The 288358-nt window shown below is 43.9% G+C and overlaps 3 protein-coding genes across 5 annotated transcripts; 2 read left to right on the top strand and 1 right to left on the bottom strand.

The window, feature by feature from the left end:
- The first annotated feature begins 10159 nt into the window (after positions 1–10159).
- On the top strand, positions 10160–45612 carry lrig1 (leucine-rich repeats and immunoglobulin-like domains 1). The gene is made up of 18 exons (XM_069678261.1): positions 10160–11207; positions 22401–22472; positions 23292–23366; positions 29264–29401; positions 29631–29774; positions 30699–30842; positions 31895–32038; positions 33650–33793; positions 35909–35989; positions 37731–37802; positions 38268–38339; positions 38493–38656; positions 38886–39239; positions 40189–40470; positions 41982–42416; positions 42572–42703; positions 42915–43187; positions 43695–45612. The coding sequence occupies exons 1-18, from the start codon at positions 11005–11007 to the stop codon at positions 43877–43879; spliced, it is 3114 nt and encodes a 1037-aa protein (XP_069534362.1). The 5' UTR covers positions 10160–11004; the 3' UTR covers positions 43880–45612.
- Positions 45613–48108: 2496 nt separating this feature from the next.
- Positions 48109–105031, bottom strand: slc25a26 (solute carrier family 25 member 26). Of its 2 annotated transcripts, XM_069677793.1 has the most exons (10): positions 104897–105031; positions 102968–103124; positions 101310–101428; positions 95567–95671; positions 94378–94425; positions 69591–69635; positions 65447–65516; positions 60315–60379; positions 56297–56370; positions 48109–48538 (listed from the first exon to the last, which is right to left on the bottom strand). In XM_069677793.1, exons 1-10 carry the CDS (start codon positions 104927–104929, stop codon positions 48442–48444), a joined length of 813 nt encoding a protein of 270 aa, XP_069533894.1. In that variant the 5' UTR covers positions 104930–105031; the 3' UTR covers positions 48109–48441. The 2 variants fall into 2 exon arrangements, with proteins under 2 accessions (XP_069533894.1, XP_069533895.1); XM_069677794.1 differs by lacking the exon at positions 56297–56370.
- A 40092-nt stretch (positions 105032–145123) lies between these two features.
- magi1b (membrane associated guanylate kinase, WW and PDZ domain containing 1b) lies at positions 145124–286945 on the top strand. 2 transcript variants are annotated; one of them, XM_069679085.1, is made up of 24 exons: positions 145124–145912; positions 211801–211917; positions 234318–234437; positions 238407–238649; positions 241190–241415; positions 242978–243060; positions 243864–243899; positions 247513–247570; positions 248362–248492; positions 250387–250506; positions 252663–252848; positions 253124–253783; positions 262941–262972; positions 263415–263459; positions 265255–265498; positions 269856–269947; positions 270486–270678; positions 272345–272716; positions 274577–274744; positions 278874–278967; positions 279124–279214; positions 280019–280162; positions 282051–282189; positions 284884–286945. In XM_069679085.1, exons 1-24 carry the CDS (start codon positions 145615–145617, stop codon positions 286146–286148), a joined length of 5157 nt encoding a protein of 1718 aa, XP_069535186.1. In that variant the 5' UTR covers positions 145124–145614; the 3' UTR covers positions 286149–286945. The 2 variants fall into 2 exon arrangements, with proteins under 2 accessions (XP_069535186.1, XP_069535185.1); XM_069679084.1 differs by having other exon boundaries at positions 274541–274744.
- The last annotated feature ends 1413 nt before the right edge of the window (positions 286946–288358 follow it).

Raw genomic sequence — 288358 nt, 5'->3', positions numbered from 1 at the left:
TCCCTGCAAAGGCCTTTTACATTCTTTTAAACACATCCTGCGCTCCCCATGGCCCACGAAGCGAGCAGGCACACACACACATTCACACAGGCACACAGCCCTCAGCGCTGCTCTGTGGGTCTTAAGTGTGCATAACATGGCAGCCATTATCCTATTAGCAGCAGCAGAGGCCTGGGGGCAGGCAGGGGGGCGGGAAGGAGCGAAGAAAAGAGCGGAGAAACTGGCATTAAAAAAAGGAGGTACAGTCAACTGAAGGAGGTGAAGCTGGCAGACATGGGTAAAAGGAGGGAGGCAGATTATAGGGAAGATGAAGAGGACAAAATGAGACAGAGTGAGGAAAACAAGATGACATAAGTTTAGCAGCTGTGGCTTCAGCAGTGCAACAAAACCATCAGAAATGTGGAGACTACTAAGGATCAAGAGAAATTTTAATAATGGATAGAGGTGTATAAAGTGGCAGAGACAGCGTGGAGACGTTAAAACGCACCACAACCAGGATATGCCCACAACACCCAAAACTATAATAGCCCCTTAGATATAAGCAGTGTGAGACTTGCTGTGTGAAAATCTTAAAGTTGTAATCTTGAAGATTTCAGTTTCGTTCTCTTTGGTGGCACCTATGGCGATAAACGGTAATTGCGGGAGCACACTTCCCAGATATCCGGACAGTGTTGCATGTGTGACGTCCACGGTTGGCTCCAGTTGTAACTCGCTTTTCCTCGCTGATGGTCGCTTTCCATTTTAGACTGTTTGCCTTCCTCTGAGCGTCGATTTTCTTTTTCTTTGGATTTTCACTTATTTTTGAAGTTGTATCTGTTTCTTTGTTTGTTCAGCCATAGTAGATTACTGTTTACTCGCAACACTCCACCTACCCTCTCTTGCAGACCAACCACTGCTGGGTGATTGAAACTAACCGGGCACCGCTTGTGATTTTATCCGCAAAAGTCCGTAATACTGCAAATGCAAAGGCGGAATTGTGCACAAAGTGTTTCCTTATTCAGCGATAGATGACTTAACAGACATTTTTTTAACTGAAAATCTTCAAGATCTTCAAAAAGCTCTTATTTTCTGTCTGAGCTTCAGCAGAGGCCCTGCCAAGCTGGACTTGGACGGCGTCCACACATCCCCGCTCCAAAGTCAATCTCCCCTTTGAACTCCCTGAATAATTGACTCCTCCAGCCGCTTCATTATAACATACTAATTTCCATTATGATTGATTAATCTGAGCTGCTCTTCTTCTTCTCTCTGTCGGCGCACAGCGGGTGCATAACGATGGGCTTATGCAAACTCTGTATCCTCTCCACCCTCCCCTTCCCTTTTTCTTCCTCCCTTCCCTCTCTAACTTCCATCCCTCACTTACTCTCCCCGCATTCAGCCACCCTGTCCGAGCCTTCCTTTCACAGGGACTCTATTGAAGCGAGGGAAAAAGGCTCAGCAGCAGCAGCTGGCCGCTCTTTTCTCCCGGGCAGGTATAGAGGGGCTGGGAGCTCTCTGCATGAGCGAGCCCCACTCCTCCAGCTCCATTCAGCTCCTGCTTTTGCCTCCGCTATTCACCGAGGCCCTACTTTGTCAGGAGCAAGGGAGCACAGAGAAAAAGGAGGGATCACCCTTTTCTCTCTCTTTGTACTTCGCATAGCTATACAAGCGCTCCCAAAGCCTCCGCTAATGAGTTGGCCTCCGCAGCGCTGTGAGCGGAGAGAGAAGCAGGTTTGTGAAAGAGAAAAGGTTTGATTAATACGGCTTCTTTCTCTTCTCTGGAGGAATGTCAGTCTTCTGTTCGTTAGTCTACTGGGTGGCTTTGCTTCTTAAGTAGGTTTGTGTTGTGTACGCCTGCTTTAGAATATTTATAGGCAGAGCTCGCCAATTAAAGCTTTTATTAAATGTTTGAGTGCAAATGCAGTCTGCTGTTTTATTGAATCATTTGTGCGCTTCAGAGAGAAAACGTTTGTGTCCAAGCAGTGAAAAAACTGCGCTTCTCCGTCTTCTTTTCCCAGTGGCTGGTACACACACTCACACACTCACACACACACACACACACACACACACACACTGTGCGGCATGAGTTAACACACCATCTAATTGCCATTTCTCCACAGTTAATAACACACTTAAGATAACGTAATGATGCTGAATGAATTGCTCGTAAACATACACAACGCACACCAAGGGAGAGGCCATATGGTGCAGCGTGCAGTAAATGGGTATCCAGTTACTTCAAATAAATTGAATTTTCCACCTCTGGCCTGTGGTGCCATTGAGCGTGTTTGAAGGCCTAATTGAATTTAGACCGGCGGACCAGTCTGATTTAGCGGGCTAATTAAAGGCCTCAGTGGATGTCTAAACATCGGGCCTACGTGTAGCCAACCATGAAATGCTACAAGTCAAAGGTAGGTCTTGTAATTTTATAGTTAATGGGTTAAAATAAAGTAATTTAAGGGCTCAGTGTGCAAAACTGTGGTGGAAAAAGGCTGTTTTGATGTCTAGTTGAGTCCAGAAAGGGCACTTGGTTTGCTAATTCTAACAGAGATAATTATATTCTATGCAACAAAAGCTGCTTTAAAACCCCCTCAGACACTGAGGAGAGAAGTGAAACAGGAGACAAAGACAAAAGAGAGAATGAAATGCTTCTTGGTACGAATGCATTCACACTAAAAACACAGAAACAAAGAGCGCTGGCAGACAAAAAGCTGTTTGGCTGCTGCGGCCGCGCAGCACAGAAGTCACCTTTCAAAGAGTGAAACAAGCACATTCCTCTCCTTGCACGGAACAAAAACTGTTCCAGTCCATCGCTTCTTTTATAAAATATTCTATTGACAAGGCCTATTAAAACAAGCATGGCCGAACACACAAGAGAGTCAACCCTTCCCCACCCTGCCTGTCAAAGAAGCTGTAAACCAACAAGCCACGGCTTCGACTTTGTCTTCGCGGGGTGAGGATGTGAGCGATGTCGACACAAGTAAACACCTGTTGAAAGGACGTGGAAGCTAACTGCCATGTTGGCCCTACTTTCAACAATGCATACCTTCATTGCGGCTGACACCGTGGCTTGATGTGTTAGCATAACAGACAGGGTGAGCGCTTCTGACCACGCCCACCTCGTGATGGAACAGGTTAGGGAGCTGGCATGGTTTGTCTCTAATCGCTTGCCGTTGAGCCGCCAAGCTGCGAGCCTTAGCGACTGACAGGAACTTGGCACAGCACGGCCTGATTCACTCTCCTCATTAGACAAACAGAGATGAGAAATGTAAATGTTAGCACACACTTTCAATACAGATTAAAAAAATAAAACAGGGAGAAGAAAAGCCAGAGCTGTGCTGTTTGTACACCTGCAGATCATGTGATTGTGTTGAACTCTAAATAGCCACACCACAGTTGAGCCTTCTTTATTCAGACATACTTTTGTCTTCAGCTCCTCCATTAACAGTCGTTCAGGTCGTGACCTGGAATCCTGAGCAAAAACAGGTAACCATATTTTCCCTCCCGATACAGATTACAATACATATACCCCTTTCGCACCGAAATTAGCGTGTTTACATGGGTTTTTCACACCTGGGAAACCCACCAATAAATGCCGATTGCCTCTTTTCCCATTTCCCATGGATTATACTCCTTTCAATCTCTTTTCTGCTGCGTCACTGTCTGACATCACAAACGCACCGGAAAACGCGGTTAGTAAGTAGTGAAGATTTTACAGTGCTAGGTCTTTATTGTGTCTATTACTCATTCAATCTGTTTATCAAACTCGGCACCAAGAAATTTGAACAATGTTCAAGCGCTGCTTGGACGGAAACGGGCGGAATTTGTAGCTGAGATGACAAAGAGTCGCAGAAGTTACCGACTTCTGTGTTCCCTTCGTTGCCGATCAGAGCCGAGGCAACAATTACCCAGGTCTACAGCATTTGTCATTTGACCCGGGTCTGAATGTCGATTGTAACCTTCCAACTGAGCTAAAAAGACGGGTGTTAGTGGGTTTTTTGACACTCAGTATTAGCGAGTTCCCTTCTGATATTTGTGCACTAAAATGATAACAGCTGTATGGCCCGGCTCATTAAACTGAAGAAAATCTAACCTTAAAAAAGCCTAGAACCTAAAAACAGGCTATGCTAATGTTAGCAGCTAACGCAGCTCAGCTCGAGGCCTCTCCAGACAGTCTTTTTCCACCAAAGAGTGTCAGAGAAACCCTTATTGTTAATTCTAAACTGCTTTCCTTTCTGATTCTATTGGCTTTTTTATCTTAAGTTTAAGTTTTAAACTGTAAAACACTGATTACTGTCAGTTTTCTAGCTTTGACTTACTTTAAACTCTAAGCGCACTCATCTGGCATTGTTCTTCAATGTAGCTCTCAAACAGTGGTAGCTGTTGGTGGCCATTATATGTTTAATATATTTATAATTACAAAAGGTATGGATGGTCTTATCTGATAAACCATGCAGTGAGTGTGAGCATAGCCAATCAGAAGAGTGGCGCGAATCCTTGGTTAGGCCTGCATCCTTTTACTGTTGGTAGCAACCAAAGAAATTCAGGTTGTGGCCTGTTAGTTACTGGTGCAGGCATAAGACTTCAGAGGAAAATAAATCCACTTTAGCCAACAATAAAGCCTTTTACCACATTGCTTGCTTACGAAACAGCAACAAGAATGGCTCCTGCCTACCTGAACTCCTTCATCCAGGTCTACACTCCCTCGCGCCCACTCTGCACCTGTATCCAATCACATTTGAAGCTGTTTGTTGGCACTCACATTGTTCCCTCCTGTCTTGATCCTTGCTTGTGTTGGATTTTAACTCTCAGATGTACATCGCTTTGGACAAAAGCATCTGCTCAATGTAACTGTAACACTATAACATTGTCATACTACCTTTGCAGCTTCCCCCCACCTCCAGTCTCAGAGACAAGCTAACTGGTGTCAATCTTCCATCAAACTCCTGGTAAAACTACATCCAGCCAACCCCCAGATGATCTGTATAACTGAATTCCATGTTAAATACCCTCAACCACTTGTTGCTGTAACCATATTTCTAAAGCATATCATTAAGTAACATCCCCATCCCATCAGAAATATTACATGATGCCAAAAAGGAGAAGAAAGCCGGAGCCTTTGAAATGTTTTTGACATGATGATTTGTATACAAAAAAAAAAAAAGGCCCCCAGCCCTTCCGGACTATCATGCTGTGTTGTCCTCCTATATTTCTCCTTTTCTACATCTGTCTAGTGGTGATTTCACCCTCTTCATGCTCTCCTCTTGAAGGCCACGCATGCACGTCACTTAGCAGGCAGCCTGGTATTGACAGAAATGCCCAAACTGCTCCTGGTTCCCATTAGCAAAAGCATCTCCACGCTCCTGCAACACCCGTTAGCCATCCAGGCCCAGTATGATGACTTGGCCGGGTTTCACGCCTCTCCATTTTATAGTTGATGAATAGCCGCAGCAGATGGTTTCTTATCTTTGAAGACTCCAGTAAGACGAGCGTGATGAATCGCTCCAGGCCTTACACATCCACCCGCACTGCCGTCACGTTGCCCCCTCCAGCACCGAGAAAAAGAAGGTGAAATGTGAACAATATGTTGACTCATCGAGTGCACCTATGAAGCTTCTGCTTTCACTTTTCACTGACCAAAAATCTTTAGACATGTCTGCGTTGACACTTTCATTCCATTCCAGCTGTGTAAACACCAATATGGTTGGTGTTAAAAACATCTATACAAAACACAAAAAAAGACTGAGGGCTCATCTGGTGCAGTCATTATCCCCTTTACAATGCACTCTCATGACAGACTCACGTCCACTCTTCTCATCAGTCACAGCTTCACACAGCAGCTCACAGGAGGATGGGTGCGGGGTGAGCATGAGGAGCGGACCGGTTATGGTAGCAAGAGCTGTTAATGCTTTCCTTACAATGTGGATTCTTTGCAGCACTCTCTGCTTTTCAGATTATAAATCAATCTATACTCAGGGAGAAATAACCCTCATTGTGATGGCATGTGAAACGTCAGAAGGCCGGAGGAAAGACGCCAGTGCACACTTGTGCTGTTCAATTTCATCCATTTATGATGGATATAACTTCAGTAAAGTGATTGAATATAAATGTGCATGCTAAGTAACAGCAAAAGTAATAATTGTGTTTGATGTATTTTTTTTTTTTGCAAAATACATTTAATTACCTTGTAAAAATCCTCCCAAGCATCTCCTCCTTCTCCCTCATTAAAAATTCCTGAATCTACATTGTCCCCGCCCACTATGCAAAATTCCAACTGCCTCCTCCGTCGCAAAAACAAAACACATCTCTGCCATCGTTTAGAGGCAACTTGTTGAAACTTAGCTAGCTTGAAATATAGTAATTAGCAGTAGCAACGTTAACGTTTGTAGTCAGTAGTGAGTTTGCAAAAATTACGATGGCGGTTACAGCTGGCTCGCGCATTGCCGAAGTGGTTGCCACAGGTTGCACATAATGATATGCATAGCATCACCCCATCCATCCATCCAGTGGTAGAGTCGGTCGTCTTTCAATCGGAAGGTCGGAGGTTCGATCCCCAGCTCCGTCAGGCTACATGTCGAAGTGTCCTTGGGCAAGACACTGAACCCCAAATTGCTCCCGGTGGCATAGCCAACGGGTATGAATGTGATATCTGATTGACAGTTGGGCACTTTACGTAGCAGCCTCTGCCATCAGTGTGTGAATGGGTGAATGTGATATGTAGTGTAAAAGCAGCTTTGAGTGGTCGCAAAGACTAGAAAAGCGCTATATAAGTACAGTCCATTTACCATTTACCATTTACCATTAACGGGATTGGCTCCTTAGGTTTGTGACGTCTCAAACCTGCCGATCTGAAAACATGTTGTTCAGCCTGTCCTTGGTACACTGCAGTTTAAAAGCAGACAGGCCCAGCTGTGGAGATGACTGCTGATGTTGTCCCTGATATGTCTTGTAGCACATGAAAAAAGATGTTTACAAGGTTAAACACTGGATTTTCACTGGAGGGGGGGCTTTAAGAAAATGTTAGCCTCTACTTTTACTTTGGCGGGGCATCACAAGAAATTTGATATGAGCCGTTGTTATTTGCAATGCAAAACATTAATGTAAAAAAGCCTTTCTTTGCTGTAGTCTGTCAGCAAGACAAACTACAATGCAACATTTGCTACAAGTGGAAAGATACAACCATTATATTTTAAATCTATAAGATTTTGCAAGAGGAAACTGGTTTATGCTAACAAGACAAAATTTACAACCAAACTTCCACCAAAATACGCAAACATTCCTCCCCGAAGCCCCTTTAACCCGAGCTTTGGTAAAAAATGTAACCCGGTATTTGCCTGCTGCATTAGTAAAGCTATTTTTGTGCCAAGTCATTAAGAGCAGGTCACCCACCGAATAAATCACATTAAAAGACGTGTCAACAGCCCTCTCAAAATAGACCCCCAAAGTACCTGGTCCAAATACCCTATCTGTTGAAGGACCATCAAAACGCAGGGCTGAGCATACTCGGGATAGCCGCAGCTGTAGAAGTCCTTTCACAAAGTTGTGCTGCAGATATGCAGAGGACACATGAGGCCTGAAATAATGAAGTGAATATTAAAGGGCTTACAAGGTGAGAAATCCACTACACTTTGAATTCAAAATATATGAGTTGTAAATTAATACTTGCATCATACCACAAAACTCTTATCAACAAAATCTGAATCAAAGCAGGCGAGAGTCGTTTATGTCAGTGCTTAATTAAAAGTACTGCTTCAACATCAATCAAACCGTGGTTTTTGGCAAGTTGCCATGTGACACTTTTTATGTTTTTTAAATGTATTGTTCTCAAATCAATACATAACTTATAAACCAAGTTAGAATTTACTTTTAAGTGTTTTTTTTTTAGTTCTAGATGCCTCCAGAAGGTTTTTTTAAGACTTTCTTCCAACTTCAAACAAAAGGAGAAGTCCTGAAGTAATAGGATTTCAGGAGAAACTATAGAAATTGGAAGTCTTCCATTACTCACTTTCCATCGCCAATGAAGTCATGTTTTAACAGGGTCTCATTTCTCAGATATTTTCCTTGCTTCTGAGGGCTGGAGGCCTCACCTGTAGGCTACTGTACTCACTCACACACACATGATGCAATGTGAAACCTCCGTCTATTCACTGGAACAGGAACGAGGAACTGTGCCACTAAACAGCCTGCAGTGATGCAGGTGTGAATATCTGAGTCCTCGCTACTGTGATTAATAGCAATGAAATCTGGGACATCTCCCAACACGAAGGAATCACAATAGCTCTGACAGAGTCAATCAATCCGATCTGTCAGTGCCAGGAAAAAAAATGTGATGAGAAAAAAGGGGTTGTGGGGCCAGGAGGCTGACGGGACCTCTGATTTATCACAGATGTGCCTTTTTGAGACAATGGGCGAACACAACCTCAACATTTGGGAGGAATTTTGTGCTATCATGTGGCCATTATAGAGAGCACACTCAAGTGGTGAGCAGATCAGTCGTGATGTACAGAATACACAGTCATGCATGCATGGGTGTGCCGGCACATGTAGTGTTAGAATAACACACCTAGTTAGCACACAGATGCTCAGACACACCTGCACAGAACTAGTTTTGCTCAATACTCAGACGGTGGTGAAAGACGTATCCTGATTCTTTCCTTCGGCTGACGTCTATCAACACAATGTAAAAATACCCCATCACAAGTAAAAGTTTGAAACGAAAGTTAAGAAAAAAGTACAAATAGAAAAAAAAACCAATGACAATGATTCATTATTTAGTTTGAACAGAATTCTTCTATCTTATTCTGATATATTACATACATTACTGGAATTAAATAACAGATGTGATAACTTCTGAATTTCGAAAATATGGAGCCAATTTTATTTTATGTACTGCTGGGCGACGGTGGAATGGAACACATTTACTCAGGTGTTTAAAATTATAGTTATCAAATTATAGTGCTTTATCTTTATCATTTATTCTCTCTCTTGCTCACTCTAATTCCGCTATGTTTTAAAGGCAAATATCAGATTATCAATGCAAAATACTGCTATAAAATTAACCTGTAATACATTAAGTAATCCAAATTACTCCTGCCACGCCTGATGCTGAAACGTTTAATCTGTGTTCTGTTTTTTTAGTTTAAATTTAATTTGCAAAGTAACTAGTAAACTAATCTTAAATTGGTATTACACAATTAAAGTACAAGTTCCTACTGAAGAAAATGTGCCTGAAATGTGTGTTTCCTGATGATGCATTCACGCTCAGTTCACATGCAAGATCACATACTATTACATTTTATTTAATAAGTTATGCCACTATAGATATATTCTGTTAGAAGTGTTGAATTTCAAATTTGACTTCACAAAAAATTTGCATAAAATTATATATTATGGATTATTTTTGCATCCCTTTGCTGAATCAGTAGGCCTAAAGTAATTCAAATTAGATGTATCTAACACGTGTAGTGGAATACAAAGCACAATATTTCCTGAAATGAAGTGGAGCAGTTCAAAGTATAAAGTTACATATAATGGAGTCACTCATATAAAGTATAGGTACCTCAGAAAACTACTTCAGTACACACTTTGATTACATGTATTGAGTTACATGGAACTGTTGATTATTTACAGAGCTAATGAGGAAGGTTAAAACCAATTTGTTAAGGCGCAGTTTCTAATACAATAGTTGTTGGAAAATGATGCCAGTGTTACTAAAAGTGACAGTAGTCGAGTCACACTAGTTGCTTTCTCTTTCAAATTACCTGTGCGACGATCGGAGGAAACAGACCATATCGTTTACTACTTCCTCTCTGACTTTTTCTTTTTACATGTAAATCTTGATTTCAGTCCCACCAACAAACACTTAAAATGGCATTGTTATTGCATTCAAACCAATTATGTTATTATGGCTTGTTATAATGCGATTACAGAGCTTGATCCCGGTGATTGTCCCTTTAAGAAGCAGTGAGAGTGAGAGGAGGTGGTGCGGTTTCACACCCCGGGGTGGGAAACATGGGCGGGCCAGCAACCGCTGATTGACATACGCTCAAAGGCTCCCAAACTATCCGCTGCGCGGAGAATCCGCAGCGACCAATGGGGTTAGGACTTGACCCGCCCATCACGCTGCAACAGCCAATCACGGCAAGCCAAAGGAGGACCCTGGAATCGCCGTTGTGCATCCAACGTGGGACTACGGAACGATCACCCAGGAAAAAAAGGAAAAGTAACTCAAGAAAGGAAAAAACTCATGGTGGTGGTGCACGGTCGGAAGGAGGGGGGACTCTATTTTGCTATTAATCGGATCGTCGAGATTTTGTGACCGCAGACTGCACCTGATAAGCTGCTGGTTGAGTTCTTCTGGAAAGGACGGTGTGTTTTACAAAGTTGGATTTATTCGAGTTACAGCGGAGATTTGGACGATATGCAGCGCTCGGCTTGAGAGACCAACGCTGGAGTTTTTAGGCACTATCCCCGCGGGTCTTAACTTATTCGCTACATCTTTACCTTTGTAGTGGACATTATATCACTGCGTAATACGTCACTGTAAGAGTTGAGCTAAGTTTTAAACAGTGTTGCTGCTGCTTCATTGCTCAATAGTTATTTTGAGAGCTATCCGGGCGCAGTGTCCTTTAACACTTTGCTGTTGCATGTTTTCAAACATGCCTCCAAAAGCAGCTTTCCTATCAAGAAAGTAGTGTTTAGCCCTGTATGAACACTCTTTTCCGACTTTTACTGAAATTTAAGGCGCTGTAGCAAACTTTTGCAGGTTAAACTGTGAATCACCTTTGATTTTTTTAGCCCGCGTCGGACACCAAAGGAGAAAGTTGGACTGGGAACTTGTTTCCTAAAAGACTGTCAAGAGGATGGAAAACTTTTTACTACAACACAGTTTGTAATAGCCTCTGTATAACAAGAAGACTATTAATGTGCTGTAAAGGGCGTTCAGTCTCTCCGAAGCTGCATTAATATTCACAGTTTGTGGGTACGAGGAGAGAGCTCAGCGGCCGCGCTATTAAAACTGGATACAAAATGGCGGCGTCCCTGGGACGATTTGGATATGTTTCTCGTTGTGTTTTTTATTTAATTTTCTCGCTCGAGCTGTTTATCAGTTCTGGATTGAGCTCAGACTTCCCGTGTGCCCAGAACTGCACGTGCAGCGGGGATTCAGTGGACTGTAGTAACCTGGAGCTGACAGCTGCGCCTCTGGACCTTCCAGTCCGGACCGTCTCCTTGTAAGTAAAGCGCTCAGTTGCCCTTGCCTATTTATTGACCAGCCCTTAACGGGGTAATAGTGTTTGTACAGAAAAGAAAAGTTAATAAAATCTGCGTAGAAACTTTTTCTCGAAGACACAAAAAGATAGCAGTGAGGCAATGTTGCCCTGTTAGGGCTTCTCTCCCCGTATGAAAAGATTTTTGTGGTTCCGTTTTTGTGTTGCTTATTAATGTGTATCAGCTTTAACAGAGGGAGTAAGGACAGCTGTGGGAGTAGTTACTTTTTAACTTTTAGTATGTTTTAAATGAGGTTAACTCATTTTGCAGGGGGCCCTGATACACCTGGATTAAAGTCCCCTTTAGGTCCCTTCATCCAACTCTGGAAGTGAGCAACTAACCAGCAGCACTTTCTGCTCAGACTGTACAGACACATCATGATAAGGATTGTTTATCCAATTCAAAATAAAAAGTACAATGGAAGTAACGGAAGTACAATAGGCTAAATGTATCATTCTGGTATAAGATTATTTTTATTGGTGCATTGCTTTTGTAAACCTATTTGATGTGGCTCAGTGACTTGCAGCGATTTAACAGGTGTCATTCTGTTAGTGGACATCTTTTTATGTAGGGGTAAATGCCTTGCTCAAGGGTACATTTAGATATTTAGGATTACAGAAAAAACAACAAAACTATAAAACTGTTCTTCTCAAAAAGATCCTGGTAGTTTGCAAAGTCCTCTTATTCCTTGCAGCATATTTCTGTGTCTGTTTCAGAAATGTAATTTATTATCACAGGCCATGATAATAATCATTTACAGTAAGTAAGTTTCAATATCTGTCATATTCTTTGACACATGGATAGTAGACATGTGCATCAATCTAAAAATGTATTCATAATTCCTGCATTAGAATGAAGAAAGTGTCCCTTCAGGGGGATTAGACAAATAGACTCGAACATGTCATAACAAATAAGCATCTCCTTTATTCAGTCAGATTAATGACAGGTATTATCTCAATTCCTGTTTCTGTTTCGCCTGCCACAGTTCACAAATTGCATTTCTTGGGAATTAAACATTGATTCCTCAGGATAAGTCCGACAACAAATGAAGCCCTGTCTGCCTGCTCATTTAGGAAATGAGCCAATTTGGGGCATTTTTATGGAACATCCTCCGGTGTTTAGGGAACTTCAGCACTTATCAAGCTAAATGACACAATTTATTTACAGACAACACGACTCTGTCCTCCCAATCAACATTTTTGGCTCTCACCACAGTTTATTGCAACCACTATGTCCAGTGGCAATTGTGATAATTAGGCATCTTGTTACAGACTTTTCTGCATGTGTTTGTGTGCGTTGCTGGGAATGTGGGGTTAAAGACCAAAAGGCTCGTTGGCTCCCAGGTTCCTGTGTTAGGCGGTTTGTCTTCCCCTGGGAAGTGAGGAATGCAACTTTTAAAAAGTCCTCTAAAAACATGAATAACAGCACTTGTGCCCGGGTAGCCTCATTGCCCCGAAGCACCACTTAGCCAAGTTCAAGTGCAGACGCTGTTTATCATGCGTGTACGCAGACACACTGTGTCTCCTGTCCTCATGGACAAATGGACAACCACTGTGGGACAAATGTCCCGTCTGAAACAGCTGCTGCAAACCTTTTGGTTTGTGCATAAGACAGGGTCCTGCATGAGCTCGGACTTGCTCCAGTTTACTTCTGTTATCACAGCGAAACCTTATCAGCCGAGATTTAAGGACCCGCAATCTGACTGTTTTCAAAGGGAATGACTTTATGGCTTTGAATGATCTTTTAAAACACCCTGGTCGCATATTTCCACATCTCTTGAGATACTCTAATGTTGGCAGGTACCTCAAAGTGAACCAGCTCTATTCCTCGGGGATCTGTAAACGAGCCAGTTTAGCTGATGATTACTGTAACCAACGAGACAAGTATGGACCATTTTACATGTGGCCCCGTGTGATCCCATTACAGGTACCTTACACTGAGTCCTGGCCACTTTAGAGGATGAGATGACTTTCTGTGCTCTGGGTTAAAACTTGTTATTTTAGTTTTGAGTGCTGCCTTAGCACCAGAATGTGTGTGTGTGCTTCCTGTCCGTGTGTGTTACTTATATATACGAAAGAGAAACTGTAGCACGGACACAAACGACAAGTTAGTATAGCAAAGGTTACAGAACAGTGCAGCAATAATAGTCTTATCCTGTCTATAGAGCTGACTCTCAGTTGTCTTTGTTTCAAATGTAGTCAAATAGTTTGTCCACCTTTCCCTTCAGGCATCTGAGCCAAATCAGTGTTGAGTTGACTGTCTCTGTTGTGTTTATCTCAGACAGGAAGCAGCAGCAGTGGTGGTGGAGGTGGTGGTAGTGCGGAAAATATTGTCGGGTGTCAGTAAACATAAGTCACCTAGAACAGCTGCCTCTCTCCTCTACATAATGCAGATGCAGTATAAAGGAACATCTTGATAACCTGAACCACCTGTAGGATTTGACTGTGTTGTTAATCCATAAGAAGCCTCCAATTAGCCGTGCAAACACGTGTGCTTTGTGCAACAATTTCAAGAGATTATGTCCTGCTTTTCTGTCTGTAAAATTGAAGTTGCTCAAGCTGCTCCAGTAACCCTCTCATGTTTGGTGCTGGTTTAAACTCTGGTGTTCGCTTGTGGGCAATCATTTTTTATTTCAGAGTTTTGTTCTTGTGGAGGTTGCTGCTGACGCCCCCAAAAGTGACATTATCCTCTACATATATCTTTTCTGCCTCAGAAAGATTGAGACCACCCTGGAAAATCCCCTTGAATCAAGTGACGGAAGTGGCATTAAGTTGACATGAAGGCAGAACTGCTCTTAGTCATGTTCAGAGCTAATGTGTGTCATGGGGAGATAGATGAGTCGTGGGTAGGTGTGGGCAGTTTATCCATCAGTAGCAATAATGATGCTTAAGCTGGAAAAAATGCCTCAACAATTCTTTCCACCACGATTTTAAAATGAAAGAAAGTTGCGATGATGAGGATTCAAGGAAACAAACTTGTTGGCACATCCTGGTCGAGGTAACAAGGAGAGATGATGAGGGAATGAGAAGAACTAGGGAGGGGAAAAAGATCCATATACGGTCTGATCGCTGTTGTCCTCCCAGGTTTTTTAACGGTATGCTCTTGAGGTTAAAGGGCTGATGTAGCGTCTTGAAAGCCTCAGTGTCTTTGTCCGACACGTCCTTTGCTGTTTTACTTCAGTGCTTGTGACACTGAACAATCTGACCTCCAGCATCAGATGTTTGTCATTTTTTCCTGATTGATGAATTGCCAAATATCATTCAAAGCAAGTTTGCTCTCACACAGTCGCATATCCCCTCTCAGGAGCAGTGCCTTATCTTATTTGCAGCCCGGGTAATGTGTATAAAATGCATTTTGCCCACAGCGCCACCGGCGTAAAAGGATTTTGCGAGTAAATAAAAGCATGAACATTGCTAATTTTGACTGAGATTGCTGTGGTTGGATAGACAATAAGCAGATACAGGGTGTCTGTTTGCCAGCGTCTCTGTCTTTTTCATGTGAGATTGTAAAATCCTTTTGTTTCTTATGATAAGAAAAAGCTGCACCTTTAATGCGGTGAGCTTTTATTGTTATTTGTATATGTCGAGTCCTTGCTTCATCAGCTTGAAGTAACTTGTGAAAAAGCATACAAGAAGTCTGTTCTTGAATGGTCGCCTTTGTAAGCTAACATTACCCTCGTGGTTTCCCGAGTTTCCCAACGTGTTGGCCATAATGTTTGGCGTACACCAAACATTCTGCTGCCGCTCAACCCCAAACCATAGCCTTAAAACCTCGCAGCGCAGCCTTATTGGTAAACACCACCCCCAACAGTTGGTTTTGGCTCCTGCCCTCAGGATATGGGTTTGTGTCGGTGGTTTCCTGGCAGGGGCTCTGAGCCCAGCTGGCTGCTTGCGCACCGGTCTGCGGAGGGTGGGGCTGCAGATCACCTGGCCTGGGGGAATATGAGGGGAGGTGGGGGAGACATTTTCTGCCCACTGCATGGAAGTGTTTTGTCAATGTCACGGTCTGCTGCTGCCGCTGCTGCCTTCAGGCTGGTTCCACTATTTGGTGAAAGTCCTGTCAGTGGTCAGAAACCTCAACCACTGTCACACATGTTTTAACACACTGAGAGAAGCCGGAGGAAATGAAAGAGTACAAGACTGCGTGTGTATGTCACTTATCGTCAGACACAACTCCTTTATTTTTAAGTTATGGTTTATTTAATCTGACCTCTAAATAAGCATGCAATGGTAATGTGCAACACTCGATACGCTCGCCTTAAGCACAGTGTTTCTGTCACGACGATTTCTACTGTTAGTTTGAGCTTGTTCTAAAGACTGGCTGCTGTGTGAGCCCCAAACTGCAGCAACGCTTCTCCTCTTGCTTAAACAGGTGAGTATTTCTGCAGCAGCAGCAGCACTCAGCAGGGCTGAGCTTCTTGTGGTTTGGAGGGCATTTCTAGCTACGCAGCCTTGTAATCTTGTGGTAATGGGAGTGATTAAACTCAGTTTGTTTATTGTCGTAGTTTTCCCTGGATGTGTAACTTGAATGCCCTCTCGCAGATATTTCAAAGTGTTGGGAAGGCTTTAGGATGATATTATCACTGGCACTGATTTTAATCGTCCGCTCGTCACTTTATCCTCTCTTATCAGGCTGTTTTGTGTAAAGGATAGTACAAGTAAAGGGACTTCCTGTTTGAAAATTTAAAGCAGCTGAGTGAGATAATTCATGCAAAAAAATCACAAATTAGGAAGGAACCGCTAAGGTTGAGCCCCCGCTCTAATAAGGAGAGATAAAGTCTGACATTAACATGAAGATATGGAGTGAGCTCATGGCCTCGCTCTGGCTTTAATGACAATCAAACAGCTGCTGCTGCAAGTCATCCTACAGGAATCCAGTCAGCAGAATAGATGGCTCTTTTGTGAAGACACTTTAGGGCGCCAACCTTTTTTTTTTTTTTTTTTTTCCACCTTTCCCTCTCCCCCCAAAGTCGGTGTCTACAAAGTGGGCTTGATCGATGAATCATCTGCGAATTCTCTACATCTGGTAAGAGTTTGGAAATCTGGAGAAGATGTTAGAAAAAAAAAAAAAAGCGTGACTTGGACGGAGAGGAAGAGGTGCTGTGCAAGAGAAGCAGCTTCTCCCCAGAAATCAGGCGGCCCTTCGAGAAGTCAGTGGAGCTTTGAGTCCTAAGTTGGGCCAAGTATTTTATTCAGCCTCTCGCCCCGTATTAGCCTCTTTACTTTCTGAGACTGGAGAAAGGAGAGGCGCATCAGAGCTCCTCAGTCTAGACGGCCAAACATCCACATGTGCGTAGATTGTTAAGATAGCTCAGTCCAATATTTAGACGCTTGTTTCACCGCTGTCTGGAGGGTAATTATTGCCGAATTTTGCTCTGCTAGTAAAATAAACAATGTGTAGGATAAGAATTGAGGAACGATTCTGTCTTTTTGTCCACTTTGAAGTTGAGAGCAGAAGGTCACATGTCTACAAAGTACTTAAACCAGAGACATGCAGTACTTTTGTTATTCTTTCAGATTAATTGGGGAGGCTCATTTCCTTTTACTCATAATGAAGTAATCTGGTACCATTTGAAACAAATTATATTGTTATCACGCAGGAATCCAGTGTAACATGCAGGAGCACGTTCCTGTGTGTATGAGCGCTGTGTGCACACACTGTAGGAGCACGCAGCGTGGACAGAAGGAGTGGTTTTGGGCCTCTCCTCTGGAGTGTCCGAGCTGGCGTCTTCGGGCCCGGCCGTGGGTTCATGCGCTGCCTCGGGCTAGCGCGGAGCCTTTTCCCAACCTTCTCCCTGTTTGTTTGGAGTGCCCCGCTCCATCCCCGGCTTGAACCCCCCAAAAACCAGCAGCGTGAAGAATGGTGGTGCACATGGCCCCAAGATGTGGCCCTCCTTCCTGCCTCGGAAAAAACTACAGAAACTGAGTCACGCTCCCTCCTAGCCTGGCTGATTTCAAAGGCTGCAGCAGCTCCTTTGTTGAGTTGTGTGTGTCTGTGAGTGTGTGTGCGTGGGGGAGGAATCTGTAGTGCAAATGGTGAAATATGCTGATCCCATGTGTGCTATTTTTCTCTGATCTCGCACCTTAGATCTCCTCAACCTCCCGCGATCTCACTCTCATGGTGTTTCGCTCCGGTTGTAGCTTATCACATTTGTCATTATTATTGCAAATCTTGTTGGACGGCTCGTGCTTTTAACCTTGTCAAAGCTGATAAGATAGAAGCTTTGTTCTGCCCGTTTCCTTCCTCTGTTTGACTTGTGTGTAAAATGGTGGCCTGGAGCTGGTGTTAGCTTTGTGTACACTCTCACTGCAGTTGCCTGGCTATAAACTGGGCCTTAATGACAGGAAGACTGTTGGTGTGTGTGTGTGTGTGTGTTTGTGTGTGCGCGCCTGGCCTCCCTGACACTCAGGTTATTATTTGACTGGTTTTATGATGCTCTGAAATCGAGCACATTAAAGGGCCTTTGTCTCGCAGCTCGACAACAGAAGGCTCATCCCTGACATCACTTCACACTTTGAGCGGGCAAAGTTCACCCTGCATTTATGTGCGATATAAACGGGAAAGATAATGATGATGGATCTCCGTATGTGTGAGCCCCCCGCTCTTTACCTCCTCTCTCCCACACACCGACTGTGTGCAGACTTACAAGCATAGTGTCATACGCTATGACATCACTGCTATACTCCCAGCTTTCCTCTACTCCCACAGCACCCATAACACAGCTATTTTTTAAAGCCTTTTAATGAGTTTTATATGTCGGATCAGCTTCACGGTCCAGCAATGACGCTGTGGTGCAGGCGCTGAGCCCCATTTTTCTCCCTCAGACAGTTTGCTTAGTCAGACGGGCTTAACGGGAGTTTATCACGTTGTCTTTTTTAAGGCCTTTCCCAGCAGACTCAGAATGAAGCTTATGTCTATGAATGCTCATGTATCCTTCCAGTAGTTCACTGATTATCTGTTGATCTGGGAATTATTTTTGTAAGGTTACAAAAGGATGAAAAAGGACAAGATTGATGCTTTTATAAGATACAAAGGTTACATTTGTTGGACATTATTCATATTTCCCATGGAAGCAGGAAAGTGTGAAAAGCAAGGGCCGAAATGTCTGAAAAGTAGCAACTACAAATTGATACTCTCAAGCTTAAACTGTCAACAGGTGGTTAATTTTGTTTTTGTTTCTGAGATTACCGTTTGTATGTTTCTGTGTTATTGTGTTGCAGCCTTCTGTTTTAAAATCCTGCCGGTAATCAGAGCAGCCTTTCCCTCCTGACATTTAACAGTCTGTCTGTGTTTGTGGTTATTGTTTGTGTGGCGGGGTGTTTGGGTTGTGGCAGCTTGATGGGTTTGGGGCTGGAAGGTGGGAAGTGAAACTACAAGTCTGGCCGCCCTCATGTTTCGTGTTTCTCCATTTCTGCTAATAGAAAGGAGGTTATGCTGACACTTACACACTTGGAATGTTTGATTAGTGCAGTTTAAGATCTACTTAAAGATAGAAATTAAATAAATGTCTGTTAAGTCACTATCGATCGCCTAATGAGGTAACACAATAGTGACTGAGCCTATGGCCCACTGATGAAAGCCTTTGCATTTGCAGTATTACAGACTGTGTGGCGACTTTCCTGGAATAAAATCCCAAGCGGCGCCCAGTTAGTGACGCGTTTTCCATCACCCAGCAGTGGCTGGTCTGCCAGAGAGGGTAGGCGGAGCTAAGCGGCTGCTTTTCCGGTCTCTGCAAGTGTTGCGAGTAAACAGTAATCTACTATGGCTGAACAAACAAAGAAAGGATCGATGACTACAGATACAACTTCAAAAATAAGTGAAAATCAAAAGAAAAAGAAACAAATTGGACGCTCAGATGAAGGCAAACAGACTAAAAAGGAAAGCAACCGAGTTACAACCGTAACAAAGGGAGCCAACCGTGGACGTCGTCATGGTGAAGTGCGCTCCCAAAATTACCGTTTATCGCCAACGGTGCTGCCAAAGAGAACAAAACTGAGATATTCGAGATTATAACTTTAAATGTTAAATGATGATTTGTTACTGTTTTAAATAAAAATTTGGGTTAAACTTGCATATGATGACTTCTGGGAAATGGAGTGCTTCTTTTTACTTTTTTTTAAGTGAAAGTAAAATGATACTTGTAAAACCACACTCAGTGCAAGAGTAATAACATGATCCCCAACCTTTAATAATCTCTTTGACTGTCTTTTGAAACCATTGATAATTGAATGACATTTCACACGACTGTTACCAAATGCTCACCTGGCAGCAGAGCGCCAGTAAGAGCAGCTCGCTTTCAGTGGGGAAATTTGTATCTGGCTCAACATGCAGCCCTAAATTAACACACACTTTGTTTGGTGAGGTACCTGGCACACAGCGCTTTGACTTTAATCTGGCTGACTAATGTCAAACAGTCCTGCCCATTTGTATAAACTAGTTATACCAAACAAAGGAATGCTGTGTTCGAAGCATTAAGGCAGACTGCTTTGTAGTGTTTGTCATGGTTAATCACAGCGACAGCTCCGATCTAAAGTATACATCCTCCTCCGGCTGCTTGAATTGTATGCAGTGAACCTTTTCAAGCTGTTGTGCCAGCGCAGGTTTGATCTCTTCAGCGAGTTCACAGTTCGACAGGTTATTTGGAAGCCTCCCAATTTTCCCAGTTTCTGCGTCTGTATCTCTCAGAGTCCAAAACTCTAATGACTTTTCGGCTTCTGATCCCGACTCGACAAACTGTTCCAGAAACAGCATGATTGTAAGGTCACTTTCTGGAAAGCATTAACCTGGCTTAGCAGTGAAGACACCCCCCCTCCACCCTCCTTCCTACAACCCCCTCCTTCTACAGAGGAAAGAGGCGTAGGGAGTGTAGGAGAGGGAGGGAAACCAGCGTTATCACCATCGCCGCCTCAGACAGTAGGTGTTAAAATGCTGTGAAACTTATCTTATCTGATAGGCAGGAGGATAAATCTGGCTGAATGAAAGGGAGAGAAAAAAGGCCTCAGTTATGTAAACATCATAGGTGACTGAGAAAGAGGCACATGCGTGCTTGCAAACACGCACAAAAAGACCAGTTTTGTTTGTTGCTGTGGCCTTTAGCACCAGCACGGCAGGTTTGGCTCTCGAATGTTACTTACTTTTGTTCTGTTTTGCCTTGGACTTTATTTTAAGCTTGGACTTTGATGCCTTTGAACATGGACAGAGCCAATTTCCACCTTTAATTCTCCACCTTGTAATAAAACTTTGTGCCAAAAGTAAGTCGTAAAAAAACTACTGAAGACAGCGGCATTGCTCTCCCAAGTGTGTTTGTGTGTGTCTCAGGTGTGTGTGTGTGTGTGCCTGCTGAATATACGTACCTTCAGGCAGAGGCAGCCCATAGGAAAAGCCGTGTGATTTTTCACTTAGCTTCGCCATAACGAGGTAATTGCCTCCTGTTGCAGGGGACGACAATTTTAAGCGATCTAGGCCACAATGGGAGGTGCCCCAGTAAAATGATCATAACACAGACACACATGCACACCTCCCTGTCAGGCCTGTGCCTGGAGGGCAGACACATGCTCTGCTATTATCTCGTCACACACACACAAGCAGGGAGAAAGCTTTGGGGAGGGAGGCTGTCATTATCTGCTATCAAGTACAGAAGACAAGAAAGGGAGATCTGTCAAGTGAGGCGGAGATTAAGATGGATAGGAATAAATGGGATTAAAAAGGCGAGTGGCAGCCATAACAGCCTTTTAGCTACTATATTGACTTTTCTTATACCAGTCTCCCACCGGAATTAGCGCGTTGAAGCAGGTTTTTCAGACCCGTGAAGACCTGCTTATAGATGCCGATTGTCTCTTTTCCCATTGCCATGGAAGTATACTCCTTTCGGTCTCTTTTCTGCTGCGTCACCGTCTGACGTCACAAACGCACCGTAGACAGGGTTAGTAAACAGTGAAGATGTTGCAGTAGTTAGGTCTTTATTGTAACTATTACTCATTCAGTCTGTGTATCAAACTCGGCGCCGACAAACTTGTGCGTCCGAACAGCATGAAGAGGGCGGAGATTAGCCGGTCGACACAGGTTTTGTGTTCCCATCAGTGCCAATCGGAGCCGAGGCGATAATGACCCGGGTCCACTGCAGAGTCAGGTCCCAATGCCGATGGTAACCTTTCCCCAAGCAAAATAGCCGGGTGTTAGCAGGGTTTTTTGACCAGTGGGAAAGGGGCTTCAGTGTACTATATTCCTGTTTTGGAACTCAGTTGGAAGAATTCAGAATTAGGCTCCCTTTCCCCCCTGTCTGTGGTCCTTTAAGGCCACGGTGGGACAAGAGGATGAGGAATGTGTTGCATCAGGTAAAAGTGTCCCCATTCTCTGGGAACAAGCGGCCATCTCTCGGCAGGCCTGTGAAACATTCCTGCGCCGTCTCTCACGTCTGGTCAGAGGGATGGAGGGGCGGGAGGCAGGCGGCTCAGAGCTGTAGGCTCCCTTTGTCTCGCCTAGCCATAACCCCGCCACACAAACACAAACACCCCTCTTACTGCAGCCTCCCCTCTGCCAACAGGCCGGCTGCATGCCAGCCAGGCAGGAGGTGTGTGTGTGTGTGTGTGCGACAGAGATAGCACTTGTTTATGCGCGAAATAAATTCGTGTGGCGTGGGAAGCTCGAATCTGAAATGCAGATGTGTGTAAGGTGCGCACACACACATACACACATATGCCCCCCCCTCCTTCTGTGATGGTGGTAACGCTATATCAGCGGACAAATCACTCTAATAAGCCTCCACACAAGTCAAGTGCCAGCTATTAAATACACTGTTTGCCTAAAGTGCAAATTGACTGCAGCAGATGAATAGCCTGTGGGTTATGTTTGGAAAGTGAGCCAGGAGAGAGAGGCACTCTGTATCGATAGTATTGATCCGGCCCTCCTTGAAGGCCGGCTGAATGGATGTACTGCAGTGTTTTCAGACCCACTTAATGGGGACGGATGAGGCTGTTTGTCAAATGGGAGGGATAATTGTGGATATCGATCAGGATCCTTATTCAAACGACTGAAAATGGCAACGACAAATACAATAACGGTTATGAAAAGATGGTGGCGCTGCTCGGTTTTTATCGCCGTTTGTTCATGAATGATTTGAGCTGCTTTTTTATTTACACCTTGTTTTGTTCTTTCAGAAATCTTGGCCACAACAAGCTGACCTCCATCGATGTTGAAGCCTTTAATAACCTTCCCAACTTGAGAGAGCTGTAAGTATTCACCACTGGCCTCTTTTTCCCCCTCACTTTGGTGTGTTTAAAATGCTAAACTCTGTAGCGATGTAGCTTAGCTTTCTTGCGCTAACCCCTGAGACCCCCTGGTACACGAAAAGTCTTCCATCAATGACTTAATTCTGACTTACACCTTCTTACCACTCCTACTTCCTAGTAGCATCCTCGCATGTGTCGCCTTGAAGTAAGCCCAATTGAGAATAAAGTGGTGGTTTTCTATATTAAGCATCCCCTCCACCACCCGATACTGTGACCAACGCTGGCCTTGTAAATATTTTATATGGTGAGGAGAGGGCTTGGCTCTGTGTCACTCAGCGCCAGTACACGAGACACACACACACATACGCGAGCTAACTGGTGATACACACACTGGTGACATCTTTGGCAGGCCGGTCGACCAGTCATACGCTCCCTGACATCTGTTTTACTCTCGTGTTATTTTTGGTTGTTTAAAAGGATGACTTGCGAGTTGCTCTGCGGCAGACGTGAGAAGTCCTGTTTGAAAACTTTTGATTTATACAAAGTTCGATTTGTTTTAGCACGTAGAGCGTGTGGCCTCACAACGCTACGGGGCCTCAGCCAGCACAACACAACGTCACTAACAATGAGTGTAGCTTTAGTTTGACGCATGCTCATTTTTGTGTAGATACAGCTGCTTGAATTCTTGCTTGTGCTCCTAATTCTCTTAGTTAAGAAGTGTAAACTGCCTCTGTTGAATCTCAAACGCATCATTCTCGTGCATTTCCTTCAGGCCGCAGTTTTCTTCTCTAACTAACTTTGTCTGTTTGCCATTTTCAGGCGGCTGGACCACAATGAGCTGACCTCCATACCCGATTTAGGACAAGCTGCTTCCAAGATCGTCTCTCTCTACCTGTGAGTATACCGCTCCATGTACCGCTCGACACCAGAATGATCAGGCTCTCTCTCTCTCCTGCTGTATTCTTAGGCCAGTGGCCTCTTTGAAATGCTCTTGAAATAGTCTGTCGACATCTGTGGAGGATGAATACGCCTTTGCATCTGAAAAGTAATACTGCATTAATGTGAAGTCAGTGATGACTGAGGCTCTTTTTTTTTTTTTCATTAAGCTTAAGCTCGTATGTAGCCACGACTCGGTTGCTCCCAGTTGTGCAACTGTGCCTGTGGGGACGGCCTGCGCTGGCATATCGCTGGAGATTTACTGCCCTATTTGGGAAGGGCATGTTTGTGCTTGTGTATGTCACAAATGTTAGCTCCGTCAACAGTCTCAGTTTTGCACTGTTGAGGGAAACTCATAGCGAGAGTTTGAAAACTTGAAGTTGCAGAGGGATGCCGGAAAATGTTACACGAGCCTCATTATTTCTCAACGCCTTTATTTATCTTTAAACTCAGCACAGACAGTTTCCTGGCTTGCTATGATGCTCAAGAATGTCTTAAAGAAAAGACACACACAAAATAAATACAGCACAATAAACAGGTGACACAAAAATAGATAAGATAAGAATCAAAAGGCTGAACTGGTATGCAAGCTTGCAATTCTTACGACAAGAGAAATAGCAATGCTCCTTGGTATGTTTCCAGTACGGTTCTAAACACACCGTCACACACTCTCACACACACACACGGGGATAAATACAATCATGACAGCGTTCCACCCGTATCATCTGTTGGGCAGACTGTTGTTTTTCCAGCGTGCCATAGCTTTTTCCCCTCGTGTGACCAGGGAACATTCTCACATCTCACTCAACCTGAAACAAGAAAGTTAAACCCCTCTAAGCTAGTCGACTGCTAACCATTAACTTCACTCTGTGGATCTTCTTTCGCACCTTGCTAGCATGCCAGCTGACTGACTGGAAGTAAAGTCAGCAGCTGCTTGCTCCTGTAATTTCTGTCGTCATCACATTATTTACAGTGGTCAGCTTTGTGCGAGTCACACCTACGCCCTCTCGTTGTGTGTGTCATCTGCCTGCTTCTCAGAACTGATCGTGATGCACCGATGTGGTCAGAAAACTGATAACGCAACTTGTTAAAGTCTGTCTCATTTCCTAAAGCTCTGAGCTGTTAGTGTTTTGTGTCTTAAGGTTTTGCGTCTGTAACGTCTGGCACAAACTGCTGTTCACTTTGCTTTGGACACAAACCAGATCGGAGCAAGTTCACCTTTACTTGCACAAACTATGCAGAGTCGCAGCCCCTCCAAATGATCGCCGTGTCTTTTTTTGGCCTGACTTGAAGCCTGTTGCTAGGGGGAGGCCTGTAGGCCTGACGGGAGTGGAGGCTGGAGGGAGGGTTGGATCTTTACAAAGCCACACAGCTGAAGCGCAGGCCCGCGGAAGCACTTGCAGCTGCAGCTGTCAGTCACATGGCTTACAGTAAAATGGGTGACAGTGAGAAGGGGAGGAAGGATGAGAAAATAGGGAGGGCAGTATCAGATCAGGGTGACATCACCACATGTCGAAAGAGGAATGGTTGTGGAGAAATGGTGGAGGAGGCAGTAGGAGGGTTGGCAGAGGCAAAGTAAGGGAGAGAAAAAAAAGAAGTGAGAGCTGAGCTCATGCTCAGGGTTATTCCCTAAAGTCAACCCAGTGCATTCAGCCTCTGTGCCAACCAGCAGACAGGCCCAGAGGAGTGTGAGAGTCTCTGTGCATGAGCCCAGCACAGACTGCAGGGCTGTGCTCCTGTGCCTTTGGTTGAGATAGTCTGGAATGTCGTCTGACGACAAGTTTGTGTGAGACAGCGGTTAACACACACACACACACACACACACACACACACATAAGCAAATGGACACTGAGAATCTGTCTTTAGCCGTGGATCCCACAGTAAACTCTCCATCTCCATGTGTGGGTGCTTCTGTCTGACTGCCCGTCTGGCTTCTTGTTGTTGATGATGTTTGTCTGATTATCTGACAAAGTGCTTCGTGTTTGTCGAAGTTATCATGTCAAAACTAAAGTTGCCAAAAGTCAAACTAGATACAAGTGAAGGGACAGATATTGTATGGTGTATATACAGTTATATTTCTGCCATTATCCCAATATGCAAAAAAATTGCCTGAATAAAACAGCCTGTGAATCCTTACACACGGTGTTTCATTTTTGGAGCCAGAAAGAGCAACTGTTTGTCAGCAGCAACAAAAATGTTCCTGTTTTAAAGACATTTTGGATTTTTCCCACCGTTTAATGGAAGTGACTGATTGAAAAAGTTCTGTTTGTAAGTCATTAACATATATTTAACACTGCACTGAGATTTTAAATTCAGCAGCTGCCATTTGCTGATGATTAACTTTTGCCTGATCAGACTGATTAACCTTCTCAACACATGGTGAGTCAGAGTTATCTGATTCAGAACCTTTATAAGTTTGCCCTTACAAACAACCTGCTGACGTATTCCTGTGGGAGTATGATGTACAAAATAAAAAGTACAGTCCTTTCCCTGCTTCCTTTTTTCTGTTCTTCTTTCTTCTTCAGAGAAATCTTTTTCTTGAAATTAAGACAATAGTCACCTGATTACCTGGAAGCTCCTGACAAACTGACTATGCCAGGCTCTCACACTCCCACGATGCACTTTGCAGGCCTGGGGTCCCGCTGACTCCCAGAATGCCACAGTAGGGTGGCAAAAAAAAAAGATGCAACAAAAGTTTAAAAACACACTTTCAGAGTGACAGCAGAGCTGCACAAACTTTCCCATTGTGCTCATCGCAACATCAAAGTGGACTTTTGAAACGGCTTGGGAATAGAAATCACAAAGCCCGCTGGATGATCTGATTTTATAATAATTCTCCTTTTGTCCCGACCGACGGCTTCAAACGGGAAGCGACGGGGCCAAACCATCGCCCCTCAAAGATGACACTGGTGACGGGAGACTGGGCATGCTAGTGCAGAACCGCTGATGCACTTTCCATACATCAAAAGAAGTGTCAAAACGAGCCGGGCTCACCGTAATCAGATGGTCAATGGGGCAGAGTAATGAGATTTGGAATTAAGCGGAATCAAGGCGAATAAGGCGGCCGGACATCAAAGGGAACAAGAGCGAGCCCAGCTCCTCTTTATCACAAACCTCTCTGTCCGTATGATAATCAGTTTTTATAAACGCTACTATTGTATGTGTGGACTTCAAACACCCTGAGCGCCTCCGCTTTATCTGTGTCTCACACACAGCTGGGCTCTGACTGTGGGACAGAGAGGGAGAGAGAGGAGAGGAGAGAGGAGAGGAGAGAGGACAGGGAATTTGGTCTGAGTGGTGGAAGGAGAACGGGGTGAGAGAAAAGAGTGAGAGAGGTCAACCTATCCCACCACTTTGAGTCAGATCTGTTTTTCCCAGCTAAGGTCACCAGCTGTTGACCCCACCTCACCCCTTCTCTTCCCCCTTCCTTTTCCTCCCCCATTCCTTTCCTCCCTCCTTTTGCTTGGGCTCACTGCAGCCACTGTCTGTTGCTCTGTCCCATGTGTGCGTTTGTTATTTGTGTGTGTGTGTGTGTGTTTGCCCAGGCGTGCTTGCATGGCTCATCCTTAACCATTTCTGCCACTGTTTATTCAGGTGGGCCACTGTGGTGTAACCCCTCCTCCGCTCAGACACCAATAAATACATCTGTGTGTGCGTGCGTGTGTGTGTGTGTGTGTGTGTCCGTCCATCTGCTGGCTGAAGGCTAGAGAGGAAGGAGGGACTGACCTTGTTTTGACGAGTTTGACTGGTGGAACACCTGCTCTCTCTCTCTCCCTCTCTGTCTCTCTCTCTCTCGCGTGTCAAACACACACAGGCCTAGGAACTTAGAATAACATTACGGAGCTTACATTAAGTAGAAAGTTGAGTGTTTTATTGAGATTTTCTTTCAACAGGTGTGACACACTCATGGGTCAAGTGAATTAATGTCAAGATAAATGATTTTGTTGAAATTTCTGCTTGTAATGCAGATCAGGGGTCAGTGCCTGACATGTGATTAACCTTCAGTCTATGAGAGGTCAATGACAGGATGTACTGCCATACGTGTGTCTTCCTGCTCTCTTGTTGCTTTTATAATTAAAAAAATTCAAGATACTTTATTTTTGTAGTTTATCTCTATGTTGCCTTTTCTTCTCCACCTCTTTTCTTTTTTTTCTTTTTTTTTTAGCTCGGTCGGGTAACTGAAAGTGACACTAAATGAAATTCCCATCCCTAGTTAGCACCCAGGCATGTGTCAAATGTGTCACCCAGCAAAGGCTTTCATGTCCGCTCAGATAACACTGGTCACCGGACTTCTAACACATTCTCACACAGGCGCACACACAGATATCTACACGGACACGTAGACCACTATAGCAAGTAGGGCTGACCCGAATGCTTCGAAGTTTCAGTCGTTGCCATGGTAATCGACGGCAATTTATTTTTATCCCTTTTAACCGCAGACATATGACACAGATGTGTGTGTGTGTTTCTCATGCTCTGTACCTTGCTCAACAAGGTCCGGATCTGTCCTTATTTCCGCGCACAGTTACGCTTAAGTATAAAGTACAGAGCTGTAACCTGCGATCAGTTCATCATAGCTTACAATAAAGCAGCGCGGGGAGGACACAGATAACAGACTGTCACTGTTGAGCTGTAACACAGAGCTGTAGAGGAGCGTCAGGCTTCATGATCAAACTAAGTTTTATATCCTGTCATCACTTCAGTCTGTGATCAGCTCCCTTCCTCCCATGCTCTCCCCCTCTCTGCGCTGAGAGTCTGCAGACAGTTTTTATTTTATGATGTTTCTTAAAGTCTAAGGTGAATGAGGCTCCTTGTATCCCCCCTGACGCCCCCCCATCATCGTCGTAGCGAAGCTTTGAATACAATCGAGTAATTGCTGAACCTTCGAAGCCCAAAAGAAGGTATTGGAAACAGCCCTAATAGCAAGATGGATGTCTATCAGTACTGTACTGTCTGTCTGCTTTGCATGATCTATACCTACTGTATACATTAGTCTGTGTGTTTACAGTAGAGTAGAGGTGTGTTTGGTTTCTTCCTTTGCCCTGTGACTTTCCATGTTCTGTACTCACACGTGATTTTGTGTGAGTTTGTTTCCAACACGTTTGCTGTCAGGCGGCCTTCTCACAAGCCTCTTCTTCTAAAATCGAGGTGTCTCTTTTTGTCCGTCCTCTTCTCTGTGTGGAATTGGGTCCTGTTCCCCCAAAATAACCCACTGCAGATGTTGTGAGAGGCTAACCTCGGCCAAGCACGCCTGACAAAACAGAGCTGAGGCATCTCTCCTTTTGTGAGGGGGTATTAAATGTGGGATGGTTTTGTTTTTCTTGTCAGCACAGGAATCTTTGTGCTCTTGCTATTTCTCCTCTTATTTTCAAGATGGGCGAAGTTTTGCTTCTGTTATCTAGTCAGCAGTCCTTGCTTCCTTGTCCCGGGTAGATTGGGACCATCTTGAGAACCACACACGCACCTCTCCATTCCATCACACACTGAAGGACTCTGAAATCCCCCTTCAAGTGGCTCTGCTTTTTCCTCATTTATCTGATAGATTATGCGTCTAAGTTCTGTCGAGAGGCACATGTGTCCTTGCAATTGTTTAAAGAACCCACCTCTGTTTAGAAGCTCTTTAAGTACACATTATGTGGCGGATGAAGAGCACTTTGTACCGTGTGCTCTGCTGTCTTTGTGAGAGTGGGTGAAGAGAAGCTGGGGGATTTGGAGTGTCTTCCTCAGCCGACGTTGCGCAGGGTAATAATTTCCGAGATAGTGATTAGGACACTTTGTAGAGTAGAGTTGAAGGTCTGTGAGTGGGATTGTCAACCACACCTAATGCCTTTTTTATGTGTGTTTTTGTCTTCCAGACATCATAATAAGATCCGCAGTATAGACGGCAGACGAACCAGAGAGCTGGTTTCTGTGGAAACCCTGGACCTGAGCAATAATGACATCACGGAGCTCAGAGGGCACTGCTTTCCCGCAGCCCTCCAAATCAGAGACCTGTGAGTACAATCTGAGTGTAACTGTGGCACATGACACACCTTTAAATGTAGGAATTTAATAAAAAGATTAAGATGAAACTGTCAGAAAGTGATATAAAACATGGGAGGAAGTGACAGCTTGTAAAAGGAATGTAAAATAACTAAGGAGAGAAAAAAAGCAGGCCATTCATGAACACATGTCCGAGGTTTGTTGCTAATTTCTGTAACAATGTGCTGTTTCTGTGTTCAGGTACCTGAGCAACAACAAGATCAGCGCGTTGGAGCTCGGCGCTCTGGACTATCTGGGCTCAACTCTACAGGTCCTGAGACTGAGCCGAAACCGCATCAGCCAGATCCCAGTGAAAGCCTTCCAGCTCCCGAAACTGACCCAGCTGTGAGTACCACTGGATTTCATCAGTGAGACAACTGAGGAAAGAGTGCCGACAAGAGCGTGTTTTGATCTGTCAGCGCAATCCGACCTGCAAAAACAATTTATTTTAGACATTTGTGTTCAGGGCTGAAAATTAAGTTGTAGCTTTGGAGACATCACAGAGGCTTCTGTTGATCAAGCTCTGCATGTTTAACATTTAGAGCGCTGTTAGCGTGAGCTATACCTCTAGGGGTGGATAAGGTCTGACTGGGTAAACACTGAACACGCATTATTGATGATTTATTGCCTTCTTCCACACTCCCAAAGTGGTTTGTTCATTGCACACACCGTGCTCCATTATCTTCTTTAAACCTCCCTCCAGCGTAACAGTGAGGTGTACCTATATGTAGCTCAACACCTCCACTCCAGAGAGAAGACGGGCTTTGTAGTTTCCCCAGGTGCTTTTTGTTAGACAGGTAACCCTAGTGACACTGTAGCTGCTCATGATATCAGACACAAAAGAACCTGTGTGGATGTTGATCTTTGCCAACCTGAGAGCTTCTCTAGCCTTCACGAGCAAACACATGCATACAGATTTATGCAGAAACATCTTGGGTCTCGTTCGCAAACCAAGGAATCACCCTGGTGGTGCACTAGCCTCATGCAACAGGTAGAGAAGACACCTTGAGGAATGCCTGTTAAGCTGGGGTTTTGTTCACTGCAGAGTGCTCCAACTGAAGCGTGCAGGCTACAGGATTCTTTCCCTCACTTCAGTGTGATGGATGCTTATGCAGAATGAGGGCGCATTATTCCTTAGTCAGAAGGAAAATACATTTTTTCCTTCCAAAGTTGATAATATTTTGACAGAGTTTAAAGTATGATTAAGAGCCCCAGTGATTTTCTCCCATGATCACTTGCTAAACTTTTTATTGTCTTTCCACCCTGCAGTGAACTGAACAGGAACCGTATTCGCCAGGTGGAGGGCCTCACCTTCCAGGGTCTGTCCAGCCTGGAGGTCCTCAAGCTGCAGAGAAACAGCATCAGCAAACTGACGGACGGGGCCTTCTGGGACCTGGCCAAGATGAAAGTCCTGTACGTTTAAAAAAAAAAAAGAAACCACACCATCACATAAACATAATTAAACATTGACTTAAAACTTGTATAGTTGTGTTTTGCAAATTTACAGTGTGTTAAGAAGACTGTCTTAACCCAACAATCCACATTAGAATAATATAACATCTAACCTAAGGTGTCTTAAAGGGCCAGTTCGCTGATTTTCAACCTCAGTCCTAATATGCTCTTATGGGGAGCTAATGCCATAATGGTAGAAAAATTTCTCTCTGTGCCTTTGGAGGACGCTATCCGCTTCTCCAATGGGCCCTGGAAAACCTCCGCCAGATGTAAAATACGTTATCTGGCGGAGGCCAGGGAGCTTGCTGAACTACACTTCCTCAATCTAGCCCGCCTCTGATGTCATGTCTCGTTAAGGTTTGAAATGTATATTCCGATATATTTTCGTATTTCGGATTCTGTCCCGCTCTGACCCATTGCCTGCAGCGAAAACGGTCGTATTTCACTCCAGTGTCTCTCGCTGGGCCGTTCCTCTCAAGAGGGAGGGGCGAAATGCATGCTGGGTGTTGTAGGAATGTAGAATGGGCGAAACCACAAGCAACTTTTTCCACAGCTATGGTGCCAATTTAAAATATTATTGCTTCTATCGATTACAGAGAACACCAGCTTTGACTGACAGCAGCTTTTTCCTGGGGCGAATGCTCCTTTAACGTGTATTATAGAGTTTAGGTGCAGCACATAGCTTGAAGCAAGCACTACCTGAGAGGCTAACACTTTTTGAAGCAGTTATTGACTTCTGCCAAAATGCTTAACTACCTAACCTTATAAGAATATGAACTCTTTCTACTTACTGGAACTTGCTCACTATGGCAGCTATCACACCTTTTCCTGCTGACCTTCAGAATTTAAACATTACTTCAATTACACGCCAAATAACACAGTAATGGTCTCAAATTACCTGCAATTTTTAGAACTCCAAACTCCAGACAGCCTGTTGCCCGTACACCACATTGTCAAGACCTCCAATTTCTGCTTTCTCACAATGCTTATTTCTCTGAATTTATCTCTTGCAGTCACCTGGACTACAACAGCCTGACAGAAGTGAACAGTGGCTCCTTGTACGGCCTGACTTCCCTTCAGCAGTTATTCCTCAGCAACAACTCCATAGCCCGCATCAACGCTGATGGATGGAAGTTCTGCCAGAAGCTGAGGGAGCTGTGAGTACCAGCATTCAAACTGACTCTTGTGCCAGATGTGCCCTGGCTGGAACCTTTAGGCAGACAGTGGTTAAATATCCCAAACCTGGAGGTATAACTGCAGGTAGAAAGTTTGATGCTACAATTAACATTAGTTTAACGCAGTTTGTTTAAACACAGAGATATTTTGCTTCAGCATCTTCTTTCCGTCTCTGGGGATCTAAAGCCTGAGAAGTTTCTCCACCCCCACCCATATCATCCATCTACCTTCCCCAGGGTGAAATGACATTGTGCTTTAACACCCAATATGCTACGCTATTCTCAGTATAAGCCTGTTATCCCATAATTAGAGCTCGGCTCAACAGCACTCAAGCTCTTCGACAAGAGTTTTTGTACTCAGTTGTGAGGCGTGGGGGTTTGGTAAACCGGCGTGTAATCCTCTACATGTTGTGTTGTGGTAATTACACTGAAGGATCGCCTTCGCTGCCTTTGTCTACCGAACGAGGAGTTATTATCTGAGAGTCTTTCCTTTCCTGTAGACACGACTGTCGTATTACTGCTGCAAAGTGCCTTGCTCAGCTGAGGCGTCACTAACTGCGAGGTAGCCCGGGGTATCCGTGGCGCCTATGTTTGTCTATGTGTAACAGTCAGAATGGATAAAAAGGGCAGTTAGCGTTCACGTTAGTTTGCTCAATGCTGTTTCCTGTGCGCACGTCTGTGAATGACAGATTGCTCCCAGCGCCGTCCCCGAAACATCCTCCTGGCGCTGCGACATCCAGCGGTTATTTGATTTATTTTATCTACGGTTATGATGACCCCTGCGACTGATAGAAGAGAGTGGCTCGTCTTTATGAGGAGGCTGTTATTGCATTCCCGCTGGACCAGGCCCGAGCTGGTCATCAGGGAGAATCTCGGCACACATGACTGCTCAAGCAAACCTGAGGCCTGGCCGCAGAGAGAGACAGCGAGGGCCACAGAGAGGGCAATAGAATGCACAATACAGCCTTTGACCACTGTTTGAAAGTCCCCAGTTTGGGACTTTTTTGTCATTTATAATCAGAACTTATCAAGAGGTATTAAAAGAGTACTAGAAAACACATTCTTACAAGTTGTTTAAACAAGTTGTAAGTCTTTCTTTTCCTCTGTTTCCCAAGAAAATCTAGTGAAAGTGTTTGAAAACTTACTAGATGTGAAAATCAGTCACACTTAGAAGGCTGCAGTACACATGAGTGACACTGTATTCCCCGGGGGTTTACCACATGCTCAAGTAGGCTTATAAAAAGAGTTTGTAGACATGTAAAGCTCCGACCAAAAAATCGCTTTTCTTTCCAGTATGACGGTTAGGACCTCGTTGAGCTCCAAGGTCTGCTAAGCCCATTCTCCGCTAACATCATGTGGTAAAGAGAGGCACAATGGAAAAACACATCAGAGAGGGGCAAACAGACACTGCTTCAGCCATGAAATTTAAGGATAATGATGTCGCGAGCTGCCTCAGCATTCTGCCAACCTGTCATCTCCTTCCAGACCTCACACAGAACGTTTCTCTTTCTTTCCCCCCGCCTCTCTCTCTCTTCATCCCTGTCTGCCTCTGCCCTCTCCTCTGTCTGTCTCGTGCTCTGTTTCTCTCTCCAGGAATCTGTCGTACAACAACTTGACTCGTCTGGATGAAGGCACTCTGGCTGTGCTGGGGGATCTCCACACTCTCCGTCTGGGCCACAACTCCATCAGTCACATCACCGAGGGAGCCTTCAGAGGCCTCAAGGCCGTGCGCAACCTGTAAGTACAACGACCCCCAAACCGCCATTACCAAGCCCCAGAAGACCCCCAACAGCACGCTCATTATGTTTTTGCCCCTGCTGACGATAAGGCTAAGATGTGCCTCTCGGGAGCAGTGAAAGCTGAGATGTTAAATATTGGTTTTCCCGCAGTGATATTTGATATTCAAGCTTATGTAGTCGCTTCATTTGACTTCAGAAAGCAGCAGTTGTTTACTTTTCAAGACAGGTTCGATCACATTTGCATTCAGGTCTATTCATGAGTGTTTTTCCTTTGAAGACACATTCATGCAACACTATTTTTGTGGTTTCCGTGGCAACTTTTATCGCGTCGCTTCTTTGTCTGGATGTGTTTTGGGTTTTTCTGTTTTGGCTCCCGACAATCTTGGGTCTGAAAGTGTTCTGTGTCACTTAACTCCCCCGAGATCCTTCCCCACATTTTGAATAAAGACAGAGGTTTCTTTTCCCACTGATCCACCTTTTTTTTCACAAACAGGCCTAAAGAAAGAAAGAAAAAAAGGAGGGAATGAAAGGGAGAAAGTCAGAGGATAAATCCAGGAGAAAGACTTGGGGGTCTTGGTTCCTAACCAAGGCCCTCTTGGCTCTGCCTCCTCCCGGCGTGAGAGCCAGAGAGGAGAGTTGTGCCAGAGCTTGCTAGACAAGTGCTCTCTCACAGCTGGCTGACAAGCCAAGGCACATAAGGCCTCTTTCTGCGTGCAAACAGGGAGCTAGATAACTAGCTACAGAGGGAAATACAGGGGAGGATAGGGAACACATCTCATTCTCATGTTTTCCATTCTTGTCTTTACTCTTCTCTGTAGTTCACACTTAATGCCCGTTGCTTCCCTCCGTTAAGTGTAATTTGTCCTCTCCTCGTGTTGCCTGTATCTCTGTCTCGACTTTGCATGATCTTTTCTCTCCTTCTCTCGTATCTCTCCTGCGCGCCGTGTCTTTGAGGCAGGCCTAATCTAATCAGTGGAGGGGACGACAGGCAAAGGCCGGGCTCTGAAAAGGAGCCGGGGGAGCTTTAATTGGGCCTGCGCTGCTGGCCGTGCTGGCATGGGGCTGGAGCCTGCATCGGGGTGTGAAAGCTCCAAACAAGCCAGCCTGCCCTCTAATTCGGCCACGGGGGTCGTTGGCTCACCCTCCCCCCCTACACTCCCCGTTCTGCCGGTCTCCCCGCTCCACGGCCCCCGACACTGGCCTTGCTTTAACAAGGCAACGGCCATTCACATCCAGCCAGCCAGAAAGAGTAGGAAATTGGCAGCCCCTGTCCAGTCTAACTAAGACAGCGTTCAATGCAGGCTGAAAAGAAGCAGAGGGGGATAAGAGATGCTTGGAAAGCAAAGGGAGAGGGGGGAGGGGAGGGGGGCTATTGTGGCGATGGTGGAGGGTGTGTCTGGCCATCAACCTCAAAGGTCTTTCTCAAGTTTGAAAGAAAGTCTTTTAATGGTTCGGAGGAGTCCTCCGGCTCGGTTGTTTTTCTTTTCGATCAGCACCCAGAGGTGTGGAGCCATGACTTCACCTACAGAGGTACTTCTGTACACTCTGCAAAGGGAAGCGGAAAGCATTCAAGTTTTTGGAAAGCTCCAAATGCTCTAAAAGAAGCCCCGTTTTCTTTTCACTTTTCTTTTCATTGAATCTATTTTGTCTTTGCCCGGCCTCGACTAACCCCCCCCTCCTCTCCTCATTAAGACCACTGGCTTTGGTCGTACCTGCCACCATCGCACCGACAGACCCAACTGTTCGGCCCCTCACAAGGCTTTCTTTTCCCGCCAGCCCCTCTGTGCCGTCATGAATAATACATGTGTTTCCCTGTTCTGGGTTTGCCTCAACACACCGGCGCACATGCACTCACATGCACACTGCTCTTCCACCCCTCTAAGGAAAGAATGCGCTTGGTTGGCAGAGCAGAGCGACAGAGGGGCTCTTAAGGCCAGGTGCAGAGGGGGGAGGACGAGGGAGGGAGTTTGGGCGAAGGGGTAACCCGTGACTTCCAGACCGTCCTCTGCCAGGGCTGTGAAACGCTTCAGCGCTGGCAGACCCTCTCCCTGTTCTCCTCCATCCCTCCTCCTTCCATCTCTCTTATCCCCCTCTTTTCTCTCTGTCTCCACAGGGAGTTGGACCATAACGACATCTCAGGCACAATAGAGGACACCAACGGGGCCTTCTCTGGACTGGATAGCCTCAACAAGCTGTGAGTGTCTCTCCTCGTTCTCTCTCTCTATCCACCCCTCCTTTTCATCCTTCTGTGCTGCTCTTCAAAAACAGTCAGAGAAACATAAAAGGGCTTTCTCGTTCATCTTGAATCCAAAAGTTTTCCCCCCCAAATCCCAACCAGCCCCTCATTGCTAACTTGGTCCAAGTTAAGGCCACAGAGCTGGAGATGTCTGTCCCCTCAGGACATCACACCTCCCTCGGTAAGGAAGTGTTTGCAATGACTTATAGGGCCCCTCTTCCTTTTTTACAAGGCCTGATCATGAAACATGGAAGGTATTTGTTTTACTTTTGGAATCTCAGGCAACTTTCCCTCCCGTCCAATCTGGCTTTCATCTCATGATTTCATTGTTTCCCTGTAGCGTTACGACCAAACTGGGCTCTCGTTGCTGCTAATGGCTCGAGAAGGAGATGCAGTGAATCATTTTTTATCTGTTCTTTTTTTTTTCCTGATGACTCATCAATGTTTCATCAAGACAGCTAAGTTAATAGTTCAATGTCAGAAGTTGGCGAGTTGAGAAATTGCGGCGGACATGGAGTTTCTGGCACCGAGCGGCGATCGTCAACCTGCAGGATGAAAAGATGATGTCCAGCCAAGATGGTTCCCAGTGTGGGCACCGCTCAGAGAGAAAGAACGGGAGAAACAGAGAGAGAAAGGGCTTTTCTTCGAGCTGGCAGGGGTGCGCTCCCCAATAGGCTTATTTCTATTTCTCCTCCGTGCCTCCGCTCCTCTCTTCCCCTCTCTCCCTCAGTCCTCGTTGTTTGGAGCTGAGAGAGGGTGAAATTGAGGGCTGCATTCAGTCATCAACATCAAACGCCTCGCACGCCCCGCCCTCTGACCCTGTCCCTTTTGTCACGGCGTTGGCGGAAGCGGCCTGCTGCATCCCAGCGCTGGCAAGGCGATCCATGGGAAACAGAGATGCAGAAAAAAAGAGAGAAGGGGAGGGACATGAAAGTGTCCACCACACACACTGGGTTTCCTTAAAGCAGCTTGTGAGAAGAGGGAGAAAGAAAAGGAAAATTATGAGTTACTCTTTGATTTTATTCTGTTTCTTATTACAAAATAAAAGTCGCAAAGATGACAAAGTAGTCCTCTTATCGTCCCTGTGTCGAGACAGCCGTTTGTTTGTGTGTACATGTGGATGAGTTTGAACACTGGGGTCCTCTTTGTGAACCAGCCAGCCGTGTCTCCTCTTCCTGTGAAGCAAAGGCTACAACAGGAGAGGATCGAGGGGAGGGGAGGTGGCAGCGGGGCGAGGGTGGAAGAAGGGATTAGTACCCCAAATCGGAGAGAACAGCAACTCACTTCTTGGCTCAAACCAGGCTTGACAGGCTCAGACACACACTCACGTGGTTTGCACGTATGTCCTTACAAGCTCTGCAGGGGAAGAGAACAACCGCACACACACACACAGTCGCACAAAGCCCCGCCTGCTCATTGCTATTAAATTCTAATAAAGATAAAAGTGGTCTTTGAAGAGCAGCGCAGAGCCCAGCCCACCCCCCCCACCATACTCCTACCCCATCCAATCTCCCTCACCTTTCCTCCGGGGGTAATCTCAGCACAGTTCAGATTTCCAATACCTCAATCCCCCTCACTCTTATCAGATTCAGCCTTGCTAATTGTGCCTCTCTCTCTCTCTCTCTCTCTCTCTGTTGCTCTCCCCCCATCTCTCCCCCCCCCTTCATCAATCGACACCCTTCATGTTTGGAAATGGCAGGACCGTGTTTGGAAACAAGATCAAGTCGGTGGCCAAGAAAGCCTTCTCCGGCCTGGAGACCCTGGAACACCTGTAAGTATCACACAATGCTTAGCTGCCCCTCCTCCCACAGAGAGGGAGAGGGAGAGAAAGAGTGGGATGGAGGGAGGGAGGGAGGGGGGGCATTGCCAAAAGTAGCTGGCAGAGAGCAGACTGCTAGCAATTTAATAGCGTCTTTGTAAAAGGAGAAGACAGCGGCTTTTGCGAGCGCCCAGCTGCTTCTCTCTCGTTAGCCTAGCACAAGCTCAACTTTGGCCTTTTTTCCTGCCTCTGCGCTGGAACAAAGTTGTCGAGCATATGGCGAGCTCCGCTGAAGAAATGGAATTCCTATAAGCTCTTTCACAGGCCTTTGACAAATGAGGGCGGGGACGGAAAAGCTGGCATGTAGCCTCAGACATATGTATATTTCCACCTTTTAGCTCGAAGTCAGATCTTTGCTACTGAAAGCCCGTGCATGGATGCAGTGTGTTGATGAGACGATGCGTTTTGTCCCAACAGGAACTTGGGAGAGAATGCTATCCGCTCCATCCAGCCCGACGCCTTCAGTCGAATGAGGAACCTCAAAACCCTGTGAGTTATACTTCTGCGTTTACACAAATCACAGCCACAAGTGCTTTGGCATCTGCACGCTCTCTGAAACACATATACAGTTACAGGTGCAACAGATGTGATACATATACCACATGTACTTACCGTTCTCTTTTCCTCTCTTCTCCTCTGCAGGCTCATTCAGAGCGACAGCTTCCTGTGCGACTGCCAGCTCCACTGGCTGCCCGACTGGTTGGTGACTCGGGGTCTGCAGGGAGGTGTCAACGCCACCTGTGCCCACCCAGAGAGCCTGAAGGGCACCAGCATCTTCCAGGTTCCCTCCAGCAGCTTTGTGTGTGGTGAGTTACGTGTGTGTGCTTCATCAGAGACACATTGACACTCTTCCTTTATGTTTGTATTTGCTTATATTTGTTTAAGGGATGTTTTTGTTTAGCTCTGACATGCTTATAGATCCTATTGTTTTTCTCTTACTCTTCCTTTATGCTTAGCAAGGAGAGCCATTTGGGATGTTGTTGCTTCCTTCTTAAACTCACTTTTTTCCTCCTCCCTCCACCTCTCCACCTTCAGATGACCTTCCAAAGCCCCAAATCACCGTGCAGCCAGAAACCACAGTAACGGTGCTCGGTAGTGACGTGAAGCTTACCTGTACGGCCGCCAGCAGCAGCTCCTCCCCCATGACCTTTGCTTGGCGTAAGGACCAGGAGCTACTTCGCCACGCAGAGACGAAGAACTACGCGCATGTGCGCGCTCACCATCAAGGCGCAACAAGCGATGCGCCAGGTGCAAGCGGAGGCGTGATGGAGTACACCACTATCCTGCACCTGCGGCATGTCACCTTCGCCCACGAGGGACGTTACCAGTGCATCATCACAAACCACTTTGGCTCAACCTACTCCAGCAAGGCTCGTCTCATCGTCAATGGTAGGTTGATGGAATTTTGGGCTAGATTTTGTGACAAAGTGAAGATGGTTAGTATTAACCACATTATACTATAATAATATAACACATCATTTCCACAACATAATTTTCCTGTTTACATTAGACTTATCAGATTATCCCATTTGACAGGAGAGTTGTTGAGATTAGTGGCCATGAGTTCTTCTCTTTCACTTGAATGCAGTCCTCTGTCCTCTTATCGTCTCTCACGGGATGGTATTCGGAACAAATTGATTCAGCTGGATGTCAGCACTAACAGGGGCTATCTCTTCTGCGCTCTGTCACTCTGCTTTAAAGGGCCAGTTCACAGATTTTCAGTCCTATCATGCCATTATGGGGAGCTAATGCCATTATGATGTCAGGTTTGAAATGTAGACTGCAGACCCGATTTTTTAAAGACAATCCACCGGTATATTCTCGCCGTATTTCTGATTCTGTGAAGCGAAATGGTCGCATTTCACTCCAGCTTCTCTCGCTAGGCTGTTCCCTTCAGAGAGAGAGGCGCAATGCATGCTGGGTGTTGTAGGAATGTAGAATGGGTGAAACCACGAGCTGTTTGTACAACTTTCTCCACAGCTATGGCGCCAATTTCAAATATTATTGCAATCAATTACATCAGCTTTGACTGACAGCGGCTTTTTCCAGGGGCGAATTGCCTTTAACTGCAAATGGAGTGTATTTATTCTCAAGTTATTTTTAGGTAGAACAGTTACAGATGGTGGTTAGAGGGCTTTTACCCTGAAGCTTGCAGGTTCCAATGTAAGTCCTAGCTGTTAAAACCGTTAATAGGAGAACTAACAGCCCAAAACTGCTCCTACAGGAGCAGCTGACAGCAGTGAAAGTGTAGAACTTTATTCCTCTTCATGAAGGATTAACTTAATGCTTAAAGATGTTTTGCACTTTACTGATGGAAATGTGTCTCTTGTGTCCACAGTGCTCCCGTCCTTCATTAAGACTCCCAGGGACAGCACCATCAGGACGGGCCACAAAGCACGACTAGAGTGCGCCGCGGAGGGTCACCCCGCGCCGCAGATCGCCTGGCAGAAAGACGGCGGCACAGATTTCCCCGCCGCCCGCGAGCGCCGCATGCACGTCATGCCCGACGACGACGTCTTCTTCATCATGGACGTGAAGCCGGAGGACATGGGCGTGTACAGCTGCACCGCCAAAAACACAGCGGGCACCGTCTCTGCCAACGCCACCCTCACCGTGCTGGGTGCGTATCTCTCCGCAGTGTTTCTCCTTTCTAGCTGAGCTAATATTGGCACATTTGCGTTCAGAGTAACCCAGTGTTCATTTTCCCACATTCCACTTGTAAATAGCTCGGTGCTCAGTTGGGAATTGGTCAGTCCGAGGCCGCAGAATGAGAGGCTTTATATTTTCTTTTCTCTGCAGCTGTGGCCGTGCTGCAGGTCAAGGGCCAGAGGTCACAGTTGGGGGTCAAAGGGGGGATGGTGGGGAGCCGAGGGGGGCTCACAGAGGGGTGTTTGTTAGGCATTCCCACCCCTCCCTTCTCCTTTCCTGGTGGGAGGGACAGTCATGGCCGCTTCACTGCAGGCCTCAGTGCTCCCAGTTTATTGGCTGTTTTACACTGTGAAGTCAAACAAAACCATCTCAGGACATAGATCATCTTTGTCCTTTGTCTTTGAACTGAGCAGAGCAGTCCCACTGTTGAAGGAGCTAAAAATATACTGGGGGGTTCTTTGCTTATAGTTAGAAGCCTTAAATTTCCCCTAACGAGCGCAGAATCAACACTTTTATTTTGGCGGGGTCAGACCGGTTTCAGGGCCGTATTTGCATGTTGTGCGACTTGTAAGAGACTTGTTAGACTTCACAGCAGTTCAAGCTGAGTGCTAATCCACTCAACAATGTAAAATATTGAAGTGAGCCACCATGCCTCCGCACTGAATCTGTGATGTTTGGGTTTAAGAGACAGAGGGGAAGAAGGGGAGAGGAGGGGCAGGGGGGGTGTGTGTGGCTGCAGTCGAGGGGCCCCTGTCTGGAAAAGAGTGGCGGGGGAGAAAAATGGGAGCCAAAGAAGAACTGGAACGGTGGAGTGAGAGAGTGAGTGTGTGTGTGTGTGGGGGAAGGTAGGCAAGTGGAAGAGAAAAGAAAGAAAAGAGTGGGGGAGGGGGGGTGGAGAGCGGGGGATTGATGGAGAGGGAGAAAGTATTGATAGAAGAGTAAAGGGGCGACTGAAGTGGGTTAAGTGAGATCTCTTAATCTGTGTATGTCCCACTGTGAGGGGAAGTGCTCAGTCTGAGAGGAGAGGCCTACCTTAACACACACACACACACACACACACACACACACACTCAGTTCACTGTGCTCCATTCACCAGAAAGTGAAGTTGCCTGAAAACACTGAAAACATTGTTCTGATTCTTCCCTACAGGAACTTGTTTGCGAGCTGTGATTTAAATGTATGAGTTTGTCATCATGACAGACGCGGCCTCTGATGTATAAATGTGATTGTTAGATGATGATGTCATCACGAGATAAGATTTCTTTGGTTGGATATCAAACTCAGATCACCCCACTTTGTGCTCGGTGTTTCCCGCTGACTCACCAGCCTGTAATCGATACTGTGAACAAAGTGATCTGCAGCAGAAACCTGAGAAGAGAAACCTCAAACTTTGATGCTATAGAATAACAAAAAATGACAGAGAGCGCTGACCTCAGGGATGCTTATGTTTTAATAGAAACTTATCTCCCCTCTCCGCTACAGAAACCCCCCACCTGGCCCAGGACCTGGAGGACCGCAGTGTTGTGGTCGGGGACACGGTGGCCCTGCAGTGTAAGGCCCTGGGCAGCCCGCCGCCCCGCATCACGTGGCTGCGCAACGACCAGCCGCTCCGCCCCTCCGACAGACACCACTTCACCCCGGGGAACCAGCTGCTGGTCATCGGCTCCGCCTCTCTGGAGGACGCCGGCCGCTACACCTGCCTCATGTCCAACACGCTGGGCACGGAGCGCGCACACAGCCAGCTGGTGGTGACTCGCCGCCGCAGCCCCTGCGCAGCACCGGCGGGGCCGAGCACGGTCACTATCGGGATCATAGTCATCGCCGTGGTGACGAGTATCGTGGTGACATCGCTTGTGTGGGTTTGCATCATCTACCAGACCAGGAAGAAGAGCGAGGAGTGCAGCGTCACCAACACAGGTGAGATGTTACTGTCCTGTTGTCATGGATACATAAAGATTAAGGCATCTATATGTCACCTAAACTTTAAACTGAAAAGTATTTCCAGCTAAATGTTAATCATGATGAATCAATACATACATGGTTGTAATATTATGATTTCATGTCTTTCTCAGATGAGACGATAGTTCCTCCAGACGTCCCCAGCTACCTCTCCTCCCAGGGCACTCTCTCCGAGCGGCAGGATGTGTGTATCCGCGTGGAGAACGGTGGACCTCAGCCCAACGGACATGTCGTAGACCCCACAGGTACCTGACCGATCCGTCTCTGATGTTTGTGCTCCCCCGCAGTTTCTCCCACTTCCCCATGAGCAGAGCTGACGATGAAAGGGGCGCCGCCGTCCGTGAAGGCCTGCTTAGCATCAGAAATAATTACTGCAGACGCCCCGACCGCAGTGTTGACGTACATTTGTTGACTTTCTGCCTCCAAATCATTTATTTTCTCTCTCCCCGGCTGCAGGTTTCGACGAGGCAGTGGTGTGTACGGACTGTATGGAGAACGACAGCAGCTACTCCAAAGATCCTGACTACCTGTCGCACGCGTTCGGCCCTCCTGGCATGGAGTACCAACAGCACTCTGCCCCTCCACCGCACTCTTACTGTCACTCAGGGGAGCAGCATGACACAGGGTCACTCTCAACCCCGCTCTGCAACGGGACACCGAACGGGATCCGAAAGGACATCCATGGGTTTCCAAAGAACCACAATACGTTACAAGTGAACGATAGAAAAGGTGAGGTTAAATCGACCTAATAACAAAGTTTGTCGGGTCTGCTCTTTATCTGCTAACAAATGCTCACAGCCTGATCCCAGAGACCAAGCTGGTCCTGTTTTTCTTGGTATATCATGTATATGAGGTGCAGCCATGAGAAACTATCAGCAATTTAGGAAGCCTTGTCAAGGCGAATTCCTTTGAACGTGATCGTTGATGGATTGGCTCCTAGCAGCATTTGACAGTGTATCATATTTGCATGCCCAGAGCCCCTCAGGAGATCTCTCTCTAAAGACGCACCGCGTTCTCTCTGCTGCACGTCCGGGCCTGTTCTGGGATTCATCTCCTTTAGCAAGGAGTAATGCCAGTGGCCTCCAAATACCAATTCTCACCTCCACATGTCAATGCAGCCCTGTGCATACATTCCACTGCCTCTCTATTCTAAAGCTCAATGCATATTTGTGTAGACGCATGTCACGTCACTGACTTTGTTTCTCCTTTCTGCTCCCTCTCCTCTTTGTCCTTCAGTGCCGACGTGCCCTCCATCACAGGAGGACTCCTTCCACAAGCCGGTGAAGCTGGCCGGCGTGACGTGCCACAGCCACCTCGACAGCGACTGCGAGCCTGAGCTCAGGCAGACTCTGCTGTCGAACGGACACACCCTCAGAGCCTCTCAGAATGAGAGCGCCCCCCTTAGGAGAGCCAGCGACTAGCAGGTGCTCCATCCAGCCCAAACACGGACTCGCAGCAGCGATGTGGACTTTACTTTTTTTTTTGCACTGGGAAATAAACTGCTACCTCATATCGAGGCGATTGATCCTAAAAACCTCCTGGATCTGGACTGAAAGCGAGCACCAGGAGGGGGACAGGAGGGGGAGGGGCATCCGGAGTGTGAAGGCGGAGCTTGTGTGGGTGGCGTCCCATCTGAGCGTATCAGCTGTACATAGTTAAAAACCTTCGTTTGGGAGGTGACCAATAAGAATTCTAGCTCCAGAAAATGTGACTTGCATTTGAAGCATGTAAATGTAGGGAATCTTGTACAGTATATGTATGTGCAGGGGAAAAAGAGAAATATACCTTTGGACATTTGACTGTACATAAGAGTTTTCTTATATTATATATTATATAACTTTTACAAAAGAGTATTTGAATTTATGTGCATGACAAAGAAAGGAGTGATGGTATTTTTATTTTTCTTCAAAAAAACAGCCTTTTTCAGCTTTTACCAACGTTCAGCTGCGGTGCCTTATTGCATGATCAAAGAAAACTCGACTTGTAGTAGCATATATCAAGAGACTTTTGTGAGAGATACTGGTACACTCTTTATAGCAAACAAAACAAACACTTGATTGCACTTGAATGTTTTTTTTAAAAAACGCTGCCAAACATGGCCTTACAGAAACACAGTTCACACTCGTTGTTGTTCATGTATGAAGGAAGAGCTTTGATGTGAATTATTTTGGTACGTCAGATGGTTCAAGTCGGGATGTTTGAGGACGCTCAGTTAAAGCACTTTTTATATTCAATCAGTTCATACACAAGCGGATCTTGTACGTGATATCTGCCAGTAGGAATGCAGGAGCCTCCACTTACTATTAAACAGTCGACAGTACAAACTGTACCATTAAGGCTCTTCCACCTGTTTAACAATATTACAAGATACTGCAAAGCTGCTCTGAAAATATTCTCCTGTTTTCTTTATTTGTTCAAGAAAGTGACTTTGGCACAATTCTTCCAATAACAGCTGTGAAAGTGTGCAAACAATTCAGTATGGACACCTGCCATGTGTTCTTGGTCGTATTCATAATGACACTTAAAGCTATGTGCAAGCAAGCACTGACATGTAATTGGCTGAATGCTAAATTAAAGCATTATTTTGCGTATTAAGACGGATGGAGAATCAGGAAAAATGATGTATCGTGTTACTGCTGTAATGTGCCTCAACAGCCACTGTTGTGCATTAGAGGATAAATGGCCAGTAATTCTGCCTCTGTCACATCACCAAGACGTTTCCATCATCACTACAGTTGAACAATGTTTCAGGTAACCAAAGGTGCGGCCTCATGCTGTGAACAGTTAAGAAGCTTGTGATATGTGCTCTAACCAAACTTGGAGGATTAATGCAGTCACGACACGCCGGCTCACAAATCAAAGTAGTTACATTGTCTAATGTGTGTGTGCTCTGTTACCAGTGGCCTTATCAAGGTAAACTGGGGGACACACTCCTCTGGTTACACCTGATAGCACCCATCAGAGGTGATTTTACCAGCAAGACCAATCAGAGATCCCTGTTGGAAAACCGATCCCAGTGTAGCAGGTAAAAGGGACAAGAGGAAGTGAGGTGCAGCTGAGTAATTTATTGAACCGTTGTACCAATGTCAAAGCTGAAACAGTGAAGTGTCTAACATGGCATTGAAGTGTCTAATAAAATCCCATTTTGCTATTATTCAAGTGTTTTTGTTCCTGTTTTCTTGCCTGTGTAAACAGAATAAAAGGATGTTTTAGTGACAGAATCCGAGTAGCTGAGTTAGCATTTAGCGCTGCTCACATGTCACAGCAGTTATGGAGAAGCAATCAATTCAAATGGAGCATGCACAAAGACATGAAACCCAGAGACCTTGATCTTCAAAGCAGTGAAGTAGCTTGTGCCTGGACCACAAATACACACACATACACACAAAGCTAATCTTCCAACTAGGAATGCGTACTGGCTCCCTGAAGCTCCAAAGACAGCAGGCATATTTTTTCCTTCTGCAGGCTGTTTAAAATATTTGCTATCGAGTCGGGGCGGACGGAGGGTCAGGAGCTGGCCAGAATGTGCATTCCAGATGGATGTTTGTCACCGGATGATTGACATGCCCCTGGCCGTGGCCTCCACCAATCACACACCGGCCATTGTTGTCCAACAGCCCAGTGACAAGCAGCATGACAAACTCTCCCACCTGTGAGGCCATCCGTCTCCCTCTGCACCGACAGGGTTTACCAAGTCCTCAGTTTTACCTCAGTACTGACTGCAAGGACAACACACAGATTATTCACTCACTACAAGGAGAAGGGAGAACACTGATTCTAAAGCCAACTGTTCTTGCACAAGTCATTTGAATAATCCCCCGTTAATCGAACACAGAGAAAAGATTTGTCAGTCCTTTGACTAACAAAGTTTCCTTGGATACTTCTGCGCTCTTATTTTGAAATAAGGAACATGTGGAAACCATCAGTACTGGTACAATAGGCCAATAGGGAGGAAGACATCTTTTTCAGGCATGTCCTATCTTTAACATATTAACCCTTAAATATATCCCAGAGGAATCCAGTAATCTAGTTCTTAATACCACATTTAATTCCAACCTTTGCTGCACCACAGGCGTGTAAAGATATAAATGTTTTTCACAGAGTCATATCATTTCCTGTTTAATGCCAGATGCAGTAACATCTGTAGCTCACGTTGTATCATCATAACTACTGATTAAATGGTCAGTTTAGGCAAACCACAACACAAACATTTTCTCCCACTTAATTCCCCACATGCAGTCAGCAGCTGATATCCCGGAAACTTGGCAAATAGAAATCAGAACCATGTGCAGGATGAGATACCTCTCAGAGTAAGTGGGAAAATATTTTTTTGTGATGTGGAGAACGGATGCTCGTGTTTGTGGATGTCTTTTATAAGGGCATTTCCCTGTTAGCAGAATAAGCAATTTGATTAAGAAACATACTTAAATCCATTAAAGGGGGGGTATTGTGCTGTTTCACATTTTAAGACATATATAATGTTACAATGTTGGATGTTCAGACTAAACGTGGGTGAAGTTTCAAATCTGTAGGTTAAAGTATGTTGGAGTAATCCCCAGGCTGCTGTGAACGCCAGGTTTCACAGTTTTTTCTACACGCTGCACTTTGTGACGTCACAAAGTGTGGCCTCAGCATGCTTCGGAGAGCTGGCCAATCAGAAGAAAGCGGCTTGTAGGGGCGGGGTTTCTTAAAGGGACAGAGCTGACTAAGTCCAGCATGACAAAGCACCAGTGTGACAAAAATTAGGATTTTTTTTTACTCTAAATTATGCTAAGCTACTCCACAGGTATCACAGAGTGAAATATGAAGCTTGAAATTAGCATAATACCCCCCCTTTAAATGCAATGTGTACTAATGATTCAACAATATCATTCTTATTGATTTTCTGACAAATTTCATTAAAAATATATTTTTTTCAAAGTAGCCCATATTTTAGTACTAACACTAAGAATCACTGGCACATTTTTGCCCTTTACCCTTCACTTTCTTTCCTTTTCACCACTTCCTATCTTTGTTGGAAGGAGCAGTGTTTGTATTTTGTCTTAAAACTATGGCTAATTAAGTTTTTTAATGAACATTTCTCTATTAGTGCAATTAAAACAGTTTGTTTTTCATCAGATAAGTTTCACATGAAGTAATTTCTCCTTCAAGACTCTTCTTGCCAAGAGCTTGAAACACAAATGAAGTCCACTTAGAAACTTAAATCATTTCTATGTCAAATCAAACATCCACTCAAGCTAATTGCATGTACGATTAATGAGTAGGTTTAGTAAAAGAATTGAACACATATAAAGGAACAACTATGTAAAACTTTAGACCATAAAAAGTTTCAAGCTAACACAAAAGCTTGAGCAGGACACTCGAGGCTCCTTATACACTAAAGCCTTATTAATTGAACAAAGTGTCCCATTGTTGTTGCCATCCTGAGTATAAAATTAAAGCTCCTGCAGGTGGATGAGCTCAGTTGTGCTCCGGCAGGAGATATTACCCTGCCTCTCCCTGGTGGGTCTGAGACGCAGGTGGCCTGGCTTAGTGGGGAGAGAAATATGGATGAAGCATTAAAATGATCATGAAACAAAACTGCGAGGCCTTCAGGGAACCAAAGGAATCATCAAAGCTCACTCAAAGCATAAAAAGAGACAGTGTTTAATAGCATAACTCATTGATTCACTCACACATTAAACAGTAAAGATGCTTCATTGCTGGTCTCGTGTGACAGGGCGTGGCTTCATTTCACCAAACTGATGGTGCTGTTACACAAGTTCCAGCTCTCCACAGGGTATTTATGAGCAGGAATGATGCACCCTGGGTAACACGAGCAGGCCCGAGGACGACTCCTGTGTTCCTTGCTTCTTGGGGGCCCAGCAGCAGTAGGGTGCACGGTGGCCCCCCCGGGGGACGAGGGTGCTACTTCCAGCTATATTTCCCCTGTTCCTCCTCCTCTGCCAGGTCAGGGCTCAGGACAGTCACAGAGGACGTGCTGCTATAGAAAAGTGCTGCGGATCTTCTCGTAGGCTCCCAGGAAGATAAAACCACCCACGCTGATGAAGGTCACCCTCGGTATGCTGCCCGCAAACAGACTGCAGAAGAAGAAGAGAAAGAGAATAGGAACACTTTAATTTCTCCTGCATTATTCTAGTTTCTATTCACGTTGAGCTGTTGGTTTGCAGAGCTTGAACATTAAAGCACATTTGTTAAGTTGAACATTGCAAGTTACAACTAAACACGCACATGGTATCTAACTTTGGGCTTCAGCTGTGGTATGATGGACACACAAATGTAAAATCAAGTCTCGGATGATTTGATTGGATAATTTACTTTAATACAGTCAGTCATGTTTTCATCATTTCACTTTTAATACATTTTATTGAGAGGTGAAACAATAACTTTGGATCATGGTGACTGAAACTAATGTTTTTTAAAGGGATAGTCTGGGTTTGTTGAGGGGCTCATCAATAGTTAGTGTACTACGTACGGTAGATAAGTGAGTACAACCTGTGTTAGAAAAGCTACACAGAAGCTAAGCTATTTACCACTGCAGAAGGGGCTACGATTACCAAGTACTTTAGCCACTTAAAAGATTCCTACATAAAAACAAACATTTCAGTTTAAGTGTACGTGTAAGTGTATTTTAGTTTTTTGTCACCACTTCACATTAGTGTCAGACAGCCCTTTGTCTTGCTTTGCACAACAGCCCTGTAAACCTACATATGCAGTGCACCGTATCGGATCAGCTGTTTGGGTCAGCGATTTGAATTAGAGACAACAAAAACAAGAAAATACATTATTATGGAAACTACAAAATGCCATTCACAGTGGAGACTAGAGGATACTTTTATGAACCAGAGAACACACAGGAAGTGTTTTAGCAGATTAAACTGGTCAACAGAGAGACAGGGGAACTTCAAAAAATCCCAACTACCCCTTTAAGTCACTTCAGAATATCAAACTGTGCTTACTCAAAAAAAAAGTTATAAATAATATATAATAATAAATAATAATAAATAATTTAAACTATTTTTACTGCATCCTAGATAAGCCAACAGGACCAAACAAATGTGTCCACAGAAGAGTTACAAAAAACAAAATGATTACTGACACTGGAATAAACCTGCAGATGGGAAGAAAAAGTATTCTCTCAACAAGAGAAGATCATGTTTATTGGGAGCCTTCTCTTACACCAGCAGTCAGTGTGCAGAGGGCAGCTAGTGCCTGTGCTCATCCTTCAGTGCTGCAGGAATGACGTATGTTTGGCCAACCTGTAAGTAAACTGTTTGGAATTTCTTAGGTCTGCTTCATGCATAGACCTGAACTTCATCTAAAAGCAACTGGCACAGAAGCAAGTCAATCATTTTTGTTCACAGCTCGCCTGCTGCAGCCTCAATTATCTCCATGAAGGAATCATCTGAGCAGAGCTGAGGGCAGCAGAGAGACTGTATCAGGTATCGCTCCACTGATCGACAGTTTCTGTGAGTGATTTACGGCCCCCTCGTGTTTGGGTGCAGAGGGTTGATGGGAGCGGGTCAGGCATGAGGCCTTGTTGGTGGAGCCACTTTACAAAGAGAGAGAGAGAGGCCTAACATCCAGCGTCTGAGGCCCAACAAGAGGCTGTTGACGTTGCGGGGGTCAGAGGATGCGATGAGCCATGAGAGAGCACCCGTCTCCCAAGAACCCCCCCCCCTCCCGCTCTCCCCGCTACACACAGCTGTTTTTGGGATTAGGCTTCAATTCCCCACCCTAGGGCCTCCCTGGAGCTCTAACCCCCCCTTCTTTTTTCTTCTCTGTGCGTGACTGATGGCCGGATGACATCCACACATGTCCCTCTGCTGTCCATCCATCCATTTCTCCCCGTCTCTCCGTCCAGCGATGGCCCCCTCAGCTGGCTCAGTTGTTCGGGGATTTCTCCTCCGTCTCGGTTTCTTGCTGCGTCATCCACCTCTCAGACACGTGCTCGCTTCATCCCGGCTGTTCATCTGCCTTTTTAATGTCTCTCTCTCCTTCATTTTTTCCCCGCCTGTCTCTCTCTGGCCGCGTATTTGCCTACCAACACCTTCCGTCCGCCAAGCCGCCCCCGCGCTCACATGGTCTGGCCCCAGCCGAGCCAGATGTAATGGATGAAGAGCATTGTGTGTTTGTGGATGTGTGTGTGTGAGGAAAAACCTCTGCGTGCACAAATGTCTGTCTGCATTCATCATCTGCGTGGGCGTGTGTGTGTGTGCGTGTGTGTTCGTACTTCTGTTTCTGTCCATTTTCATTTCGAGAAAAACGTTTGAAATATCACAAATACGGTTACGTTTGTCTCAGCTGAGCTCGAGCAGATACTGTGGAGACGCCTTGCAGACAGGCCTTTACACAGCTGACATCACTTGTTATAGTCGAACATCACAGAAGTTACTCATAATGTTAATGATGGCTCTGTTCTATTCAAGCTTCGCAGTGAGCCATGACACTGTGACAGGGAGCTTAACACATTTCTGGCATTTTGCTCGCTTGGAGCTTCTACAACAACAGAGCTGCACTGTGGGAAATGTAGGATCCCAGGTATTTGGACTAAGAATATCTCCTTTGATCCATCAATTTGGACCATTCTTTCTTTAATATGTCATTCCCGACTCTCCCAACATTGTGGCGGTGCGATACTAAATTCTTTACGAATAATGAGAATGAGTCATGATAGACTGAACATACTTGGAAAAACATTCCCAACTCTTGGAAAAAATGCAATCCATGATCTCTTGTGATGATGCTTTTGCTTTTCTTTGGTAAATAAAGAGAGAAGTTGACTTTGCTCCGGAGAACTTAAAATAACTAAACTGTTATTGCTAAGGTCAATAACTTTCACCCTTAATTACTCGGCCTAAGGCCCGAAACAAACTGCTCCCCTGTGGGCCCTAAGCCTCTATTTTATAATGTTACAATTTCATTTAGCAGACGCTTTTGTCCAAAGCGACCTACATCTGAGAGTTAATACAACACAAGCAACGATCAAGACAGGAGGCTTCAAGTGTGATCGGACACTGGTGCACAGAAGCAAAGCACTCTCTGCATTTTTAGCATCAATATCATTAAGTGCAGAGGTGTTCATAAAGAGTTGGGTCTTTAGCTTCTTCTTTAAAGTGATAGGGACTCTGCGGACTGAGTGGAGTTTGGTAACTCATTCCACCACCGGGGGACTACAGAGGAGAAGATTCTAGTTAGCGACTTAGGGCCCTGTTGTGATGGGGGTACCAGGAGCCTTTCATTGGCAGAGCATAGTGGGAGGGACTAAGTGTAGACCTGGATGAGGGCGTTCAGGTAGGCAGGAGCTGTTGTTGTTGCTGTTTTGTAAGCGAGCAACAGGGTTTTGAATTTGATGCGAGCGGCGACTGGGAGCCAGTGGAGGGATTTGAGCAGTGGAGTGACCTGTGCCGCCGTTTTTGCATGCTGCAAGTAAGGTAGGGTGACAAGTTTCCTTTAGGGACTGAGGGGAAGTGTTCATCTCGTTCTTCAAATGGCAGAAGTAGCAGAAGAAAATTCCCAGAATGCTTTGCGAACCGAGGCCTTGTAACAAGAAACATGGTGACCAGTAGAGGAAAAGAAGCTTATATTTTTACAAATATTCATGTCTAGTAATCCATTGAAACAAAAGGAGTGATGTCATTTCCTGTTTCAAGATTTAAGCCCCTCCCTTTATAGCTTCAATCTGAAAGGCCATCACCAAGTCAAGGGCACCTCAAAATTAGGGGTAAGGTCAAAGGGGGGAATTGCGATTGGGCCAGGGTGTTTAGATAAAGAACAATCGCACTGGATTAAAATCCCAAGAATAAAGCCAGTACGCTTCTCTTCTGTTAAAATGTTTGTCATCGTCATTGCTTTTGCTCTTCTTATACGAGTCTCCCCGAGCTGTTGTTTATATCCTTTTAGTGACCTACATTAAGCTACTATTTCTGGACACGTAAGTGCAGCTCTTAAACTAGAAATTTAAGATTTGGGTCACAAAAAGAGACGCTGCTTGTACGTCACTGCAAAGTTAAAGGTGCTGACTATGTCAGGGATCTCGCAGCCATCCCAACCATTCACACAACTCCACATTTTAGAATTATCGGGCCTGGATCGGATGTTTTATAAGACGATCAGTGAAGGGTTAGCTGTGCATGGTGTAGCTGTGTGTGTGTGTGTGTGAGAGAGAATCTAAGTGTTTGTGGAAGCACGGACTGGTGTAAATGCTCCTAATAAACATGGAGGCCAATGCCAATGGCCAAAAGTGTGTAAACTGAGCAGCTAAACACTTTCTCCTCATGTGATCGGCACGATAATCAGCAGTGTGAGGAACTAATTTTAAACTCAGCGCTCTTGTTTTGTCTCCGCTCCTGACTGCCGTTACATTTCCTGTCTGGGATCAAGCCCACCTGTGGACTCAAATATTCCCCTCGGCTCCCCCGGGTGCCCTGACTCACTCTGACATCACAGCCTGGCCGACCACTGAGAGCCGTCATCCCTCTATTGTCGGCCAATCGCCTCTCTAGGGGAATGGGACTAAATATAGTTTGAAGGCATGGCAGGAGACGACAGAAGAAGAGCAGGGAACTCAGAGAAAATGAAAATGTCTTGGCTGAAGATGAGACAGAAGCTTTAGTCTTCAAGAAGAGGAGGGTGGGAACCTTCACATGTATGAGGGATCACATTTCTGGCTCTTACAGTATGTAGGAGCAGGAACAATGTGAGGTTGGAAGAAGTTAGCTATGCAACTTTTTCACAGGATAAGTGTACAAGATGACCTTCTAACCTGTGTGTGTCTTCATTAATACAAAAGAAGACATGTTTAACCTCTTACATATTCCTTCCTTAGGGGTTGTTTACTTTAATTTCTAGGACAAATGAGGGATGGTGCGAACAAAAGTGAAGTCAGAAACACAGATGTTAAAGTGCTTTTCCTGAAAACAAAAAAAAATCAAAATTTGTCTGCACGCGCACACACACACACACACACACACACACACACACACACACACACACACACACACACACTCAATGAACGATACAGACTGTTTCCGTTTAATTCTGTTTGCAAAACTTCTACCATGTCCAGCTGTTTCAGGAGATTATTTTGCCTTTTCCCAAGAATTAAAAGTCAGAAAGCCAAAAACAGGTTACATAAGCTGGGCTGTATTGAGAAACAGACTAACCCAGAGCTAGTAGTAGTAAGATTTATAACTGTAACAAAAGTATAAATGGTGAATGGACTGCACTTATAGGCAGTTTTCTAGTCTCCTTTAGACCACTTAAAGCGCTTTCACACTACATGTGCCATTCACCCACATTCACACACACTGATGGCAAAGGCTACTATGCTACTATACTATCTCTAATCAGGAACTAAATACTTTACAGCAAAGGTTATACCTTCAGGAGCAGTTAGGGTTTGGGGTTGAGCAATTTGCAGTGTCTTGCCCAAGGACACTTCCACATGTGGACTGTAGCAGTCAGGGATCGTATCGCCACCCTTCCGATTGGGAGGCGACCGACTATACCACTGAGCCACAGCCGCCCCAATCTTGTCTTTTACTTGTGCTGCATCAAATACATTGAACAAATGTATAGAATTTATTTCCTCCTTAGTTAATCTGGGGCTGCACGGTGCTGCAGTGGTTTCTGTTGCCTCAGCCAAAAAGGTTCCTGGCTCAAACCCTGGTTTGGACGAAGTGGGCCTTTCTGTGTGGAGTTCGCATGTTCTCCTCATGCATGCGTGGGTTCCCTCCGGGTACTCCGGCTTCCTCCCACAGTCCAAAGACATGATGGTCAGGTTCATTGGTGAATTTAAATTGACCGTAGGTGTGAGCGTGAAAGGTTGTCTGTCTCTATGTGTCAGCCCTGTGATTGACAGGGCGGCAAGTTCAGTGTGTACAATGACAGATGGGATCGGCTCCAGCCCCCCCGCGGCCCTGAACAGGATAAGCGGTATAGATAATGAATGGAGTTAAATCTGTGCTTCAAGGCCAGAAACTGGGAGTTCATTAATATGCTTGCAGCATGGTGCTGCAGAGTGAAACGTCATTATGTTCCTATGTGCGTCTTAACTACATCAACATTTTTTACGTGTCTGTTTATATTAACATTTACTTTTAACTATTGTTTAATGGAATCGTTTTTAGGATGTGTTTCCTTGCAACCGTGAGTACGAATAAGCTTCATTATTTTGCACAGGGGAAGGACAGGGAAGCATGGGCGTGCTTTATAAAGCAGAAATATTATAAGTCTAGTTTGCACATAAGCAGTAAGTTGGGAGGAGAAGTTGTTCATCACTGTTTCAATTAGATAAACTAAAGTGTGGTTGACCAATTAATTCAAATCTTATAACTTCAAACTGCTCATTTTAATTTCTCATGGTGAGGATCAAAGCCTCCTGATGCAGTAAAAGTACAATTAAGACTCACCGCAGACTTCCAGCGTCTCTGTATTGTTGTGTGTCTGTGGTGCAAACATGTCATTTGTTTACTTTCCTTCCACTTTGCTGTACATGAGGCACGGAGCAGACGCAGCCTGGAGGCCTTGTTGCTTGTTAGTCTTTGTTTTGACATGATTCCTGGTGCAGTTTGGTTGTTTTGCAGGTTACTGGGGGAGGCCGCTGTGAGCTCCATTGCTCTCTGCTAACCCGGGGTCTCTGGGGCACGGCACACACATGGAAGCACTTTAGAGCTTCACTACACTGCAATTGGGCCTATTACCATAATTACAGCTTTAAAGCCCCAGCAATTTGTATCAGGCATGCACCAGCGCAACCAGCGGGCCTTTGGCCCTGCAGAGCAGCAAGCCCCCCTTTTACTTTCTACACACTCTCCTTTGTCTCGGCGGCTCATTCTCTCGTCTCATTCTCTTATTCGATCTCTTCTCTCTCATTGTCCGCCTTCTCTGGTTACATAAATATCAGGGGAGACAGAGGATTGTTCAGGAGTGCATCGTGTTGTAGAGCTTATTGCTGGGTTGCACAAGTTTTACGTGTGGCCCCAGGAGATAGTTAGAGGAGATCGAGAGGGAGAGAGAGAGAAAGGAAACATCAAAGGTCGCCATGTGGTTCAGAGGTGGAGGGCATCAAAGAGCTCCCCTGTACATTACCACTTGGTTACTGTTGCTGCTGGGAGAGTGGGAGTCAGACTTTTCCATAGGGGCCAACCAACTCTCAGCAGTAGCCTCAAACATGACCTTCATTCAAACTGAAGGCGGGTTTATTTCTGCCATTCGTAGGGAATCACCCTCGGCTCGGATTAAAAGCTGAAATGTAATTTCTCTCTGATTAGATTCCAGCACTGCAGCCTGGACAAACAAACAATAACACATTGGAGAGTGTTTGTGAGACAGAGAGGGGGGAGAGGGATGTCCCACTGGTGTTTGGCCCAGTCCCAAACCTAATCTGCTTGGAGCATTACGCCGAGGTGCATCCTAACTAAATGATGGCAGCTTGTACACAAGCGGGCCTATTATTCAGAGCAAGTGAGGGTTTGTTTTAGTGCCGGCAGCCCTCTGCGGCCCCATTAGACCTGGCCTTTTGCGCGGCGCGCATTATAAAAACATCAAAACACTCAAATAAACCCATCCACTTGGCCCCGGTAACACCTTAATCAATGGGGGAGCGCAGCGAGAAGGCAGGAAAAGCTTTTATGCATCTCATTTTTCAGCTGCGGCTGTAAATTCACGTCACCTAGGGAGGCAACTCTATCATCAAACTTGATTACGTGAGGGATCAGGGTGAGTAAATCAAATCATGTAAAATAAGAGGGTTTTAAATGTGCTGGGATAACACGGTTTGTGTAAAGAGGGTGTTTTGTTTTAAACGTTCTCTCAAAATGAAGACGCACGCTCACCCAGTGATTCCTCGGCTCTTCCACACGTCGTAGAGCACCAGCGGGATGTTGCCGCTCGCTGTGGTCGACCCGGCCTACAGAAAGAGAGAGAGAGAGGGAAAATAGAGGTGTGATGATGGATGGATCGTCTCCTTCACTTCCTGCTCCTCCAAAAGACACCCTGTTTAGTCTTCCTCAGCTGAGCTTCCTCCTCCCCCTCCATCTCGCCTCATGGACAGCTGTGTCAGCGAAGGTGACACCTCCAACACCCAGCCAGCCGTTTGCCCACCCAAAAACACACTCAACAAGTTCTCCTCCTCGTCTCCCGCCACACCAGTCAGTCTGGATCTTATATTTACACAATACGGCTTAGCTGGCCAGAGTTTTTAATCCATCACTGCAGAGTGGCAGGGCTGCATGAGAGCTGCAGGACGGGGCCAGCCCGGGTTAAGTGAGGGTGTGTGAGGAGAGAGGAACAGAGAGAGAGGCAGTGGAGGGTGCAGTAAAAATGAGGAGGAGAGGAGGGAGTGCATGCGTGTAGGTGCACCAATATGCGCTGCAGCTCACTGAGCATGTAGGAAACAGTCTGCAGCGATGGCTATAAATTGTAACTCAGGAATGAGATGAAGATTCCCGCATTTTATTCATGTGAGGAAGGAAAAACACCCCTATTCCTCGTGTTTCCATTGGAGACAGGTGGCTGACGAATGACTCTCCCCTCTGCTCGACGGACAAGTTTTCTTTTCCTCTACCGCTGTGGAATGATGGAGGGAGGGAACGGAGGGAGAGGGTGTCCAAAACACACACACAACCCCAAACACACACACACACAGTCCTTGTGTTACTTATGCTGACATAAAAATATCTTCATGAAGCTTGATCTTTAGGTTTTTCTGGCTTATGTTGGCTTGTAGTGTGAGCTGTAAAAAGGTACTTTCATGCTGTCTATCTCCATGTTCCAAAGCATCAACAACTCTTTATGCAATGAAATGAACGACAGTGGCGGCTGTGTGAAAAGGTGTTAGGCGGAGGGCGTTGAACACGACACTGATGGCGGGAAAAATGGCAGCCTGTGGAGAAGAGTAGTGTTGTACAGTAGCAGTGCAGCAGTATCGTGGTCTGCCAGGCATGCTGCCAGTGCTTCAGGCAGGTTGGTGTGGCAGGAGTCCTTTCCTGGAGGGGTTTTACACGTCCAGCTGGGCCCTGGACATCCGCCCTCCTGCCCCAGCTTCGCCCACTGTACAACACCACTCTTTCATTCCTCCTGCCGTAGAAAAGAAACAACCTTCTCCTCCGATGCTGTCGGACGGAAACTGAAGTGACAAGTTCCAACACCTACATTTCCTCCCCTCCGTCCGATCCAAATCATCCGTACCCATCAACAGCAGCCCTGCTCGCTCTCGCTCTCCGTCTGTCGGCCTCTCTTTCACTCTCCTGCCTGGACTTGTCATCTCCGAGCTGCTTTGGGAGTTTGAACAATTAAACAAAACTTCAGTCTGACACGGTTTTAAAAAACAGCCTTTTACTTTACTTAAGGAGAGAAACTTTAACTTGCATAATTCCATTTGACTGGTTACCTTCTGCTTTCTATATACAGTACTGTGGCCTCAGACATGTAAATATTTTAGTACTGTTTTATAAGAGCTGAAACTATTCTATTACTCAACACCAGTTGGATCAAATAAGGTTTAATGGGACAGTTTTACAACAGATTTCTGCTTCCCAACCTCATGTTTTTGTCTGGTTGGAACTTACAGCTAGACATTATATATTTCTTAGGCTGCTTTCTTAATAGGAAAAGATAAAAAGCTGGTGTACAATGTTTAATATCCCCTCCGTCGTGGATATTTGACGATTTTTTTTACAAAATCAAACCTATAGTAGAGTAGAAAAACCTTTTATAATATTGCAATCACAATCCATGGCTGTGTTAAATACTTGATTCTGATTGGTTAATTACAGCATTCCAAGGTCTGTTATTTCCCGATAGCAGACTGTTGTTATAAAGAACAGACCAGGGAGTTGCTAATAATGCCCCCTAATCACACAATCTGGACGACTAACTGTAATTATATCAGTCCAGGAGAAGTCCGGTACATTTGACATCAGTTTGTTTACATTGGGAAAAAAAAGAAAAGAGACGAAAACAGCGGAGAGAAAACAGATTAAACACTGCAAAAATGTAAGGCTATACGACAGAGAGATCTGCAGAACTGAAGGCGGTACATGAATTAAACATTAAATAGAACAGAGAACGGGACACGGCGGTGTTTAAAGGCGGTGAATGGAAACGAAAATGTCAACAGACTCTGACGAGACAGAAAACCCCAATCAGGTGCTGCGCTGATTCCTGCGGTCCGGTTCAACTTGTCTTACTTCACCACCAGTGGAAATGTTTCAATTTAATGTGAGTAAAAACAGCAAGTTAACCGTTGCTATGGACGCAGCTCTCACTGTCAGTGTAACAGACTATTTTTAAATGGAAGACAAAAAGATAATAATTTTTAAATTGATAAAATCATTTCCAAATCGATATTTTGTGTCAAATTGATTTCGTAAGTAAAAATAAGCGGGAAAATGTACATTATCCTATACATGAACTATTAGAAAAAATACGTGCATTGGCACTTGTTTAGCCCTCGACGCGCTGGTCTCAGGCTCAACTCCCAGTCTCTGACCATTTGCTGTCGTTCCCAACTCCCCACCATACATTTCCTGTCACCCTTCACTGTCCTATTAAATAAAAGGCAAAAGCCCCCCAAAAAATCTATTACAAAAAAAAATTGCAATTTAGTTGGTGTCAGATGAAGCAATTTACAGCACGCAGACCTGAAGTGCCTTTATTTAGATCTTCTGCAGAAAAGAGGACAGCAGGAGGATGTTATTACTACTGAGGCCTGTACAGGACATTACAGCAAGGAGATAGCACAGCTTTGTCCAAAGGGGTTGACTATATTGACACAAAATAAAAGTTCCTCACAGCTTTTATATTGAAAACTTTGCACCAGGATAAATTCAGAAACCTGATGATCGATACTGAAAAAGTTTGAATTGTAGGTAAGCGTATCTACCCTGCTTTTATTTTCTTAAGTTTATAAGTGAAACTGGGGTGTTCTCGGCTGATAATATCCTTTGTTTTTGATGGCAGTTACGTCTCATTCCAGTTTTATCCCAGCCACCTGAGGTGCTTTAAGTGAATCAGAAACTTGGCCTTATAAAGTTACAGCCGAAGCTCGCTGAGGCAGCGCAGGCCGAGTCCTCTGCTGGTGGTAAATCACAGCAGCTGCTTTTCAGATAATGTTTACAGGAAGCTTTTGTACCGAGCTGTTCCACCTACGGCCAACAGCTTCTCGCAACGGACCAGGACTGTGTGAGTGTTTTGTTAATACCGCTATTTCATTAGTTAGGATGGAGGGGGGGCGAGGGAGGGAACACTGTGTCTTCTCCAAGGACAGTGTGTGTGTGTGTATGTGTGTGTGTGTGTGTGGATGGGGGTAACTCTGAACTCGCTACCCTTTACACACACATACACAGGACATAGTGAGGGAAGCCAGACGTACAGTTAGAGCGAGCCAGAAGTGAAAGAGGAGGTGGAGAGAGGGAGGAAGAGGAGGGACACAGCTACACAGAGAGAGAGAGAGACTGTTTGAGAGGACGGACAGAGTTACCGGAGGGACACTGGCCCTCTGCTTCACCTCTCAGTGACAAGCAGCCTCGAGATGGAAATTCCTCTGGAGCAGCGACAACTCCTCACCTTTACACTAACCATTCACACAAACATGTCTCCCCGACACCGTCCGTACTTTTCACCAGATGATGGATGTGTGTGTATGCCTAAGTTCTGTCCCTGTGCTACCTTGGCCCGCTCCGTCCCGCGTCCCGACACTGTTGAAATTCGCTCAGGCTGCAGGCCTGCTCAGCTCCCTGCCTGTGAGGCTTCACCTGACAGCAGTGTTTAAACCTCGCTGCCAGAGGAGGTGGTGCGCTCTACGTGTGTGTGTGTGTGTGTGTGTGTGTGTGTGTGTTTGAGTGTGTATACCTTCGCAAGCATGATCCTGGTCTTCGCCACGTCAAGGGGAGTGGTAACTAAAGCCGCCACCGCACCTACAAAAGGACACATACACATTAAGCAAAGTGCAAACATAAAAGGCCCTCTCCCTGCTCTCTGAAGAGTCTTTAAATATTGAAAATAAAGCCGTAAAAAAGGCCAATTACTTAACCGCACGCACAGTCATGTATTAATTCAGCTATAAACAGAGGAACCTTTGGCCCTACGCTCCATTAAGTTCATAAAAAAGATAATATTCCCCATCTGAGACCTTCCATGTTACTAGACCACAAAAACCAGACGAACACACTCCTATTCCCACCGCTCACCCTTACACTAAGCTGCACACACACCATGTTTTCCAACACACACCCAGCTGTACGCACAAAAATCACATTTGGATACATTCAGACGCACATGCACGCTCTCTCCCGTGAGTTTCACGCTGCAGTTACACCCCAGCATCCCTCCAAGTTGGAAGCAGGATGGGCGACGGGATCCAGAGGTATCCCCACCGAGACGCAGTGTGTGTCGCTCTCCCACAAACATAGCAACTGTTCACAGTAAACACATCCATATGGGCCACAGAGGAGCAGCGTGGCTGCGAGTGAGCCGAGGATACAGGAAGACATCAGGATCAGTGTGGTGTAACGCATCGTTGCTTTTAACAAGTTATTTCTAGCTGATTATAAGAGTGGATTTAAATCATTTCTCCTCCACTTGGTTGGATAAAACTTCGACAAGGATTAACTTACTGTAGCTTGTTTTGTAATATTCTTGGAAAGCGGCAAAAAGGAGGATTAAGTCTATAAATCTTACACACGGAGCGCTGAATTGGAGGATCTAAAATTGGCTGGAAGAATCATGTGATGTGATGAAGGTTAGACCCACATCAGACGCTGATGTAATCCCCGTCTCAGGGAATGGGCAGTGTGTTGTTTTTTTTTTCCTTCCAGCCGGTTCAAACGGGGTCGAGTCTGTCGTAAGTCAGAGCAGGGTGCTGGTGGAGATATTTGGGATGATTAAACACGCCTGTGTGAGCATTTCCAGTGTCAAGCAGATTATGTACGAGTGAAAGAGAGGGTGTGAAGAGAGGTGTACGGGGAAGTGAGTGAAATCTGAGGATCCCTGTTGGATAGCAGCACGATCGCAGAGGGACGTGAACTTGACTCCTGCCATGGACCAAGTCCCTTATACTGTCAGCACACCCTAACCCCCCCCTCCCCCTTTTCCTCCTTTCCCCCTCCTTTCGTCTCAAATTGCCCTTTAATTTTACATTTTTCAGACCTTTTCCAAGATATCCCAATGAACAATTTTGACATGATCCTTAATATGTAGGCTTTAAATACTCTAAAACTTTCCACCTGTATCCGTCCATGTCTATTTACATGTATTAAATAATCAGGATTTTACTCTGGAATAGCTTTCAAAAAAGTTCATCCCTTCTTGTGTAAAAAAAACAAAACACTTTGTCGAACAACCAAAACATGTTTTTCAGATGTTTCTTATTTTGAAATTCTCCCTACTCTGCTCATCTCGAGTCTTTTATTTAGTCATCTCCTTCCTCCTCCGTCTCTCATTCTACTCTGATTTCCCAGCATGGACCGAGTCCACGTCTCAGCTCCTCGGGATGTTGTTCTCTCATTCCCTCTCCCCTCCCTCACCTCCATCTCTATTTCTCCATCTCTCTATTGTCCCTGGAGCAGCTAACCTCAATCTTCCTGTCCTGTCTGGCGCGTCGTAGCATCTTAAGAGTTATAGACTGAGAGTCGTTAGCGTCCAACGCGGACCGGTCTGCAGAACTGTTCTTCTGAAATATGTATTTTCATTGTGGTTCTGCTTTTTCATCGTGAGAAAGGTGAAGACTGAGTGGAAAGATTGATGATGTGACACTTTTTTTATTTGGAGCTACGATACTGGCTGTGTTTCATTCTGCCTCTGGATTAATATAATGGATTTATATTGTTTTAATGTCTTTTTACCTGCCAATTCTTCTCTATGAACTTCAGTCTTTAAGTAGGGAAGCCATATTTTTATACAGGCAATAAACAAGATCACAGAGCACAAAAACAGGATCCAGTTTCATAATAAACAGGTTATAAGACTGTACAATAAACCCAGCTAAACATGCAATGCTCCCACATAAGTGTTTCCCATTTTTCTGGCTGAAAATGGCCGAAGCTATGATCAGGATGAGTGATGTCACTCAATGTGAAGAAATGCTGATGCTGTCACTTGTAACAAATTACTCACGGTAATTTACTGCAATTGAGTAGCTTTTTCACGGACTATTTTTTGAGTATTTTTCAAAGTCAATAATTTTACTTTTATAAATGTATGTTTTTAATGAAGTAAAGTAATTTGCTACATTTTTACATCCATCCGTTACCGAGTAAAATATTTATCTACAGATATTGAGAGCTAGATAGAAAACTTGGACTAGACACTGCTCAAATCCATCGCTTCAAAAACAGGCCAATCAGATTTTCACTGATTCCGAAGTGAAGAAGGAGAGCTGAGCAGCAACTACCCGGGCCCGACGCATAACGTGAGTTAACCATGAATGGGACAGAAAAGAGATCGGATGAAACGCAACCTTTGACACGGACTGAAGGAAGTTTTTTGTTTAACCAGAAACAGCCGTTAGATTGCTCTTTTCAGTGCTCTCATTTCAGCTCGCAGAACACAGGACTTGCTGGTCTACCGCTGCCTTGATACACATCGTGACACATGTTAGTTGGGAACCGAACTAACCCTAAAATAACAAACGAACTAACCAATGGAGGCAGCGGTAGACCATCAGCACCTCCCGTATTCTCCAAGGTTTTTGTCAATGGAGTCTGGTGGCTAGGAAGAGAGCTAATCAACTGCTGTTTCTGGTTAAAACACGTAAACATAGGGCTCATTTTATTTACTTTGCACAGGATGCATGTGTGAGGTAACCTTGGATACATTTGTTTATTATAAAAATAAGCAGGGTGGGAAAGTAAGTTTTACTGTGAGTACATTTTAAGCGAGCTACTTTTTACTTCTACTTGAGTCATTATTTACACTTTTTGTATTTTGACTTTTACTTGAGAACAATTTCAGTCAAGTGACAGTACTTCTACTTGAGTAGAATATTGCGGTACTATTTACACCTCTACCTAACAGATGCAACTTAACTAAGGCTGTCCGCTCATCCCCTTCTGACAAAAGTAAGCCAAGTCCCAAGTTTTTGATGGTCCTAAAGATTATCTTGCCATATTTTCCTGTGGTGTGCGGTATGTTAAGAGTGACTTTACTTCCCCAGATCTGCTTGTTAGAACATCAGGGCCAGTCTGAATTCAAATCGTAAATATTAACCAAGTTCAATATTTCCGATCCGATATCCTGTTTTGTTGGGGGAATCCAAAGGACAGCCGAGCAAGCACTTTGTGGATTGTCACATGGAACAAAACGATTCCCAATTGAGAAGCAAGCTGACTGAAGAAGGAAGCACAACAACCGCAGTCATGGCGACAAAAGCAAACGCGACGCATACAGCCCATGTTCACCCTGTTTTCAAGAATTCATTCATAGTTTTTTCTTTTTTCTTTGTGAATCATTGCTTATTCTTCCTGCCCGGCATCCGCCAAGTTGCGCTTGATCACAAGAGATTTTGCAAGATGTCCAGTTGTGAGAGTCGGGACTCGGGTTGTTGTTCCTGAATGGAATCTGTTAATGTGTGGTGTGCTGTTTTGGTTATGTCGTTGCTCTCCACACACTATAGGAACAAAATGTTAAATCTGTCATTGTTTGTTGTCGTGTGGGTCCTCTCACATTTTCAACATCTGATAAGATTTTTAAAATATTTTAGGGTGCCGGGCCAGCCTTAATGGGAGAGTCAGGAAGATGCCAATTAAATTAACTCTTTACACACCTCCAAGGCCTTTAAAGCTATATCACTACCGTTTTTTTTCTATTGATGTACATTTATACAGGTTTGCGCAGAACCTTTAAATAACTGCTGGTGTAACGTAAATTTGTCTTCATAAATCCTTATTTGGAGCCGAGTGGAAGCAGTGTAGACTCTTATGGAGTGGATGATAATGGCAGTAAACGATTGAATTGTGAAGTGTTTTGGTCACATATCAGTACATAATCCAAACATTTTACTCCCCAAATTACTTTACAGGCTCAGACTAAGGGAACAAAACTATTTAAAACGATTAAATCATAAGAACTTTGCGGGTGCTGCAGCAGTTTTTCCTTCCTGTTAATATTTTCTCCCAGAAGAAGTTTATTATCAGTGATGCTGCTCTGGGATTTTTGGTCATAAAACTATTTCCCTGATAACACTGACAACAGATTTGTCTTCAATTTGAACTTCTTAATTTAAAACACAAAATCATCAAACACGCAACTGTAATCAAATCCAACATTTAAGCATCGACAAAGCCTGCATCTCTTTGACCCTCTAACCTCTGTCTGGTAATAATGTCTTGTGTTTTATAGTCTGATTAAACTCTCTCTAGTTACTGTCTTTCCTTTCCCCTATTTGTCTTCTTATTATTCCACTCCCCTTCCCCTCTATCACTCCTTTCCTGCTCCTTTCTCTCCCCCTCTCTCTTAAACCACTTCAGGCCCCAGTGCTCAGGAGGTCGCACAGCTGCAGGGGCCCATGCTCAGGACCCGTCCCTGCTCTCTCCTGCTTTGGTTGTCTGTCTCTCCCCGGATACTCATCCAGGCTGAGACAGAAGTATAAAAGTATTATTTTCATTGGGTAAAGGGCTTGAGAACGGTGATAATAAGACCATTTGGAGATGATCGAGGATTGCTAATTTAACGCTGTAAGAAACCAAGGTTCAAGAAGAGGCTGGAATTTCCTGTATTCACTTCCTTTCAGCCATTCTTCTCTTCTCCGTTTCTCTCTGATCTGCTGTGGAGGCGAGGATGTGATTTGTCAGCTGATCTCACCTTTGTGGAATCCAACAAGAATGTGGCTTTGGATAAACTTGTCCTGCCCTCCTGGCCATCCATTCACCCATTCATCCATCCATCGATTCTAGCCATCCATCCTTCCCGTCCTTCTTCCACCCCCTCTTCCCCCCCCCCTTCTCCATCTCCGCCTCTTTCCCAAAGCAGCAAATAATCCCCTGCACCTGCAAAAGCTCCGCACACTGCAGCCTGCCAAGAGTAGAGCGTGTGACCTTGCCTCCATGACCACAGAGTCTGGGAGAAAGAGAGAGAAAGGACGATAGAGGAGGATGATGAAAGAGGGAGAACAAGGGAGAAAGAGGGAGAGGAGAGAGAGAAGAGTGTAGTTAGCGCAGATATCAGACACATTGAAAACACATTGTGAACCTTGGTCCGGTCTGGGGTCCAGGCCCCGCGGCTGGGAACCGGCCTGTCCGGCTATTTTTGTGTTGCCTTTTCTCCCCAGTGATGTCATGCTACTTGTTTCCCAGGAACTGGGAAGGGACGAGAGGGAGGCAAGAGGATATGCTGCAACGCTCCCACTCGACCGCGCTGCAGCTTTACACTCTTTGTCTAGACTTCATCGTGTTCAAGTACAGTAGGTCAGCACATAGTCTCATATCACATGCACGTATCATTATCAGTACATTATTTTCTTAACATGTATGTATTAAGCACTAAAACATGTAAGTTAAATAGAGGGGTCATTAATGTACGCTCGGGGTCCCAACACTCAGATTACATTGGGGCCAGGTTGGTCTGTTAAAAAGGGGCCACATGAACTCCACACAGGGAAAATAGTAAAACCTTAAAATGCAACTAAATACACTCTGAAGGTGAACAACTTGTGTGTCCCTCTCTTTTTCCACCTTGTAGCACACTGTTTTATACGTTATACGTTTTGAGTCAGCAGAAGACAGCTAGAAGTGGCAATAAACTACAGAATAATTCATTAATATAATTTTGAACTTTAAGGTTTAGACGGATACATTTCATGTCAGGTGGCCTGTAGTAAAACAGAGCGCTGTTGGTTATATCTATAGTTGTTATGTTGACATAAGGAGCAATATGGCGCAGCTCGCTAGATGCTAAATGGACAACTGAAAGCACATTTTTAAGTCTTAAAAAGCAGCTCCAGTCATGTTTTAAGACATATAAAATGCTCTGCTTGAAATAATAAATTGCGTCTGATATTTTTCTGCAAAATGTGTTAAATTACCTTTAATTATGAGGCATCTCCTCCTTCTCCCTCATTAAACATTCATGAATCTGCAAAGTCCCCGCCCACTATGCAAATTTCCAACGACTCCTCTGTCGCGAAAACAAAACACGTCCCTGCCATCGTTTAGTGGTTGAAACTTAGCAGTAGTAACGTTAACGTTAGTAGTGAGTTTGCTAAAATTACGATGACGGTTACAGCTGGCTCGCGCATCTACGAAGTGGTTGCCATAGGTTGCACATAATGATATGCATAGCATCACCCCGTCCATTAACTGGATTGGCTCCTTAGGTTTGTGACGTCTCAAACCTGCCAATCTGAAAACTTGTTGTTCAGCCTGTCCTTGGTTCATGTCTTGTAGCACATGAAAAACACCACATGGAGATGTTTACACGGTTAAACACTTGATTTTCACTGGAGAGGGCTCTTTAACTTTTAAGGTTCAGAGGGATACATTTCAGTGTCAGATGGGCTGTAGTAAATCAGAGTGCTGTTGGTCATAGTTGTAGTGATTAGCACATTTTTATACACGTAATGATACCATTATGATAAAAGATTTGCAGTGTTATGAAACTGTCTCTAGTCTGATTTGGTCTGGTAGTTTGGCAGCTCTGCTTTATAGAAAACTCATTAACGATTATAAGACAGACGAGTACAGTGTAGCACTAACAGCCCTGCAATAAATCCTACCTTAGTGACGTTTAAATTATAGTGTAGCAGAATGACAGTCTAACGCACAATCATGGATTGATTGAGAGATGTGTTATGAATCACACCTTAAAAAGCTAAAGCTAATGCTAGCTAAGCTATGGACAACATATTGAATGAAATACTTGATGGTGCATTTATTTTTGTTGGCATGCTTTTATATTTGAAAAACTCAATTAGTGTTTGACATCTTGACAGCAAAGCTAACTGTGTGTATATAAGACAGTTGTGTATAGGTGTGTATAACTTAGATCACTGTCTGGCTACTGAGTGAAACCACCTGATGTTTTTGTTTTAAGACTGAACCCTCTCTCCCCCTCCTCGATGTGTTTCAGTGTTATGATGATGAGACCGACAATGCAAGGTTAGACTTTGTATAAAATGCATGTAGACAGCTGTGCTGCCTCAGGCCCTGTAAGGTATGATTACTTCTCAGAGAGAGAGCAATTGAGCAACAGCATGGAGCGATTACTAATATTTTCTTTGTCCATTACCCCCCTGTGAGGCTAATCTGTAGCATGTTATCTCATGCTCCTCCTATCTCACACATGTGGACATCAAGAAAACCATGTGTGCGAGCGAAACACAAACAAGTAAACAGAGAGAGAGAGAGAAAGAGAGGAGCTGGCAGACAGTGCGAGCTCTGGATTCGTCATGTGTATTCCATTAGAGAGAAGATTAAAAAGGAGATTTTGTTTTCCACATCAAAGGCCGCGGCTGGGGGATTCCTCTCTGTCTCTCTCCCTCTCTCCGAGTCTCTCCATCCCTCCCTCTTTGTTTCATGAATAAATAATAAGTGGCAAACCTGGGAAAACAAACTTTTTGACCTGTGAACCCTCGTGTCAAGGTCAGAGTTTGCACCTGGACCACTTCCCACAGGAAGGAGGTGGTAGGTCTGCGTGCATGTGTCAGTGCATATGTGTGTAGGGAGCCAGCATCTGTACGGGCCGTACTGTTTTATTGGTTTGATTTGAGTTCCCATCATGCCTTTTGACACAAGATTCCTTGCAATTTTTGTGGCTATTTCTTGGTGTTCAATCATAACCTACAAGTGTTACACCCTCCTGTTTTGCTAATGTTGTTTTTGAGGTCAGAACAGATGGGAGAAACTGTAAGCCTTCTTTTACAGTTGTTGTTGGGAAAAACATCTGAGTGAAAACCACATATTGTGTAATTAATGTGTGAATGAAGTGTGAGAAATATTCACTCAAGTCTGGTGTAAAAAAAAAATCACTGCAGTGACCAACGTGTCAAATTCTTTCGTATACTATATATCAAATTCCCGGCCTGGAATATGCCTCGCAATGATATCCAACAAATATAAGGATTAGGTTGAACTTCATGCCTTATACGAAAGGATCTGTCCGCTTTCTCCTCTTCCAACAGGCTCGGTTGGTTTTCTCCCTTTTCCTCTCTCTCTGACAGCTGTGCTGGCTCGGTGTGAAGCAAAGAGAAAAAAGTAATAACGCAGCACATTACTATCCCACAAAGCAGATGGGAGATCATGCCACACACATGCACTCTCTCAAATTCCTTCACAAAGGCATATTTCAAACTAAACTTGTGTTTATGAAAGCCTCTGAACGTCTTGGTGGTCACTCTGAAGGAATCGCAGTAAAAGTCTGTTTGTTTGCTTCTTGAGCCTTGAATAGTCAGCGAGTCTCGTATTTTGTTAGTGAGGAAGTGCCTCATTAGTGTTAAAAATGAGGATACATCCGCATGTTGGGAGCAAATGTATGGAGAAGAAGGCAAGGAGGAAGCAAGGATAGAGGAGAGGAGACGAGAGGTTCAGATTCCAGCAGTTCAGCTCCCCGCCAACGGACGTGTCCAGATGGCCTGGAGAGAGAGGGGGCCTTTGACTGAGGGACAAAGAGACACTTGTGAACGACAAAATCTAACTCTCACAAATGCACAGATACACGCACACACTGACACAGCTGTGCGGCGTATTGTTCGTCTTAGCTCGGCCCGTTAGCTCCTAACATTGACGGAATGTTTGACTGTCCGCCTCTCGCGCCCTTGAGACATGATGTCACTCCGACAAAATGCCGTCTTTTCAAAGAGAAGCAGCTTTTTATGTGTTCAGGGACACAGGATGAGGAGAAGGGAGAAGGAGAGGAGAGACGTGAGGGAAGAAGGAGAGATTAAAAAATAGAGGAAGGGAGATTGGAAAAGCGAAAAAGAGACAGATACACAGGAACGGCTGGTTTGATGGTAGTCGTGACAACCTATTAAACCAGGGCGCAAAGTTCCACTTTCGTCTGCCCGAATCATACAGGGAAATACAGACGTTAGTGAGCTGTAATGTGTCAGAGCGTAAGCACACTCTTTACAACGGATTTAACACTGAGAATAACTGCTGAAAAGTTTGACAGACATTTATAGAAAGATCTGATACATACCTTCAAATACTCCCAAAGTGGAAACTGCACCAGCGAGAACGGGATCTGAAAAACAAGCAGACAAACTTTTAATCATCGGGATCATCTCGGCACAAGTTTTTGATTTTCCCGAGGTTCAAGTTTCATCTTTAACCTCCAATCTCCTGCACTTGTCATCCCTGCCACCTTTCTCTGTTTCCTCTCCCCTGCCTGACTGCTCCCTTGTTCCTTCTCACTGCTGATGATTAATGAATGAGTCCGGGCTGTGGTCTGGCAGTCCTGAACGGATAGATGGATGGATGATGGATAGATGGATGGATGGAGCAAACTTGGATAGAGGAATAAAGGGATGGAGGGAGGGCTCTGAAGTGGCGGTTGGAGTGCGAGTGTTGCCACTGGAAACACTAAATCGCCTCAGGCAGGAAGTTACAGCGGGAGGAAATCAATGGCAGTGCCAAGGCAAGGGGCAGATAGACCACACACACACACACACACACACACATAACATGCACAGGAATGGACTTACTTTATATGAACAGACACATACAAAATGACACACATAATCGCCGATGTACACACACACCTAAATTCTCTTCAATTTCAATTCAATTTTACAGCTAATTACGGAAACACAAACACAAACACATGTGCATCCTGTCATCTTGCGCTGCAGGGCGACGGAGCAGGGCAGGAAGGAAGAGATCGAACACAAACAAAAAGCAAAGAGAGAAATAAATAAAGTGACACTGGGCGGTGTCATCAGTCTTTGATCACAGCAACAAGAGGATCATTCATCCGTCTGTGCCGCCGCCTCCAGCTGGTTGGTAAAAGCTGGACAGATCCAGCCCTGAGTTAGTCAGATCACAGAGACAATATGTGAGCTGTGTTTATGCCACTTAATGAGCTTATTAAGCACTTAGTCCAAAGAACTGACCTTGTGTAAACACTCGATCTGAAGAAGATTTACTCAAAGGGTTTCTTTCGCAACAGCTCGGAGAGTGCTCAGTATAAAACTTTGTAAGATTGTTATGCTGACTCTGAGTTTTATTAACGGCCGTCTTTAAAGAATAAAGGACACAAATCTGTCAAAATGTGTGTAAATTCAAATGAGCACAGCGCATTTAGCTTTTGAAATGAACTGGTAAAAAGTCCATCCATAACAGTAAGTGTGTCAAATAAGAAACATGTCGTATAACTACGGACAAACAGAGGAATGTCGGGAAAAAGTCACCTGTTAGCCTCTGGGGACACCTGTGAACATGTCAGGGCATGTAGCCGGCGGTCAGCAATAAACAACTTCCTTTTCTGTGTGCTGCACTGTTCACAGGAAAAGAACCCGTTTTTCTTGTGATTTACTTTAAATAACGGGTCTTACCTTCATGATGCAGATTAGTAAAAAGTCAAATTAAGTTTTGTCAGGTCTGTCCTCAAGAGGAGAAGAAAACTACTTTTAAAATGCTCGTTTGTTGAACGGAGGTCGGATCGATCATTTCTGATTTTGAGGAAGTCGGGAAATGTGACATCTCAATGTATCTCAAGTTGAATTTTAGATCTAGAGCAGAGTGTTAGCTAAATCATCGTCAGATGACGCTGATGGGGTGTCATTAGGGCGGATTACGTTCTGCCTGCTTTTGCTCTCCACATGACTGTTTTTCCTGCATACGCCGCAGCTTGCTGATACGTGATTGGTCAATATAACTCGGACTACAAGTGTAGTTCAAACGGAAACCAGAACACTTGCCATCCCGGAAATCCATGTCCCTGCCTACAATGTAGAATCTGTAAACAGAGATTACTGACACGGAGACAGACAACCATTCATACTCACACTTACATGTTACAGGTAATTTAGAGTCACCAATGAGCACGCCTTTGGACTGTTGGTGGAAGCTGGAGTAACAATAATAATATTGTATAGCACTTTTCAAGACAGAAGCACAAACACACACACACCTGGTGACCTTCTAGCTGTGAGGCAACAGCGTTAACCACTGCACCACCGTGCAGCCCTACTGTTTATTATATGGAAATGTGTTAACTTTTTGTATATTTTTGTAATAAATAATTAATACTTCAAATAATAAAACTGGCATTTAAAGGGTTAAAATCCTGAAAATGATTGAATGTTTGGTAGTTTTGAGCAGGTTTGAAGTTGAAAAAATATTGATGTATGATGACTTAATAGCAGTTTTTTTGTGCGTGTACATTTTTGCCACGAAGGGGTTCAGAAGGTAGTAAATTTGAGGAGGGCACAAGGGTTAAGACAGGATTTAAAAGCAGAAACAGTGTCTGCAGACAGAGTACAGAGCAGACGACTGTTCCAGAGCTGAGGTGCCATTACAGAAAAAGCTTGATCACATTTTGACCGCAACCTCGATACCTCCTTACAGGGCCTGGTGACAGTATGGTGTAAAGCCTAATGCAAAGCCTAATGCATAACAAAGAATGTTGTTTGTAAATAACATGCCCCATAGCGTTAAAGGTAATGCTGTGATAAAGTGGTTACTGTGGCATACTTTCAATTGCAACATCAGTTACGACAGACAAAGCCACAGTCTACAACTACTGCATATAAAAAAAAGTTTATAATGTAAGCTTTTTAAGCCCCATGAAACATTTTTTTGTTTCTTAATAAGGCGACCTTGGTGTAGGTGAGTTACAGAAATATTCCATTCCTGCCAATCTGGTCTATTCAGTCCGACAGAAGCAAATTCTCTCTGTGCTGTGAGCTGATCTGAAAACCTTATTTGACGTAGGTCTGGTATCCAGCTCCCTGAGATCAGAGTGTTAGGCGATGAACAGAGAGTACACCACTGTTTTCCAACTTTAGAGAGATGAGAGAGCTTTCAAAAAGAATTATAGTGCACCTGTCTTTTATCACCACCCCGATGAGTTTTTTTTCCAGGCCAGGAAGAGAGAGAGCCAGACAGAGAGAGTGGAGGGAGTGTGCTGTGTCAATAGACACTATTGCTTAAGCTTTATTGGAGAAAAACTGTACGTTGAATAATGTTTCACAATATTTATCATTGCTTTATTATTTTAAATGAGCAAGTACATTGAGGACTTTTTAAACCACTGCAATGACTGAGAGATCTGGAATGACTGATCCACCAGTGATTTATGGCTCGGTTTGACACCACTCGTACACTGTGCGTGCGGTATGTGTGTGCGCGTGTGCGAGTGTGCTGCCTGGCAGAGATGGAGCGTCTGAAACCGCATGCGGTCTGATTAAAATTGATACGCCATTTATAGTTAAAGCAGGGCTGAGGGCGCGCGCGCACACACACTCGAAGCATGTGTGAACCTGCGAGGTGGCATGTGGCCTTACCAACCTGTGCGTGTTTGTTTATCGGAGTTATGAAATCAAACATAACAGGGTGGTGTTATTTTTTCCACTTCTGAAATGGCTTCTTCTCATCTCGCGTCAACAAGCTGAAACTAATGCCAACACTGTAACCTGACGTTGGTGCAGTGAGGGAGGAGGCGACAGACGCTGTAAATCTCACAGCAGGATGGAGATGAAGACGGGGAGAGAGCGAGAAGAAGAAGTGGTAAAAAAAGGGGAATGGTGAAGAAATTAATCTCTCCCTCCTTCCCCTTTTTTCTTTCTTGGGCGAGCGTACCATCAAACTGTGAACAACTCAATCAAAAAGTTACCCACAGCCCTTTCTCTCTCTCGATCAAGCTGAGCAATGTGTTACCTGCTGTGGAATGAATTCTCACCACAACTGAAATCCTTGAGTCACTGCTCTGACTTGCGCTAAAAACACAAGCAAGATTTCTCATAACAGCCCAGGGCTCTTCTTTTTTTGGCTTGTGCTGTTGTTTTGAAGGTGGGGTAACCTTAGAGACAGACGTGTGCATCAGCATCACACCTGATAGACGAAACTTGGCTCATATCTTTTATTTCCTTGTTGTTTTAAATGAAGAAAGAAAACATGTTTTCAGCAATATGTCAACCAAAAGTTTTCTCTAAATGACGTGATAAAGAGTTTAAAGCCGCCTAAATGTGTTTAAACTTTTATTAGCTTAAAAAAGGGGAAGTCAAACCACACACACAACACCAAGAACTATGCAGAGTTAAAGGTATAATAAGTAGGATTTTCCAAGAAAAATAAAATATAGACTTTTGCAAATATAATATAATATAAATCATCACTTGTATGGGCCTCTATACGTGTGTTGGTGAGTGTGTGCAGACCCTTGTGAGACCCTTCCCTCTGCATCTATTCTGTTGTTTTGCTTTGCACGGGACGTTTTCAGGAGGGGCGCTGTTGTGGTTCCCTGAGCCAATCACAGCGTATAGGTGAGTGTGCGGGAGTCGTTCAAATAAACCGGTGAACATGGCGAAAGAGTGATGCAGAGTTGGCCTTCTTTCTGTTGAGCAGGTAGGTGCCTCAAACCGGGTAGGACAAGCTAACCGGCGGTTAGCATGCTAGCACAAAGAAGGAGGACGAAGAGCCCAGGAGGAGGGGCCCAGTTTGAATGTGTTGTTGACAAAATGCAAGACAAAATCCTACTTAATATACCTTGAATCCATATATCCCTCTTATCTGATCCGACACTGTGGGAAGTGAGATGTTACATTTTGTCTGACTCCTCAGGGTAAACAGCTCATCTCACCACAGAATCTGCAACTGAAAGGAGCGATCGTTGAGAATTATGTGAGACTGTTATTATTCAATTCAATGTGATCATTGTGCATGTTCCCCAGGGTAGAGTAACCTCCTCTGTGCAGATGATACAAATTACAGTCTTGCTCAACAAAGGGACTAATTATAACAAATGCAACTATGATGTTCGATCTTATTTTAGTGTATTTTTAAAATGTTGCTTTTTATGCTGATTAGTGCTTAATCTATTGAATTATTTTGATTGGATGTGGCTCTAGATGCTTGACAAAAATCCATGACTGACACATTACGTTGGCAACAAACTTCAAGTATCCCAAGTATCAAGTTCGAATAGGCCTGCATCATCATCAAGTTCTGCAGGTGGGATATCATAGTTTAATTAACAATATGACGTGCAATAAATGAACAAGTATTGAAATATTGGTCATATTAGCTTTAATGTAGAAGTCCCTGTGTCTTTCTGCTGTTGGACACAGTACCTGTTTGTATTAACCACGAAAAGTTGGATATCCGTTCACGGTGTGAAAAACCTTTAAAAGGAGATGAGTGAAGTGGAGGCACTGTCCTTATGAGGCCGATGACACTACTGCTACTCTCCATCTTCAGCCATCCTGCTAGCTAACCTCACAGTTGCCATCAAATTGACACATATTAAACTGAAGGCAGCTGACGGCTAGCTGGGGCTTCATGGAATCGGCCCACTGTGAGAATGCATGGTTCATGTATCCAGGGCTGCATCTGACAGACCAGATGGTCGTATGAATGCATGTGGCATGTTCATAAAGTGTTTTTATTACTGCGTCTCAGATAGTCTTTTATGATGTGTTTATCATGCATGGGCCGCAGTGCATTGCTTTTCTTCTTTTTAGAAAGTATTACGTACTATAATATTTGTCACACATTCTATTTTTTGTGAAATTATTTGTAAAAGAAGTATGTGTCACTTATATTTTAGGGAACAAACCATAATATCATATCATGATCGTTCTTTATTGATAAAAATATACATTATTTAATCAATATGAAAGTCGGAATAAATATGGAGCCAACCATCACTGAGCTTTTGTTAAGAAAACGTGCATCATGCAGTTGCAAATGTATCATATGCAGCTTGTGCCTGTGCATGTTAGAGGTTAGAGTGTATAGCTTAAGGACACAGTGAGGGACCACCTGGCTGTAACTGGTTGCAGGTGCTGAACTTGAAGCCAAAAGGGGACATTTTCTCTCAGCGTTGGGCCAGTGGGCAAACAGCATGGTTTTGATGTACTAGTGTTTTAAAGAGGTCTGCCACAACTGTTGAGGGCACATTTAGACTTGAGCTATATGTCACAGTACTCGCACACAGCCATGCAGACAGCCATAGTCGAGCTATGCTATGAGCTAGCATGAAGGTAGCCAGGCAGAGTAAAGTCCACACTGCTCCAGAGTGCTAACTGTTAACTGCTCCCCCTGCCTTGTATAATGCCTCAGCTAGCATGACCTATTCAGCACCATGAAGACAAGCCAAACTTGTGTGTGTGTGCATGTGTTTGATGATAATGGTCGTTATGCTAACCCTAAAAACAGACAGGACTTCATAAATCCTAGTAAAAAATGGAACAAAGATGTCTGTCAGCGTCATCAGGACAAACAATCTGGATCTCAAAGTTATATAATCCAAATTTTCACTTGCGGGTGAATAAAAGAGAGCCTGTTTTTACCTTGTTTCAGTGCATCATTTCACAGTCTAAATACATGTAGCCGTTGATCAGTTAGAAGAAAACATTACCCTGAAAGCAGAGCAGCAGTAATGTTTATGTCCATCGAGAACGGCTGAGGTTTTCCTCCGCCTGCCAAAACTTTACTAGCTCACTCAACTGCAGCTTGAGCAAATCAGAGCTCTTACATGGCCGCACGAGCAGTAACCCAATCATTACAATAACCAGGGAGACAAACACAACCGGGGCATTTAACACATTGTTGTGGTCTGCAAACATGACCCGTCACTCGACATAAAAGTCTCGGCACAAAACACAAACACACACTCAAGTAACAAGGGAGGTTAAAGTCCAACAGTGCAGTGTATTTGTGCTGAGAGCAAGGTCAATCAGCCGGTCCAGAATAAAATCTCTATTCTATATCTAACTATTGGATGGATAGAAATTTTGTCCATACAGTATATTCATAGACACCGGAGGATGAATACTATATACTTTGGTGATCCCTTGACTTTTCCTCGGGAATGGCAGGTTGACATTACTACTTCAGACATTGTTTATGCAAAAGTGCCAAACATTCTCGGGTTCAATCTGTTTAATTTGAGGGTTTGAGGGTTATGCCAGTTTGCCAAATGTGATTGTGACATGCTGTCTAGCTGGTTTTTGACTGCTGGTTGCACAAAACAAAAGTTTTAATTATGTCATCTTGGGCTCAGCGCTGCACGTTGATGCAGTGGTTAGCATTAGAGTAGTTAGATTGCACACGCTCCCTCTGTCACAGTTGTAAATCTTGATTTTTCCTCGCTGACGGTTTGCCTTCATCTGAGCGTCCAATTTGTTTCCTTGTCTTTGGATTTTCACTTATTTTTGAAGTTGTATCTGTAGTCATCGGTCTTTTCTTTGTTTGTTCAGCCGTAGTAGATTACTGTTTACTCGCTACACTTGCAGGGACCAGAAAAGCAGCAGCTTAGCTCTGCCTACCCTCTCTGGCAGACCAACCACTGCTGGGTGATGGAAAACGTGTCACTAACTGGGCGCCACTTGGCATTTTACAGTCCAAATGATTCGTCGACAATGAATATAATTGCAAGATGAAGCCCTATTTCCCCCCCAATCTCTCTTATCCGACCCTAACTGAAGTATTTAAAGGTTAAGACATTTTTTGAGGTAGCAAAACATCGTCTGTCCATTAGACCAGGCCCTGCACTCAGTTAATCTCATAGTTAACCTGTATCTCTCTGCCCTGCAACTTTGCTGAAATGATGCAGCAACCTTTGAGATCTGTTCATAGAATTGTCTGGCTATCTGTCTCTGGTTTTATTGTCTACCCTTGAACTTCTATGACTCTAATACTTCTGCCTGTCCAAACTATATCCTCATCTTCACTGTCTGCATCAAACCTCCATCAAATCCTTCTTCCTCTGTCCACCAATCTTCCCTTTCCGCCCCCCGGACTACTGTCTTTAAAATGGTCAACTCTGCAGTTAGACCTGTATTTACCATTGTTTCACTTTTTGTCATAAATTTCATGCAAAAATATGTCTCTGCAACTTGGCCACAAAGTCAAATCTGCGCTCCAGAAGCTCAGCAGCATCTGCTCCCAAATCCCACAAACATGTGTGTCATCCAGCTGCTCTCCAGGGACAGATTCCACTGCTGGGAAACACATGAGCGGCTCTCACACAGACCTGCTCTCCCGCCTGTGCATTTTTCTACGAATATGTTGGTGTGCTTAATCATATTCATGCTGATGTGTGTCTGAAAGCGGCGTTTTGTGTTTGCAGGCTGACACATTCAGTCAGTGATCAAAGGTGACAGTGCCACTTGCTGTGACTGTCAGGTACTATATTATAGGAATATGGAGATTGCGTCTGCTGTGTCACTCTGCTGACAGTGCTCCAGTGTGCGTATGTATGTGTGTGCGTACGCGTCCTTGCCAACTGTATTAGTGCTAACTTTATTAGTATTCAGAGAGGCTCCGGGCTGTCACAGGTCCTTAGGCGCTCAGCGGAGGGCAGGAAAAACACATGTCAAAATATATTCACATTGAGCCTGATTGCGGGCAAGCCAGTTGGCTGCAATTTGACAAATGACTTTTAATAGGTCATACTGCAGCCTCTGCATACAGATGAGCATTTAAAAGGAGGGGCTAGAGAGTAAGGAAGATGGATATTAAGATGGAGGGACAAGCACACAAATGTACAGATGGCCAAAACTAACAGATGAGGCATTATTCATCTTCTCCTACAGATTTCTTCCCAAAAATACCTCGTCTCTTAATGTTTGCAGTGTCTCTGCTTTAAGATTTCTACCTGCTGCTACCGTGGAGCAGCTCTCCAAAACCAACTTTACTGGAAACCACAATCCAAATGCATTCCAACAAAATGCTCAAATTAATCTGAGCATGTCTGATATTTTGCATAATATGGCATTGGGATGACATAAGGCCAGTTTGTATGATCCGCTAAACATTAACAGGGCACGAGGGACTTTTACACAATGTCCAAAAGAATTCTAATTGTCTGGCAATAGTTGAACCATGGCTCTTAACTCTAAACTGCTCATAGACAGTACTCTGTTTAAAATCATGTTACCGGAAAGCTCTCGATTATATAAGGACCAAACTGACATGGAAGGCTAAGCGGGGATTCAGACTGACAGTCCTGCATTAAAACAGTGCTGCACTGGTGAGGACGTGTCGTTTAAGGTGCCTGTGAGACAAATCCAGAATTACCATCCAGGAAGTCCAGTTGGACAAACAGATTAATGTGTTGCCTGGCACTGCAGCAAAAGTTGAGCCAACTTAAACTACTTTGCCGGAGCCCTTTGCATTGGCACCCCCGCTACGCCAAAACACTGACTTCATCTAAATGAACAAGAGGGGCAGAGAGAGTCAAGAGCCACTTTAGTGACCGTATGTTGTTGTACTTGGGCACAGTGGTGCTTTGTGCTTAATGTGAAGGTAGTAATCTCGAATATTGTTGTCTTGGGCGGCACCTATGGCAATAAACGGTAATTGTGGGAGCACACTTCCCAGATATCCAGACAGTGTCGCATGTTCTTTTTTAGACTGTTTGCCTTCATCTGAGCGTCCAATTTGTTTCTTTTTCTTTGGATTTTCACTTATTTTTGATGTTGTATCTAGTCGTCAATATTTTCTTTATTGTTTGAAAGTCACTCAGTCACCCAGTCTGTAATTCTGCAAATGCAAAGGCCTTCATCAGTGGGCCATAGGCGCAATCACCATTGTGTTACCTCATTCAGCGATAGATAGTGACTTAACAGACAATCTTTAAGACTATTACTTTAATGTCAGGATGCTAATATTCGCACAACAAGTAGTAACAATGCTAACAAGTTTATATTGTACAGATGTAGTCTATACCATGTACAACATCTTTATCATACGATGAAAATGTCACTAGTTTTGCAACTACCACAGTACTGGACAAATTAGCTGTTCCTGGTACCAGATGAAAGTTAGGTTTTCACACTGCATTCTCGGGGGAGCATGAATGTCTGTACAAAATGTCATCGCAATCCATCTAAAATTTTGTTTAGACGTTTCACTCACAAACCACAAACCAAAGAAACCTGCCAGTGGTGCAAGAAGAAAAGCCAGCGGATTATCACAGTCATGAGAAGTCATCATCTGGGCAACACGCACGTCTGTGTCTAATTTCGATGCACCCAGTATTTGTTAAGTACCAAATTGGCGGACAGACCACTAGACAGACATGTGTCATCACACAGACGGAATTCTTCATTCTTTATATGATCCTTGAAAAAGCGTGTAACCTTTCACCAGAGTAGTTTACAAGAAGTGTGATGGTTCTGCAGATAATACTCATCTTGTTTTAGATTTAACTTGAGGGCTTAGGCTTAGTTTGATCTTGACTTTTACCAACATGTTAAAGCTGCCACTTTACGTCAGCATTTCTTGCTGTGAAAACTTTCATTATGTGGTTTAAAAAAAAAAAATGACACGCATAACATATTTGCCTGTCATTACAATGACATAAAGGCGGCCCTCCCTTACTGCGACAGTTTATTATGAAATCCCAGACACAAATAACAGTATTCAGAAAACCACCACTCACACTCTAACTCAGTCAAGACACTGTGGTGCAATCTGGAAACCAACAGCTTACGCACTCGCGAGTCATTCTGCTCTGTTCTCGCCACCAGATGTGGAGAAATGAGCAAGAGAGCGAGTGATTCATGAGCCAGAGAAGTCTGCTGGATGCTCACTTAGTATTTGATACCGAGTGACCAGTGCCAAATCCATTTGGCCAAACCTCCTAAAGCCGAGGATTTAGAATCTACTAAATGTACCATTTCAAATGAGACCATGTGTTCGCTCTTTGAAATTCAATTTATATGCTAAATAAAATAAACAACGGTTCCTTGTGCATGTTTTAGTAGTCATGTTTAGAAACTGTGAGTCACTAAAGAGATCAGGATGAGCCTAGAGCAACAGTTTAACTGTCCAGTTAACCTGTTGTTCTTTTATTTGAGAGCAGTAGTTTTCAGCTGTAGCGGCGTCTCCCTCGCACTCTAATACCCCTTATTTTGTGGTGAATTACTCCCTGTAGACCTGAACATTGTTTGCAATAGTGTCCAACACTTTCTTCTGACAGTCAGACAAATAAAAACATGATTTTATTTGTATTTTTTATAGTAGAGAAGGATAAGGTGAAACAGCAGTGAGGGACGAGGGGAGGGGAGGAGAGGAGCTCTTAAGAGAAAGCAGATGGGAGTCAGATGGTGAAGCGATCAACAGCAGCTTTATTCAAAGTGAGGAATCACTCTGGAGCATGTGAAGACACAAAACACACACACACACAAAAAAAGCAGAGCAGAGCCCTGAGTATAAGTCCACATTTATTACCTGTTAATGCAACAGGGCTGCGAGCTGGACTCACACGCCAAAGTCATACAAGCGCACACACACACAAACATTCAGACACACCCGCATTCCATCTGCTGTGTGTCAAGAAAGCATGACGAGGAACTGACTGTGGTGACACACTGATAACAAACAGACAGGGATCATATTTTAATATGTTGAAAGTTGATGAAGTCATTAATCACAGCAGAGAGGCAGGTGGTGTTCGACACCTCCGTGAGTTGCTGTGCCAAGTGTTCAAACGCAGAGCGGGAAGGAGACAGACCTGTTTGACTGTCTGATAAAGGATGATGAAGAGCCCACACTAACAGAAACACAATCTTAATCTCTAAAAACTGTACGGCTGAGAACATGCCAGACAAATACGAGCTGATACACACACACACAGGCCTGTTGCTGGTTAGTGCCCCATTAAGAAAACCTCTTGAACGTGCTCAAGAGGAAGATGGATGGCCACAAGCAATCGAACAAAGCCGAGCTGCTTGAATTTTTGCACCAAGAGTGGCCTACAGTCACCCAACAGCAATGTGACAGACTGGTGGAGAGCAGGCCAAGATGCATGAAAGATGTAATTAAAAACCAGGTTAGTCCATCAAATATTTCTGAACTCTTCCTGAGTTAAAACATTAGTTTTCTGTTGTTTAAAAAAGTGAACATGAGCTTGTTTTTCTTCGTATATAATGTTGGCGCCAGGAAGAGCTGCAGTTTTAACATAAGGATTTGATAGCACAAGGTTTTAGTGGGCAGTGAGAGCTAGCATGGTTTGTGGACGATGCTGTTTAGGTTGCGGTCACCACAAAGGGCCATGCGGTAGGTTAATTATAAGTATTGGGAAGAGGGAACAAAGGGAGGGGTTTCTTCACTTATCTTTATCATTAGGGCAGAGGTATCTTGTGATTAATTCAAAAATTCTTATATAGATTTTTTGCATCTTTTGGTTATCTTAACCAGTCATCATTTTCTGCATATTAAAGACCTACATGAGAGTGTTTGATTCGGAAGGAAGGAGAAATGTTGTTTACAATAAAACAAAAGTTTATTTTACACAAACACAAACCTATAAATAGTAGAACAAGAGAAAAATTGACTTTTGCAGTGGTCTCTTATTTTTTTTGCCGGAGCTGTATATAATATAGGGATTTTTAAAACGTCTAATGTTTATATTTTGATATGAACCACATAAGAAAATGCATGCAGGGGCATATACACCAACAAAAACCTCACTGATGTCAGACATACTCCTTGAATGAAAAATGAACTAGTATCACACACTGAAACTGTAATTTTGCTTCAAAGGTTTTGCAAAGACTTTTATTTTTCACACATTAAAATCACACTTGTTGCTGTCTGCTGAAGATCGTAGTGTATTTTTTGAATGCAAAATTTAATTTTATTCACAAATGCTATCTGTTACTCTACAGCAGTAAAGAAAAAAGTAAATGAGCAATTTTGACATCAAAATGGATGGTATTTTTTTATCGTACGAATTTAATTGTTAAAATATTTTTTTCTCCTTTGTTGCTGTTAACTGAGTCAATTTATATTTATTGGTTTCTATCTTCTATGTACAGTGTAAGGGGGCTTTCACATTAGGGACCTGGGCCCGGATCCCAAAGTCCAGTTCGTTTGATTAGTGATTCGTGTACTCGTACCCGGGTCCACTTGAAAAGGTGGTCTCGATGTGCTTCATGTGTACTCAGGTACGGTACACATCAGGTCTGAAAGCTAACTGTACTAAACCACTGAAGTGGACTGCGTTTTATATCGCCTCCGAAATCCGTGCTACACCCAGCACCACCGATCTCATCCTCTGAGCTGCACGGCCAGGGCAGATAGCGTACGAATGTAGGTGAGAGGGTCGTTCTTGAGATTTTCCCCAAAAATATCAATAATAGTTGGCATAGTGCGAAAGTCGGCTCCATTGTATGGGCTTGGGATCATGAGATTCACACGCTTTTCTACGCTGGTACAACAGCATACACAATGTTACGTAGTTGATGATACTCTTCTTCTTCTCTTTGTTTTTGAGGTGCATCACCACCTGCTTCAGAGTCCTACAGAAAGTGTACTCGGGTACGGAATGAAATTATTAATGTGGAAGCTGACCGGCGGGGGAGAGGGGGGCAATCGTACTCAGGTACGGTAAAAAACGCCCTAAAACACTAGATAAAGTTTGGACCCAAAAAAATCAATTCCATCCGATAACCAGTAATATAACCTCATCGAGTTTATAGCTCATTTAAACTAGGCTGCACAAGCTCATTCAATTTCCCAACATCATCCTTGTTTTTAACACATATTAGCTGTTGATTATCCCTATAAAGTGCAGCTCTATGTTATGTTTCTAAACACTGCTGCACACAAGCCGTGTGTGCGCACATGAGCTAATGTCACACCTAGTTACTGCAGTGACGACACGCCTTACACCCTGCAGTGACGCAGCATAAACCCTGGCTAAACATAGACGCACAGGGGGAATTTGTGTGTGCACAGTCCGGTAAGAGAGACGGAGCGTGTGTGTGTTTATGTGTGGCACATAAGTACCCCTCAGGGACAGAGGGGTTCAGGGCCTTTTAAATAAATAAACAAACACATAAATAAAGTCAATCGATGGAAGGAGCCTGATCCGGCACTGCGGGCCTGTGTTTGGCCTCTCACTTCATAAGAGAGGCCTGAGGGAGAGAAAGGGGGAGAGAGGAGGGGAGGGAGGGGGAACCTGAGAGTGCCAGAGAGAGAGAGAGAGAGAGAGAGAAGGTTGGATTACTTCTCTCTTGGTGGTTGTATAGAGCTGGTTAGTGGAAGCCAAGGTCTGCTCTCCTAATAACAGAAAACAGACCCCCATATGCTCCCTCAATTCAAGCACACAAACACACACCTGTCTCTACACTCCCCCGAGGCACCCTTCACACAAATCATACGCCTATCCAGACCTAAACCTCCAACACATAGAGAGCATAACTCCCCCTGCGCTCAGTGCAGCTCCTCTAAACCTAAATTTGTCACAGATTAGGGGGTGTTGGAGGCCGTGCAGTTGTGTGCATCCTGCAGCCCGAGCGTGTGTCCCTTTAAGGCGTATACTGTAGAACTATGAGGAGTGTTCTGCCTTAAGCGACTAGCAATCACTCATCCCAACCTTTCCCGCTCCCCGGCGCTGTAACAACTAGAACAAGAGTGAGTGCACTTGCTGAAGAATTCCATCTGACAGTTTTGAATGCCAAAGGCAGCGCGGCGTGTGTGTGTATGTTTAAACAAGCCAGACTCGGGAGAGGTTTGGAGCGCCGGCACATCTACCGTGAGCAAATCAAATCGCAGCTGGCCCCCGGTTCCTATAAGCCGCCGCAGCCCCGGCGAACGTCGGCACAGGGAAGTTATATTCCCGACAAATTAAGACTTGTTCAGTGTTGGAGGGGAAGAGAGAGGGAGCACAGGAAAAGAGGGAGGAGAGGCGGTGGGGGGAGAAACAGTGCGCTGGCAAGGATTCAAGACAGCAATTCCATCGACATGAGAGAAATACTTCCCAGAAACTCTGGATAATATTTATGTTGTGCTGGTGATTTTTTCTTCCTCCCACCTGTGTGCAGCTTGTTGCTTCAAAATGGACACCTGATACAGCAAAGAGGCAGAGGCATAAAGGGAAAAACACGCACTTCCCTATCAACAGACCAATCCAATGCTTCTTTTACTTCACAGCCTTAAAGAAAGAGACGTGAAGTACAGCCTGCTGCTAATGCAACGCAGGAACATTGAAGCATGTTTCATGAATTGTGTGGTGGACAAACCGACCTCCTCACAGTTGGAGGAATAAGGAAAATATGCTGAGCTTAATATATAATGTATGGGTTATGTATCAGTCTCTGCAGCAGGGTTAAAAACACGCCAGTTTGGATCCGTCACGGTCCCTGACAGATGACATCAGTGGCAGAGTGCATATTAGCCAATGAATGGTGGTGTGGTGTGACACAGGATGCCCTGAGGGCCGACCAATTAGCTGCTGACAGGAAGAGAGATGTATGGCCGCCTGAGGATGTGGCTGAGGCTACGAGTAAGACGTGGGAGAGTGCACTGAGGGAGAATGTGTTGGTGCTGTGTGCATGGGAGAGGTTGGTGAGTTAGCCCAGCTGCACAACTGGTGGAGGACGTACACGCTAGTGAGCAGCACGCTACTACCAGCAAATCAACCTTGTACTAAGGAAAGTTTGTAGGCTGGAGCCTCAACAGACAGAAGCTTTTCAATTTTTCAAGCACGGACCAGGTAGACCATTTTTGTGCCAACAGGTAATGTCGGCCCTTTCCGCCGGCTCCCACCACAAGTATACCTCAGACCTGTGGCAAATGCTAGGTGAATAACATTGATTATCTCGTTATGATGGCACCTTTCAGTGGGTGGGATATGTTAGGCAGAAAGTGAACATTTTGTCCTCTGAGTTGATGTGTTGGAAGCAGGAAAAATGGGCCAAATTGTGATGGCTAGACGACTGTGTCAGAGCATCTCCAAAACTGCCGCTCTTATGGGGTGTTCCCAGTCTGCAGTGGTCAGGACCTACCATAAGTGCTCCAAGGAAGGAAAAGGCATGGCACCAGGATGCACTATGGGAAGAAGGCGAGCCAGCAAAGGCAGTGTGATGCTTATGTTACTTTGACACATACCACCTACCTAAACATTGTTGCAGACCAAGTACACCCCTTCATGCAAACAGTATACCCTGATGGCAGGATAATGCGCCCTGTCACACTGCAAACATGGTTCAGGAATGGTTTGAGGAACACGCCAATGAGTTCACGGTGTTGACTTGGCCTCCAGATTCCCCAGATATCAATCCAATTGAGCATCTGTGGGATGTGTTGGACAAACAAGTCCGATCCATGGAGGCCCCACCGGTGACCACGGCCTTGTCTTTTCCAACTGTGCTTTAGAAAGATTGAAGTAGAAATATTCAGCCAAATGCTGCAAACAATGCAGAGAATGAGTTTAAATAAGGGCGATATATTACTGGGTTCTGTTGTGGAGGCCTAAGCAGTCAGACAGCTGAATGTGTGCGAGACTGGCACTTTAATCAGCCTTCTAAGACAAACTGAAAGCAACATAGTTATTTATACAAGTTAGAGATGCTGGGGAAACACCATGAAGCCTTGGTAGGCAGAAAATCAACAGCAGTGCTTAACTGAAAAATACAAAGTGACGCAGCCAGAAGCAAACAGACAAGCTTGGTAAATGTTGCCAACACAGAGCACACGTTGCTCTAATCAACCAAACCAACATATTAAGGTGTAGTTTACTTTAAATCAAGCTGCATATTTCTGTCTGATTCTATTACAGACCGCAGCAGAAAGACATTCTGAATTTATGTGCCAGAAGAAAGACAGAGAACCCCTGAGTACTGATCGAGTGCGTGTGTGACAAAACATGTTTTACACTGTGACAGAATGTCATTCCCTCAGCAAATGTAGCTGCCAGCAGGTTAGCATAAGTTAGCTGTTAATGTCAGCGTGCTGATCCGTGCCAGGCTGTCACACCAAAATGTCACTTTTGTTCAGTTGTGGGGACTTTAAACTTTATTTTAGGATTTAATGGAAAGCTGTGGTTGTACATTTGTCAAAACAAATGCATGCCTAATGTGGTTTACTGTAAGTGGATGCCATCATGCCAGTTTGCAATGAATACAGGTTATTTTATTAACAGCCAAGAGCTGGCTTAAAGCAGAAAGAACTGTTAAAGGGAATATATTTGAAAAGTGTATAAAGTTTTTGTGTCTATTAATACAGGAACTATTAAAGTCATCAGCCATGAGAGTTTTCTTTAAAAGGAAAGAGAGAAATCTAAAGTAAAGCAGCAACAAGAAGGTCCAGAATAATGCCGCTTGCTTGGATATCTCCAGCATGGCACGCACATGCCTGTATGAAAGCACACAGGGCAGAGGTGCAGACTTAAAGACACACACACACACACTTACACACACACACTGTTCTCTGGGAGTAGTGCCCACAGCAATAAAACACAGATCATAGCCATTGCAGCTAACCAATCACAGCCTGACGGCCAACTGAAATGTTTCGTTCCCTGTTTCTCACTAACACAAACATCTCTTATCAGCTGGGAATCAGATCCGAACAGCCGCAGCACAGCTGGAAATAACACAATCTCCACAGTAAGAGAAACTGCATACTGGCAGCAATACAAGCATTTTAAAAACACACAGACACAGAGATAGATGAGTTAGTGGAATAAAACCATACATGGATCTAATCAATCTGTTATGGGCCTCAACAACCTAATGCCAATTATTATGGAAGCCATCTAAACTGCCTTACTATGTTACCGAGGCTGTCAACACAACAGCCACTGTGCCAAAATGTAACCTTTAGGCTGCACTGATTTAAAAGTTGTGGTGCTTAGCTGGCAATGTAACTCCACTGCATTATTTAGTCCAGATGTACCTCTTTGTTTGCAGTTTTTTCATTGTGTATAAACCATTATACAGTTAGAATTGGCTGAGGATTTTATGTTGATGATATTGGAGTTTGGGTGGTACTCTTATATTGGGTTTCTTTAGCAACTGTAGTGACTACTGGTTACATTAAGGCTTCTTTTGCTCTGTTCATTCCACACAACAGCATCACCATTTCGAAGTGGGTATTCTTAGTCACACTGAAAAAACAGTGGCATAATTACCAATAACCACAAATTAAGCTTAGGCTAAAGGAAATGTCATCAGTTTTGTAGTTATTTTAAAGATTTGGCCTGATGGTTGGTTAGAGGAAAAGCCAAGGGAATCATCAATGTCGTTGCCTCACATCTAGAAGGTTTCTAGTTCGAACCCCGGTTCGGACGAAGAGTCTTTCTGTGTGGAGTTTGCATGTTCTCCCTGTGCATGCATGGCTTCCTTCCACAGTCCAAAGACACGCACGTAAGGTTCATTGGTGACTCTAAAATTGCCTGTCAGTGTGAATGTCAGCGTAAAATGTTGTCTGTCTCTATGTCAGCCCTGTGACTGACTGGCGATCAGTCCAGGGTGTACCCCGCCTCTCGCCCAATGACAGCTGGGATAGGCTCCAGCCCTCCGGCAACCCTGAACAGGATGGATGGATGGATTGGGTATAGGAAAGGGAATCATATGCATATATGCATCAAATGCATCAAGTCCTTGCTCTGGAATGTCCGTACAAAATGTTCTACGACTCCATCTCTCCCATGTGGACATTGGATAATTAACAAGCTTGACCTGCTAGTGGTTCAATAGGTGTTTCCACCTCTGGAGAGCATGAATTTATGCATATATTTCATATTATCAATGCATCAGATCGTTGTTAAGATTTGTCTTGACCAAATGGTTGACCGAAAAGATCAACCATGAAACCAACAGACCAATATATACTTTTCTGGGATTAATAAGTTCCAATATATGTATATAACAATAAGTGAACCTAAAATGGGTCTCATACAAGAAGAATTGTCCTTACTTGTAAAGACCTTCTTATTGTTGACATCAAACATGCACAAGAAATATGAAATCTTAGTTTTATCAAGCAAAAACATTAAACCATGTCAACCCTTGGCTCACATAACCTTCAGCACCATACTGCCGTGTACCGAGATGAGTGTTGAATTATGAATTGTTTTGATCTCCTGACCTCTGCCGGGGTCGAGTGAGGTGAATGCTTTTGGTGCGAGTGACACTTAATATTACTTTTTCCATTAGACATTAAGCAGTGACATCACAGCCTGACCCCTTGACATTCAGGTGGTTTGTTCCAGATGCTCTCGGTCGTAAGCACTTCGCGAGCGAGATGATGGCTGTGACTGAGGAAACGGGGGGGCAGGCTTATGGCTGGATGAGTGGAGGGGGGGGGGGGGGGGGGGGCAGGTGCTGCTTCTGGAGAGCCTCATATGACTGTCTGGGGAAGAAGGCCGCTTATGCAACAGAACTACAACACAGTCCTGCGAATTGTGATTGAAATGCAACTCTTTTTGAGTCTTAAATGATTTACATTCCAAAAGCAGATTGGATTCACAAGTGGTCACATGTTTGATGTAATTGAACGTTACTGTAAATCCACAGAATGAGATATGAGACTGCTGGTTTTGGAAAGGAGGGGAGAACAGGAGAGGGATGTGCGTCGTTGCTACTCATGAAAGAGGAATGGAGCTGTAATTACCGGGTGCTTCCCCGCGTCTGGCTTTAGCACCGCGCTGATTTATTCCCCTTCCACTCCCTTAACTCTCACTCTCTCCTGTCACTGCGGGATAAAGTGTAAATAAGACGTAACTGTTATTTAGAGTGGATCTAACTGAGGGTATAACTCTTGTAAACGTTCCTTATAGTGACTTTATAACTGATTGACTGAGATGGGTATTACAGTAATTAGGCAGTCAAAGTATTATGTCACTTTAATGCCTGCTGAAGTGAAGCGGAGCAGGTGTCCAATTCAAACAAAATCTGCAATGCAAGTATTGCTGTCGGGGGAATAATGCGTCACACTCAATCATGTGTACTGGCACCAGATCCCCACATACAGGAGCCCACTCTTGACACTTATTTCCTTCCAAACAGCATCCAAACCACTGCTGTCCCCTTTTCCCTCCGTCCCAGACCAATTCCCCCCTTTGGTTAAATACCCTCCCACCCCCACCCTCAGCACCTTGCCAGGCCGTCGGGGCTCGGTGTGTTATTAGAAACACATGTGGAGAACCAAAGTGTTTCTGCTCGCATTGACACAAACATGCGTAGGGTTGTGGGAACAAACACAGCCCCCAGACCTGCAGAGGCACACTGACTATTGACTAACATGTCCACAGCACTCACACACAGACAGCAGGTGGGATGGGCTTTAAAACCAAAGTTGCACAGCTAAAACAACAGTGTCCTTTTCCTGGAAAAATGTCTGGCAGTAGATATTAGTAATAAGTCTCCACGATAGACTGTATAAATAAGGTCTCCACACGAAGTCGCAGAATCACTGCATTACGAATTACAGCCACAATGACGGATTTCTGAGAGGATTGAAGAGCTCAGTGGGGACAAACGTACTTAACATAAGCGTGTGATGCATGGCTCTCAGTGGCAAGGACTTCCAATGCATCATCCTCAACGGGGAGGCACAGAAAGCCCCGCGGTGTCCCCTGGCCGAGTCTGCACCGAGAGGGGAGCACACGTGGGGGTCAGACAGCATGGCAGCTAACTCCTTAAGCACATCCGACTGTAGAAGTCATTAATAAGACCATGTGTTGATCTCAGGAAGGTTACTGAGCTTTAGTCTGATTTGCAGCAAGAGCCACTTTGCCAATACCCCTATCCAGAAAGGCTGGATGTTTGAGGATGTATGACTCGGCAAAGAAGGAAACAAAAGATACAGCTGTATTCATAGAAGGACACTAATGTGAATGACAGACGCAGCCAAGAAGCCCATCTATCCGTCACGCAGACTGGTGGTGGGAGTAAGGCTGTTAATCCCCGGAGTGACATGTGTGGTAAAGTGATAGAGAACATCCAGTGACGAAGAGGAATCGCTCTCAGTAGCTTAAGAAGACCATCACTCTTCTAACAAGGGTCGGCCTGACCTGCAAACAACTCCGATAGGGTCATCATTTAAAAGTGATATTCCATAACTCAAGCTTGTAGACGGAGAGTGATTTGTCAGAGAAATTAGAGCTGTTAAAACGCTCAAGCCGAGGCCGCTCTATAGCTGCGGATGACTGCTTCTGGATTCCAGCGATACTATAGAAAACTTTTTCTACATATCACAAAAACAGACGCTCGAACCCTTATATAGGTCGAGCCATGTCGAGGGTCAGATCTCCAGAGGTCAACAGGTTCTCTCAGGACTCTTGCTCTCATTGATCACAGTGTCAACAGATAAGGTAGCACCAGTAGCTTACATTTGAAACCGACAGAAGTTTGCTGTTTGGCTCTTCAAGGCTAATGCCAGCTGCTCTGACAAGGTCCAACTCTAAACACAAAGATGGACAAAGACTCAGCTCCTTCACAAACCCCGCCTTTACATATGTAGACTCTTTGTACTTCCCCTCTCCTGTCTCTCTTCCCTCTCTCCTGTGCTCTGTCTCAGTCATATGAGGGTGTATAAACACGAGCCTCTGTGGATCAGTGCGCACAGAGACAGGATATGAGAGCGATTCCCCTCACCTCTCCCTTTTGAACCTGCGTCACAGACGGAGAAGAGTGGCTCCTTTCCAAAAAAAAGGGCTAAGCATGGGTCGGCTGTGCTCCGCTCTGCTGCATGCCTGTTGATGCTGTTTAAACCTCAGCATCCCGGCAGTGGAAGCAGGAACACCTCACTGCTTTGTACTACTTTCATTGTAAACACCACAACAACTTAGCTGTCATTAGACGGCTGTCATTGCACATATTATAAACAAACTTGTATAATCTTAACAAGCTGGTCTGCGTGCTTGTGGTGGCCAAACACCTGACTAATACCTGACACATACGTTGCTCTTTCCTTTACTTTGTCACCTATCTGTAGCTCAAAGGTCAGCCAAAGACACACTTCGAAACAGATCATTACAAACTTTAAATCTGTCCTGTAACAGGACATAACTTCAGACATCACTTGTGTTGCAGTGATGTAATTTGGCCTGTTGCTACCAGTTAAAAACCAAAGTCAGCAAGTCTTTTCTCACAGCCAAACAGCCTGATGGAGGAAGCAGAGAAGGGATCAACCAGGGATAGAAGAGGAGAGGGATAAAGAGGAAGCAGAGGTGTGGATGGAGAGGTGTTTCATAATTCCTGTTGCCAGATCCTGTACCTTTGTGCGCCAGGTCCCAGCCGTCAGGGTGGGGAAACTTTAAGGCTGATTCAGAGGTTGGCTGAAGTAAATATATATAGCACCGGTAAAGGGAAGAGCAGGAACACGTTTTCATAGGTAGACTGTTCAGACTCAATTAGGTTCCTTGTCTTTGTGCTTTCCCTCTTATACATGTGAAGAGCATGGATTGGAGGAGGTAAAAGACGATGTTCCAGACACTGTCAGCTTCACTTACACCTCTTCCTCCTCTGCCCTAATACCACCACATTACTACATTACTATATAATAACCCATCCCAGGATCATTACTCAGACTCAAATTGGAGCAGTTTAGATCTAATCTGAGATCACCTCACAGCGCTTTAGATCAGAAAAATAAAAAGGCTCGCCATAAAAAAAAAGAGCCATCATTTTCACTGCAGTGACGGCTGCTCGTAAATGTCATAAAGCGGGATGGGTGTAATGGGGAAGGAGAGAGATGGGAGAAAAGTGGGGAATATGAGATAGTCAGGTATAAATATTGACGGCAGTGTTAATCTTAGCATGCCATCTAGTGGTGAAAGGTGGTACTATTGGAGAGCCCAGCTGCAGCTTGTAGTAGGGAATCCTGGCAAAATGACAGGCGTCACTGTAAAACGAGTCTTGATTAAACTGCAAGAAGGGTCTGGCTTAATCTAATCTTTATAAAATGAATATAAATGAACATCCGGATAACACGAACAGCTGACTTTAAATCCAGAAAAAGGGTCTTCCTGATGTTAATTTAATCAGCCTCATTTTCTCTGAGCTGAATAAGTAATTTTTCACGGAGCAATTTTATTCACCATTTCATTGATGTTACGCTCTACTCAGCTGGAACCCAAAGGTGCCAAGTCAGCAAACAACTTGACAGTTTCTTTTAAAAAGAGAGCAGATAGTAAAAGTCAAGATTAATGTGGTGCGGGAAAAAATAGAGCCAATATGGTTTTTAAATAAAGCCTAGGAAAGTGTGGGGCCGCGCTGTATAAAAGCCACCATAACTTTATCTTGTAGGTAAGGATCAGTCACACCTCAACTCCACCTTTTAAAGACCCCCTCCAGTGCACATCAAGTGTTTAACCTTGTAAACATCTCGATGAGGCGTTTTTCATGTGATACAAGGGACAGCATAAGCAGTCATCTCCATGGCTGGGCCTATCTGCTTTTAAACTGCAGTGTACCAAGGACAGGCTGAACAACACGTTTTCAGATTGGCAGGTTTGAGACGTCACAAACCTAAGGAGCCAATCCCGTTAACGGACGGGGTGACGCTATGCATATCATTATGTGTAACCTATGGCAACCATTTCAACACATTTCAAGCTAACTAGGTTTCAACAAGTTGCCGCTAAACGATGGCAGAGACGTGTTTTGTTTTCGCAACAGAGGGGGAGGTTGGAAATTTGCATAGTGGGCGGGACTATGCAGACTTTTACAAGGTAATCAAATGTATTTTGCAGAAAAAACAAAACATTTTATGCCTTAAGACATAACTGGAGCTGGTCTTTAAGGCCAGCGTCCCAACCACATATCCTACACTAATATAATGATATCATGACTGATATCATACCCATCAGAAGTGTCCTCTGAACCCTTCTGAATATACAGCACAAAGAGGACCACCAATTAATGGGCCAGGGAGAGGGAGGGTGGGTGCGACACCATGCTACATAAACAAACTTATCTCGACAGGGTTGCCTGGTCAAAGGAGCGAGATGTGCGAATGGCGAAGGAGGCCGAGAGAAAATGAATTACCTTCCTGACACACGTCAAAGCCAATCACGGCGGAGCATCCCTTGCTGTTGCCGCGCCCCAAATCCCCGCCGCCACCGTTGCGTTTCATCTACCAGTGTTAGTATGCACACAGGCCGCGCGCCAGCCTCCAAATGTATTCATTTATTCAGAGCCCCTCGGAGAAATCACAGTGTCTTGTTGTCCTTTTTTTCCGCGGCTGTCCAGATGGAATTTGCGTGAATAACATCAGTTTAGTGAGGCAGAAAATAAGTACAGGCTAGCACAGCGGAGGGGACTAGATTACGCTCTCACACACCGCCCCAAAAAAAGGACGGAACGACAAGTGTCACCTTCATACACTTCTTTCTCCTTCTCTTCCCTCTTCTCATTCTCTTTTCTACTTCTATTGAAACTTATGAGGCAGGGGAGGAGGGCGAGAAGTGAGAGATCTATACGGCTTTTGCTACAATCAGTTTGTGTTATCATGCACTGCAGGTGCAATTAAGCAGAAGATCATGAATCAAACAACTAGAGCATCTTTTCATTAAAAAAGGTGAGCGGCCATCAAGGGAGTGCAGCCCAATGCTCATTTATCCTTGTTTTGTTTTGCATTTATAACACAACTAATTGCATTAATTAATCAGATGTACTTGTAATAGGAGGGAGAGCATCTAGCTCAAGTAATTGAATGAGATGAAAGTGAGGGAAAAAAACTGTAAATCAATATTTCCAACCTCAGTGAAGCCCAAGAGAAATTAAAAAGTCTTCAGTCAGAGTGTGGAAAGCCTCAATATTCGTCCAGCCAATCAAAAAGGATTCACTACACAGCCTTTAAGTGGAACAGTAATTGTCTTTAGTATAAACTCCTGAAATTGGATGTAGTAGAGTCTATAAGATGTGCTTATTCCTGAACCTAACCTTGAAAGACAAGGCACAACAAGTGTGCGATTTGATATAGAACAGGTATCATTGGTATCACCTGTGGAAGGAAGACATACCAGCTGAGATCAAAGAATGAAAAGGTTAAAGAGAAAAAGAGATTTGAATTAATCCTACCTCTCTGAGAACGGTACTCCCATATCCTCTGTACAAGCCCCGCACCCCCTGTTCAGAGACAACAGAACATTTTTACCATCACAGACGATACAATTAATAATCACAACAACCAAAGTATGAAGTTTTAAATTAAGCTTTGAGAATTATAATATGAGAAAAAAATATATATTTCAACTTAATTCCAACTAGATTTGTCCTTTGTTTCTAACACTGAAGACCTTTTATTCATCAAAGCTTATAGGTGGCTTAGGCGTAGGTATGCTCCTATCAAAGCAGTGGGTGAATAGCTTCTGAAGCCCTCGCTACACAGCAGCTTCCTAACATCAGACTTGGGGCAGCAGTGTCCGACACTTTTTGGCAACTTTCTGAAACCAACTATTTGACTTTTGAGTGTGTAGCTGAGGAAGAAGTAGAGTTTTAACTCTCTTTGTTGTGCCTTGACAAGTATTTCTGGCACATTTCGATGTAAAACCCAGTTTAACACGTTGTCTTACAGGAAAGATTGAGAGTGTGATCTCTTACACATTTTGGCTTTCAGACATGTTTGAATGTCAAATGAAACTTTACTTTTTGAGCAAGCACAAACCTTTAGTATTTTGTGTACAGGTTTGAGCTTAGTTTGTTTCAATTTGAATGTGGTTCTCACATTTCTTACAAAATGACTGCTTTATAGAGGTGTGACTCGTCATTACAATTAAGTGGTGAGCACTAGGGATGCACAATATTATCGACACGTTATCGATATCTGCAGGTATGTCCTTTTTCAGCCGATATTTTCTGAAGATAAAACAATGTTTTAATTTTGCCTAAATGCTCGATGATTCCCTAAAAGAGCTTGACGTAATGCTACGACATTAATTGCCTGCACCACCCCTCTTCCGTCAAGCGTTAAGAAGGGTGCAAGATGTCTGCGGCATGGCAGTTTGTCAAAGTTTCCGAAACGGACAGCGAGGTTGTGCTCAGCATCGGTCATGAGAGGAGGGGCCAAATCTCATTCATTCAACACTACAAATTGAATCGCCCATCTCAAGAATCTACCAGTGGGCCGCTACAATAAGAGTAGGCAGGATATCAATTCCACTCCAGGGGAGACTTGATGTTCTCTTCAATTGGGTAGAAAAAAAACATGTGCCTAATATATCGGTATCGAAATCGGCAATCGGCAAAAAGTGCCTTGATTTCTGCGTACCTCTTCTCTGAGTGTGGCCAGCAGCATGCGGTAGGTGCTGGAAGACGGGGAAGCCTGGGTCCTCTGTTTGACCACCTCTGTGGGCACCCGGATCAGACACGCCACCTACAGGACAGAGAGAGCATGGGTTTAGAATAGCATGTGTGTTTCATGGCGCATGGCCATGATAAGGCACGGCCTGAGGAGAGCAAATACATTAAGCTGGAGGGCTAACGAGAGCTTAAGTTGGCGTCCACTTGGGCATATTAACAAACCAGTACACACAGCAGATGTGATACCTGAGTAACAGGTAGAAAGGTCATTGGGTTGACTGTATATCGGTCTCCGAAGAACATGTGCTTCCTTCAACACACTGATACATGCACGCATCTCAGCAACCGCACTCCCCGCTACAAGTTCCAACCCATCAACCATATGTCAACTAAAATATGGACTGCCAACAGCTAGTGAAGATAGACATGAATATTTATGCCTCATAACTCCCATAGCCCTAAAGGCAGGCAGGCGGGCACAGCTGCCCACCTGGCGCCTTGATTTCCCATTTATCCTGCACCGGAGCGGAAATGCAGACTAACGGCGAGCAATCTTACGGAGCGATTGGTGAGCCGCCCCCCCCGCCGTGACTCCCCTTGGTCATACAGATGCCAGTGTGCCGGTGCCACCCTCGCGTGATGTAGGGTGAGCAGAGTGATGGAGACACTTCAATATAGATAAAATGCATCCCTTCCTGTATTGAGTCTTCTATATTCAACAATACTGATTTAGCATTTTGGGCCGGAACAGAGGTTTTTTCGAGAAGAGAGAAGAGGGGCCCTGAAGGATAAGGCTGCGTTGCTCTCTCAGGGGGAGGAGGCTACACGACAGCTGCTGGAGAAGTCACTTCTGTCAGCGACTCGTCCTTTCTGTCGTCTCCGCCACCTGACACCAAGGACACCTTATGAGCTAGAACGTGAGTGTATGTGGAACACAAAAGGTGAAAGGATAAGTCAGAGGAGCTGGAAGTCAAGTGAAATCGCAGACTGAGCTAAATAAGACATTATATGTGAGTCTGTACAGGCAAAGTTCTGGCTCTGTAAGTCCAAACACGATTGACTATAATAAGATCTATTTCTCAGCTTTGATTTAAACTTCAGCGTGTGACTTTCACTGAAAGCGAATGAAAGTTTTCCTCTTTTCAACACACAATGAGCAGACAAGCCTCATTCCCTGTGCATTAGAGCAAAAACTAAAGACTTGAATAGGTGTCTGCAAAGAATTCAGCGCAAATCTTCTTGTTATTTCAGGTGAGTACGCCCTGAGTCGAGCTGCGTCCTAACCGCAGTGCAACAGTACCACCAAGTGGCCAAACATTTCCCCACACATCACCGCCCTCTGGTAACCAAGCTGGCTGCATCCATCTCAGAGATCTCATTTGCCCTCCCTTTGGTCAAGTAACCATTTTATAATACATTGTACATCATGTTTTCCCCGAACCAATTCTCCAAAGGAGCAGACTAAGGCGGCTAAATAGAAAGAAAGTGCCTATGACAAGTAATTACTGACGTAATTGGATGTGGGGCCTGGAGTTGAGACGGCCTTTCCTCTCCTGTCACAGCAGAGGGGAAGGCGGAATGAGCCGGAGATTATACCAAATAAATTAGGGACATTGTTTATTTGGGAGTAATTTGCGCGTCTAGGGGAGGGGGGGATTGATGTTGAGTGGGGAGAGGATAGAGCGTGCAGTCTCTGAGGCCATTTCAGATCTCAGAAAACAGCAGAAAATGGGGGAACAATGGCAAGGAATTGGGGCACGATAGTACAGAGCTGGGGCTTTAAAGTAGACTAGATTAATGCGTCATATCTTGGACCGTGTCCCTCACTGCTAGTCTGGTTTGTTACCTCAGATTTAGGGAAGGCATAAGGCTGTCAGGAAGACGGACGTCTTTTTCTCCGCTTTCTTCGCCTGCCCTTCATTCTCCATGCTTTTCTTTGGCTTGTAAACGTATTACAAACCCATTGGCAGGCTTTTAAATTCCTGTCCCATTCATCTTTATTTACAAGCTGTTGAATTCGTCGAGCAGCGTTAATTAGAAGGCTGCCTGCCTGTGATTGGAGCCCCTCAGTTTCTCTCGGCCTGTTGTTGTTAATCCAAATGACAGAGCGTGTTTTCAATTTCCAGCGCTGGCCGCCAAACAACAAGGTAGGAAGCTGGCGCTCAATCACGGGCGTACCACAGTGAGGAATGGGAAATTAGCAGAGAGTCACAGCACATTATCGGCATCGCCGGCGAATCAATCTGCAGATTGAGTCATTACATCCCTCCATCCTGCCTTCCTTTGGTGCATTCCTCCTTTACCGCTCATGGTCATCAGGACACAGCGGTCAGTCAATCAGGAGCAGATTACTATTTGGCGCCATGAAGGGACAACAGGTAAGAATAACAACTGTTACGGGCATCAATTATTGGGATTTAATTATCATTAAAATAAACTGCAATAAGCATGAAAACAGACAATTTGTTCAAAAAGGGGCATTTAAGCTTTGCCTTGTTTTGACACTGACCAAATGTGGAATCTGGAACTTAAACTCCTAGCTCAAACACCTCCATCGATCATCAGTCAGTAACTTAAACTAAATTAACCAAAATATAAAATCCCTGTCGAGCCTGTGAAGGCGACAAAATCCACATCTCCTGCCCTAAACTAAAACATGAACCATCATATGAACCAGCACCAAACTCCCTCCAATTTTCGAGGTTTTTCATCATATGCCCAATCCTGAAAACCCATTATAGCACCCAAAAAGACTTAAATAAGGTTTCTACAAAGGAAGGAAAGGAAGAGAGGAAAGGTCATAAAGAAAAGGAAAAAGATGAGGACACTGCGAGTCTCTAAATTTGAAACAACAGCCAATAAATCACAGAGCTTGGCGCTGCTCGAAGGCGATGCATGGATTATTCCTCTGCGCCAAGTTAAGTGGCTGCCAGTTTCAACCCCCAAAACTCCTCCCTCTTGCGCCCGTCTCCTCTCTGTCCCCCTATCTTGTCATGTCACACTGTATTTTCGAGTACATCCTCCCACAGACATGCGGTGTTGAGGTGGTGGTGGGGGGGTTTATAGATGCGGGAGAAGCCCGCCGCCTGGCCTTGACAAATGAGCTTTCAGGGCAGACGTCGGGCGAATGGGAATGAAGATAAATCTGATCTAATGGCTGGATAACAGCCTGCTAGAGCCTGACAGACGCCATCAGCTTACACATTCTTTATGGGAGCGTCCCAACACCGCAGTCACACAAACACCGGGACACTTCAGGCTGGGGGGACTTCTGTCATTGTCCTGACCCTCTCTAGTTCTTCCTCTACACTACTTATGATCTCCACCTCTCTGTCTGTCATCCGTTGAGTAGGTTTGGATAGAAATGGCATTAGCTGTGACGTTTGAAGACCTCCGTTTAATACATTTCTGCAAAATAGTTATATTTTTACACGTACATATTTCCCCTCCCTGTTATCCTTTATCTAACAAAGGAATTAAGTTTGGCATTGAACTATAATTCGGTGAGGCTGCTTCCTTTTCCCTCAGTAAACATCACACAAAAGGCTTAACTATTAAGATTCATAAAGATTTAAGTGTTCCCTTCTCCCTTTTTCAATTCCCACCTCATAGTTTATGCAGAATCAATTATGAGCTGTAACTCCCTCTGCTTGGATCATAATAGACTTTTGACTGGAGCAAACAACAAGGTAAGAAGCTGGCGCTCAATCACGGGCGAACCACAGTGAGGAATGGGAAATTAGCAGAGAGTCACAGCACATTATCGGCATCGCCGGCGAATCAATCTGCAGATTGAGTCATTACATCCCTCCATCCTGCCTTCCTTTGGTGCATCCCTCCTTTACCGCTCATGGTCATCAGGACACAGCGGTCAGTCAGTCAGGAGCAGATTACTATTTGGCGCCATGAAGGGACAACAGGTAAGAATAACAACTGTTACGGGCATCTCTGCTTCGATCATAATAGACTTTGACTGGAGCGCACGTCGAGAAAGTTAGTGCCAAGTCGATAACATCATCCACAGAGGGAGGCTTGGGGATGGGATTAGCAAAGCGGCGAGTCTTATGAAGCTTCTGTTGCGAATGTTGCAGAGTGGAAACAGAAGGTAAAACACAACTTAGAGGAAAAGTATCCAGAGGAAAGAATCATGCGCTGATGAAGAGTTGGAGTGGGGTAGAAAGACAAGGACCAAATAACAGTTTGCTTCTTCTTCTTTAAGTTTCTGTGGTAGAAGAGTTGAGAAGAAGAGGACAGGTTGAGCCTGTATGGTTTAAATTAAATGCTGTAATTGCATAACACGCCTCTACAGTCCTTAAGTAGATAAAAAACAAAGCACGTAAGACTCATATCTTCTTTAAGAGCATGAGAAGGACTTTAAGGAGTAATAATGGCAGAAACATAATGTTAAATTAACTAATTAATTGATCATTTAACTGTTTTAGCACTACACTAATAAGTTTAGTCAAACTTAGTCAAGCTTATATGAGCACCCCAGGGCAACATCTAACTTAAAAATCATTAGCAGCGCCTTCAGAGAGACAGAATCATATGTGGTAGCGATTGCATCATACTGCAGGTGTTTAGGCCCCGTGCAGCACTCAGGGCAGCACTAGGGTAGGCCTTTCATGGCTAAGCCTGTAAGATTACTCGCTTTGAACAAGACGTATCCAGTTGCCCGAATGCAGCGGGATGCCGCCCCTCCTCTGCTCAGCTCGACTCCGAGGATTTTATGCCTTTGATGTGCTCAAATCCAGAACAGCGGGGAAGGGGTTAAAGGTAGCCGCGACCTCGGGTTCACCTTTCACCCTCGCATTGGACCGTGCCATCGTCAAAAAGTAGGAAAGAGTCACTGATTTTTTTTTAAAAGTTATACACTCCAGTGGAATTTGCGGGAACTTATACATTGACTGTAATCAGAAGGTGTTAAAACCAGAACTCTGATTTTATCTGTGTGGATATAAGAGTGACATGTGTCCTACGAACAGTGAGACACCCAGATTCAGATCCTGCACAGTGAACAGCCTTCCATGTGGAATAATCCCATTTCATAAACATGCAAAACTTGACTAAATCACATCCATCCAAAAGCCATGAATACTGAAAACCTTGGATTCTGCAGAAAGCTACGGTGGTATAGCAGGGGGGCATCCCTCTTTCCATACCCCCCATCCCTCTACCCCCCTTTGTGCCAATGTAAATATGTGCAGCCCCCATATGGCTCAGATTCTGCACTTCCCTGCGAGTGATTTGGAGAGGATGGGCTGAGGAAATTGCACTGCTCCTTGTTGGTTTCAAGCCTGAATTCCCGAGACTGAATTGGCAGAGTCTGGGGGCCTGAGCTGGGATAGTAGATGAGTCAATAGGCAGTAATGAGGGGCAAGCGCTGGGGCACTCCTAAGGAAGCTCCTTTAACTCACCCAGCTGGACTCTGGGGTGCACAGCCAAAAACACATACTTGCCCTCCTCCCCTGTTGCCCGTTTGCATAGTGGTCTGTGAAATTAGACAGTGGCATTCATTCGGGTTGTACAGTGGTGGGAAAGAGACAATGGGGGGAGAGCGAGTGCATGGAACAGCAACAAGTGCGTGTAAGGTAAGCCTTCAAGACATTCGACTGAGATGGAATTACATACACAACTTAATGACAAAGTAAAAGTTAAAATCAAAACGAGAGGAGTCAAAAGTTGGGAGAATGAAAGACAAGACGACTCACTATTTCTCCCAGGGAGGCGGCCAGCATGTGAGTGACAGGTGCCACGTGCTGTGCTGCTAGCACTCCTCCGGCGCCGAGCAGGGACTTTGTGCAGTCGTAGGTGACAAAGAAAGCAGCGGCTGAAACCAAGCAGAACCACAGCCATTTAAGGCCCATTAGTCAACCAGCATACAGCAATTAATATCCCTCACTACCACTGACAGGGGAGAAACTGAGGTGTGAGCGTTTGTGTGTGTATGTGAGTCTGTTCCTGCGAGTGCAACACGGGAAAAAGCTCAGAAAGTTAAGAGTGACTCATTTGGATAGAGTTTTTACTTCCACTACAGATAGGACAGAGGTGTAAAGACTACTGAAATATTCTACTCAAGTAGAAGTATTGTTCCTATTGTACTCAAGTAAAAGCACTTGAATAAAAAATGACTCAAGTAAAAGTAAAAAGAAGCTCACTTTAAAAGTACTCAAAGTAAAACTAGTTATTTTCCCACTCTGCTGATTTTTATAATAAACTAATTTTGCCAAGGTTACCTTACACATGCATCCTGTGCAAATGAAATATAATTAAACTTTATTTTCAAACCTGGGTCCTATGTTTACATGTTTTGGTGTCAAAATGACGAGAGATGGACCTTTTGTCAAAGAGTGAGATCCTTTGTTTAACCAAAAACAGCCCTCTCTTCATAGCCACCAGACTCCATTGACAAAAACAGTAATTTTACTTTGCAGAACACGGGAGCTGCTGATGGTCTACCGCTGCCTCTACCAGTTAGTTTGTTTGTGTTATTGTGTGGTGTTTTAAAGGGTTAGTTCGGTTCCAAACTAACCTGTGTTATGACATGTAACGAGGCAGTGGTAGACCAGCAAGTCCCATGTTCTGCGGGGTAAAATGACAAATGGAGTTTGGTGGCTTTGAAGGGAGTGATCTGACGGCTGTTTCTGGTTAAACAAAAAACTTCCTTCAGTCTGTGTCAAAGGTGGTGTTTCCTCCGAACTCTCTTCTGTCAAACTCATGGTTCACTAACGTTATGCGTCGGGCCGGTTGCAGCCCAGCTCTCCTTCTTCCCTTAGCCTGTTTTTGATACAATGTTTTGATTGGTGTCTGGTCCAAGTCAGTTTTCTTTATAGCTCGCAATATCCATGTATAAATATTTTACTCAGTAACGGCTGGATGTACAAATGAATGATGTAAAAAACATACTTAAGTAAAAGTACAATTACTGAAAGCTACTATTAGCCTACAGCAACTTGAGTACTTATAATTTGTTACTTCCACCTCTGAGATTGGATAATTATCAAATCAACAACATGCAAATATAAAACAGATTTATGCAATCGCTTTACTTAATGGTCTATTGATTATCGAATACCAGTGTTTCTATTTGGAAACTAGAGTCTAGAGCAGTTGTATTATTAATTTTCGCATTCATTACATTTTTGTACATTCCAAGATCTACTTTGTAAAGCGGTGGTTCTATGTTATTAAAGTCAAGATAATAAAAATTATGTCATCTAAAAAGTCAACTTGCTCCCAGGTATCCTCACACAAAGAACAATCTTGGTTGTTTGGTTTATGCCTCTGAGAATGCCCATTAGCTACAATGCTGCACTGTGAAGCTTCATCAAAACACACACACACACAGCTTTAACTATGAGTGTCTTACCGTTGGGGAAGGAGCCGACAGCAGCAGATGGGACTCCGGCGTAGATGCCCCTGAAGCCCCCTGCCTTGTAGAAGCCCTGCTGACTCTGCAGTCTTGTCTTAATGGTGTCCAGGGGGAAGAGGGTCAGATCCACACACATCCCTGCACAGCCTCCTGCCTGTGGAGACAATCACTTTGTGAGACATAATGCCCACAAACACACTCTATAACCCGAGTGTGGAAAACACAAACTGATATTTTACTTAAACTTGCATTTGTTGATTTTTTTAGCCACTCGGGGCAATGCAACACAACACTGACATATTATCACCTCATAACATTGATATAGTGAACTGTAAGGCAGATTTCTGTTTATACATCAAACACAGCGGGACAATCTTAAGAGTGGTTTTTGATGAGCTCATGTGAATAAGCTTAATATTCACTCTACTTTTAGCTCTATTTTAGTCTCAACCAACTCCTAGGGTAATATCTATCTATATAGATAGATATAAGATATACGCACGATACCAGCATTTTAAACTTGGATACGATACGAATAAAAAAGGAAACAATATCGATTCATGTTAAGTTACCACGGCAACAAAAAAAAGGCACAAAGTCATATTTTTTGGCCTTTAATTACCAACCTGTACACGGTGCTGGTACAGAAAAAGTCACTGAATATATACAGACACATTTGACAAACTGTTAATTGTAATAAAAGGCATAATGACAAGGATTTTCCAATATATATATATATATATAGATACATATATACATACAGTTTTATATATATATACTAATGAGTGAATCATCATCCACAATTGCTCTCTCTCTCTCTCTTTTAGTTATTATTTAAGCTTTGGTACCTTTCAATATTATTGAAAGTAAAATGAGCTAATCAGCTAAAAGTATGGAAGTAGAGACCCAAAACTTTACAGATAAATACTGTACAACCAAATGAATGAGGTACTTCAATAATATTAGCGTTTTTGTAATATATTAAAACTTGTATTGTATTATGATATACTACTGAATCATAATATTGATGCATTCATTTATAAGGCACATTATAATGATGCAGCTGGTCAAAGTAAAGCTAATTTTACTATCTACTTGTAAGTCTGTTACAATGCATCATAGTTTATTAGCGGATCATATGTAGTCTACATTTAATCTTTGTCAGGCAAAGTAGCAAATCAGAGTAAAAAGGTGGGGGGGGGAATTAATGTATTTGTTTTGGGAATGTATAGAAGATGTAGCAAGCAAAAGTGACAAAAAAATAACTTATTAAACCGAGGAGAAGCAAACAAAATGTTTTTGACCATCCAGCTTTCATCAGTGAAAGCTTCATCACAATTTGAAGCTACTACACACATAAACATGAACTTTGTCGTTTTTGTGAATCTAATAACCATCCCCTCTTTGCACGTTTATCAAGACAGGACTGCCCCGCCCCCTGAGACGTGCTCACACTAACAGCCGTTACAGCTCACAGCGTGATGCTCTTATCTCTAATGACTGTTTTAACTTAAGCGTTAAGAGTTGCCCCAGCCTACACCATTACTCGCCTTTATAATGGTGCAATGTGTAATAACTCAGTTAGCTACCTCCCGATGTGTCAAGCTATTATTGTTTTTTAATGATATTAGTATTTTTCAAGCTTGTTTAACGTCTGTTGCTGAGAAAAGATGACACAGAAGGTCAGAGAGATGAGGGCTATCATTATCTGTCTTCTCTGATGCTATATTATGCAGACAGGCTTATTCTTTATTGTCTGACATGAAGAACACGCACGAAACATATCCATGACTTCAGCTCTTGTGGTATCCTGGTCTTCAAGCATAAGTAACCGACATAACTTCTGATTAGATGTGCTTAATTTATAGATACGTTGGAGGCAATACTTACGTCATGCTGTCAATTTGTATATAAATGCCGACTTACCACCAGAGACGCGACGAACTCTCGTCTCTCCATGCTCCGCTCTCAAATTGTTCTCCTGTCAGTCGTGCAACTCCTAAATTTGCAACTGTTCTGCATGTTCGACACTCAACATGAATAAAAACATGCCTGTCAAGGACGCTGCCATCTTGGTTGTATTGCTTCCGCATGACGTCACGACGCATGCTGCTCACGTGATGTATAACGCTACTAAAGCGAGCGTATCTCTCAGTCATGTTAAACTCGATGCTTTAATGGCTTTATTGTCCCAAAACGTGAAGTAATTAGGGGTGTGTGTTGTGTTTTAAAAAGACATACTTACTCACACTGTATGTATTTTAATGTAGCCTACAGCCAGGGAAAATATATTCCTACAATATTAAATTGTCCAATGACACAGAGAAAAGGGGGGAAATAATCTGGTTAGAGATCAGCAGAGGACATAATGTCACAGTTTTGATTGGCTGAATTATATTGCAGTTGTCTGATTTGGCATAAAACCTGGTATAAACTAATTTTGATGTTTTAATTTGAACATGATATAAATATATAGTCATGGACTGACAAGATGCATTTTCAATAATAGAAAAATTATCAAACTTAGCAAAAGAAAAAAACATGTACATCTGTGACCTACCTTCACACACACTTTTACTGCCATTCCATAACTTTACCCCTTACGTCTCACCTCTCCCCCGTGATCCCGTTGAGTAAGTGTGCTCAGGTGAGTGTGTTCTTTTCCAGTGACACGCCGACTGGGTTATTTATGGGCTGCTGTCAGCCAGCCAGCGCCTCCTATTAGAGAAGAGCAGGCGAGGGGCCGCCACCTCTTTATTCAGCCCGGACCCAATGATGTCTGGGCTGAGTGCGCCCAGTTTGAAGCTCGGTGCCCGTCATCCATCTTGTTGAAGCTGGTCTCACAGGGATCCGGTTGGATGTGAGCCCCAGCTGGATCTGCACCGGGCTGCTGTCTTGATCTGTATTATGGCTGGGGATGGCAATAGCATCACTTACCCTCTGCATCTCACGCTTTTATTGTCTCGATGAAGCAATTCATAAGGTGGACTGCAGACGAGTATTTCATTGTAAGAATTTCTCTGTTGTTGCCTGTTTTAGGCATGTTTTACTCCATTGAACATAAGAGTTATTCATTGTTGCACTTCCATTGTGCTTCTGCTTTTACATTTAAGCCCATATCTAAGGAAGACTTTGTCCCCCAGTTAGGTCAATACAGCGCATTAATTCTGTGCCATACCTGAGATTGATTTTTTCTTCTTTCAGCTGTTGTCGAGAAGTTTGCAGTGTCCAGAGTCTTGTCTCTTCTGTCATTTAAAGCCATTTATCACCCTGTCACAGCACGTCCTTGTTTATTAGGGTTTTTGTCAATTGTGCTCCATATGCTGTATTCAAGTCACAATGGATTGTAAGCAAACCTTAAGATGCATTTAAAAATGTACGCTTTATAGAAGTTTCTTAAAAAGACCAGACAACCTAAAATCAGAGTGTTTTGTTGTGGAGAACATGCTCGAAAAAGTAGTTTCACTTCTGCTCCAGAGCTATTTATTTATGTCTAGTGATGGAATACCTGTTAACTTTTAACACCCACAAGCTGCTTTTCAGCTCCACCTAATGTTCTCTCAACTGACTTCAACCAGATACGTGTCAGAAGAGGAGCTCACAATATGAGAAGAAGAATTTAAAAAAGAGCAGGAACTGGTCTAAAACGAGGTCCATATTGTTCTGATGAAAGCCCTGCGAGGGGTATAGGTGAATTCATCCATAGACGTTAATGTTAAAGCTGGCTAGATGAGAGTAGGAGTGTGCAGTTTCCTCTGTGTAAGGTCAATGAGAAGCACCCGGAGTCTGGGCAGATTTGCAGGGAGCACCATTGATCTTGACCCACTCCGAGTATGATCTCAGAGATAAAAGGGAGGAGACGAGAGGGGAACTTATTCACTGTCAGCCACAAGTCAGCAAAGGCCAATTCTAGCCTGCAGGCTGTCTTTGAAAAACTGAAGGGCAAAATCGCGTAGGATTAAGGCACGGGGTGGGGAGAGAGAGAAATGCAAGCAGCTATAAGTGTTATTGTAATAATACAGACTAAAGCATGTGTGTTAGGTGACAGCCAAAGTGAACTCAGGGTCAAAAGGTCATGCGATTGCACAGGTGGGAGAGCTTTACATAAAGTTTTAGACACCATCGTGTGTGTTTGTGCACTTTGTGTGTTATTTCAGACAAGGCAGATTGCTTATCTTTAAATGAATTTTCATTACCTTCATTTTAAAGGCCCAGTTGTTCCTTTGGACAACGTTATACACCAACAATTGCCTTTTTTTCACAGAGAAAGCACCATCTGTAATGGTCATTATTTGTGAGCTGAGAGGAACACACATCTTGAGTCTGACACGGTGAGTTTATTCATGAGACAGGACGGTCGAGCAGTGAGGTAAACTTCATTGCAAACATAACTCCTGCTCATTAGCCGGCCTAACATTTGCATCATTAGGACACCGCAACAGCAGGGGAAGGAGGAAATGCGACTAAGCGCCTTTCATATAACTCTGTTTTTTACTCTCGGGATGATAGGCTACAAGAGTCTGTGACAGGGAGGGAGAGCGGAAAACGAAGAGGGAGGTGACAGGAGGAGAGGAAGGAGCGAGGTGAGATGAAAAGAGGAGAGGAGAAAAGAAAGGTTAGAGAGAAAGAGGAGAATAAAAGAACATTCATTATAAATTCACTGAATCGACAAGCTGTCAGGCTGCGCTGCCGTCCATGTAGCCCAGTGTATAAGCCTCTGCTGCACTATTGACTCCTACGTCACACCCAAAACTTCTCTCTCCTCTCTCACCTTTGCTTGCATTCGTATCACCTGTTTCTGCTGCTCGCTATCTGCTCTTTCAATTGAACCCCAAGAGCCCCGCAAAGCCACGTCCTCATCCCATCTACCCCTTCCCCTTTCTCCCCCTCTGCCCTCTCATCCCGTCTGGGCCAGCGGTGAAATATGAGCTGCCTGTAGCATATTGATCCCATGCCTAGCTCCCGCCTAAAGATAGATGGATCACAGACAAGGCAAAGCACTCCTCCTGATGCCTCCTCCTCCTACCCTGCAGCAGCAGCAGTGCCAATGTCTTCACTGGTTGATATTGATTGCAACGATCAATTTCACCACACTGCACGCTGATGGATTCTGTTGTCGTTGTCTCAGTAAGAGCAGGTGAGCGGAGGGCTGTCACACAGGTTGAACTGTGAAGGCCTTGGATTGGTCAGGACGTGTGTAATCAGCCCTGTGTCAGAGCTGTCCAGTGGCAGCGGTTGCAATAGAGGCATCAGCTGTCAGGACCTCCTTTACCCTCTGAGTAAATCACTGAAGATAAAGCTTTGGATATTATACATCATATGTTGATTTATACACAACGGTGTAGTCACATTGCTATATTTGTGTAATTATTGTAAAGGCCCGGTCACGCAAAGGTTGGGTTGTGATCAGTCTCAGATTCCATCGGCTATAGTCTGAGACGATATAGCCTCTGGAGACACCAGGGAACATGCAGGGCGGTAATAAACGACTTCCCGTCAAGACTTCCTTTTCCGCATGCTGCATTGTAACGGACGGAGAAAACGTTTCTTGTGATTTACTTGTTATTAATGGGTCTTACCTTTGCCGAAAATTCAACATCCTGATGCAGATTTGTAAGAAGTAAAAATTTAAGCTTTGGGGAAGAAAACTTTAAATGCTCATTTGTTGAACGGAGGTCAGATCGATCTGATGCATTTGAGGAAGTCAGGAAATCTGAACGCTGAACGGCTTTCGTGACACAGCGTCAAGGGAATTCATCTTAAGTTAAATTGTAGATCTAGAACGGATTGTTAGCTGAACTTGCTGCAGATGTCTGTTAATAGAGATCAATAAGAAGCTATATCGTCCTCATATCACACTGATGGGAGCCGGGATGTCATTACAGGGGGTTACGTTCCGCCTGCTTTTGATCTCCTCACAGACTGTTTCTCTTGCATACGCCGCAGCCTGCTGATACGTGATTGGTCGATATTACTCAGACTACAAACGTAGTTCAAAAGGAAACCAGAACACTTGCCTTCCCAGAAATCCAAGTCCCTGCCTACAGATTCTACTATGTAGATTATTCTACTATGTAGGATCTGTTAAAAGAGATTAGGTTGTGGCAAATGGTCTCCAAATCCATTTTCACATTTATACAAAGTCTCATTGTTTGATTTACCATAATGACTGGCTAGTTGCGATCTGAGTGGCTGCATCAGATTATTCCCAAAATTGTTACAGTACCTTTTACCTGATACATTACTGTTGTGGCCAAAGGGAGAGCAAAGACATTTACTCACCTGAATATATACCCTTTTACAAGGTGTACACATTCAACAGCTAAAAAACTTTGCTTAGCTAAACTTAGTATGGCTTAGATTAGCTCAGCTTAATCAAGCTTAGCTTAGTTTAGCTTGGCTTAGCTTAACTGAACTGAACTGAACTAAACTTAGCTTAGTTTAGCTTAGCTTAACTTAACTTTACTTTACTTTACTTTACTTTACTTAGCTACTTTTAACTTAGCTACATTTAACTTAGCTTAGCTTAACTTAGCTTAACTTAACCGCCAACCATCTGGTCAAATTTTATCTTGTGCAACACAGTTTATAACTCAAACTAATGATTTTGCTTCAACATCTTCAACTGTACTTTCTGTTAAGTTCTAATTAAATACATGTTTACCTGCTAAACTAATATGGTGAACACTGTAATACCTGCTTCACACTTCCTAACACTGTAAGCATGTTAGCATGCTGATGTTAGCATTACGCAAACAGCACAGCTTTGGAAACAATAGTGTATCTATTTTCCCAAGGTTCTATTGTACGCTCCCAGGGTCGTATGTTTCCAGCATCCAAACTGCATTCAATATGTCCTTTCACTTGTGACCTTTAATAATCTCTTCATATGGTAGTCAGCATGGGACCAACATGAGCTCATTGTCTGTACAGCACAGCTGCTTGCATTCATATGTAGGGTTTGATTGTACTCAATTATTAATTCATATTTAGTTGTAGTTAGTTGTTGTTAGTAGTTTTAGTCTGTTTTAATCATGTTAACTTATACAGCAAACTATCACAATATGATAGAATATATAATAAAGAAAATATCATTATATAATGTGATGCTTTGAATTACACTAAAAAATGCATCACGTTAACTTTTTAATGTGTTCACAAATTGGAATTTTGGTAAGTAAAACCCATACTTTGCACATACACCTTTTGGCCCTCACAACCATGTGCCACATGACACATTGATATTGAATGAGCAGATTCTTTAAATGTGTTAAAAGCAAGTGAGATCAAGACAGAAACAAGCCAACAGGTTGAATCCTCTCTGAACAAATGTGCTGACTGGTGTAAAAAAAAATGGGGAAAATTAACAGTTTCCTCACAGGAAGCAGCTAACACAAAATTATCTGAAAAGAAATACAGGATCTATTCATCACTACTAGTGTGGCTGACTTCCGCCCTCCGCTGGTATCAACTGACTGGCCTTTCACTGCTTTGTTTCCTGGTCACAGATGACACTTGCATTTGTCACGGCCTCAGTGCTGAGGAGGAGAATGTGAGAGCACCAAAACAACAATGCTTCACAAAGAGCTGCACAATGAATCATGGGGGCTTTGTTTGCAGCATCCTGTGCTCTCTGATAAATCACTTCAGCAAGTCTCACTTCGTTATATCTTACCATGTAGCGGCTTTGTGCATTCTCTATTAAAAACACTGTGGAGAAGGAGAGATGTTGGTCCTTATGCATGATTGATAAAACAACTTTTAAAGGACAAAAGCTTTTCCCCTTTTCCTCTTTTTTCCTATAACCTAAGCTGCTCCATTTCCCATTATAGAACATTCTGGTGTGATTGTCACACACACCTCGTTGACTCCACTAATGCCATTCTGTCTTTGTGTCTGCAGTGACAGATATCCCTGCCAAACCTGATTGCTGTCTAGTGGCTGATGCCTCACGCAAGCTTTAACAGCCCACAAAGCATCGCGTAACACTGCAGCTTTCTCCTGTCTCTTTTAAGACTCCTTGTGCACGGTTGAAAATTACATTTGCACACAATATCTTTTCTGTTATTGCCTTATGACCCCAGGATTTGTGTGTTGTTCCATGATTAAAGTCACGATGAAAGCTAACAATGGCCACTACAGTAAAGATGCTGCTGTCATTGTTGTTGTTGTTTCCTGTTTTACTTTGTCACTCACCCTTCCCCCTTGTGTCTGAAGATTAACTTCCTGTCATTGTGTGTGTTCCCTAACGTGTGATTGTGTTCCCCCGTCCTAATTGTTTTCACCTGCGCCTACATCCTCATCGTCCAAGTGTATTTTGTCTTTGTCTTCCCCTGTTTCTGTCCCAGTTCGTCTTCATACCTTGTCTCAAATGTTTCAGTGTTCCAAGCGTTACTGCAAGTGTATTTTTTCTTGGTTGTCTGGTTTTGGCTTTTTAGATTATTGCCTGTTACCCACTGGACTTCCTGTTTTGCCATAAGCCTTTGGTTATTAACTGTTTTTTGAATAATAACTTGCCAGTCTGCTTTCAGGTCCTCTCTAGGCTACTATCTTCCTGTTTCCATGTGATTCCGCGGAACTTGATGGCCAAATCCACCCTAAAGCCTAAGCACTTAACCCTCACAGACTTTAGTGACGTCAGGCGTGCAGTGCGTGAGTCCGTGAGGGTTTGAGAACTGCATAAAAATGAGGAATTGGACACACTATGATGACATCACACATTGCCTTGAAAACCAGATGCGCCATTAAAAAATTAGACCTCCAGTATGTATTGTATTGTATGTATTTGCGGTTCCCATCACTGTCCATGCTCGCTTTGTTTACATTTAGGTTTTTATTGTTCAAACTTTATTGAATATTACTTCAATACAGGAACATTTCTTTACATCTGGTGGGGCAATCACGTTTGTATACGTCACCAAGTTGGCTATGAACTCTGGGTAATACCACAGGAAAGTCTGCAGATATGCGGACTCACGGAAAGTCCGTATTTGGCATTAGAAAGTAAGCATCGAAGCCCTCATGCACTTGGTGATTCACTCACACACTTACCGGAAATGTGCCTCAAAGTTTGTGAGTGTGGGTGTGGAGATTGGGATTTGGCCTATGTCTCGAAACAAGCACGCTATAAAGAGTGGTGTTCTTTCCCTCATTCTGATGTTTCACGTTGTAACAGGCATATTACTGCCCCCTGAGTCAAGGTGGGGCTAGAGCCAAACCTAGCTGTCATTGGGCGAGAGGCGGGGTACAACCTGGACTGATCAACAGTCAATCACAGGGCTGACACACAGAGACAGACGACCTTTCACATTTTACATTCACACTTTTTTAGAGTCACCAATTAACCTAACAAAATGTCTTTTGACTGTGGGAGGAAGCTGGAGAACCCCAGTGAGTATCCATGCTAGCACGGGGATGACATGCAAACGCCACACCCCTGCATAATCCATGTACATGCAGATATAGAACACTGAAATGAAAAAGATACATTTCCTATTGACCACACAGGGTTAAGACTTCACCTGAGGAGCACCAAGTTTAATTTCTACAACTACACCTCACAGCTCAGTCAATATCCTCCAGTGTCATGTCAGTCTGAGACTTCACAGTTGATGTGTGGCGTTACAACGGCCTCCTCTGTGCCACAGGTCTCTGCAGGGACCAGATGTGAACAAGTAGATTTCATCTTTGCTGGCAGTCATCCTCTGCAGGCAGCTGCAAGTGGATCAATACCACCGGTCCCCCGTCTCAGCCAGAATGAGAAGTCTCGGAGTGGCTCTGGTGGCTAAAGCATGTACACATCTATTCGGTTTGTTTGGATCGATTCGGGACATGAGCATCAAACGGGGACAGGGAGGGTGTGTGTGTGTCTGTGTGTGTGTGAACTCCATGCAGGCTTCTCTGTAGGTCAATGAAGACGGAGGAGCTGCATTACAGTAAAAATATGCACAAACATGCTTGGCAATCCAGTCCTATCTGTTCCGTCTGTGCGGCCTAATAGAAATATGGATCCGTTCTCGTCTGCCCCCTGTCTCTCTGACATTTGATTCATCCCTTCATGAGCTGATTCAATCTGGCATCAGCGCGACACTCTGACACTTTGTGACGCTTTTAAGTCACAGGAGAAATCTGACAAACTGTTACCATGAATGTGAAAATGCTTGTCATAGACGAGACCTTTTATCTGAGCCCGACAGGAAGAGATGACGCTGTGAACATTAGTATGGCCCTCCTGTCCTCCTGCATCACCTTCAGGTTACTTTGGAGAAGGTTCGGAAATTAGAGCATCATCCACACTGTGATAGTGATCAAGTCGGCACTCTGTCGCAGAGCACAATTATGATTCAGCAACATAAATGTTGCATCAGATTGTCCTCTGCTTGCAAATGATGACCTTTAAAGTAGCAAAGAGTGAGAGCTGAGGGAGAAGCTAACCTTTAGATTTGAATAACATCTGGACAGCTTGGGCGGCTTTAACCGCAGTGTCAGAGTGCCATCTAGTGGTCAGATGATTCACTGATGTTCTTTGTATATCATAATCAGCAATAAGAGAGAGAGTTGTCTGCTGTAAGTAATTATTTATATTCTTAAATAATACACATTGCATTTCACATTTAATGATAGGCAAAATAAAGGCACAACAAAATATGATGTGGCTTCATTAACCCTGCATTCATAATTCATGCTTTACCCATTTATCAGCTGTCAAGCATTATAGATTGTTCATTTCCACCTTCAACTCATGGGAACGTTCCCATCATGCCACTGGGAGGAGGAAAGTCTTTAGGGACCAACGTGCTTGATTACGTGGTAATAAGCTATTAACATGCCAATTTTACAATTCATCTTTGCCATGATTGCCTCCATCAATATAAGAGTGCAGACTCCAGAGGATATAGGTTTAGATTGTTCAAATTGGCGACTCACTGTGATTCAGAATGTGAGGTAATGTGTAAAAGCACAACAGGTTTTATTCTTTAGATAAGAAGGTGAACGCAGGACTCTCTTTATTAGTGATGATGATTAAGCAGTTTGGTCTCTAAGGACATGGTTTTATGGTTTTGTCAAACTGGTTCTAGTTCGGCCTCACAGTTAGAAGGTTCCTAGTTCAAATCCCGGTTCAGACGCAGGGGCCCTTTCTATGTGGAGTTTGCATGTTCTCCGTGGGTTCCCTCCAGGTAATGCGGCTTCCTTCCACAGTCAATGCTCGCTAAATTAATTGGTGACTCTAAAATTGCTTGGTTGTCTGTCTCTATGGCAGTGTTCGAAATGGCATGCTACACTAGCAGTACGTACTGATTGGGCCAAAATGTAGTATGTATGTATATGTAGCAGTATGCAAACAAAAGTAAAATGTGCAGTATGCCAAAAATAACCGGATGTCGTCCTGATTCGGAGAAAATCTTCAGTATTATACTTATAGTAACGACCCCATGCAGGTCTAGCAGCCCTTTGTCACCTTGATTTCCTGTTTACCTGACCTCCCTCTCCAGAGCAAGTCATGACGTTTAAGCACACAAGATTCAGTGATCATGGCGGATTAGATTGTGCTTCAATGTGGTTCAGCCCTTTTTAAATTGTTCCATCTACATTCATTCAGCTCCTGTGCAGGATAGACCTCATTAGATCTGAGACACCGGTTACACTCTGCTTCCTGTCTGAGGTCTGCCAGGAGTCAAAGAAAACAGCTACTTCAGTAGTATTACACCTGGTCATTAATCTCAAACAAGTATTAATATTCAAGTCGGCTTCGTGCTGGCTGGCTGCTCAGCAGGGAATTTAAATGTTGCAACTTCTCTTGTTCTGGTGCAATCCTCGACGATTTCACCTGGAGTTCGTTGAAGTGTTATCGTCTTCGATTTGTCTTGTTGGGTGGAAAGAAACAGGGCGGATGGCTATAGATGATGAAAAATAGAGGTGTGAAGCCTCCTCGAAACATCCACAGTTTCTTCACCTTTTTACAGAGCAGTGTACTTCTGCTTAAAAATATGATCACATTTATGTTAACATCACAAAATCAGAACAATATCACCTTCTGCGTTGACAGTCTAGCATCAGTAAAACTGTCCATAAAAGGCCAACAAAGACAAAATGTATCAAACTCAGTACATCTGATTTGACAGAATTAAAGGAAGTTTAAAAAATATCCGGGCTTCTCTCTGATGTAAAACATACAGTAACTGTCAAGTAACAACATATCCCTGAACATCCACACTGTCAGCGCCCTGAGTAACATGAGAGCTGCTCTATGTTGGAAAACCTCAGCAGTGAGGCAGGTGGAGGGAGCTGATCTCTGGGGGGGCTTCAGAGCTGCTCAGGAGCTCATCACACCTGACATGTTGGATCCTTACTCGCAGGATTGTGGTCTCTGAGGAGGTACCAGAGCACGCTCTACACAACACTGTAAGTGTTTGAAATGTAGATACGTGACTCATAGCTTCCACGCCTTGCAGGTTTGAGTAACAAAGGTGACTTGTGTTCACCAATTAATTATTGTAATTATCTAGAGTCATAATGTTTTTGGTGAAATCATTTCTTTATGTGTGTTTATGTGCTGCTCAACTTGATTGATAGATAATGTTTTTCTCCTTGCCTCTAAAATTCCTAATTGTTACTCCCTTGTTCCAACATACCATTTACGTACTGATACATGCAACAATATTACATCAAAGGTTGTCACAGTTCATTGTTCAAGGTTTGGCATGTGCAGATGTGTTGTAGAGCCTGATTGCAGCAGGTAAAAAGACCTCCTGTATCTTTCTGTGGTACATAGTAGTTGCTGAGAAAGCTGAAACTTTTCGTACGGTATAAGCCTTTTTCACAGCGGACATTTTTACATCCAACAGGAGGAAAAGCACAGGTGTTTATAGTCGCATTAACGATGGCTGTAATACATTTTGCTGCTTCAATTTCATGGTCCTGGTTGTGTGCATGCTGCCTTCCTGTCAGAGCTTTCTCAGACACCTGAATAGAACAGGACCATTGTTAAAGTTATTATTAACACCTGTGCTTTTCCTCCTGTTGGATGTAAAAATGTCTGCTGTGAAAAAAAGCCCATATGTCACAGTTCTGCTCCACCTGCCCTCTCCCAGTAATTTCCCACTGCTCCCCTCCTCTGCTCCACTCTGTCTGCCTGCCACGCCCACCTCGTCAGTTCACCCAGCTCACCTGGGCACACAGCTGCTCCTCATCAGTAATCAAGCCACTAGCCGGTATAAGCCTCTCCTGCTCACACACTCATTGCCAGATTGATCTTCGCCTTCCATGCAAGACTTTCCAGCACTCTCATTTGGACTAGTTTCCCGTTGCTGAAACCTGCACGCCTCTGACCTGCCAGCCTTGTTGTAATCCTGGAACTCAGCCTTCTGTCCCTGACCACGAGTTCTGTCTCAGAGCTCCTCGTTTCTGTCTTTGTGTTTCCCCTGGCTGTTCCCCTGCTACGGCGCTGACTGTTTTCCTGACTAGTTACCTGTGGTTTTGTGGCTCAGAGACTCAGTTTTGCCACAGTTGTCACCGTGTGTGCATCCTGTGGACGCACTGACTCCTCAAATCTCCACCTGGCCAGACTTACCTTCTGCCTGCACCCCAGTGGTTTGTCGGCTTATACTGAGTGCTAACCTGGTTCAGGACCAGCTGCTCCCTCGGCCACGTCTTCTGCTCCTCCTTGGTACTGTTGCCATGCATTAACTTTTTAGTGAGTGTGTGTTTGGCTTCTCCTTACCTCACTCACTTTTCTCCCAGATCGGCTCAACCAGCCTGAGCCTCCAGCCCAGGACAGAGACTCCGACAGCTCTAGCCTGATACTGAACTGTTGTATTACCTGCCTTTTTTTCCCCCTGTACCTGCTGAATCTAAGGAAAGATTATTTCCAACGATCCCTGCTTTCAAGTGTGCTGCATTTAGATCCAAACACAGCCCAATACAAGATGAACACAACATAAACACCACCCTGGCAGTATGAAAAGGTACCTTGGAACATTAAATCAATAGTCAAGACACAACTCTAAAGTACTTCCTTTGAAGACGGGTTTTTATGCTACACTTTTTATATGTCTCTTATAATGCCACAGTTCAGAGGAAAAATTATACTATGATCTAGTCGTTTTTTCAGGAACTTTTAGATATTTAAAGGGCCAGTTTGCCGATTTTCAACCTCAGTCCCATCATGCTATTATGGGGAGCTAATGACATTATGTAGGGGGAAAAATGTGGTTTCGCTCTGTGCCTTTTGGAGGACGCTGTCCGCTTCTCCAATGGGCCCTGGAAAACCTCCGCCAGACTTCGTAAAACGCGTCATCTGGCAGAAGCCATGGAGCTTGCCAAACTACACTTCCTCAATCTAGGACGCCCGCCTCCAATGTCATGTCTCGTTCAAAATCGTCAGGACCGCAGACTCGAAAATTATTTTTGACAATCCACCGGTGTAATCTCGTCATATTTCGGAGTCTGTTCTGCTGTGAGCCATTGCCTGCAGCGAAACGGTAGTATTTCCCTCCAGCGTCTCTCGCTGGGCCGTTTCTTTCAGAGGGAGGCGTGCAATGCACACTGGGTATTGTAGGAATGTAGAATGGGCAAAACTGCGAGTTTGTACAACTTTCTCCACAGCTATGGTGCCATTTCAAATATTCCTGCTTCTATCGATTACAGAGAACACCAGCTTTGACTGACAGCGGCTTTTTACAGGGAGAATTGCTCCTTTAAGATTTGTGCATCCGAACTTTGATTTTTACTGAAGTGTGAAACTGCCAAACTGACAGATGATGGACTGACAGTCAACCATCAGAGACCTATATTATCCTTCATATTATTGATCCCCACTAAATGAAGCCATGACTTCAGACACTTTGTCGAACTGTAATTACATGACACTGTGAGTATTAACTCTACTGAACAAGACAAGGCCCCATTACCTTTAACAGCTTGTTCGCAAGCATCACAAATTAGCGCTAATAGCTTGCAGTAAACATCGCTAATTACGCTCCAACACTACATTTCCTCCAATGTTATCTTTTTTTACTGCCATGTGTCTCTGTCCTAATTGGTTTCCTCATCATCTCTCATCTTAGGAAGCTGCTGCCATGAAATTTCCTCAATGGTAATGTTCCCAGACGCCTGCAGGCCTACAGAAAATGACTCTGTGATATGTTCAGTGATCACTGAATGTGCGCTCTACAGTGGCAGGGTATACAAAATCAACGAAAGTGGCTGTGTTATTAATGGCTGGTGGCAATTTAATTATTATGCTTAGCAATAATAAAAAAGGCTTGCAGTCAGATTACTTGGTGACATTTCTCAGGGTTTTGCAATTTTTTAATATTGATTTTTTCAATGTCCTCTCTTTTGCACATCCTCCCGAAGGTGTTCTGCTTCATATTAACCACATTGCAATACCTTAACTCCCCAGCAGAGGGTGCACATGTCTTTCTGTTCCTTTGTGAAACGTCTCTGCAAAAACGTCTTTCACCTCAAGTAACATTTACACAGGCTGTTGATATCAGACCATGAATCCACCATAAACTTATGCATCATACATACTGCTCAAGCAGCTGTATTAACTACATGAACTGAGGTGTCATACACAGTGTTCATGCAAAACACATACCTTTAGAGCAGTAGAACATAATGCATGATCAATTTTAAAGCTTGTTCTGATCCTAACTTGATCCTCCTATCCTTCCTTCTATCCAGCCAGGCATAAATCCTTCATACGCCTAACCCTTGAGGAGTGGGAAGAGTGGTGCAGTAGTAAGAGCCAATCCCTGACCTGAGCACTCAGAGGTTGGGAAAATGTAGGGGAGGGGAGAATTTACAACCCTGTGCCAGAATCATAAGAAAATCATCTAACATAAGGACAGAAAATGTTAAACTATAATCCTAAAGTACACATGAAGAAGCAGGAATTAAGAGGACTTCACAGGTAAACACTGATGACGTGAAACTTTGTAGAAGAGGAATGTATGAAGTGAGCGTTAAAGAGAGAAAACCGCGGGGAAAGAGAGGCTGCAGCAGAGCAATAAAAGCTGAAATAAAAACAAGATCACATTTCTTAGCAGCTCAAAAAGAAGTGAGAAAGTTGGCCTAAAGTTGTGAAGGATGGGGTGTGTTTATTTTTTATGCAGCGGCAGTGGCAAAAGGAGTCAGATAACGGCCGGTCCCTGCTTTCATCGCAACTCCAGGTTGTTTAATTAGATCAAAAGCTGATAAATGAATCCTGACTTTCAAATAAGCTTCTTAAAGGGTTGGAGGTCGGAGAGATTTCTATCCCTGCTGATAATACAGTTGGCCTGCGATTCATCAGGGACTCTGTACAGGCTGAGATAGATTTGTTTACATACACAGCATGTTTTCTCTGACTCACATTAATGCAGATACAACAGATACAAACTCATGACATGCATGCGGAAATGAATAAAACATGTACAGTATGTTATGTAGAGTCATTTGCATGCACATACAGTATAAGTGCTTCTCATGGCATGTAAAGTAAAGTTGGAAATATTCCCATTCATTAAAATGTATCTCTCTATCTATACAAAGGAGTTTCATAGATGACTTTTCCTCAGGGCCCCTGAACATTACCTCATAATACCGCAGGCTAGGCATTTAATCTGTCTCTCTCTCTCCGCTCACCTCCCATCTCTGCTGCTCGTCTCTGCCAGGGGTCTAATCCTCTGTGACTAATAGGCTGGATATGAGGATTATTTTTTACCTGCCCAGAGACACAGTAAAAGAGACACAGAGAGGGAGAGATGAATGGATATGTGAAAAGCTGATCTTTTTAATGGTATGACAGAGTCGTCCGCCATCCCCTGAGCTCCAGATCCGTTTGATGCTGCTCACATGCTGAAATTAATTCGAGAGCCATGATACTGTCATGTTGCACTCACAGGAATGCTGGGCCTAACAAGGGTTTTTTTCTCTACTTATAACTACTTTAAATTACAGTATGAGTTTGAGATAATGAGTCGAGTTATGGTAACACTGTTGGATATAAACCAATAAGTTCAGAGACATTTTTCAGCGTACAAAGTGAACTTTGGTCTACTCCGTCGATTCCTGCTCGGCGGAAACTAAGCTGCAGTTCGAATCTCTCTTTTCTTTTGATAATAAGAAAGTCATGCAGTTTGATATACTTAATCTCATGGCAGCCAAAAAACACTCTAACAACCACAACACAGCTGACAGCAATGCAGCTCTTTGTAGCCTTCTGTGAAACAGCTAATCAAAAATTGAGCTAGCGTGAAAAAAGAGCCAGACTAAGAGACAGAAGAGAACACATTTTAGCTGCAGATAAGTAACAAAAAATGAAGAGATTGGACAGAACACACGGCAGTTAAGGGATAATAATAGCTGTAGAAAGTTTAATCCTTAATATTTCCTGCCTTTGCCCTATTTAACATGCATCTATAGCCATGCTAGCAGCTCTGTGCCACTTTGCTTAAGCACAGCTGTGCTTTGGGATAGGCCTAATGCTAACATTAGCATGGAAATATGCACACAGTGGTTATGTTATTACCATGTTCGCTATTTCAGCATATTAGCACGCTAACATTTCTTTATGAAGTAGGCCTACAGCTTAGGCTAGCTATCCATGCGGCATCAAAAAATTGGTGATGAATTGTTGACCTGATGTTGGGGCTTAAGGACTATTTGGATGATAGACAAAGCCAATGGGATTCGACAAGGACCCATGAATGCCAGCATACCATTATCTTGTAATAGTTGTTAAGATAACGACAGAACAACAAAGTGATGTTACCATCCATAGCCATGGCATTAGCATGGCTAAGGAGGCTATGCTGTTAGCATGGCTAAAGCTATTCTTAACCTGGTGTTAAGAGGATGTGGTAGCTTTTCCAAACTGTTGCCTCTGTCATTTGGTGGAATTGCTTACAGAGGACCATTGAGCAGGTCATTCATGTTTGCATGAACGTATTTAAATATTCAGGAGCAAAAAGTGTGTCAGTAAACTTTCTCATGCTCTCTTGCCATATGGTTCACATCTTTGATTTCAAGGGCTTTTCCTTGTTAAGATTGCATCAGTGGATAATCAGATTTTTCAAGAAAGAGCTAGTAAAGCTTTATGTCAGAGATACAATATAGCTAATCTTATTAAACAACTTCTATCGTAAATATATGCAGTGAGCCTCCCTTGAATGATTCACATTGTAAACCCATCAAAAGGCCGTGGACAAAGAGGAGAATGTGGTCTCCTTTCAGCAGCCCGTCAAGCTGCATTGACAAAGACAGATCCGCTAATGTATTTCCACTTGAGAGAGTGCTGTTGGGGTTTGGGGTAAGTTGTCTTCAAAATAAGGCAGCACAATAGCTATTGGATCGGAGGGTTAACCAGCCAGAGAGTTATTTTCAGGACATTTGCATTGGATTACTCCCTGCCTATGTGCATGGCAGCAGATAGACACTTTGATTTTGTACTTTTTTGAGGAGTCTCATTCTTGTGTTCAAAGTTTTTCACATAACAAAAACTATAGATGCCTTGCAGCTGACACCACTATCACGTCAAACGTTTATCAACTGTTGGCCACCACCATATTGGGTTCTTGGTTCAAGCTGGTTCAAGCCAACTCTCAAACTTGCCTTGCAACTTTGCAAACAGGCCTTCTATATGCTGTGCAGTGGGATGTGACAACAAAAAAGGAGACCCAAATGTTTTATTTTGTCTCAGGTGAGTCCCAACAGAATAAATGTAGTGAGCTAACGCTAGCTAACCCAAGTTAGCCTGCTAAATCAGCAACGATGCTAACTGAATTGGCAAAAAATCTTAATTTGGAAGCTGGTACATTTCATTGCTATGAAAGGAATGGTTCAGATCATTTTTGCGCTAGTTAACGTTAAGTCAACGATTTTTTTTATCAATAACATGGAAGATACTCTTCAATCAATAAAGCAATCAGAGTGGATCCCCATTCATTGGACACTGTTCCTAATGATAGCAACCACAGCCATAGCATTAATTTGTTGATTTACGGTTAATAGAAATGTTTTAGTCAGTTTAAGTTAACGTTAAATCTAGCGTTCAATCCATGCCCAGTAAAAATCCAAGAACTCTCACAATATTTGATCAGATATTTGTTTATAAACCCTTGTCTCACCAGGTGCAAAAAGCCAGAACCCTCTAAGCCCCGACTTTGTACAAATTATATTTTCATACATCATTTACTACATTTCAAGATTTGAACACACCGTGGCACTGAAAAGAAAAAGAGCAGTTAGCAGTATGGACAGAGGAGAGACTGAGAATGCAGGAGAAGAGGGATTGGAGATTGACAGACAAGAAGACGGACAGGAGATGGACAGAGGAGGGGACGTGTTGGAGATGGAGATCATAATCACCATGAGAAAGGAAAAAACATTTCTCATTTTTAGATTTCAATGTTTTGCCACCTACTCCTTCTACACTAAAGTACCTCCTTACCTCCTACCACACCCACTGCCTCTAAACTAAACTACCTCTTCTCTTGCCTCCGTACCTACCACAACCACTCACTCTAAAGTAAAGTACAGAGTTGGTAGCTCTTTCACTCGGAGAAGAGCCAGTCAGACGCAGAATTCCCCCCAAACCGAAACTGCCATTTAAATCTGTCTCTGAGGAGCAGCTGACCTCCAACCTGACCAAACCTTTTTGTGACATAATAGTGACCTTGCAGATGTCATCAATTCATGGCTGTGTTAGACTTAGCTTAACAGGCTTGGCTTAGATCTTAGCCAACATTCTCGAGCATGACGGCGCAGAAGAAGCTAATCACAGTGTATGGTAAAAGCATTGTTGAAAGTCTTTCTTTGCAACATTTAGGCCTATATGTTGCAAGAAATCATCTGTAGTGCTGTACAATTACAAGTCAAAGTGTCAATCAATACTTCGTATGACAGTAATGAGACCAATTGTGTTTGGTGAGTCTAGTGTTATCCGAACATTTCATATTTTCGGTATGATGGTAGTGTTTATTAAATTACAGTTTTTATCACTATTATGCCGTAATTGTGTGTCATGTATTTGTCCGTGCATATCCTATTACATCTTTGACGTTTCAGTCCAAACTGTTAATATATAAGCAAGCTAATGTTAGCATTGGTTTAGTAAGCTATGCAGCATGTTATACATTTTAATCACCTTTGGGAACACAGTGCACTTTTTTCCATTAAAAGTAAAGGGCCCAGCATCCTCTCACATTTTCACCTAACCATATGTATGATACTACACTACACTTTGAGTTAAAAATGTTTTCATATGCACAGTGCACATCCACAAAGGTGGCCAGTCTCACTGTATACTCTGTCCTCTGGGATCTCATTTATTCTGAGTTTACACTTTCTCTTGGGAATATCAACTGCTCACTCGTTTCCCAGTCATCTCTTTAACACATATATGTGCTTTACAGTGTATATAAAATAATCATGTTGTTTTTAACCCATAATATATGGGATATTTTGATTGGAACCATGCACAGACACAGCAAACATACAAACACATGAAAGCATTTCCAGAAAGTGTCTGCTTAAAGTGTCCATGGAGCCAGAAAATACACACAAACAAACACACACACACACACACGCTCCTTTTACCCAGTAGCACTTCCATGACAGAAATTTATGGTGACATATTGCTCATACACACTAGCTGTTTGCACACTTCCATTACATGTCTGTTGTTTGTCTTTAGCTGCCTCCACCCTACCTTGTTCACTCAAGGGTGGAGTGCCTGAGATTGTGTGTGTATGTGTGTGTGTGTGTGTGTGTGTGTGTGTGTGTGTGTGTGTGTGTGTGTGTGTGTGTGCGCGTGTGTGTGAGACTAGACAGAGAGAGAGAGAGAGGGATTAATATCAGTAATGGCGACAAAGAGCCTTTATTTGCCCGTATGTTAGGCAGCCACTTTAATACTTATGGACGGAGGATGGGGCTAAAACTTGGGAAAAACAAAAGCAGTGAATCAAAGCAGATGCATTATGGGGATGTGAGTACTGACCTCACATCTATAGAGAGAGAGAAGGAGGAAGGATGCTGCCAAGAGGTTATTAGATAAACCACATAATCTCGGCTCCCCGTCCCGGTGGCACTATGTAAGCTTCAGGGCCCAGAGGTGTTAGAGGTACTTTATGAGCATGTTTATGGAGATCGATATGGGTATAAGCTGCAGCTGCGAGGGACAGAGTGCAAAGGCATCAGTGAGATTGTTGTTCTGTCTGGAGGCAGCAGAAGCCCCATAGTAAAAGTTTATACTTGTAGTGTGTGGAATAAAGTACTGTTCACTATATAGGTTTTAAAGTCCAGGTGGTGCAGGAGCATTATGAGTTATGGATGTCATTTTCCAGTATGCCAAAGGAGGGAAACTGAAACGGTGGATAACCTATAGAGAATCATAAGATGAGTTTTGCTATCACTTTCATTCATATTGCATAGTCAAAGAGGTGACATCACTTTAACTCTATATATCAAAAGGTTGTTGTTAAAATCCTCATCTTTACCTGAGACACTAGTTATTATACTCTGCAGCATAAACCCTGAAGTTATGCCTAATGGTAGTATAAAGTTGCATTAGGTTTTTTTCCCCCGTCTTCTCTGGGACAGATAAACAAGATGGAAACAACACCGCCATTCCCTCACCAGCCACTTCATTTTGCACACCTGAAAAATCGAATGAAATCCAACCCACCAGCTGAGCCATAACATTTGCTTTTATGTTGCCTGTAATGTACAGGCTTTTTTCTAAGCTGTCGTAGAGGTGTTAATTCAATGATATTTCAGCATCAAGGTCATAATTGGTGGCGGGGCTGCACTGAGCTGCATTATATTCAGAGGTGTTGGCCTCCTCATGTATGTAAATAGGGAGGACAAAAAATTAGAGACGCATCTCAATATAATTGAGTTCAGTACAACACCACCTTTAACTACGGCCTCAGTAATACACATAATTGAATTTACACACTTCTGACTCTCAACAAATCAAAAGTCAATGGCCAACGGAGCTGTCGTGAAGTAACCACTAGTTTGGATTGGATTGAAACTAATCCCAAACACAGTCTGTCTTTTTATTTAGCGCTGAGATTTTTTGCGAAGTGGGCCTTCCTGTGTCGAGTTTGCATGTTCTCCCCATGCATGCGTTGATTCCCTCTGAGTACTCCGACTTCCTCCCACAGTCCAAAGACATGCTCGTTAGGTTCATTAGTGACACTAAAATTGCCCGCAGGTGTGAGTGTGAGTGTGAAAGGTTATCCGTCTCTATGTGTGACCCTGTGATGGACTGGCGATCAGGCGAATGGATGGATGGATTTTTATATTGCAATAGGTTTTTTATCCATTGTTAGATTAAAAATAGTTGTGTTGCTTTAAAGAAGCACATCAAAGCGTCAGCCTGCAGATCTCATCTTTAGAGGAACTCACGCAGGTATTATCTTTCCATCAAGTTTTTGAGTAACTTTGTTCAGAAGTATGTGTCTACGCACAGATAGCAAAACTTCATATCTTGGATACCTGCATGATAGTTTTAAGATAAATAGGGTATTTCAGCTATGCACCCAACGTTATAATCAGTAAAGTAATTTTCTAACTCCTTTGATAACAGGCCAGCCAGAGGACCTGGGGTCATGTCAAAATAATTTCAGTACAGGTACAAATTTACTTTAACGGCATACAGTCTTCCCTCTGAGTCAGAGAGCTTTGGCTTCTGCTGGCCTCATTACTCTGCACTGACAGAAAAATAACAATCACACAGGGAGAAAAGCACAGAGGAAGAGATGAGACACCTACTCCTCCATGAAGGATGCCTGTAAAGTTTGCAATGCAGCCTAAACTGATATTGTGCTTTTATTAAGTAACTCCCTTTCTCCTAACCTGACTTTCTCTGTCTTGTCCCTTGTATGATCCCACTGTATAGCCAACACTGTCTTACAGCCTGATGCAATAACAACACATGAATGCATCGAGGTTGTTTGAGGCAAAAGTAATTTTGGGGAAAGCAAGAAATGGCTGGCCAAAAAAGAAGAAGGTGTAATTGGTTGAAGGAAAAAGTGAGACTACCAACATTACAAACGCAATTTTTATTTGAATGAACTGAAAGACTCGAGTTTTGAAACAGTCTACAGCTGTGTCCCAATTCAGGGGCTGCATCCTTCGAAGGACGTATTTGAAGGGACGATAGCATCACAGCGGCACATCGAAGGCTGTCCTATTTTGAAGGTTCTTTCAAATGCGGCCGACAAATGCGTCCTCCTTTTTCCACGCCATGAAGGATCCATCGGGTGCATCCTTCGCTGCCCAGCCTATCCCGAGATTAATTGCGCACCAATTCAAACAAGATGGCGGACTATTAAGCGCCCGAGGAATACAATTTTAACAAAAGATGCTTTGAAACAAATTATCTTTAAAATAATAGGCTAAGTTACGTGACGTTTGTGATGATAGCTAGTTAGCCCTCTAGCTACCTGTTGCTAGGCTACAGGAGCAACGTTTGGTGACTCAAGGTTAAGGGCAGGAAAAGCTGGTGGCACAAACAAGAAATCCTCCGTCGACCTGGCTACAAATGATGTGTCCTTCGTAGCAAGCCTCCTTCGAAGGATGCAGCCCCCAAATTGAGACACAGCTTAAGTATCCTCCTGGCATTTTGTGCCATCAGAGCTGATTTGGCTCCAGTCTACATACATTTAGACCATAACAATCCCAAAACTGTAAGTGTGTCATTCCTTCAAGAAAAGACAAAATCATGTCATGCCCCACAGTGATAACACAGTCATTCACATTGCCATGGTGATGACCACTGACCTTACTCACACACTTCAGCCCACTACACTCACACAGACTCACACATCCTGTCTGTGCATATTTACATTGCAGAAAGTATGACCCGTAACTGAAGCCATTCTCTCCTCGTGTATGTGATAAATTACACACCATCCTCTCCTTTCATACAAGCGCACAAACACACACAGTCTGAGTCAGTGCAGCAGGCAGCGGTGCCACATCGGATCACAGTTAAAGACCAATGAAGACCTGCAGCTTTGCAGCTCGTGGCAGAGAGTCAGCCTCTGAGCGAGGACAGTGAACGCAGCACAGCACAGGGACAGAGCAGAAGATCCCACTCAGTACAGAGAACAACCGACTGCTCGACGCCACAGAGCTGCTCATGCTTTACTGACTGCTCCCTCAATCCGATTACTATTGTTTCCAGAGGTTGCGTGTGTGTAGATGTGGTAAGAGCAAGTGTGGTGTTCTCTTGCACAAGTAGTATGCATGTCTCTGGTCAGAACACATTTTAGTTGCTTATATAAATAGCAAAATATAAAATATTCACACACGGTTAGTTGTGTCAAAGCAGCATAAATGGCTTTGCAGCACTCTTTTCTAATTAGTTTTAACATGAGGTTCCACAATAAATGTGTTGTTTATTGAGGGAGGTGTCTACCATAGTGGGTGAGAAACAGTTCCAGGGGAGGGAGGAGGGAGTTATAGTTATAAAGCTACTTTTAGGTCCCAATCAGACAGAGCACATTTTGCAGGCTGTAAAACACTAGGCGAACCGCACTGCCTTTTCTATTGAAGCCTAAAGTTAAAAAAAAGAGCAGCTCTCTGTGCCTTTTTTTTTTACTGTTGTTAAAGCAACCACCAAATCATTAACTGTCATTAGTTTAACCGTTATTTTGTAAACTGACAGAAGGCCCGCCTCTACATTCATCCGATTGGACAATGGGAAAAAACTGCAATGACTTTGGGCGCTTTTCTGCTTTAAGTTGAAGTTTTTTCAACTCGAGGCGCTCAGAGCGGAAAAAACATGAGGCACTTTGTAACGTAAAAGCAGTGCGCAAAAAGCGTTCCTCTCATTGAAAACAACTATTTGTAGTTGTAGCCTCCCCAAGCTGCTAAAATGTGTTCTGTCTGATCGGGCCCTTAAGCGGGAGTTCTGGGGAAGATAAGATGTATGTTGAGTGAGCGAGAGTTAAGTGACAAAGCAGTTCCGGGGATACCTCAACCTTGGCTTAGCTGTTGCTGTGACAAGGAAATAAATCTCGGCTCTGTTGAGCTAGCAACGCATATCGCATCTTCCTCGTTTCTTCCTCCATCTGTCTAGCTATCTCACAATGCTACAGTATAAAAGCTTAGTCTAAATTCCGGGGCTGCATCCTTTGAAGGACGTGTAATTCGTAGCCTGCGTAGACCACTAAGGCTAAACTGAAATGAGACAATCTGGTGTACGGAGGATTTCCTGTTGGTGTCACCAGCTGTTCCCGCCTAGCAACAGGTAGCTAGCTGTCTAACTAGCTATCATAACTAATGTCTCGTAACTTAACCTATTATTTTATAAGATAATATGTTTCAAGGACCCTTTCGTTTTTATAACATTTGTATCGCTAGCTATTGAGTTTAAACCAAAAATTTTAACATTAAGAAGTGTATTCCTTGGCTGCTTGAGGAGGACGAGGAAAAGGAGGACACGTTTATCAGAAGCATCTGAAGGAGCCTTTGAAATGGTTCACCGCTGTGACGCAATCGGCCTTCAGATACATCCTTCAAAGGATGCAGCCCCTGAATTGGGACACAGCTATAGACTCAGTAAGCTTAGATCTGACCTTTTTGTGCTTTTTGGCCTTTGCCTTATGCCTGCCAGTTTGGCTAGCTTTGCCTGTGAGACTGCCTTCCAGTGTACCGACCTTTGCTTGTCATTAAACAGACTTTGTGTTTTTTGCATCCTGTCTCTGCGTCTGTGTTTGAGTCCTCGTCCTCGGTTCTGCTTTGCCAGGATGTTGTTAGCAGCTATACTGGAGGATTTGTTAGATAAAATATCATTCCAGTAATGTAAAAATTGCACTTCTTATTGGCCTAAAATGATTTTAAAACCAATCTTTTGAGTAACAAGAGTAGTCACCATAAGCTAAAGGGACTTTAAATATTAGTAGTTCAGTTCTGAATGGAATACGGCAGCTGTGGTCAGCTTTTATGTTGGTCACAATGGAGTCCAGTAGTAACAAAAGCTTTAAAATGTCTGTAGAAACTTCTCTACAGCTAAATGACCAGTATATTCCTAACAGAATTATGGTTATTAAATGCACTGTAACAATGTCAAAGCTCATGCATGACCTTTTTATATTTTCTGTGCCTATATATTTTCCATAAGGACACCTTGAACGCGTGGATAAACGACATGCTTTAAAGTCAACGCATTTGAAGGGCCTCTTTTGTTGGAGCTCTGTTTTGAATTATTGTTCACTTCCTGACTGCTGACTTCCCTGCCGTTGAATGTTCTCCCAGGCTGCTTCCCTGCCTCTCCGTGTGAAACTTTATACAGTCTTGACATACATAACTAGAGCATAGTAACAACCCGGCACTCCCTGGTCCCGTGGCCCTCGCCCTACGAGCCCACAGCCCCTCCCTCAGGGGGACGATTCGTTCATTCCCCCTCTACATCTGCTGGACTTCTGCCAAGGCTTCAGTCAACAAGGGGATACAGAAGAAACATACTGTTATCGTTTTGGAAGGCCTAGATGAGAACATTACCTCTCCTAAGATACTAGAGTATATATCTACTTTATTTAAACCTGTTTAGAAGATACAGTTTGTAGACTTTACACAGCTTTACAATTTAGTTTAGAATATATTTAGAAGAGCTTTAAAAATCCAGTGCACACTACCTCCCCAACACCAATCAAAATTAGCATCTAGCTAATGAACTTAGCACAGAATTTAGCTGCTAAAGTGTCAGAGCAGATAATAGCTCAAAGAGGAGTGCATATGGGATTTGTTCAGCCTGTAGTTCACTGTAGAAAAGCGAAAACTACCTTTATCTGTCGTTCTTGAGCAACTAGCTTGCTAGCTTTGCCATGAGGAAGACTGTGCTCTAATGCAAAGACTGCTTGGGCTGAGTGCGCAGGTAGGAGGGAAAGGCAGGTAGACCATCCTATCATGGACTTCAATCCAAAAGAAATAACAGGACACGCTTTAGTCTTGTGATTGCCTCGTAAAGCAGATTTTGTTTTCAGAGACTTTCAATCATTAATGTTTTAAGTGCATTCACTGTCACAGCTGTTAATACTTCTTAAGGAAAATAGAAATTATTATTTTCTGTTTCAACTTAGACACCAAAAACATGAATTTGTCCAGCAGGCTAGATTTGCACAAGGCTTTAAAGCCACTTTAAAATAGTGGTCAAACCATCTGAATACAACTTCTGAGAGGCAGGGTGACACCCTGGACAGGTCGCCAATTAATCACAGGGCTGACAATAAATCACACCTATGGGCAATGTCAATGTCACCAATTAACCTAACCAGCATGTCTTTGGACTGTGGGAGGAAGCCGGAAAACCTGGAGGTACTTACATGCAAACTCGACACAGAAAGGCCCCCCGACGTCCGAACCGGGATTCGAACAAGAAACCTTCTAGCTGTGACTAACCACTGCACCACCATCCAGCCCTGGTTCCATCATATTTTGCACTATATGACTTTTTCCTTCCCACTTACATTCTTGAAAAGGACGTCTGTAAATCAGCGACTCATATTTGGTGAGGTCCGTCCAATTTGGTGCGAATTCCCCAACAGCCCTTGTAATCATTAAGTTGTAATAGTCAGTGATAGCTGAATCAAAAGTTTTTGTCCTTGGCATATTTAACGTGTTTGAATGTAAATATTAGTCTCTGTGTAGCACTATGAATTAGCTCTGTGTTTGCAATGTGCTGTATAAATAAAGCCGCCTTGCTTTGCCTGGAGACAGCCGTGCACAGCTTCATGATCACGGTCATCAAAAACAACAACAAACACACTGCCCCAGACAGTGAACCCATGACAACAACTATTTTTTCATGTTGTTTCCCCCTCTCTCTGTAATCGGCACAAAGCTGGGCTCTGTGCAGCCCTGCAGACGGAGGAGGGTTAGTGAACCACTGTGCTGCAGGCAGATCAGCAGGCTGCGAGTGGAGCACGAGCAGCTTCGGCCTGTTATGGATTAATTCATCATGCCGCCTCTGCTTATGCTTTTTATCAAATCAATTATTTAACATGTGTATGTGTTGGCAAATCTGTTTGTGTTGCTTGCTTGCGTGTAACTGTGTCTCTATTGTAAGTATCCATGTTGAATAGTGAACAATTTACTTCCAAGACACTTCTTTTTTCTGTCTTAGCAGCAACATAATGTCTGCAAAATACCCCAAAAGTATATCCACATATATCAGCATTTTCATATTCAGCATGTCTCCTGTTAATTCATCATTTATGCACATTCAGACTCACTCGATACTCACATGACATTCAAACACACGAGGTATCAGTGTCCCTCAGATTGTGATCAAGTCCTCCATCATGGAGCACACTTGATAAATCATAAACCTTGTGGCTTTTATAGTGCTCAGAACAGATGTAGCGTTACGATATCAGTTTCCACGGCTGCAGAACAAAGCTCTTTGTTAGCTGTTTGATGGAGCGGGTCCACTCCGCTTGAGTTAGCGAGAGGGGAACCACCTGCACACCAACAGAAGGGCCAGAACGCTTCCTCCACTCGAGTTAAATACACACTCAGGCAAACGTGCTTTGTACCCTGGCTCTGAAATCATGCCATTAAGGAGTACTCATACACCAGAACAAATGTTTTAATTTGGGACCCTGTGTTTCCAGTCAATCAGATTACTTTGGTTCTACGTAACGACAGCGGACACTCAGATGATTGGAATCAGAAGCACGACTCGGTCTCATGATTGAAGAGAAAAACAGTTTTTCCTTGCCAATGTTCTTACTGGTGAAGATTGTGCAAACAAATCCAAAAAGGGAAAAGGCTGCAGATCAAAGTAAAAGCTAGACGATTAAAACCAGGAGTCAAACACGAGGAGACTAAAGGCTGGAGTGCTGACACAGAGGACGAAGATGAACGAGCATAAAGGGAAGTGGACACAAAGATTCGATACTTATGTGGGTAAGAGAATGAGACATAAGCCCTTTTTACATTGCAGTTCCGCTTCAGCGCCGTAACGACGCTCCGCCGTCATGCAGCCTTTGCCATTGTACATTGGACCAAGCAACGCTGGCGTAAAGCTGCCCCAGTGGGTGTTTTTACATAGTGTGCGCGAGGTGTAAACAAACAGCGCATGCTTCAAATACACACACACTGTTCCCCTGCCGGCTCTGAAATTTACACAGACGCCGTTTAGCCTACCTCCAATGCCGGCATAGAGGTGGAACAACTTCGCCCCACCATTCCGCCTCCACGCGTTTTACACAGAAGACGTAACGTAACAGAGGCGTAATAATCCCGCCTTGAATTGACAGTGTGAAAAGGGCAGTAGATGAAACAATCAGGGTGGGGTAGACAGTAACACTGGCGGGAGACATACAGTATGAGGACAGGAAGTGGGGGATCTGAAACTATAGACTAATCCGGCAACCAATTTGTGTGTAGCCATCATTACGGCAGTGGCAACTCTGCTGCTGCCTGTGACAGCAGCATAGATAGCAAAGATGTTAGACAGCTGCCTCCAGTTACTGATGAAGGTATACCCTAATCAGGCAGTTCAACATTATTTAGATTTTACATATTAAACATCAGCCTGATTACATAATGGAGAAATGGAGATGTGTTGTGTAATATAAGTTATTCTGCAACTGCATGTAATAATCACAAACTAGTTACATTGGCAAATACATATTTAATAGATATTCATTCAGCACATATTTTCTATTCATTTGCTAATGTAGCTGCTCTGTAATGATTACATGCAGCTCTTACCTGCTTATGCTAACTAGCTAGTAGAGGAACGTTAGGCCAATAGAAGATCGTTTCATTAATCGCCTGGTGATGAACAACAAGATGCCGCATACAGGTCACTCAGAGAGGGCCTAAATTACTATAATAAAATAGTGATAATTAGAATATTGTCTGTCCACTTCTATAGAATATTTTAGTCCTGTGCGCGGCCCGTTAATCTATGAAGAGTGTCCGGTCTCATACAGAAGGACTCTTCATGACCTTAGTGCTTGTGGATTGTGTGCTTTTTTCCCCAAATTTAAAGTTTGTCACGACTGTTAGAGCAGCTGATTAACTCCACAGGTTCTTCATGATGTCCTGGTTGTCAAAAGTAAAGTTACACAGAAAGTCGGTAAAAGTGTTTTTTTGTGAAAAGGCTAATTTTTAAAAATGTTCACTTCTGAGGACAGCTTGGATTCAAATGCACAGATTTGCAGGGAGACGCCACCGTAATGGCGGCTTGTCAACTTCCAGTAATTCCCTGGATTAGTATATAGGAGATGTGATAAACACAAAAAAACAGGTTATAATGATTAATATAAGGTGTAAAGAAAACATGGCCTAAGAGGCAGACCTGGACAGGACATTCTCAGGAAAAAGAGCCCAATTTGCCTTCATGTTGACACACAAAAGCTTGAGAAAACAAGGCCAAAGTCCAGCCACAGGAATTTACCATAAGCACCAAACTGTATGGCTAAAATATAAGGACCAGTCTTTTTAGTTTGCTCTGGATCCCGTCCAGATTCTGCTGGTGTTACTGTGAAGTCTGCAGGGACCAGCAAAGAGCTTTGTGTGTATGTTTAAAAATGCTCCACTGGCTGTGTGAAATAGTCTCACATTTACAGATTCATAAAAAGACTCCATCAGAGGTGGGATATGGGCTACATTGTGCAAGAAGGCTGACACCAAACAACATGGAGGGAAAAGGTACGTCAGTCATCATAAAGCCGGGACTTTAAGGCGAGTTCCCAACAAATGCAAACTGAGCAGTGGTTTGGAGCGGCGTCATGCCTGATGTGGTGAGGAATTTTGTCAAGGCCACTCGTCCCCTCCCGGCCCTCTCCCCACATTGTGTGCTTTGGTCATTCGTCATGCGGCGCAACCCAGCCAGGTCAAGCAAACAAAGGAGCACCTGGACACAATGGCTGCCTTGTTTTGCCACTGTGTGACATCATGACAGGTATTTCCAGACTGAGAACAGGCGGCCTGAGAGCGGCTTCAAAGAGACTGACACTAGGAATATATTGCTGTAGTTCAGGCACACAGCTCATGTGAAACCTCATTATACATCATTAAATAGAACAAGCTTAATTAATTCAGTTTCAAGTGTTAACCACACCCAGAGATGAGTTGGTCTCTGCTGAACCTGTAACCAAACCACAGTGATGTCAGAGACCACACCTTTAGTACACTTCTACATCACAGGACAATCATCAACATGCAAGACCACAATTTGATTCAGGTATAGACCGGATTCTGAATGTATCCTGATCTAAATAAAAGGGTAAATGCATCTGCACTCATGACGGATTATTCAAATCAGATAAAAACACCTCTGGATGTTGATCGAGACACAGTCTTCTTCTTCCAACAGTTTCAGATGCATTACCACCTCTCTCTGAAGCCTGATTTGCATGTTGCCCAGTTAAACAATGATGAATTGCAATCACATTTGGTGAAGAGCAATACACACAGGTGGCTACGTGTGAAGGAAGGTGTTGCATCTTTAAGGATCAGGGACTTGCAACAATAGGTGGACATTTTGAGGTTTCTGCATGCATTCTCTTTGAAGTGGGTCGGGCTTAATTGAAAAAAAAAGTGCTTAATACTTTTAAAATGAAAATCTCGAAGATCTCAGTTTCTTTATCTTTGGTGGCACCTATGGTTTTCTTGGTGCCGCCAAAGCGGACGGTCTTGATTTTCCTCGCTGATAGTCGCTTTCCTTTTTAGACTGTTTGCCTTCATCTGAGCGTCGAATTTGTTTCCTTTTCTTTGGATTTTCACTTATTTTTGAAGTTGTATCTGTAGTCATGGATCTTTTCTTTGTTTGTTCAGCCATAGTAGATTACTGTTTACTCGTAATACTTGCAGAGATCGGAATAGCAGCTCCTTAGCTCTGCCTACCCTCTCTGGCAGACCACTCACAGCTGGGTGATGGAAAACGCATCACTAACTGGGGGCCGCTTGTGATTTTTTTCTGCGAAAGTTGCACTAGACACCCAGTCAATTATAGTGCAAATACAAAGGCTTTCATCAGTGGGCCATAGGCTCAATCACCATTGTGTTACCTCATTTGGCGATAGATAGAGACTTAATAGACATTTATTTAAATGAAAATCTAAAAATCGAGATTATAAGCAGTTTTCAAATAAAAATATGATGGCAAATGTCAATTAAATGTCAAACCACTGAACCCTGAGTTCAGTTTTGGTTTTGTCTGTTAAACTTTTATTAAACAATACTTTTTTTTTTACAATGATTATTACATATGAGATCATGTAATACTTGAACAGGTCAGACAGGAAAAAGTAAGATTGACAGCCAAAACTGGGGTAGAAAAACGTAGCCAGCAACAGCACTCACTAATTTATACAGCTTCTAACAACACTGTCATTAATCTGTCTTTCTAACCGTTGCCAAGCAGAATCCTCCCTTCTCTTCTGCATGACTTATTTCCTCATGTAGTCATATAACCACCACTCAGGAGGAAAATCCACATCTTTCAGCGCTGACGACGTCTTACCCAGATCTTCTAAAAATGAAATCCGGTTTGTCTACATTGTTATAGAGCAACTTTGTCTGTACTAAAAGGTTTAAACTGGGCTATAACTTCACTGTGAAGTGATGCTTTCAACCAAAATGTTATGTTATATCATTTATAATACAAAGATGATGTGTAACCTCATATATCTGCACACTTGGTGTGAGGATCAAGATGAAGAATTTTTGGACATAATCAGCTAAATTTGTGCCAAAGCACAGTTTTCTTTCATCACTTTTATTTGAAAAAATACCCCTAAACTGGATAATTCCAAAAGACTTGCTGCATGCCAAAACATCTTAAAAAGTGTTTCATTTAAAAAGCCATGTATTTCACTTGTTGATGCCGCATAAGAACTATTACTTCATGCTGCCCTTGCCCTTGAATCCATTATTTCCAGCTGATTCTCCGTGCACTCTTCTTCAGCTGCGATAGAAACATGCTGCTTTACTGCGAGGACCCGGAGGTGGAGGAGAGTGAATGGCTTCTTATGTGGCCTGGCCGAGCATATTTAAGTAATCACGTATGAAATGGGAGGGAAACTGAAGCATTGGCTGCAGGCAAGAGGAAGAGAGCACGGAGGGTGGGCCGGGCAGCTCATATGGTCTTAAGATGAACCATCCATCTGTGAATGCAGCACACTGTCCCACACACAATCTCTTCATTTAGCCTTTTTATTAATTCATGCTCCTTGTAGTGTCTGCTATTGTGCTTATTGTGCATACTCACAAGGCCGAAGCAGAAACAATGACAACTGTTTACCTTTTTTAAATGACAGTAGTGCAGTTATATGGTTTTCTTCTTTACAAGTTCCCCATTAAAATACGGAAGAACACGGGAAATGTCAAGCAGAGAACACGATCAGCTTGTGCAGCTGGGCTCTAACCCTAAAATGTCCACATGACTTGCTTCTGTTTTATTGCCGGCCGTGTGCTGGCGTGGGAGTCTGTAGCAGAGCAGGAAGAAAAAGCTGCTCTGTTCAGATATTGTGTACTTGTGTTGCTTTGAATTATTCAGTCATGCTTTAACATGGCTCACGTGACCTTACCCAGTCATACCAGGCTAATCAGCATGTATCATCATCATCTTTCTCCCTCGCTCGCTCTCTCTTTTTGCTCTTTTCTTACTTTTTACGTCCTTTTATGGGTCAGACTTAGATTTTACAATTAAAGAAATAAGTGGAGATGAAGCTCTTAACTGTAGGGCTGATTGTCTCCTCTCGCCGTTCGTCCTCTGCTCGGCTAATCCAGAACAGATCGGCTGCAGGAGCCGTATCTGTCAACAGAGCTGTCAATCATCCTTTTTACAGCATCAAATAACTAATTAAAAATAAACTTGTCAGAAAAATGAACACTTGGACATAAATCAGCATGATAAGAATTAACCATAATGACAGAAACAATGTTTGAGAAACATTTATTTTGCGTGTATTTGGATTTTATAGTTTGACTCATGTGCCATCTGTTAACATGGAGGAAGCGGGCTTTATGACCTATACTGCAGCCAGTCAGCAGGGGGCGCTAGAGATGTTTTGGCTTCTCTTTAAGGGAGCTGTCATCTCGTCCATCTTTTTATACAGTCTATGGTAAAATTATGTTGCAGTAATCCACAGGCTTCTCAGCTCAGTCTGCAGGCTGCTGTGAACGTCAGGTTTCACACAGTTTTTTCTGCATGCTGCACTTCGTGACATCAGCAGGCTTTGGAGAGCTGGCCAATCAGAAGAAAGTGGGCTTGTAGGGGCGGGGTTTCTTAAAGGGACAGATCTGACCGAGTTGTTTCAGGCAGAGGCTGTATGAGGGCCTGCATAGAGCACCAGTGGTTACTCCACAGGTATCACAGCGGGAAATATGAAACTTGAAAATAGCATAACCCAATCACTGCATTTTTTATGCCTACACCTCACCATGTGTACATACGTCCATGTGCAGGTATGAGGACGTGTTGACTGCTATCAGTAGGGTTGCTAACTTGCCTGTTAGAGGGTATGGGAACAAACTAATCCATGCTGTTGTTTGGGTTGGAGGGATTGTTGGGAATAGAGATTGAGTCTTGAAAAATTATTACATTCAATATTGCAAACATTTCATCAAGCCTCTTTACACAACCAGCAGGAAGAGGAGAGCATTAGTTTCAATTTGTAATAGTGCTTCTGGCCACCTGGCAAATGTAAGTCAATGATAACACACCTTTTAGCTCTATGTTTGGTCTCCTCCAACTCCTGAGGGAAATTTCTGTCTTTTGAGATACTAAATGCTGCACTATGTGGACTCGCTAGCCTTTTATCGTTGGCTGTCTGCCCTTTGATGCTGAGCAGGTATTACACAGTGGGTTTTTTTGACCATTTTGCTCAAAAAATCTGTATGCTGTGACGCAAAACTACACTTTGAGAGTGATGACAGTGAACCAAAACAGTTGAAGGCCTCAAACAGAAACAATGAGCTGAAAGTCCCTGAAAAGCTCCCTAAGCTAAACGAGTTGGGTGATAATTCTCTGTGACTTTATCACTACAAATGACCCCTTGCACATCACATTTAGAGTTATAATTAATATTATAGATGCTTTAAATATGGATATTTCTGCCCTACTTTTCCTGCACTTATCAGCCATGAGAGTGCTTGTGAACGGTGACTTTTTTGATCATTTAAAGAAGCCTCCTGTTTTGAGTATATTTTTTACAGTATTGAGAGGCTAAATGTTTATGCAAAGTACGTGATGATGCATGCTTATAGATACCAGGAAAACCAGCGTGACAAGCAGAACTTCTCCCTTGTCATGTAAAGGGACGAATGTCTACCAGCCTTCATCTAAATACAGTCAATCCCCTCCCTAAGGCTCTGAAAATGCAGATACAAACCGATACTTAACTCTACTCAGCTGCCGGTCCAAAAACAGAGATGATCCTCTCTGGTTTCCTGCTGAGGGGAGGGGCTTTGGAGGGCGATTCGGAGCACTCCTGACACGATGACCCATATGTCAGACGTCTGAAGGCATCATTAAAGCTGGCCGCAGTGGTGTGGAGATGTGTGTGTGCGTGAGTGCTGCAGGGTGGGAGTGAGGGGAGCGTTGGAGAAGATGCTCATTGTTGATACTGGGTGGGGAAGGATTTCTGTGCTGTATTATAGGAGAGCAGAACATTTGCAGATCCAGCTGATGTTTTATTGCATGGGATCGCAGCCAGCTTTAAGAATGTGCTGATGTGAATTAGGCACCTAAATATGCTGAGTAATGTCTCGTTCCTTTCCTTGCAGGTATAGTTCCTCTTGCCTGATTCAGATTTAAAGACTATTTAGACGACACTTTAGAACAGTAGAGCTTAGAGAAAAAAGTAGGGTCCTAACTATACCTCATTATTAGTCTGTGTTATTAAAGCCCCTCCTTTCATTGGCTGCTGTGTGACAGCTCTCCGCCGCCCGGTCACGTAATCTGATGGCCTTTTTGTACCGAGCCATTCATCCCTAATCTTCCAGGGCAACACTGAGCCTTGCAGCAGCACCGCTTTAGTTAAAAGAAGGATTTCACTCTCCCCCCCCCCCTCACTCTCTCTCTCTCTCTCTTTCACTCTTATGCTTTGTGGATATTATGATGAATGAGGCATTATCAGGGCACAGAGGTAAAGCAGATTAAAGCGACATCTAAAGCAGAAAAATGACCTCCTCATTTACAGAGCCTGCGTTAAGCGATAAGCACAGATAAGTCATGGGTCAGCAAACTTAACATGAACAAAACTCCTTTGTGATACTATCTTTATGTGGTTTTAATGGCTTATTAGTGATGCACATGATGCTTCTCAGATGTGCGAAATGGCACATCAGTGCAATGTCACGCCACAGATAATATGAGGTCATGCATGGCCTGCAGGTTGCATACAACGCACATACGTACATGTACACATCCCTTCTCTTCCATCAGAGCAGATTTTGTTCCTCATGTAGGAGATGGTGCAATGACGGCTCTCGACAGTCTGATCTCACGCATCAAAGCACGAGACAGGATAGACACAACCTCAAAAAACCCTCAGACTTCTGGTTTTCTAGCTACATCGACCCATTAGAGTTTCTGAGAATTAAAAAGAAATATGGTGTTCGATGAAATATTTATACTCTCCTCTAGTCATTCGATTTACAAAAAGTCTGCAAAGATAGTGGAAACATTAAAGATTGAGATGTGAGAAAGCTGTGGAAGCTTTAACAGAAGGAAGCTCGGAGATAGGACTTGTAAGAAAGCAGAAGATGAGGTTCCTCCCAGGATGGATGCGTTCAAAGGTCAGGTGTCAGGCCACATCACATTATGCAGTCCTCTGTTTCTACTTCTTTGATTTCCTTTCTTTCTTTTTCCAATCAATCAATCACAGTCCCACCACTTTGTTTTCTCTCTGCTGTCATTTCTGCTGTCCTCATAGGTTATGTAGATGTATTGTCATAAAGATTAAATGTAACAACGATGGTGATGGATGAAAATGGGATCAAGGAAACATCATCATGGTTCTGTCGCACATTTTGTGCCATTTCATCCAGTAGTTGTTTAGCTATTCCGGTCGAGACTAAAGGGCTGGAACAGACCGAGATTGCCTTTCCTAGAGCCACCCTGCACTCATGGATAAAAAGTTTTGACAACAGTAATTCTTCCAATTGTAATTTTTCACTTTCACTTCACACAAAAGCAGTTTTTGTAGGATCCATAAAGATGACTTTAATTCAGAGTCTATCTTTTGTCAGCTTATTCAGCATTATTATTCCGATCAAAATGAGCTTTCATCTTATTTTATTTGATGAAAAACATTTCTTCTGATAATGTTTGACCACCCTGCAGCCAGCTTTCCAATATTATTATATTATTGTAGATTTCAGTCTTTTATTTTATGTACAATGTTTAGGCTTGATAACTCCATGTTATGGAGTATTATTATATTCCATCTATTATCTATACTGCTTATCCTGCTCAGGGTCACGGGGGGCTGGGATAGGCTCCAGTTGTCCCAGCTGTCATTGGGCAAGAGGCGGGGTGCACCCTCACAGGCACATAGAGACAGATAACCTTTCAAACTCACAATCACAATTGTGGGCATCACAATGAGAATCCATGTATGCTCAGGGGAACATGCACACCCCCGCATCCGAACCGGGATTCGAACCAGGAACCTTCTAGCTGTGAGGTAACAGTGATAACCACTGCACCATCGTGCAGCCCCTTATTATTTGTCTCTTTTTATTCATTTTTTTCTATTTAATGTACATAATCTATGTAAAATGATAAAAACATATGAATATAATCATATGACGATGCCCTCACTTAATGAGTGTGTCCCAGTGTGTTCTGAAAGTCTCACACGTTTGCACACTTTTTTTTACTTTGGTACTGTAAACTAATAAAATGCATCACAGTCTTATCTAATGTGTGTGAATATTGGGACAGACCCTGTGTCCATGAGGCTAACATCCCTCTACACAACGTGATGGCTTGCTTTGCCACTGTGTAAAAGCTACTAATAATGGAGGAATGCCAGATTGAAGAGTGAACCAAAGGAGTCACATTTGAAGGCTAAATATTACTGTTAGTCTTTAATGTCAATGTTGCAACCAGGTGCATCAGGCAGTGTGAACAGAAGTAGTGGCTAATAATAGTTTGCGATAAACAAACCGGTCTCATGCAGGTCTTCCTCATTACATATGCTGTCAACACATAGCAGCACAAAGACAGAGAATGACAACGTGAGAGCACTGCTTTAATGAATGACAAGGTCCTGGCTTTTCCATATCTTTAAGTGTAACAAATGTGATACTGTTATATAAATTGTAATGCACAGTTGTGGACCATTCTGTAAATAATAAAGTATGTACTGGCTTCAAAACACTACATGCAGCTGAGTGTCTGCATGTTTGCTGTGTGAATGCACATGCAGAGATTTGCATTCATCAACATGTGAGAGATTGAAAGACAGAGAGAATATGACAGTGGAATATAGAGAGGCAGCAAACGCTAACAAAAAATGTTGACACATTAGAGACTGAAGGATGGGTGCAAAGTGAATATGAAATGCTGGGCCCGTGGCTGTCTATCTGCCTCTGTCGATCTAATTTGGGTGACACTGTGTGACAGGAAGCTGGCAGAGGAGCTGGGTGACCCCATCCCCAATTGGAGGTCACAATGCAAGTGACTGGCACATATACATATTCAAACACACGCGTGCAGCAAACACACACACATACACTCACACATCAGCCCAAATCTCCATCTGAAACTTAATCTACCCTTTACTTCTAATCAGCCCTCCAACCAAGAACAGTGGGATTCAGACTGCCATACTTCTGCTATTAACCCTTACATAGCTTCCTTTTAGCTTAGCTCGTGCTCAGTAAACATGGTGCAAAGAGAAGAATGTACCCACTGACACTTTGTCGAGAATTAAATACACGACAAAGACACTACAGATGTCTTGTCTCGATTAGGCTGCACATGCTCAGTAGGGCTTTGAGGTAATAGCTACTTATGTTTGGTAGGTGTAATATTTGCAATGTTCACCATCTTAATAAGCACATAGTCTGAAGAACAGCTGAGCCTGGGGGGGAATGCACATAGTTTTCAGGTATTTGGTCTTAAAGGACACATTGGACAAACAAATTATGACCTGCGGATGATGCTACAGGAAGGGTCAAGAGGTCAGAGTTATTATAACTTACCCCATGGGGAGCATGATTGTGTGCAACAATTTTCATGGGGATCCATTCAATATTTGTCGAGACATTTGACAAATCATGTCAACCTCATGGTGGCACAGAGGGTCACTAAAGTCAGTAGGATGCATCCTCTGAAAACCATGAATGTCTGTTGAAAACTTTGGTTAAAGCAATCAAGTAAATGTTGTTATTGTTCCACTAAATGTATAAGGGCCTGTGTCCACTAACAGTGTTTTTTGTGCTGGCAGCACCTGTTTTCTATATAAACAAATGCTAAGCGCAAAAATGCTCTAGGCGTCAGCTGTTCATTGTCGCTGCACTCACAGCGCCCTCAGTTGAAAATAATTAAACTTTTAGAACAGTGCTGTGCTCGTCAATGTGACTTCTCTCTCACCGACCAATCAAAGAAGGGGTGGGACCTCTGATATCAACTTTGTCAACAATGGCGGAGGAGAAGCTAATCCTTTCATTTTTCGAGGGTATCATTTCCTGTCTGGAGCTGCTGCTAATGCCAGGACATGATTTCCATTATTTTTATATTTTCTTTGTAAAATTCTGAAATAAAAGCAAAAATAAAGCATGCACAGCAATTTAAAACAGACTTAACGGTCCCTACCATGGGAAGTGGAAGTGCCACCAGACAACTTTCGTGGCCTAGCGACAGTAAGCGAGAGAAGTGCTCTGAAATTGAGGTCTTGGGCACTGCCTGCACAAAAAACGCTGCAAGAGGACACAGGCCCTAAAACATGTGACCTGCTGGTGGTGCATATGGAAAAGTCCGGGGATCTTTCAATACAGAACGATTCCTCCTCTGGTGACCATGAATAATGTATGTGGAAAAAATTGTGAAGGCAATTAATATAACAGGGTTAGGATATTTCTGTCCTAATTGCAGTGTGAACAAACCCACCAACATTACAAACCTAAACAGCTATGTCATTATGAAAAAAAAAATTAAAAACTAACTTTGCTATATACGAAACTAGTAGTTCTGATTCTTGCATTGGGCAACTTACTTTTCCTTTTACCAGAGGGTTCACACCACTGAAGGATAACTCCCACGAGGTAGGAAGCTCTTTTGTATCTTGCACTATTTAATAGCTTACCTTTGGTTAATGCATTTTTTATGGGATAGTTAGAAATGGTGTTTAGTTTAATGGTGCTCTTTAGATGAGGGAAGGTGTTTATAATTTATGACATTTGCGTCCTGTGCTGTGTTTTAAGTACTTTTCTATATTAATGTTTATTGTTCATCAATTGCCTGCAAGGAGAATTTCCCTCGGAGGAAACCGCAGGGAGCTGAACACATATTATACAAGCACTTCATGGTAGAGCAAGATAAGACATGAAGATGAGGAAAAGTTGTAAGTTTCAGCTGAAAAGTGCACTTACTACTTCCTGTCTCATCCAGGCCAATGGTTTTTTACTCCCCTGAGACCGAGAGTACTTTCACGTTATTTTTAGGTTGGGAAAGCTCATCTGCCGTTCCCTAGGTGTGAGGCCTGGCTCATCTGATCCCATCAAGCTGTGTATACATTCGTTCTTTCTTGGCTCACTGTCTCTCTAGCTGATCTGTATTATTGCCTTTTTTGTAGATCTGAAATTGTTTTGCTGGAAAAAGCCTTCAGTGTATGATTGAATCATAAAATATGTGTGTGATGTTCGGGATCCCACAAATTCTGTATATTTTTCTATCAGTGACAAACAAAAAAAATACACAACGACACCCACTTAGGAGTGTTTCACCCATGCATGAAAACAAGGTGTTCCTCCTGTCTAACCAGAAATGTAGGAATCCTGACAGACAGGATTGCAGGTGTAACCCCAGCATGGCTGACTGGTTCATTATCAAGTTAGCTTTTCAGAATGTCAGAATCAACATATCAAGTTTGTTGATTGAACAACACATTTTGTACAAAGTGTAAGCTAAAAGAAAATATATGTTTTAACAGAAATCAAGCAAATATTTACAAAAAGAATGTCTGACAATGTTTTACAAAGACTTAAGAATACTTTTTTTTATTAAATTAATTTAGGTAAGATCAACATTTCAATATCTCATAATTTTAGCTTCATAAACCCAACATGAGACCGGTAATTAATTGAGGCAAGCCAAAAGCCCTTTAATGTTAAAAGTCCAGCGAAGACATCCCTTTCTGCTCTTATCAGCACGCATGCGCTCATTGCAATATTGCTGCCTTCAAGTTCTCTTTGCAGGCTCCGACTATCGATTTCCAAAATAAAATACATCTGTGGCCCGATACATGCTGGCCCGCCATGCAATTATGTTAATGATGCAATATTTTGTAGATTATTCTTTAAAATATTAACACAGTGTATTGCTATATGGGCTGGTGGAGGACAAGAATTTATGCTTATGATGTAATATTACATTAAATAGTAATTAGGATATGTAGCCTATTTCAGTTGATGTATTTGTATTTTGTTGTTGTCAAATAAAGTAAAGATAACATGTAGTATGTGTTCATTTTAAAGCTACCAATAAGCTGTAACTCAATTTGCATTTACAGTGAAAAAAAATATAGTAACCTGTATATTATGCAAATTGGCAGATATTACAACACAGCAATCTTAGTTCAAGAGTAGAAAAATAAATAAATACATACAATCGTTCCCATGAAAAAAAAACTAATTAATTTAATCAGACCGTACTTTATGTGATTTGGTTAGAAATAATCAGGTCACACATCAGGCAATGATACACAATATATTATTACTCCATATTTCGTGTTTTGAAAGATATCACAGAAAATTTTCACTTTTATTTTACTCAATGTTATAATAACATTTCGATTTCGTAACATAAAGTAGGCTATTAGGCCTACCCTCATTGTTGTTGGTTCGTCCATGTGAACTTATCTTAAAGTTTCCGACAGCCAGTGAATGCAGCACGAACAGCAACACATTCCCAGCGCGAGAGCAGAGCCCAGAGTAGGAATGAGAATCAGTTAAGTACACGAGAGCGTCGTACCTGGTTAAACGAGCCGAGGACCCTGACAAGCACCGATAAAGTCAGCGGTCGGATACGGAGAGAATACAGAGAAGTCGCCGTTAACTGGACAAAAGAAAGAAACATCCTTTAAAGTGAGTTTCTAAGAACAGCTGAGAGGATTTATAAAGTGGGCACGAGACGAGAGTGGGACCGTGGCAGATGTAAGATGACATCGATGAAAGGGGATTAAACTGCAGGGATGTTAAGTAAATAATGAAAACAATATCCAGTTAGTTGGGAGTGTCTTCAGAGCCGACAGGAATGGCTTGATTTCTCACCCCGGGAAAGCGGTGGGACAATACTGTCAGAGGCACTCATGTTTCTGTGGAAGAGGAAGAAAGTTTGCTGCGCTTCACTCGGATACAACAAGGCTACTTTTTGAGCGGCATTGCTGCTGTGACTGTTTCTTATCTCAGTGGCAGAGCCTGCCTGTGTTGGTGTTGGCTCAGAACTGTCCACAATGTCCAAACCCGTGCTAAAGAAAAACCACTGGACCTTCAGAATAAATGAGTCCTCCGTCTCCAAAGATGCCCGCGGTGACTTGAACGTGTCGCTGCGCGGCGGCGCGGAGAACGGAGAGTTCGCGTACATCGGACAAGTTAGTGAGGATGTCGTGGTTTATAAAAGTGGGAAATTAAATGAAGGGGAACTGCTGCTGGAGGTGGAGAATCTCTCCATTTCGGGATTACCTTTGTACGACGTACAGACAGTGATCAAGAACTGCAAAGGTGCAGTCAGGTTGAAAACTGTCAGGCAAGGTAAGAACACACAAAACTCCGTTCGAACTTTTGTCTTTTGTTGTTACTAAGTTTTCTGAAATATGACAGCCGCTGAAGTTAATGTGCCAAGCATTTTATCGAAACAGAAACAATTCGGCGCACATTGAAGTTAGCTTTCCCTCCAGGAAGGAGTCCCTCTGGTATCCGTTAAGTTGTCATGTTTATTATTTCTGCCAGGGAAGGTATTTGTTTAATGAACGGCAGAGTTGTTGCCAAAACTTCAGGAAGTCGTGACATTTGAGCCACACCTGTCGATGAGCGAGCCCACGTTAAAGTGACAGAATTGTGAATGGTGTTTGGTTTGTACTTTTTTCCATTCAAGAGAAAATACCACCTGTCACGTCCAGGAGATGGAAACAGAACAGGGTCACAGATATTGTTTATTCAGCTTCTCTTTGTTCTTGTTCTGTTTCCTGACCAACCCTTTGAGCTGAGTCCAATGTGAAAAGGCCTTTTCATATAATGTGTGTGTGTTTATGGCATTTTCCAAAAATGCATCCAACACCTGTAATAATTAAACAAGTAGAATTCATCCCATTAGAGAACTAAGCTTTCCTTTTTAGGCCAGACTTTGATTCCATATAGTATGGCTATTAATTTACACAGAGCAGATAATGAGCAAAGTATGTCGGCGCGGGCCCTTTCTGACTCAGCTGATACAAATAACTGACAAACAGGCTAGACTGGCAACACTTCCCTAGCACCTAGCCTGAATGGGAACATCAGGACACCTAACATAAGCCTGAACATCAGGCCAGTGAGGCCGGTCTGGCTCGTTCATGGTCAGCTTGACTCAGCAGGGCTGTGCTGTTTGACACTGAGCCTCTGTGACAGGCTCCCAGCATGGCAAAGCAGACTGCTGAAGGGATGCTCGGAGCCTGCCTGGGCCAAACTGACTTCCTGTAGAGACAGACAAAAGAACAGCAACTCTTCAAGGACAATTTCACATATTTATAACCTGCGAACGCTGGCAGCAATATTGGCAAGGCCTGTTTAGAAGTGGCACCGGGCTTTTTAAAGGTTGCTACATTATGCACAAATTAACATCAGAATATACCCGCAGAACACATTGTGTGCCAGCGCATTATGTTTGAGAGAAATAAGTCACTTTGGCACTTACATGGATGAATGCATTATTCTACCTTGTACAATACACTCTCTGAACAAAGGCGTGCTGTAGAGAAAGCCGGTAAATCTTTGTTGATATAAAGTGAAGAAAGAAAACCTTGAGCTGAACATGTAAATATGCTTTTTGGGGTGGGGAGCATCAAGGGTAATGGAAAACCAGAGGTATACATAAGGCGGCCCTATCTCGACCTTGGTTTGATTTGTTTACAGTAGTACTGAGCCGTTGCATGCTGTAAAGTGCAGGTTTTTATCCTTCACAAACACTACACCAGCGGATATCAGATTTTATCCTGTTTGTTAACCTACTGTTGTACTTAGAGAAAAAAAGGCCCCAAACTTTAGGCTCTCAAAAGCAAAACAATGTTACATTTCTCTTAAAGGGGCCATATCTTTTGAATGGAGATTCTCATATTTTGCATGGGTTTCACAAGTGAAAACTGCATAATTCTGTGTTTTTCCAGAATTACATTTTTGAAATGTAGCCGGCTGCAGGTTTCTATGTAGAACCTTGCTTTTGCTGAAATCGACCAATCGTCATCCACTTTCATTCACTTGAAGCTGCCTTTGTGCACTAGCTTGCAGTCAAGTTGTTGTCGAGATTTCATCTTACCATCCGATACCTCCTGGCGATTCTGGCTCGTAGCCTACATATAAGGCCGAATAACCGATCTCAGAGCAGCCGTGTTTTCTACAACTTTGGAGTGAGGATAGCACACGTGGGGGAGGGGCTACACGGTCACTCCAAATACTGTCAGCCAATCGTGGCCAAGGTCTGACCTTTGAATAGTAAAACAGCTTGTTTATTTCAGGAGGAAGGAGACGCTCCGAAAAATAATTACATTAAATGTATCCAATTTTTAAAACGAAACTAACTTTACCAACATGATTCAAAAACACATTAGAATAATAGAAAATTGATTGCAGAGCTAAAATATGTAATCTTTAAATTAGTCAGCATGTTGCCTCTGTACTGTCATATAGTCAGGAACACTGATTTTGAACAGAGAAACAGTATAAGAACAAACAGACATGTAAAAGGTCTGCACACAGGTGTTTTCACTTATCGTCTAATTAGAGCTCTACGTAAGTGGAAGATGGGCGGAGCTATGCTGGTGTTTTTTGTGATGTCACCAAAATCAATAGGCTATTTTAAAATTGAACCGTCATTGAATTGAAAGAAGAAAAAGCACAGGTGTCACTAATAACAACAAGGATGGCTCTGTGAGTCATGACAGGCAAATAGCATGTCCTTAACTTTGTTGTAAACCTGTGCTTTTCCTGCGGTGTCAAAAAAAGGTCAAAAAGTCAACATACTGATCAGAACGATAAGAGTTTAAGCTGCCCCGCTCACTGATGCAACACAACACAGGACGGATGTGGAGATGTGAATCAACCCCTGTCTGTAAATGCAAGAAAAGTCCTGAGGACAGATCTAATCAGGCAAAACAAGTGGAAACACCTGTGTGGATGAATCATAGCGCAGGGGTCTTAATTCAGTCTGAAATTTGCAAACTTTGAATTTTCAGGATATCTATATTTTTTATGCTCAGGCACTTGAGTTAAGTTTTGTTTACTAGTTTCAAAGTGATTCTAAATTGTGGCAGGTAGTTTGCCTTTTCCCAGCCAGTAAATGCAGGTGTTGTGTATTTTGCTGCAGGAGAAAATGATAGTGGCAAGTTTTGGATATCTTTTTCATGTTTTGTGCTTAATTTCGAGGCATTTCTTGAATGTTGTACAACTTGTAAACAGGAAGCTGTGTGGCAACTTTAGTTTGCTCTCATGTTAAAAGTTTTGAGGTAATCAGCAGCGTGAATTCAGAATACTGAAACACAAGCCGGTGTTGATTATGCACCCCGGCTCTCTCCGCAGTTCCTAATGACTTTAGACAATAGCAGGAAACTTACTCCTCACTTTGAACCAATCAGAAGTCTCGGGGCTTGCAGCTCCCCTCCCCTCTTTTTTTCTAGGACCCATCTGGGGATGTCGGGTGTCACCGCCATACAACGTCACATGATCAGATTCCATTTCAAGTTTTTAATAATTCACGCTGTCTGGGAATTTCCCCTCCCTAATCAGCCTTAATTGGGAAAATATGCTTGGCAACAAGGGCCATCTGTAAAATCAGAGTGACCTAATTCTACCCAGAGCGTGTGCCATTTTCTCACTTTAATCAAGTGGGAAGTGTGGAGCGGTGCTGCTGCTGCAGCGTCTTGGCGCTCTGATTTTCAACAAGCATTTGCTGCTGTATGAAAGACGTGTTGATGAGTGTTGGGTCGGGACCCTCAGCACACAATTCAGACCTGTTAGCACGCATACACACATAGAGGGGCTTTTCTACGCTGAGCTGATAAGAGGCTCTAACCAGTCCTGCTGCAGAGATTGTAATGTTTGCTTTGGATATCAGTGAAAAAGTACAACGCACACACACGTACTCACAGTAGGACACAGACCCTGTGCTCTGCTGGGGGGACTAAGCCACGATAAGTCCTCTTCACTGTGTATTGATCGGGCAGAGGCTGTGGGAAAATAACTGGATTATGTAATTAGGGCTATTACATACAAACACAGACGTGCACTCTCACTCCTCGCCCTTTTAAACACGTAGCTGCTGACCCTGCAGGTCAGTACTCTGATAGACATGTCCTCTAATGACCAAGCCAATACTCTGTGTTTGCAAACATAAAATCACAATATGGTTAGTCTCGTCAATCTGATAAATCCCGTTCCATAAAAATATGACCTACTGCTCCACGCAAAAACCATCCATGGGTAACACTATGGATAACACACTCAGTGACGTACAAACACGTGCTTGTACAAACACACAATCACAACAGAGAGGGTTGAGATTGAGAGCAGATTAGTGTCATGCTGTCTGTTGTGTTAGTGTGTTAATAACCAAGGCAATATCCATGAAAGCATGTGTGTGTGTGTGTGTGGAGGGAAAAAATTGTGCTATTAAAGTCTATGTTTGAGATTACAGTTGTAATTGAATTGAAGGTTAAAGGGCCAGTTTGCAATTTGGCTCTGTGCCTTTGGAGGCCGTGATCCGCTTCTTCAATGGGTCCTGGAAAACCTCCGCCAGACTACGTAAACCGCGTCATCAGACGGAGGCCAGGGAGCTCGCTAAACTACACTTCCTCAATCTAGGACGCCCGCCTCCGATGTCATGTCTCGTTCAAAATCATCAGGTTTGAAATGTAGACTGCAGACCTGAAGATTTTTGAGACGGTATATTCTTGACGTGTTTCGCATTCTGTACCCTGACCCGTTGCCTGCAGCGAAAACGGTTTACTTCAGCGTCTCTCGCTGGGCCTACCTGGGGCGCAATGCACGCTAGGTGTTGTAGGAATGTAGAATGAGCGAAACCACGAGCTGTTTGTGCAACATTCTCCACAGTTATGGCGCCAATTTCAAATATTATCGCTTCTATCGATTACAGAGAACAGCAGCTTTGACTGACAGCAGCTTTTTCCTGGGGTGAATTGCTCCTTCAAGGTTTGTATCTGCACTATCAGGAGCAAGGGATTCAAGCATACATTGTAAAACAAATGTGTGTATGACTTTGTGTGTCTTCTGGCTATGAAAAACTGCACAATAGCCCAGAGTTCACAGGTTTTCCCCAGTTACGAGATTTGCTGCGTGTCGCTCGCCTTGATGAACAGGCTCTGCTGCTTGTGACCGCGCTCACACACACACGTTAGAAATCTGAGTCCTCTTCACGTAAAACCAACCGTAGCTCTGTCAGACCAATCAGGAATGGAGAAACTACAGCTGCAGAGGAGTGTAATTCTTTCCAATGTGCATTATAAGACCACGCTGGTGTGATGAAAGAGGCCTTACTACCTATAAATCTGTGGAAGCAGAAAATATTCTCCCTCATATACAGCGCTGCTCGTCGCTAACTAGAGCCCTCCTGTTTGAATTTACTGCGTTACTGCATTAGCTCTAAGCCCTGCGTGTACTCGTGTGTGTGTTTCTGGCAGGGATTGCATATGGAAGTGTTTATTTCCTTTCTCTCAGCAGGAAGTTGGACACCCCTCCTCGCCCAAAACCGTTCCTCCACCTTTTGTGTTCTCTGACAGCGGTGGAACGACTTCACTTCCTCCCTCGTAGCCCGGCTTTAGGAAAGGCTTCAATTTCAGGGTGTATGTTTATGCGAGAAGGGAGGGCGAGATAGAAGTCACATGTGTACAGTGTAAGCATGTTGCCCACTTGGAGCTGAATTTGTGTGTGCGTCGGTGCTCGGCTTAAGCTCCGCATTTAAATACATTGGAGGGACGCTCAGTTACCAACTAAACAGACCATGAAATGCTGTCTCTCCAATGCTGCGCTTTATGTAATCCCACTACATGTGCACATGTGCGCCGTCTCCTCTCTTGTTTGCAGAGTAAAAGTCTTTCTTTTCCTAATTAGCTCAAGTGTAGGCTGTTGTATTGTGCTTGAATGCGAATTGGTCACACGTGGCACTTGCAGTTACACACTCTGTCAGAGGAACAGAAAGGCCAACTAATTTATGATAGTGAGTTTAGGTGTGCTGGGGAGGCAGAGAGGCTGTTCCCTTTGCTTCCCTTTGAAGACAGCTCTTATCCAGTGTCCTTAAATTGTATATATGCAGAGTAGAGGCGTGTATATTTCTGAGGAATGACACGGTTGACAAAAGTTCCCGAAAAAAGTCCTGAGTTCCAGCGAACATCAGGATGAGAGAAACAGTTTGTTGGATATATAAACAGTAGTTGACATTATTGCCATGATACTTAATGATCTACACTAGAAATGGAAGCACCTGCATAGATGTGTAAGGCAGCGCTTTATTTTATAGCTGTTATAGCTATTACTAAGGTTCCAAGGAAATCTGTCAACACTCACGCTCCTCCGTGGTCAGTTATCGAGGATTTATACACCAGAGTCATATTCCCTTTTTTCCGTCTGTCAAACCAGAAAACGCTGAGCTCCTCTTGAGTGTCAGGACACACAGGAAAAATTAAAGCCCTGAGCTTAATATCAGGCCGCTTTTGGTTTAGTACGTAAGGTAACTATTAACCTAGCCAACGTGTGGGAAGAGTTGACAAATCTACTCAAAAGGCCTACACTTATTCCCACACCGTCAATCCGACTGCTCGGTTAGCATAATCCCCCAGCTGGGAGGAACGGTGACGCTCAGCACTGGGGACTGTCTCAGAGCAGGTGAACATCTCTGTCAGAGGGTTTTATTTTTTAAGATCCTGAATATATGTTCAGTTCCAAATGGATCCCAACCCTGCGCCAGAGAATTCAGTAACAGATGTTCTTTTAGGATGAGATGAGAAAATCAAGTAAGTTTGTGGATAGCCTGATTTATACACTTTTTTGGCTTTTGTCTGTATTACAAAGGATAGCTGAAGAGTGACAGGAAATGTGGGGAGTAGAGAGTGGGGGGATGACATGCACCAAATCATCGGCAGACCTGGAGTCGAGCCTGTTCATGCGGCGCCTGCTCTACCAACTGAGCTAAACCAGCGCCCCGGTCCTACACTGTAGTGTGACGTACATCTCCAAAGCAATGCAACTAAATATGGCTGTAACCAGACTGCAACAGCTCTGATTGATCTGCTTGGTAGGTTTGCACTCAGACAACAGAGGACAATGTGGTTGATGCTAGTTTGTTGCTAGGTGCTACAGCCTGTTTGCTTACACATGAAGCCAAAACTCAAATGGTGTTTCAATAACAATAGGTGTACTGTGTGTGTGCACATTTTAAATTGCAGTAATTTCAGCAATGTTCTTGAATTATTAATTAGCATTAATAAAAACATTTTATTTTAAGAAGTAGAAATTTCAGTGCAAGTATAAATCACCGTGGACCCCTGGATTACAGCAGACTTCACCCACCATTGATCCCTCCTAGTAGTACAATTACCAGTGAGCTAAGTTTTGCTAAAGTTTGCCGTGTTGCCAGAGTTACAGTGTTCATGTCACTTATTTTTTAGTTGCTTTCCCACTGGTCAAAAACCTCGGCTTGAAATTTACAATCGGCATTCAGACCCGGGTCAAATAACTCTGCAGTAGACCCAGGTAGCTGATTATCGCCTCGGCTCTGATCGGCAATGATGGGAACACAAAACCCGGGTTGACACGCTAATCTCCTACACCTCTCCGGCGTGATGCTATATGACGCATTGAAGTTCCAGCTGCTGTCGTGTAAATACACAAGAACAACAACAGCAGATTTGTTCTTTGTTTTGTGCAAGATGCAGCAACACTGGCAAGACAGCGAGGTGAGAGAGCTTCTTCTGACCCGAGCGTACTATTGTTAACTAACCCTGTTTCGGGCGCATTTGTGATGTCAGACGGTGACGCAGCAGAAAAGAGACTGAAAGGAGTATACTCCACTGGCAATGGGAAAAGAGACGATCTGCATTTATTAGCTTCTTCCCGGGTCTGAAAAACCTGCGTCACTGTGCTAATTTTGGTGAGAAAGGGGTATTAGACTGTCACTCCCCCTTGCCTCTGTTGAAGCTTTGCTAAGCTAAGCTAGCAGGCCAAATCAATGTCTTGGTGAGTGTGTGTTTGCATGCATTTCTTTATTGTGTAAATGGGGTGTGTTCAGTCCACAACGGGAGTTGAAGATACTTGTTTGTAGCACCAGGATCTGTTCTCCTAAACAACTAAAACTGACTGTATCAGTAGCTGAGCGGTGAAATATTGTCCAATACATCGACCTGCAGTCCCACCAGAAGAAACAGTCCCTCTGCCAGCCTTTACTGTGCACTCAGCCTTTACAGCGTTTGTGCAAAGGCAGCTCTTATTGTCCTGTGTTGTGTCAGGAATGGGATCATATGCATGCTTGCAGATAGTAGTAGTTTGTGTGTGCATGTATGTGTGCTGGTTTTGCGTGCCAGACAGGCTGACATGGCCAAGTCTTTCTGTCAGCTCTGCTGCTGTTAAACTCAGTGGTTCTGCCTGCAGCCGGCATGACAAGGAAGCAAAGTGATGGAATTGGTAGTGGCTGTGGGCATCATTAATATGGCTCAGACTAGACCCAGTAGCGAGTGGATGTTCCCAGAAAAGAAAAGTGCTGCTAGTCTCTTCAGAAGTTTTTATAAGTGTTTTATTTTTTTATTCTGCAGGGACTTCTGCACAAAGAAACACATTAAGTGCTTGTACATTTTTAACTCCTCGTGTTTCTCTAAAAGTGTGTTGTAGCATATTTGAAATTTTTTAGATACAAGATAGTCAAAAGACACTTAGGCGCTTACGTGGAGCTAATTTGTCGTTAAAGCTAATCTTCAGCTTGTTATCTTTTTGGTTGAGGTTGCGACCAGAGGATCCATACTTTATCTCAGGCTCCTTGAGATACAAAGGCCTTTCTTCTCCAGTCTGCTTCCTCCTTTTCTTTACCTTTAATTACGTTCTGGTCGAGGCTTTAGGGTCTGTTTACGCAAATCCCATTAATGTAAAGTCTTAGGGAAGCTTACACACGCACATTCGTGTGCACACGCAGACAAAACAAGACTATATACAGGTTTAGAGAACAGTCTAGCCCTGATTAAGAGGATTTAGGCACAAGTCTGTCTGTTATCCGCAGCAGTGAGTGCGCACACACACGCACACACAGAGACACACACGCACACACGGAGGCCCAAACTCCTTCCTGCAGTGGCAATCATGCAGAACACAACAATGCTTGGCTGAACTCTGCCTTGTTCCTCCTCCTCATCTTTCCTCGCTCCATTCATCTTGCCTGCTCTCTTTATCTCCACCCTCTCAAGTCTCCATCTATTCTCTCCACGCTCATTGTCCTCTGAATATGGGAACAGTGACGGCTCTTATTAAGGGGCAGCTGACTCTGAGTCCCCCACCCTGCTCTCTTCCTGCTTAAGTCTCCCAAAGAAAAGAAAAGTCCAACAGGTCCTTTAACAGCAGTTATGGATGACAGTGTGTGCCAAAAGCATTGAAGACAGATCTATGTGGGTGGTAATCACTGAGAGGGGAGAGTGTGGGGGATTATGGGTAAGAAAAATCAGCTGATAAAGATTTGGTAACATGTAAGGGTTTGTGGTTATGAAATGACCCCTGACGTTTATATGTATATCTAACTGCATATCAGTGAAGCACTAACGCTCCGAGAAGAATAGTTTGACGATCTGGGAAATGCACTTATTGCTTTCTTGCTGAGATAAGAAGATACATCTCATGTTTGTATGATAAGGATTTTGCAGGGCCCAGAGGCTAGTTAGCTTAGCTTAGCATTAAGAAAACTCTGTCAAAACATAACCATCTGCCTGCTTTATCAGCAAAGGTAAACCCAATAATTTATGCACAAAAGGTTCTGGAAAAAGTGTGAAGCATAAAATACACAATTGACCATTTGCTAAGTCCCGCCCACCTTGGTTACTGTTGCTACGCATGTCAAGCTTTTGCACCGGCATATATCAGCAACAACAATGTTCTAGGACAGCAGGGTAAGTCAATATATTGTTTTATTTTAAGCTAATGTTTAGTTATGACTCCCTGTAACTTTCATTATCTAAAATGTTTTAGCCCAGTGCTAGCAAAACTAAATTATTACCACTTTTTCATTTTGTTTAAAGCGCGTCAGGATATTGCTCACATATTGTGGGCTTGATCCATACACTGGATCTCCAGCCTGACAAAATCCTGTACAAGTTTGTCACAACAATGGCACAAACCAATGGGTGGTCAAATAAAAGCTGTGCTGATATCATCAGTGGTGTTTGTGAAGGCCAGACAGGATCGCAAGCGGCGACCAGGTGACTGTCTTCCACAATTTGTAAACCATGTGGGACATCTCTCCTTGGCTTCGGAAAAGGGAAAAATACAACACCCCCCTCTAAACTTTAAGGATATCTGCTGTCGGCCTTGCAGATTCCATGTGCACACCGTTTCAGCATTTCTCCTTGAGCTTGACAGGCATCCCGCGCCTAGTTACGGTTGCTAACGTAGGATTGGACAGTGGCTGTTCAAGGGACGGGCTTAGCGAAGGGTCAATTGGCCACTTCAAGGAAACACTACCCCCAGAGCAGTTTTCCAGGCAGCCTGCGATCAAGAAATAGTCCCTTGAAAATGGCGAAATCTTTTTCACATTTCACAATTGGTACAAAAGCAAACAAGGAATCCTCCCAAAATGTTGAAGCATTCCTTTAATCTCCCTGAGAAAACGTCAGTAATGTATCATGATTTGCAGTTGATTTAGTAACCTGCTGTGCTGTCACTCAAAATGCCTTGGTACGTAATGTTTATGTACTTGGTGAGTGCACCATTAAAAGGGGGGGCTGCAGTTTTCCCATCTGGAAATCTCGGCCTGTGTGACGGTGACCGGCGCTGCAGCAGCTTTGATTGAGAAAGCATGTGTGTCCTGCGGTAAGCTGGAAACCCTTCAGGAGACCAAATGGCTTTGGTAATCTCCTTTGATGACATGGGAGATATGGTTGTGTCATCAGCTTCACAGGTGGCCCCCTCGGCGCTGATGGGTGCTCAGTAATAACCGGTTAGCGGCTCAGGGCCAAGTGACAATGTGTCTTACAGCTCTCGCCACTATCTGATGTCACCGTGTCAGACTGTGCGGTTCTGTGTGATGACTGTGCATCAGCTGTGCATGTGTGTCCCCTGAAGCTGTGCATACGCTGCATGACTCAATTACCCAAGATGCCTAGACCACTCGTATTTAAGTCTATTTCCAGTTGCCTACATAACTTAAGAAGGACGAGCAGTGTGCGCTCATTGGTGCCACAAGAGAACAAAAGAAGTGACCTGGATGCCAAAGTGAAAGGAAAGCAGTTTTGTGCTTTACTTCATGTTAGCGCTGCATATTTAGCACACGCAAAGGTGTATCTTTTTATAAACTATTCTTTCATTGAAGCCTCAGTTTGGGCATTTTTTGGAGAACTTTCCAGGGTTTAAACATTAAGAATGAAAGCACACCTCATACTTTATCAACACCTTCTTTATGGCTGTTCATAAAAGCTCCTTTCACTGTCCTGGTGATGACGTTGCAGCACAAAGTTACTCTGTCCCTCTGTGCGCCCCTGGTAATGGAACATAAAGGTCAGTGTACATATGACCGCTTAAAGGTCAGTACTCGGTACATGTACTATAATAGAGAGACTCTGTCCTCATTTCCCTCACACAGAAGCAGTCCATACTCTCATCATTTAATGTACATGCTTCATTAAACCGGCACAGTGAGGCAGATGTGACAGCCTACTGATAGAATCTTAATTAGACAAGCAGAGACTAATTAGCAAAGACAGGAAAAGGATTGAGTCTTAATTAAGAGGTCACTGGTGTCCGTCCTCTCTCTTCACTGTTGGCATCCTTCACAGATGTTCTTGTCTGGTCTCTTGAAGTGGCGCCTGTTTATGTCACAACTCCACTACTTTCAGTCACTGTCAGCAGCTCACCCACCTGGAGTCTGCTCACTAACTTACCACACAGACTGCTGATAGCTGTTGTAAATTTAAAGTAATAATGACGACAAAGATTTTCATTTAAGTAAATGTCTGTTATGTCACTTTCTATCGCTGAATTGAGGTAACACATTGAGCCTATGGCCCACTGATGAAAGCCTTTGCGTTTGCAGTATACGGTATTATTATGGGCTGGGTTTCTGTGGCGACTTTCGCTGAAAAAATCACAAGCGGCGCCCAGTTAGTGACGTTTTTTCCATCACCCAGCAGTGGTTGGTCTGCCAGAGAGGGTAGGCGGAGCTAAGCGGCTGCTTTTCCGGTCTCTGCAAGTGTTGCGAGTAAACAGTAATCTACTATGGCTGAACAAACATAGAAAAGATGGATGACTACAGATACAACTTCAAAAATAAGTGAAAATCCAAAGAAAAAGAAACAAATTTGACGCTCAGATGAAGCAAACAGTCTGAAAAGGAAAGCGCCCGTCGACGAGGAAAATCAGAGTTACAACCGGAGCCAACCGTGGACGTCACACATCCGACACTGTCTGGATATCTGGGAAGTGTGCTCCCGCAGTTACCGTTTATCGCCATGGGTGCCGCCAAAGAGAACGAGAACTTCGAGATTACCACTAGCATTACCTGATTTGTACATTTGCTCGTGACTGTGATGATCCTCCTGTGATAGGTAAAGGATATTCTGCTTCTCTCACGACATGCATTAAATCCACTCACACAGATTTGCTCTCCCTCCAGCAGATGATTCAGTGCAGCATTCTGAAAAACTAACAATAGAAAACATTATTTTAGTCCATCATTTTTTAATAGTTCAAGAACTCTTGCTGTACGAACCAGCCAATTTACTTATGCGACTTATGCAACACCAGACTTAACCCTTGTACAATGCGCTGACAGCAGAGAGGCTTAATTGGTCTTTTCTTTGTGTAATCTTGTCTGGACTGTATCATATCTAAAGACCCAATTCACATTTATTCTAATATTACTGTTGGTAACTGGATAAAGGATATTTTGTGCATGATGACTGTGTACTTCTGTTCATCTCTGATCTTTTATAGACTTTGCACCGCAAATTGCTTCCCCACGCTGCAGTGAACAAACGTCATGAGACAGACAAGCTTGGCTTTAAACTCAAGGTTTAATATTTAAAGCGGGAACACCCATTTCTCAAATAAACAAGTTCCAAAGCCAGCTCCTCTTGACTTTGTAGTTGTTATTAAAGTAAAACAGAGGCCTCACAAAAATAAAAGTACACATAAAAGCACTCGCCTGTACCGTCAAACTGGGGCAGCTGTGTGTGCTTTTGGTAACCAAATTGGCCTCCTAATCTTACTGCAATCACATCCCGCTCCACAGGGTTAAATTGTCGCATGTTCACGGCGTGGTTCACTGACTATTTGTAGAGTTCAGATAATAAAAAAGACAGTGGGGACAGTGTGGGCAAAGGCACACTTCTGTAGGCTTGTGGACCGCGTGTCAGCGCTAATAGTGGCCGCCGTGACAAGCCTTATCTGATGCCGTATGGAAATAGCGCCATACGGCAGGATTATGACTTGACACAGACCCTCCAGGCCTTGTCGTCATCATGCCTGTATTTTCAGTTTGACCGCTCAGCAGCACACTGACTCGCTGTCCCTGCTCCTGATGGAGGAGCTTTGTGTAGCTGAGGTTTACCACACATAGCATGCTGGTGCTGCTATTTACAAGGCTTTCATGTGGGCATCATGTGATCTTTGAGCTGCGTGTTGGGTCAAATGAGCAGGATTGTGTGGGCTCGGTCTGAATTGCATTTGTCACTTGTTAATGCCCCACTACTATCACTTTACACACACTCAGTCTTACGCTCTGATGTAAAGTTAATCCATGATCCATGCCCTTAGGATAAACATGTAAGCTTAACGCATACAGATTTCTCCCCTTAGTGCACATTCGGGGATATTGTCTCTCACACACACACACACACACACACACACACACACACACACACACACACACACACACACTGCTGCTTCGTTGCACCCTGTACCGTTCAGGAATGCTCTGTTTACATAGCTGGAGCCGGCCCAGATCCGTATTTTTAGTCTCTCAGGTGTCTGCTGTGTGTCACTGACAGTTATTTTATAGGTCCCAGCGTGGCTCACACTCCGACAAATACCGCTGCGCCATGCCTTAAACTGTCTTCTGTCTGCTGGATTTATAGGAGGTCACAATGGCCCGGAGTCTGTGGGCCAAGTTTAGCACAATCATTGAGGTGCTTTTCAGAATGATTGTTTATTTTTAGGGGTTTTTTTTCTAGTTGTGGGCTTTATTGAAAAAATCGATTGAATTTTGCACCTGGTCTGCTATCCCTGACTTTTTCAGCTTTATACTCCATCATCTTTAGGTTATAGAGATAAGATTGCACTGTGTTGTATTACTGTAGAAAGCCTATTAAATTAGACAGTGTTTTACAAATGAGGGCCACCCTGATTGTCTTGTGGAATTGCATCCTCTTAGCCCAACCAACCGCATCATTGTAAAAGCAATGTGCAGCATCAGCACGCCTCTTTTATGCTCTCTCTCTCTCCCCGCTCTATCTTTGATGTCCCCACTCCGCGCACCTTGCTGTTAAATGACACTTCCTTTACCAGTGATTTATCATACCAATCTATTTAACACATTGAGAACAACCTATTTGCTAAAACCTCATTGTTGCAAATACGCAGAAGATTGCCGGCGAACACAAACGTCCCTCCGTGACCTCGAGCTCTACCGGGCTCCAGAGCTCATAAATTAGACAAGAAATCTAATTTCCCTGTGGGGCTCTTCTGATGTGAGCGCTCGCAGACACACTGTTTCTCTTCAGGGGTGGTTGATTTCTATTCTTCTTGATGTAAATGGGCTGATAAGCGGACAGCTGGAACTGGATTGTGGCTCAGTTGTTCGCTGAGTCACACTTCGGACAACTTGTACTCCCTTTCTGTCACACTGACTGTTTTTTTGTTTTGGCAGTGCACACGACAGTTGTCTCCTCCAAAAGAGGCCTGGAGACACGGGTGTTGAAAGTGAGTTTATTACAAGTGCTGAATTGTGTGCGTCCGTCGACTCTTGAGGGTCACGGAGAGCGCCGCACACTTTGAACAATGTTATCACAGAGAGCAGCTGGAAAAGTGGAGTGGGAATGACTGTGATAAGGAGAGTCATTTTCAGCGCTGTCATATGTTACCGAGCTCTGCTGTCGAGTTCTTGTCTCCTTGTGAAGGGACTTTTTTTTGTTATTGTTCAGCTTTTATTTACATCCATTTTCACTATCTCGGGCTCTCCCCTCTATTTCCTGTGTGTCACTTCCTCAATTCTCGCCTCTTTCCCCCCTTTGCCCTTTGTCTCTGTTAATATTCAGTCAGGTAGACTTTTAGACATGTTTTGGGACGCTGTATGAGAACATGATGAGCAGTCTGACAGCTCTCAGTGTAATAAAATGTTCCGTCAGGGTGTGTTTCATTCTCAGCGCTTGAATACAAACAAACCATTAAGATGCGTGTTGATAGAACTCGGTGACAGTGCTACTAATCATCCCTAACCTGAGTCATGTCCTCTACTTGTTTGTGGAGGTTTATATGATGATGTCATAAATTAGCTTGGTTTCTTATTCAACTTCCCCATCTCACCATTTAACCACAGTGACTCTCATTGGTCAATATTAGCCACACGAGTCTGCTCATAATATTTAAAGGTACAGTAACCTCAAACTACTGAATCCAAAGATTAAGTCCTGTTGCGATTTTGAGGCTTTTATATGGATATTTGGGAGCCTAAGCATGGCGGGCGAGGCACAGTTAGCCCACATTCTCGTCATTTTACCGGACTTCATAACATCAAACATGCCGAAAATACACTCGCGGCCAAAGCCGACGCTAACAGAGAATAACATGAACATCAGTGCAAAACTAACTTACATATTCATGGACGCACACACGATAAAAAGAGTCCGTTGGCGATCACTGATGTATCCGTAGTAGGTGCAGTTAACAAGTCCGGGCATGTCTCCCTCACTGCCATGTTTCGGGGGGATGCTGCATTCAGGTGCACTCAGCAACATGAGTGATCAGACACCTGACCTTTTGTACAACGCCTCTTCCGTCAAGCATTAAGAAGTGTGCAAGATGTCTGCAGTATGGCAGTTTGAGGCCACTGCAATACGAGAAGGCATGATATCAATACCTCTACAGGGGAGACTTGATGTTCTCTGCAACTAGGTGGAAAAAAAAAAAAGTCTAATCTATCGGTAATGAAATCGGCAATCGGCAAAAAGGGTTGGAAAGTATCGGCATATCGGATATCGGCAAAAAATCCAATATCGTTCATCCCTAAAATTTTGTTCCAGGGTAATTGATTTACCCTCTGAGAAGTCCCTGCTTGGGGGATAGTACTTTACAAAGGTCAAGGGCAGGGCCTGCAGTGCTGATCGTTTCTGATTGGTCGAGTACTTGCTGCATTTTATTTCACCCGCCATGTTTAAAAGACTGCTACTGCAAGCTCACTGTTGCTTATGACAGATCTTTGTTGTACGACCTTCATTGTCTTCTTACTACCACCTACTGGACTGGCAGTGTAGTGCAGTTACTTTTATTGCTTCCCCATGTCATTGGCCTGATATGCATAATCTTCCTGGGACTTTAGGCCGCTGTGGAAACGCAACAACAACAATGGGCCACAGGAACCATTTAGTTCCTTGAAGAGAAGTTCCTGGAACTTTTGGTCGAAAAGCACCGAAAGCTCTTATCGTTCTTGGAGCATTACTCAGTCAAACCCGATAGCACATAAAACCACCATAAACCTGCTTGGAAATCATAGAAAAAGACACTCCTAATACATCCAGATCTTGCCAAAGAATCGTCTTAAGTTTCCTCCTGTCTGAAAGTAACCCAGTGATGTTGTGATGTGATCATTGCAAAGAAGAACTGCTACTAACTAATTCGGCATACTCCCTGTGCCAATTTACCAAAATGCAAACAAACAGTCTAAAACATGAGGCTATGTTTGGCAGCTTTTGGCAGTTTTGCAGTTGACATCCTCCCAAACACTATTTTGACACTACTAAGCCTCAGAATGTCCAACCAACACTTTTCTTACATTCCTGAACACTCCCCTCTCCATTCATATGCAGATATTGTATATCTGTTTTCTTAACCCAAACCTCTCTAGAAGAATCTGAGCTCCCGCGTGTTCCATAACGTCTTCAAAGGATGTCAAACAAACAGCTAACCTACAACATAAAGACTCCACCCATGCTGCCAGTGAGTCTGTGTTTATGAGCTCCGTGCAGCCTCAGCCTGTTCATTGTCCTGTTGGTAGGAATGGTTGGAATCCTATGGAGCCAGTCGGGGCTGTTTTGCTGTTTATCGTCACAACATATCTGGTTTGCTGTCAGTTTGCCGAACAGGAACATGCCAGTGTCACGCGTTCTTCATGAAGTGTTCTTCAGTACGAGTGGAACAATAAGAAACTGAAAGAACATAGAGTGGGAGGCGGTGTGGTTTGAGTTCAGTTGCCTTGAAATTGATGCATTTTGACAGCCAGAAGAAAACAGACGTGCTCTGTAGAAGAAGGAAGCATTTCTTAATTAGCAGGAACTATCCCTTTAAAGTTACACAATGCTTAATTCCTTAATAGGGATGCAATTTGTAAGCAATTACTTCAATCAGTTGTCGGGCATGTTCATGGTCATTTGATGATTAATCACCTGAAAGAAGCAGTCCTATCATAAAACTGCTTTCTGCTCCAGGGCGTGTACATGTGTGTGTGTGTGTGTGTGTGTGGACACCTGTACCAATAGCGGATCCAGTCAGACAGGTTTGGGTGAAACTGCCGCATACCTCCGCGGCACCTGTCAGCAGGCGCACAGGGCGGTGCTCGGTGGCAGAACGCATCATGAGGGGAGGGAGGAAGATGAGAGATCAGAGGTTGCTTCACTTCCTGGAAACGCGACCACACCCACACGCAACCCTGTTTTTACTACACAGGCAAATTCCCCAGGGCCATGCAAACCTCTGTTGTCTCACCCGGTTTAAAGTGCGTCACAGCAAACGGCCCTCAGAAGAGATTGATTTTCTCTCTGCAGTTTGAGCCGAGGTTGTCTTTACCCCGGTTAAATACCACACTTGAGCGCTCTCTCTTTCCCTCCACTCTCATCCTCCGCCTCTGTTCATCTGGAGAGTGTAAACATGACGTCTGAGGTGATTGGTGTCAGGTGACCTTTGGGTTGTCACGGCAACGGGGTCCTAAATCCCGAGGCGCCGGTCATCTCCAGGGGCTGGGCTGATTACTAAATAAAATCTGCGCACACACACACACGCACGCACACAGACTTGGAGAGCCGTAGATAAACAGCGGTGGGGAGAGGAGAAGCTCTCAGTCTCATGATGTTGCAGGCAGATAACTTTGTTTAGCTGTCTGAGTACGGACAGACCGCATTCCTGACGTCTCTGCTCAGACAGCGAGGTTCAACTGCATTGTTGTCCACATGTGATTGGAGACCACAAGGCATATTATGCACCTAAAAATGAATTAATCACAAAATTGTTTAGTTTATTCCGCAATAAAAATAATTGCTTATTGCAGCCCTAAATTAAAATGATGTTTCTACCTTGCACTGCTTCCTTCAGGTGTTAAGGAGTCATTAGAGCCTCCTTGCAGTCCTCTCAGTCTTGAACAGAAATATGCAGTTTTACCAGAAAGCTCTCCTGACTGGATTCATCAGTGCTCTCCTGCACCTTTGTAACCCCCAGGCTTGCCCTCACAGATAAGCTATAGGCGTGCTCCTCTTTCTGTCTCAGCTTCTACTAATCTACGGCAGGAAGGAGAGAGGCGGTCACGGGATTAGCATGACAAAGTGTCTATGATAACTTTTTTCAATCACCACGTGTGGGAATATTCTTTATCAAGCTTTAGCTGTTAGGCGTAGGGATGTGCACTTTAACCGGTTAACTGTTAACCGACTGTTTAGAATTTTAACCGGTTAATCTTACTAGTCAAATGGTTAAATGAAATGAAGTCTAATTTAGTCGTTAGCTGAGCTAAGCCTGAGAGGAGAGCAAAATGAAACGAGCAAAAAAAAGCAGCGTGTGGGACTATTTCACCCAAGACGACGACGACAATGTTACTTGTAAATTATGCAATGCAGTACATAAATACAGTGGTGGTACAAGCACAATGCAATACCGCATGATAAGCACACATCCATAAGCATCTCGACCAACCAACTCTGCCCTCCTTACTAGCAGTGAGACAGTGCGATGCGCCGCGCTCTGAGAGGATAACGCAGACAATCTGTTAATGGTGGAGAAAGATATTTTGCCTGTCAGGCTGGGTATTGGCGAGGGGTTTCAGGAGCTACTGGGCTATATTGAGCCAAATTACCAAATCCCATCACGATGGAGAGGGCATGGCAGCCAGACGCACAGCTGACAACCTTGCAGCTACAATAATGGCTGCGGTGGAGACCTGGGGACTCGCTGGGAAAGTGTCTGCATGGGTTTTACCCAATCCTAAAAGTACATTTTAAGCTTGTTAGTTAACCAGTTATTAACCATTAAGAGCGTCGGTTAACAGGGCAAAAGAAGAAAAAGCCCATCCCTGGTTAGGTGTAACTATCAATGAAGCTACTACTGTATCATATTTGAAATGTACCAATATGGAAGTACAAATGTAACAGGCTGTTTTTAGTGCATGTGCAAAATTGAAGTGCAAGTGAACGCAGCGTTTGCCTTAAAGAAACAGCAGAGACATCTTTAATGTTTCCACAGGAAGATCGTCGCACGTTAGATTTGAATGCAGTTTTAAACAAATGATGTCATAGAGCTGCTCCTCATTGTGAAAAAGAGAGCAGAGGAAAAATGTGTTGCTTTGTTCTCTACAGCTCTTGACCACAGGTCCTCTGTGTGTGTGTGTGTGTGTGTGTGTGTGTGTGTGTGTGTGTGTGTGTGTGTGTGTGTGTGTGTGTGTGTGTGTGTGTGTGTGTGTGTGTGTGTGTGCTCTGCTGGCAACTGTGCACTGGTATAAATGATTGTGTGTGGTCTAAATACAGCTCTTTACTGTGGCCCAAATCATTGTGCGCCAAAAGGCACAAACAAGGTCATTAAAGTGACTTTGTTTGGCCGCTCCGAACAGAGACTGGTTCTATATTTTGATAGCATTTTCCACAGGCAATTGTGTCTTTGTTGTTTATGAGTCAGCAATGGATCTGTATTCAGCCACTGTTTGTGATGAAATGTCAACCAGGGGCAATATTTTTCTCATGGACAATAGTGCTTTGGCTACCGTTAGCCATGTTAGCAAGATTATTATAATAATAAATAAAACAATTTTCCATTAGGCAGCCATAGTTCATAGTGAATGAACTCTGCAACACTTGCATATAGAAAGTTCGGGGCTGTATGCTTAAATGTAGCCGAGTAAATGTGGGGGAAATCATTCATCCACACTGTGATCCTGGCTTAACCTCCACTCACTCTTTTTGGCAGCTAGAAGGCACACACACATACAGATCAACTCCACTACACATTTCCCATCTGCCTGACATTCAGATGAATTAGAGCAGACACAGGAAGAAAGGCTAGCTCTGAGTTTTTTTCAGTGTGTGTGTGCGTGTACCTGCTCATCTGCTCTGTTTCTCTGGCTTGTTTCTGCACTGCTAAGCGCCAGCTGTACAGCGAGGTATTTTAGTCTACCTGAGAGCGGAGAGCTCGCTCAGCACCACGGCCTAAACCAAACAGCCATCACTCACTTTGTATAGAAAGAATGACACACGGAGGACGATGTAAATACACTGCATTCATACCCTTATGGCCACTCAAAACGCTTTACACAGCATGCTACCATTCAACCATACACACCGTCACACACTGATGACAGAGGCCGCCATGTGAGATGCCAACCTGCCCATTGGGATGTGTTCTTGCTGATTCACTCATCCTAACACTTTGATGGCTCGGCCTTTGGAGGCGATTTGGGGTGGCCCAAGGACACTTTGACATAAGGAGCTGGGGATCAAACTGCCAAGCTTTCAATTAGTTGTCAACCCGCTCTACTTCTTAAAGGGCCAGTTCGCCGATTTTCAACCTCAGTCCTATCATGCTGTTTTGGGCAGCTAATGCCGTTATGGTAGGAAAATAATTGCAATTTGGCTCTGTGCCGCTATCCACTTTCCAATGGGCCCTGGAAAACCTCCGCCAGACTACATAAAACGCGCCATCTAACGGAGGTCATGGAGCTCGCTAAACTACACTTCCTTAATCTAGGACGCCCGCCTCCAATGTCATGTCTCGTTCAAAATCGTCAGGTTTGAAATGTAGACTGCAGACCTGATTTTTTAGATGATTCATCGGTATATTCTTGTTGTATTTCGGATTCTGTACCACTCTGATCCTTTGCCGGCAACAGAAACAGTAGTATTTCTCTCCAGTGTCTCTCACTGGGCCGTTTCTTTCAGAGGGAGGGGCGCAATGCACTCTGGGTGTTGTAGGAATGTAGAATGGAAGAAACCACTAGCTGTTTATACAACTTTCTCCTCAGTTATGGCGCCAATTTCAAAAATTATTGCTTCTATCGATTACAGAGAACACCAGCTTTAGATTTTTTCAGGGGCGAAATGCCCCTTTAAGTCACAGACACTTTTAAAAACAGTGTCATGTGAAGAAACTGCGAAATAACACCAGCAGGAACCAGAAAGAAAAACGATGGATTACCTCATTTACTCTCATTAACATGTTAGCTCACACCCATCTTAACTCTTCCTCGCTCTCTCTCCCTGGGGATCTCTTTCTCTCTCTCATTTACTGATTGAACAGAATGCATTGTGGGTCATAAAATCTGGGCGTGTGTAGTGTCTTCCAGCGGCCGTGGTCGGCTTGACACGACCTTACGGAGCCGGAGAAGCCCCGGAGGAGCTGAGGAGAAAATACTGGCGGGGCTTTTCCACCAACCCAGCTCCTTCCCTCCCCTCCCCTGAGACTCATTCCAGCGTTCAAACTGAAATCAATCCTCTTCCATGTCGCTCCGCACCCCTCCTCCTCTCACCTCCTTCATTCTCTCGCTCCCTTCAGTCACCTCCTCCTGTCCTCCATCCTTCTCCCCAAGCCCATATTGCTAGGAATCCAATTACATCACATGAGAGTAAACCCAGTCTTATTCTCCAATCTTGTCCTTATTAAACCCCTCTATCTACCATCTCTTCTCCTCCCAGCAAATGCAGGAGTATCCCCCCACCCCCTGGGCATTTGCCCCCTGGGTGTCACTCTGCCCTGGGTCAGTGTCACTTCGAGGCCCCTCCTTTCTGAGCCCTGGGTGCCTGGCTTTCTTTGCGTTCCCACACTAAACAGTGGCTGTGTTGACACTGTTATGGTGGTGCTGTCACGTTTTCCTGACACACAGCAGGTGAACCATGAATGAGGACAGGGCCACTGCAAGGCCACGGACGGGTGGATGATGTTGGTGTTGAAATTGAGGGTGGAGGCCGAGCGAGTAGACGGCATGTTTTTGGTTGTTTGGATTTTTTATTATGGTCATTTTAATTTACTCTAGTCCGTCTGAATTGCAGAAGAGGACAATTAAAAAATAAACAGGTGTTCACAGGTTTGGTAAAATGTATTTAGACGTAATTGGCAAATTAATTAGCTTTACTTTCACTTTAAAAAGCACCAGAATTGTTGCAATGTGTTTTTTATTTGACAGCAGTAATGGAGCGGTAGAAGACGTGATACTCCATTTTTATGTCTGAGTGAGTGTGTGTGTGTTTGTCAAACAGCGCTTGCTGAATCATTAAGCTGTCGGGATCCTCCAACAGAAGGCTACAGATATTACCTCCATATTTCATGTCAGGGTGAGTAGACGTGCCCTGTCGCTCCCACTGTCTAATCAGCCCAGAGTGGACTGTGCCAATAATCAGGGGCTACAAATCACTCCCATTTCCTGTTTTTCAGGTGAGGTCTGTTGTTGGTCTACCGTGCTTTTCACTTTACAATGTGCTGTTTGTGTTTTTGCCAAATGCTAACGACGGTTAGGAGTGGCAGGACTGAACAGGGACTGACATATTGGGTTCTGTTGGTGCTGGGTGAGAGATTTACATGTATGCTATTGATATGTGAAGTAATGCATGCAAAACTCATGCAAAACAGTAATGTTCTTCACACAGTGCATTCTGGGTCAATTTTGAGTTTCATTTTTTGTATTTCTTAAAGGTGCAATTCGCCCTTGGAAAAAGCCACCGTCAGTCAAAGCTGGTGTTCTCTGTAATCGATAGAAGCAATCATATTTGAAATTGGCGCCATAGCTGTGGAGAAAGTTGTACAAACAGCTTGTGATTTCCCCTGTTCTACATTCCTACAACACCCAGCATGCGTTGCGCCCTCTCCCTGTGAAAGAAACGGCCCAGAGAGAGACGCTGGAGTGAAATGCTACAGTTTTCGCTGCAGGCAATGGCTCAGAGCGGTACAGACTCTGAAGCATGACGAGAATATACCGGTGGATCGTCTAAAAAATCTTCAGGTCTGCAGTCGACATTTCAAACGATTTTGAACGAGACATGACTCAGTTATTAATGTGGAATGTCTGGGAGGGAAAACAGAAGAGCAGGCAGCGTTTCAAGGCACCTCTCGAAACAAATGATTACATTTAACAGTATGTGGTTTTTACAACTAAACACTGCAGACATCAGAGGCAGGCGTCCTAGATTAAGGAAGTGTAGTTCAGCAAGCTGCCTGGCCTCCGCCAGATGACACGTTTTACGTAGCCTGGCGGAGGTTTTTCCAGGGCCCATTGGAGAAGCGGATAGCGTCATCCAAAGGCACAGAGCTAAATTGCAATTTTTTTCTACCATAATGGCATTAGCTCCCCATAATAGCATGATAGGACTGATGTTGAAAATCGTCGAACTGGCCCTCTAATCCCCTTTCACACATGCACTGCACTCTTGAAAATGTGTCCAAGTGGGACGCCCGGATGTGTGAATGCAAACGGCTGAATTTTTCACCCCGACTTTACGCTGACTTTTTCCTGCCAGACGCCTAGTAAAATGTCCACAAGAAGTCGAAGAAGGGTGAGCAGATGTGTGGATCGACTGGGTGATGTGATGATGAGGGACCTGTGTGAAAGGATATCTTTGAAGAAATGTCAGGGGCAGACCATCGGGAATTATACTGGAAATTTGAGGAATGCATGCAAGAAAAGGGCTTCATATTATGACTACAATGCTCAAGAGGTCAGCCTTTATGGAATGGAGAGATGAAGCTATATGGTTGAGCTAATATGAAAGATTGGTAATGGCGGTGATTCAGGCTATTTGTCATGAAATTGTATCTGCAACAAAGAGATACCCTCGTTGGTCTCTTGATATGCTAACTGTGAGAAATACCTCATAGCTAAAATTCCTAATACAGATGAACATCAACACAGATGCCCACTCTGTGAGCAGGCAGAGCTGCTTTATTTTTGTTAGTTGTTGTTTCCATTTACCTTAATTACCACAACAGGCGCATTGTCATACCTGGGTGCACACAATTTGATGAAATCCAAATTCTATCTGCATCGTGCTAAAAGTGTTACAGCTGAAGCTCCTCATCCTGTGGGTACTGAACAACTACAAAACCCAATGTAACCCATGACTAGAAAGCTGTGATGCAGGCTGTTACCTCGAAATGCAGAGCTGTCAAACATCTAAATTGGATCAGCGTCATTGATTTTAATACAGGCCTACTTTTTGATATGCTGTATTGTAAAAGAGAAGGTATACTCAGTATATTAAGACCTAAGAAGATTACTTGATATTGATTGGCTAGGAGTGGAACCCTGATTATACTTATTTTGTTTCATGTTTAGTACAAATAATGGCAAACACATGAGGGGAGATCCATCGTAGGGCTGCAAAAGACATGAAGACAACAAGAAAGCAGCTAATAGCCATGTCCTGCTACACCAATTCAGCGTCAAACCCCTGAAACTTTGATGTTTTCCCACCCACATTAAAACCTGACATCAATAGTTCAGTCTGATGTGGGAAGACCTGCTTATAGATGCAGATTGTCTCTTTTCCCATTGCCAGTGAAGTATACTCCTTTCAGTCTCTTTTCTGCTGCGTCACCGTCTGACGTCACAAACGCGCCGGAGATGTTGCAGTGGTTAGGTCTTTATTGTATTAGTCATTCAGTCTGTGTATCAAACACGAATTTGGAACGATGTTCGAGCGCTGTTCGGACGGAGATGGGCGGAATTTGTTGCTAGAATAAAGTTACTGACAGAGCATAGCATCACAGCAGAAAGGGGGCGTGTCCAGCCGAGTTTTGTGTTCCCATCAATGCCGATCGGAGCCAAGGCGATAACTACCCGGGTCTACTGCAGAGTCGTTTGACCCAGGTCTGAATGCCCATTGTAACCTTTCTCATTAAGCGGGTGTTACCGGGTGTTAGCGGGTATTTTGACCAGTGGGAAAGCGGCTTTAGATTCAGGTGTGTTATGCTAGTAGCAGCTAATGTAGCCTCAAGCAGCTAGCCTAAAGAAGAGACAGGCTACAGAGGTCTGGTATTCACTTGTTTTAAGGCCACACCCTCAGATGTCTTTTTATGTTCAAACTTGTAGTCGTCAGCCCCAACTTACCCTGACTCATGTGACATCACTTGAGGAAATTAGACTTCACTTAAATCTCTGCAGAGCCACAAAAGGCTTTACACAACTTTTACACACATAGTAGTTCAGACTTTCTTTGCTCAGACATTGTCATCACTCTCTCCTCCTGCTTTGTATAAAACATGGAGCCGAATGTAACAAGCTTAGGCCCCTTTTTACAAAGTGGAGGGAAACTTGTTACAACAACAAAGTAAAACTTCATCAAGAAAGATTCTGAATCAAAGTGAACTTCACATGTTGAGGATAAACAGTACAACAGAAAGTCTGAGATAGGATTTTTTCTATAATCCCTTTGTTTGCGAGTGTGATCGTGTGTGTGTGTGTGTGTGTGTGTGTGTGTGTGTGATGGATATGCTGCATGCCCAACTGTGTCAGATTCGGGTGCTCGTCTGTAATGATGACGCCCTCCCACTGCTCAGAGAGGAGTGTACACACACAAACAAACCCTCCCTCTCATCCTCCTCTCCCTCTCTAACACACATCCTAAAGTTTTCTAACCCAACAAAGTAGTTAAAGAAGTTTGAAATGTGAAATATTTATTTGTCCATGTTAAAAAATAAATTACCCATTGAAAAAGATCTTATATTTTTGGTGATGTATTATTCATCATCCTAGTTTGAATGTAAATGATCATTAATTAATGGTGTACATCATTTTTTCCTTGTGATAAAACAGTTGTTAACAGCATGTTAGCAACAACAGAATGAAGGCGGGTCGAAATGAGAGAGTCGATTCTTGATTTCTTAACTTTGTGTACTTTATCATGAAGTCCTCCTGTTAGCACTCCCGTCCTGAAACTTCATTACTCTGAGATCTCGCAGTGAAGCGAAATCAAAACTTGATGCCATAAAGTAATAAAGTTGCTCGATGCAGCAGACAGGTAGAAAAATCCGCTCCTGCTTCATATCTCAGCTCTCACTTCTGTCTCTGTAAACTCAGAGTATGGCAGATTGAGCACCGTGACTGGCACAGGCCTTCATAAAGCTCCTCAGGCAGCATGCTAATGTAAACGCTGTGCTCCGCTGCCCCTCTTTTAATCACAACCATATGCCTCGCATTCCTCCCCCGGGGGAACTGGACCCCGGTTCTGCCTACAGTCAGCCTGTAATACCACAACCGCTCTGTTAGCAAGCTTGTTGATGTGCTCGGCAGAAACACCTCGTATAAGCAGAGCGCCTTTTGAATATTATATTTCAGAGTTCATATCACACCTGAGGAGGCAGGAGCTCAGCAGCTGTAAAAATAAGATTGTAGTCAGACTCTGAGAAGTGTCAGGAGAGCTGCAGGAAGCTGATGGATAATGTACTCTACTCTGGTTAATATAACAGACATGGTGCCCTTGAGCAAGACATTTAACCCCAACAGGAGCAGATTAATGAGCAGATGTTCTCTGTGAATATGCATACCGTCTGACTTACTAACCAGTTGTGTTTTTACTTGACACTAAAAAGGTATCAGAAATATCCCCCCAGAACTCTTTTGTGTCACCCGACCTGTCTTGTGCTGTTTTGTGTACAGAATTAGGTATTGAATTAGGTGATGAATCTCACAGCGCAGCACCTGTTTTACTAGCACCTAGTGCTAATGCTTTCTTCTTCTTTGGTTATTTGATGATGGTTAGCAAACAGCTCTCAGATGCGCTACAGCCACCGTCTGGCAGTAGTGCAACATTACAACCAGGCGCCGGTAAATAAAAATGAAAATAAAAATTTAAGGTGAGATAATATTTGCATGAACTTTTTGATTTTTTAAAATAAATTAATGACTATTCGAACATTTGAAATTCATGACCCATCCCTAGTTTTGAGTGTTGACCACCATCTAAGTTTGGGTTGTTAGCATGCTAACATTTGCTACATCCTGCAGCATAAAACACCCAGTAAAAAGCTGATGCCCATGACTATTTAATTTTTTCTGCAAGTATTTTGCAAGTACTTTCTCAAAGTGTTGGATAAACTTTGACCTTAGTGACCCCCAGAGTCAGGGGACCATCAGAGAACTTGGGATTCATTCCGGGGGACTATGACTGTCAACATGTGTTTTGTCAAATTGTCTTGAATGTTATCAAGACATTTCTCTGGACAAGTGAAAAGTTCCGAACTGCTAGTGGTGCTACAAGAACAGTCCGGGGTCCACACATGACAGAAGGTTTATCCTATGGGGACCATCCAACCTTAAGTTTTAAAGATACTTCAGTCCACACAAACTCTTTCTCAGACTGACTACATTGCCATAGAGCCAAAGTGCTAGTTTAAAATATCATTGTTGTAGCTAAACCAAGCGACCTTTCAGTGAAGAACATACACTATTTGATACAGAGCAGTGTTTTACTTTGATTTGGAACATGGCCAGAAAGGTTGTTCCTGGAAGTATTCTGCTTATCAATGTCTCCATACTTTGAAACAGCTCATAGCTAAACTTTGCTACTTTAAAAAAAGTCTCATTTTCTGGGAGATGCACTTGTTTGTACAGACTGCTGAGTAAAAGTGGAAAGCTCCACATACCAAGCCTTGTTTGTCTCCTTAGGATGACTCATTGATAGCAGGAATAGTGACTGTCATTGTTTTATGTGTGACCGATGAGCTGATAAATTGCTGCTCAGTTAGGCCCTGTTTCACCGCTCAATTAGCAACGGAGGCTATCTGAGGACACAACACAACACAGCACTGCGGCGTGCAGATGGTGACTTAGCGTGTGTTTGTCTCGTTTGACACCACCTGTGTCTTCTGCAATATCGCTCTCTCTCTCTTTCCCTCTCTCCCCAATTAACTCTCTTTTTTATCTCCCCTAGTTTCCTGGTAGGTCTTCTCCTGTCGTGTGATCACTCACGCACTATCGCTCAGGCCCGTCTGACGTTCTGCACTCTTCCCTTGCTTTGTCTTCTGAGTCTGTGATGGATTGCTTTAACTGGAGATATCGCTTTTCATTCATCACCCCTGCTGACAAACTTATTTTTTCCCCTTTTATCAATAAACTAGGTTTGGTAAGCTGCAGATAACCTAAAAATGAGTTGTCTTGGCCTTAATAAACTTGTGTGTTTTCCTCTCTGTTGAAGACAAGCATGACCCGGGGGTTTGTATTTCATGTAAGAACACTGGGAAATAGAACAAGACACACTTTTATTGGCTTTGATGTAAAATGAGGCCAGTTTGGTCCGGTTTGGCAGCTGAAACCGAAAGAATGAAGAACATAAAAACAAGACGAGAGAGACACACAATGAATGCTACGTATGTGGTTGGACCTGCTCTGTTGGATTGTAGGTGGTCTGATGTCATCCATCACACATGCAGCCAGTTTCTGCCTTCGTGTGACTCGGCCCTGCTTCGGTTTCAGTGCACATACACGTGTTCGATCCCCTATCTGCTTCTTCTTTGATTGCTATCGTATCGTGCAATTCAGCCACTTGCTTTCCAGGCCCCTTTTTCTGTTCCGCTCCTGAGGACGCTGGGGAAAAAATAGCTGAACAAACAACAGATGTGCGCTCTGATCCCAGGCCACCACTTCCATTTTTTAAGGAATGGTATGTTCCCAACCCCTCGTCTTAACTTTACAGAAGAGAAAGAACATTGGTGGTCTTTGATTCAGCTGTGATCTATCAGCTTTCTGCTGATAGAAACTTCCCATCCCATGTAAGTCCCATTCAGGTGTTTTGACTCTTTCCTGATAGTATCACGCCCGTGGCCCTTCCCACTGTGACACTGTGACAAATGAGCGTGCATGTTTATGTATGTGCATGCTTGCACACTCTCCCAGCCACCAGCAAGTGTCCCATACAGGTTCAGTCACAGTAGACTTGCTGAGAAAACAGAAAAATCTCCAGATCTCTGCCTAGCTTCCCACAGCGCGCAGAAACAAACAATCATTTTGGGGTAAGATCGGGTGAAGGTAAGGTCCGTCCTTTGGCTCGTCTCCCAGGAAAATCTCCTCTCAGCTATAAAACAACTCTAAGGAAGAAGTGTTTCGATAGCTGGCGTCAGGTAGGGTTTGCTTTCCACTTGCTGCTTTTGATGCTTTTGTGATTATTACACCATCTGAGGCAATATGGGAAAGTTCTTAAAATATATGTCCTACTGTTATATGTTCTTTACGAGGGCTTTATTGGGAGTCGTATCGCAGAGGTTGGTGTTATGGTTGCAGTGAGTATGAAAGTGCTGAAAGGTAGAGAATGCTTGCTTCACCTGCCTTTATTTTTGACGAGAATGATGATGATATTTTTATTTTTTCTCATGTTTTGCGCTGTTTCAAACTTGTTGCACTCTGTGTTTGTATTTTATGGCAAATCCCAAAAATAAGAGTAAAGTCAACATTTTCTTATCGAGTCATGTAGCCTTAATTTTTTGTTTCGTTTTTGTATTTACCCTCTTTATGTCTTTCACTCAAAGTTAGCTTTGTGCCAATGCTAAAATTAGCACCTGAATCCATCACCCTTGCTCTCTCTAATCCTCCTTCTCGGAGAATTAGACATTAGCTTTTCCACCTGTTGTCCTCTAGGTCCTTTCCTGCTTTAAAGTGGACATATTTAAGCTATGCAATCAATTTTTTATTATTATATTATATAGTGTTTTTGAATCGCAATGTTAAAGTTTGTTTCATTTTAAAATTTGTATACACATTTTAATGGAGCCTCTCCTTCCACCTGAAACGAACAAGCCGCTTTGCCATTCAAAGGTCAGACCTTAGCCACGATTGGCTGACAGTATTTGGAGCGACCGTGTAGCCCCTCCCCCACCTGGTTATTCGGCCTTATATGTTTGAGCCAGAATCGCCAGGAGGTATTGGAATGGTGAGCTGAAATCTCAACAACAACTTGACTACAAGCTACTGCAAGAAGGCAGCCTGAGGTGAACGACGATTGGTCGATATCAGCGAAAGCGAGGTTCTACGTAGAAACCTGCAGCTGACCTGAACGGCCCTTTTCAGAGGCGACCTTTTTAAGAATGTAAGTCTGGAAAACATAGAATTATGCAGTTTTCACTTTTTCACTGTGAACTATAAACACCCAAAAATGTGAAACCCATCAAAATATGAGAATATCTTTAAAAGACATGGCCCCTTTAAGAAGAAACTGAAAGAAAAAGAAAGAAACTAAACGCCAGTGTTAATGTTAACAATCATTGGGATGGCCTTAATTTCCCAACAGTGGTATTTGGGGAATTCTGTTGTGCTTGTAAAAAACATTGTTCCTGCTAGAGTCTCATCCTCCTCTCTGCCATGTTGCTGTTCATATCGGCCATTTTTGTTGCACTGGACCAACAGTTTTCATTTCATGTACAGTAGCAAAAAGTGAACTTCATTTGAGTCTGCACATTTTTTTTGTGTTGTTCTCGCATTTTTATAGTCATCATTCTTATTTTTCAAGAGTGTAATTTTGAATAGCTACATGTAGAAAACAGCAGAGGTTCGGGCCAGCTGCTTCGTCCCAGCGGTGGCTGCAGCAGCATGCGGCCATATGGTGCCTCAGTCGTTCTCTAATCACTGAAACAGTGGAGGAGATGAGGACGGAAAAATGACTGTGCGGTCTGATGAGGGATCGTCGGCGGACGTGTCGGTGTAATGTTTCTGTCAACTGCAATCGGCTTTTGAAAGATCTCCAGACCTGTCGTCTGAACTGCGCCGAAAAGAGCCATAAACGCTTTATTCTTTTTTTTTTTATCACCACATATTGAACTCTTCTTCACTTGGCTGCGCTTCCATGCATTCTTTTTGACGAGTGTGTCACTGGCAGCGCGTGGCTTATTATTCCAGCTGTGCTCTGGCTGCAGTGCTGGCAGCAGCTCAGGGCCTTTAGTCATGCTGAGGTCAGGAGAGGGTTACACCGGGAGGTGGTGTGGTGTGTGTCCTGCTGTAAGATGATACAGTAATTGATCCCACTCGGCTGCGCTTTATGGAGACGTGATTACTTCAGAGGCTCATGGGGGTGTGATGTAGTGCAAAGAGGGAGGTAGAGGGAGGTGGTCATTATGAAGTCCATTTTGCCACAGTGTGCACTGTCAGGAGCAATAAGGAAAGGGTTAGCTTGATGCTAATGCTTCACACTGAAGCTCTTATGTTCCAGGTAGTTAATGGTTTTGTTTGCAAGCACTGATGGATGAGAGTCCATGGTGCTACTATAACACACCACAGATGGATCATCTACCCCGACACGGCCGCAGAAGAAAGCTGGAGGCCCGCCTCCCAGCTGTGCCCCCCAAGAGTTCTGGTTGCTATGATACGCCGTCAGAGAAGGCAGGGCTTTGGCCAGGATGGATAATATACAGGTTGTGGAGGTGGCTCCATGTGTAATTGATGAAGTGGGGAGCTCAGCAGCTGGGACCAACGCATGCTGTCAGCACACACATGTACACACACAGGGGACTGCATAGTAAAGGATGTCACAACACAAACAAATCAATAGCTAAGCAACACCTCCCCTTTCATTTGCGTTTGCACAGGTTTGTCACTCGCTCTTTATGTGTTTGAGTATATTCAGCCACAGTCGGCGGGCTGATGAGTCGACACTATGGAAATTTTAGGGCTGCAGCTTGTGTTCGTGTTGTGACAAATGGTGTATTTGAAGGTGTTTCTTACGTTGCCTGTAAATGTGGGTGAAAAATATTGTAAACACATTTTAATATAAAGCAATTCAACACAAGGCCGTCATAAAACTAGGATGGTGTCAACACAGAAAACTTTCAGAAAGGGGCTATTGCACAGATTTAACATCAGATTGCATTATACAGTTTGTGCGCCATATCTTTCATTCGTAATGTCACTGAGTTTTATGCTGTTTTCTCTTATGCGTCATATTTGTTCTGCAGCTAAATTGGAACTTCAGCAGAATGAAATCTCCATCTCTCTCCTCCGCCCCAAATGTAATTAGAGGAGTTGAGAACAGAAATGTCACGGCTATTGATCAGACGGCGCGGGGGCAGAAAAAAACTCACTGGCCGGTCCTCGTGTCTAACGACTAATTAAAGGGCCTCATTAGGAGGGCAGGGGGGGCCGATTGTCTGCAGGGCAGAGACGCTGCAGCCACACTCACCCGGCCCAGAGCGGAGATCAGCACTCTTCTGTGGAATGTGAGGGGTTCGTGTCGAGGCCAGCGAGCGCGTCAGCAGCCGGCGAGGAGAAATGTGCAGTCAGAATACTTCTGAGTGTGTCAGTGTGTTTACAAGTATCGGCTTACACAATCCTGACCTGAATTCTTCTCCTTTAATGCCATCGTCGGATGTTTTTTTGCTCAGTCCTCAACCCCTCCGGCTCTTGATTCTGGACAAAGTGCCCTTTTTTGCGAGTGTTTTTGTTTAATCATGTGACTCTCCGGCTGATTTGGCCGGCTATCCTGCATTCTTAGTGCATTAAGATTTCCAGACAGGAAAGCAGCTTGTCACATCATTAAGAAACAGTTAGTGTAATGATTTGTTGACTTGGCCTTATCCGTCCGCATAGCTCAGCCAACACACGTTTTTCTGATTCAATATTGAGAGGTTTGTGTATTTTCTTAGAAAAACTGGACTTTCATGGAATAATTTAAAATGCATTGCCTACATTTTTTTTTAATGTTTTTTGGTATTTTTGTTTAAAGGGACCATCTCTGTTAAATGGATATTCTCATATTGTGCATGGGTTTCACATTTGTGGGTGTTTATTGTTCACAGTGAAAAAGTGAAAACTGCATAATTCTGTTTTTCCAGAATTACATTTTTAAAAAGGTCGCCTCTGAAACGGGCCTGCAGGTTTCTACATAGAACCTGGCTTTCGCTAAATTCGACCAATCGTCATTCACCGTCATTCACCATCAGGCTGCCTTCTTGCACAAGCTTGTAGTCAAGTTGTCAAGATTTCAGCTTACCATCCTGATACCTCCGGGCGATTCTGGCATGTCCTTTTAAGGCCGAATAACCGATCCTAGAGCAGCCATGTTTTCTTCAGCCAATCGTGGCGAAGGTCTGACCTTTGAATGGCAAAACGGCTTGTTTGTTTCAGGAGGAAGGAGAGGCTCCGATAAATAATTAAATTAAAATATTTACACTACCAGTCAAAAGTTTGGACACAGTTTCTCATACAAGTGAATGGGGAAGTGTGTCCAAACTTTTGACTGGTAGTGTACATATTTTAAAATGAAACAAACTTTACCAATGCAATTCAAAAACGCATTAGAATAATAGAAAATTAATGGCATAGCAAAAATTTCTCCTCTTTAATAATAATATAAGGAAACCTTCAGATTTGGGGTTTTTGTCGAGGTCGCAGCTCTGATGCAGGCGCATGCTGAATTGTGTTGCAGTGGGTATTCGTCTTGCCACAGGGCTATGCGGTGTGATTAGTCACCTACCCGCCGTCCTCACCAATGAGCAAGTTTATTTCTGTGCTCTTCCCGTCTTCCTGTCTTCGCCACACAAACACAACCGCTCCAGTTTGTGATTAATGCAAATAAACACCGAGCTGATGATAATAAACAAGTCATCTGTCATGTAGTCGTGTCAGATTGATGCTAGCATGCAGATAGCAAACAACAGCTCTTTATCTGTATGTTATCCTTTCAATATAGATCTATTGCCTTTTTATTAACTTTTATAAAACAATTTGTTCTTCCAGAGACAGAGCACGCCCTGAGTGAGACATCAGAGTGACAAATGTTGTTCAGGCCGCATTAGGTCAGCACTCAGCCTCTATTGATTTTCCAACTTCTCCCTCGCAAATCTATCTGAGACTGTTTGCACTTCAGACTCCTGGCAGGGCGGACAGAAATCAAAGCTGACTTTATTTACTGCCCGACTCTCAAACTTTGACAGCAACATTTTTTTGTCCTCACGGCGATTTCTCTGCCTGGGCTTTCAATCAGCGGCGTGTTTATGACTGCCGAGTGCTCGGGTGCCTTCAGGTGTTTTTATGGTAACACCGGCACCTAGATTCACCTTCCAGTTTTTGTAGAAACTGCTCAAAACTCAGTCGGTGTACACGGCCATTCAAGTGTTTCGGTAGGTCAGTAAAGTAAAGTGGAAGAGAACGAAACAAAAGGAGGAAATTGCAGTTTTACAATGCAAGCAAAACACAGATAATAACCCCAGAGCTATGTCTACTTCCTTTCTGCTCCACGTTACTCACAGCGTTGCAGTCCAGCTCTGCAGAAACAGACTGTTTGCGAAGGGCTTGGAGTCTCCAGGCTGACTTTGAGGCTAATTCAATAGTGTGTTCTCCTCTGCTCTGGCGCATAATAAGATTGGAACACAGTCATTTGGTTCTTTTGATTAAAGTGTCCAATCAAAACGAGGTTATCGGGAGACAGATTCCTCCGGCTGCGTCTGTAATGGAGAGCGTTATCGCCCGTCTTTGTCATTATTGTTTCCTTAATTGCAAGCGATGCCGGTGTTCGCCTTTGGTAGAACTCTTTGAGAATCCTAAAATAATAGAGTGTGATAGCAACGATAGCAGGTTGAGAATGCTAATTAAATAGCCGCTGGTTTCCAGTCCATCCACATCTTTCCAAGTTTAGTAATTGAACAACTTCACAGCGAGGAGAACAGTTACAATAGAGAAGCCTTGTTTACTTAGGCCAGTCGTACCTGCACAGCATCACTACCAGCCAGCAGCAGGCACATTTTTCTGCATCCTATTATAACACAGCATGGCGTCTGCTTAGAACTCCATGTGCTCTCATATTTGAGGCCTACTTTTACGGACATCTAGGTCTAAAGCCGACAATGTTGTGTTTCCAGTTTCTCCTGACTCACATTCCGAAGGTCTTAGGTCCCCCTCGCTCGGTCTAATCACGGCTCCTGAGGCAGCGCTGTCATTAGATGTCAGCAGCTCTGACTGAGAGTAGTTCAGTATGCCATTTATTCATGTTTAAATGATCCTTCCTCCTGTCTTTTCTTTGGCATCCTTCGCTTGATCCTCCATGACTAGGACCACCCATATTGTCTCTCTATCTCTGCCCTAACCTCTTGTGAAGCCTCATTTAAATAGCACAAGATGTAGTCCATTTACATGCTTTCATGCACATTACACAATATGATTTCTCCTTCTTCCAGCCCCTTGTTTATCTGTCAGCTCTTTTCAGATTATCCTCCTCCCCACGGTCGAGCCCCCGCTGAATACCGTCCTAACCTGACTCTCCATTAGTCATTGATTTCTCTCACCGCACATCCGCCGGGCTGCGGCCTAAATTATACTTTCTGATGACCTTTTTACCTCAGTGAGGGCCCCGCAGCTACATTGTTAGCATAGATCTGCTATCCAAGAATCAGGCTGATGGCCTAATGTGGTCGGCGCTGAGAGATGACTCACATTAAGATCTGTGCGGTGGCTTTTTCCTTGGAAGTGGAGCGTTGATGGAGATGGCAGGACCCCAGGTTTTAGTCCTCCAGCTGTGATTACTAGAGCTCATGCAATTCAGTTCTGGTGTTGTTGAACTCGGTATTAAAAACACTGATTTGGTCCTTTGAATTTCGACCACACTAACGCCCTTTGCGGTTTGGCAATCAACTCCCGCCCCATCTCGCTGCCGAGTATGTTTTGTTTATTTCACTAGAGCGCGTCCTCCAGTTGGTAAAACATCATCGACACGAGTGAACACAGCATGAGGGATGGAAACGCGACTTTGTTAACCACTACTATGTTCGTGTCCTTGTCGCGAGACTGCACACGGGCCTGTCCGCACTCGGGCTCGTCTGCGCCGATTAGATGCGCAGAGGGTTGAAATAGCGGTGCTCTTACAGCCAGCTTTCTTTTGCTGATTACTGTGACTTTTTAAAACAAGTTTGTTGTTCACAATGTATCATTCTGTATAAGAAAGATGAGGTGCTTCCCTGGGACGCATGGATAGAGAGTTTACTGCAGACGCAGGAGGCGTACCTAGTAGGGATAGACCGATTATCGGCATTTTGACGCATATTGGCATCGGCCTTTTTTACTTATTTATTTATTTTTTTTAATTAAAAAAAAAAATATATATATATTTTTTTTTAAATCCTACGGCCGATTAAGAGATCAATTTAAAACTGGGTTATTTTGGCTCTGATGCATATGCTTAAAGGCATTTAAACAAAGTTGAGTGTTGGAGTTTGTATTCAAAATTTTGACGCCAACATTTTCACTTTTACTGCAAATGAATATCGGCTTCAAATATCAGTTATCGGCCTCCTTGACTACTAATAATCGGTATTGGTATCGGCCCTGAAAAAACCATATCGGTCTATCTCTAGTACCTAGCAACATCACTGGGTCTATGATATTGAAAAGAAAGCGGTGATGACGGTCACTGGGTCCACCCCGCAGTTGGTGTCACATAACCCACAGTACTGCGGTCATGCGGTTACCATGACAGCCCTATTAGACATACATTTACTCTAATTATTTTTCCATCAAGGAATCGTCTTCGGTTCTCCGATGCCTCTGTGTAGTCAATCAGTCCAAACTCAGATAATGAAAGCTTCTGTAATTAAAACTCCCCTTCCTTTGATTTTATAAAGTGCAGAAAGCAATGCCTTTTATTATTCTGGAGTTAAATGATTTTGGTAACATATAAAGAATAATGTATTTAGTTTCATAGCCTAAAACTTCATCAACACAGTCTGATTAAAAAGATTGCTAAAGTTGCAAAAGTACAAAGTGATTTCTGTGCAGAGCAGATAAAGCACAGTCAGTAAGTAATGTAACAAGATCTTAAGAACTACATCACCCAGTCTGATTTAAAAAGTGTTCAGATCATTCAGACATTGCTTCTTGTTGATGTCATGCGGTTTGAAGATTTGAGAGGGAGAGCGTGTAACGTAGCTCTGTTGGTATGCATTGTAATGCGCTTGTACAGTTACACATGTAAATCATGACCACATGCTCTGACCTTCTGTCGTGTACAGAATATGATTTAACTTCATTAAAAGCAGCTGCAGTGTAAGAGTTTCTTCATGTTGCTGTTTGAAGGAGATTCATCTTTGTGGCTTCTTTAAGGAGCCTCGTTATTGAGAGGAAGGTAAAACCCTGCCCACACAGTATCTCTTTAACTCCTCACTTTTTAGTGCTCATTCATTTGAACGCCAGGGTTCTGCTCATATTTCAGACAGACTTTCAAATTAAAACATTTCACTCCATTGCAGCCATTTAGCACTGTAACTGAGCATTAGAGAGTGAGCGATTAGCGTACAGGACGTTAACAGCGCGTCTTTTGCCAAAACCTTGCAATTTCTCACCATGTGCTCCGAATAAAAATGTCCACCGTTGACTCGTCTTTTTAATGAAACCTCCCCCAAAGACCTGGAGATGTGAAGATGACATCATCTTGGAGCTGCACTCAGCTGTTACTGGTTCCTGTGGCGGAGCCTGGTGGTTTTATTAGGGCAGGATGTAATCAGAGATAACCAGCTACTGGAAGTCAGTAAGTCATTTGCGCTTATTAGCAGATCTCTTCAGACTGTGGAAAATAAATGTCACGACTTCAAGCAGACCCAATGACCTTCTGTCACTTTGCTCTGTAGTGTAATTACATCCACGTAATTATTCTACTCCTTGACCCTTGACCCCTATTTCAGTGTTTTCTAGGCGGTGATTCGACCACACTATGGGCCAGCTCCTGTTTCCTGAGAAGTTATCTATAAAGTGCCCTCCCAGGTCTATTTGTCATTGATCTATGCTCATATAGAGTTATGTAAAGTAGCTCCAAACTTTCATGATGTACTCTCTCTACTATCCTGTACCTTTTCTCTGTCGTGTAGTCCTCTGTGACCTCTGCCCTCCCCCCATGCAGACTGTCACATCTGCCAGCTCCTCTCCCTCCTCCAAACAACACACCTCCAAAAAAACAGCGTCATCTTCACTCCTTCCAGCTCAGGAGGTTTTGTGGGAACGTGGAGGTTTCAGAGGCTGGGAGGGGTGAGGGGGCACGGAGGCCACCGCTCTGACGTCTCGCTAATGCCGCCCGATAAATCACTCGCCGAGATTCCCGCACACTCCCGCAATCCATGCTGCGTCCACCGCCACTTGTTGATTCATTTATCAGTCTGACTTTGAGTTACCGAGCCGCCGCCGCCGCCGCCGCCGCTGCTGCTGCTGCTGCTGCTGCTGTGGGCCATTAAGCTCTGCTGCACCGAGCAGCTGCCAGTTCAGAAACTCATTTACTTCATTACCCACACTGTACGAGTTTAAATGATCATCAAGAAGCACAATGGACTTTTAATAACACAGGGCTGAACTGCTTTATGAGGACGGCTTTAAAAGGGGGTTTACTGTATGAGGAGTTACACGTAACGATTTTCAGGTATGTTTTAGAAACAGACTTGATTTTACTGCACAGGGATGAGCTTTACGTTGGTGCGAGTTCTGCAGAACGAGGGATAAAAAGGCATTCGCCTAATTGTTGTAATGCGGCCTAACTGTGCACGACCCTCGCTCGCTCCATCTCTGTCACTCTGCCAACTTGCCTCAGAGTGCTTCTCTCCTCAGTCGTCTGGAATGCACTCTTTATCATGCACGCATGCACAAATGAGCCCTGCACAAATACTAACCCACACAAACACACACACACATATACCCACACCTCTCTCACCTCCCCCGGGGGAGTCGAACCCAAATCATTAAGTTTACCCACTCCTGTTCGGTGTTTGCTGTTCCCTACATTTATGTCATCAGCTGTGGGTTCCCTGCAGTCGTCCACTGTGAAGCTCTGCTATTGACTCCAGTGTTGGTTAGCTGTAATGGGGGGACTGCATGCTGTGCACTTGTAGAACCCTCTGTCTGTCCTGTGGCCCTATGTGGCTCACTAAAGAGAAATTGTTTGACCTGTTGTAACAGCGAGGGAAGGTTGATTCTCTCGCAGGGACCAGCAGGGAAAAAAAGGATGTTTTATGCCCTGGGTTTGCAATGTGCTGGGCTTGCAGTTTTTGTATTTTCATGAATATTTGACACTACATTTGGCTGTAGGAACACTAGTGTGTCTTTATATATGCAGCCTACTGCATGTCCTCTCAGATATATAGGCTTTAATTGGTTGTTGGCTTGAAACTTTTTGGCCAAATAGGTATTGCTGGAAACTTCTTACCACTGGGAAGAAGCAGTAGTAGTTCCATAGCTGGCACCTATCTACTTTTCATTTTATTTCCATACTGGAGCATCTACCACGTTAAAACTGCCGATAATGTTTCACAACAGTGTTTCTTGTGTGCCCACCAAAGGTTATAAAAAAGTTCAGGCATCACAAAGATCTTAAGATGTCTATGTAAGGTTGTTCTTTTGAATAATATCAGGAAATGTCAGAGCTGTTTGGTTTGGGTGGAGGAATATCAGATTAGAAACCGCCCTGAACTTTAGTTTGGCACTATAATCGGCTAATGGCGATGTTGAGTAGCATTTAGTCTTGTGTTTTCGGCTTTTAAAAATCAATGGCAATGACTTTTGGTGCTCAGGGTCATCGGTAAATCGGCAATATCACCTTTGAAGCTGCAAATGATTGGGTCCTATAGGGACTAGATAACACGCCTGATTGATTAGTGTGCCTTCGCCCTCTGCAGCAGCTTCTATTGTCGACGAGAAACCGTTGAAAGGCAATCTCCCTCCTCAATAAAAAACTTTCCTTCCAGAAAACCCACGTTTTTTTTAATTCATCCTTTAGAAGGTAGATACACTGCATTTATATAGCTCCCCTTTAATCTTCTGCCCACTCAGAGCACTTTACACTGCATGTCACATTCACACACTGCTGGTGGAGGCTGTAAACCTGCCATCAAGATCCAATCTAGCTAACTCATTTACACACACTTACACGCCAATGGCGTTGGCTTCAGAAGCAATTTAAGGCTCAATATGTTGCCAAAGGATGGTTTTAAATACAGACTGGAGGACTCGGGGATCCAACCACCGATCTTCCAATAAGTGGACGACACGCCCATCTCCTGAGCCACAGAGGCTGATTAGTAATGTGTAAACAATTTCTGTACATACATCTAACGTTCAAGGCATCCCTTAAGTGGTTAATGGTGCTGATTAATTATCTGTAACTTGGATAATTAGTTATTGGCTAACCGTTAAGGCTCTAGTGGAGTCATGCGCTCACTTAGAGGCTTTCTGGTGTCATGTTTCCTCTGAGGTTACATACAGTTTTATAACTCTGATGGTGGTAAACATTTTCAGAAAGGTTGGGGAAACTTGTCCTCTTCCAAAACACACACTGAACTGCCTTACATTCAGTTGCACAAGTTCAGTAGAAGCTGGAGTAGAAGAACCTGGAGTGAACCATAGAGGGAGATTGAGGAAGTGTAGTTTAGCAAGCTCCCTGGCCTCCGCGTGATGACGTGTTTTACGTAGTCTGGCGGAGGTTTTCCAGGGCCCATTGGAGAAGCGGATAGCGTCTTTCAAAGGCACAGAGCGATTTTTTTTTTCCTACCATAGTGGCATTAGCTCCATATAATAGCATGATAGGACTGAGGTTGAAAATCGGCGAACTGGCCCTTTAATATTTTCTAACTTGAAAGGTACATTTTTAGTTGCCACAAATCCAATAATCAAATCCAGCATCAGCGTCATCAATTGAATATTTCGAAGAGGCTTGATAACAGTAATCGTCCATCATTGGAGGGCTGATGATCCATGCTGAAGAAGATCTGTTGTTTTCCTGCCTAGACTCTGCCTCACCGTCCTCTCTGCTTCACCTCCCATCACTCACACAGTGTGTCCTCAAAAAGAGTTCTTCAGTGGATTTAGGAGTTCGCCACACCTCGCTGCATTCACCCTTTTCAGTGAGCTGTCACTGATTGAAGCTCATTTGCATATAAATGGACAACTAATTCTCTCCCTCTTATTAATGCTTGGTAGATAGATTCCACAAAAGAAAACAGTCTTTGTAAAGTTTCAGTCACATTTGACCTCAAATTAAAACCTTTTTTTTTATTTTCAATATAAACTTTAAAAAAGTGCTGGTGAGAGATGTTGTTCTCGTGTCTGCATCCACATCTGATAGAGGCGATAATGTGATTGCTCTAATGGACGGAGGCGATTTCCTCTCGCTTTCTGTGTGTGTCAGTCTTCCTCTTTCTCTCTCCCAGAGTGCACAGCAAAGATCTCATTTGGGGACGGATGGATCTCCCTTTTTGTCTCTCTAGACAGTCCCCACTCTGGTCCTCTTATCGCTGATCTGTCCATTAAAGGCAGGGGGGAGGGGGGTGGGTTAATGGAGGCTGGTAAAGGAGAACCAGAAAACTGGCAAACATGAAACCCTCCTCCTCCTCTTTCCTCCTCCTCACCCCTCACCCCCCAAACCCTTCCCTGACATCCTCTCTGACTCATATCCTCTCTGCATTCCTTCTCCTCTTTCCTGCTCTTGTTCCTCAGCCAATATCCTCTCTGGCTCTTTTTCTTTGTCCACACTATTTTTGTTTGGATTCTTGTAAACAGGGTTCAAGGTGCTTTCCCTATATGTTATATACGTCCTTATATGTCACCATTTTGCCAAATGGTCATTTGACTGATTGTTTGTGTCTACAGGTTACCACAGAGCAGCTACTTAGTATGATGTACAATTATTTGTGTGTAATTTATCATCAACCGGTGAAATAAAAGTCTGCTGTGTGATTCAGAAGTACCAGCTTGATTAATGTAGATGTAGACATACACAGTCTGTTATAATGTTAATTAGCAGTATTGAGAACACCTGGCTGAGGAGGAGTGATGTTGTCTATATCAGCACTCATGGAGTGCCTCTTATCCAATCAGATCACTTGGTCAGAACTAACTCCTGCATAACAAACAGTATATTTAACTTAACTGCCAATTCTTTTAAATTATAAATTGACTTCATTTCTATATGTATACCTGTAGAATGTTTTTTAGAGTTAGTAGTAGTGGTTTAAAATAAGTAGGGCACATTTGATTAATGCCACCTAAATGACGCCACATGCTAGCTTTGTAAGTTGTTTCATTTAGCTGCCTAACTGACACCAGATAGTTAAGAACCATTATTTAGTGATGGAGTGATGAGTAATATAGTGATGAGTAAATCTCTACTTTGAACACAAGTTATAACTAAGCTTACTGTAAACTTACAAACCATGTCCAGCTGGAGTTACACAAAGGCTGCCCATTCACTCTGCCCCATCCTCTCAGTTAGCAGCTGGAGCTGACACCGCTACTAACGACACAGCCTCTCTCTCTCACTCTCTCCCTCCCACTCCTCTCTTTCTCCCCTCTCACACACACTTTAAACACAGCTAGAATCCCACTACTTCTCATTACTACACTTTTAGCTGCATCAGCAAAACCGGATGTGTGTGAGTGTGCTTGAGGTAGAGAAAATGGCAGGGTTTTTTTCTTGTGGTCTGATAGAAGTTCCCTATGGACGGACAGCTGTATAGTAAGATGTACTTGTCTGTCTGTGTAGAGGGGTGTCAGTGAGTTCAGGACATAAGGCCTCTATTTCAATAGCATTGTGGCCTAAAACAGGCCTTTGATTACAGTTTTTTTTGTTTAAATTTAATGTAAATTAATCCGTGCTGTTTTTCTGAATGACTAGCTCAGTGAGAGTGTCTGACAGCGTGTAGCGAGACATCTTACACCTGACCTCTTTGCGTTTCCGGTTGTCTCTCATCTCTCCTTCATCACGCACTCTGTCTGTTTGATTAATCCTCTAGATTAGTTTTTAAGTGTCACCCACCCACTTCTCACTCCTAACGTCCACTCCTCTTCCTCGCTTTCCGTGTCTCCACTCTCCTTTTGTCCTTCTCGTTACGTCAGCATCATTATTTTTTTGCTTTACCTGCCCGCAGCTGGAGGAATTTATTTTCCCTGCAGCGGGAGATCACTTTCCCCTCCAAAACAATGATTAATGAAGCACGGTTTCTGAGTAGGCAGGAATGGCAAGCACGCCCCAGATCTGAGGAATATTAATTGACTCAAGAAGGACTCGGTCACAAACACTCATCACCGAGGCTCTTACCTCTCCCTGTCTGATGTTTCACGCTCCTCCTTTGTTCTGTCTGTTAAATTAACCCTTTCTCAGTCGATGTGATGCATGAGAGGTGTCAGCGGTCTGAACATGTTGAACAAAAAACAAAAACTCTCTGTCTGTATAGTTGCACACTACATAGCCTTCCTCTTTGCAGGTAATTGTATTCCTGTCAGTGCATGCTATTTTGACACAAAGCCATGTCCATTTCCTGTGGATGAAGCCTTTTGTTTTTTGTTTTGTCATTGTTTGTTCCTGCCTCTGTGGAATTGTCCCAAGTACCACCTCACCTTAATCCCATGCAATGCTGTGGAGGGAGCTGTTTGATAAGAGGAAATGTATTTATAGTGTCAGACAGAAAAATTCAGCAGGCACTGGTTTAGCTTAGTCTGTAGGGCAGGCGCCCCATACAGGGAGGCAATTCCTCGCCATGGGTTTGACCATTGGACCTTAAGTGCATGTCATCCCCACATGTTTCCTGTCTCTTTTCAACTGTCCAGTCCAATAAGGGCAAAATGGCTAAAAAAAAAAAAGGAGGAGAAAAAGTTAGCAACTAGCTTGTGACAATAATGGAGCACTTAGCAGCTAAAAGGCCAAATATCTCACGCAGAAGTTGGTGGAGACCAAAACAGAGCTAAAACAAGAGAGTGTATTAGACTTAAATCAATATTGCGTTGATTTAGTGGCCAAAAACACAACTCCAAATGTCTGTAGGTGTGTAAATAGGCAGCCAATGTTTGCTAATATCTTTTCTATGAGTGATATAACTTGTTCCCCCACTCAAGAAAAAGGCTTAACATGCTGATGTGGTATTAGGTATATTTAGTAAGATGAGGGTGATGAATGGATGGGGAAAAAAAGCTAACATAGATTCAATTACATTAAAATTATTTTAAATTGTTTCGAGGTGGTAGAGTTTAATTGGTCAGTTCATGTGCATACCTGCTTTCAATGCGTTTTAGAAATCCAACTGTTGGTCCCCAAGATAAAAAAAATTGCACACAAACGTACACTGTCATGTAAACACCTTAAAAAAGTTAGCTAGGCCTCAGTGAATCTCAGAATAAATGTTTTACTTCTGCCTGACTTTGTTTGACTTTAAGGATAAAAATAGAAGAGGAGAGATGTGTGAAAAAGACTACTTGTCCTTCTTTTGTTTACTTAAGTATGTGGCAGCTGGCGTTTGATTGAGTGATATGCCTCTGCGGTTCACCTTCTGACAAGTTTAAACGCTCATGAACATATACACTTAAAAGTCTTTTTTCATTTGAGTCTTGGGTGCACCTTTCTTTATCACAATACGTGCTGCTGTGTTTTATTAGCGCCGCTGTGTCTTTCTTTAGCTTTTATGAGCTGAGAGTATTGCTGAGTTACGCCTCTCCATGTGCCCGGCCAGTCTCCAAGGCAAACACGCCTGTAAGCCTCAGCAGCCTCAGCAGCCTCCGCTCTGTGTAATGTTAGCTTTGGGTCTGGCTCCTGCACATTGCTGGAGTTACCGCTAAGGCTTCTGACTGTGCCCAGGAATTAGCATGAGCGCTAACATCAACACAATAAGCCCTTACCACCTAATTAAAACAAAGTCAATTTCCACCACGACCCACATTTTCAGCTGTGACTCCTCAGGCTTGCCGGGGCCTGCGGTGATGTCATGTTGTGATGGTATTTAGTGCAGAACCAGTTATGTATTTGTCTTGGGTTACCCAAGTTTCACTCACACTGGGAGAAGTTGTAACAGAATCCTAATTACCGACTCCCCTTTAAGCTCAGCGTTTTACTCTCGACTATGTTGGACCAGAACGCAGCGAAAGGTTTAGTTGTGCATGTGTGTGTCATGAGAGTGTATTGATTTCTGTGTAACCTGTAAACTGTAGCAGTTCTGCTGACGGTGGCCTTTGATGTGGGTTTTACTGGTGCTTATGGAGATGCAATGCAATCTGCTTGTGTTGTCGATGTGTCGTCTAAGAAAGCGATTATTAGCTGCCAAGCGCTAGAGTGAGCTCATCAGTCAGTTGATTGTATCGTTGGGCAAAATGCATGTAGAACATTTTAGTGTATAGATCCTGAAACACAGAATCAATACACTGCATAACTGATCTCACTTTAATCTCAGTCTCGGGTCCAGTTTGTCAATCTCTTAATTTGCTCTCGAGCTGTGTTTTATGTTCCTGACGCAGCTTTTAATATGTTTTACATTTCGTGGTTACCATAGCTTAGAAACACTGTGCATTACATTTTAATGGCATGTAGAACATCTGTTTAACATCTATTAAATGGATTGCAATGACATTTTGACATTAGACGGTCTTGTTGCCAAGGGGAAGAATCTTAATGACTTGGCAATAGCTGGCTTTTTCCTCTTGAGCAACTATGAGTTTGACATTTGTGATTTTAAGTGAAATTTTCTCAACTTTTGGACGGATTGTCAAGCAACTTGGTTCAGAAATTCATAGAATAGTTACAACTTTCCATTTAAAGGGCCAGTTCGCCGATTTTCAACCTCAATCCTATCATGCAATGCAATTTCGCTCTGTGCCTTTGGAGGATGCTATCCGCTTCTCCAATGGGCCCAGGAAAGCCTGACAGACTGCGTAAAACGTTTTGAAATGCTGACTGCAGACCTGAAGATCTTTTAGGCAATCCACCGGTATATTCTCGTCATATTTCAGATTCTGTACCGCTCTGAGCCATTGCCTGCAGCGATCAATCTCCTTGTCTGGAAAACGGTAGTATTTCACTCCAGCATCTCTTGCAGTGCCGTTACTTTCAGAGGGAGGGGCGCAAAGCACGCTGGGTGTTGTAGGAATGTAGAATGGGTGAAACCACAAGCTGTTTGTACAACTTTCTCCACAGCTATGGCGCCAATTTCAAATATTATTGCTTCCATCGATTACAGAGAACACCAGCTTTGACTGACATCAGGTTAAATTGTAATTTGTTCAATACTATCGTTTATGATCAAATCTTGCAGAACTGACGACATTCTCAAAATGTTGGCTATGATCAAATGTTTTGCTGCTAGCCTGCTAAACTGAGATAGGGAACATGGTCACACCTGCTAAACCTTTGCTTTTAGACATTGGCATTGTGAGCAGGTTAGCATGTTTAAATTAGCATCTAGTTTAAGCACTGTCGATGCTTGCATGTCTTAGACTCTTGGAGGGTGGCTGTGGCTCAGTGGAGTGGAGTTGGTCGTCTCAAAGTCGAGAGGTTGGGGGTTCGATCCCTGACTGTGTCACATGTCGAAGTGTCCTTTGGCAAGACACTGGACCTCAAATTGCTGTATGAATACCTGTAGATCCTGATTGGAGATTGACAGTAATAGACTTTGCTTTAACTGGTCAGACGAGTAAAAAAGCACCATATAAGTACAGTCCATTGACAATCCATTGGCATTGTTAGAAAATAAATGTCACATAGAAAAGTAACGATTTACGTGTTAACTGAATCTTGACTGTCGAATTTTAACATGTCTCCCTTTTTTTCCTTCTGTCTCTCATCCATGTTCCTGCTTCTCTTGATTCTCTTCACAATGATGATGACTCTTCTTCCATCACTCCATCAGGTAAGAAAAATACCGCCTTCACTTTGTTATGTTATGAATGTCAAGCCCTGTCTCCTACATCATAAAGATTGTTGTTTTACAGCAAAGCACACTTCCCTTCACCTGCTGCAGATTCGAATACAAACGTTGAATTTCCATCATACCATAAATTGTAGACAGACGAGCAGAGGAAGTCGTGAAGATGAGGAATGAGGCAGATATTTCCGCACTGAACTGCCTAGTGGGGGTTTAAAAATAATATTTAAACAGCGGATGACTGTGTCTGTCTGCATACCAGACGGCTGATGATGATGGTGGTAGTGATGCAGAGGAGTAGGGGGTTGATGAGAGGTGAACAGGTGGAGAGGATTCAGTATCAAACAAACATAAAACACAGAGGGTGGCCAGATGGAGTTTCTTTCCTGTTCCGATGTACAAATGACGACATCTTTTTTTTCCCCTCCCGCTCGTTTAACGGCCCACAATCCCTTGAGCTTCGAGCGCTCACCGCAACCCAGCTCGCTGTGTCACTGTTACTGACGTTTAGTGCATTTTCCATCCCATCCCTCTGATCTCCTGAAAATCCAGCAGCACGGTGAGGAGCCAGCCTTCACAGCTCACTAAAGGAGCGTAGATAAAGCTAACGTGAAGCGGCAGCATGCTAAAGCTCACAGAGGGAGGTCTTTGCAGGGAGTTTTGCAGTGCAATTTTCATCCTTTTTAGCTCATGGATCTGCTATTTGTGGACACGTTTATGGTACTTAGCGTGCATACGTTTTTGGTATGGATGCAGATGTTGGTGGCTGGTGTAACTAAAGCTTGAAACACAGCACTGGATATGCGTTTTTACACAAAACCAATAGGAGACGGCTCAGTAAAATGTCAATCAAAGTCCTTTCTATTATGTAACTCAGTAAAAAGGGAAAAATCCATCCCTTCATGCTCTGGCATTGATCTCTGCTGATCCAGGGCAGTCATGTCTCCTGTCATCACATTATTTTGATTTTAGTAACTGAACTAAAATGCTGGCGCTCTTATTCAGAGTGATTTAATTGGAAACAAACACTCCAGATCTACTCAAGAACAGCCAAGCAAAGCCTGTGAAACACTTGACCATGTGATTGGCATCCACAGTGTCTATAAACTCTGTATTTGCCTGGGTGGTCCTGTCCAGTTGGGGGCTAAATGAGAGCTTGTGCATGTATGTGTGTGTGAGGAGGGCGTTCCCGTCCACTCAGCACATTCCCTCCCTGATGGTGGGGGCACATCTGTGGCACACTCCCTGCCCTGGCACCCTGCCAGGCCTCCATGCCCCCCCCAATCCCTTTTTCTCTTCCTCTGTTTTTTGCCGTCCCTCCCCTCTTTGTGGCTGCTCCTGCCTTATGTATTCCCTCCTTCACCTTCGAATGAATAATAATGTTACATATTCTTGATAAAGTTTTTGGTTTGAGAAAGCAGCTGTCTGATGACCTCAGCATAGTCATATTGACCGTATTCACATGGCGGCCATTTTTCTCTGACGTCATGCTCAGGGTGGGAAGCTCAAAGCTGTTGTAATGTCTTACTGTTGTGTTCAGCGTTGTAAGTCCGATAGATGTACCGTATCTGACGATTTATTTTAATTTTACTGTTTCTTGATTAATAAGTAACTAAAAGACATGAACTGTGGAAAATCAGGAGGAAGTCTGTCCGTATATAAAGTTTAAACAACATATTATTTAACACTTTAGCTGAGCACTGACAACAGCTAACCACTTACTAGCTAACCCCTAACCTGTTTGGTGTTGGACAAAATATCGAACAATATATCGTCGTCCCGACTCGAGCAGTACAACTATCGATAGGTAAATTTTAATTTACAAATATACGACACTCCAAACAGATATTCCCTGCAATTTTGACTCCACGCGCCACTGCGTGTTGGCTTTAATGACATGACTGAGCATAAGGTGAGCGGAAAATAGAAGGCCAAAGAAGAAGTTAATCAGATATTGTGATGTATCATTATCTGATTGTCTTGAAATATATGAATTATCGTAGGATCGCTGTATCGTGATATTATCGTTGCCATGGACCATGTATTGCGTATCGTATCATATCGTGAGTTACCCTGCGATCCCCACCCCTAATCACCGTCAGCTAGTAAGTTATTGAAAGCAAGTATTGCTTGTAAGTGTTACAAAAATACAATAGAAAAGGCGAAAATGGTTATGTTAGGTAGGAATTTACTTCCCAGCTAACGAAATGTTGAGTTGGAAGTGTTTTAATTGCTAATTTTAGTTTTCTAACAGCTTTTCCCCAAAAAGTTCAAATGACTTTAACGTGATGCGGAATTCGTTCGAATTATATTGAACAGTAAAATCACCAACCCCCACCCCGTACGTAGTGGTACATTCAGCACTTCTGAGGTACATTGGTGTTAACGTGATCAGGGGCCGGTTTAACAAAGATGTTTTAGACTGGTCTACAGTGTTAGGCCAGTCTTAATATTGCTCATAGATTAGTGTCATGCAAGTTTGACTGTTTCACAAAAATAAAGACACATTTTAGGACAAAAAAACAGACACCTTCTAGCTCAGCTCTTAGACACATGTTACCATGGTAACAATCAGTGACACCTGCTGACCAGTAGCACCAAATTTTGAACGTCTTTGATGGTCCTTTCAACGGTCGGATTAACGCTGTTTACTGTTGCTGCAATTTTTTCCCATATCAGGTGTTTTTGTTGTTGTTACACTCTTGGCTGAATTTTCCAAGTAAAATGCCCTTATGCCCTATACAATATTTTATTCAGACTCAAACACAGAGGACTTTGAGTCGATAGTTTACCTGGTTTAAAAACTAATTGGTGGTAAGTTGGTCTGAGAGGCTCACTCTGCCTCCTCTCACTGAGCTGCAGCTGCTGTGTGGTGTGACTCAGAGACTGTGGGAAAGGTTGTTGGAGTGAGAGATGAATCCAGACAGACTTTCGGCCTGACCTCCATTGTCACTGCCACACATATACACAAACACGCTGAAAAACTGTAAGAGACTGCTCACACAATGGAGTTGTTCAATAGTCTGTCTGCATGTAGAAGAGGTTCTTTTGATACGAGGCGGGCAGCATTCATTCACTGTGTGTTTGTCTCTTTGTTGTGTTGAGTATTCGCTGTCACAGTGAAAGATGGAGCTCTTTCCTTTTTTTTTCTCTCTCTCTCTGTGTGTGGGTTTGTCTATGACGACAGTCAGAAGACCCGCAGTTGCAAATGATCGTGATTAAAACTGTATGCAAAAAGGCATTTGTGAAATGGCCATTGTGAAATTGCGGAAGCCTGATTTCCACTCCCACGGTGCACACTCCCCTATACTGCTTTGAGACAGTAAACCAGTCATGTATTCAGCCCGACCACTAGATTTGTCAGCACCATTTGTGCAACACAAATGTTCTGGAAAAACTCACATTGCTGCAAATTGCATTTCGATGATATTACTCCCCCATCTACGAGGGGAGTAAGCACAAAGCAAAGGTTAGAATGAAGTTTCCTTCCCGTCCTGAAACTATTTCAATTAAAGTTGAAATAATTTGTTTTTACAAGGGAGAAATCGTGACTATAACCGAAGCAATATCACTCAGAGTGAATCGAAGCCAAAACAACAAGCAAAGGAATTGATCTAGTATAGAAGTGCTGAGTAACTCAGAGTGAGACAAAGCAAAGAGACAATTACTGAACCTGACTCACTTATTTACAGAAAAACAAGAGATCCTTCAGTGTCTGGGATTCTGATTACCTCAAACTTAAAGCTCCTGTGAGGAACTTTCTTTCAGTATGTATCACTCACTTTAAATTTCTGCCCTGTAAAATGTAAACAAAGGCAGCGTGCAGTTAACCGCTTCGTCTGACACCTACCCCCCGCCAGCAGTTTCAGGCATTAAAAATAACTATATAGAAATTCTCAATCTTGTCGCTGATGGTCTGGTTTGCTTTTGTAGCTCATACAGAGACATCAGAATTAACTTCAGTCTGTTTCATAACCAGCGAAAAACTCCTCACAGGAGCTTTAATATTCATAATAATACATAAAAATCAACAATGCCATCCCGCATGAATCATGATAAGCTATAGTATCTACACTTGCCTACCATTACACAAGGCTGCAGTTATTTATAGCATCCTCAGTGTTATTAACTTTCCACACACATTCCCACACAGATATTTTGTCTGTTTCCTGTGCCCAAAATCAAATCGCCTTTGTTTATTAATAAAGTTTTATTGGATTGAATGTAGTTACTGTGAGGATGTATGTGGCCCCTGGTGTTTCAGCTGCGCATTTGTGAGTTTAAATTCAGCTGCATGGTTATGTTCAGGCACATGATCGTGTACGATGTGAGCTGCTGACAGTGATTTCTGGCTGCCGGTTCCCAGCCAGCTGATCCCCTGTCTGTCTGTCTGTCTGTCTGTCTCTGGGTCTGGAGTGTAAGGCCTGCCCTGCTGCACTCTCAACCTCATCCTCATCTCTGGCTGAAATCCTCCCATAGCTCCGTGGCACACTGCTCTGTACTACTCTCTGCTATAACCCGACTGAAGGAGGCTGATACGTCCCAAATATACATAAAATCAATCCCATTATTGTCCAAACATTAAAAGTCATGCTTTACTTACTCTCGCTTATGCTTGAAAAAGGTGAATTAATGAAAACACAAACATCATCCATCATCCACGTGTCCTTGGTAGATAATTTGATCCAGTTTTCTCTTGATGTTTTGCCACCAAAAGTTACAAAAGTGGCTCACTTAAGAAGCGTATGGATGTGGAATATTAAAGCTTTAAAATGCCAAAGTAGTTTTCTTTTGTTAAACTACTTTCAGTCCTTCATAGTCGGACATGTAGAAGGAGAAAGCCTATAAAACCCTATGCAAACGTGTACTTAGAAATACCATGATATAACACTGGAGAGAACTACGACAGTAAATAATGTAAGTGACACTTGCTTGGTTTTGGCTTAGCAAACTGTCCCTTCAGTTGCTGCTGCAAAGCTAACATGCAGAGCGAATAAGACGGCTTCCCAGAGCCAGCTCACCAGCTCAGACAGTGATACTAACTACTATTACTACAGCTAACATCACAACAACAGGGTATCTGGACAAATTAGAGTTTAAGCAGAATATGTGTAGTCGATTTCTGCGTGTTTAACTGTTCCTTTAAATGAAAATCATCATGTCATCATTTTGTATTTCCCATTATTGATCCCATACAAGAGGCAGCTATTTGTCTCCTCTTCATCTCTTAAGCAGCAGTGCTCCACATGTTTGACAGCAGAGAGGGAGGTGTGTCTGTCCGTCAGAGTGTCGTCACCGCGGTTTGGAAGGAGACCTCTGTGCTGGATTAAAAGCTGGGAACTGGCAGCCTCGTCCTCGGACCTGGTCCCGCTCCAACCTGAGCCTCTGTCGTAATGCGCTGGTGACAGTGTTAATGAGGAAGCGCTGACTGTTTATCTGCGTGCGTGTAGATCTCCACATTCTTTTGAGGGCGTGTTCGCTTGTAACGACTGTACAAGAGCGGGATGAGCGGCCCAGTTCCACGCAGAATCATCATCGCCCTCTAACTCTTGCAGAGCTCCCCTCATGGTTCACTGGGCTTCGTGTTGCTCATCAGTGCTAGGACACTGCAGATAGCTTGTAGTTAAATATGTGTGCGCCTCTGTTGAACACACACACGCAGCACATGGCACTTTACACGCATGAAGCTTCACATGTAAGTGCAAACACAGGACAAAGTGGGGTAATTGATAGGCGAGATCTCATCCAGGTAGACACTCAAGCTGTTTAAAGGTTCTTCAAGTGTGTGTGTGTGTAAGACGTTTGCATGCATGACTTGTGGGTGACTGGGTGCATGCAACTTATTCAAACATCTAATTCTGTTGCATCTTTAATGAGTTCCTTTCCTTATTTTTTATGGGATTTGTTCCTTTAATATTTCAGTAAATGACTGGATAGTGGTGCATCATTCATACTAATCCTCCCCTGCTGGTTGTAACTTAGAGTTACAACTATGCTACTGTGTGTGTGTGTGTGTGTGTGTGCCTCCGTCTCTGGCCTGGAGTCAGCTGTTAAGGGATGCAGCAGTGGATGAGCGCTGCCTGATGCTGACCCAGAAACGACTGCAGACGTAACCATCAGTGACTGCTGCCCCATTAGCCCACAACCCTAAACACACACACACAGCTCTGGATGTGTGAGTGTGCGTGTGTGCGTGTGTGTGCTTTTATGCATGATTTTTTATTTTGTTTTGTGTTCAGGTCAGGAGCGGAAAACCTGTTTGGCGTTAGCTTCGCTGCGAGAGCAAAGCTTCCCCCTAATTTAACATAATAATAACAGAGATGAATGGTGAGGATGATAACGTGGAAATAATAGAATTAATGTGTGTTTGCGTGTTGTGTTCACTTTCCTGGAAAACATGCGGCATAAATGGGCCTTCAAGTGTTGTCTTTCCCTCTATCTGTATGCTTCTTGTGTTCGTGTGCATGTATCCCACCCTGTGTCTAATTTTAGATAAGCGAGCAGATGTGTTGTGTTTGAGCGTCCCTTTTGTATGCATGTGTTACCAAATGTATTCATCCGCATTAGCGAGCCTGTACGTCTGTATCTGTGCGATCACACAACATCTTGAGCGCGTCTTGAGTCAGCAGAGTGACAGGAGGACAGGAGCGGGAAAGTGGGTCAGTCGTGCCCTCTCCAGGCAAGAGGGAGACAGACAGATAGATAGACGTGTGGATGGATGGATGGATGGATTGGAGAAGATGACTAGATGCTGCTCAAAGGGTATGGCTGACTGAAGGAAACAAGGATTTTAAGGATAAGGGGGGTTAAATAAGGAATTGCATAAGAAGGGAGGATGGTGGGAAAATAAGCGAATGTGAAGATGTCAACAATGTAGATCTCAAGGCGACAAATGCACCAAAAGCAAAACTAGATTAATATATAAATATGTCCATAAAGACACAAATAAGGTTGCATCTCCTCTGTGAAGCCAGTGCTGCACGATCTGCAAACTATCTAAGCTCAGATCAGCTGCAAAACCCAATCAGTGCAAGGCAGCTATGGTATCAGCCTTTTTAAACAGGCGCACTTACACACACCTAAAATCGAAGGTCTCACACGCAGGCATCAACAAATTTACAGTCAGCAGAAGCATGCACACACACACACACACACACAGAGTCCATGCTGTCCCTCACTCGTAATGATCCTGAGTGACATCTGCCCCCTGGTGGCAGAGTTAATGAGCTCGCCCTGTTAATCATGGAGAAATACCGGCTCTTCCCCTCGTGGCCAATTAGAGGCCAGGAGCTCTGTGATGAAGACAAAGAGTCCCAACAGCTGCTTGTACAGTTGTAGACAGGCAGGAGGAACGTGCCACGCTCCAGGTGTGTCTCCGGTATGAATACACTTAAAAGAAACCTCCCACATTTGTCTTTTTTCTCTACTCACGCTTCTCTCCTCTTGCTCTAATTTCTCCATCTCTCCCCCTGTTGTTTACGTGATCCGTCCCCTCCCTCACCCTCTCCCGCCCTCCCTCCCTTGCTGTGACCAGTGGTTGGTCTGTCATTGCGCCGTTCACCCACTGTGGGCCTGGGGTGACTTAGCACCGTGCCTCTGATTACACCGCAGCGGTTGTTCATTCATCTTGCCGTGAAACGGAATGGAGGTGGAGAGAGGCCAGGAGATATTATGGTAATACATCTCCCCGCTATTGAGGCCCAATAAACATGCAAACTTTCAGCTTAGTCACACGTTTTTCAGGTCATTTATATGTAGCTTTGGGAGTTATTTGCTGATGGTCTGAGGTTGATTTTTATTCTAGTTTGACTTTTGATCATTTTTACTGTAATATGTCTCTTTAGACAAGCTCCTGTGGCTGCGGCTGTTGATTTTTTGTAACCTCGTAGCAAAAAATGTGCACTCCAGTGACCCAATTTTTTCTTTAAGTGAAAAAAATGTGAGCAAAAAATATGGAGTACGATAAGTGCAATAAAGTAGGAGGAGCAAACTGGAGCTACACTGCTGATTATATGAGGGTGTGGTGGAGGGAGTTGCTGAGGAGCATGATCAGACGTTCCCTGGCTGAGTCTCACAATGGCAGACCCCCAACTGTTTAGAGATGGGCCTGCCAAATGCAGGACCCAGCCAATGTAGAGTGTGCACCAGTGGGTGGAGGACCACCGGACCCAGGGGAGGGAGTCCCCCTCTCACAGAGCACACACATTTGATGATGTATTTTAGTTGTCATTATCGATGGTGTTTTTATTATTGACCTGAACATTTTTCAATAAGAATATGACATTTAGATTGATTTGTCGTGTTCTGTTAAAGTGATAATCTCAAAGATCTCACCATTCTCTTGGTGGCACCTATGGCGATAAACAGGTAATGGCGGGAGCACACTTCCCAGATATCCAGACAGTGTTGCATGTGTGACGTCGACGGTTGGCTCCCGTTGTAACTCTTGATTTTCCTCGGTGACGGTCGCTTTCCTTTTCAGACTGTTTGCCTTCATCTGATCTTTTCTTTGTTTCTTCAGCCCTAGTAGATTACTGTTAACTTGCAACACTTGCAGAGACCGGAAAAGCAGCCGCTTAGCTCCGCCTACCCTCTCTGGCAGACCAACCACTGCTGGGTGATGGAAAACGCGTCACTAACTGGGCGGCGCTTGTGAATTTTTCCGTCAAAGTCGCTACAGACAACCAGTCCATAATACTGCAAATGCACAGGCTTTCATCAGTGGGCCGTCGGCTCAGTCACCATTGTGTTGCCTCATTTGGCGATAGTACTTTGGCAACTTAACATAAAGATAAGCATCAGTTGCAACTAAAGCATCAGTTTACCTGTGACAAGGAACATTTCTCCTGTGAGTGTTGCTGTAAAATTGTTGCACAGTGTCTTCGGAGGTGTCAAAGTGATGACTCTGATGATGTCATGAAGGCATGCCATATGAATTTTAGAGTTTGACAGATGGTGGGCATTTACAATCTACACTTTTCCTTTACTTGAAAGGAGCAGTAAAAGGCGCCGTTGAGTTGCAGCATTGTAAATGTAGGATCCAGCACTTTTTGGAGGCTGACCCATACTGAGACTGAACGTCAGCATATTTTTTTCTCTCCTTTTGACAATACATTCCTTAAAAAAGTGTCTCGCTGGACCCAAACTTTATGGTAGATAAATCAGTGGAATAACCCTTTATGACATGTTGTTGGCACACATTGTTGCATAAGTGGGCGTGTTATCGATTTATAGGGGTTCATAAGGAAGACAGCATTACTTTTTTCATATTATTTATATTCATACTGTAGGATAATGTTTTAATCAAATAGAGAATAATTCTATTTTATAAATGCATTTAATGTAATTTTTATGGTAGCCTTGTCTTTCTGCTGACGCAGGCCTCTGTGCTTGTGTTTGTACATGAAGAGCACTTAGTCAAACGGCAGCTGAAGTGTGTGAAGGTTTAAGCTCGCTGTGTCCCAGGATCCCCTTATCAGCGTCTACATGTCTTCACTATAAACACACCGGTGCCTTGGCTGTCACATTTCCCACTGGCTGTAAACGCATCATATTCTGGTCATTTAACCTTTAAAGAGTCATTCCCTCTTGTCATCCTTCACTTATCTGTTCATCATTCCTCCTCTCAGTCTATCTTTCTTTCCTCACTCATACAAAAGTCCTCCGTCTCTCTCTGTGTGTAAAAGTGCTGACCTGCCCTCTCAGCCGAGGGGACCTGTTTTAAATCTGCAACCAATCAGCTGGCCTGTCACCGCGAACTAATGCTCCCATTGGTCTTGAAATGCCGCCTGTCAATGAGGAGAGATGGTGATGGAGAGGTAATTCCCTCCAAAACACTCGTGTCCTCTGGCTTATGCATCAGTCAGTCAATAATCACGTCATTAGCTGGGAAAATCTCGGCCTTCAGGCAAAAGATGGCATCGATTAAATGGTTAATGTTTGCGGCTCACTTAGAAGTTGCAGTCCTTGTCTTTCCACAATGCACCACCCCCACATGTACAGTACACACACACACACACACACACACGTATGAAGAGTCACATGTCTGATCTCTTAATTCACTGTCAGATTGCAGCGGGGAAATTGACGCCTCTGCTGCAGCCCCCTTTTTTGCCGCTCTCCGTGCTGAAATCAATCCTCGGAGGATTTCTTTTCCCCGTGTGAAGGACTACGATCAATGAAAGCAATCTGGGACATAGTAAACAGGCGAGCGGCTCCGGGACTCACAACCTCGCAGACAGGATTGAAGGTGCTCGATATCGGCAGGGATTTAACCCTGACCGCGTCGGATCTGCTGTTTTTCTATCTCGACTCAAAGGATAAGAATAAGTTTTTGTTGTTCCAGAGCTGAAAATAAAAAGCAGTTTCTGTAACACAAAAAGCTCCAACTCACATTTAATGAGCCCCTGTTTATGATATGTGTGTTTTCTTATGATATGCCTTTATTTGCTGTATTGCACAACACAACCTCACTGGTTGTATTAGATTTCCCTTAAGAGAAAAGAAGGTTTAGGCTCATGCTGTTAAAGCCACATCCAGAGACATCATTTCTGTGTCTGTGTGCTTTTTCCTCCTCAGTTTAAAGCTGCAAAATCTCATACAAGCGTTTATTGAAAAGGTGCTTTTTACTGCCGCAAGGGGCTCGGAGAAAACACTTTCATTTACCTGTGCAGTAATGTATGAGCACTGTAGTATATCCATATTTCAGTTTGTCACAACTACATGATGATTGGAACACTATTGGTGAACGTGAGGACGATAGAAATTCTCTCCTGACATGCAACAGCAGAGAGCAACATCACATAAATCACGCTGGATGCTGGAGGAACATTCTCTATGCTGAAGGCAGCCTCTTAACTTTTCACTCCACATAAGCCATGTGTACAGTTTTATTACATTTCTCCATGAGACGTTTAAGAACACATAAGAGTGGGACTTTGTGTTGCTTTTAGTTTCCTACCTCTTCTGCAACAACTCTTCTTTACTTTATTTACACAACATTCATTTTTGATGTTGTTTCTAGGTGACAGTATCTGACCATTTTCACACCAAAGAGCTTAACAGATTTATTAAATCATGCATATAAAATTCAGACACCAACAACAGTATTTTTCCCTCCTTTGGCTTTAACATTATGCTGTTGTTATATCCAGAATGTTTTGTAGGCCTTTGACTGAACAGGACCTGTATTTGCATATATTGACTATAATATACATATATTTCTAGTCGTATAGATTCTACATATACAAAACATTTAACTTTAAAAATAAGATATATTTCTCTCTCATCGTTGTATCTCTTTGAGTACATCTCTCCTTTGTTTTTGTAATATCCTGTTAGTCCAGATGGGGGCGGCAGACTATGGCAGACTGTGACCATCACCACCTTCAAGCAGTCTGTACTCATCTGGCAGCTGTTGCTATGGATACAGAGCCCGGCCATTGCTGTGATTCAGCCACATCTAATAGAGGAACATAGGGGGTAGTGTTGAGCTCACAGAGAGGGATGCACACACACACACACCTAACCCCAACAGACACACACACACCTGTCTGAGTTGATATGAAAAAGTGGTCTTCTCCACATCTCTGCAGTTTGGTTGGAAACTTTGACTGCTTATTCAGAGAAAGCAAATATATAATGCAATCTGCATTTTCTCTAGAAGCACTTTAGGCTGGCTGCACTGTTTGTCAGACATCAGACATAAACTTTGCAGCTACGTTGGTTTAGTCACCAGTGATCACATGGACCTGCACGTATTGACAATCAGATCCCTAATCTGGTCAGGGGTCAGATTGAGCCCTCTCAGATTCTCCACATGCCCCCCGCTCATTAGGACATATGGTTAAGCTGTGATTAGTTGTGATGAAAATGTTAACTGTAGATAACTGCTGCTGGTTGAATCCATTAACTGGCGATTAGCCCTGATTACCTGATTAATTAGAGCCGTGGACGGACAGCTCACTTAACACTTGATTACTTAAGACACGACTTTGGACAGCCTGTTTGTGTCTCCTGGCTAAATGTAACTTGTAGTAGGTCGTGTTTAAATGGCACAGATCTTTACTATGTCCCACTTTGCAGAGGCTAAATTTAACAATAAACAGCCCACTGTATTTCTAATCTTAGCCCCGCCTGGCTACATGTCCCTTGATGTTAAAAAGACAATTGAGGAGAGGAAGAAAAAAAATGTTGTTTGTTACCTTGTACGCCAGACTGTGTGTGTATTTTACATCGATACAACTCAGTGCCCAGCCAAACATGGAGGTGCTGCCAAATCTGAGTTGGCTAAGTGTAAAACAGGCTGGCACCGCGGCGTATGACTGGGTTTCTGCTTTGTCACTTAGACTGGTGCTCGGTGTTAAGAGGCGGACCGTGTCTGCCTTCGCCCAGTATGCTGATTGAACTTAGATGCGGACGTTTCTGTGATGAAATCTGTTTTATTCATACAGCCCAATATCGTACACCTCAAACGGCTTTACAATTAATACAGCGTATAACTGCCTCTTTCCTTAGACCACCTAAAATAGGGTTAAGCATTTCAGGGCAGACTATATATTGTGATTATTACCAAATTTTGAGTCTGAATCTAGTACACAACACCGTCTCCTGTCTTACCTACAGCCCTATGGTACAGCCTTTCTTCTCAGGTACTCATCACTGAGAGTCCTCGCTATTGGCCCAGTGTTAGCGTCAGCCACAATGACCATCTTAGTTTTGTGCGTTAGCATTCCAACATTACCACCAAATCCAAAGTTAAGCTGAGGCTGACGGTATTTGATCATAAACCCAGTGTTAAAGTGGGCTAGCATTCAATGATACAAGGATTTCAGCTCTTCTACAATGTACCCTTTGTTGACTTTTTCTTTGGCACTTTACACAAGCTGCCCGTAATCTTTTCTGTCCTCTCTCAATATCAGGTTCTCTTGATTCTCTAAATAAACCTCATTACCCAGGGCGCACTGTGTGAAGCTCAGGCTCACTTGTCATCTGCGTGTCTAAGTGTTACATTAACCTAAAAAAGTGTCGCCCTGATACCCAAAGGGTGCAATAAGAATATGAAGAATTATTTGCCTCATAATTAGATTATTGTTGGAAATTATTTTTTACTCTATAAGTTAAAATATTCGTCACCTTGGTTAAAGAAATTCTAGAATATTGTCTATATGAAATAATACATAATGCAGTTTATAGACCGACAGAGCTAAACAGAAGACAAATAAAACATGTAACTCTGTTAGCATAAGGAAGTAAATACATGAAATACACCCAAAATTATGGTCAAAACATAAATATAATGGGGCGCTGGTTTGGCTCGGTTTGTGCCCCGTGTGCTACGGTCCTCGGCGCACTTATCGTGGGTTCGACTCCAAATCTGCTGATTGTTTGGTGCACGTCGTCCCCACACTCTACTTCCAACATCTCTCTTCAGCTGTTGTATATAATAAAAGGCAAAAATGGTAGATATAATAACACATCTTGACCTAAACTCAGGTTATTTAAGTATTAGACTGTTTCAATTTTTTTAATTTTACAGTGATTTGAGGAAAACCGAGGTCCTCTTTCTCGTGTGAACGTTCCTCTGAAGTTATATGTACAGTAAAACTTCCACTACAGGGCTTCTTCCAGTAAAAGTAAGCCGGTGTAAGTAATTTTGGCTTGAGCCCACGTCTTTAATTGGCAACTTCAGCTACTTTTCAACGGCCGTCGGGCCTTACAAAAACGTCTGTGTAGCATAAATGAAGCTGTAGGTTTTGAATATCAGGAAAGTAACCGGGGCTCTCCACTATGTAATGACACTGCTCATCTGGAGCGTGAAAGGCCTGTACAACTCCGTGACTCCTGCCATGTCCAAATCACCAGAAATCAGTCAAACCTTTTCCTTTCCCACTCCGAGCAGGAGGATCGAGTTTCTGTGTACTTTGGTTTTTCCATGCTGTGAATACAGATGTCAGCTGCCAGCGGAGGGTCTGCCTGGTGCCATGTCTGGCGCTGCATGTCTGAGCAGGGCCTTGGCTGGCTGATCAGAGCCGAGGGGTGCAGGGGTGGGCTCAATGGGAGATGCCTGGAAAGTAGTGGAGCTTTTCACATTTCAGCTGTGTCTAAAACTCTTTTGATGCTTTGTCTGGCTTACTCTGATTTTCTCTTTCTGTGCGGCAGACTCTCTCCCCTCTCTCTCTTGTATGAACCCCTTCTCCCCCACATCCCCTCTGACATGGACCGCGTGTCTCCTCCTCAAAACCTTTCTTGTTTTAGGGGGCTTAAGGAAAATCTATAACAGGTGGGCTGTGTTTGAAGGATATGTCTTTTCTAATTATCTGTTTGCTGAGGGATTCTGTCGGGTGGCTGCTTGGCCAAATGTTCTCCCAACCCAGCCCTGCTGCCTGCCTGCTGTTTGTTGCCGGTGTGTCGAATTTAATTCATACTTTAAATCGTTGAATGAAACCAAATCACTGCTAATTAGTCATGGGTTCTGAGTCAAAATTTTACGTCTGTGCTGCCCCAAACCCAAGATTTTCCTTGCCAAAATGTAGTTGTAAGTTTAAGCCCTTAGTCATCCCACCTTATCCCAAGGTCAGGAGATGAGGTGCGCAGCTTTTGTAGGTAAAGATTCCTTCAGAGTTCATCGCTCGCAAAGTTATAACTGGCAGCCGAATTGTCCGCTGAGGTCTACTCCTTTCCAAAACACAGGACATAGTATTCAAAACCAGTAAAAACACTGAATGTAGCAGTTTGAAACTCTGTTTCTAGGATGCTGTCCAACACTTGTTTCTCTTGTTACAACCTAGATCTAACAAGTGATGGGGTCCTGACTCGTAGCAGCAAGAAAGCAGTCCGCTTGAAATGTTTGAAGCTATGATTTTCAGCTGCAGAGTTTACTATATCAGAATCTGATGGCCACAGGCAGGAATGACTTCCTGTGGCGTTCTGTGGTGCATCCTGGGCGAATGAGTCTTTGACTGAACGTGCTCCTGTGCTTAACCAACACATCATGGAGTGGGTGGGAGACATTGCCCTAGATAACCCGTCATTATGACGGGGGTGTCAGACAGAAGGATGCTGTCCGAGAGTCCAGCTCCAGCCCCCACAACGTCACTGGCCTTGCGGATCAGTTTGTTCAGTCAGTTGGCGTCAGCTGCCCTCAGCCTGCTGCCCCAGCACACAGCAGCAAACAGGATAGCACTAGCCACCACAGACTCGTAGAACATCCTCATCATCGTCCTGCAGGTGTTAGAGGACCTCAGCCTCCTCGGGAAGTAGAGGCTTTGGAGGTACAAGACTTTGTGTGGACTTCATGGCATGTGAGAAAAAAGCTCCGTGTTGCAGCCATCCCCGTGTTCCTTTTTTCCTGGCCCTAATGTCAAGGCAAAGCTACCTAATGGGAGTGTTTGGCATCATGGCGGGCATGCTTTCTCATTATATACATGGTGCTAAAACAGAGCGAGACACTGCAGAAGCAGTTAATGGGCTTATGGTGTTAACATACTCTGCATTAGGTCGGAGGAGCTGACTAGCTGCCTTAAAGGCTTAAATGGAGGTGAGACGTGGTCTTCTTGACCTTTTTGCACTCAAGATTTGTGACAGATTGCTGACGAAGCATCCACAGAATATTGATCTCAAAGATAATGCAGTCAACTTTATTTTCACTATGCGGACCAAAGTAGACCCAATTTGGAGCCAACCAAAAGTCTGAAATCCAAACATTGTGGGTGCACTTAAGTAGAGTGGTTGTACAGTAGTCCGCTGTTATTTTAAGTAATGGACAGGAAAGAGAAAAGAGACAGGAAATGTGCTGAGAAGGAAGTTGACCGCAGACCAGTAACAACACATTATGTTGGGTAGCCGCAAAACGAGATGGAGTTGAATCCCAGACCTCGTGCACACTTTGGTCTCAGCCAACACCTCAGTAAAGGTCAGTGAAAGGCTAGTGGACGGGCATCTTCCACTCTTTGTGGGTGCATTGGGGGCAAGGTAATGTGCATGACAAAAGGGGACCAAGAAATCATAATATGATAGTATGAAGGCAAGACGACGAGAGCTACGAATCGTTTTGAAAGAACACGATCTGTTACCCCCTTCAAACTTCTATATTTTGAATCAATTCAGACATTGGTCCCAATCTTGCTCACATCAAAACTGGAACCGTGTCCAAATTTTTTTCACACACTCGTGCATTATACTGACAACAGTTGCTGATTGGTCGACATCCTTATATTGTGTGTAATTACAAAGTGCCCCAAAATAGAGGGAGAACAGAAAGTGCCATCTACTGAATCAACTCTTTCAAAGTGATTATCTTCCCCTTATTCATTAACTTGTCAGTCCTTCAGGGCCCCGTCATTCACGCTGTCCTTCCTTTGAAGGATTTCTGATCCTTTTCATAAAAACATTGTTGTTTTAAACCCGATAAGCATGCACAAAGAGAGAGTTAGGGGCCGGACAGAATCTGCGAAACTGGATTAAAGCTTATGTAATGGCTCCTTGAGGTGCTGTTGCTCGCATGCCAACGATCAACCAAACAGCAGAAAGTAGTGACTCATCTGTACGAGCCGAGAACTATTTTACATGGAATATAATTAAAAACCTTTTATAACAAGCAAGTCAATCAATTGTTGCAAGTGAACCCTCATGTTTTTAAGGTCGTCCACATCCGTTCCTAGTGGCGCCACATTCTGTCAGGACTCACATTCAGCAGTCTTAAAAATGGGATTTTACAAACCTTTTGCAAAGTTATTTTTGATGCATCAGAGTGAATGAAAACGCTTGTTATTGTTTGCTTTAAATAACTTACCCCACGGCTAGCCAAAAAATGATAAACAATTAACAGAAACATCAGAATAAATTCAGTTTTTTAAAAATGTTTTAAAAAAATATATATTGAAGACACTGTACTTTGGACTGTCCAGACACCGAACAATCTAAAGGGCTTAGATTTTTAAAGACATTGGCGTTTACCTTTAAAGAAGTAGCAGCTATTCAGATGCATTGTGGAACTTGAAGTATCCAGCATTTTTGTAACTGCCTGAACCACACAAGACTGAATCTTGTGCTTCACCAAAGTTGACCAGTCTTTAAAGAAATCTATTTTTTGCAAGTCCACACATTTGATAAAAGTTCAGTTCAAAATCAGCAGGGCACCCCTTTAAAGCTCCTGTGAGGAACTTTCAGTTTGTGTTGTTTTGGCGCCCCCTGTGGACAAAGCCGTACCTCTTATCTGTTTGCTGATTTTGTCCTGTTCATGCTTAAGTGGTGGTTTTGAACAAACATGTCATCCTGCTTTCTTTAACAGTCAAATGTATCACTCACTTTAAATATTTGTCCCTGGAAAATGTAAACAAAGGCAGCGTGCAATCACTTCGTCTGACACCTACCCCCCCGCTGACAGTTTCAGGCATTAAAAATAACTATATAGAAATAATCAATCTTGTCGCTGATGGTCTGGTTTGCTTTTGTAGCTCATGTAGAGTCATCAGAATAAATTTCAGTCTGTTTCATAACCAGCGAAAAAACTCCTCACAGGAGCTTTAACGTTACAAGGTATATGAGCAATAAGACATTGTTTGGAGCCTGAAAGCCTGAAATAAATGGATGTAGCATTCAGGGAAACAAGCTTAATATGTAAATTAAGTAGACTTTTGTTTATTTATGGTATAATCACTTGATTATGTCTATGCCAATGTTAGTGGGCTATAAACTGTATTATAGGACATCGTACTTGCCAATGGTGGATCATATTGACCTTTGTCACGGGACAGATTTCCCATCACAAACCTCAGGCGGGGTCATAAAGCCAGCTGGGGGTCTACTAGCGAGAAATGGCCACTGCTTTGCAGTAATTGGCGTGTACAAAGGCCCATCGGGGTGTGTATTAGGCTCTCTTGTTGGCTTGTGACCTGTTGTGAGGATTAGTACGCAGTGATATGTCTGGATGGGACACGGCCAGGAGCGGAGTTTCCTCCCAGGAAGCAGCTTAGTCTCAACGTTCCTTTCAGACTGTTTACCAAGCGGCTGCGTGGTCTGTGGACCTTATGGCACTGAATATGTCACTCATTACTTCCATTAAATGTGTTTGCAGACTTGGGCCTGGATTCCTCCCCATGGCAAACATCCCTTTTACCTGTTTTGGTTTTGTTTTTCAAACAAAGTAAAAAGGCTCTGACAGCTTCTAAACCACTCTGACAATCTGAAAAGAAGCGACGCCATCATTCTGATTTTGATTATCACATTTTAACATCTACTCCATTATTGTTATTTATGTTTGTATGAATAACAGACAAAAAGTTGACTTAAATTAAAGCCATCGTATCATGTCTGTGGGAGGTGCATGTTGTGCCTCGATTGTATTTTTATAGTATGAACCTACAATCATTCTGCCAACCAGTGCAGAATGCTCCTCTGTACTATGCTAACAATCTCAATCATCTTATTAAACACACACACACACATAACGACACTCACACGCACCGACATACACACAGTTTCCATGGAAACAGGATCCAGGGCCTTTTATGACTGGTTGTTTGCCCAAGACAACTAAAAATGGTCTCAGCGTGCAAAGATGGGAGATAAATCATTTGGATAATAAATAATTGGACGTGTACTGACGGGGAACGTGATGAGATGTTTGTTGTTGCCTGAAGCGGAATTGTTATTCAATTTAGAGCAACACATTGTCATATTCATCAGGTACATTCTCCCATTTTTTACCCATTGATATCATACTTCCTCGCTCTTATGCCGTTCTGTTATTGTGTCACACTGGACGCTCAGTGTAATGACCACACACACATTCACAGTCAAACACACGTTGCACTTTCCAGCCGTGCTTCCCCTCAGTAGCCTAATGTGTGTCTGAGGTCCAGATGGCGTAGCGGTAGGAGGGCTAATTCACAGTGTTAGCTGTAGTGCTAGCAGCCTTAGGTTTTGGCTAACCCTATCTGGTTGTAGAGGGAGAGCCAGCAGCCAGCTTCCCCTCCGAGTGACAATGGCAAGTGTGCAATTCGCGGCTACACACTAGCTTTGTTGTGGTTGCAGGAGAAACTTGGGTGTTTCTCTCCAAACTGTGTGGCCGTTTGACACATAACTGCAGCGTCATTTTCCCTTGTGTGACGTTCTTATGTCTGCTGTTTTGATGCACTTACAATATGTTTTCCTGTTTGTGTCCGACATGACAGGAAGCAAGCTGAACAAGGACCTGAAGCATTATCTGAGCCAGCGCTTCCAGAAATCCTCGCCTGACCACGAACTGCAGCAGACCATCCGAGACAACCTCTACCGCCACGCCGTGCCTTGTGAGTCCATGACCGTATTACACCTCGCTATGTTATTCCCTTTTTTTCCTGGTGTCTTACCACCTTTGCTTTCGTGCCTTCTCCGTGTCCTGGCATTTATCTAAGCCGCTCTTTTATTTCCTGATGATATGCTGTCTAGTCTAGTCTACACACAGAGTTCCCACAGAGCATCTTTGTAGCTCAATAACATCCTCATGAAAAGCCAAACCCTGCAGGTGAGGTCAGGTCTTAGCTGGAGGCATGATCGGGTTTAGATCCCTGTAATAATTGAGTGACACTTGGGACAGTAATATAATTAAGCCTGATTATTTTCCAGTCAAATCTGGGCATGGATCCACTTGCTTTTTGACCACTATTGTTGCTAGCAGGGTTATCTACCTCTTTGGAACTACTCTTATGTTGTTGCTTTATCAGTTTTATCATCGCTATTCATCCCAAACTGGACTATTTGTCTACCCCCCGAGCTGATAAAAAGCAGTACATTGTTACATTCAACCTCCCTCGAACTTCCATCCATTCAATCAGCTCGGTCCTGGCTTTACAAAATTGTCTGTTTAATTAAAGGAAAAGTCTGGTGACTCCTCAGTGAATAGGCCGGTAGTATCTCATGTCCACAGGATCAATAGGACCAGTAATTATGGGCGCTGTGGCCTCATCCAAGTCCCTCACGCTCTATCACTACCCACTATCTGCTCTGCCAGAGCTGCCTGTGTAATCCAGGAATAGAGGCGTGTGTCTGACTTTTTTCCTCCTCACTGTAGCAAAGATCTAAAGGCACATTTGTTTTTTGATGCTGCATATTTCTCTCTGAGCCGCTTCTGCTCCAAAGCTAAAGTAGATATTTGAAGTGTTTTATTTCTCCCTGTTATGAGAAACGACCGTTAAAGACGCCGCCGCGCTCGGGATGTGGCATTGTCGCATTAACACCGTAATAGTGGAGTGATAAATGCGAAAAACTCCCTGCGTGTGGGGGTGTGGATAAAACACAAAGATGGTTAGACCGATGAACCATGCCGCATGATGCCAATCTTGTGTTATCACTGATTTGCATATAACACTGAAACTAGCCGGATGCACCAATGAGAGCCAGCCTCTTCATTGCCATGATACTGGAGTCCCTACTGGCTTTGGACGCAGCATGCGTCACTTATGAGGATGGAGAGAGACATGAAAACGAGTAGATAAGAGGTGCGACTGCAGGAATGTATTCTCCTCTATTACACCATTTTAAAGTGTTTAGCTCGGTTGCTTCCTGTCATTTAAAAGTGTCTGTATTGTCTTTGCGGCCAATTTTTGTTGCACTTTCTTCATCATCATAACTTTTCCGAAACCTTACCATATTACATTTTTTGTCTATTTCCTTTGAGTCCTAAACACCTCTCATTTCCCCAAATCCTGCTTTCCTCAATGGATCTCATCCGTTAGCTTTTCAATTAGTTTATTCGTGCCCCGCTCTAATAAATTACTATCTGTATTCAGGAGGCTTGTTTAAGGGACTTTATCTGCATTACCTCCACCGCCATATGTCAGGCAGAAACTAGTGGGGGTGGGGGTCTGGCCGTAATGGCCACTGTAATCACTGAGTGGCCTATGGCACACTAGTAAATATCCCTGTGTTGTTAGCAGTAAACAAAGCATGAAGGTGTTCGCTAAGCCGTCTGTTTTATAGGACTGTAACGTTTGTGTTCGGAGGGTGACACTCTTAACAGATTACATGTATACATACTACACATACTGTAGTTTGAGTGTTATGGGAGGGCATGTTACAGTGTGCTCAGTCCATTAATAATTACTCTCTAATAACCTTCACCGTCAGGAAATAGTACAAAACCAAAGCACCGAATGTACAGAAAGAGTACATTTAGATGCATTTCCTCCATCTGCTTTGGCCCGAGATTACAAGAGGTCAGTGTGTGTCCATGTTGACGTATGTCCAAAGGTTGTTCAACGCAGCGTCCATGTGCATGTGTAGGTGTAGGTGTGATTAATGCAGAGCAAGCAGGTGGAGAAACAGATGGAGAAGTGTGTCTGTTGTTGGTGGTGCTGCCTGTAAATCGGGCAAAATGGCAACCGAGCTAACCAACCTTTGTGCGCATGTAAGTGATGCCTTCTATACAGTGAGTTCACATCTATAAGTGTTACCTATAGATGGACAGTAGACATTTTGTGCATTGGTCAAACAGTAATTTTTCTGTAGAGTTGCAGCAGCAGTTTGAGAATTAGCTAACTGTTTCAAACTCAACTTTTAAAATATAAACATTTCAAACCAAAATGTAAAGCTGGTATATGTGATGTTTCTTAATAAATAAACCAGTAATGTAACTATTTATTTGCTGCAGTAAATAAGATATAAAAAGTTCATGTTTAACTGAGGCTTTTTCTCCACCTTTCATGAACAACCAACTTCCTGTGTACTAAGGGCACAACCTTTTCTCACTTAGTATGTTGGCCATGACTTCATATGGCTGATTTGATACTTCTTTTATGTTGCTGTTCTTTATAACATAGAACATCTGAAAAGAGACAGGAAGTGTGGGGAGTAGAGAGAGGGGGGTGACATGCACCAAATGATCATCAGACCTGTGCCCTGTAGCCTCTGTATCGGGCGCCTGCTCTACCAACTGAGCTAAACCAGCGCCCCGCTGTTGATTCTTTTCACCCAACATCAAAGAGTTATAACTCACGTCGAGGTTAATGCTACATCCTTATTTTCCACCTACCTTCACATTGTTGCCCTTAAAATCCAGTAGGAGTTGCAGGGTAAGCAATAAGATGATTCCTCGCTGGCTTTCCACCTTTGAGCGCTGCCAAGTGTGTTGGTTGGACTGCTAGGCTGTGTGCACCACAGCAGGGATTGACCACAGTTTACTGTGGTCTCTGTGAGTGAGTGTTTACTCGGGCCACCCATGCATGCCACCGCTTACCAGTAAACAAAAACTAAGACATAAATTCCATGAGTTGAAATGAGCTGAGACACAATTGACAACCAACACACGTAGTTTAAGGTTGCATTCACACCTAAAGTCAGTTTGTTTGATCCGAATCAGAGAGCACATTGTTACAATGTTGCATTTTGCCTCAAGTTTGGTTTGTGTTCACACGGCAGCTTTTACCAGCGGACCACAAGTTTTGATGGGCGAGAAAACTGCTCTCTGATTGGTCAGAATTTCTACTTGGGCAAACTCCCTGAAGTAAACAAAGAGAGAGGACACTGATCAATCGCATTCAACATGATCACAGACTTTTTTTTAACTTTTAACCGCATTGTTCCAAAGTTCGATCAGCTCCAGTCTCTTTTAGTTTTTTACTGAACAGTTTGAATACCTCCGTATGTTTGTTTGTTTCCACAAGCATCTGTGAAATTGCTTGGTCAACACATATTTCTATTTCCTCAACGCTCCCCCACGTCTGTCCCCTGCTCATCTTGCTGCCTGGCTGCTTGGCTGTCTCTGCAAGTGTCAGCACCCGTTAACAACCCACAATGCATAGTTTTTTGATTTGCGTCCTGTATTAGGTCCTACTTTAAGTCCGTTTATGCTCTCACATGAAATGAGCCGAACCATGGTTTGTTTGGAAACGGACCAAGACCCATCTTTTCTAGCGGACCATGGTCCGGCTGTTTGGTCCGCACCAGAGTTCGAATGCGTGTTCTCACCTGTCCAAACTTACCAGACTTCCAGAGTAAAGTTCGAAAGTCCCGACAAAAGCTGCCAGGTCCCTGAACTTTTGAGTGGACTTTCATTTGGAGAAAGAAAAAACAAATACAAACACAGAAACTATTTAACCTTTATAATTTTAGTATGAACATGGTTGTGAAGTTCACCAGACTTTAACACCTTCAGGTAAATCTGGTATTCTCAGTTGTCCCCATAACCCTGTTAGAACTGAAGCACAGCACTCACACCCTCCCCCATCTGCTGAGGCGTCCGTCGGCTTCCCTTGTGGTCACCCCATCCGCCCATTCAGCATTCCAAATTCTCCCAATTTTCCCAACCATCCCTCCCTCCCACCCCCTCTATCCTACACTCATTCTTGACCCCCCCAGCTCTTGACTCTGCTGCCTCACGTCCTCTCGCCGCCACTGCTGCTGCCTTTCTCCCTCTGTATCGCTCTCTCCCTCGTTCCCTCTCATTGTCCCTGCCAGCGGATCGGAGCAGTGACAGGAAGAAGGAGAAGAAGAGGAAATTGCCCTGTTTGGTTTATGCCTGATTTGAAAGCAGTCTGGGTCTTCAAGCCTTGACACGGGAGCTCTGGTCTCTCCTGCATTGAGGCAAGTAGCCGTATTGTCTGCCGTGGTGCTTGTGATGCTGATGACTTGGTGTTCGCCTCTCAAATGAGCCAGGTTTGCAGGGGCTACTGTTCACGTGCCCGTGTGATGAATTGTGGGGCTAGCAGCACAGACGATTGGACAACCCGTATATAGGCTAAGAGGACGGCTCGGAGGGAGGTGGGGGCTGAAGCCGCGGGGATGGAGATGGGGGTGGGGTGGAGTTTGGGTGTGGGAGGGGGCAAAAAGGGGGGGATGGGTGGAGAGAGAGAGGGGGAATGGAGAGATGCAAAAACACTTACACACTCAAATCAAGGCAGGACCTAGCTAGCATGTCAAGCTAACATTTACATATGTAGATGTTTGACATGTGGTCGTATTGGACTAGGGTATGATGTGGGAATGTTTCTGCCTCTCTGTGTGTGCGTGTGTGTTTTTGTCTACAGTGTTTACAAAAGCAGCCAGTCTGGTGCAGGTTTGGTGAGGTTACAGATTGCATCCAGAGATGCAATCACATCGTTTTACCTGAACAAAAGAAAAGCTCTCACTCACTCACTGGTAAATCGAGATAGGCGGACACAGCCAGAGGAATATTTTATAGTCAGGGACTTTTTTGGGGAAGAAGAGGATCCACTGTATGCTGGTCAAATACCCGCTGTGTGTGTGTCTGCTGTTTGACATGCATTACACAAGGGATGTTGGCTTTGTCAAGGCTTGGTAAACACAGTTGGACACGTCTTTCCAGCGACAGATACTTCCTGTTGAACCAGTTCTCAGTTAAATAACAGTGTGTAACAAGTATGCTTTTGCCAGCAGTGGACTTTAGAAGCGATGGCCACAGTTAGATACAACTTTTGTATCCATTCTTTAGCAACTGATACTGGAGTGTACTTGTTTTCCGTCATAAATTCTTAAGCTAGAATTATGACCAATAAAATAAGCGGTGTTACAATTCCATTTTAATATTTTGAGATTTTTGGAGAATTCGCTTACCATCTCCAAAATCAGAAGATTTAGAACACTTCCATCTGAGTTTTAAACATGAAACTACAAGAGCTGCTTACCTTAGCTTAGCATAAATATTGGAGGAAAAAAGTTGGAACAGACTTGCTAGCCTGAACCTTTCGAGCAAGGCTCAGTAACTCCTCAAAGTCCTGCTAGTTGCCAAGCATTGCTTTTAAGTTGCCAGTTGAAGGCGGGACTGTAGCGCCTCTGGTACGCCTCATCTTTAATGTAAAACGAACGGAGGCAGGATGGTGGGGCAAAGTCACTTCAGCGGTAGTAACAGAGGAGAAACTGTGTGAGTGTAAACGGCAGAGCTGGCAGTGTGGAACAGCACCGTGTGTATGGGAAACGCCTTTAGCATCCGCAACGCAGGAACGCTGTGTAAAAAGACACAGCTGGACAGCCTTACGCCAGTGTTGCTTGGTCTGGAGTAATGGCAGAGCTTTATCATGGCGCTGTTGCGGAATCACAATGTAAAAAGGTCTATTATCTGACATGACATCTGGACATGACTGGGCAAGCTGTTTCCTGTCTTAATGCTAAGCTAAGCTACTTAGCTGCTAGCTGTAGCTTAATATTTAACACAAACACACGAGAGTGGTATCAATCTTCCCATCAAACTCTCGCCAGAAAGAGAATACGTTTATTTTCTCATATTTATGCTGCAGCCGTGATGGACAAGTTTGGCTCATAATTGAAAACAGACTTGGTCATCTTAATAATTAAATACATTTAAACTGTCTTATTGCTGTCCTCCCCCTTTAAATGTGTTTAAAATGTTAAATATCCTTTGCTTTTACATTTCTATTAGAGGAAGGACAAGAAGCACAACACAACACCAGTATCAGCTTGTGTACATTTGGATGAAGGGATCCCAGCATGCATCAGTTACATCAGAAGGAGGCTGTAGAGGAAACAAAAGGAGCTGACTTCACGCTGGTGGGGAAGTTTTTTTGTATAGCTAACACCATTAGCAGGATGAAAAGAAATGTTGTCAAACGGAATGAATGATGGGTGGAGTCCCCCAGGTTCATAGCCCCCCACTGCCCCAGTCACACACACGCACACACACACACACTTCTGCAAAATGTATAGATGGCATAGATGTAGGCTAGTTTGTGCAAATGATCCATTTGGCTGAAAACAGGCAGTATGGGCTGTTCATAATGTGGATACTTATTGGTGCCTCCCTGTGTCTGAGCTTTGTCTGACAAATGGGAATTACTTCATTTCCATTTGTAGAAATGGCTGCTCATACTGTGTTTGTAAGCCTGTTACAGAGTTTTGTGGATAATGATGTTTTATTACTCAGACAATGGCAAATATTACAACATGATTAGCCCCTATATTCAACCATTTAACCTACCAAGAAACGAACAATTTTAAAGCACCGACGGCTTTCCTTAGGGAAACAGAATAAAACTATTATGGTGATAATGAGATGTGTTGTATACTGTGTGTATCATATCCTTAATGGTAGGCTAAATATCTGAAACAACTCTTGGTGTAAATCATTCAGACAAAGCTCCACAGATGACCATTACACACACAATTTCAACCCAACCAAATATTATAACCTTCAGTAAAGCAGGATCTTGCAATTAATCTTTGAAATTGGCAACATCATACCATTGAAAGTCATCATTCTGCAATAGTAGTATTGCCTGATTGTCCCGGGATGCTGACTAATCTCTAGCTATGCCACATATCTGAATTATACTGTATACTACTGACTGTATAACTCACCGCTTAGTCAGTCGCAATTCAGCAATGAATGAGTTGCACTATTTTGCCGTAATAGAAGAAGTGTCTTTGGAAAGTTACTGCCAGTGTAAAAACAAGTAGAGAGACATTTTGTCCAAGGATTTAACACTTCATTGAGTGTTTTCTGACATGTTTCTGGAGCGGTCCCATCTCGTCACCAAATCTTTTTATTTTCCTCTGTTTCATTTGCATATTTGATTGCGAAACAAAAGTGTCCATCAACACCACGCTCAAAAAACAAGTAAAGTAGGTTTGCATACTAACATCTTTCAAGTTGTAATCTCGAAGATCTCAGTTTCGTTCTCTTTGGCAGCACCTAAGGCGCTAAATGGTAATTGTGAGAGCAGATATCCAGACAGTGTTGCATGTGTGACGTCCACGGTTGGCTCTGGTTGTAACTCTTGATTTTCCTCGCTGACGGTCGCTTTCCTTTTCAGACTGTTTGCCTTCATCTGAGCATCAAATTAGTTTCTTTTTTTTTTTGATTTTTCGCTTATTTTTGAAGTTGTATCTGTAGTCATCGATCTTTTCTTTGTTTGTTCAGCCATAGATTATTGTTTACTCGCAACACTTGCAGCCGCTTAGCTCCGCCTACCCTCTGTGGCAGACCAACCACTGCTGGCTGATGGAAAACGCGTCACTAACTGGACGCCGCTTGTGTTTTTTTTCATATGAATGTCGCCACCGACACCTCGTCCATAATAACACTATATACTGCAAATGTAAAGGCTTTCATCAGTGGACCATAGGCTCAAACACCGTTGTGTTACCTCATTCAGCGATAGATGGTGACACTGTACAAGTATTCCTATGTGAATCCCTGCCTGTAGACTTAATATAAAGTATGGAGTTAGGACACATTTAAGGGGTATCTGGCTTTGAATGGCACATCACATGACCTTTGACCTTCCGCCCTTTTACATTTTCTCACTGCTGTTCCCAACCCCCAACCTCCTCTAACCAGAGAGCGTACCCGTTAATTCCTGCACATGCAGAGTTGCATGTTTAGTTTTGCATGCACAGATGTGTGGCAGTTTGACTCAGCATTATCGTATGTGGTTTTGTTTGTTTGCGCACATTTTATCTTGTGACGTTTGAGCTTCTTCTTTTGGAATTCTTTACAGACTTCGTGTTGCCTTCGTGTTTCTAGCCTAAGTGTACTTTTTTCTCCCGAGTTGTTACACCTGTACTTGGTGATGAAGAAATTATTTAAAACTTTTTTTGTGTCCAACTTGTTAATTTATACAGCTTCCTCTTGTTCACGCCTGGGCAGTTCTTGTCGCAGACCCTGTCTTAACTCTGTCCATTCCATATTTGCCTTTCGGATTCTGCCGCGGACTCCTCTCCTCTTCACATGTTGGTCAAGGATGAGCTGTCTGGAACTTGTTAAACACCCAGAGCATGTGTATGAGTTTCTGTGTGTCAGAACATCAGTGTCTGCGGATAGAATAAAGAAACAGAGGTGTGGGGGGCAGGGGGGGGGTGAAAAAGAAACCACGATGGGGATCTGTGAGAACAAGAAAGAAAAGGGGTGAACAACCAGGAGAAGGGGAGGGAGGGAGAGAAAGAGAGCGAGAAGGGGGGGGAAGGTGGGCGGGTGCATGTGGGTGCCTGCGAGACGGGAGACAGCGGGGCTCAGTCAGAAAGAGAGAGAGGGAGAGAGAAGCCTAGCCTTGGTGTGTGTGTGGGTATGAGACGGAGCGCATTATAAGCCAATGTGTGGATGCTGCTTAGCCTAGCTCCCATTAGCTTAGCATCACAAAGCCAAAGCTGGACAGAGGACAGACGCACGGGCGGAGGAAGGGGAGGGTGGAACGGAGAAGGAAATGTGAATCTGCACTGGCTTTTTCTTCCACTCATCCACACCTGATGGGATTTTTTTGGCTCCCTCTGTATTCTGTCGACGTGCTGTTGTTCAGTGGACTGTAAGGGAAGGAGAAGAAGCCCATCACAGGCTCCCTAACTGAGGTATTTTGTTTTGTGTTTCATTTTGAGAGGGGGGGGGACTGAGGGCTGCTGTGATTTAATGGCTGGGGGTTGGGGGATGGAGGGAGATGGAGAGGCAGGCGGCGAGGATGGCTGTGCATCAGGCGTGAGGCATCAGGAGCAGAGCGAGGGAGACGGAGGCACATCGCTGGCAGTAATGGAGGCTGATGTGTTGTGGTCAAACGGAAGCTGTGTGTGTCTGTCTGTGTCTGTCTGTCTCAGGTATGCGTGCGTCTGTCTGTTTTCGTCTGTGCCCCGGTTTGATGCCCGTGTGTGTGCAAAGTGTCACTTCCCATGCGTGTGTGTGTGTGTGTGTGTGTGTGTGTGTGTTTTCGGTGGAAGCGCTCCAGCTCTGCGATGGTCGTATTAAGGCTGATCTGTTGACACATTTGATCATATTGGAAGCCATTACCTCCAGCAGCAAACTGCTGCCTGTCTGTTTGTCTGTCTGGAGCCTCCAGGATGCTAAGGCTAGCTTCTACCTCTCCTTCAATTCCCCCTCTTTCTTTCTCTTCCTCTCGATCCATCTCATGTCTCAATGACCCCCCCTCTCTCCCTCCCCGCCCCTCTAAATGTATCGTTTTAAAGCCTCTCTCTTCTATTTCCATGTTGCTGTAGGTAGCAGCAAAGCCCAGGGTGCTTTTTTTCTGGGTGGAATAAAAAGACAAAGGCCGGCTGTGTGTGTGTGTGCGGGGGGCATTTTCAGGCTGGATTCTGGCTGATTTAGCTTCACACTGCACTACTGGCCCTTCAGCTTTTTTTTTTGTTTCTTATTCTAATCTCTCTCCCCTTCCCCCGGTCTTCACAAACCCCCTCCTCTTTCCTCATCCCTCTGTCTGGGAATCATTTAAACATTTCTGATGTAGAGAAAACGTAGCATGTCACAGGTAGAGGAAAAAGGCCTGTTTTGATCTCATTGTGATGTGGTTATGTGTGTGTGTGTGTGTGTGTGCATCGTCTCCTCACTGCGAGCCTCTTGCAGCCAGCCTGAGCAGTGAAAACACCCTCCCCCCGACTCAAAAACACTCCATCCCAAATGAAGGCATCCGTGCCAATGAATGAAAAGCCATTACAAAAACCGCCCTCTTCCTAAATGCCCTGCTATCACCACATAGTGAGGAGATTTTTGGGGGTTTTGAGAGAGAATCAGGTGGGATGGTCGGGGTTTCCCGTAAGGCTGCATGATACCCTGAAACCCCTCCTCCATGTAAAACCAAAAAAATGCAAACACACACCAAAATAAAAAAATAAATAAAAACACATAACCAGAATGTAGCCAGAAATGTGATGACTGGAAAATGCTGGAATCTGCGGCCTGTGCTTTTGGTTGGATTAACCCTTTACTAGGACAGATGGCTCCATCCCCCTGCCGAGCTGACAAACCCCAGTCAGCTCGTCACCCCTCCTGCATTTGTCTCTCTGTGTATGTGTATGTGTATGTGTGTGTGCGTGCATGTGTTTCATCCCAAAAAAAAAAAAAAAAAAGAAACACTGGCAGGCAAGCTGTGGCAAAGATGGTGGATGGATCTGTTTTGGTTTTGGAATATGACGGGAGTCTGCTCGCCCTCCCCTTGTGTCTGTGTCTGTGTGTGTGTGTGTGTGTGTGTGCACGTGCCTACAGTCGTCTGTTTCTTGATCATCATCCATGAAGACATGCCTCAGTTTCTTCTTGGAAAATATGGACTGGCTGGCTAAACTTGACATCAGAGCATGTTTATTGTGGAGATTTAGAGAAATGCTTCTGTAATAGCTTCTGCACAACAGTTGGGTGCTTGAATGTTGCCAGATTTTTAAGGCAGGGCCGTTTTCCATGTTGTTTCTCTGTGATTGTTCATAATATTCTTACTATGGGCACTTAAAGACATGCTACAGTGAACCCAACATAACCAGCCAAACATGGTCAGAAACATTGTATGTGCATGGTACAGTATATACCCACATCCTGTTCCTTACATTAACGTCCTGTTGAATTTACTCTGACTGCCGTATAATGAAAACCATAAATACCTCGCAGGGTAGAAGTGTTCATATCTGATTTAGTGTATAAACTGGAACATTGTGTTTTTGTTCTATGGCATGCTGTCTGTTTGTGAAATATAGTCGATGGCATGTGTAAGGACTTGAAAGTGAAATGACCGGCCCCTTTGAAAGACATACCGCAGGATAATTCAATCCACTACTCGGGCCTGCCTTTAATGTAACACAGTCATCACATTTCATTTCAGAGCACCATGATTCAGTGCACGGGCCAATTCCGTTTTCACTTAATACAGGCAAGACTGAGGAAAAGCATTTGCTTGCTATATGTTCAGGCACCAGTCTTTATTAGAGAGGGAGCCAGAGCTGTTAGCGTGCATATCACATTGGCCCACGGCTTCACCCCTTTGCTACACGTTCAGCCGAGAGACGTGCACAGACTACGGACGGAGGAGAAATGAGGGATGCACACGTCGTGTCTCATAGTTATACTAAAGCAGGATCAGCCTGACTTTGACCTGTTCCTGCCGTCTTAAACTGAGACTGCTTTGCAGCCACAGACGTTGGTCTGAAATATTTTGGTTTGGTGTGTCCCACACTGCCCACATTCACATGTTTAAGTCAGAGGTTTAGTTACAGTGGGACTACACCTATTTTACACAGGCTGCATCCATTTTGATCCTTAAAAACTTAACTGTCCTTCATGAGACTTACAGTGTAACAGGGTGGCTGCGGCTCAGTGGTAGAGTCGGTCGTCTTTTAATCGGAAGGTTGGTGGTTCGATCCCCAGCTCCCTCAGTCTACATGTCAAAGCGTCATTAGGCAAGACATTGAACCCCAAATTGCTTCTGGTAGCATTGCAACGGCAATGGTGCATGAATGTGATGACTGATTGACAGTTTTTGAATGTGTGTGAATGGATGTGACGTAGCGTAAAAGCAGATTTGAGTGGTCGCAAGGCTAGAAAAGCGCAATATAAGTACAGCCCATCCACAGTCCTAACTTTGTTTTTTTGTGGATAGCATGTTCAGTATTATTTGCATTAGTTGCCCCTTTCCCGACACAAAACTGCCTTTTCAATGTATGTTAAATATACGATAATCCCCATTATCCTACACATCTGAATGTTGGTATAACCAGTTCTTTCAATGAGGAACGAAGCAGTCGTTATTTTGTCTGCTTGTGGGTTACATGACATCATCAACATCACAGCACTTTCAGTAGGACTCAATTGGCAGCTTGAGGAAAACCACAGTTGTCCTCCATTCAAACCAGAAAAGCAGGAACAGTTTTGCCTCGGCCACACAGGCAGCTGTCAAATCTGCCAAACGTAGTAGAGACAGAGAAAAACACAAATGAGCACATCAGAGGCTGGGCGGAGACGTCTGTGGTATTAACTTCCTTAATATTCTTTGTACGAAAGAGAGAGTAGATGAATTGTGGCTTAGAGATTAAAAGGGAGAGTTGCTGGTGTTACAGATTTAAAGAAGTGGAACAAATGACAGGACCAGTAAGAGAAGGAACAAAGAAAACATGGGCAGAAAGAAAAGAATGGAGTGGAGGAGGAATGGTAGAAGCGGGAGCAGTGGGAGTGAGAACCACAGGTTTCCTTCGCTATCCACTGGGTCGTGCTCATGAAAATTTGAATCAAGCTGTCTCTCTTACCATCACATACATTTAACTCTTTGTTTGTCAATGATTCACGTCCCATCCATTGTAGAAATCCAAAAGTGTACCCTAAACAGTGTGAGAGTTTGTGAGTGATGCTGGTGTCAGTCTCAAACTACTTAAAATGCACTCTTTCAAATAAGTCCTGTCCTGAATGACCTGAATGCCAGCACACAAGCCGAATAAGAATAGCTTGGCCTATTAATAGAACAATTATGATAATGAATCATTGCCAAACACATTTATGATGGCCTACTTTTCACTCATGGCACTGATCAGTTCCCGGTGGTGAATATGTTGAAACAAATCAGCTTTTTACCCCCCTTGTTTTGTTTGTGTGTCATGTTCAATCCTGCATAAGGAAATTCCCAAGAAATGAACCCACAATGCTCCAAATTCTAGGTGTTTTCCACCTTTCCGTGCATGTCGTTGTTTCCCTGAACCCTCTGACTTTTGAAGACAATTTGTATCTAGGTCAAACTGAAGTCTGTGTATCTGTTGGTGGAGTGTGGGCATACTCTAAAGGCCTGCCTCGCATGGAAAGATAGATTGTGATGAGAGAAAAAAAAATCTTGATTATATGGTGTTGGAGATGCTGTAAAGGTTCCAGTCCTGAGTCAAGTCTGTTTTTCTCACTATGTTTTAAAAGATTTGAATCTACACATGAACTGCATAAATAGCTCAGTCTTCTTAGCTTATGGCGGATTGTAAATGTCACAGTGTTTGGGTAGGTGTGTTTTCTTAAAAGCCTGACTAACTTGTTTGGTCCTTTGGTAAGTAATCCCAGGTTGAACTGGCTGTGCGACAGAGCACAAAGTACCTATAATCTTCAGTGGTTCATTGTCAGGAAATATATATTTGTAGTTTGCTCTGACATTTTCCAAAACAGTCATTGTAATGGCCTCAAGAATTTGAAACTAGTCTTAAACATTGGAATTGTGGATAGATGCTGTTGCACCATATAGTTTGACATTTAGGCAATTAACGCCATTGGCCTTTTCTGCTCTGTCACATCTTTTAAATATATCCTAGATAGTTATAACAAGATTCTATAACCATCTCCAAGTTTCCTTTTCTTTGGATCAATCCTTGTTTCATGTCGTATTCTTAAACATTGTTTTTGTTACTTAAACTTTACACTACACTATGGATCCCCTTCTTACCTTAACCCCACGTCAGGGCCTCATTCAAGCTGCATAGGCAAATCAGGCCATCGGTCTGTCTGTTTTCTTCACCTGATGTTGACAAAATCGAGTTTCGGGTGGAGCAACCATCCAGTGATACTTCCCTCAATATCTAAGGAGCCCTGGGGTCAGAAAAAAGGTTCCTCCTTCTTTGTCCAGCACACAGAAAGTCAGTGAATTGTGTTACATATAGTTCCTGTATGTCATATCACCAAGGGTGTATTTTGTCAGAGTTCCCCAAGGAAGACAAGCAACTTACAGGAAAGGTATATAATTATGGATACTCTTCTGCTGCTACAGCTTTCTGTTATGAAATCGTTTTTCATAGTTTGAATAGTGACATTCAAGGATATTTGGACACATTCCCCTGGACTTGTATTCTTTGTTGGGACTGGGATTCAGTCATGTTCGTTCTTTTTCCTCTGAAGTTTTTTGGGTGTTTTGGAGTCCGCAAAAAGAGAAGGAAACCTGGTACTAATATGAGGAAAGTTTTTCTTTCTGGTTCACTTGAACCTTTCAACGCAAAGAAACCAAGATTGGAATTTAACCAAGATAAAGAGCCACTAATCGAAAATGCAGATCTTGACCTCCAAACTGCACTTGATGAAGATGTCAAGCAAGACAACTCCTCAGCTCCCAGCAATGAACCCGAAGTGGTCCAAGAAGTCAAGCCCAACGTTGTCCTTGCAGATGAAGTTAATATTGAAGAAGTATTGCTTTCTGGTTCAGTTGAACCTTCCAACACCGAGAAGCCCTTGGAATCTAACCAAGTTAAAGAACCACTTATTGAAAAGGCCGACCTTCCCCTCCAAACTGGATCCCATGAAGATGTCAAGCAAGACTCTGCTCCCAGCAATGAACCTGAAGTGGTCCAAGAAGTCAAGCCCAACATTTCCCTTGTAGATGGAGTTAATATTGAAGAAGTATTGCTTTCTGGTTCAGTTGAACCTTCCAACGCAGAGAAACCCTTGGAATCTAACCGAGTTAAAGAACCACTTATCGAAAAGGCTGATCTTCAACTCCAAACTGGATCCCATGAAGATGTCAAGCAAGACAGCTCCTCTGCTCCCAGCAATGAATCCGAAGTTGCCCAAGACGTCAAGCCCAACATTGTCCTTGTAGATGGAGTTAATATTGAAGAACTATTGCCTTCTGGTTCAGTTGAACCTTCCAGTACAGCGAAACCCTTGGAATCTAACCAAGATAAAGACCCACTTACCGAAAAGGCCGATCTTCACCTCCAAACTGGATCCCATGAAGATGTCAAGCCAGACAACTCCTCATCTCCCAGCAATGCACCTGAAGTGGTCCAAGAAGTCAAGCCCAACATTGTCCTTGTGGAGGGAATTAAATGTAGGTCACAGCTAAAATGCAAGGCCGGGCCTGGGGGATGTGTAGGCCCAGGGTGCTCCATTGCTCTGGGGGAATGCAAGCGTAGGAAATAAACAGATTTTTCACACATGGTTATTTTTAGAAGCTGGGTTGTGCAGGCCTGTACAGCATCCTTTTACATTTTTCATGTGTTTTGGTGTCACGGTGTTAAAAAAAGATGGCTCATTTGAATACCATGTGTTTCCCTCTGTCATTTAAACTCTGTTGTTGCCAAGCTGAGCTATTCTGCTGTCCCCTGCAAGCATTTCTGTCCTGTCTTGCAAAATCTAGCCTGGTTGAAATGACGATAATTCACCTCTTAGTGTCTTAGCGTGTTATAGAAGATGTTTCATGCGTAGCCTAATTGAACAATGTAGTCATGTTGAGTTTGTTTTAATGTCATCATCTACCTTCACAAAGTAAGTCTGAGTTTATCATGCCAATGGAAGGGCAAATGCTCCCTTAAAATAGTCTGCTATCAATTAAATATAGATGAGGTGCTTGGATTTGTCTGCCTGTGAGTGTTGGTTTTGCTTCAAGATAGAAGAGGTGAATATCGTCCATATATTAGGTACATGGAAGCTATCCATTTCTTTACAGTATTTATAACCTGAGGTCTGAAAAGACATTCGTACACTTTTATCTCTAATTTATTCCAATAAAAGTAGAGTAAAGGCTCACAATTGTGGAGCACTAGCTAGAAAGGTGATCCATAAATACCATATACAGCGAAATGAATGTCTGTAATTGAAGAAGTCTCAGGTGGAGGCTTAGTAGGAGAGCTAGTAATAGATATTACAGATTTGTTATTATTAGTATTCTCGATATGTAACTGACTAGAATAACGAGGTATTTGCTTTTCGATATGGCATCAAACCCAACAAACTGTCCCCTTATTCTTCCCATTGATGTCCTTAAACCAAGATATGAACCTGAAACACCCACGTTGAGTCGGTTTGGTTGACTTGATGAGAATGACAGAAAAGAGACAATTTGATATTGATCCTCTGTAAGCTGAGTGACAAACTGGGGAGGCCAAGGTCACAGCAAGGGTTGTGACCAGTTGCTGTCATGTATTGATTGTGGTTTGAAAGACATCATGGTGTAACTGGATGCTCCCTGTAGTTGGTAAGCCCTATCCTGACATACTCTGTGGATGGGACAACATCTTGATTGGCAGTGCCAAGGTCAAGGTGGTACCAAAGTGGTCGCTATGCTTTTGAGATGTTAAAATACTGCCAACTGTGAGTAGAAATTTGAATTGGGTTACATTCTTGACTGCTGGGAGTCAGACAAACTCAACAGCTAACTTATGGAATCAAAGCCCTGAAATTGAACCCGTATCCCAAGTGCTAATGGCTAAAGTGTTAGCAAACAGTTACCTACTTTTTATCCTGAAGACACCAGAGCAACATTAGCATCCAATTGGTATTTTTACCTACCTAATATTCACTCAACTTCTAGCCCTGGTTTAGTCCACCTGTTCCTGGAGAAATATGGTATCCCTCTGTAAGGATGTATTGATAGTAAATAAGTGACAATGTCTGGGTGCTTCTGGAGGCAACTATGCACTCAAGATACTGACCGAACGAGCTGCAAAGAGCTGCAGGGCTGTGTGTTGATTGTCATTTGGATCATGAGTACTACTAGACCTTTTTACATCACAGGAAGTTATTTGATTGAGGGCCATAGGGGGCAATGTTGTGCTTTGGCCTTATGTTGAGGTAGATAGAGGTAAATGTGGCAAATGCTACGTTGAGGTTAGCTCTACTAAAAAAAATGGTTTAAGAATGGATGGTCGTTTCGGTTGCTTACCCCTAGGGGAATTAGATCAATTACGATGTAGTTCTTAGTGCGATTTTCCCACATTTCTTTGCTTTTTTGGATCTGCTTGTTTGTTGATGTCCATGTATGTTGATACCATAGGCTTTATATAAGAAGCTGACGTAGCCTCTTATTTTCAAAGGCAAGCCATTGCAGAAGTGACTTAAACCTGCATTCCTTCTAATGGCCAGCAAACATTGTATGCATGTACACAAAGATTGTATGCAACTAGAAAATTGAGAACAGATGATTCATTACCTAGGTAAATCATTTTCCGAATGAGTTTATGGGCGCTATTGCTTTTGTTTAATACAGCATGGTTTTCATTTTATAAATTATGCTCTCTTTCACAGTAAAATAGATGATCAAGCAGGGTATGCTTTCAGGTTTGGCTACCTGTCACTGACAAGTTGAAACCAAGATGGCGATGGCAAAAATGACTCGAGGCCTCAAAACGGGGGTACTCTTTTTTTTATACAGTCTAGAAGTGACGCCTTTTCATTTTTGGCACTGCAAACAAATTTCCACATGCACTCAATTTACATATGATCGGCACACAAATAATATACATTACCAACCAAGTTAATACTTACAACATGCATACATTGTGGCCAAATGCACAGTCAGAACAAATATTATGTTCACACCCTGAACAGAAATAATCACAACAGAATCAAAAAGGTAAAATATCTGTTTCTATACACCTCTGCTTTAACCTTACACCTCTCTGTGTTGCTGATTGTTTTTACTGTCTTTATTTAGTCAGGCGAACTTCACTTCCCCGGTGAGACTTGCTGGAATTGATCTGCAAACAAAAATCTGGCTACATAAGAAGACAAACCTTTGCAAACAATCAATGTCTGCTATTATATAAGAGTATGCAGAGTACATTATCACATCTATATATACATGCGCATTTGACTGAAACAGGGTTTTTTCTTAGGCTGTGGTGCAATGAGATATTTAAGAGAGACAGGTTAAATTCAACAAATGTTCCGTACAAAAAGATATAAACTTAAAAGTAGATCACTGTGATAAATATTGATTTGTTTTGTCATGCATTGCATCATTCATAGTATGTACTACTTTATGTAAAGTCCTTGGTCTTTCCAGCGCTCGCCCTCACAGCACAGTGGAAAGTAGCAGTGTGGAAGTGGAGGGGGTGGTGGAAGGACCGCTTCTCTAGCAAAAGTCATTGATTGGGAGGTCGGTGAGTTCAGAAGCTTATCCGCCTGAGGATAGACGCTGTATCTCTGCCGCGCTCTTCTTGCTGGGGGGCTTTGAAACCTCCTTCCAGATTTTAGAGGAATGGATTGGTTGTGGGAAGGATGAGAGGGGTCCTTGATAATGCAGAAGGCCGGATATCCTTATCACTTAAAGAAACAAGTAGTATCTGTGCACTAGCCAGTTTACTATCCAGCCATACCAGACTGCTGATAAGTCAAAACAAACCTGCACTCACTGTACTTTGAAGGCGCAGCTGGCAACTCTGAGTTGACTCTGGACAGCATCCTTATGTCTTCTTGTTCAAGTGTGTCAGGATGTTGGCCGTCGGATAAGTCCACTTCTGTATCACAGTATCGCAGTTTTTACACAAATCAGAAATGTACACCTGGGGAACACCTGATATTAAAATGTTTTATAGCAGTGTCCTAATTATGCCTTACCAAGGGAGAACAATATAGTTGCAGTGATGACCGTTGTAAGTTGGGCAATGTGGCCTGAAAGCAGTAGAACTTAGTTGTTTTGAGCCTCTGTAGTGAATATTGGTACGCTGATATTAACAGCTTGATTTGGGCCTTTCATAGATATAATGGCCTTCTGAGTAGCTTTGCATAGTCATATCTGGCCGTGATCTGTACTCATTCATAGAAACAATTTTTCATTCCACTAAAAATGTAATTATATCTGCCGCAATATCGCTATATCAGTTAACTTTTTCAGTCTAAAAGCAGGACTGGCATCGGTCTCAGAAATCCCATATCAGTCGGGCTCTACCCTAAAGTAAGACAGCCACCACGATGTTGTCCCGTTGTTTTGCTGTGGTTCGTCCCTTACTTTCTTGTGTTCCAGGAGATTGATTCAAATCTATTACTAACATGCTAAGTGTCTATTGTAGCTGCATTTATTCCTGAATATCTAAATATCAGACGAACTAAAAAGAAACATTCAGACCAAGGAAGGCAGTGATAGCTGCTTTATGATGAAGTTATTTCCAATTGCAATTAGTTTAACATAATCAACATCACAATTGCAACACTCATATAGCAGGGAGAGACAATTGCTGTGAAGGTAGTTGTGCTGAGATGGTACAGCCCATTGTTCACGTTCGTGTTCAGGCTGTGATGCGGTTAGCCCTAACTACAACATGGTTATTAGTGTTGGGTAACTGTAGATACAGTTCAGAGGTGATGAACTGAAGTTGCGCCTCTCACCGTGGGGGTCTAATCTGGTCACCATAGGTGGCTCGAAGCACGGGCAGGACAGTCCTCCCACTGTGGCTGTTATGGTAATGAAACCGCATGAGTGTGTGTGTGTGTGTGTGTGTGTGTGTTTAGAAGAGATGGTTGCATAAAGCTCCATTAAGTGATTACCCTCCACCCACAGCTCCTGTTTAGCCCCAGACCATGCCATTTGGTGGCCATGCACCTCATCCCTATTGTGCATAAGTGTGTGTGCGTGTGTGTGTTCCTGCACATATGCATGTGTGTACAAGCAAGCTGACAGGGGGTTTAACATCTGCTGATTAAAACAGAAGGTGTTTCCTTCCAAACCCTTTTTTGTACCATTACAAGCCAAAGCATGTTCACTCACACACAGGCCATATGACTCCTCTGTGACTGTTGCTATCTGAGTCAACCCTCTGCTGGATTGCCAGAGGGAGAAGGTGGCTCATCATTGTGCCCAGATCTGTGTGAAGGGACAGGGAGGAGGAAAGACACAGAGACGGAGGGACAGCAGCAAAGATTATCTAGAGCTCCGTAAGTTTGAACATGAGACACAAAGGAGTTAGCCTTAATGTGCAGATATTTAGCCAACCATAAATGCTCTGCAACATCCAGCTTCACTTTAATGTAGCTAACCCAGAGCCTTATCAAAAATGAATGCAAAAATGTTAGCGTTAAATTGTGTCACTCCTCCCCAAACAGGAGGAGGCCTTAAATGATGCTGGTCTGGAGCTTTACGTTCTTCACTGCTGCTTTAGTTTTAAATCGTGAATGTCCAAATAAGGCCAAATAGTACATCACTTATGCTTCCTCATGACCTTTGAGTCATACCTCTGTGGTACTTCATCATCTGTCGTCGAAGTGAAAAAGGAGTGGGGAAACCAGAGGAGACCATGTAGAGGAGTGCGTCATCACTGGAGTACAAACTTCCCCACATCTCTCTCTCCCCCCTCTCCTTCCTGGGTTGTCCCTAGCAACAGCAGAGGCCCAGTGGCATGATGCATGAAGACACATAAATTACTTTCATTTTTTTCCCCATTTTTCTTTGTTCGTTGTTTAGATTTTAAAGAACGTGCAGCCCTTTATCGTTGTGTGTTGTGCAGTTAAAGGTTACGGCTTCTCTTTCGGGCCTGCGTGCATGTGTTCTGATGCAGCAGCGGTGGCTCCGAGCTCCCCGCGCTACAGTACGACTGCCAATATCTCAACACTTGTTTCCTTGATCGTCTACTTGAAATGCTAATGATGAGTTGTTGTTTTTTTCCCAACGCCCACCAACGCATCTCAGCTGGTGGAGATGTTGAAGCAGTTAAACTACAAGCCAGCTAGAGCTAGACGAACACCCTCGCACCAAATCTCCCAGGCTTTATTGTACCAGATTATGCTAACTCTCAACTTTGCTAGTCTTACTCCTTCTCCTTCGTCCTCTGCATTTTAAAAAGTCATAATCCGGACTTGTTGTCATTCCGCTTATCAAGTCCAAACTGTAGGAGTCTCTATGCACAACTCTCTGTCCCAACCTGCCTTTTCCTTCTCACTCTATTTCACAGCTTGGTCAATGGGGCTTTTGTGTATTGAATTAATCAGGCCTATAGCGTTGACAGTGTCTTACCCCTGGGTCTAAGCCAAGGCTCTGCTTTTCTATCCACTTTAAAACACCGGTCACAATTCCACTTCCTATTTGGGTTTCTAAGAGCAGCAGTGTCTAAATGGAGTCATATCAATGGCCACTTTTGTGCGAGAAGTAAACTGACAGTCGGCCGAACGCTCGGGCTCGGGTGAGGACTCTCAAAGGTCGACGTTCTGTGAAAGACTCGGTGCCTGGGAAGGAGCTAGCCTACCATTTGTTTGACTTTTAATCAATTTCCTCTAACTGCACGAGTGGCCACAGATATTGGAGTTTGGACATTTGTAGGCGCCTGCTAGCGATGGGCGGGAAGATTTTCCTTCTTTGTGTGCCCCAAAACAGTATCCTACAAATACACTGATTGGGAAGCTGGCTGACTTGTGTGAGAGATTCAGAGATTACATGCATGTTTCTCTACTGTATGTTTGCGTGAGAGTAATGCAGGCTCGTTTGAGTTAGGATCTGCACATCTGTGATTTATCACCAGTGTCACTGAACATGGCTGCAGTGGGAGCCTCTCCCCCTATCCCCACATATCTATTTTTACCAGCTTATTGCTTACCAACCCACCGGAGACAGAGTGATTGGGAGATACAACCGATAGATCAAGAGATGGAAGAGAGGGAAGGTTAGCAAAGAAGGGAAAGCCCTCTGTTGTTGGAAAGCAGATGTCTGTCAGGATGAGAAAGATGATTATTTGCCATGAGCACAAAAGGCCTAGATGCTTAAATTTATACAATTTTTTAAGCCTCTGATAGAATCATTTCCCAATTATTGTAGGACTAATGCAACAAAGATTAAGACACCTAGCAAGAGAACTAGTAGCAATGTGCACTAGTGAGGTTAAAACTGTATTTAAAAGAAAGTTTTCGTCTCTGCTATAAAGCTGTTTACCATCGACGCCACACCGGCCAACTGTCCGCATTCATTAAAGAGAGGTGCTAGAATCTCACAAGCTCAATGCCAAACCACACACACACGCATCCACACAAACACCCCCCCCCCAAAACATATGGCCGGATCCCACTAAGGTGCTACTACGACACCTCACACTCTACCTTAGTGTGAAGGCAGATCATAGCATCAATGGATGTTATGGTGTTCCCTTACTGGAGACTGCTATCATATATCTTAATTACCTCGAACCCTGGATTTGGAGAGATAGTCAATGGAAACGTGAAAAATAGGATAATGCAATGCCTCCAGTGCATGAAATCTTCAGCGGTGCTACTTGTGCTTCATTGTAAAGCTAACTCTTACCCTGTCTCTGATTGGTTCTCCAGGTACAACCCGTGCCCCAAGAGAAGGAGAAGTTCCTGGGGTGGACTATAACTTCCTCACAGTTGAGGACTTCCTGGAGTTGGAGAAAAGTGGGACCTTGTTGGAGATTGGAACGTATGAAGGTAAAAAAAAATCACACATTTGGTTGGGTGAATTGAATATCGCTTCTACTGACTTAAGCTTTTTGGAGGTTTTCTAGCTACTTAGCGGGTACAGACCCCTACAAATCAGCTATACCTAAAGAGAAGTAGGAAACCTTTGAGGTGAAGCGATTGTATGCATCTGCCTAGTCCTACTTCCCATGAGAGGGTATTACAGTATCTCCCTTAAAGAGACTTCAATAAGAGGATGAATAAAAAAAACTTACAGTGATGAACTAAAATTGAGGTTCTATGATCTTTCAATCAAATGGCCATAATTTTGCTCCCAGTAAAAACCTTGTGAAATATAAACACCGGAAGGTCATTTTGGTACTAGTCTAGTCTTGAGTCTGAAATCTCAAGTATAGAGCCCACCATGCTGTTGATCCTGCAGTACTCTGTGTGCAATGACACAGCTGAAAAATAAAGGGCAGAGATTTAACTGACAAAATGCTGCTCTACTTGGGTTCTTCTTATTTGATGATTCGAATCGTTGACCTTAGTGGACAACTCAATTGGAAGAATACAATTTTATATATTAAGTTTCAGATATCTACCGCATAACATCAACCGTGAACAACAGGCATGTTGCCATAGAGACACTGTGGGACATTGTTACCTACTTGCATTTAAAATAAAGGAGATAGGAGTTCTGTTGTTGATTTAGTAAACGTGTAAAGATTGTCAAATGGTATTGAACCGTACTTTGTACACGTGTGCAAGCTTGTATGGCCGAAAATACATCCCCCTGTACCCCCAGCCCATGCTTAAACTCGCCCAGCCAGCGTAAAGTGTCAGAAAACAGGTGCGTCGTGTGCCTGTCCAGGCTTATCTCTCCTTATTCTGGTCAGGTGCACCTTCTGGCACAGCAGGAGGGAACCATGTCTCCTCTCTGCCTCCAGCTGGTGCTGAAAACCTGCCCGCCTTCACTACAAGTTTTGTAGTCAGTCCGTTTGAGTAAGAGAGCACATGCTTCACTCTAGATAGTGTTGCATTGTCATTCAATAATAAGAGGAAAGGAACCCAATGCAAACGGGCAGAAATATTGTCTTAACAGATTGTCTTCTTGGGACATTGTTGTGCAACCTGAAGGCGGGAATTTAGAAGAATTTCCTGAAGAGAGAAAATTATTTTTGTAGGCACCACTGTTGCTATCGCTCAGATAGGTCAGATAGCCCTCAGCAACATGTTTTCCTCTTATCTCTGGAGGCTGTTCGATGTAGCTCTCAGACTTATTGTAAAACACTAGCTGAGGTATAGGCAGATGTGAAAGGATTGAAAAGGTTACCATCTCAATCTTGATATAATTTGTCTTTAAAGTGAGCAACATCGTCAGGTATTCTTGTGAAACATTGCTGTGGTGGACGCTTGAAATCGTGAGGCATTGGAAAGTTGTCAGTAACCTTTGTCAGCCTTTGGTTGATACATTTTCTGTTGTCAGTCATAAACCCAGACACACTTCTTAGGTCAGGTCTGGGTCATAACAAGTGGGGGTTTGCAATCTGATTGAAGAACTTGCAACCTTCCTATTAATCAAGTGTGTTGTCCTTTATATTTACTCTGGTGTTCCGTATGTGCTCATATCTGGCTGATAAAACTCATTGGTTTTGTACCAGTCTCCTGCTCTAGACAACAAAACCACAATACTCATGACTGTGATTGTGGCACGTCACAAAAATACTGTCACATGCCGTAAACAACACTTTTGCTTTCCTGCTAAACGCAGCCACTGACTGGACTGTAAACAACAACAACACAGTCATGTATCGCCTCCATTCAGTCAGATAATGTTTAATTAAGTGTCCGCAGTGTCCACTTAGCTGGTTCACTGTTCCATAACAATGGAGCTATCTCTGACAGTGGAGACAGAGGGAGCAAACAGGGCCATCAGTCGTCTGACTGGCAGCTGGCTTGCTTATTTCCACTGATGACAGTATGGACAACATTTTCCAGACACTTAAACTGAAGATGGAGTGATAAGCTGGTGACATAGAGAAGGGTCTAAGGGCGTGCCGTGCACCATTCTCACAGTGGTTTTTGTCACTTTAGTTAATCTGGTCTGGTGTGTTTGAATGGATACCATAGTGCTCCAAAAGCCTTTAACTATACTCTGTGTTGTCTGTAGGGCTGGGTATCGATAAGGATTTCTCAATTTGATTCGATTCCTATTCATGAGGTCCCGATCTGATTTGATTTCTGATTCGATTCAATATCGATTTTTGTCAGGGGTATTTCAGTTACAATATCAATGCACCTCTAACCTGGTGCATTATTACAATGTTTAATATTTACAATAAGAATCGACCCCAAAAAGTTACATCATGTACTTTTAATTTAACATGACAAACACACAGCAGTCGACACAATATTAACAATGTTATGAATCAGACAGCTTATGAATTTTTTTTCCAGTTTCAGATTTTTAGTCTGTATGTCTGCCTCATGGTTTTGATTAAACAAACTTGGGTTCAACTTGCACAAGATTTGGCCATGAGATCTCATAGCACGAAGAACAAAGCCACACGAGACTAAGAGATATGGGGAAAGGCATATTGTAGAACAACATGCTGAAAATACACTCGCAGCCAAAGCCGACGCTAACAGAGAGTAACATAAACATCATTGCAAAACTAACTTACATATTCATGGACGCACGTATGATAAAAAAAAGTCAGTTGGCGATCGCTGATGTCTCCGTAGTAGGTGCAGTGAACAAGTCCGGGCATGTCTCCCTCACTGCTGTGTTTTGACTGAGTCGTGCTGCGTTCAGGAGCACTCAGAAAACGTGCGTGATCAGACACATTTTTTTAAAGATCAATCTCAGGATTTATTAAGCGATATTGGGTCATTCAAATGAGAATCAATTTTTTAAACCCAGCCCAAGTTGTCTGTGAAGGTTCTCAGTCATCCAGGTCATTCGAAGCTAAATCCAAAAGGCAACTGGACTTGGTTGAAGTTCTTGAAGACTGTATACCTCTCATCCAAAAGATCCAACAGTCAGTTTAGAACTGAAGAGGCCTTTTGGATGAGAGGTGAAACGTATCCAAGAACTTCAACCAAGTCCAGTTGCCTTTTGGATTAAGCTGTATTTTGTGTTGTATCTGGACTATAAGAGGGAGGGTGTGACTAAAAATGCCTAAAATTCCAAAACAATTAAACCAGCGACTCTTAAGTCAAGCAAACAACAAACAATGGCTCGCTTCCATCAAGTGTTAGTGTTATAAAGAGACAGCCTTTCCTAATATGTTGTGCCAAAATGTCTGCTGTGAGAAAGTCTATTTCATGTTGTAGCTGCCGTTTGCCCGTTTTATATTTTGACTGTATTTTGACCAACTGGACTAGAAATTAATGTTTCCAAACGTTCATATTTTGGAAGCCGTTCTGTCTTGTTAAGAATTTGGCTTTATATTCTGGTTCTCAGATACTACAGCCTCTTTAGATCCGTCTGATGTAGCTTTGGATGGAAATGACACAAACGGTCAGTTTAACTGAAATGTGGTTCTGACACTCAGAGAAAAAATTGGCTTCAAACTGCTTCACTTGATGTCTTCAGACACCACTACTGTTTACTCATGAATCCAAATACAAAACATTTCATGGTAGTTTATGGAACACAAGTATCCACTCATTTATAAAGTGACAAATAACATAATATTGGTTGTGAGAAATATCATTTGAGTGAAACATTCATTAGTTTCTTGTAAGTTAAGGCCTGGGTTGTGAACTTTGTTTGGGTCAATCAAGAACAAAATGTCATTGTGCTTTAGAGCTTCAGATTTCTCACAGAAAACAGCCGGCCTCTCTATTTGCATACAAAGGCTTGAACTAAACCCCCTCCAGCACGCACGCATGCACCCTTTGACCCCTCCTCTCAAACCCTCCCACTAAAATGCCCTTCTTCTCTCTGTCTTTTTTTTAATCCCCCTCCCTGCCTTCTCCTCCGTTTCCTAGGTAACTATTATGGGACGCCCAAGCCACCGGTGCAGCCCCCCGGTGGGAAAGTGATTAGCAATAGCGGTAGCGGCGGTGATGCCCCACTGCCAGACGGGCTCAGCGGTAGCCTGCCGGGCTCGCAGCCATCCACTCCCAGACGCACCAAGTCCTACAATGACATGCACAATGCTGGAATAGGGCCTGGAGAGCAGCAGCAGGAGGACGACGAGGACCTCCCTGACATGAACAGTAGCTTTACAGGTACGTAGAGGGGGGCAGGAGGTCGAGGGGGGGGGGAGAGGAGAAGGCATGCACATGTGGTTGGATAACAAAAAGATGCATGTCTTCACTGTTTAAGCTAATACTTACTACAAGATCCAAATGTAGGCATTGTCATACATAACGGTTAGCTGCATGGAATTTACTGGAGTAGAAACTTTGCATTACAAACTGCAGATGTAAAAATTGTACATGAAAAATACTGGAAATTTGTCAGGAAGACTAAGGACACTATCAGTTATGCAAAGCACTATGGGTAATGTAGGATCCAGTGTTTATGGGGCGTGACCCATGAGGTACTAAGTCAGAATATCAGGGCGTCTGCTGCTCTGATATTCACCTTCTTTTCTTACTCTCTCTCTCTCTCAAGCCTCCCATTTTATACGTGGGGGTAATACTAAACAGCTTTCTGCAAGTTCTTTTGGGTTTTTATATCGTGAGGAGGAAAAAATAAGCAATTTCAAGACATCTCCTAAGACCTCTGCGTCCTCTGATTGGCAGTTTTTCTGGTATTGGACTTTAAATAAACAGCTAATATATCTAAATATTAAATAGATTAGTCTATAATAGAACACATGAACCAATGAAGCAAAACCACATGAAAGATACATTAAAAATCAATCACAAAGACATGCAGTAGTGGAATGCAATGAAAATGCTTAACCTCCTATATACAGTAAATTCATTAATGGCATTATCTTAGACAATAGATTGAAGTCTGTATTCAAAATGGGTTGCTAAACAGCCTGCAAAGTCCTTTCCTCTGTTTTTCTGAGCCCACATTTTTTGCCGTCAAGCAGTTTCACAATGTGAGAACAGAAGAGAAATCCAATAAGAAGCGGCCACTCAAGACTCTTTTAAGGCAAAGTCTGAAGCCAGGTGTGAGCAGGAGACTGTCTCCAACAGAAAGGCACAATATCTTTTTATTTTGATGCAAAATATAAAGCTGGAAGAGCGCCCCAAAGCTGGGACTATTCTCCAAACTGGATTATATTTGGCATCTTTAAAGAGGCGACGGCCAAAATTACTCGCCATATTTGGCACTGCTAAACACAGTGAGTACGACTAGCTTCATTCGTCTACTTTTTTACACCAGCTTTAAGCATCTTTACTGGCAACAAATCAACATCTGTCATGTGATGAGCTGCACCAAGTTATTGTTGGTGTATTACTATATACTGCACAAGCTGTAGTCGTATGTTGATAGCTTGTTTTGCAGAACTTACACCATCAATCACATGCTGCTCTAGCTAGCAAGGACACCTTTAAAACAAACAGACCTGCAGTCAGTGAGCACACAGGCAGTTGCCTGCAGGGCCGACTTCAACAACATGCTGTGTTGTGTTTAGTTTGGACTATAACACTACACCGTGATCCCGCTTTCTGCGGCTCTGTTTGGAAGAGAGAAAGACACTCTTAAGTTGAGGTGGATAAAGTGGGTGGGGATGAAAGTGGAGGCAAGGTAGAAAGAGGGAGGTGCTTAAAAGGGCATAGTGAGCCAGTCTGAGAAGGATTGAAGAGAGAGAGGGAGGAAGAGAAGCATGGGAGGATTGTGTTGTGTGAAGGAGGATAAGCTCAGGAAATGAAGAAGTAGGAGAAAGAGCACAAAGGAGTGAGAGAGAGATTGGCAGAGAGAGCGTTTTAGTGTGGTGAGGGGCTGCAAAATACAAGAGCGCCTTTGATTGGTGAGTAAGTGGTCTCTGGGTTTGACTACAACTGCCTGTATCCATGCAGTCAAAAATGTAAAATAGTGCCATCTGGCTGCAAGACGCAGACTGTGGACGTCTGAGGAACCTCTGTGTATTTCAGTTATTCTTAATGAGATCACTACTGCTCTGTGGGTCTTTTGTGTTTGTGAATTTGGTATTTTTTATAATCATTTTGAATGTTTAGAAGCACATCAGTCCTTGTATTTACAGCTGTGTTAGTGCTGATCATGAATGCTATTACTTACTGCACTCATTTTTTAATATCTCCTCTTGTGTGTTAGTAGGTCAGTGTGAGGAGGTTGACTCAGCGCTTAAGCTGTTTCAGCCATGTGTTTTTACAATGTGGGACCAAAAGTTGTTTATTTGCCGTCTGTGATTGTGTGAGCTAAGAGGGCGCTAGTCGAGTGTGAGTGTGAAAATGAGTTAACAGGAAGCTAGGTGGTAGCACTTCAGATTTCATGGTTTGAGGTGTGAACTGCCCACTTAACAGTCCAAACTGGAGGAAATGTCTTAATGGCTGTTAGAAGTCAGGATAAAGGGAAATACTCTGCTGGAGTGTCACTGGGATTTTAGTCAAGAACTCAGATGTTAACTGCAGAGGGAAAGTCTTTGTTTATTCATGTGGAGGCCTAAACATTTTAAGAACAGTAAAATTGAAGTTTTCAACCCCTTCTTTTTTTCTTATAGTTTTAAATGTTTTATTGATACATTACAAACTGTCATGTTAGCAATCTGGCTATGATCTTCTATTTCTTCTTTTTCGTTATTTCAGCATCTCTTAACACAGAGTCATGTTTTCTTTATTCCCTCCAGGAGATTCAAGTGAATTAGACGAGATTCATCACCCGGTGCGACCTTACGCCCCCCGCCACAGTGAACCGCCCTATATTGGGACAACCCCCTCACCACCGTCCATCACGGAGAGCACACAGCAGTCACACCCTCACCTGAGCCATCCTCCCCCGGAGGACCCGCTGGGACCTCTGCCTGACAACTGGGAGATGGCCTACACCGAGAACGGAGAGGTCTACTATATAGAGTAAGTCATTCAAGACATACCAGCACATACCTGTAATGCAATGTGTCTGTGGGTGCTGGGTAGACTGGACTCAGTCACTGTGTACGCTTCCCTTAAATTTCCAGAGAGTTCCAAAGAGGTGATGTTTTATTCATGGCGTTGTTTGCATATGTTGTAATTGTGAGCTCCCATTTTCACTTTAACAAATGTAATGAGGATCTGAGAGCTTGGACTCAATTATTAAGTATCAAACAAATTTATCTCAGGCTTCCAGAGGATCAGCTTTCCGCCAAATAAAACATATATAACGATATAATGGAGAATATCCAACCACATACACACAAAACCTATGTTGTATTTTACCCAGTGGGGTCCATGCAAGTAGCCTAGATGCAAACTGGGATAAATTTACCCAGCACACATGAATGGGACAGGACGCAACAGAAGAATATTTTGGATCCTGTAACTTAACTGTTCAAATGACAGTAGCCCCTTTTACACTTTCAGTTCAAGGCGGGATTATTACACCTCTGTTATGTCTTGTGTTTCATGTAAAAAGCACAGAGGCAGAATAGTGTGGTGGAGTCTTTCCGCCTCTGAGCTGGCATTGGAGGTAGTATTAGAGGCGAAATAGCGTCCGTGTAAACGGCAGAGCCAGCAGGATGGAACAGCGCCGTGTGTGTGTGTGTGTGTGTGTGTGTGAAGCACGCGCTTGTTCAAACCTCGGACATTTTTTGCTTCTCCAAGCCGGAACGCTGTGTAAAAACACACATTTGGGTGGTTTATGCCGCCGTTGCTTGGTTCAATGTAATATGGCTAAGGCGACATAAGGACAGAGCTTCATTACAGCACTGTGGCAGAATGGCATTGTAAAAAGGGCTACTGACACTGGGTCAAAATAACCAACTGGTACTGGGTAAAGTTAACGTGTTAAAGTGTTTCAAGTGCTAAATTCTTCTAAGTTTTACTCACATGCAGCAGCAATACTTTAAGCATCAGTAAACTGGAGGGGGAAATTAAGCTGCATGTGGAACGTTGAGGAGAAATACATCACAGGTTAACTGACAACAGTGGCTTGATCACATTTTAAGACGGCAGCTTTTTCATTTGTTGTAATTGTGAGTCATTAGACTTTTATGGGCTCAATATAATGACTTAAATAAGTAAAATAGTACTGTGACCTTGTGACTTTCTGTTGTCCTGAAAGTCCTGTTCAGTGCTGTCTGTAGTAAGAAACAGACACAGGAGATACAGGAGTTTTTCCTCTTATAAGTTATACTTTGTTATAAATGAGGCACTGATTTTCAGTCCTCTTGAGTTTTATACATACCATAAACCAATGAGAACAACCTCTGACTCCAACATCTCTTGAAGCAAAGAATTACAAATGTCATTTCTCAGAACAGTCACGCCCCTCACTTCACGATAAACCGGCAAATCTTCATCCAACAATGTTTAATCCTTAAATCCCGTCAACATCTTAGAAATCATTCTAGCTGCAAGTTGGATGTTTGGTTATGAAGATTTTTAAAATTATTTCCGTCATCTAAAGTTAATTTTATTTGTGTGTTTTTTCTGTTTAGCCACAACACAAAAACCACCTCCTGGATTGACCCTCGGTGCCTGGACAAGCCTCAGAAACCCCTGGAAGAATGTGAAGATGACGGTACGTCCATGTTAGAGTCGGATTATCTTTCAGTTTTTGCCATGTGTAAAAATACTGGTTTCTTCCAGGCTGTGTCTTTATAATGTAAGATCTATTAGAAACAGAAACCTGTTAATGAATTAAATGGTGTTAGATCACTTCACATTCTAGCCCTTTGTTTAGATTCTAGTATCCCAGCAGAGTTTGCTTTATTCGACCAAAATCATGGGCTAGAAAAAACGCCAAATTCCTTGTTAAAATTCTTATACTACAATATTGTACTGTTGGGAGACTTTTGGATGCTTAAACAAGAGAATTAGTTCCCCCAGCAGCCCTTAGGTGTCAGTGTTGGGTCACAAAAATTGATGAGCAGTCATTGGGAGGCACTGCTCTGCTCATTCAATCAGCTGTTAGTCAGAGCAGCGTGTGCCCCACAGCTTCAAGAAATCACCTCATTTACATTTGCATCATCTAATTCAAACAATAATTAAATGACGTTCTCTGAGGTGTCCTGCCTGCTCATAGATATTTAACACAGATTTTCTGCAACAGATTTGTTCACACACACACTGTTGAATACCATATTTCTAAAGACGCTGTGTGATTCTTGCTGTTGTTTATTTTCATTTGCTGAGGTGCATTACAAAAACACAAAGTTAAATGTGAGCTGACCTGACAGCTCGAGGTTTGGACCCAGTCATTCGGGGAAAACATGCCAATGGCCGGATGTAGAGTGACTCACACATGTGCACCTTTCTCCCTCTCTGTCCTCCTTCTGTTTTTCTTTCACAACCACCCTGTGCTGCTGTGCTGTCCACGAGTAGAAGGGGTGCATACAGAGGAGCTGGACAATGACCTAGGTAAGATCTCTCATCTTTTACACATTGCACACAAACATTTAGTCCCTCATTAACTGTCCCACCGCTCCTGTAAGCTTGGGTTTGCACACATCTAATTCATTTCTGCCACTTAAAAGGTGTCAGCTGCACATAATAATTAGAGTTAATCGTTCACATCTACATAATCACAGTTGGTGAGAGATGGCAATGACTCTGTCCATCGAGGAATGAGACAGGGATGACCTTAGCCTAGCCTACCCGCAGTATGCAGCTTCCGTTTTTAACACACACACTCAACAAAACATTAACACATCGTCAGACCGTCGTCTCACACATAGGATGCGAGGTCTGGTCCAAAGAAGATTGTCCTAATGATGATTTCCTAATGGGAGTCTGTCTGAGCCAGACCACAACAGGCCTTTTTTTCTTGACGCACATCAGCGCACTAACTATCCTATCAGACACAGCAGCGGGGCCACTTGTGCAGGATAAATGGTGTCTGGAGAATGTGACCTGCGCTGTCTGCAGGTCTAATGAATGACGTCATAGGTAGATATGTGATTAATGGTTGTTGTAGGCCTTTCTGATGTTGAAAAACAGGGACAAACATTTGATACATACAAAGATTTCATACTTTTTTCTGCCATTTTTGGAGAGTTGGGAATAAAACTGAAAGCATATAATTATAGTCAAGTGAAGAAATTTAACCAGCTAGAAAAACAGTTTTATTTTAAGCTTGATTTGGGTCAGAGTACTATTTGGGAGCCTTATGGGAATAGAGTGTATTTTCTGCATCATCTGCTAAAGCTGCATCAATTAATATTTTTATATCAACATTCAATCAAATGATTAAATGTAATGTGAAAAGGGTCACCCAGAGAGAAACAGCGTTCTGCTTTTAGCCTCTTTGTATATTTTTTTCCCAGCAGCAGCAGCAGGCAGCTGTTTTTAGCAAACAATAGCCGCTTTCCCACTGGTCAAAAAACCCCGCTAACAACCGGCTTTTTTGCTTAGTGGGAAAGGTTACAATCGGCGTTCAAATGACTCTGCAGTAGACCTGGGTAATTATCGCCTCGGCTCCGATCAGCATTGATGGGAACACAACATCTGTGTCGACACGCTAATCTCCGCCCCCTTTCCGGCGCGATGCTATGCTCCGTCTGTAACTTCTGCGACTCCTTGTCATCTCAGCTACAATTTCCGCCCGTCTCCGTCCGAGCAGCGCACAACATTGTTCCAGATGTGTCGGCACTGAGTTTGATAAATAGACTGAATGAGTAATAGTTACGATAAAGACCTAACCACCATAACATCATCACTGTTTACTAACCTTGTGTCCGGCGCATTTGTGATGTCAGGCGGTGACGCAGCAGAAAAGAGACCGGCAGGAGTGTACTTCACTGACAATGGGAAAAGAGACAATCAGCATCTATAAGAGGGTCTTCCCGGGTCTGATAAACACGCGTCAACTTGCTAATTTCAGTGGGAAAGGGGTAAATGTTAAAAACAGGATAAAGAAAGAACATATAAAAAGTTGAGATGCTCTTTGGAAGCAAACGGACCGTCTACAGGGCTTCAGCCTTGTTAGCAGCTCCCACTGTTAAGCATCTTCAACAGCTGCCATGTCCTAACCATCAGATCAGACGAGTCCCCTGCCTGTAAGACAGCCCTCCACTGGATGAACATGTTCAGTAGTAATCGATCAGCACGATCCAATACAAGTGGGCTAAGAAATGCAATTAACTCAGCTCTCTGAGGAGAAGCAGACACAAGCATTATATGAGCGCGGGCACATACATGCACACACACACACACACATAGCGCCTCTCTGTAGTATATGCTTACTCAAGAGAAATCAATCACAGCACTGCATCAGGAGAATGAGATGCAAACAGTCAAACATGTAATTCATCACACTTGACTCCTCCATGAATTCACAATATGTTCAGGAGGGTGTTACGTGGGAGAAGGGACACGGGGTGAGAGAGAAGAAGCTGCTTAATGAGCGACAGCTTTCTCTTTGTCTTCCTCGTCTGCGTTTCCTCTCTCTGAAATATACACCGTGTTGTTGAGATGGTTGCAGCAACAAACGTCCTCTCTCTCCCCTCTCCTCTCGCTCTCACACACACACACACACACACACAGACTCACCACACGCGCACCCGCTCACAGGTGCTCCTCCCGGAGCGAAACTAGTGCAGTGTGAAATCAAGTGGGTGATTAAAATTTTGCGCGAGGCGAGGCGGGACCGCATTCCATTTAACGTTCCAGTTCAAAACATCTGAATGATAATTCACCATGCCTGCTCTGAGGCTTCACCCTGTGCAGCAGCACTGCCGCTGTAACCTTGCTGTTCCTTTTAACCGCATTGGCTTCTTATATTTGCTGCATCTAGCAGGTGTAGAAAACTAAATCTAGCGTCGCTGACAAGCATCAAATTGACAACTCAGATTGCAGGTTTGTTTGTGTCCTACCTGCTCTTGCAGACTATATAATGTGGTGGCGTGTGTCACGTACAGACAATTCAAACATTCCCATCTGGCTCTATTTTTTGCATCTGCTGCTGACTCCACTCTAACAAACGGACCTCCTCATTAGAAAGCAGAGGGAGGCTCTCCAAGCCGGATGATTGTAATTACTGTCTACTTGCACACAGGGTGAAGCTTAATTGGCTGAGGGTAATAATATGTAAAACCGATACATCACACGAGAGGGCTATTGGACAATCTGTGTTTGTAGCCAATTAGAAGCCTCTGACATTATCTGCGTGGAGGCCAGCCAATAATCAATGCTTCTGTAATCAAACTATAGAGCTGAATCAGATGGCTCTGTCGAACATAATGACATCATTCTCTCTGGCAAAGCCTGTAGAAACGCAGTAAAAATTGCACCATCGGGCTGCTGAAGTGGACCCAGTTATATTTATAATTTACTCTCTGCAAAGTCTCTGCATGTGCCTGCTCATGCACGCTAGCATCACTGTTAGCCACTTAAATTGCCATCTCCTTGAATCAAGTACGTTTTAAGTCAAGGGTGCAGTTTGAGAGGATACAGCAGGAGCTGGCACAGGTCAGGTCAGGTCACGATAGAGGGGGGCTAATCATGAAGAAGAAAACAGCATCAGCACCATTTGTTTAGCAAAGGGCAGGCCCATCACTTGATTAGATAAGCGCCTCTCTGTTGCCTTCTTTGGACTTTTGTCAAGGAAAAAAACAGTCTGGACTATATTGTCCTTCCCCTCGTCTCCCCTCCTTCTTACCTTTACCTGTCTTCCCCTCCTTGCTTCTTTCTTCCTCTTTTCTCTCCCCCCTGCCTGACCCTTTCACCACCCCTTCCTCCCGCCTCCTTTTCATCTCACCATTCATCCGTCCATCTCTGCCCGAGGGGGGTCACGCTCTGTTCTAATCTGATGTGTGGAAATGTCAGCAGTGTTAGGGGACAGGCAGGCAGGCTGTGAAGCTGTTGAGTCACTCGTGCCCCGGAGACTGACTGACAGGCAGACACAAAGGAGAGGCAAAAGGTCTCTACTAGCCTTACCTCTAATGGCTCGATACATGGCGTATCCAGAAACTTCCCAGCTTGTGTTTCTCCGTAATTTCTCCGTCTCAACTGCTCTTATTTGTCTTTTTTACAGAACTTCCACCAGGATGGGAGAAAATAGACGATCCAGTGTATGGGGTCTACTATGTTGAGTAAGTGATGTACAGTGTGTGAGGGCGCCACACAACACAGGCATGCAGAAAAAAGAGGACAGGGCCTCCTTGTGTTTCTCTTCTTTCTTTTTCCTGACCTTACTGTAAACAGAAGCACTTTTAATAGACGTACAGTTCAATTTCCAGACGTCACACTCTGATTTCTCTTCAGCTATTTCGGTCTGGTGTGTAGTGGAAAATGTAGGCCATTTTGTTTGTGTCATTATCATTTGGGGAAACATGCTGCGAGTGGTGTGTGCGAATGTGTGCATCTCATCTTGTGTGAAGCCCCTGAGCCTGAGAATATGTTTCATTGGTTTTTGATGTTGTTCAAAGCAGCACCTGGGGCGCGGGGCTGTGGCATTTCTATTTTTTCCTCCCTTTTGTCTCTGCAATATTTCTACATCATTCACCGTTTCCTTCATTTGCTGTATAATGTGGTGCTTTCAGGTGTCGTTTCGGGATGCAGATAGGTTGATAGGAAACCTTTCATGGTGTGATGTGTGATGGGAAAATGTTTGTAGCTCCTGTAAATTAAGCCATTATGAAAATATGATTGGGTTCCTGTGTAAGTGTGACACAATGCATGCGTATTGTACCACTGTGTATTAATCAAAGCTTGTTGCCATGTCTCCCCTCCCTCTCTTGACCCTATCTCTGTTTTCCCTCCCTGCTGCGCTCCACTTTCCCGCTGATGTTTACTTCTTGTCCTACATCCCCGTCTTCTTTTCCTTCTTCCTTCCTCCATATCTCATTCCTCAACCTGCATCCCTCCTCCCATCGCCCCAAAGTCATATCAACAGGAAGACCCAGTATGAGAATCCAGTGTTGGAGGCTAAGAGGCGCAGGCAGCTGGAGCAGCAGCCTCAGCAGCCTCAGCCCCAAAGCCAGCAGCCACCCGAAGGTGAGCGCTACATCCGAGGTTCGTTCACAAGCCCCCACCAAGGGCGTCATTTCCTTTCTTTCTATTCATGTGTGGGACTGAGCTGTCTGCGTATCTGTCTCTGTATGTGTGTGTGTGAGATTGTGTCTTATTGCTTATATCTGACTGCTACAGTACTTGATGTCGCCTGCTGCTGCCTTATGATTTGCTAAGTGCCCTTCCATAAAGGCATAACTATTATTTGCAGCTGCACCATGCAGCCCTTTTTGGACTTGATTTCAGTTTTCTGTGTTGCTTCCGGATACGTGTTTGTCGTAATAACTTGAAAGCTTTCCTTCTTAAGTGGAGACAGGTAAGTTTTTCATCAACTGAAATTGATCGACCGACTAAAGAGGGTCTCTCTTTCCTCATTTGTGTCACATAATAAAGCACTAAGTGCTGCCCGTAATGAGAGTGATGATATGGCTCGCACAGCTGCCAGAACTCAACCGATTGGTCGCCTTAGCTTGCTCCTGCTTCCTGCCTTAAACCTTCTGCATTCTCAGGACGCCCCGCAGAGAGATTAATTGTAAATGCAGGCCAGGACTCCCGGACTCACATGGGAACTCTCCTATCGCGCTCCACCTTCTGCTCGTTCAGCAGAAATCATTCGCTGCCACTCGATTACCTGCTGACTTTCTCCCCGTCTGAAGGCTCAATCTCTCTTCAAAAAAACTCAATATCTTCAAGCGCGGTTTTTAGCCATATTTTTTTCCTGCTTCTGCATCGATTCTGTCGCACTGTTGAGAATATCAATGAGGGCTGAAGTCTGATCGGGGCCTTGATGCCTTAACAAGGTGATTAATCAAAGATGGAGGTCATTATGAACAAATAGGTTGCTTTATTTTCACACAGCTCCATTGTTATTTAACATGGAGATGTGAAGCGGTGTTAAAAGCTTAGTGAAGTTTGTGCCACCTGTTTAACCTGAGTTCACCTGTTATCCTTGCAGTTGTTCCACAGGGAGATGTGAAACCGTAATGTAGGTTTCACATGGTATGTTATAAGTAAGAGTTTATGGACCAAGTCCATTGACTTGTGAATCTCGGATCACATCAGCTATAGTCTGATGATGATATGGCCTCTGAGCACAACGGTGAAAATGCCGGGCGTGTAGCCAGCGGTTAGCGATGAACGACTTCCTTTTTCCTCGCGCTGTTTTCTTGTGATTTATTTTGCCAGGTCTTACCTTTGCTAAAATGTCAACATCATGATGCAGATTAGTAACAAGTCAAAATGAAGCTTTGTCTGTCCTCAAGAGGAGAAGAAAGCTGCTTTTAAAATGCTCGTTTGTTGAATGGAGGTTGGATCGATCATTCCTGATGCATTCGAGGAAGTCGGGAAATCTGAACGCTGAACGTCTTAGTTTTTAGACGTAGGACAGATTGTTAGTTGTTAGCATGCAGATGTCTGTTTAAAAAGATTAATAAGAAGCTAAATCATCATCAGATTATCGCTGATGGGAGCTGGGGTGCCATTACGGTGCGTTACATTCCGTCTGCTTTTGCTCTCCACACGGACTGTTTTTCCTGCATATGCCTGCTGATACGTGATTGGTCAATATTACTCGGACTACAAGCACAATACAAACAAAAGTCAGAATGCTTGCCTTCCTAGGAATCCACGTCCCTGCCAACAGATTCTCCATTTCTACATAGAATCTGTAAATAGCGATTAAGCAAACAGGAAGTGTATAATTTCTTACAAAGAACTTTCAGACCTTTCCTTCACAAGTTCCTCTGGCTTCATTGAAAGTCAAATAGCTTTTTCACCAACCCACGGCACACTAGGCCATGTCGTCCCAGAGCCCTTAGCCCCGCTTTCCTCCACAAGTAGGGCAGCTGTGCACCTGTTTAGACCCCATCTAGAGAACATGTGCCTCTTGCTGTTGCAGAATGGATCGAGGACTCGGCGTTGGCAGGGGCCCCGCTGGCCAGCTACGCTGCCAACCACCAAGAGACCTACAGGGACCCTCCGACGGGACCCCCGGTGCCCAACGCGATGGGACAGAAACGTAAGTAGAATCAAAGCCTGAAACTTCATAAGACAGGAGTACTCATTACTCTTCTGTTTCTAGGTTGTGTTACCCAGAGCGACTCATTATGAGTTTAAATGAATTCAGCTCGTACAGCGTAGTTTGTTTTCGTCAGTCGGTGCCTCGGGCTCTGTTTCATGATGGAGAAGCAGTTAGGAAGCTGCTCTACTTATATGTTTGCATTATAGATTCCTAATAAGGTAAATGAAGCTGCTTTATTTTGCACATTTCCTCCAAAAGTTTGCTCGTTTTTTCTTACAGACAACAAATATTCAGTATTTGCACCCTGCTGTTTACTGCAGCCACATGTTGTTTATCATGGAACTTCTGTTATCTCTTTACATTTTCTATATAAAATAATGGCCTGATTTCACCCGTCATTTAGCAACACCTACAGACACAGTGTCTAGCCGCTACTGTGTGTTTCCTTCTCCTGGTTGCCAGCTCCTTTTATACCCGCCTCCCACCAGCAGCTTGTCTAATTAGCACAGCCATAGCAGAGAATTAACTGCCTCACCCTGTCTCTCCCTCTCACTCTCCCTCGCTGCTCTGCCGGCCGTCTTTTCCCTCTTCCCTCATCGATCTCTGTATTTTATGGCCGACATTCTGCCGTCTCGCTGACTTCTGACTCGTCTCCTGCTGCTTTCTGCTTTGGTTCAATTGTTGTTTCTGTCCATCATTCTGTCTTTTTTAGCTCTCTCTCTCTCTTTGTCTGTCTCTCCCTCCTCCCTCCCTCTCTGACTTCACTCCTCTGTATCGTCCGAGGCCTTGACATTCCTCCAGAGAAAGGCATCTTTTGAAACCTCTTTATCTAACTCCCCACTTTCATGTTTCTCCTGCTTCCTGGTCTGCTCTCTCATCTCTGGATCCCTGATGGATAAAGCCGCCGTCTATCGTCACACTTTTGTTACATCGCTCCTGTCCTGAAAAAAAGCTACACCACACACACACAAACACACACAGTAAACTCACAAACACAAGGACACCAGCTGACACCGAGGGTAATACATTTTTCATTGAATACATAAGCCGTGGCACCATCATAACCCACTGCGGTACGGCGGGCCTCTAATCAAACATCCCTCTGTGATCCCGTCTCCTTAATGTACGATTCCTCCAGCTCCTTCTCTCCGCTCGCTTTCATTCTCGCCCTTCACCTCTGCCAGCATCTCCGCATTCATTTGAGTGAAGTGTGTGAAGTTTCCTTTAGTATAAGGCTTATATTATGTCTATAAAGAGACAGTTAGAGCTCAGCCGGTCCCTGTATTCCACAGTTGTTCCTCTGTTACTCCTGTTCTCTACAGTGAAGACAGTGGATGTAGTCAGCCGGATTCTGTCTCATACCTTCATTATTTTTTAATCTTTAAAATCAGATAATGGGCGAGAGAAAGCAAGAAGGAAAGGGATGATTGAGTAATTGGTTAGAGACTCTGTGATACTTAATCTGATGCCTCTTTGTTTCATCTTTAACACAAAGCCTCCATTTAACGTGAAGAAGACACTTCACACAAATCAATCAAGAGGTTAACAAAAGCAGAACTCCACTAACATCGAAATGAAATATAATGTACACACAGTATGTTGTTGCTATTTTGGCTTCTTTCTGATGATATAACTCATTGGTTTTTTTAGAGGCTTTGGAACAGTGCCTTTATCTCCATGCACTTTTAAGCACTGGTAATCAATATAACCTGAGTCAGCACAGATACTGTATCAGTATGAAAGCCTGTACAAGAATCATATGCAGCAGATTTTTTCCAGCTAATCATCTGGGGAAAAAAAGCGTCCCACGTTTGAGGGCAGCATTGGCTGACAGGTAGAGGATGTGGCAGTTTCTATTGGTGATGTACTCCACCAAGGATTTCCCCCATTTTCTACCACCTGCAGCCTCTTTTATTTAAACTTATCTGTTCATTCTGACAAGCTTATTTGGATCTTGTTGTGACATCAGAACCGAACACACCTAGTAGGCGATCGGCTGACAGGGGCAAGAATACATTTAGCTTAGTTATGTCTAATGATAAGTGTTACCGTTTTCAAAGAGAAGACTTTTCGTGTCAGTTAAAGCTCATTTTGGCGGTTACACCCGTGCATCAGATTGATTGAAACTGGATCGCATGTGTTTGTGTTTTCAGGAGGGAAGCCTTTCTTTACTCGGAACCGATCCGAGCTGAAGGGGACTTTCATCAACACCAAGCTGAAGAAGAGCCGTCGGGGGTTCGGCTTCACTGTCGTGGGAGGCGACGAGCCGGACGAGTTCCTGCAGATCAAGAGCCTGGTTTTAGACGGACCTGCTGCCCTCGATGGCAAAATGGAGACAGGTTGGTGATGACCTTAATGTATCAAAGTTTAAGGTATCCAGGTCATGGTAATTCTGAGCTTAATTCAGTTTAGAACTGAAGAAGCCTTTGGGATGAGAGGTGGAACGTCTTCAAGAACTTCAACCAAGTCCGGTTGCCTTTTGGATTAAGCTTAGAGTTACTACACTTGGTTTTCTCTTCCTTCCTGTGATGTTTAAGCATCATGTATTAGTGAGGAAGCTAAACTTTAGAGCTTTGAACATATGAAATTAACTTCTCCCTTCTCCCGCTCTTAGGTGACGTGATCGTGAGCGTCAACGACACATGTGTGCTAGGCTACACCCATGCCCAAGTTGTGAAGATCTTCCAGTCCATCCCGATTGGCTCCATGGTCAATTTGGAGTTGTGCCGTGGCTACCCACTGCCCTTTGACCCCGATGACCCCAACACCAGTCTGGTTACCTCAGTGGCCATTCTGGACAACAAAGACCCCATCATTGTCAACGGCCAGGAGGCCCCCAATAACTACGAGTCGCCGTCCAGCCACGGGAGCCAGAACAACAACAACGGCACGATTAACGGCGGGGCACCCCTCAACGGCCTCCCTCGACCCCACAGCCCCTCTGCAGAGATGGCCTCTGATACCTCTTCACAGCACGGCTACCCGAGCGACGTGGTCACCCTGGCCTCATCCATCGCAACGCAACCAGAGCTCATCACTGTACACATGGAGAAAGGAGACAAGGGCTTCGGGTTCACCATCGCCGACAGCCCCGGAGGCGGAGGGCAGCGAGTGAAGCAGATCGTGGACTACCCGCGCTGTCGCGGCCTCAAGGAGGGCGACATCATCGTGGAGGTGAACAAGAGAAACGTGCAGAGCATGTCTCACAACCAGGTGGTCGACCTGCTCAGCAAGTGTCCCAAAGGCAGCGAGGTCACCATGCTGGTGCAGAGAGGTGAGTGCAGGCTGATGCCTCCGTATGTTGTCCCGGTGAATGTGTCGCTTGTGTTGTAACTGATGAGAGCAGATGGAGATGAGGAAGATGAGGGGAGCAGGTGTCAAGTTACGAGGCGGTTTCTGATTTATGCAGCCATATGTTGAAGGATTGTGGAACAAAACAAACCTTTCTTATAATGGTGTTGACAAAACGTAATAAGATTCTGCCTTACAGGCTGTTCCTGCTCACAGAGAGCTCTTTTATTGACACACATATTTATTTATTCATGTAAATACAGGTTGGAAAAAAAAGAGCGATTGCAAAGAAGGCAAAGTGGAGGGATATTTATGGTATGAACGGAGGAAAGGAGCCACAGAGGAAGGGAAATGGGAATAGAGTAAGGTGCATTGGCAGTCAGAACGTTATAGCTGTATGAGGTGGAAAGAGTCCAAAGACAAGGAAGCGTAAAAAGGAGGGTCGGGGAAAGAAGTGGAAAGAAGGATAAACATGGGAGAGAAACTCGGGTCAAATTTCAGGTCAGAGAGTCTGAATATTCTCCGTCTTATAGTCAGGTTCTTCTTCTCTCCTCTGTGCTGGCTTGCATTTTTCATCAACCCACCTGTCTGTCTGTCCAGGTATGAGCGGAAGTCTTTGACATTTGCTACCAATAACGTACATATTCAATGCCATTAGGACAATGTCAGTGCTGGGAATAGAGCGCACCAGGAACGCTTCCATTCAACATGTACCACCTAGCTTTTGTCATGATTTCTGATTGAAAATCACTGTCGTACCGAAGCACCAAATGGAAACAAAGAAACAGTGAATGGAGGATAAAACTGAAATGATTGAATTTCTGTATTTTTCCTCCAATCCCCCTCAGACTCGCAGACCTCCAGAGCTCTAAGCGCGCTGTGTGATACAAGTAATTGGACCATTTTCTATGTCAGACCGTCCGTAGCTGGCTTTTGGGCTTATTAATTCAAGTAACTAAAAGGTTTTGGTGTGTGTTTTTGTGTGCACACGTGTGCAGTTTATCTCCCTCTGTTGGGTTAAGTGCTCAGAACTGTCAGGGGAAATTGGTCAGATGAATGGCAGGCAAGTCGCATTGTGTTCTCTCGCTTTGAGTCTCCGTCTGTCTTTCTGTCTTTTTATCTACATGTGTGATGCCGTCTCAATTTGTATCTCCGTCTCTTTCTCCGTGTTGTCACACGCTCTTTTTGTCTCGCTTCTTGACACACACCCACACTCGGAACGCACACCGATCAAACCGCTCCACTCCCCCTCGCTGGCTTCTGCTAATGAGAAGCATTTCTTCATCGTGCTAGTGTACACAAGTCTACAAAGTGATATAGCCTCATCATGGGCAGGGGCTTAATGGGCTGTCAATAACAACAGAAGGCAGTTTGGCCGGGCTTGTGTAAACGCAGTGTCGGGCTTTGATAGCCACAGACAGACAGATATGACTGTGATAGAAGAATGGATGATGATATGGAAGATAAAAGATGCATATGGAGCGTTTTAATTGAGCTGCAGTTACTGTATGCCTTTTATTGTTTGTTTTTTCCTACCTATGGTTCTATTCAAATGGTGCCAGTCAGGAGAGAAACACACAAACACAGGAAACAAATATGAAAGCCAATTCAATTATAATGTGTATTTAAGCAGGACCTGCTGCACTTCTGGTACTTCATGCAGTTTAATAATAGAAAACTGGTTTCTGCACTTTTAAGTGCCAAGTGCTGGTGACTGAATGTATTATTTGATATCAATACCAAAGCTCAAAGTATTGAAAAGGTGGAATAATTTCCAGCCCTCTTGAGCATCCACTCGTGGAGTGTGCATGTGTGATTCCTCCGTTTGTTGTCAATACTAACTACCATATAACTAAGCAAGCTAAAGCTTAAAGTCATCTGGAAGATTTTAATTTGAATAAATGTCTGCTAAGTCTATTGCCGAATGAGGAAACACAGTGGTGATTGAGCCTATGGCCCACTGATGTAAGCCTTTGCATTTACAGAATTACAGACTGGCTGTCTGTGGCGACATTCGCAGAAAACTCACAAGCAACGCCCAGTTAGTGACGCATTTTCCATCACCCAGCAGTGGTTGGTCTGCCAGAGAGGGTAGGCGGAGCTAAGCGGCTGTTTTTCCGGTCTCTGCAAATGATGCGAGTAAACAGTAATCTACTATGGCTGAACAAGCAAAGAAAAGATCGCTGACTACAGATACAACTTCAAAAATAAGTGAACATCCAAAGAAAAAGAAACAAATTTGACGCTCAGATGAAGGCAAACAAAAGAAAAGCAACCGTCAGCGAGGAAAATGTAAGAAAAAAGAATGTAAATAAGCACATAACATATACCTTTAATTCTCCAATTATATAAAACTAAGATGACATAAACATTCAAAACATAAAGCACCAAATAATCACATCAGAGAAGGTCGTACTAGAAATTGATTGATACAGTGATTCTGCTTGGTGAATGACTTAAAGACTCCCTTCCAGTGTAAATCAAGTGTTTAACCTTGTAAACATCTCCATGTGGTGTTCTTCATGTGCTACAAGACATATCAGGGACAACATAAACAGTCATCTTCACGGCTGGGCCTGTCTGCTTATAAACTGCAGTGTACCAAGGACAGGCTGAACTACACGTTTTCAGATTGGCAGATTTGAGACGTCACAAATTTAAGGAGCCAATCCCGTTAATGGACGGGATGACGTTGAGCATATCATTATGTGTTACCTATGGCAAGCTGTAACCGTCATCGTAACTTTTTGCTACGCTACTGATTACTACATTTCAAGCTAGCTAAGTTTCAACAAGTTGCCACTAAACGATGGCAGAGACGTGTTTTGTTTTTTTGACGAAGGAGTTGGTTGGAAATTTGCAGATTTAGGAATTTTGAATGAGGGAGAAGGAGGAGATGCCTTGGGAGGATTTTTACAAAGTAATTAAACGTATTTTGCAGGAAAAAAAAACATATCAGACACAATTTATTATTCCAAGCAGAGCATTTTATATGTCTTAAAACAGGACTAGAGCAGAATTGTCGACAGTTAAAGATGGTCATCATTTAGATTGTCTAAATGTAGCATTTGAAATAAGAATATTTTTAGTCATAGCAGGGTTTCCTCGACTCCATCAGTCCTCTATGGACAAACACTGTGTGTGTGTGTGTTTGTGTCAGTGTGTATTTCTTCTTCACACTGAATTCCCACACATTTCCTGTCCTTCAGATTTCTCCATGCTGAGTGATGAATCTGTTTACATCAGACCCTTTCTGTGTGTCACTGCCTCTTCCACACAGCATCATTCATATGTCATACGTGTTGCTGACATTTACACACACACGCACACGCACGCACGCGGTCGCACTCATGAGAACATAAACCAAGGTTCTAGACACGCTGCCTTAATTACTCTCCCGCTCCTACTCTCCTCACTGCTTTCTCACTCCCGCTCACTCCGCCGGTAGCAGCGAGGCATGCTGGCCTCTAATTGGGGTCCTGATGTCAGCTTTGCTTATCATACACATACATCTTTTTTTCTCTCTTGTGCTCTCTTTCTCTCTCGCTCCCCCTCCATCCATCAAGAATCTCCTCGTCCCTGTGCAAACACACACACATCCACATACAGTCAGCGTCAGCTTTTAAACATGAACACCCGTGCACCCAATTATAGATTGGGGGCAGAAAGACCCCGACACAGTCATAATTGGTGGAGATGCACCCCTCCACCTCCTCCACCCGTCCATCCCCCCCCTCTGCCTGTATGTAGATTCACACCAGCTCGCCCACGCGAGGTTTGTAGCCAATCCCTGAGGACCAGTGCATGAGGATACACACTTGTTAAAGCGGCTGTGTGTGAACGGTGAAGCCCCTCAACCCCCCTCTCCCGCTGTCTTTCACACAGTGTGTGAGCATGTGCCCGAGTCAGCTGGTGTGGAAATGTGAGCGTGCGTTTTCAGTCCACACCAGGAGAAAGTGCGATTCATGGATCTCAGCGTGAAAACCTGGCAATGTGAATCTCATTCCGGGGCTTTTGCTTTCATCTTCTGTGCCTGAGCGAGCTACATTAGATGTGAATAACCTTTGTAGAAGCCTTTGGTCCAGGAGGAAGAACCACCCACAGGTCAGTTTGTGCTTATGAGACAGTCAGTGTTTTATAGGTTAAGCACACAATAAACAGAGGTTGTGTAACATTTTGTTCTCCGAGACGCTCTGCCTTTAAGCACACCGGCGTGATTTATTACTTCAATCCGCTCTGTGTTCCGCGATACATCGTTCTTTCATTTGTCTAATTACACTCCTCTAATGTGCTCATTTTCCCCTGCCAGTCTTCTCCTGCCCCCACTGATGCGCTGGCATAACTCATTTTGGCCCCGGAGGTCTCGCCGTAGCACTAATTTCCTCTGTTCCTTTTAAAAAGGTGTGGATGTTCCAGCGTCTGCGGGGACGCACACACCTGCTGCAGAGCCTTTTGTCAGCGAAAACTTGTTTGGGTGTAGAATCTGTGAAACACAGCCTCTCAATAGCCCAACAGCTCGTGTCATTAGTCAGCTGCAGGAAAAAAAAGAAGAAGCCCATTTATCTCTGCAAGGATGTCGAGTCGCCTTCTACTCAATATTTTGTTTCACCTGTTTGTAAAGCCTGGCAGGTGCGCTGATGAATGCAATGCAGTTCGTGCTGAGGCTGAAGCAACTGTTTGCAGGAAATGGAAGCAAAGTGGATGAAGGGAGAGTCGGGGAACAGAGGATGGAAGGATGTCAGAGGCTACGAGAGATGATGAAAGAGCGGGCGCAGAAAGCCCCATGATGCTCCGCTCTCTCCCTTTTTCCTCTCTCTCCTCCTTCTTCATGATTCATCAATCACCCGTGACACATTAGTCCCCGCCGGGCAATCAGGCCTCACACTCCTCTTCTCCCTCAATGAGACCTTTTTCTCTCCTCCTACGTAAGCCAGTGGACGGACAAATGTCAGGTTGAGGGACGAACACAAACAAGAGGTGTTAAGCTATTTTGCAAATGTCATTGTATTTAATGAACCCCTGCATGGCCTTATTATCCTCTCTATCACAAGTCATGTCCAGGACCTTATTTGCAGGCTACTTGGAAAACATCTGGAGTGTCCATTTGCGAAGCATCCGCCGTGCTCAGGCAGGAGAGGGTGATTTTCCTCATGTTTGCGTTTCCCCTCATTGCCTCTAAGTGCCGTTTTAGAGAGATTTATTGTACCCTCGAAGAGAGACAGGTGTTGAAATGTGTGTTTTCCTTTGTTTTTTTCCCGTGGACATGCAGCTAAAAGAGGGTAAAAACACCGAGTGGATCACAGCCGTGCTGGATAGCTCTTATTGGCATAATGTCTGGCAGCAGCTTGTAAAATGCCTCCTGTCAAAAAGCACTCCACCGATCGGATCAGAGTTCTTTGAGGACACACGCTGATGGGCTCAAACACGATTATGTGAACTTACATAACCCACATAAACAAACTTAGATTTACCGGCATGCACAGTCATAAGCAGCGTATAATGTGGACAGTCTTGTACACACCCATTAGGAGGAGATAAACGTTGATGATGAGTCCCTGCGCAGACAAAAGCAGGAAATCAATTCCCTGTACGGGGCAGGAAGCGTCGTATTTTTGCCCACTTCGCATTAAAAATTCTGCTGACTGCTCTTTCCAATGGCAACATAACGAACAGCGTTACAGCCTGGAAAGCAATGATGAGGGAGCAGGTTGCCCACTAGGTGCTCACAATTTACCTCTGCTCATTTTTGCGCTCGCTGGAGGTTTGTTGCTCTGAATCACGGCTTGTTGCACACGGACAAGGTGCGCCTCGCTCTCCCCCTCATCCCCCCTCTGATCCCCCATGTCTTCACACCTCCATAGCGATTGGGCGGGTTGTAAATCTCCACCGTTGCACCATCCTTTGTTTCTATGGCAATGCTCTGCAGATAATCTCCGCCGGGGTCTCCTCTGGGTGGATGGTGTGCAATGGTGGGAGGAGGGGATTTCACCTCTGCCACACATGAAGGAAAAACACTCCCAGGCGCCGTGGCCTTCCTTGCAAGAAACACGGTTGCATTCCATCATATTTTTTAAAACTTTTTGCATGCACGCCTTTCTTTTTAGTCACATTGCTATGCTCCTCCGTCACATTACATTTCCCTGTTTACGCACACACATCCAGCTAAAGCTAAATAAAGCCGTACTCTGCGGGGCTGTCACATCCTGGCTGCTGATGTACTCAGCTGATGTGAGCCTTTCGCTCCTAAGGGACCGTCTGTCAGTTCCCCACGGTCAGCGGGCACTGTCGTCACGGTGACAGATGGACCTGCCTGTTGGAGGCCATCACTCGCAGCAGAGATCTACCGACACACACACACTATGCGGACAGACAACATAATCTGCTTTGTAATGGCTTCCGTTTAGTGACTGCTGTGCTGCCAGGTTGTTGCAACAGTTGCAGTCTGTGGAGGGGAACTGTTGCACACGTCCAGCGGAGGGTGCAGCACCTCTTATGAACCTGAGCCCAGGTCAGACGAATATATTAATCCACGCTGGAGCTCCTTTTTTTACTCTGTTTTATTAAGTTGCATTGAATGCCATCACACCTTAATCCAGCGTGTGAAAAAGAGTCCAGCATGCATTGTCCTGCACTGGATGTGAACCAGCTGCGAGGCTGTCACACAGAGAAAAAACAAGCTGTGTTCCCAGAAATTAATGGACTTTTGCCGGAGGCAGTGAAACAAGATGACTGTTATTCTGTCAAGCTTGATAAAAATTTCAGTGCAGACCTCAACTATACTGCATACTTTGTTATTTTGGCTTCATTGGAATTCATAATAATCACTTGATACATCATTAATCACAAAAACCACATATTATACGAATTTAGTGCCCCGTGGGTCTAACGGTCCTTCATTACTCACTTTTTCAGAATGCTTTTTTCTTCCTGAAACTTTTAGATTTAGTAAGCAAAATAAATTGAGCTTGGGGGCCCTGCAGCGGTGCTGGTCCATTATTTGAGACCTGGAGGCGCTCTTTCACTCAGAGTGTCGGTGTGCAAACCGGCCGAGATCGCCCACCTGTCCGACACCTCCCATTGCTCCCTTTTCTTCCTGTTCCATGTAATTAAGAGCGGAGGCTGTCTCGAACATCCACAACACCTTCTGATCTAGGAGCTTCAAACACACTGTCGCCTCGCGCTCGCACAAACACAAAAAACTGCTGCTACCTACCAACAAAGTGTCGGGTCTGTTCACACTTTCTTCTTCCTGGATTTCTCAAAGAGTGCAGCACCTTACAAAGACTAGATTAAACCTGTTTCAAAGTGTGTGTATCGCTCACGTGTCCTATAAAGTGTGTCTGACTGGAAGTCTAAGAGAGAGAGCGAGCGCGCGGAGAGACAACGACCGACAGCGGCAGCAGATCAGCTGCGGTGTATAGATGCAGGGTAATCAAACGCCGCCCTGACACTTTGACTGACAGCATGCTTAGCCCGGAGAGAATACGCCAAGATTGACAGCGTGCATCTGCATCTGATTTAGGGGAACGGTAATGCACTTCTGAATGAATGATTCCTATTGATTGAAAAAAAAGGGGAGAGGATGAGAGGGGGGGAGGAGAGGAAGGAGAGAAGAAAAAAAAAAGCTGCAGACGCAACACAGTTGGAACTGTCAGTTGTGAATGAAGCCAGATGTCTGAGAGATAAAGACGGCGAGTGTGTGTGCGCGTGTGTGTGTGTGTGTGTGTGTGTGTGAGATGTTATCCTCTCATTTTCCCTAAAGGATTGACACACAATAGTGGCCCATTTTCTTAGATCAGACGCCGCCTAGTCTCACTCATGCTTAACATTTGTTACACATCCTTATTGTCTCTCAGAGGTGTGTGTGGTTCACACCTCTCTCTCTCTCTGCAGAGTCTTGACGATTACACGGGCAAACACACACTGTGTTGCATCTTCTCTTTGTTTCATGCATTCCTTCTCCCGTCCTTATTTCCATAACTTCATACAACTGTTTATTTCATGCCGAGTCGAGGGAGGGGGAGAGGGCAGTGATGTGCTCAAGGAGCAAATTTCCCCAGCTAGATCCAGGCTGTGTTAGCGTTTAAGACATCTATCAGTCTTACTGTGTGTGCTGGGCTGTGATAATGATATTTCTGTTCACTGCTCGCTCACGCAGAAAGCCGTTTGTCGTACCTTTAGCACACCACGGTTTGTGTATCGGAGAGCGCGGAGAGATGCTGCCTGATGGCCGTGTGTGTGTGTGCAGCTGCACGGATGTTTACCAGCATGTGGGGGTGGGAGGGAGATCGAGACTGAGGGGAGGGAAAAAAAAGGAAGAGGGAGGGAGGGTTGATGATGCTGAGGGAAGAAAAGGGAGGGAGGACAGTGTGCGGTGAGGTGAGCGAGAGAGAGAGGGAGAGAGAGAAAGGGAAAAAAAGGAAAGGCAGCAGGAAAGGGAGAGACGGGGAGGACACGGCAACTGCCTATAGATGCTGGAGCCTTCGACAGCGGAGCGCGGCGCTCAGCGGACACAGGAAGATGGTCTCAGTAAGAGGGGAACTGACGGTTGCCTATAATTTAATGTTCAGTATCTTGGACTCCTTCTCCATGGGTAATGCTACGGCCAGGAACTCCAGAGCACAGCTCGCTTTCCTCCTCTCTGCTCCTTCTCTCTTCATCCTCTTGCTTAGTTGCTCTCCAGGATTCTGTCCTCTCCTCTCAACTCTCACTTTTTCCTCCCTCAAACACACACTCACTCACATGCGTGCGTCGCCGTCGGGTAGCCAGAGTCTGGCGAGCGCCGAGTTAGCCCTGGGGGCTGGCCCCACTCTTCCGCTGCACCAGTCAAGCCGAGCGCTGGCCGCGGCAGTGATGCAGATAGATCGCGCTTGCCTGCACCTCCCTCCCCTCCTCTCCCTTCCTCCTCAAACGCTAGCCGTGGATGGGCGAGCAAAGGAACCTAGCAGGGAAAGAGAGGAAAGAAAGGAGAAGGAGACGAGGGCTAGCTGAGCACTGATGTGACATTGTTTTGGAGTCTGCGTTGCTTTTTTTTTGTTGCTTTCTTCTGTATTTTTTGCATTCTGCTTTTTGTGAACATGGATGATAAACTAAAACTACATTTTTAACCCTCTGCTTTTTCTTTTTCCCTCTTTTCACAGGGGTGGCACCTGCAAAGAAGAGCCCAAAACTGGTGAGTAGCATTCTTCCTGTCTCTCTTCTCTCCTATTCATCCTCCATCTACATGGTGTATCAGTCTGAGGGATATCTGGCTCACTTTCCCTGCCTCTCCTCTGTAAGGTGCAACTTGTGCTGATGTTGTGGGTCTGTTTGTAGACATGGGATGCTCTGCTGTGCGGGGGTGGATCCCTGTAGCTTCACATCAGCCCCTCCCTCTCTCTCTTTCCCTCTCTCTCTGGCGGGGGCTGGGACGAGGGGCTTTGATGCACAGCGTGAGCTGGGTTTCTAACACGCTGATGATCTCATCGCGCCGGGTGCTAAGCTTGCAGTGTGAGAGTTGAATGTATGATCACAGCTGGGAGACGGCCTCATCCTGTGATATATGCTGCATTTACGGAGGGACTCCGTTGACTGGGTCCGACTGAACGTGTGTATGTCAATTTTGTTTTTTGCAGGATGATTTTGAGATGGCTCCTCCGTACAGAGATTACACTAGGAGGGTATGTAATGCTGATGAGATGGGGTGGAAGTTATGGGGATGACGTGTGCTGGTGCTGGTTATGTAATGTGTTGATGATAATGGTGATGGTGCTTTCATACAGTAGATAATAGAGGTTGCAGAATGATAAGGGTGTTAATGCATGATGTTTCAACACAATATTCAGTTACATTGTTTATGTGCAGCAAAATACACTCTGGATGCTGTGATGCATCAAAGCAGTGAACCTTAGCGTGGCCTGCTGGTGCTAAAGCAAGACTAAACTGAGTCTCAGGAGCAGCCCGGATTTGTTTTCATCGCCACAGCGCCTCCCCCCTCCCTCCCTCCCTCCCTCCCCCCTTCCCATCCTCTGTCTCCTTAATAAGTTATTGGAGCAGGAGAAACCAATGTATTAAAGCAGTCCCGGAGCACAGAGGGAGAACACAATAACCGCAGAAGGTCAAATCTAATAGATCCATCAAGAACAAGAGATTTGTTTTCACTTAAGAGGGGAATAAGGCTTTGGACTTTGCGTGCATCAGGCTGACAGAAACAAAAGAAGGCAGCTTCATCGGCTAACGGAAACAACGTTTTGTTTGATGAAATCAAAGCGAGCAGAAAATAATTTGCCGTCAGTCCTGAGGTGTGAGCTCCGAACACGACCCGCATTTGTGACCAATTAGACGAATCCATTGATTCTTCCCTTCAGCACACATCCCAGTGAGGTTACACTCATACCACTGGTCTGCTCTGACTTAATCTTCGCTAAAGCATCAGGCTTCTTTTATGTCTAACAAGGCTGATGAATATAAACATGAATTGCAGAGGTGTAGAAGGCTGATTCAGGGAGTAATGAGTCCAAATTTATTGAAGACATGGCTGCACTTTGAAGGCCAAACACTTTGATATTTGAGAACACATAAGCCCCCCCCCCTTGCCTCTGCCCCCCCCCTTTCTGGTGTATTTTTGTCCACCGCATCTGAAGCACTGCGAGGTCACGTGATGTGAGGAGACTGAACTGCTGTCATTTTCTCTCACTGTCTTAAAATATCTCCCTTTCTCTCTCGTGCTCTGTAACCCCTTAGTATCGCTGAAGAGGGGGCTGTTAAGATATTGTGTCATGCAAAGGATTTTCACTTGTACTCGCTGTGTGCTTGTAGTTGAGCTCAGGTTTGTATGTGCTTGACTCTGCTCAAGCGCCGCTGCCCTTTAATCCTTGAGCAGGTGCTTAAGTGCCCGTGTTATTGAGGGGCCGGTGGCAATTTACGAGGAGTTTTACATTTCTGGCATCGCCAGTGAAATCCTTGCATCGTTTCAAACCCCACGAGTGCATTATTCACTGTGAATATTCCTCCATACGCAGCAGGGGATGCAGCTCCTTGTTAATACATTCCACTCTGTTAAACAAAAGGAATAGGCAATGTGCCCTCGTGAGTGCAGCTACAGTGTTTTCTTCTCCCACAGCTGAATGACTTAATCATGAGAAACCATTGAGGTCTTATTTTTCTTTCTTTGTGTGCTAAAATAATACTCTGAATAAGACAGCATGATCGTTTTTTTCGTGTTGAATAAGGTAGTGACAAGAGCTGAAATTTTACTCTCTTTATTCTCCAAGGAGCAGCGACCTTTAATCCTTTTGAACTCTAATCCCAAAGTCCTCAAAGCTTCTCCCCTCACAAAACCACAACCTCATTTGCTCTCATCTTCCCTCTGCTGAACATGCAACTTCTGTCTCCTCTGTCAGCCTCCATATTCACAGGTGTGCTAATACTGCTGACTTCAAGTTGTCAAATGATATTGATCTGCTTCTCCAACAGCAGTTGTCAAGAAAGGACAGTCAGAACAGCTCCCAGCACAGCGTTTCCAGCCACCGGAGCGCCCACACGGACTCACCCGTGCACCCGTCCCTGGCGCCCCCTCTCAGCGAGAGCATCGCTCCCCCGCCCCCGTCTCAGCCTCTGCCAGGCCTGCCACAGGACTCTCCGGCAGACGGGACAATCCAGAGAAAACCGGACCCCTTTAAGATCTGGGCCCAGTCCAGGAGCATGTATGAAAGTAGGCGTAAGTATATACATTTTTGGTGGCGGTTTGGAGAGGGCTGCATGGGGCTCGGAGGAGATCATTGGTGTTTAAATGGTACTCTTTGTTTTGGGGGAAGAAGTTCAATGAGGGATAAGTTATGTGCATGCAAGTAGCAGAAGCAAGAGCAGCTGGTGCTTGGGATGTTATATGTGGACTTAGCTGTGAGTTTATGTGGTGCCCTTTGCTAAAACTGTCCTGCAATGAATCCTACATTATCAAAGCTTCAGCTTTTGTTGCAACTGTTTCAGAGAGGTTGATTCATTATGATAATATTGGGGGTTGTAGTTTGTGGTGCTTTTGAGCAGCGTTGCATTTAGACCAGTGGTTCCCGTCTGGTCTAGCCTCAGGATCCATCACCACCTCCTTCATGACAAATCACGACCCAAATTTCTGAAATTTCTTAACCACTCAAATTAATGGAATGAAAAATGGTGCAATTTAGAAAAAACATCACAGTATGTCAGCTTCACAAAACACAGCAGTATGATAGTCAAGCAAAATGACCAGCAGGTAGCAGTGCATCAGAGTCACCCTCTACAGTTCAGTCAATTAACAGCCTTTTTTCAACAGAATTAACTAAAAAAGTGCAAAATAAATGGAACTACTGTCGGGCTCATCAAGTTTCAAGAATGTAAATGTAACTGTAGCTGGGATTACCCAATCACACACTACACTACTACTGCAGACACGTCATAGGAAACCCATGCCCTTCAAAATAAAAGCGCAGCATAGACTTTTTGCCACCTTTTTTTTTTCAAGCACACATCCGCGACCCACTGAAAACAGCTCCACGACCCACTTGTGGGTCCCTACTACCCATCATTATTATAACGTACTGTAAATAACTACTTAATAAAACAGTCCAAATCAATTAACATGGAACTTTGGATAAAATAGCATTGTGGAATACAAAATGAATGCAACTAAATTTAATGTATTTAAAGTGTAATTGGAAGTTCAGCATTTTGACAAATGTGTTTATTGCTGTGGATGAATGTAATTTTATATAAAGACGGAGTCAGAGGCCTCTTAGCTTAGCTAATGTAGAATACAGAGGGGAACAGTGATTTTGTGTTGATTAAACAGAGAGGATACAATGTGTTGCTAAATCCTTTGGACGGTATTTTTTACATTGGACAGAGCTAGGTTAGCTTTTTCCACCTTGGTCCAGGACGCTAAGCTAAGCTAACTACCTACTGGTTCTAGCTCAGTATCAATCATCTATACATGAGAGAGGGATCAATCGTCTTGTCTGACTCAAAGCAAGACAGTGAATGAACGTATTTCCCAAAATGTTGAGTTAATTGTTTTAAAGGTCTAATCTGGAAGATTTCAGTTGTGTTCTCTTTGGCGGCACCTTTGGCGATAAACAGTAATTGCTGGAGCACACTTGTAACTGTAACATGACGCCCACATTTGGCTCCCTTTGTTACAGTTGTAACTCTTGATTTTCCTCGCTGACGGTCACTTTCCTTTTAGACTGTTTGCCTTCATCTGAGCATCAAATTTGTTTCTTTTTCTTTGGATTTTCACTTATTGTTGAAGTTGTATCTGTAGTCATCGATCTTTTCTTTGTTTGTTCAGCCATAGTAGATTACTGTTTACTCGCAACACTTGCAGAGACCGGAAAAGCAGCCGCTTAGCTCCGCCTACCGTCTCCGTCAGACCAACCACTGCTGGGTGATGGAAACGCGTCACTAACTGGGCGCTGCTTGTGATTTTTTCCGCGAATGTTGCCACAGACACCCAGTCTGTCATAATACTATATACTGCAAATGCGAAGGCTTTCCTCAGTGGACCATAGGCTCAATTCGAGATTATATCTTTAAGCAGTTGTTCAGAGCCGGAGACTTAGCATTGATTTTATTGTCATTCCTGACCAGCACTCGAAGCAGAAGTCTCCTCCATGTTCTTGGTCAGGCCCTTAAACAGCTTTCAGGTGTTTTCAACACAGGTACCATTGACACAGTTTACACTAGACATCCCTGAAGAGACGCATGGCCGTATAATTAGCATCAGTAGTGGAGTGGATGTAAGTGGATTGCATATCCACCTCCTCCTTGTCTAGCCTTGCCAAAGCAAAGGGATAGCTCCAATTAAAGAGAATAACCCTTGCTACAATGTCAGGAGTCTGTAAGGGCTATGAAACCTTAACATCTAATCACCTTCCAATGCGCCACTTGTCAAGGATTTTCATTATTTATACGCCCGTGTAGAAAAATGTGAAAAGAGGGGCTGAGCTTGGACTAGTGCAGACGCCAGCAAGCTGCCATGAAGGGCTGAGAGGACAAAAGTGTTTGATTTAAAAAGGAAATAAAGAATAGAGACGAGGATGGAATAAACCAAGACTAAGGGGGGTTTGACTACAAACCTGTCCGAAGGTGATGGAGCTTCAACGGGGGTTTCCTAAATTGCCTGAGACAGCTTGCTCAGTACAAATGGGAGGGCGCGCAGAGAGCACGAAGGATAATGAAGAGGGAAGAGACAGAAGCATGTAAAAGTGATGTGAAAAATATGTTAGGACGAAAGAAAAGGCCAAGCTTTGTGAAATCAGGGGATCCTGAGGAATAGAAAAAGAAGGGAGGAACACAGAGAGAATGAGAGGGAGGACAGCTGACCTGCACCAGCAGGTGTAAGTCCTCTGCTTCCTCACGCTGCATTGAGCTCAGGTCCTTAAATCCTGCGGTGTGCACCCCCATAGGGCTCAGGCCTTGGCTGCTGCAGAGACATTTCTCTACGCATCATTCTCTTTAATGAAAAGTCCCTCTGAGATCAAGGTCTTTAAACACACCATGTGGTGAAAGACTTCCATTTGTCGAAAAATCCTCGCTAATAACTCACAGCATTAACCTGCTGTAAAGAAATCTAGGCCAGAAAAGACTCACTTTTAGTGCACTGGCCTTCATTTTGATTACCGTCTGTTTTCTCACCTTCCCGGTTTAATTTCCTCACAGTTTGAAGCGTCCGTGCTTTCTGTTTGCAGTCCTCGCTCATGGCCCTGCACAGGTGCACGGCGCCGTCCATCTCGGTGAAATATTGATCGATTCACACCCAGTTGCCTCACTGTGGGGATCACTAATGGATCTATTAATCGACAGGAGCAGGGTGTAACCGTGCAGTTGACCCTCCCCAGTGCAGGTGCAGATTGCGACAGTTAGCCTGTGACTCTTCCTCTCCCTCTCCCGCTTCCCTCACAGTTACATTGTGATGGATCGAGAGAGATGGCTGCACTCTGCAGGGATTTTAACTGTTGACTGAAGGAACAGATTGGAAACGGGCTGTTTGTGCCTTCTGCCACCCTGCTGCCTCGTAGTGGCTTTACTGTCCTTGGCAGTTGTGGCCTGTGTGGAAGCAAAATGAAATCTCCTTGGGAGGTTTGCTCAGAGGTGCACGTTTGTCAGCCGGTAAAACACAGCTGTGACCATGCAAATGCATGCACATACATGCATATGTTGTGAATAAATATACACGTATTTAAAGCAAACAATCTCAACTGTGCACCAGGATGAGGCCACACACGTGCACACCTGCTCCATCTCTCCCCTGGTTCCCTTTAGCCCCCCTGAGGCTCTTCTCATCTCCACTGCTACATGAACCATGAGCTGTCACTCTCTGCAGTGCGATGCCTCTTTTATAGCACAGCACCTTTCTAGCGTCTCGCACACACACTCGCTCCTTTCTCTTGTGGTTGGGAGTGGACTGTGAACCAGCCATACTCTGTTCAATAATATATAGCCTGTTCCAGCATGTATTAGAAAGAGGGGGGAAAGGGAGCTGCGTGCCACACATAACTTCATAAAAGAAACAGTGAAGTCCATTCGAATTGTAATGTCGACTCGGTGGGGAGGATTTAAAAAAGTGGCAGAAAATAAAACTGTGCTATTTCTGACATCAGAGAGGAGTCATGTCTAATTATGGAACCAACGAATGAGGGTTTCTGGCAGCTTTCCGTGGCTTCTGATGTTTATTTAAGCTCCATACCTTTGCTCTTTACTCAAAATAGATCCCTTTAATGTTTTGATGGATTATTTCGTTGTTCTTTGCCTAAAGCCGTAAGACACATTGTTTGTACAAAGTGCTTTATTAGCGGCAAAGCTTGAAACAGTTGGGAGGGCGATTATTTGCATGTTGACACAAGCAGACGGCTGGTTTTGACAATGGAAACATCTATTATAGCTGAACCGTTGTTTATGACAAAGCTGAAGCATTAAACTTTGAGTAGGCTGGTATTGAGGGAGTTAATGGCAAGCTAGTGCTTCTCTTGTTCTGGTGCAGGAAGTCCCCTTGGGTTGGGTGTGAAAGCACAAATGTTGATGATAGTTTGTTGCTTTTACAGTTCCAGACTTCCAGGAGCAGGACATCTTCCTGTGGAGGAAGGACACAGGGTTCGGCTTCAGGATCCTCGGCGGCAACGAGCCAGGAGAGCCGGTGAGTCTCTCTCAAGCTCCTTCTTTATCTCTCTCATAGCTCATTTAACCTTTGTGTGAAATATATAAACTAGAACTGACAAGATTCAGTGACATACATGATGAAAGAGACGCCGTATATTACCAGCATTAGTCTGAACAGCATCAACGGGTTTGTCTTCACGTCTTCCTCCTGTGCGCAGCTCACATTAGTGAACACAGTTCCTCTTTGATCTGGCCAATGTCCCGTCCCGTCCCGCACTCACACACCATTTCTTTCCTCTTTTTTTTAAATGGCCAAAGTCGTTTGTTCTTATCGCTGGGTTGTACTGAATTTTTTAAGGGAAAAAATAATGACTGACTTTAGAGCGCGGCTCGGGGACAATTGGAGCCTGCTGGCACAAAGAGTAAAGATGTCATAGAGAGCTTTAAATTGTGTCAGACTTGTACTTTGTACTTTGGATAAAAGTTTACACATCTTATCTCACTTCATGTATGTATGCAAGCTACGGCTGCAAGCTGCATTACAACTTCCTCTTTCTGCTTTGTCCGTGTTCCAGATCTATATCGGCCACATAGTGAAGTACGGAGCTGCAGATGAGGACGGACGCCTGCGGTCCGGCGATGAACTGATATGCGTGGACGGCACAGCGGTGGTGGGCAAGTCGCACCAGCTGGTGGTGCAACTGATGCAGCAAGCCGCCAAGCAGGGCCACGTCAACCTCACAGTGCGGCGCAAAACCAACTACGCAGGTAAGAAGGATCGAGATGAATCTGCTGACAGGTCCAGATTAGTCAAAGGCATAAGATAACACATGGTGAAAACAAGATTTAATACCAGAAGAAACACAACTAAAGAGCAACTCTAGTGCCTGTTTACTTTGCAGCCAAACAGACTTGTGTTGTGTTTAAGAAGTTAGTCAGTAATAGGCTCTTTCCATCATCCCATGAGCAACCACAATCTAATTTCATGCTGCACAGGGCGCAGGGAACAGCGGAGCTGGTACCCTGTCTCTCCTACGTAACTCTTCATCTGACAGCTCAGACTGATTGCTCCATCTTGTTCCATTAATTCTGCAATATTTAGAATGGATCTGCTGTCAAAAAATGCAGGAAATTTGGGTTGTTTTAATTTTTAGGCGCACTTTAAATGAGCGGTTCACGGTCAAAGCTGACAGCTGTGACAAATGCGTTGCATTTCCTGTGGCTTCCTCAAAGTAAAAGCCTGTTGAGCCCCTTTTAATGTGAAGTTTCAACAGTGTGCATTAGCAGTGAAGTAATAGAGCAATACATAAAGCCTCCTTCTCAGTGAGTCTCTCATGAAATTGAACTTGAATTCAGTGGGGGACAGTCAGACACCGCCACTTACAAAGAGCACTAATCCCTCGAGCTGTTATTAATGAGTGTAAATACATTATTGGGCTATTGTCCAAAAAGATTTAATTCATGTTTTCATTAAAATCTTTTGGCGTAAAAAAACACCAGCAGTATATTTTATTATTTCCTTTTACCAAACAATTATTACACTCCATTATATCATTACAGCCTCTGCTGTTACATTACAACATGTCTCAGTTGCTGAAAAGGGCTCTATCTATTTTCATCGCAGCTCCATCAGGGACCAGGGGACCTGCTTACTATGTGCAGGGCAGCCTTCCCCTGTAATAGTCTGAGCGTGTAACGCTAGGAAGCGCTCGGCCTCTACAGCCAGCAAAAGCCCCCCCCACTGCCACTTCACCGCTCTGCTCAGCTCCACTGTGCTCCTCAGCAGGCGATAAAGAAAGGCCCGTAAATATGATGGAGAGGGTGGTCAACCTTCGGCCCGATGAAAGCGGCCAGACATTAGTGCATTACTGCTCCCCCGTCTGCCTCAGAGCGTCCACGATATGAGGCGCCTTCCTCAACAGCTGTACAGGAAATGAAATGTGGAATGAAATGTCCAGATACAACAGGCCCGGCCGCGTCTTTGCTTCATCTTTTGTTCAAAGCAGATCAGAGCGGAGATGGTTGGAGAGGCTCTTCTCCCAAAGCTGTCATGCTGCCTCGTCTTTTTTCAGATCAACATAAACGAGTTTTGTGAGAAGGGAAAAGTGTTTATTTACAATCTCTCTTATTTTTAGATACTCTCACACAGTTATTCTCATATCCTGACAGTTGTTTTAATATGATCGTGCCCTTTTATTCAAAGGTCTCCTACTCTGCTTGTCGATTCTTATGTAACACTGGCTGTCGTTTTTTAATCTGTTTGTCTTAATTCTCCTCTTGATCTTCATGTGTGGTCTCCTGAACCTATTCTGTCTCACCTCTTCCTCTTAATGCCTTCCATAAATGTCTCTCCGCACTATCTCCCCTCCCATCCTTCCCCCCTTCCCCTGTATATGCTCATCTCTCTCATCTTATCCTCCTCTGTAATCTCTAGTGAAAGCAGAGGGAGACGTCCCTCCATCGCCCGCGTCCTCCCATCACAGCAGCAACCAGGCGCCCAGCCTGACGGAGGAGATTGGGAAGCGCACCCCGCAGGGCAGCCAGAACTCCCTCAACACGGTCAGCTCCGGCAGCGGCTCCACCTCCGGCATCGGCAGCGGGGGAGGGGGCGGAGGGGCGGGGGGTAGCGGTAACGCCGTGGTCGCGGTCCCTGCTGTCACCACCTCCTCTCAGCCGCCCAGCGCCGCCCCCGCTGTCCCCTCCGGCCTGCAGCCCTACGACGTGGAGATCAGACGCGGCGAGAGCGAAGGGTTCGGCTTCGTCATCGTGTCTTCGGTGTCGCGGCCCGAAGCTGGGACCACCTTCGGTAAGAGATGTCTCACTTAATGAAGACAGATGTTGATTTCATATGCAAATATCACAGAAATCAGTTCCACTCAGCAAAACATGAAACAACCACTGAAGCTTCCATTCATCACGGGGGCCTTTTATCTTCCTGTCTTCTTCCTGGGCTGCCTCTGTGTCATCCATAAAACCTCTGAACTCTAAATTGTCCGACAACAAGCTCATTCTCTGGCTATTTACAGTCCCACCAGATCAATGCCGACGCTCTTCAAAGACGTGCTTCTTCTCCTTTCTCGTTTTCTTCTGAGCCTGTCACACCAAGACACTGAAACCCTTTTCTCCGCCTGCAGCTGCTGCTACGCTCAAACACAGCTTTCATAATTGATCATAAGTGGAGCGGGGCTTACGTAAGGCATTTGTATTATTCAGCTGAACTTAAATGGCTTCTGTCGAGCAGGTCGTCACTAAAAGCCTAATGACAACTTAATGAGAAAGTGCAGAGAGCGGGATAAATAGGGGAAATGATCGGTGTGAAATCTGCTTATTTATTACATAATGTAGGAATAGAGACTCTAAATCACCGTGTCTCCTTTTCTTAGCTTATTCTGCATCACTTAGCTGATAGTAAAAGCTGTTATATCTGAGTTTTATAATGATGATTGAATCCCACACTTCCTCACACAGAAAGCCGTTGAAACTGACTCGACTCTGCCTTCGCAAACTCGTAGTATCTCTTCTGTTCGGTGCATTTTCTGTGCCATGGCTTCCTGCCTACACCACTATAGCATTCCACTCTTCTCCACGCTCTCATCTCCGTCAGTGTGGGCGGACTAAAAGAGCCTGAATATGCTCCACTTCCCAGGTTGGCTGACAAAGTGGCAAAGCTCCCTTTCACAGGCCGGAGTTGAAAGCATGGGCCAACAGATCCGCTTTATTTGATTTGACCTGACGTGCAGAATCTCACAGGGAACCCATTGACCACATGAAAGTTTCAAAGTCAGTTGTTGCGTTAGCTCATAGCAGGGACGGAGTCGGAAACGTGTCCGCTCTTACTGACTGACTGTACGTGGAGGAGCACTTTGTTTTGTTCAGAAATGCTGCAGCGTCTCTCTCTCTTTATGGCAGCTGCTTTCCACTCAATATTTCACAGATAGATTCAGTTGAAGAGACAGGAAGAGGTCGAGGTTAGACAAGTTTGAGTTGAATAAAGGAGTGTTGAAGGAAGAAATGAATAATAATGAGAAAGGAGTGATTTTACTCCTTTCCTCTGCAGTGACTGATGTCTGACTGATGTCAGACTGCAGACAAAGAGGGAGGAAGGAGAGATGGAGGGACCTGGGGGTAGTTAGTGAAATGTCAGCTCTGATGTATGTTTTTGTCGTCTGCAACTTTCTGCAGGTGTTTGGGGGATGCAGACGACAAAACACAGATTTTTCATTATTATCTGTTTCTGCCGTGAGACTCTCGTGTAAATATAATAATGACGCCCGTTTTAGAAATGTGATGCTGGAGCAGCTTTAAGTAAAGAGGAGAATGAGATGGAGAGAGCGGAGGAGGAGGAACACAGTGAATTTAAGTGTGACGGATTCTCTTATTTCTTTGCAGAGAAACAAGAGCACAAATTTCCACTCTTTGCTAAAGCTTGCATTTTATTCTGCCTATTATTCTGATCAGCTTCTCTCTGTGACTCTGCCTGGCTTACTGCTGTGGGTGAATCAGCACTTAACCTTCTGATTCTCTGCTTTTTTCCCTTCCTTTTTCCTTCTGTCTCCAATTTCTCTTCCCCAAAACACCCACACACATAAACACTGAATCACGCTCCATAACCTGTCAATGGTGACCATAGCTGGCAATGCATGTGTGGCCATGCCCCACAAAATAGGGCGCATCATCGAGGGGAGCCCGGCAGACCGCTGTGGGAAGCTGAAAGTCGGGGACCGCATCCTGGCTGTGAACGGATGCTCCATCACCAACAAGTCGCATTCTGACATCGTCAACCTCATCAAGGAGGCCGGGAACACCGTCACACTACGCATCATCCCCGGAGACGGTGAGTAGAGGATGATAGTTTGCCGATTTTCTGCCTCAGTCCTATCATGCTATTATGGGGAGCTAATGCTGTTATGGTAGGAAAAAAATGCAATTTCAATGAATGCCTTTGGAGGATGCTATCTGCTTCTCCAATGGACCCTGAAAAACCAGGCCAGGGAGCTCGCTAAACTACACTTACTTAATCTAGGACGCCCGCCTCCAATGTCGTGTCTCATCCAAAATCATCAAGTTCGTCAAGATTTTTTAAGACAATCCACTGCTATGTTCTCGTCTGTACCGCTGTGAGCCATTGCCTGCAGCGAAAAAGGAAGTGTTTCTCTCCAGCGTCTCTCGTTGGGCCGTTCCTTTCAGAGGGAGGGGCGCAATGCACACTGGGTGTTGTAGGAATGTAGCATGGGCGAAACCACGAGCTGTTTGTACAACTTTCTCCACAGCTATGGCGCCAGTTTCAAATATTATTGCTTCTATCGATTACAGAGAACACCAGCTTTGACTGACAGTGGGTTTTTCAGGGGCGAATTTGTCCTTTAAGAACTAGTCTGTGAACTGTGAAATAGTTAATAGTAATAATGTCCTTGATAAACTGGGACCTAGCGACTTCAGGGATCCTGCAAGGTGCCTTCATTGTCCTTAAAACAAAGCGGAATCTTGCTAAACAGCACATTCTGACATGCTGTATGGACTTTTACAAATGGCTGTGCACAATGGTTCGCTCATGGCCATTAAAATGCCACTATTTTTAGTACAGTTACAAAGTTTATTTCAGGTGCAGGGCATGTCGTCACTTCCCTGAGTGGTTAATTTGAATGCCTGTCGTGTGGTATAAAACGTGCAGTTTCCTCACATGCTTTCAAAGAGACTGGAACACCCCCGCAGTGTTGACAGAACTGCCTCTTTGGGGACATTTCCAAACTTTCCCAGCCTTTGCATTTCTGCCTTGGGCATGCCCGCACTTTAAAATGAGGGTTTGATGCAGGTGTCTGTTTGTGTGTGTGTGTGAGAGAGAGAGAGGGAGACAGAGAAAGAGCAGTACTTCTTCTGAGATGTGGGTGTGTCTTTTTTTGTCAAAGCAATTTTAAGGAAAAGTTTGTCCACATTCTCTGTGTTGCAGTACAGCTGAGAGCTCTCGCTACTTTGTGCTGACAGATCACCCTGGCATGCTTCACAAATACGGTTTAATTAAGTGTATGTGTGTGTGTGTGTGCGAGGAAGGCGATACTCCCTGTCAACCTGAGTACTGGTAGAAATTGGAGCGATTTGTCCGCCGCTCGTTCCTTTCCGGCTCGCTTCTTATGGATGAAGAGGCTTTTTTTTCTTTCTTCCTGCTTCCGAGCGGTTGATGAGAACAGTGAGCCAAAATTGCTCTGCCAAGAAGACCGGAGAGAAAGAAAGAAGGGCGTCAGAGAGAAATAACTGGATATGCTTTATCGGAAAGTTTCTGCTTTGTGTTTATGTGCATGTGTCAAACAAGCAGACGCTGGCTGTCGCTGACACAGAGAGAGTGACAGGAAAAGAGTGCGGCTTGTGTTTCCAAGTTTTGTCTCGGAGTGTTTGTTCTCTCTGTCTCTGTTTACACAAGACTGAGCATGCTTATTTCTGTGTGGATCAATGCTGTCTAAACTTTTTGACATGAATAAATACCATCACAGGAGATTGTTCCAAGGTGAAGTCAGGTTCAGCTCCTTTCCAATAAGCTCACCTCTCCCCTGTGGGGGAAATCAGACGGAGTTTTGTGGTGACTGATGCTCGATACGTCTGCAGCGAAACCTGCTGGTGCACGGTAATGCATGCACAAACAGCTGATGCCTTCGTCAGAGCTTGCGTCTCTGCAGCACGGACCGAGCGCACCTCGTTGCTTCCTGTATAAAAGGGAGACAGTCCTGCTGAGGTGATATTATTAGCCATATTATTTATCACTTCGCTTATCTTTTCTCCCTTGGCTTCTCTCTCCTGAATATCTCATTTTGATTCAACCTGCTTTTGTTCCTATCTCGGCCCTCGCAGGGCAGCAGGGCAGACTTCACGGGCCGGAGACAAATTACAGAAGCAGCTCAGCGCTTCTGCTCCGCGCCTTGAATGTTTTAAAGCGAGCGGAGAGAAAAGAGGCAGCGGGGTCGAACAGAAAAAGCAGAAAGAGAAACATTTCTTGTTCAATCAATTTCGAGACAGAAAAAATGTCAGAGAGATAAACGAAGAGGGTGCAGCGGAATGGAAGGAGTGGGTTGCGCGAATGAGCAGATGGAGTGGCAAGTAGGGTTAAGAGAGGCACATTTGGTTGCAAACATGAGAAATGAGCAACAGAGTTTGAGGTGGGCGCCAGGAATTCTTACGGGGCTGTCCAAATCGCCCGACCCGCGCTGCTGCTCGATTGGTTGACTTTGCACCTCATGGGCAAGCGGGCAATCGAAGAGTTAAGCGAACAGGCTCGGAGGGGACTGATGGAGGTGGAGGACATGAATAGAAGAGAGGGAATTTACCGTGAGAGGAATAGCGAGTAGGAGACTAAGAAGAGAGTAGAGTTGTAATTAAATAAAGGATACCTGTACGGCCGAGACAGATTGAATTGTTAAGCAGAAGAAAGGATTCTTTATGCAGCAGGAGTGGAGTAATGATGGTCTGTGTTTGGTGTTGGAGCGCTGCAGGAGTCATTGATAACACAAAATGATTCAATCAGTGTTAAGATAAAAGAAGGAGCTTTTATGACCCATAAGCTACAAGTGTGTATGGCTATAGTTTGATAATGCATAAGCAGACACAGACACAATCAGACAAGTACCTTAAAAGAGAGTTGTAAGTACAAATGTTATCTGCCGCAGTGTTCTGGAGTTGGCTGTGCAGTGTAGGAAGCCTGGAGGCTGGAAGGCTGCTCACGGTCCCTGTTGGTACGCTAACGTCTGTAGCTCACAGCGGCTGAGTCTACACTGAAGAGTGGAATAGTTCCATGTGTGAAATATGGATTTAATTAAATCACACGGAGTCCTCAAGGACACGAGACACTTTTATCTAGTAGTATTTTTATGTAGATTATTCTGCATTGAATTTGAGGGTGTACGGAAAAATCAAATGTCAATAAAATGTACTGAGGGAAGTGTGAATGGTTTTGTATGTGCGTGAGATAGACAGGTTTCTAGACTGTGAAAAATGTCTTGGAGATTTGACTCAAATATCCTCTCAACTCCATTTTCCAAAAAAGTCAGGACATTTTGTTAAACATAAGTAAAACAGAATTTTATAATCATCTCTTTAAATATATTCCATTGAAAACAGCACAGAGACTTTTTAATGTTCAAACTTTAATCAACTGAACTGTTTGAAATGGGATCTAAATCTGATGTCTGCCCATTTTATGTTTTACAAACTAGACTACAGACTCTTTTAAATTTGTGTTGGTATTTTTAGTCATGCTAGCAGCTCGGCTCTATGGAGGAAAATGTTGGCTTGTAAATTGGTCAGCTGGGTCAGACTTAAATATCCTTCAGGAAAAATTCAAATAGCTCTGTTGATGTCTTCACTTTTCATCCAAAATTAAATTACAATACTATACTAATTGAGTTTTTGACTTAAAGATGTAATCTCGACGATCACAGTTTCGTTCTCTTTGGCGGCTCCTATGGTGATAAATGGTAATTGCGGGAGCACACTTCCCAGATATCCAGACAGTGTTGCATGTGTGACGTCCACGGTTGGCTCCGGTTGTAACTCTTGATTTTCCTCGCTGACGGTCGCTTTTCCTTTTTAGACTGTTTGCCTTCATCTGAGCGTCCAATTTGTTTCTTTTTCTTTGGATTTTCACTCATTTTTGAAGTTCAGCGATAGTGACTTCACAGACATTTATTTAAATAAAAATCTTCAAGATTATTACTTAACATCTGCAACCAACTACATTCTCATCAGCCTTTGTGTTCAGTGGTTATTAGCAGATGTTAGCATGCTAGCACTCTCAACTAAGGTGAAGAACATTGCAAACTGTCTCCATCTTTCTTCCATAAAAAACAGTTTGGTAGCTTCAGTTGGCAGATAAAAACAAACCAATTTCATAATGTATCATTTTAAAATGTAACCTTTGATGTTTTTAACTATTGGATGGAAAAGTTCCAACAACGCTTTTGTTGTCTTTGCCTCTACAGAGTCATCAAATGCCTCTTTGTTGACCAACGCGGAGAAGATCGCCACTATAACCACCACTCACACACCTCAGCAACAGGCTGCACCTGAGGCCAGGTAAGGGCACCCTGGGAAATTGAGTATTTGGTACAGTACATATAGTCCTTTAAAAATAGGTTGACGTGTCAAAAGAATGCAGATTAAATTAATTATTTGAAGCCTGAAATCTGATTGGATCTTGAATGTTTCACCCTGGTTTTCTTTTTCTCGCAGGAACAACACCAAACCAAAACAGGAATCTTTTGAATTCAAAGCCCCGCAAGGACCTCCTCCCCAACCCCCCACACAACAAGTCTCACCTCAGGTAAGGAAGGACACTCCCGTCATCCATCCCACCTGTCGCCTCATTCATACATGCATCCATTCCACGTCTCCATCAAACACCCAATCTCCGCTCCATCCCATCAGCACCCCACCCACATCAGCATCGGTCTCTTCATAAATCCGTCCAGCTGATCTAGCACCCTAGCACCCATTCATCCTCTGTCCCTTCATGCATCAACCAGTCCGCCCGCCCGCCCGCCCAGCCTCCCAATGACAAACAAAGTGCATTTTTATTTATTTAATTCCCCCTTTACGTCTGCTGGCGTTATCAGAGTCCATGCATTAAGGAAAGCCTGTTTGCTTTCAAAGTAGCCCCTCAGTCCACTGTGCTCACCACTGAATTAATCTGGCGGTGTGGAGATAGCTCTCCCTGATAGCATTGATCCCTTAGCAGAGGAGATTAGGAGGGCGTGAAGACAGGAGCTGCTGTCTGCCTGTCCTTGTGGTGCCCGGCCTCGCTCTCCTTTTTCTCCCTCTCCGTCTGTGCCCTCTCTCTTTGTCCACCTAGAGCCCAAGGCATCAATAATTCAGCATCCTTACACTTGAGCATATGCACACACACACACACACACATTCAGAGTCTGGCACAACTATTAAATAGGTGTGACTTTCCTGAAGGTGGCATTTGTCCCATGCTCCTGAAATAGGAGCCCACTTCAAAGGACACGCACACTCACTTCAGATTTGAATCACAAACCTTGATGCAAATGTGTTTCTCTCCCTCCCTCTCTGTTCATGTGTGTGTCTGTTTGTGTGTGTGCGCGTGTGGTCCTGTCTCGATCAGGATTCTGAGTTCTACTCGGTGGACCTGGAGCGAGACAACAAAGGCTTTGGCTTCAGTCTGCGGGGCGGCAGAGAATACAACATGGACCTGTACGTGCTGCGGCTAGCCGAGGATGGAGCAGCCGTCCGTAACGGAAAGATGAGGGTACGGACAAAGTTTGAGAATGTAACTGATGATGTCGGCTTTTTTAAAGTGTCATTAAAGAACAATTGATTTGAATTATGGGAATCGTAGGATGCAGCATTTCTGGAGCTACTGTTTTCAGTCAATGCACACGAGGAAGTAAAAGTCAGGTTTTAGTTGAGTCGAAGTCTCCTCACACTTTTTCACATTCTTCTGTGTACTCTATGGACTAATACAGAAAGGTTATCTGCAACTATGATAGCAATAGTCATTCTGTAACTGGAATATTTCTAAATGAATTATATTATATAAAAATATTAAGCAGCATTCGTTAGAACCAGTCAAAGGTTCCCCTGAGGTCCATTTGCACTGCTTGGGCAGACACATAAATTGACAGTTTCCTTCTACTGGGTTTGTAGTGTTAGTCTATTTTCGTCTCTCCTAGATACCTAGGGAATTTGCTCATCGTTGCTGTAAATGTTTAAAAGACAGCGAGAGACGGGGGATAAATAATGGCAGTAGTCTGAACGTACAGTATGTGTGAGCTGCTGTCTCTCCAAAATGCCAACTTTTAATGAGCAGTGAATTTTGCAGATAATCCAATGGATTTATAAATCTTTTAGTTAACCTTTGAAGGTGCAGGAGTTACTCAACTCATAAAGGAACACTTAATCCTTTGTATTATCTTATATGAATATAGGGGACACTGGGCAGTGCTGTACATTTCAACAATTAAAGCAGAACAACATCCAGATCTGATAATCCCCTCCTTCCAGGTGCAGTCTACACCTGTATACTGTCTTGATATAAAAGGGGGCTTATGATCCCTCCTCGCAGACTTTACAGTCATCAGAATAATGTTATCTCTCACTAAAATGGCTTGTGCTTAAAGTAACCCCAATTACTGCAAGGTGTACCTCGCTGAATATAAACACGATCGCCTGCAGGCTTGGGTGCGCACGAGGAATGTGTGAGTGCAATATCAAACACACAAACACTGCAGAGTCATCGAGCATTCCCCGCTTTAATGAAGTAACATTTCTCTACTTGATTTTACCATCACACAAGCTACTGAAGCTGTCATGTAATTGTGATATTTAACCTTTATGCTAACTAATTGCGTCAACCCGGGCTCCCTCCCCTGGGCTGCCTGATTGAATATACAATACAGGGTTAATTGATTGTCCCCCATGTGAGACAGTTGGGAGATACTGTATGGTTGTGGCCTATAAGAGAGTTAGATTTGTGTTAATATGCCAGCGTTAGGAAGTGTCGGTGTGCATGTATTTGCACTTTTGCTCATGCATATATGAATATGTAGTTTGTGTTGTGCACCTTATTAGCAGTGATATTAATAGCAGCAGCTCTGTGAGGCAGAGAGAGGTGTCAGAGAGAGATCCATACCCTGCCAGAGAGGAATTCCCTCGGTGCTGAAAGCACTGACGGATAACTTGAGGCATGGAGGCAAATAATCGGGGAGCAAAAAGTGATACTTCTGGCTCCTGTTTTTCCCGCTCTCTCTCATTTTCCTCTCACAGCATTCAGCTGCTGCTGTTCAACGCAATTTTCGCTCTGGTAGCTGTTGATTTAGGGGAAAAAAAGTGTCGCTGTTTTGCTGTTTTTCATTCGGAGTATTCGACATGTAACTTCTCCTCAATTTGTCCTCCCTTTCCTTCCTTTCTGCTGTCACCGTGTCTCTTGAAACCTCCCTGCCTCTCTTCTTTCCTCTCGTGTACTTTCTTCCCCACTGTCACTTGTTTTCTACATTCTGTCTAACTCTGCTGTCTCCTCTCCTTCTTCCGTCTCTTTCTGTCTCTCCTCCTGTCTCTCATTTCCCCTTCCATCGTCACCTGTCACTCTAACTCGTCCTCCTTATCCTTTTTTTTCTCTTCCTGTTCTCTATCTGTAGGTCGGCGACGAAATCTTGGAGATCAACGGCGAGAGCACCAAGGGCATGAAGCACGCGCGAGCCATCGAGCTCATCAAGAGTGGAGGCCGGCGCGCCCATCTGGTGCTCAAGCGAGGCGACGGCTCAGTGCCTGAATATGGTGGGTCAATCTACGAAAACATTCCCTTCTCCCCCATCTTCACGCCTTGAGCCAGGGACGCCCAGTGGACGGTGGTGGGTCGAAGGGGAAAGGACTATTTCACCCTCCCGGGACCCTTCACCCTTCCCTGGGACAAATCCACCAGGGAGGGGGAGGGTGTTGGTTGGTCTTGGTCGTGTCTTTCTGGTGGAGGTCACCCCTGTGCTTTGGGATTTCTTTGGTGGTGGGGCAAGGGTGGAGGTTGCTCCTTTTAGGTGCTGTTGCCCCCCTCCTGCTGTCACCTGCTCTCAGTTTCCATGTCATCCCGCCGTCACTTTTCACCTTCTGGCCACTGAGCAAAAGCACTCTGCTGGGACTTTACAGGAAGGTGGTGGGTCTGATTTCAGTGCTACATGCTAACAGAAACTGTTTACAGGCTTCGAACGAGCAGAGTAGAGAAAATCAATGTTTCCTGTGAGTGAGAAGAGATACTGAGGGCTCCGAATCCTCATCAAAACACTAATTTAGCGTTAAGAGGAAAAAGAAAACTTGATCCATTGCATCCCATGATAAGATGGGACATCTCGCAGCTTTGGTTAGGACGTGACACGAGCGTATTTATGATATTTATTGAAGGTGAATGTAAGCTACTGAACTCCTAAGGGTTTTAAGTGAGAGCTGTATTAAGAAGAAAAGGCAGCCTGATGCTTTTTTTATAATCGTTTCGTGGAGAAAATCTCACTTTACTGTGCTTGACATTACTCACTAATCCATGGATTTTATTTGCACCCACTGTTACTGTCATTAAGAAGCTGTGACGATAGGAACTCCACCCATCCAGATTCAAAACAAAGAGTCGCTCTGGTTATATAGACGTTTTGTACAGTGATGAAAAGAATAGAGGCAAGTATTTTTGTTCCATGTACAGAGCCATGAATTGAAGCCACATATTAATGGATAAAGTTTATTGCTGCATGAACTTGTCAAAAGTGTACATTGGATTTTTTTTTTTCCTTCTATTGTCTATTTTCCATAATATTTATGGAACGTTTCTTTTTTTAATCGTATTGACCAGTTTTGATTGATAGTCACGAGTCATCGTTTTCTTTTCGTTGCTTTCTTTTCGAGTGCAGATGCATTCGCTGTCTTGAGAAGTTCATCAATGTACTTTGATTTGCGCTAAGAATGTGCTGTCTTAACCTGCACCGATATGACATCATGTGAACTTGTATATTTTGGATCATTGTTTTGTACTTTTTAGTTGGCACAACCGTTTGACAGTCTCGCCAGTATTTCTTTTGATTTCTGTCAGCAATGTAAAACTGCTTCATACGCTGTTATCGTGGGTGTGTGAGTCTCACTGTCTTTTATTTTTTGGGGGGGGTTCGGGTTTCTGCTGCTTCTGTGTCCACGTGTTTAGGTGTGTGCGTGGGTTAGTGTGTCTGACTGTGTGTGTGCTTGGTTCCAGGACTTTTCTCTGTAACTGAGGGTTTCCACTGAAGGGTTTGGGCAATTTCCTGGACTGTCTCTTTTTTCTGAATGACTCAATGATCAAATAAACACTTTTTTTTCATTGAAAAATCAACACAATAATTCTCCTTTTCTTCCTTCAAGTTGGTTCCAAGCGATCTAAACCCTGTGCTCTTCTCTTCTTTCTGTTTTTTTTTTGTATCTTCCCTTCTTCTTCTTCTCCTTCCCCGTATTGCGCTGGGCTCTTGTCTTCCTTCAGGGATGGTCGCTCCCCATCTCACTGCATGTATGAGAAATGACAAGATGGGGGAGGCCTCTGTCCTCCAAAATCAGACCACGGTTTGTAACTGTCCTCCCCTGTCGTCCGGCTCTCCCCTCCCACCTCTCTGTCTCTTCTTTCTCCACCCTGATCTCTGTGTGGTGTGGCCTCAACTCACCCATGCCCGCTCTCTGCTCCATGCATACAAATCCATCCACACTAAATGCATTGCCAGTACCGCCGCTGCCGTAGCCGCTGTTAAGAATACTTTATGCGTGTGTCTACACCAGTTGCATTTAACCTTGGGCAACAAGTCCAAGTTTGTTCGTGTAAAATAGTTTACATATTGTCAATACTTATTAAAGTACATATTTCTTGTTGCAGCTAGATTTGCACTTTAGTTGTATTCCTGCACTTCCTTAAAATGTAGACCTATTTATCACTGTGTCACGCAGCTTTAATCCAGAGAATCTGATAATACATTAGTTCATTAATAGATGTAAAATCTTCTACGATAATTTCTTCTTGCTGCTGCAATTTCATTTGCTTTAACCGTTTCCAAAGTGTCTTAGGCATCATGTCAGTGCATGAGAGAGCATGGCTAATCAGTACAATCAGGCAGCTTCATTAACACTCAGCACGTCCAATCAGCCAAGTCCCTCTCTGCTTCACAGAGGTGACCCCAGGTCTACCTGGGATAAGGCTTGTTGAGGGTAAAAAGTCCTCTAGCAAAGGCTGCCTTTGTGTCGCTGCCATTTCTTCTCATGTGTCAGCTACACTAATGTTTCTCCATTGGCTGTTCCCGTGCCATCTAACAACCAGCCATCTCTGCTGGCATTAACATCAGAATGGCTTCCATTGAAAGTGTTCTCAGCTTTATGTCCAAGTGATTAAGCATGCTTCGTGTGAAAGCACATAGGAGCCATTAGAATCGAGATACATGTTTGATCCCCCTGCCCTCGTCTGTATGTCACACTCTTTTGCAGACGGCAGCCCCAACGACAACAGCGCAGCCAACCCAGCCGCAGGGTTACAAAACGCTGCGGAAGTGAGCACCCTGCCCGCAACCACCGCGCCATCGGAGTCAAGTTTCCCACCAGAACCCAACCAACCATCCCGGAGCAAGAAGGAGCCGGGCCGCCACTCTACCGGCACCGGCAAGCACCACGTTTCCAAACACCGCCACCGCTCCCCCAACAAGAAAACCAGCACGGGGAAACACAAGGGGAAAAAGTCCACAGGGAGGAACAAGCTGTTCAAGAAGAAGGATGACAAGGGAAGTGACGGCCATCGCAACCATTCCAGCGGGCAACACCGGAGCCGCCACCGTTCGCCTGAAAAGGGGCGGTCACGCAGCGCAGAGAACACCCTGGATAGCCGTCACAGGGGACATCGTAACGGGCGCTCACCAGACAGACGACACCGTCACCACTCCCCTAATCGCCGCCACCAGTCTCCTCGTCGCTCTCCTCATCGCTCTCCTCGTCGCTCTCCTCGCCGCTCTCCCTACCGCTCTCCTCACCGCCACAGGTCCCCCCACCGCTCTAAGCACCACTCCCCTACTAGACGCCGCGCCCACTCCTCAGACCCCTACCGTCGGCACGCCTCCCCAGAGAGACAGACCCGCAGCAACGAGAAGCCCCACGTGGACGAGTCCGTATTGAAGGAACCAGCTGCATCTCCTGAACCCAGCCTGCCCTTTGAGGACAGCGTCCTCCGCGAGCTGCCGGCCCTGGACCGCCTGAACAGGGAGGCCACGCTCCCACCGCTGCGCAGGGACGATCGCCTGTTTGGAGAGGACAGTCTGCTGTTGAAAGCGTCCACCATGGAGAGAGCCTACAAGGGGGAAAGCCTCCTGAGGGACGTGGCGTCCAACGGCCCGAGGGACACCTACCGAGACATCAACCTGCCCAGAGTGCGAACCCCCGACTCAGATTCAGCCTACAAGAGGTACAGCTCGCTGCTGAGGGGGCGCTCGCCTGAGAGGACGGACAGGGACGGACGCTACGCCAGCCGAGGCAGTTCCCCCGAGCCGCAGTACCGCACCCGCAGCCTGGGGCGAGACATCTCCCCGGTCAGGAGCTTGAGAAGGGAGGACTCGGAGGACGAAGAGGACGACGACAACTTCGTAGCGGCTAAGGTGAGAGAGTACTACAGCACGCTCCAGACCGACACCAGTCGCTCATCCAAGGCCACGCTCCCTGAGCCCAAGAAGACCTACAAGGGAAACCCCAAAGACCTGAGCATCTGATTGGACAGCTGTCGGCCAATCACAGCCACTACCCACAACACACCTCAAGTACTCACTCCTACTACCACTTGGTTCTACAGCAATGCACCTGATTGTGAACTAACATAGAGACACACGCACCAGACAGACACGCATACACTCACACACACATTATGTAACAATGTTGAGTTACTAACAGAAACAGTGATTCCAAAATGAACTTTTGAAAGCTGTTTTTTTTTTTTTCTTTCTTTTTCTAATTCTATGTTTTTTGTTTCCTTTTTCTTGTTTTTGGTTTTAGCATTCTACATTTACAGTAAATGACCGACTTTTCCAGAAAATGTAAAACCATAAAAAACAATGATGTGCCTAACAGTTCCATTAACGAGCGACATTTTGATTTTGATTTGATAGGTGACAGGCAGTTTGTGCCGCGCTCACTGTCAGATGATGAAATGTATGTATGTACTTTTCCACGAGGAGCCCATGGAAGTACGGTGCACCTGGATCACTGTAACCGGTGCTCACAATGATGCTGTGCATGTCTTTACCGGTTTCAATGTCTCTCTCTCTCTCTCTCTCTCTCTCCTGCCTTCATTCTCTCTCTCTCTCTCTTTCTCTCTCTCTCTCTCTCTCTCTCTCTCCCCAGTGCCACTGTTTTTTAGACATTTGACCAGACTATAGCACAAGCCTGCATTTGTTTGTATATTTTTGACAGTTTGCAGTATGTGTACATTCAGAGGTGATCATTTTAAATGAATGAAGGGGAAATTAAAAGTTAAACTATGATGATGATGATGTTAAAATAAAATAATATATTCAACAAATGAAACCGCGTGCGAGTGTTTCAGTTGGGTCTCCGGTTTTCACCGCCGTTGAAGTCCCTCACAGTTTTTAAAACACAAGGCAGACGCAGGGTGGCAGGTGGAAAGAGTCTGTGCAGCACTGAGCTCTCATCATTTGGGCAAACAAGAGACAAGAAGACTGAAGAGGCTGACATTGTTATCTCAGGCCTCCCAAAGTGTGGATCTGTGTGTGTGTAGATAAGTCTTTGAAGAAAAGTAAAGCAAAGAGCTTCCATCCTTTCTCTACATCAAAGCCTGGATAGAGCAGTCTTTAAAAATGTTCCTCCTCTCGCTGCTTACTTTGATTAGCGCCTTTTCCATGGCCTACTTCTCCCGTTGTCCTCAGCAGTCCTTCCTCCTCTTCCTGTATCCCCTCCTTTCGCTCAAAGATTTTTACATTTGCTGGAGAAAAGACGTCGATGAGGCCGCATCCATATTTTCAGGACGGCGACAGAGATAGGTGGGTGATGACACCGGGCTGTGCCTTTTTTGTTATTTTTTCCTTCCAGAAACAACAAAGGAGGAGATGAGAGGCAGCAGCAGAGAGCAGAGTGGTCACTCCTGCTGACCTGAGAATGCCAGCAGGGATTTACTGCTGCAGGAAAATGAAATATTTTCTCTGGCAGTGTCTGATAATATACAGGAAGCAGAGGCACAGTATGTAGCTGCTGCTGGATTTAGCCCAAAATATATAAGAAAAGTGCACTTCTTCCTTTTATCTTTCCACATAATATTTAATAGCATTCACTTTTAAGATACTACCGTTCACATTAAGTATGCATGGCTGTCTACCCACCCTAAAACAATGTCTCTTTAGGATCTATTTCCCCTCCTCGCACCCTCGCTCAGACGCATGAGTGCGCGCTTCAACGCGGGCCGAGCTGAAGGTTTTTTCCCCGCTTACATCACATGAAGTTTCTTCCAGTTGCTGCAGCACATGCCAAGGTACTCGGTACCATATGTTCAAAAGTATGCATTCAAGATTACCCTGTGGACACAATCTGCAGCTCATGAGAGGAAATGGGAAGCAGAGATGAAGCGTCACGATCAAACGCCAACATATCAGAGCTTTTTTTGGCCCAGTTTTCTGCGCGATTCAACAGGGCCTCAGTGCATTTTACTCCTTTTGATGCAATGATCTGAAAGTGTTTTTACACGGCCGCGTTTATGAATCTGGCTCGCTGCGCTAGAACAAAACTTATGCATTGCTCAATTTTCAGACGGTTGATTATAAAGTGTAAGTTGCACAGACAGTTTTTGTGAATACATTAATACATATTTATCACACTTCTGTCCTTTTCTAGTCTTGTAAGAATCAGTGTTATTGAGGACAGACTGCAGACCACAAAGAGACACAGAGGAGATGTTTGTATCCTGCACACACTC

This window comes from Semicossyphus pulcher, unplaced genomic scaffold, assembly GCF_022749685.1.
Source record: "Semicossyphus pulcher isolate SPU_LCO1_2020_fin unplaced genomic scaffold, fSemPul1.0.p SCAF_3, whole genome shotgun sequence".
Lineage (NCBI taxonomy): Eukaryota > Metazoa > Chordata > Actinopteri > Labriformes > Labridae > Semicossyphus > Semicossyphus pulcher.
This window is presented reverse-complemented; position numbering and strand designations above follow the sequence as displayed.

Bases quoted from the DNA above. Each gene is read 5' to 3' on its own strand.
- magi1b (XM_069679084.1), top strand. From the start codon at position 145,615: ATGTCCAAACCCGTGCTAAAGAAAAACCACTGGACCTTCAGAATAAAT. The intron at 279,215-280,018 runs GTAAGGAAGGAC...TGTCTCGATCAG, and splicing joins CACAACAAGTCTCACCTCAG to GATTCTGAGTTCTACTCGGT. The intron at 280,163-282,050 runs GTACGGACAAAG...CTCTATCTGTAG, and splicing joins TCCGTAACGGAAAGATGAGG to GTCGGCGACGAAATCTTGGA.
- slc25a26 (XM_069677793.1), bottom strand. From the start codon at position 104,929: ATGGAGAGACGAGAGTTCGTCGCGTCTCTGGTG. The intron at 95,672-101,309 runs GTGAGTCGTCTT...TCTGTCCTGTAG, and splicing joins CCGCCTCCCTGGGAGAAATA to GTGGCGTGTCTGATCCGGGT. The intron at 69,636-94,377 runs GTAGGATTAATT...CTTGTTTTTCAG, and splicing joins GGAGTACCGTTCTCAGAGAG to ATCCCGTTCTCGCTGGTGCA.
- lrig1 (XM_069678261.1), top strand. From the start codon at position 11,005: ATGGCGGCGTCCCTGGGACGATTTGGATATGTTTCTCGTTGTGTTTTT. The intron at 32,039-33,649 runs GTGAGTACCAGC...TTCTCTCTCCAG, and splicing joins TGCCAGAAGCTGAGGGAGCT to GAATCTGTCGTACAACAACT. The intron at 40,471-41,981 runs GTGCGTATCTCT...TCTCCGCTACAG, and splicing joins CGCCACCCTCACCGTGCTGG to AAACCCCCCACCTGGCCCAG.